The 221,892-nt window shown below is 46.7% G+C and overlaps 4 protein-coding genes, 9 long non-coding RNA genes and 2 other non-coding genes across 29 annotated transcripts; 10 read left to right on the forward strand and 5 right to left on the reverse strand.

Moving 5' to 3' along the window:
• The first annotated feature begins 4,857 nt into the window (after positions 1-4,857).
• On the forward strand, positions 4,858-133,142 carry LOC140418404 (uncharacterized). 3 transcript variants are annotated; one of them, XR_011945012.1, is made up of 4 exons: positions 4,858-5,158; positions 6,057-6,140; positions 123,593-123,905; positions 130,203-133,142. It is a non-coding gene; the product is annotated as an uncharacterized lncRNA (long non-coding RNA). The 3 variants fall into 3 exon arrangements; XR_011945013.1 differs by lacking the exons at positions 4,858-5,158; positions 6,057-6,140; positions 123,593-123,905 and adding exons at positions 119,079-119,229; positions 128,860-128,948; XR_011945011.1 differs by lacking the exons at positions 4,858-5,158; positions 6,057-6,140; positions 123,593-123,905 and adding an exon at positions 119,079-119,229.
• LOC140418396 (uncharacterized) lies at positions 25,151-31,145 on the forward strand (the record flags this gene model as incomplete). Its single annotated transcript, XM_072501876.1, has 1 exon — positions 25,151-31,145. A coding segment is annotated over one exon (999 nt), but the record flags the coding sequence as incomplete, so codon positions are not given.
• On the forward strand, positions 33,024-33,096 carry trnar-acg (transfer RNA arginine (anticodon ACG)). The gene has a single exon. It is a non-coding gene; the product is annotated as a tRNA-Arg (tRNA).
• On the reverse strand, positions 59,467-59,539 carry trnav-cac (transfer RNA valine (anticodon CAC)). The gene has a single exon. It is a non-coding gene; the product is annotated as a tRNA-Val (tRNA).
• On the forward strand, positions 65,807-72,086 carry LOC140418405 (uncharacterized). Of its 2 annotated transcripts, XR_011945015.1 has the most exons (3): positions 65,807-65,948; positions 66,060-66,174; positions 70,965-72,086. It is a non-coding gene; the product is annotated as an uncharacterized lncRNA (long non-coding RNA). The 2 variants fall into 2 exon arrangements; XR_011945014.1 differs by having other exon boundaries at positions 65,807-66,174.
• LOC140418397 (uncharacterized) lies at positions 78,651-104,316 on the forward strand. Of its 6 annotated transcripts, none has more exons than XR_011944997.1 (3): positions 78,651-78,735; positions 78,858-79,332; positions 103,385-104,316. It is a non-coding gene; the product is annotated as an uncharacterized lncRNA (long non-coding RNA). The 6 variants fall into 6 exon arrangements; XR_011944999.1 differs by having other exon boundaries at positions 79,275-79,332; XR_011944998.1 differs by lacking the exon at positions 78,651-78,735 and adding an exon at positions 78,744-78,760.
• Positions 79,340-90,428, forward strand: LOC140418406 (uncharacterized). Its single transcript, XR_011945016.1, has 2 exons — positions 79,340-79,956; positions 86,481-90,428. It is a non-coding gene; the product is annotated as an uncharacterized lncRNA (long non-coding RNA).
• On the reverse strand, positions 105,896-108,962 carry LOC140418399 (uncharacterized). Its single transcript, XR_011945003.1, has 2 exons — positions 108,839-108,962; positions 105,896-106,883 (listed from the first exon to the last, which is right to left on the reverse strand). It is a non-coding gene; the product is annotated as an uncharacterized lncRNA (long non-coding RNA).
• Positions 133,143-141,464: 8,322 nt separating the features above from the next.
• LOC140418387 (uncharacterized) lies at positions 141,465-147,741 on the forward strand. 2 transcript variants are annotated; one of them, XM_072501859.1, is made up of 2 exons: positions 141,465-141,521; positions 144,183-147,741. In XM_072501859.1, exon 2 carries the CDS (start codon positions 144,283-144,285, stop codon positions 145,318-145,320), a length of 1,038 nt encoding a protein of 345 aa, XP_072357960.1. In that variant the 5' UTR covers positions 141,465-141,521; positions 144,183-144,282; the 3' UTR covers positions 145,321-147,741. The 2 variants fall into 2 exon arrangements, with proteins under 2 accessions (XP_072357960.1, XP_072357962.1); XM_072501861.1 differs by lacking the exon at positions 141,465-141,521 and adding an exon at positions 142,773-142,878.
• A 7,301-nt stretch (positions 147,742-155,042) lies between these two features.
• LOC140418386 (uncharacterized) lies at positions 155,043-172,877 on the forward strand. 5 transcript variants are annotated; one of them, XR_011944985.1, is made up of 4 exons: positions 155,151-155,173; positions 158,462-158,591; positions 171,826-172,002; positions 172,698-172,877. XR_011944985.1 is itself a non-coding variant. In XM_072501856.1 (2 exons), exon 2 carries the CDS (start codon positions 158,539-158,541, stop codon positions 159,574-159,576), a length of 1,038 nt encoding a protein of 345 aa, XP_072357957.1. In that variant the 5' UTR covers positions 155,063-155,173; positions 158,462-158,538; the 3' UTR covers positions 159,577-159,714. The 5 variants fall into 5 exon arrangements, 3 of the variants coding, with proteins under 3 accessions (XP_072357957.1, XP_072357959.1, XP_072357958.1); XR_011944986.1 differs by lacking the exon at positions 158,462-158,591 and having other exon boundaries at positions 155,043-155,173; XM_072501856.1 differs by lacking the exons at positions 171,826-172,002; positions 172,698-172,877 and having other exon boundaries at positions 155,063-155,173; positions 158,462-159,714.
• On the reverse strand, positions 164,483-169,545 carry LOC140418394 (ER membrane protein complex subunit 4-like). Of its 2 annotated transcripts, none has more exons than XM_072501875.1 (5): positions 169,528-169,545; positions 168,647-168,758; positions 168,275-168,428; positions 166,786-166,946; positions 164,483-166,314 (listed from the first exon to the last, which is right to left on the reverse strand). In XM_072501875.1, exons 2-5 carry the CDS (start codon positions 168,722-168,724, stop codon positions 166,279-166,281), a joined length of 429 nt encoding a protein of 142 aa, XP_072357976.1. In that variant the 5' UTR covers positions 168,725-168,758; positions 169,528-169,545; the 3' UTR covers positions 164,483-166,278. The 2 variants fall into 2 exon arrangements, with proteins under 2 accessions (XP_072357976.1, XP_072357975.1); XM_072501874.1 differs by lacking the exon at positions 169,528-169,545 and adding an exon at positions 169,368-169,518.
• LOC140418408 (uncharacterized) lies at positions 169,972-175,400 on the reverse strand. Its single transcript, XR_011945018.1, has 2 exons — positions 175,363-175,400; positions 169,972-171,972 (listed from the first exon to the last, which is right to left on the reverse strand). It is a non-coding gene; the product is annotated as an uncharacterized lncRNA (long non-coding RNA).
• On the forward strand, positions 174,721-191,589 carry LOC140418410 (uncharacterized). The gene is made up of 2 exons (XR_011945020.1): positions 174,721-175,296; positions 188,211-191,589. It is a non-coding gene; the product is annotated as an uncharacterized lncRNA (long non-coding RNA).
• Positions 187,186-193,305, reverse strand: LOC140418407 (uncharacterized). The gene is made up of 2 exons (XR_011945017.1): positions 193,262-193,305; positions 187,186-187,714 (listed from the first exon to the last, which is right to left on the reverse strand). It is a non-coding gene; the product is annotated as an uncharacterized lncRNA (long non-coding RNA).
• A 5,988-nt stretch (positions 193,306-199,293) lies between these two features.
• Positions 199,294-206,098, forward strand: LOC140418403 (uncharacterized). Its single transcript, XR_011945010.1, has 2 exons — positions 199,294-200,139; positions 204,465-206,098. It is a non-coding gene; the product is annotated as an uncharacterized lncRNA (long non-coding RNA).
• The last annotated feature ends 15,794 nt before the right edge of the window (positions 206,099-221,892 follow it).

The raw sequence follows: 221,892 nt of genomic DNA on the forward strand, positions 1-221,892 counted from the left end.
CAATGAAGTTACTGTGAAAATCCCCAAGTCGCCACACTCTGGCTCCTGTTCGGGTACACAGAGCGAGAATTCAGAATATCCAATTCACCTAACAAGAACGTCTTTCGGGACTTGTGGGAGGAAACCGCAGCCCCCGGAGGAAACCCACGCAGACACGGGGACAACGTGCAGACTCCGCACAGACAGTGACCCAAGCCAGGAATCGAACCCGGGTCCCTGGCGCTGTGAAGCAACAGTGCTAACCACTGTGCCAATTATAGAGCTAGAATGGACTCAATGGACCGAATGCCCTTCTCTGCCCATAATGACTTGACATTTTTTGTTTTAAAATTGTTTTTTAAATATAAGTTTAGAGTACCCAATTCATTTTTTCCAATTAAGGGGCAATTTAGCGTGGTCAATCCACCTAACCTGCATATCTTTGGGCTGTGGGGGCGAAACCCACGCAAACAACGTGCAAATTCCACATGGACAGTGACCCAGAGCCGGGGTTGAACCTGGGACCTTGGCGCCGTGAGGCAGCAGTGCTACTCACTGCACCACCGTGCTGCCAGCTGACTCTGACTCTGTAATCTTCCCTTGTAATTTAACCCCGGAGGGGTTTAGATATCACTCGGGTAAATCTGTGCTACACTCCCACCGAGGCCATTCTATCCTTCTTCAGGTTTGTTGCCCAGAGCTGAACACAGTTCTCCAGGTTTGGCCGAACAAGGGTTTTGTGAATCTCGGGGCTTTTCCAGTCACACTGAGACCTAAAATCTTCCCTCACAGACAGAACAGTCAAACCTTTTACCTTCCACACCCAGATGGTGCTGATATTCAGTTTCTAATGAATCAAGTGACTCTGTCAGATCACAATGTGACGTTTGCTTTGCGTTTCCCGTCTGTTAAACCTCCACTTCCAGTATCCTGTAAATTTACAGAAACCTCACTGTCAGTTTAGGATTGAAATCCACAACATTCTCTCCTCGCCAACTTTGATTAATTGTATTCCTGGAGGTTTGGTCACATGACCTGCCCCCATCCTCCAGCCATTAATCGGTCAACACATCCATCCTTATGACACAATGGGCGCGATTCTCCGCTCCCGTGCCGGTGGGGAGAATCGCCTGGATCGCCAAATTTTCCCGCGACGCCGGTTCGACGCCCTCCCGTGATTCACAGAAGCGGCCAGATCGGCACAATCGCGTTTTGCACGGCGCGGTCCAGTGAATCGCCCGAGACAGCCAAAATGGCGATTCACCGGTACCCCCGCGATTCTCAGTGCCGGATGGGCCGAGCGGCCTGCCCAAAATGGCGGGTTCCCCCCAGCGCCGTCCACACCTGGTCGCTGCCGGCGGGAACAGCGTGGGAACACTGCGGGGTGGCCTGCGGGGGAGCGAGTGGGTATCCTGCACTGGGGGGGCCTCAAATGCGGTCTGGCCCACGATCGGTGCCCACTGATCATCGGGCCAGCTTCTCTGAAGGCAGACCTCCTTTCCTCCGCAGCCCCGCAAGATCCGTCTGACATCTTCTTGCGAGGCGGACTCGGGGAGGGCGGCAACCAGGCATGCGCGGGTGACGCCAGTTGTGCGGCGCCGGCCGCGTCATGTATGCGGCGCCGCCTTTACGCGGCGCCAAGGCCTGGCGCGCGTAAATGATGCGGCGCCGCTCCTACCCCATTTTCGGGCCCTGAATCGGTCGGGATAGGAGCGATTTCCCGCCGTCCTGAACCTCAACGGCGTTCACGACAGCGCGAACACTCTGTCTCCATTTCAGAGAATCACGCCCAATGCCTTCTCGCCCAATTGGGAAGCAAAAGGACTCGTTACCTTACAGGACAGTGATTGACTAGGGCAGCACGGTGGCACAGTGGTTAGCACTGCTGTCTCATCGCAGCGAGGTCCCAGGTTCGATCCCGGCTCTGGGTCACTGTCTGTGTGGAGTTTGCACATTCTCCCCGTCTTTGCCTGGGTTTCACCCCCACAAACCAAAGATGTGCAGGTTAGTTGAATTGGCCACGCTAAATTGTCCATCAATTGGAAAAAATGAATTGGGCATTCTAAATTTATTTTTAAAAAGGACAGTGTTTGACTGGCAGCTAAACCTTTATTCCATTTTCAATATTTTTAAATCCACTGAAGAGAAATGTTCAAAAATCTTTTTGACTGTCCTAATGATTTTGCAGACACCCAAAATTAATATTTTTACTGTCCTAATCATGTTCCAGAGTCACAAAAATATTTTTTACTGTCCCAATGATTTTCCACATACCCAGACATGAATCTCACCAAGGCAGAAGGTAAAATTTGAATTCATTGAAAGTTTACTTTGTTTTAATAAATTTAGAGTACGCAATTCATTTTTTCCAATTAAGGGGCAATGTAGCATGGCCAATCCCCCTACCCTGCACGTCTTTTGGGTTGTGGGGGCGAAACCCACGCAAACGGGGGGAGAATGTGCACACTCCACACGGACAGTGACCCAGAGCCAGGATCGAACCTGGGACCTCGGCGCCGTGAGGCTGCAGGGCTACCACTGCGCCACCATGCTGCCCTCATTAAAAGTTTATTGATGACCATGAAACCATTGTCAATTGTTGCAAAGACCCATCTGGTTCACTCATGTCCTTCAGTGAAGGAAATCTTCTATCCTTACCTGGTCTGGCCTACATGTGATTCCAGTCAGCTGGTTGATCCTTAAAATGCCCTGAGATGCCCTCAGTTCAAGGGCAATTAGTGATGGGCAGTGAATGCTGGCCCAGCCAGCGACACCCACATCTTGTGAATGAAGAGAAAAGAAAATTTGCCATCCTTATCTGGTCTGGCCGACATGATTCCAAACCACAGCAATGTGGTTGATTCTTTAAATGCCCTCCGAGATGGCTGAGCAAGCCGCTCGGTTTAAGGGAAATTAGGGATGGGCAATAAATGTTGGCCCAGCCAGTGACTCCCACAAATGATTAAAATAAAATCCTGGAGACTCCAGTCAGTCAATCCGGGAGGGTTGGCATCCGGTCCAGACTCGCAGCGCATAATAATAATAATAATAATCACTTTCTGTCACAAGTAGGCTTTAATGAAGTTCCTGTGAAAAGCCCCTAGTCGCCACATTGCGGCACCTGTTTGGGGAGGCTCGAACGGGAATTGAACCCGCGCTGCTGGTCTTGTTCTGCATTACAAGCCAGCTGTCTTAGCCCATGTGCTAAACCAGCCCCTTGCCTGTGGCACCTTGTCCTCTGTAAAGATGGCGACCGGTAACCCGGGCCTGTCACCGCTCAGCTCTCACTCTGTTTGGTGCTGTTTAAGACGGGACCGTTAACATTTTCCTCGGGAGTTGAAGCCTCCACGGGGTATTTATGAATCCTCCCAGCTCACTCCGCAGCTTCTACTGCTCCCCGGTCACCACCGGCTCCAATCCTGAAAGTCGCTCGATTGTTTCTTTCCCGCTTCAATTGGAGGAGACTTCAATTGTGTTCTGGACCCTAAATGGACTGGCCTAAGCTGATTCAGCCACAACAAAAACATGAAAAAGGAATGAAACCAGACGGACCACCCGGCATCGACCCAGGCACCAGAAACGACAACGGCAAACCCAGCAAAAGATTTTCAAAAACTGTTCCCATCAGTAGATTGTAAAAGGATTACGGGACACAGATTTAAGATTGTGAACAAGATCTACAGGGGAGATGGGAGGTAGACATTTTATACAGTGAGTGATAATGATATGGAACTCAATGCTTACACACAAATATCCAGGTCCTGATAACCCTAATGGTGCTGTCAGAATTTGATGTGAGGATTGGTTGTGGGTTTCGTGTCTGCCAATCCCATTCTAAGCCCCTGTGAAAGAAGTTTACAAAGGCATCACTGTCAGTCCAGAAATAAAATTCGGGAAAGATAAACATTTCTCCTGGTGCTGTGAAGCAACTGTGCTACCGTGCCGCCCTAATGATGCTGTTTGATGCGCAACGTTGTCACGATAGTGACCGATTGGCAGCAACCTCTTCCCAGTCATTACGATCAATGCTTATTACATAAGTGGAGAATGAACAGGACCGGAGTAAATTCAGAGACAGGCAAGGCAGCACCCAGTTGCTAGCTTTGACCAGAACACCAGCTTTTTCAGCATTGTTTCTCCAAAGTTACAAAAGTTCTCGATTGTCTCACAGGAAGGAAACACAGGTTCAGGTGCTGATGGAGATCCCGGTGCATCCTCAGCCACCAATAGTAATTATATATAAAATCGAGGTTTTGAAATACGTGAAGGTAGGAGGTATGATCAATAAGTTTGCAGATGGAAAATTGTTGGTGTGGGAACTAGCAAATTAAGGTATGGTACAGATGGGCTGGTCATATGGGCAGAACAGTGGCAAATGGAATTTAGCCAGGAAATCTGGTAGCTCTTGCACAGAGTCAGTACAGACATGGTGTGCCGAGTGACTTCCATCTGTGCTGGATCATTCTAGAAAACACTGAACATTAAGTATCACGAGCAAGAGGGCAGAAGATGGAGGAATTACTGATTCTGGGATTGAACCCAGCAAGAGTTTGCATCTTCTGGGGAGGAGAGAGGAAGGATCCATTGGCGAAAAAAACCACCTTAAGTTCTTCATTGTTCCACGGGAGAGCAGCATTTCATCATTTTGAGAAATGGAGACTAGCAGAAGACCCATTGACAATAATTTGTTTAATTATTTTTATCGATTGGGATCCAAGCTATTTTGTATTTATTGTTTGCGGTTTCAATGGTGCGGCTATTACCCAGCATTCCATGCGGCTGTGAAAGTGCCCTATTCACTCCACAGGAGCCCAGTGCGCAGATGCAATGCTGGGCGTATCAGGAGGATGCGTAGTGTCACTTTGCTCGGAGGTCTGCGAGTGTGGGAGCGGCTGTTTCGGGCGGTGAGAGGAATGGAGACGCGTCGGGATGGGGAGGGAGTGAAGGCTTCATAAACACCTGCTGGTCACAAGGCCGCAAGAAGACCCTGCAAATTCCGCGTTTGCAGCTGCAGAGCTTTTATCCGGTATCAGGCCCAGTTCCACGGCCGCCATCTTTGTTTAGCGGCGCGGCTGAGGGGCCACCTTGATGACGTAACAGAGGCGGTGCTTCAGGATCCCGGTGACCAGGAGAGAAAATCATTGTCTCGATGATTGACAGGCCCCTCCAGAGAGGCAAGGTGCTACTTCCATGTGTGGCAATCCGAAGAACAGAAGAATAATAATATCAGAATTAACAGCAGGAGTAGGCCATTCGGCCTATTGACACTGCTCTGCCATTCAATAAACGCTGATCCGAATGTGCCATTAATTACATTTTCCTGCCTTCCCCAAAAACCTTTGACCCCTCCAGTAGATTTAAAAAAAGACTAACTCAGCTTTGAGTATATTCAGTGACCCAGCACCACTGCTCTCTGGGAAAGAGAATTCCACAAACTCAGCCTTGACAAAGAGTCCTCCAGACTCAAAACGTTAGCTCCCTTTTCTCTCCACAGATACTGTCAGACCGGCTGAGATTGTCCAGTATTTTCTGTTTTTGTTTCAGATTCCAGCATCTGCAGTAATTTGCCTTTATCCACAGACTAATGACCCTCTGAGGGAAGACATTTCTGCTTATCTCAGTGTCAAACTGGAGAACTCTTTAAACTGTCTCCCTTAGTTCTTGAATCCCATGTGGAAAAATATTCTTTCATCATCTATCTTATCAAAACCCCTCAGATGTTTAAATAAGATCACCTCTCATTCTTTGAAACTCCCATCAGGTACAGACCAAACAGGCTCAATCTTGCTCCATAAAACAAACTCTCCCATCCCAGGAATCAGACTAGTGAAACTTCACTGAACTTCTTCCAAAGCAAGTATAACCCTCATTAAATAATCCTGGAACAGGCAACAAGGGAAGAGAATGTTTGGAACTTCTATCCTGGACTCGGAAGAGTGATGGATTTTTGAAACTCCTTTTACCGGGGTTAGAAGGGGGGATTTACACCCAGCAAACTCAAACCAAGATAAATGTTTGTCTGATCTTAATTTCTAACCTCGACTAACATTTCTGACCATTGTAATTTCCTTTTACAGCTGCTTCCAAAGCTTCTGATATCTTTCCAGCCGAAGATTGCAGCAGGAGATTGTAAACTTGAAAACACCAAAATTGTGACAGAGGTGAGTAGTATTATTATTAATTATAAATTTAGAGTACCCAATTATTTGTTTCCAATTAAGGGGCAATTACCATGGCCAACCCGAAGCCAGAACTCCCAGTGCAGACTTTGGTGTTGTGAGGTTGTTGCTGTGATGAAGAGTGGCTGCTGCTGTTGCTGCTCTCTCTCTCTTTCTCTCTATTGCTGCTGCTGAGTTTGCTGCCTGAGTCCAGTGCTGGTTGCTGCCTGGAGGAAGGAGAGGAGAGAAGGACAACAACAAGGAGGTAACTTCAAAAACAAGATGGGACTGCTTGTTTGCTGGGCCCCTCCCGGGTTGAGGGCCCGGCCCTGCCCAGTTCTCCCAACTGATAACATCTGCCTTCAGCAAGGACAAAACCGTCCTTATTCTATCCGGTGTGCTTGTTCCGGGGCAGGGGGATCAAGTGGGCAGTGTGTTTGCTGAGCCCTCTCCCAGCCTGAAGACTCCACACATCAGCAGGGAGGAGTTGGAGGTCAGTGGTCGTTTCAGAGTGGGAGCACGGACTGTGTTTTTGCTGAGTCCTACTTGGGCCGATGACCTCACGAATCAGCGGCACTTACCTCCTTGTGAACCTGCTTCTGGGCCTGGCGAAGCCTGTCATTTATAGGTCCAGGCAGCGGGCGACCGAGGGGGTCATCTGACCAGACTGTTTGCCCCTTTTACACGGCTACTTCGCAGCTGGGTGTCCCTAGAAAGGGAGGATGCAGTGTCCATGGGCACCAGCGAGGCCTTCCATGCCCGGTGGGCACCGCAGAGGTTGGGGTGCTTTATTGACCCCTTTAAATGCACTCTCATTAGATGTTTTTAAGTTTCTGCTGATCTTTGTTACGTTCGGGCAGTGCCCCTAACTGGAGCGGCCCTTTTTGCTTTGTCCCTAAGTTTGTTTCCTTTGTTCTATTTTGGTGGTGGACCTCAAAAGAGTGGCCAATCCACCTAGCCTGCACATCTTTGGGATGTGGGGGTCAGACCCATGGAGACATGGGTAGAATGTGCAAACTCCACACAGCTGTGACCTGGGTCCGGGATTGAACCTGGGTCCTCAGCACCGTGAGGCAGCAGTGCTAACCACTGCCACCGTGCTATCCTTTGTCATGATGTTTCCATTCCCATTTTATCACACACCTCCCAGTGACACTCACTGTAACACAGAGACTTCAAAATATCATTGCTACCTTGCATTTTGCCCTCCTATTAGTGTCTAATGATAACAGTAAAAGAGTAACACACACCAGAATTGGAATAACAGGCAGGTTATTGTCTAATTGGGTTGGATTGGATTTGTTTATTGTCACGTGTACCGAGGTACAGTGAAAAGTATTTTTCTGCGAGCAGCTCGACAGATCATTAAGTACATGGGAAGAAAAGGGAATAAAATAAAATACAAAATAGGGCAACACAAGATATACAATGTAACTACAAAAGCACCGGCATCGGATGAAGCATGCAGGGTGTAATGTTAATAAGGTCAGTCCATAAGAGGGTCATTTAGGAGTCTGGTGACAGTGGGGAAGAAGCTGTTTTTGAGTCTGTTCGTGTGTGTTCTCAGACTTCTGTATCTCCTGCCCGATGGAAGAAGTTGGAAGAGTGAGTAAGCCGGGTGGGAGGGATCTTTGATTATGCTGCCCGCTTTCCCCAGGCAGTGGGAGGTGTAGATGGAGTCAATGGATGGGAGGCAGGTTCGTGTGATGGACTGGGCAGTGTTCATGACTCTCTGAAATGTCTTGCAGTCCTGGGCCGAGCAGTTGCCATACCAGGCTGTGATGCAGCTCGATAGGATGCTTTCTGTGGTGCATCTGTAAAAGTTGGTAAGGGTTAATGTGGACATGCCAAATTTCCTTAGTTTCCTGAGGAAGTATAGGTGCTGTTGTGCTTTCTTGGTGGTAGCATCGACGTGGGTGGACCAGGACCGATTTTTGGAGATGTGCACCCCTAGGAATTTGAAACTGCTAATCATCTCCACCTCGGCCCCGTTGATGCTGACAGGGGTGTATACAGTACATTGCTTCCTGACGTCAATGACCAGCTCTTTAGTTTTGCTGGCATTGAGGGAGAGATTGTTGTCGCTACACCACTCCACTAGGTTCTCTATCTCCCTCCTGTATTCTGACTCGTCGTTATTCGAGATCCGGCCCACTATGGACGTATCGTCAGCAAACTTGTCGATGGAGTTGGAACCAAATTTTGCCACTCAGTCATGTGTGTACAGGGAGTAGAGTAAGGGCTAAGTACGCAGCCTTGCGGGGCCCCGGTGTTGAGGATTATTGTGGAGGAGGTGTTGTTGTTCATTCTTACTGACTGCTGTCTGTTTGTTCAGAAAATCGAGGATCCAATTGCAGAGTGGGTAGCCAAGTCCTAGGTTTTGGAGTTTTGATATGAGCTTGGCTGGGATTATGGTGTTGAAGGCGGAGCTGTAGTCAATAAATAGGAGTCTGATGTAAGAGTCCTTGTTGTCCAGATGCTCTAGGGATGAGTGTAGGGCCAGGGAAATGGAGTCTGATGTGGACCGGTTGCAACGGTATCGAATTGCTGTGGATCAAGGCATTCTGGGAGTATGGAGGTGATGGGCTTCATGATCAACCTCTCGAAGCACTTCATTACGACTGAAGTCAGGGCCACCGGACGGTAGTCATTCAGGCAAGTTGCCTGGTGGTTCTTTGGTACCGGTATGATGGTGGTCTTCTTGAAGCAGGTGGGGACCTCGGAGTGGAGTAGGGACAGGTTAAAGATGTCCGCGAATACCTCTGCCAGCTGGTCCGCGCAGGCTCTGAGTGCAGGGCCTGGGATCCCGTCCGGGCCCGTCGCCTTCCGAGGGCTCACTTTCAGGAAGGCCGATCTGATTTCGGAAGCTGTGATGTTGGGTATGGGTGAATTATGGGCTGCTGGGGCACTCGCCAGCGGATTGTTGGTTATCTGCTTGAACAGAGCATAGAATGCATTGAGTTAATTGGGATGGGGTGCGCTGCTGCCAGAGATACTGTTCGGCATCGCTTTGTAGCCTGTTACGCTGTTTAGTCCTTGCTACAACCGTCGAGAGTCTGTGACTCTAGATTGGTTTGATATTCTCTCTTGGCATATCAGATGGCTTTGCGGAGGATGACATCATGACAGTTACGGGGGTGGCTCGGTAGTTAGCACTGTTGCCTCAAGCACCAGGTACCTGGGTTCGATTCCGACCTTGGGTCACTGTCTGTGTGGAGTTTGCCCATTCTTCCCGTGGCTGCGAAGATTTCCTCCCACAGTCCAAAGATGTGCAGGTTAGGTGGATTGTCAGTGCTAAATTATCCCTTGGTGGGGTTAAGGTGGGGGATTGGCCAAGGTAGGGTGATCTTTCAGAGGGTCGGTGTCGATTCACTGGGCCGAATGGCCTCCTTCAGCACTGTCGGGATTCTATGATTCTACATTGGATCCAATGATACGTTCACTCACACACTGCAGCCTGACATATTGGAGCAGACACTGTATTTGTTCCTCTCAAAGTGAGTGAACACTTTGCTGTTTCTCCTCTGGGCCCATCTCCACTATTATTGTCTGATTGTCCCACTGAGACTCTCACTGTTATTATTGGACAATCAGCGAGTCAGCCTGAGCCTGTGGCCGGTCTCACCATCTGGATGTCACAATGCCCGGGTGATTGACGGCAGCTCCGGACCAATAGGAAGAGGAGGGGCGGTACTGAAGGACCAACCGGGAGCAGCTAGTCCTCCAGCCAATCGGAGTGAATGAGGGGCGGGGTCCGCTGTGATTGAAGCATACGCGGTGTGGGTAATGGCGAAGGAGAAGTGCCTTATTCAGATCCGAAATTGGTGAGAGGCGTTTAACAATATGGAGGGAGCGAGAGATCGCGGGGATGGGCGGAAACGTTGTGTCAAGCTGTTGTGAGCTGCAGTCTTCAGAAAAGAGTTTCCGGGACCCCGTTTGTACCGAGCGGAGCTACAGCTCCTCATGTTCGGCTTGGGTTATCGGCCGCCATCTTTATTGGATGTGCATCACGGCGCATGCGCGGTTGTTATCTTTGTCGGGTGATGTTTCAATGAGTAGGAGGAGCTTGTTCCCCATTGTTCAGAATGGACACAACTTGTCCATCAAACTGGATTAGTCTTTGAGTCCCAATGTCTTATTGATGAGGCAAAGTGGTGGCAGAGATGGAAAGAAAAGGAAGCCAATCCTGGTCTCCAGATTTCACTGTCTTATTAGATATCCTGTCCATAGCTCTGCGGCTCTGTTCAGCCACATGAAGACCCAGGGTAGAAATTCACAACCTTGAGTCAACAACACCCTCAAATCAGGGGACTGCTGATGACAAGAGGGTCAGTGTGCAGCGGGGGGCATGAGCGGTCATCCTGGACCAGGAAGCAGGAGGAGAGAATATTGTGAATTTGAAAAAATGAAAATCGCTTCTTGTCACAAGTAGGCTTCAAATGAAGTTACTGTGAAAAGCCCCTAGTCGCCACATTCTGGCGCCTGTTCGGGGAGGCTGGTATGGGACTTGAACCGTGCTGCTGGCCTGACTTGGTCTGCTTTTAAAAGCCAGTGATTTAGCCCAGTGTGCTAAACCAGCCCCTTTCAATGCTTGACTGACAGTGATTAATTTTGGAAACTCATTTTACATGGGATTAGTAGGGGAGCATTTACACACATCAAATTCAAACCAGGAGAAAGGTTTGTCTTTCCCGAATTTTATTTCTTGACTGACAGTGATGCCTTTGTAAACTTCTTTCACAGGGGCTTAGAAAGGGATTCGCAGACAGGGAACTCACAAGCAATCCTCACATCAAATTCTGACAGCACCATTCGAGTTATCAGGACCTGGAGGTTGTCAACCTTTGTGTGTGTAAGCATTGAGTTCCATATCATTGTCACTGACTGTATAAAATATCTACCTCCCATCTCCCCTGTCGGTCTTGCTCACAATCTTAAATCTGTGTCCCGTAATCCTGTCACAATCTGCTGATGGGAACAGATTTCTTTATCTTCTGCCGGGTTTGCTGTTATCGTTTCCGATGCCTGGGGCGTGCCGGGTGGTCCGTCCAGATTTCACTCCATTTTTGTTTTTGTAGCGGTTGAATGGGCTTGGACCAGTCCATTTAGCATCCAGTACACAATTTGCCCCAAGAATCAATTTATGTGTAGTCAGGTCTGGGATGGATCCCAACAATTATTTTACAAATGACACATCGTCCCAGTTAGGGGCTTAGCCATTCACCAGCACCACCAATATGCCCGCCAATGACCCACTGACCACCACATATCTCCCATTAGTGTCCGCAATGATCCTAGTGACCGAAAGAGGGACCCATTTATTGATTAGAATTGCAGCACCTCGAGCCCTTCGTCAAAGCCCGAGTGAAACACTTGGCTCACCCCTCCGCAGTCTGGTCAGATCTCTAACCCGCAAGTGAGTCTCCTGCAAGAACACCACACCAGAATTTAGAATCTTTAGGTGAGCAAAAACCCTCCACCTCTTCACTGGTCCACCCACTCCCCTTATGTTCCAGGTGACCAGCTGAATCAGGGGTCCCCCATCACTGAATCAGCCATGAGGGACTATCCAGTAAATCTTCAAAATGTGCAGGCCAAGAGTCCACCCAAGATGGCTGCCATACACGCACCCATACACTCACAGAGTAAAACAAAAACAGTTCTTTAGTCATCAGTTAGCTCACCCGTCTCCACCTGCCCCCCCCCACTATATATATCTACATTGTGCTTCATAAAGAAAATCTCCCTTCACCCCGAACAGAAAAACAGATTTTATCACAAAATATCAAAACTATATAGAGGATATCACAACACCCATCCCACCCCACAGGCAATGTAGATCTTGTCCAATACAGATAACTGGACGCCAGTCCATGCTTTACAATGATCACCTCCTCTGGTCTATCAAAATGGATGTCTTTGGACTCGTGTGTGAGCCGCAGCTTTGCATGGTATACCGCCCCAAATCAAACTTCTTTCTTACACAGAGCAGCCTGAACCTTACTAAAGGCCACTCACTTCCTCACCAGCTCGACTCCCATATATTGGTAAATCCTCACTCGGATAACTGAGTGAGTCCCTTCCCACACTCAGTGAATGGTTTGTCGCCGGTGTGACTACGGTGATGAATCTCCAGCTCACATGAGGATCTGAATCCCTTCCCACAGTCCCCACATTTCCATGGTTTCAGCATGCTGCTGGTGTCCTTGTCCCTCTCCACGTTTGACGATCAGTTTATGTCTTGTCCCCACAGAGAGCATGTGTACGGTCTCTCCCCGCTCTGAATAGTGTGATGTTTTTTCAGACTGTGTAACTGGTAAAAGCTCTTTCCACAGGCAGTTCACTGGAACACTCTCACTCGAGTTGAGTGTGTATTGGGTTTTTTTCAGTGACACTGATCATGAAAATTTTTTCCTGCAGACAGACCAGACAAACATTTCTTCTTAAATAAAAGCAAATTACAGCGGATGCTGGAATCTGAAACAAAAGAGAAAATGCTGGAAAATCTCAGCAGGTCTGGCAGCATCTGTAGGGAGAGAAAAGAGCTAATGTTTCGAGTCCGATGACTCTTTGTCAAAACTCAAACATTTCTTCTTCCGCATTCACAGACTAATGATATTCAGGTCCTGATGAATGGAGTGACTGTTAAATCTTGATGTGAAGTTTGATTTGAGTTTCCATCAGTAAATCCTCCCCTTGTAATATCCAGTAAAAGGAGTTTACAAAAGTCATCACTAGGGGCAGGTGCAGTGGCTCAGTGGTTAGCCGAGGACCCGGGTGTGATCCCGGCCCCGGGTCACTGTCCGTATGGAGGTTGCACATTCTCCCCATGTCTGCGTGTGTCTGGCCCCCACAATCCAAAAAGATGTGCAGGGTAGGTGAATCGGCCACGCTAAAATTACTCTTTAATTGAGGAAAAAAAGAATTGGGTACTCTAAATTTATTTATTTTTTAATTTGAAAAAAAAATAAAAGTCATCACTGTCAGTACAGGATAGAAATTCTGAACAGACAATTCTAGTTTCTCTGGAACAGTTTTCCCTTTGCTCACACTCTCCCTCCTCCCTGGGCTGAAATCCAAACCCATCCCACCATCTGCACCATTTCTTTCCTTCACTCCCAGTTTTTTCCCTCCCTCTCCTCTGCCTGGGTGCAGTTCTCCAGCTCCTGTCTGCAGACTGACAATAAAATCAATGGGTCTTATTGGGGGTTTGGGGCCTCCAGCGGGTGTTTGTGAATCTTCCCCGCCCACCTGCCAGGGTTTCCTTCCTTGCCAGAGATCAGAGTCCTCATTGATGATTTGAGCCCAACCTGGAACCACGCTAAATTGCCCCTTAATTGGGAGAAAAAAATTACATGAAGATTCGCGGCTCCACAAAGTGGTTCCAACTCCTCACACCCATCTCCTGAACACAGGCATTGTCAAAGTCAGGGGGCGCGACCCATGTGTGGGTCACGGGCAGGTGTCGGGTGTGTCGCGGAGCCGTCGGTCGCGGCGCTCCCGATTGCGCAAATCCGCACGCAGCAGCCGGCTTCTAATAATGCCGGCTGCAAGCGGCCTTCAAAATGGCCACGAACATATTAAAAAAAATGCGGCCGCACTGCGCATGCGTGCCCGCTCATCGGTACGCATGCTCAGAGTTTTGCGCCTGCTCAGAGTTTTGCCGGCTGCAAAAAGTTCGGGGGGAATGATGTGATTGGTTGCTTTCTGAACTTTGAAGTCTCTTACTCCAAGAATGGTGAGTGATCCAACGATGGTTTCACCGCAGCTGTAACTTCAACAAAGAGATGTCAACGTTTTTAATCTTGAGTTTTATACATTCCAAAACAAAATGCCTGCAGGTCGTATTTGGAAGCTTTCTCAATTAATTGATTTTTAAGTGTCTTTTATTTTTTTACATTTTTAATTGTAATGTTTCGGTGAAATGTGGGGAACCTCCAATTTGTAGAGGATGTAAACATTTTTTTCTGTTAAACTTTATCAAATAAACCCCCCCCCCCCCCCGAACTTGTGGAAAAAAAAGCCGGCTGCTGCAGCTGTTCCCCGTGAATTTGCGCAATCGGAGACGCAGAAGATTTTTTCAAAAATTCTCTGTAATCTTCCTGCCTGAAGGGAGGCAGAGAGCAGGTCACGCTCCCCGAACATCGACATCACGGGCACGATTGCGATTCCTCCATTTTGTCAGCAGCAAACAAAGTAAGAGAAAATAGTGGGTCGCGAAGGTCAGCCGGCGTCGGCCGCGAAGGTCGGACTGCGTGGGTCGTGAAATTCGGCCGGGTTGGATCCTGAATGTTGGCCGGTTGGTAAAAATGGGTCCCCGGAAAAAAAGTTTGAAAAACATTGCCTTAACAAGTTGACGCATTTAGTTGGCTGACTAAAAGCATGGTGCTTAGCATAGCTGCCTCACGGCGCCAAGGACCCGGGTTTGATCCCGGCCCTGGGTCACTGTCCATGTGGAGTTTGCACATTCTTCCCGTTTCTGCATGGGTCTCAGCTCCACAACCCAAAGATATGCAGGGTAGGTGGATTCGCCACGCTAAACTGCACCTTAATTACTGTAAATTTATTTCAAAAAAGGATGGTCTCTTTCCTAATGTTCACAATTAAAGGGATGGGTTCCCCAAATGGCTGACATTTAAGGGCAATTAAATTAATAATGGACAGAGATATGTCTAGTGTTGTTGCATGGTCCAGATTTGATATATTATTTACCGTTCTGTAATAAAGTACATGTATTATTATTTCTCGTAATATAAGACTGTAGCTACGTTATAGATTTCCAGTCATCTCTCCAAAGAACAAAGAAATGTACAGCACAGGAACAGGCCCTTCAGCCCTCCAAGCCCGTGCCGACCATGCTGCCCGACTAAACTACAATCTTCTACACTTCCTGGGTCCGTATCCCTCTATTCCCATCCTATTCATGTATTTGTCAAGATGCCCCTTAAATGTCACTATCGAGCTTCCGGGTGCAGCGATGACCAGCTGAGTCGCACGTTTCGGCAGCTCCCTGTGAAACGGACTTTTGGGCTCTTGATAGGAGCCCCAACGGCAATTTTGACGGCTAAAAACAGTGTGCGGTAAACCAGAAGGGAATCCCCCCTGGATACGGATGGAAAAAGGAGGAGAGAGTGGCCAGATTGCAGTGGATCCTTTAGAACAGCGGCAAAGAAGGCAAGCAAAAACCAAGATGGCGTCGGAAGGTGGCAGTTTAACATGGGGCCCTGAACAACAAGAGTTCTTGAAATGCTGTGTGGAAGAGATCAAAAAGGAAATGAAGAAAGAGCTGTTGGCCCCGATACTACAGGCGATCGAAGGGCTAAAGGAGGAACAAAAGACGCAGGAGCGGGAGCTTCGGGTCGTGAAGGCAAAGGCAGCCGAGAATGAGGACGATATACAGGGCCTGGTGGTGAAGACGGAGACGCAGGAGGCACGTCAGAAACGATGTGTGGAAAGGTTGGAGGCACTGGAAAACGACGCAAGGAGGAACAACCTGAGGATTCTTGGTCTTCCTGAAGGTGTGGAGGGAGCGGATGTCGGGGCATATGTGAGCATGATGCTGCACTCGTTAATGGGAGCGGAGGCCCCGGCGGGTCCGTTGGAGGTGGAGGGAGCATACCGAGTGATGGCGCGAGGACCGAGAGCAGGAGAAATTTCCAGAGCCATAGTGGTGAGATTCCTCCGGTTTAAGGATAGAGAAATGGTCCTTAGATGGGCGAAGAAAACTCGGAGCAGTAAATGGGAGAACGCGGTGATCCGCGTTTATCAAGACTGGAGTGCGGAGGTGGCGAGAAGGAGGGCGAGCTTTAATCGGGCCAAGGCGGTGCTTCATAAAAAGAAGATAAAATTTGGAATGCTGCAACCGGCAAGACTGTGGGTCACATATCGAGGGATGCACCACTACTTTGAGACGGCGGATGAAGCGTGGACTTTTATTGTGGAAGAAAAACTGGAATGAGCGGGTTATTAAAAAGAACGTTCGAACAAAGTGGTGGGGCGAATGTGGGGGGCAAAGAGGGGTTTTATGTACTAATCCTGCGATGTGGTAACTTTTCTCTCTCCCACAGGTGGTGATGGGGGGAGGAGGGGAGGTGGAGGAGATGGGGCGTTGGCCATTGGGGGCGGGGCCAAGGGAGAAGCGCGGGCTTGGTTCCCGCGCTATGATAATCATGGGAATAGAGAAGCAGGAAGGAGGGGGCGTCGCACGGTGCGAGCCGAGGTCACGGGGGGAAGCCGAGGTCAGCCAGAGTTTGCTGACTTCTGGGAGCAACATGGGGGGAGTAATTACGCTAGCGGGGGATCTAGCGGGGGGGGTGGGAGGGGGGAATTACTGGGTTGCTGCTGCTGGGGAGAGGGGGGAGCTGGTATGGGAGAGGATGGGCGGGGGGGCACCGCCTGGGGGAGATACAGCTGCGTGGGAACCGGGTGAGGAGCTGGAAAAAGGTGATGGCTAATCGACAAGGGGGGGGGGGGTAGGAAGCCCCCCAACTCGGCTGATCACGTGGAACGTGAGAGGGCTGAACGGGCCGATAAAGAGGGCACGGGTACTCGCACACCTTAAGAAACTTAAGGCAGATGTGGTTATGTTACAGGAAACGCACCTGAAACTGATAGACCAGGTTAGGCTACGCAAAGGATGGGTGGGGCAGGTGTTCCATTCTGGGCTAGATGCGAAAAACAGGGGGGTGGCTATATTAGTGGGGAAGCGGGTAATGTTCGAGGCAAAGACTATAGTGGTGGATAACGGGGGCAGATACGTGATGGTGAGTGGCAAACTACAGGGGGAGACGGTGGTTTTGGTAAACGTATATGCCCCGAACTGGGATGATGCCAATTTTATGAGGCGGATGCTAGGACGCATTCCGGACCTAGAGATGGGAAAGCTGATAATGGGGGGAGATTTTAATACGGTGTTGGAACCAGGGCTGGATAGGTCGAAGTCCAGGACTGGAAGGAGGCCGGCAGCAGCCAAGGTACTTAAAGATTTTATGGAGCAGATGGGAGGTGTAGACCCGTGGAGATTTAGCAGACCTAGGAGTAAGGAGTTCTCGTTTTTCTCCTATGTCCATAAAGTCTACTCGCGAATAGACTTTTTTGTGCTGGGTAGGGCATTGATCCCGAAGATGAGGGGAACGGAGTATACGGCTATAGCCATTTCGGATCACGCTCCACACTGGGTGGACTTGGAGATAGGGGAGGAAACAGGAGGGCGCCCACCCTGGAGAATGGACATGGGACTAATGGCAGATGAGGGGGGGTGTCTAAGGGTGAGGGGGTGCATTGAAAAGTACTTGGAACTCAATGATAATGGGGAGGTCCAGGTGGGAGTGGTCTGGGAGGCGTTGAAGGCGGTGGTTAGAGGGGAGCTGATATCAATAAGGGCACATAAAGGGAAGCAGGAGAGTAAGGAACGGGAGCGGTTGCTGCAAGAACTTTTGAGGGTGGACAGACAATATGCGGAAGCACCGGAGGAGGGACTGTACAGGGAAAGGCAAAGGCTACATGTAGAATTTGACTTGCTGACTACAGGCACTGCAGAGGCACAATGGAGGAAGGCACAGGGTGTACAGTACGAATATGGGGAGAAGGCGAGCAGGTTGCTGGCACACCAATTGAGGAAAAGGGGAGCAGCGAGGGAAATAGGGGGAGTGAGGGATGAGGAAGGAGAGATGGAGCGGGGAGCGGAGAGAGGGAATGGAGTGTTCAAGACATTTTATAAAAAATTATATGAAGCTCAACCCCCGGATGGGAGGGAGAGAATGATGGGCTTCTTGGATCGGCTGGAATTTCCCAAGGTGGAAGAGCAGGAAAGGGTGGGACTGGGAGCACAGATCGAGGTAGAAGAAGTGGTGAAAGGAATTAGGAGCATGCAGGCGGGAAAGGCCCCGGGACCGGATGGATTCCCAGTCGAATTCTATAGAAAATATGTAGACTTGCTCGCCCCGGTACTGGCGAGGACCTTTAATGAGGCAAAGGAAAGGGGACAACTGCCCCCGACTATGTCTGAAGCAACGATATCGCTTCTCTTAAAGAAGGAAAAGGACCCACTACAATGCGGGTCCTATAGACCTATTTCCCTCCTAAATGTAGATGCCAAGGTCCTGGCCAAGGTAATGGCAATGAGAATAGAGGAATGTGTCCTGGGGGTGGTCCACGAGGACCAAACTGGGTTTGTGAAGGGGAGACAGCTGAACACGAATATACGGAGGTTGTTAGGGGTAATGATGATGGCCCCACCAGAGGGAGAAACGGAGATAGTAGTGGCGATGGATGCCGAGAAAGCATTTGGTGGAGTGGGATTATTTGTGGGAGGTGTTGAGGAGATTTGGTTTTGGAGAGGGCTATGTTAGATGGGTGCAGCTGTTGTATAGGGCCCCAGTGGCGAGCGTGGTCACGAATGGACGGGGATCTGCATATTTACGGCTCCATAGAGGGACAAGGCAGGGATGCCCTCTGTCCCCATTATTGTTTGCACTGGCGATTGAGCCCCTGGCGATAGCGTTGAGGGGTTCCAAGAAGTGGAGGGGAGTACTTAGGGGAGGAGAAGAGCACCGGGTATCTTTGTATGCGGACGATTTGCTACTATACATGGCGGACCCGGCGGAGGGGATGCCAGAAATAATGCGGATACTTGGGGAGTTTGGGGATTTTTCAGGGTATAAATTGAACATGGGGAAAAGTGAGTTGTTTGTGGTGCATCCAGGGGAGCAGAGTAGAGAAATAGAGGACCTACCGTTGAGGAAGGTAACAAGGGACTTTTGTTACCTGGGGATCCAGATAGCTAAGAATTGGGGCACATTGCATAGGTTAAATTTAACGCGGTTGGTGGAACAGATGGAGGAGGATTTCAAGAGATGGGATATGGTATCCCTGTCAATGGCAGGGAGGGTGCAGGCGGTTAAGATGGTGGTCCTCCCGAGATTCCTCTTTGTGTTTCAGTGCCTCCCGGTGGTGATCACGAAGGCTTTTTTTAAAAGGATTGAAAAGAGCATCATGGGTTTTGTGTGGGCCGGGAAGACCCCGAGAGTGAGGAAGGGATTCTTACAGCGTAGCAGGGATAGGGGGGGCTGGCACTACCGAGCCTAAGTGAGTATTATTGGGCCGCTAATATTTCAATGGTGAGTAAGTGGATGGGAGAGGAGGAGGGAGCGGCGTGGAAGAGATTAGAGAGGGCGTCCTGTAGGGGGACTAGCCTACAGGCTATGGTGACAGCCCCATTGCCGTTCTCACCGAGGAACTACACCACAAGCCCGGTGGTGGTGGCTACACTGAAGATTTGGGGACAGTGGAGACGGCATAGGGGAAAGACTGGAGCCTTGGGCGGGGTCCCCGATAAGAAACAACCATAGGTTTGCCCCGGGGGGAATGGATGGGGGATATGGAATGTGGCAAAGAGCAGGAATAACGCAACTGAAAGATCTGTTTGTGGATGGGAAGTTCGCGAGTCTGGGAGCGCTGACCGAGAAATATGGGTTGCCCCAAGGGAATGCATTCAGGTATATGCAACTGAGGGCTTTTGCGAGGCAACAGGTGAGGGAATTCCCGCAGCTCCCGACACAAGAGGTGCAGGACAGAGTGATCTCAAAGACATGGGTGGGGGATGGTAAGGTGTCAGATATATATAGGGAAATGAGGGACGAAGGGGAGACTATGGTAGATGAACTAAAAGGGAAATGGGAAGAAGAGCTGGGGGAGGAGATCGAGGAGGGGCTGTGGGCAGATGCCCTAAGCAGGGTAAACTCATCGTCCTTGTGTGCCAGGCTAAGCCTGATTCAGTTTAAGGTATTACACAGGGCACATATGACTGGAGCACGGCTCAGTAAATTTTTTGGGGTGGAGGATAGGTGTGCGAGGTGCTCGAGAAGCCCAGCGAATCATACCCATATGTTTTGGTCATGCCCGGCACTACAGGGGTTTTGGATGGGGGTGACAAAGGTGCTTTCAAAAGTAGTAGGAGTCCGGGTCGAACCAAGCTGGGGGTTGGCTATATTTGGGGTTGCACAAGAGCCGGGAGTGCAGGAGGCGAGAGAGGCCGATGTTTTGGCCTTTGCGTCCCTAGTAGCCCGGCGCAGGATATTGCTAATGTGGAAAGAAGCCAAGCCCCCGGGGGTGGAGACCTGGATAAATGACATGGCGGGGTTTATAAAGCTAGAGCGGATTAAGTTCGTCCTAAGGGGGTCGGCTCAAGGGTTCACCAGGCGGTGGCAACCGTTCGTCGAATACCTCGCAGAAAGATAGACGGAATGGGAAAAAGAAGGCAGCAGCAGCAGCCCAGGATCGGGGGGGGGGGGGGGGGAGGGGGGGGGGGGGGGAGGAGGAACCAGAAGGACTCTCAGGGTTGTTAATATATACTGTATAGTATGTATAGGTCGTTGCTACAGATAATTATATATTGGACTGTTAAATTATATTTTTGGAGAGTGTTACTTGTGACAAGGCAGTTGCCAATTAGGGCTAGTTTTCATTTTTGTTATTTATTATTTATTCATGTTTTGTTTATAAAATAGGTCATTGTTATTTGTGTTGTTATAATATTGTGTAAAGGATGCACAATGTACTGTGTTGGTTGGCCAAAAACTTTCAATAAAATATTTAATTAAAAAAAATAAATTAAAAAAAAAAATGTCACTATCGTCCCTGCTTCCACCGCCTCCTCCGGTAGCGAGTTCCAGGCACCCACTACCCTCTGCGTAAAAAACTTGCCTCGTACATCTACTCTAAACCTTGCCCCTCTCACCTTAAACCTATGCCCCCTAGTAATTGACCCCTCTACCCCGGGGAAAAGCCTCTGACTATCCACTCTGTCTATGCCCCTCATAATTTTGTAGACCTCTATCAGGTCGCCCCTCAACCTCCTTCGTTCCAGTGAGAACAAACCGAGTTTATTCAACCGCTCCTCATAGCTAATGCCCTCCCTACCAGGCAACATTCTGGTAAATCTCTTCTGCACCCTCTCTAAAGCCTCCACATCCTTCTGGTAGTGTGGCGACCAGTATTGAACACTATACTCCAAGTGTGGCCTAACTAAGGTTCTATACAGCTGCAACATGACTTGCCAATTCTTATACTCAATGCCCCGACCAATGAAGGCAAGCATGCCGTAGGCCTTCTTGACTACCTTCTCCACCTGTGTTGCCCCTTTCAGTGACCTGTGGACCTGTACTCCTAGATCTCTTTGACTTTCAATACTCTTGAGGGTTCTACCATTCACTGTATATTCCCTACCTGCATTAGACCTTCCAAAATGACCTCACATTTGTCCAGATTAAACTCCATCTGCCATCTCTCCGCCCAAGTTTCCAAACAATCTAAATCCTGCTGTATCCTCTGACAGTCCTCATCGCTATCCCAATTCCACCAACCTTTGTGTCGTCTGCAAACTTACTAATCAGACCAGTTACATTTTCCTCCAAATCATTTATATATACTACAAACAGCAAAGGTCCCAGCACTGATCCCTGTGGAACACCACTGGTCACAGCCCTCCAATTAGAAAAGCATCCTTCCATTGCTACTCTCTGCCTTCTATGACCTAGCCAGTACTGTATCCACCTTGCCAGCTCACCCCTGATCCAGTGTGACTTCACCTTTTGTACTAGTCTACCATGAGGGACCTTGTCAAAGGCCTTACTGAAGTCCATATAGACAACATCCACTGCCCTACCTGCATCAATCATCTTAGTGACCTCCTCGAAAAACTCTTTCAAGTTAGTGAGACACGACCTCCCCATCTCAAAACCATGCTGCCTCTCACTAATACGTCCATTTGCTTCCAAATGGGAGTAGATTCAGTCTCGAAGAATTCTCTCCAGTAATTTCCCGACCACTGAAGTAAGGCTCACCAGCCTGTAGTTCCCTGGATTATCCTTGCTACCCTTCTTAAACAGAGGAACAACATTGGCTATTCTCCAGTCCTCCGGGACATCCCCTGAAGACAGTGAGGATCCAAAGATTTCTGTCAAGGCCTCAGCAATTTCCTCTCCAGCCTCCTTCAGTATTCTGGGGTAGATCCCATCAGGCCCTGGGGACTTATCTACCTTAATATTTTTTAAGACACCCAACACCTTGTCTTTTTGGATCTCAATGTGACCCAGGCTATCTACACACCCTTCTCCAGACTCAACATCTACCAATTTCTTCTCTTTGGTGAATACTGATGCAAAGTATTCATTTAGTACCTCGCCCATTTCCTCTGGCTCCACACATAGATTCCCTTGCCTATCCTTAAGTGGGCCAACCCTTTCCCTGGCTACCCTCTTGCTTTTTATGTACGTGTAAAAAGCCTTGGGATTTTCCTTAACCCTATTTGCCAATGACTTTTCGTGTCCCCTTCTAGCCCTCCTGGCTCCTTGCTTAAGTTCCTTCCTACTTTCCTTATATTCCACGCAGGCTTCGTCTGTTCCCAGCCTTTTAGCCCTGACAAATGCCTCCTTTTTCTTTTTGACGAGGCCTACAATAGCTCTCGTTATCCAAGGTTCCCGAAAATTGCCGTATTTATCCTTCTTCCTCACAGGAACATGCCGGTCCTGAATTGCTTTCAACTGACACTTGAAAGCCTCCCACATGTCAGATGTTGATTTGCCCTCAAACATCTGCCCCCAATCTATGTTCTTCAGTTCCCGCCTAATATTGTTATAATTAGCCTTCCCCCAATTTAGCACATTCATCCTAGGACCACTCTTATCCTTGTCCACCAGTACTTTAAAACTTACTGAATTGTGGTCACTGTTCCCGAAATGCTCCCCTACTGAAACATCTACCACCTGGCCGGGCTCATTCCCCAATACCAGGTCCAGTACCACCCCTTCCCTAGTTGGACTGTCTACATATTGTTTTAAGAAGCCCTCCTGGATGCTCCTTACAAACTCCGCCCCGTCTAAGCCCCTGGCACTAAGTGAGTCCCAGTCAATATTGGGGAAGTTGAAGTCTCCCATGACCACAACCCTGTTGTTTTTACTCTTTTCCAAAATCTGTCTACCTATCTGCTCCTCTATCTCCCGCTGGCTGTTGGGAGGCCTGTAGTAAACCCCCAACATTGTGACTGCACCCTTCTTATTCCTGATCTCTACCCATATAGCCTCACTGCCCCCTGAGGTCTCCTCCCGCAGTACAGCTGTGATATTCTCCCTAACCAGTAGCGCAACTCCGCCTCCCCTTTTACATCCCCTCTATCCCGCCTGAAACATCTAAATCCTGGAACGTTTAGCTGCCAATCCTGCCCTTCCCTCAACCAGTTCTCTGTAATGGCAACAACATCATAGTTCCAAGTACTAATCCAAGCTCTAAGTTCATCTGCCTTACCCGTAATACTTCTTGCATTAAAACATATGCACTTCAGGCCACCAGACCCGCTGTGTTCAGTAACTTCTCCCTGTCTGCTCTGCCTCAGAGCCCCACTGTCCCTATTCCCTAGTTCTCCCTCAGTGCTCTCACCTTCTGACCTATTGCTCCCGTGCCCACCCCCCTGCCATACTAGTTTAAACCCTCCCGTGTGACACTAGCAAACCTCGCGGCCAGGATATTTATGCCTCTCCGGTTTAAATGCAACTCGTCCTTATATAGGTCACACCTGCCCCGGAAGAGCTCCCAGTGGTCCAGATAACGGAAACCCTCCCTCCTACACCAGCTGTTTAGCCACGTGTTTAGCTGCTCTATCTTCCTATTTCTAGCCTCACTGGCACGTGGCACAGGGAGTAATCCCGAGATTACAACCCTAGAGGTCCTGTCTTTTAACTTTCTGCCTAGCTCCCTGAACTCCTGCTGCAGGACCTCATGCCCTCAGAGCGTTGTTAGTCTTTGGATTTCTCTTCCACAGGGACCAGTTGTATCTGGGGGTCATTGAATATATTGAAGCACCAGGTTGACAGATATTCTATTGCCAAAGGAGTTGAGGGTTATGGGGAACAGGTAGGAAAATAGAGAGAAAAGTGAGATGAGGGGGGATTTCTTCACTCGAGGATCTGGTGAAGCTTTGAAATTCTCTACCCCAGAGGAATGTGCAGCCTCAGTCATCAGGTATGTTCAAGACAAATGTTGACAGGTTTCTAGATACTGAAGATTTCGAGGGATATGGGGAACTTGTGGAAAAATGGTGCAGAAGTAGAACGGCCAAGGATCGCATTGAAATGTTGAGCAGACTCGGTGGCCGAATGGCCTACTCTTGCTGCTATTATACTCTGCCGCCTGGTCAGGAAGCAGTGAGCTGAGCTTGGATCTGTCAATCAACATGAATCAGCACCTCCAGGAGAGTTGGGAGGGTGAATATTAGATACAGCAGAGTGAGAATGGAGGGAGATTGTGTGGGATGGAGATTTACAGCTTTTGGAGAATGAGAGAGGAACTAGAAATGTCTGTTCTGAATTTCTATCCTGTACTAACTGATGACTTCTGTAAATTGTTTTTAAAGGATATTGGAAGAGGAGGAATTGCAGACAGAAATCTCAAACATCACATCTCGATGTTGCAAACTCACTCGATTCCTTCTGATCTGAATATCATTGGGCTCTGAATATCATCAGCGAGAAGGAGAAATGTTTGTCCGATCTGTTGGCTTCAAAAGATTTTAAACGTGAGTGTGACTGGAAAAGCACCGAGACCCACACAACAGACACCCGAGTGAGAGTGTTCCAGTGAACTGACTGTTGAAAGAGCTTAAACCAGTTACACAGCCTGAAAACAACATCACACCATTCACAGTGAGGAGAGAAAGTGCACACGTTCTGTGTGTAGACAAGGCTTCCACTGATTGTCCAACCTGGAGAGACACAAGGAGACCCAAAACATGGAGAAACCGTTGATATGCGGGGACTCTGGGAAGGGATACAGAGTCCCATCAGAGCTGGAGACTCATCGACGCAGTCACACTGGGGAGAGGTTGTTCACCTGCTCTCAGTGTGGGAAAGGATTCATTGATTCATCCACCCTGCTGAGACACCAGCGAGTTCACACTGGGGAGAAGCCATTCACCTGCTCTCAGTGTGGGAAGGGATTCATTGATTCATCCACCTTGCTGAGACATCAGCGAGTTCACACTGGGGAAAGACCGTTCACCTGCTCTCAGTGTGGCAAGGGATTCACTCAGTTATCCAGCCTGCAGACACACCAGCGGGTTCACACTGGGGAGAGGCCATTCACCTGCTCTCGGTGCGGGAAGGGATTCATTGATTCATCCACCCTGCGGAGACATCAGCGAGTTCACACTGGGGAGAGACCGTTCACCTGCGCTCAGTGTGGGAAGGGATTCATTGATTCATTCAACCTGTGTAAACATCAGCAAATTCACATTGGGGAGAGACCGTTCACCTGCTCTTAAGTGTGGGAAGGGATTCGCGCAGTTATCCACCCTGCAGAGACACCAGCGAGTTCACACTGTGGTGAGGCCATTCACTTGCTCTCAGTGTGGGAAGGGATTCATTGATTTATCCACCCTGCTGAGACACCAGCGAGTTCACACAGGGGAGAGGCCATTCACCTGCTCTCAGTGTGGGAAGGGATTCATTGATTCATCCACCCTGCTGAGACATCAGCGAGTTCACACTGGGGAGAGACCGTTCACCTGCTCTCAGTGCGGCAAGGGATTCACTCAGTTATCCAGTCTGCAGACACACCAGCGAGTTCACACTGGGGAGAGGCCATTCACCTGCTCTCGGTGTGGGAAGGGATTCATTCATTCATCCAACCTGCTGAGACATCAGCGAATTCACACTGGGGGCGACCATTCACCTGCTCTCAGTGTGGGAAGGGATTCACTTGGTTATCCAGTCTGCAGAGACATCAGCGAGTTCACACTGGGGAGAGGCCATTCACTTGCTCTCAGTGTGGGAAGGGATTCATTCATTCATCCAACCTGCGGAGACACCACCGAGTTCACACTGGGGAGAAGCCATTCACCTGCTCTCCGTGTGGGAAGGGATTCACTCAGTTATCCAGTCTGCAGACACACCAGCGAGTTCACACTGGGGAGAGGCCGTTCACCTGCTCTTAGTGTGGGAAAGGATTACATAGAAACATAGAAAATAGGAACAGGAAGAGACCATTTTGCCCTTCGCGCCTGCTCTGCCATTCGTTATGATCATGGCTTATCATCCAACTCAATAGCCTAATCCCGCTTTCCCCTCCATATCCTTTGATCCCCTTCGCCCTAAGTGCTATATCTAACTGCTTCTTGAAAACATTCAATGTATTGGCCTCAACTATTTCTGTGGTAACAAATTCCACAGGCTCACCACTCTCTGGTTGAAGAAATCTCTCTTCATCTCTGTCCTAAATGGTATATCCCGTATCCTTAGACTGCGACCTCTCGTTCTGTACACTCCCACCATCAGGAAAATCTTTCCTGCATCTACCCTGTCAAGTCCTGTTGGAATATTATAGGTTTCTATGAGATCCCCCATTCTTCTGAACTCCAGCGAATACAATCCTAACTGATTCACTCTCTCATACGTCAGTCCCACCATCCCAGGAATCAGTCTGGTAAATCGTTGCTGCACTCCCTCTGGAGCAAGAACATCCTTCCTCAGATAAGGAGACCAAAACTGCACACAATATTCGAGGCACGGCCTCGCCAAGGCCCTGTATAATTATAGCAAGATATTCCTGCTCCTGTACTCGAATCCGCTCGCAGTGAAGGCTAGCATACCATTTGCCTTCTTTACCGCCTGCTGTAGCTGCATGCTTACCTTCAGTGGCTGGTGTACGAGGATACCCAGGTCTCGTTGCACATTCCCCCTCTCCCAATCTATGGTCGTTCAGATAATAATCTGCCTTCTCATTTTGTTACCTTATCTAAATAGTTAATATATAGGGTAGCACAGTGGTTAGCACTGCTGCCTCATGGCACTGAGGATCAGTGTTCAATCCTACCCCGGATCACTGTCTGTGTGGAGACAAGTTCTTCCTGTGTCTCCGTGGGTCTCACCCCCATAACCCAAAGATGTGCAGGGTCGATGAATTGGCCACACTAAATTGCCCCTTAATTAGTAAAAAAGAATTGGGTACTTTCATTTTTTTAAAAAATCATTAATATATCTTGTGAATATCTGGGGTCCGAGCACCGATCCCTGCGGTACCCCACTAATCACTGCCTGCCAATTTGAAAAAGATCATTAATTCCTACTCTTTGTTTCCTGCCTGCCAACCAGTTTTTTATCCATCTCAATACACTACCCCTAATCCGATGTGCTTTTATTTTACACACTAATCTCTTATGCGGGACTTTGGTCAAAAGCCATCTGAAAGTCCAAATATGCCACATGCACTGGCTCTCCCTCGTCAACTCTACCAGTTATACCCTCAAAGAATTCCAGTAGATTTGTCAAGCATGGTTTCTGTCCAATCCTGAGTCTGTCCAATCCTGCCACTGTTTTCTAAGTTTTCTAGGGCTGCACGGTAGCACTGTTGCTTTACAGCGGCAGAGACCCGGGTTCAATTCCTGGCTTGGGTCACTGTCTGTGCAGAGTCTACATGTTCCCCGTGTCTTTGTGGGTTCCTCTGGCCCCTCCGGTTTCCTCCCACAAGTCCCAAAAGACGTGCTGTTAGATAATCTGGACATTCTGAATTCTCCCGCTGTGTACTCGAACAGGCGCCGGAGTGTGACGATTCAGGGCTTTTCACAGGAACTTCATTGCAGTGTTAATGTAAGCCTACTTATGGCAGTAAAGATTATTATTATAAGTGCTTTGCTATAAAATCTTTGGGAATGGATTCTAGATTTTTCCTCTTGCCGATGTCAGGCTTACTGGTCTATAATTCCCTGTTTTCTCTCTGTCTCGCTTTTTAAATAGTGGAATTACATAAACCACACTCCAATCTGCAGGAACTGTTCCAGAGTCTATAGAATCCTGGAAAATGACCACCAATGCATCCACTATTTCTAGAGCCATTTCTTTAAGTATTTAGTGATGCAATTATCAGGCTCTGGGGATTTATCAGCCTTCAATCCCATCAATTTCCCCAACACCATTTCTCTACTAATATTGATCTCCTTCAGTTCCTCCCTCTCACTAAATCCTGTGTTCCCCAACACTTCTGGTGTCTGATTTGTGCCCTCATTTGTGAAGACAGAACCAAAGTATGTATTTATTTGCTCAGCCATTTCTTTGTCCCCTATTATACATTCCCCTGTTTCTGACTTTAAGGAACCTACATTTGTGTTCACCAATCTTTTTCTTTTCACATACTTATAGAAACATTTACAATCAGCCTAATTTCCTGTTTTATGCCATTCCCAACATCACCACTGCAGTTTGGGATCTATATACGATGCCCACTAATTATTTTGCCCCTTGGTGTTTCTCCGCTCTACCCATACAGATTCCACATTGTCGGAGCTAATATCCTTCCTCACTATTGCATTAATTTCCTCTTTAACCAGCACTGCCACTCCACTGCCTTTTCCTTTTTGTCTGTCCTTCCTAAATACGGAATATATTCAATTCCCATCCCTGGTCACCCTGCAGCCATGTCTCCATAATCCCGATTATATCACACCCGTTCACGTCTAGTTGCGCAACAGACTTAGTTATGCCATCTGCAGTCACACCAGGGAGTTCATACTGGGGAGAGGCCGTTCACCTGCCCTCAATGTGCGAAGAGATCTAGTAATTCATGGCACTTTCTGAGACAAATTCACAACTGATTATAGGGATTGGATTCTGCTGTTATTGTTTCTGTTCTCAATTACATCCAGGACTGCATTTTGTTAATTCTGTTGGTCAATGGGGATGGTCAGAGGATTTCTTTGTGCTGGACTGGTCGGTCTCACAACTTCGTCTCCAGTGGTCTGATTCTCTCTGAGCCTTCTTGCGAATCTCTGGTTTCACATTTCACAAGGATCAAAGAGTAAAAGGGTGTTCGGAGGTTAGAAAATGTTTCATTACCATTTCTGTTTGGAAACCTCAAAATCATGCCACATTGTCATGAAGATGGGCTATGGTGATTAGATGGTTCTTTGTTTAATTTATCATGGTGTTTCCTCACAGAAGACAACTATCAGGGTATGAGGGGCAAGTTGTCTGAGGTGCACTGGGAAACTACGTTAAATAGTGTCGTCGGAGACAGGCAATCACTGATATTTAAGGAATTATTACTGATTTACACAGGGATCGGTTAGTTCAGTTGGCTGGATGGCTGGTTCTGCTGAGTGACACCAACAGCACAGGTTAAATTCCCATACCGGCTGAGGTTAGCCATGGTCTATGTCAGTATTTATGCTCCACACGATCCTCCACCCACCCCTCTACATCTCCCCCATCAGCATCTCCTATTTTTCCTCCCTCATGTATGTATCTAGCATTACGTTCAATGGATTCATGCTGTTCACCTCACCCACTCGCTGTGGAGTGAGTTCCACATTCTCACCACTCGCTGGGTAATGAGGTTTCTACTGAAATTCCTGTTGGATTATTGAATCCCTTCATAATCTTAAAGATTTCCATCAGGTCACCCATCAGTCTTCTCTTTGCCAGGAAAAAGCAGCCCCAGCCTTTCCTGAGTGTTAAATGCTCTCAGTTCTGTATATTATGAATCTTTGTTGCACTTTATCCAGTGCCTCTATTTACTTTTTCGAAATGGAGATCACCAATGTTGACAGTGGTCCCAGTGTAGTCTAACCCTGGTTCTAAACAAGTTGGACATTTCCACCGTGCTTTTCAATTCTATCCCTCTAGAATGGAAGCCTATATATGGGCCCCACACTTTAGGAGAGATGTGAAGTTCTTAGAGAGGGTGGAGAGAAAATTTACAATAATAATGATCTTTATTATTGTCACAAGTAGGCTTATATTAACACTACAATGAAGTCCCTGTGAAAATCCCCTAGTCGCCACAATCTGGTGCCTTTTCGGGTACACCGAGGGAGAATTCAGAATGTCCAATTCACCTAACAAGCACATCTTTCGAGACTTGCGGAAGGAAACTGGAGCACCCGGAGGAAACCCACGCAGACACGGAGAAAACGTGCAGAATCCGCAGAGACAGTGACCCAAACTGGGAATCGAATGTGGGACCCTGGTGCTGTGAAGCAACAGTGCTATCCATTGTGCTAGAATGGCACCAGAGATGAGGGACTCCAGTTAGTTGGAGTGACTGGAGCAGCTGAATTTCTCCCCTGAGATCACAGCATCTGGAGGGTGGGGAATGGGGCCATTCAGCCCTTTGGGACCGTGTCGGCTCCCAGTGGAGTAAGCCAGTCTGCCCATTGCCCCGTTCTATCCCCAAATCTGTGCAGGTTTATTTCCTTGTCTGTCCAATTTCCTATTGAAATTCTTCTGTCATCTCTGCATCTCCTACGCTCAAAGGCAGCAAGTTGCAGGTTGTTACTCCTCGTTTTACATGTACACAAGGCTCCTAGAGTATAGAGGAGTCTATTTGGCCCATTTTCCCATGCCAGCTCTCTGTACAGCGACCCATTTAATCCCATAGTTCGACTATGTTGTTTTGAGAATGCATCAAATTCCCCTTTGGAAGTTACAGTCCAATGAGGTTCCAGCACCATTGAGACAGTGCATTCCAAATCACAACAACTCGCTGTGTTTTACAACAAATAATTGTGCATATGGTGTGTCTGGAGTTTCACAGAGTATTCAAAATGGTGTCAATGACGTGGTTCTGGCACAAAATTAAGACTCAATCTTTATTAATGATTCTGGAGAGGTTACCGAGTGTAATATATTCTAGTTTATGGACAATTAGAACAAATTAACATTTCTATAAAACCTCTCATTACCACTGGACCTCCTAAAATGTTTTAAAGCCAATGGAGTACTCTTGAAACATATTCACTGTTGTAATGTAGGAAGCTGTAAGTACGCATGTGTAATCACATTTAGTTTTAAAATTGTTATTTTCATAGTGTATTCACTGTCATTAGTAACAAGGTCAAGGAAGCCCTTTTATACCTCCAACATGTAGCTTCCTGCAGCCATTTCACCTTCCGTACCTTTTCTATATTAACTATGTATTGATTTCACAGCAAAAAAATAAATAAATTAATGATTATTCAGTAGTGAACATTGATTATCATTAGTGTATTAGGTGATTATATTGTAAAGACTAGATCTTTATTTTAAAAATAACACTTTCAACCAAAATGTTTCCAGAAACTGCAGAGCTATCAGAATTTGTTTAAACAAATTAATTACTTTACTTTATAATTTTGAGAAGTTACAAGACATCACCTTCTGCCAAGACTATATGGGCGATGCAGTGGCATAATGGTATTGTTACTGGGCCAGTAATCCAGAGACCCAGTTTAATGATCTGGGATTGAATCTGGCTACGACAGATATTGAAATTGAATAAAAGTCTCAAATTAAAAGTCTAATGATGACATTGTGGATTGTTCTAAAAACCTGTCTGGTTCACGAATGTCCTTCAGGAAATCTGCTCTCCTTCCATGGCCTGACCTACACGTGACTCCAGATCCACAGCAATGTTGTGGTTGATTTGTAAGTGCCCTCTGAAATAGCCTCACAAGACACGCAGTTCAAGGGCAATTGGAATGAGCAGTAAATGCTGGCCCAGCCAGTGACGCCCACCTCCCATGAATGAATAATTTTAAGGCGGCTCATTGTTCAATCTGAAGATGAGTAAGAAACTGTCTCTTCGATTGGAATTGATTTATTGTCACGTGTGCTGAGGTACAATGAAAAGTCTTGCTCTGTGTACGTCCAGACAGATCGTTCCATACATGAAAAAACGAAGTGCGGATCTTGGCAGTTTGCTCAGTTCACAAAAGAATTTAATGGCTCTGTAGACACAGATTAACTTGTTAATCACCATTCAAATATATCTAATGGTAATGTGTGCTCATATAGACAGACACAAACAAATCAATAACTGAATTAGAGGCAATCCAGAGAAGTAACTGAACCAGCTTGTTGAAAAAAAGTCTTCTTGATGGAGAAACAGGAACAGCCACTCAGGGAGATGAGGAAATCCAGGCTGAGTGAGGATTTGCTGTCACCCCTCCTTTCTTATACATGGACAGTATTTAGGCTGCAGAATGTTTCACACCAAACCACAGATGGGTCAAATATAAGCAACGCATAATTCTCAATTCACTTCCATGTGACGATATTTGACTTTGTTTAAAAGCTGACTGGTCAAACTCAACAAAGCACCATTGGCTTTGTATTACCCACTTAACAAGTTTCCTTTGTTGCTCAGTTATGTTTGCAATTCAATGGTGTATATTTCAGAGTTATTCAATTCAAAATGAAGACATATAATAAATAAAAATACTGATGTTAAACATTGAATAATGAAACAAATATTGAGTAAAGTTGGATGATTTTTTTCTGTAGGAAGATCAGAATGATGCATTATTAATTGAAGAGAAAGCATTGTTCTGTTAGATATTTGCTGAACAAATGCTGAAGTTCAATATAAGTTCTATTTCTTCTGGTCTTGTAAGTTGAGGCATCGGTTTTCAAGAAACAGACGTCTTCTTGTGAGAAATGACACGGCCTCTCAGCCGAACCATGAGAATAATAATCACTTATTGTCACAAGTAGGCTTCAGTGAAGTTACCGTGAAAAGCCCCTAGTCGCCACATTCCAGCACCTGTTCAGGGAGGCCGGTACAGGAATTGAACCTGCGCTGCTGGCATTGTTCTGTATTGCAAGCCAGCTATTTAGCCCACTGTGCTAAATCAGCCCCTGCTGCAACAAGACAGTTCAGATGAACGTCTCACTGGTCCATTGGCTGCCACATTGCCAGCTGTGTCTGTAGTGTAGTGGTTATCACATTCGCCTCACAGGTGAAAGGTCCCCAGTTTGAAACCGGCAGAAACATCACCTGCTTCAGGTTTAGTCTGTTGCTGAATATTACCTCAATCTCGTAACTGGTCTTCATCAAAGAAAAATATCAAAAGCAATTCACCACTATGGGCCAGTGGCGCAATGGATAACGCGTCTGACTACGAATCAGGAGATTCCAGGTTCGACTTCTGGCTGGCTCTGAGTTCAACATTTTGGCATCCGGTTTAGCTCAGTTGGCTTGACAGCTGGTTCTTGAAGGGGAGCAAGGTCAATAGGGCATGATCAATTCTCACATCAGCTGAGGTTATTCATGAAGGGCCTGTCTTCTCAATTTAACCCCTCGCCTGAGGTGTGGTGATCCTCAGGTCAACTCGCCACCAGGCAGCTCGCCGCTCAAAACGGAGAGCCGCCGATGGCCAATAGGAACTCTGGTGACTGTACTGAATATCACCTGAATCTCCTACATTACACGGCTCTTATATTTGATTTCCACTCGGCCTCAAATATTCATTCAACAAAGCCAGAAGTACTGAATTTTCAAGTCGCAATGAGAAGCAAAACGTGTTCCGATTTTGACACAGTGCGGATATTATGTTTAATAATAACAGTGACAGAGAAACACACACCAGGATTGGAATAACAGGCAGGTTATTGACTAATAGTAACATTGACAGAGTAATGGGGTGGCACAGTGGTTAGCACTGTTTTCTCACAGTGCCAGATACCTGGGTTCAATTCCGACCTTGGGTCACTGTCTGTGTGGAGTTTACACTCTTCCTGTGTCTGCATAGATTTCCTCCAGGTGTTCTGGTTTCCGCCCACAGTCCAAAGATGTTAGGTGGATTGGCTGCGCTAAATTGTCCCTGGGTGCGGTTACGGGGATAGGATGGGGGATTGGCATACGTAGGGTGATCTTTCAGAGGGTCGGTGCAGACTTGAGGGGCCGAATGGCCTCCTTCTGCACTCTCTGGGATCTATGATTCTACATTGGATCCAATGATGTGTTCACTCACACTGCAGCCTGACTCATTACTGGAACAGACACTGTATTTGTTCATTTCAAAGTGAGTGAATCCTGTGGTGTTGGGTGCTCTGGTGCACAGATGAGCCAACACAGTTGTATGTGGTACAACTCTATTTTATTTTAACTCTTATAATACAGTTCGTTCTGGATACTCTGCACGTGCTGTCTCCCTGAGTGTGTTTGGTAGCAGATGTGTCCTGGTCCTCCTCTGCAGCTAATACTGACCACCGGGGGTCGTGTCTGTGCTTTTATATCTTTCTGTCATTGGTTGTGGTGTTGTGTGTTCTGATTTGTCTGTTGGTGTGTCTATCATGATGTGTGTGTTTGAATATCATGACATCCCCCCTTTTTACAAAGATATGTGCCTACGTGGTTATAAATATAATTGTGTCGTGAGTGCATCTAAGAGTGTGTGTGTGTGTTGTGTACAGCGTGTGTATATGACGTAACTATTTACATGGGGCGATGTCGGGTGCGTCACACTAACAAGGTTGTACCATAACAAAACTTGGATGCGAGAGAAAAAAAAACTTGAACATTGGTCCGGTCAGACGATATCTGGAACAATAAACAACAACAGGTTATAATACAGAAGTGTTTGACTTTTTGAACGTATGAACAGCGTTATAAGTCCAGTCTAATGGGTGACCGCCTCAAGAATGGGCTGGTCCTCAAGCCGGTTCAGCTGTGGAGATTTGGGGTCACACTGGTTCACCTTGGACTGTTGGAGGTGATGCTGTTGCCGAAGTCTCTACTTAACCATTTGTTGTACTTCGTGCAGTGCTTGTTTTTTTCATTCGTGCAAATATAACATTCAACATCTTTGTTAGTGGTGCCTTGGCTGTGGTTTGGTTCTGGTGGTGATGGAAGGGGCATGATCCGTGGCATCTCCACGAAGTCATCCTTGGGAACCAGTGGCGGATCCGGCGTGTGCGTACGGTTCAGTTGCGAGCATGGAAGGCGGCGCAAAGCTCGCTGATTGCGCCTACGCACCAATCCATCCGCCCTGCATGCCAGGAACAAGGTGGAGTCTTTTTTCTTTTTATGTTTGTGGTGGACGGCATCTTGTAGCCGATGGGTCGTTGCCATCGAAGTAGCACCATCACTAATATCATGCAAGGCGATGACTGTGCCAGATGTGGAAGTTGGCCGAGACCGTGCACGCTGGTTCCGGCCACCTGCTGTGCCGGAAGGGCGACTCCGCAGAGAAACGTCGAAGCATGTCGCCTTGAAGAGAGAATTGTTGCTCGCATCAACGTCTGGCGATGGCGCGAATTGGTGTGTCCATCTTGGACCGCCGGTGCTGGTTGCCACTGCCGACCCAGTGGGACTGCCACGCGATCCATTCCCTGTCGCCGTGGCATCCGCCATCACCCTGAGCGTGCCATCACCGAGGCCGCGACACCGCCCGTCCGGAGCAAGGTCTGGCGTGCGCAAATCAGAGTCGGCGCTTGGCTGCTCCCCATCTGGAGTCCGGTCTGCCTTCCGTCGATGCCCCCCGTCCGGAGTCCCAACAGGTTCACTGGAGGCAGCCGAGATTCCCTGAAGCTGCACTTCTGGAGTCGGAACATGCAGGAATGCACCAACCAGTGGAGAGGCTCGAGCCATCGAGGGTGGAAGCGGTGCGCCGCCACCGCAGTCGTCAGTGGTCCCACCGTGATCGTCGAGTGCCTCGGTACGCACTAGGCGAGGTCTGTCACCTTGCACCTTTTGCATGGGAAGTGGGATGCTGTCGTCACTCGTCTCACATCCCGTGGATAGATCCTCATTAGCAGCTTGCTGTTCACTAGGGTTGGATAAATTGTCAGAGTTTTCATCTGGTGGTGCACACCATGTCGGTGGACTGTCATTGTCTTGCCGTTGTCCTTCATTTGGGCTTTTCTTCTTTGGAATTTTAAATCTTCCCCCAGACATTGCAGAACCTTGTTTATTACCCCCAAATTCTCCCATATGTATGGTCTTGAATATAGGATCCAATGTTTCTATCGACATTGTACTATTTTCCAAAGAACATTCCGTTTCACTTTTCTTCTCAGGTACCTCATATGTATCTTTGTCTAATGTACATGCCTTCATGGTCTCTGGGTCTGATTTTGCTGGGACTGGCATGGTCACAGTCTCTCTTTTACTGTTCTCAATTGCCCACATTATACTCCCCATACATAACTGCTTAATCACTGGGGTTAGTGTGGTACAATGGATAATCGGGTCGACCTTATCTGCATCTTCACCATTCGTGGAAAGCACACTTGGTTCACTTGAAACTGCTGTGGGTTTTAAATTCGTTATCTGGCTACTCGATGTCGGTGTCCTCAGGATTCTTGCTCCAATGTTCTGCTCATTTATCAGTGGAGTGTGTATAGGTTCAATGCAATTAATGTTCCCCTCAAGGTTTGAAGAGTCATTACTGACTAACTGCTGGTCTCCGAAGTTGGGATTTTGCGGCGTTGTGTTGAAGGGAGACATTTGTCCCTGCTGTAGATATGATTCAGGTTGTGTTATTTCCATTACCTGAGGATCAATGTCTTGTCCATTTTTTCGATCCGTACTAAAACACTGGCAATTCTCAGTCTGCTCCTTGCAAGTTAAACATTCAATAAATTTCTTTAGCAAATCCTCAGCATCCTTCTGTGGCCGTGCAGCATTATTAATCTCTGTTCAGCTATAATGATCCTGAAGGTCAGCGCATAAACCTTTTTTCTTCGGGCTTGGACGAGGCGATTCCTTTGGCTTGTCTTCAGTTGGGCTTGAACAGTCATCAGCGCTGTGCCCTTCATTGTAGCATGAGAGACCTTCATGGTCATGCTGCTGTGTAGTGGAGCATGGTAGGCTGTTATAGCCTTCTTGCTGGTCACGTGAGCATGGCAGACTTGCATCATCTGCCGCTGGTTGGTCAGGAGAGGTTGCTAGACCCTCATGGTCTTGTTCCTGCAAGGACTGCACATTGGAGTCTTGCGTTGCTTCTATCGTGGAGGCTGTCCACGAGCTCTCTGTGGAGGCTTGTGACACTGGAGTCACTTCTTGTTCGTGCAAGGACTGCGCTCTGGAGTCTTGCGTTGCTTCTATCGTGGAGGCTGTCCACGAGCTCTCTGTGGAGGCTTGTGACACTGGAGTCACTTCTTGTTCGTGCAAGGACTGCGCTCTGGAGTCTTGCGTTGCTTCTATCGTGGAGGCTGTCCACGAGCTCTCTGTGGAGGCTTGTGACACTGGAGTCACTTCTTGTCCATGCAAGGACTGCGCTCTGGAGTCTTGCATTTCTGCAATTGTGGAGTCTGTCCACGAGCTTGCTGTGGAGGCTTGTGACACTGGAGTCACTTCTGGTTCATGCGAGGACTGCGCTCTGGAGTCTTGCATGTCTTCTTTCATAGAGTCGGGAACGTTGAGCGGGACGTGGGCCACGCTCTGTGTGGCAGCAGGGCGCTCTCCGTGTGCTTGCACCGCTCCCTGTCTGTTAATGTCAGGCTGCAGCATCATCCGGTACTGATAAATTGGAACGTCATATCTGCTGGATTGAAGATCCTCAAATCCGAAAAATGAATCCGCATCTGCGTCGGATTCAATGTGGGGGCCGCCAATGTGCAACACGAAAGGTTCGTCCGAGTCATAGTCGTATAGGACCACGGAGCTATCATTGGGCTCGCGAGGTCCGGAAACACTGTAAAGATCGTCATCGAAGTATTCGAGGTCGGAATCATCGGCTTGTGCGTAGGTAACTGCTTGTCGGAGGGTTCTTCGGAGGTCAAATTCATCTCCTGGGTCAATTTGCGGCACTGTGCTGTCTTTCCAGGTGAGGGAACGTTGTTTTACAGCTTTAACAGATTTTTGTTTTTTTGGTTTGGGACGTTTCCCTTTTAAATTGGATTTGGGACGTTTCCCCTTTAAATTGGTGCAGTCTGGGGCCTCTGACATCCTGACGCTCGGTATGTAGCACGTAGGAAGCGACTGCGCATGCTCAAATCGCTGTTCCTTTACCGATGGCCGTTTTCATCATAGAATTCTTGACTGCGCACGTGCAGCATCTCGCGCATGCGCAAACGAAACTTCCGGTTCTGCGCACTGCTCGCGCAACTGTGCTAGCGTTATACCTTTAGCAAGATGGCCGCCGACCTCGACCCAGCCCTCTCTCAGGCCCGGGATTTCGGCCTCTGGGAATTCGGGCTCCGGGATCCCAGCCACGAGGTGAGTACTGCAGCTTTTCTTACCTTTACTTGCCGATTGGATTGCGTTTTCTTCACAGTATTTGGAGAATTTGTCCAGGACTGCCTGGTAATCGTACCTTTGCTGCCTCCTGAAGAACCTGAACCTTGTGAATATTTCTCTTGCCCTTGCACCGGCGATGGTGAGGAGAAATTCAATTTTTTCGCTATCATCCAGGCCTTGGAGTTCAGCTGCCACCAGGAACAATTCGAACCATTGCCGGAATCGCCGCCAGTTTTCGCGGAGATCGCCGTAGCACTGGAGCGGCTGCGGAACCGGGAGCTCTATCATTTTGCCTGGGCACTGCTGGTTGTCTGTGTACACGGAGGTATGCCGGCAGGTATCGATCCACTCCTGTACCATGTGGTGTTGGGTGCTCTGGTGCACAGATGAGCCAACACAGTTGTATGTGGTACAACTCTATTTTATTTTAACTCTTATAATACAGTTTGTTCTGGATACTCTGCACGTGCTGTCTCCCTGAGTGTGTTTGGTAGCAGATGTGTCCTGGTCCTCCTCTGCAGCTAATACTGACCACCGGGGGTCGTGTCTGTGCTTTTATATCTTTCTGTCATTGGTTGTGGTGTTGTGTGTTCTGATTTGTCTGTTGGTGTGTCTATCATGATGTGTGTGTTTGAATATCATGACAAATCCTTTGCTGTTTATCCTCTGGGGGTCAGCCTGAGCCTGTGGCCGTTCTCAGCATCTGCACCGTCACAATGCCCGGGTGATTGATGGCGGCTCCAGACCAATAGGAAGAGGAGGAGCGGAACTATAGGGCCGACTGGGAGCGGCTGGTCCTCCAACCAATCGGAGTGAATGAGAGGCGGGACCCGCTGTGATTGAAGCATGCGCAGTGTGGGTAATGTCGAAGGAGAAGAACTGTGTCTTCAGATCCGAAAGATCGCGGGGATGAGCGGAAACGTTGCCCAAGCACCTTGTGTGAGGCATTAGCCTCGGAAAAGAGTTTACGGGACCCAGTTTGTACCGAGCGGAGCTGCAGTTCATGTTCGGCTCTGGTTAAGGGCCACCATCTTTATTGGATGTGCTTCAGGGCGCATGCGCGTTTGTCATCTTTGTCGGGGCGATGATTCAATGAGTGGGAGGAGCTTGTTCCCCATTGTTCAGAATGGAGACAACTTGTCCATCAAACTGGATTAGTCTTTGAGTCCCAATGTCTTATTGATGATGCAAAGCGGTGGCCGAGATGGAAAGAAAAGGAAGCCAATCCTAGTGAATGAAAGAGGGATAAGTGTGTTGATTAGAATTGCAACGCCTTGAGCCCTTTGTCAAAGCCCGAGTGAAACACTTTGCTCACCCCTCCGCAGTCTGGTCTGATCTCTAACCCACAAGTGAGTCTTCTGCAAGAACACCACACCAGCATTTAGATTCTTTAGGTGAGCGAAAACCCTCAACCTCTTCACTGGAGCACCCAAACCCCTTACGTTCCAGGTGACCAGCCCCGAATCAGGGGTCTCCCACCCCCCCTCCCCATCATGGAATCAGCCGTAAGGGACTATCCAGTAAATCTTCAAAAAGTACAGGCCAAGGGTCCACCAAGGTGGCAGCCACATACACCCATACCCTCAGAGTAAAACAAAAACAGGTCGATAGTCATCAGCTAGCTAACCCATCCCACCACCGTCCCATTTCCCACCAAAACCCGACCTAGATACACAAATTGAATCCAAACCCACCCTTCCAGGTTCCGACCCAGAAGCTAAGCTTGTCGAACCAGCCAAAACTGGTTCAACGGCTGCAGCGTCACCCCCTTCTCACACCCATTCACCAAGCTCTCTGGTGAAAATATTTTCTTATGGGCGGCATGGTGGCGCAGTGGTTAGCACTGCTGCCTCACGGCACCGAGGACCCGGGATCGATCCCTGCCCAGGTCACTGTCCATGTGAGTTTGCACATTCTCCCCGTATCTGCGTGGGACTCACCTCCACAACCCAAAGATGTGCAGGGTAGGTGGATTGGCCACACCAAATTGCACCTTAATTGGAAAAAAATACTTGGTTACTCTAAATTTATTTTTAAAAAGAATTGTCTCTTTCCTAATGTTCTCAATTAAAGGGATGGGTTCCCCAGGTGATGGCTGACATTTCAGGGGACATTAAACTAATAATGGACAGAGATATGTCTCGTGTTCTTATATGGTACCATAATACCATAAGACATAGGAGCAGAAATAGGCCACTCGGCCCATCGAGTCTGCTCCGCCATTCAAGCATGGCTGATATTTTCTCATCCCGATTCTCCTGCCTTCTCCCCATAATCCATGATCCCCTTATTGATCAAGAACCTATCTATCTCTGTCTTAAAGATACTCAATGAATTGACCTCCACAGCCTTCTGCGGCAAAGAGTTCCACAGATTCACCACCCTCTGGCTGAAGACATTCCTCCTCATCTCTGTTTTAAAGGATCATCCCTTTAGTCTGCTATGGTGTCCTCTGGTTCTAGTTTTTCCCACAAGTGGAAACATCCTCTCCACGTGCACTCTATCCAGGCCTCGCAGTATTTTATAAGTTTCAATAAGATCCCCCCTCATCCTTCTAAACTCCAACGCACACAGACCCAGAGTCCTCAACCATTCCTCATATGACAAGCTCTTCATTCCAGGGATTATTCTTGTGAACCTCCTCTGGACCCTTTCCAAGTCCAGCCACATCTTTCCTTAGATACGGGGCCTAAAACTGCTCACAATACTCCAAATGGGGTCTGACCAGAGCCTTATACAGCCTCAGAATATATCCCTGGTCTTGTATTCTAGTCCTCTTGACATGAATGCTAACATTGCATCTGCCTTCTTAACTGCCAACTGAACATGCACATTAACCGCAAGAGAATCGTGAACAAGGACTCCCAAGTCACTTTGTGCTTCTGATTTCCTAAACATTTCCCCATTTAGAAAATAGTCTATGCCTAAATTCCTCCTTCCAAAGTGCATAACCTGTCACTGTTCCACATTGTATTTCATTTGCCACTTCACTGCCCACTCTCCTAGCTTGTCCAAATCCTTCTGCAGCCCCCTTGCTTCCACAATACTACCTGTCCCTTTACAGATCTTTGTACCATCTGCAAACTTAGCAATAGTGCCTTCAGTTCCTTCTTCCAGATCATTCCAGGTACAGATTAAATATATTATTTACCATTCTGTAATAAAGTAAATATTATTATTTCTCGCCTTGTAATATAAGACTGCAGCTACGTTTTAGATTTCCAGTCATCTCTTCCCTCAGAGGGTTGTTAGTCTTTGGATTTCCCTTCCACAGGGACCAGTTGTATCTGGGGGTCATTGAATATATTGAAGCACACGTTTGACAGATATTTTATTGACAATGGAGTTAAGGGTTATGGGGAACAAGTAGGAAAATAGAGTGAAAGCTGAGATGAGGAGGGATCTCTTCACTCGAGGATGTGGTGAAGCTTTGGAATTCTGTACCCCAGAGAAATGTGGAGTCTCAGTCATCAAGTATGTTCAAGACAAATATTGATAGGTTTCTAGATATTGAAGATATCGAGGGATATGGGGATCGTGTGGGGAAAATGGTGCTGAGGTAGGTCGTCGAAGGATCTCATTGAATGGTTGAGCACACTCAGTGGGCCGAATGGCCTACTCTTGCTCCTATTCTAATCTGTGTCCTGGTCAGGAAGCAGTGAGCTGAGCTGGGATCTGTCAATCAACATGAATCAGCACCTTCAGGAGAATTGGAAGGGTGAATATTAGATACAGCAGAGTGAGAATGGAGGGAGAGTGTGGGATGGAGATTTACAGCTTTTGGAGAACAAGAGAGGAAATAATGTTCCATGGGAACTAAAATTATCTGTTCTGAATTTCTATCCTGTACTAACTGATGACTTTTGAAATTGTTTTTAAAGGATATTGGAAGAGGAGGAATTGTAGACAGAAATCTCAAACATCACATCTCGATGTGACAAACTCACTCGATTCCTTCTGATCTGAATATCATTGGCGAGAAGGAGAAATGTTTGTCCAGTCTGTTGGCTTCAGAAGATGTTAAACGTGAGTGTGTCTGGAAAAGCACCGAGACCCACACAACACACACCCGAGTGAGAGTGTTCCAGTGAACTGACTGTGGAAACATCAGTGTGACTGGAAAAGCACCGAGACCCACACAACACACACCCGAGTGAGAGTGTTCCAGTGAACTGACAGTGGAAACATCAGTGTGACTGGAAAAGCACCGAGACCCACACAACACACACCCGAGTGAGAGTGGTCTAGTGAACTGTCTGTCGAAAGAACTTAAACCAGTTACGCAGCCTGAAAAAACATCACACCATTCACAGTGAGGAGAGACAGTGCACATGTTCTATGTGTAGACAAGGCTTCCACTGATTGTCCAATCTGGAGAGACACAAGGAGACCCAAAACATGGAGAAACCGTGGAAATTGGGGACTGTGGGAAGGGATACAGATGCCCATCTGAGCTGGAGATTCATCGACGCAGTCACACTGGGGAGAGGCCGTTCACCTGCTCCCTGTGTGGGAAGGGATTCAGTCATTTATATGCCCTGCAGGCACACCAGCGAGTTCATACAGGGGAGAGGCCATTCACCTGCTCTCAGTGTGGGAAGGGATTCACACAGTTATCCGGTCTGCAAACACACCAGCGGGTTCACACTGGGGAGAGGCCATTCACCTGCTTTCAGTGTGGGAAGGGATTCATTGATTCATCCAGCCTGCAGAAACACCAGCGGGTTCACACTGGGGAGAAGCCATTCACCTGCTCTCAATGTGGGAAGGGATTCATTAATTCATCCACCCTGCTGAGACAGCAGAGAATTCACACTGGGGAGAGGCCATTCACCTGCTCTCAGTGTGGGAAGGGATTCACACAGTTATCCAGTCTGGAGACACACCAGCGAGTGCACACTGGGGATAGGCCATTCACCTGCTCTCAGTGTGGGAAGGGATTCACTCAGTTATCCAGTCTGCAGGCACACCAGCGAGTTCACACTGGGTGGAGGCCATTCACCTGCTCTCAGTGTGAGAAGGGATTCACTCAGTTATCCAGTCTGCAGGCACACCAGCGAGTTCACACTGGGGAGAGGCCATTCACCTGCTCTCAGTGTGAGAAGGGATTTATTAATTCATCAATCCTGCAGAGACATCTGCGAGTTCACACTGGGGAGAGGCCATTCACCTGCTCCCTCTGTGGGAAGAGATTCACATGTTTATACAACCTGCAGACACACCAGCGAGTTCACACTGGGGGGGAGGCCATTCACCTGCTCTCAGTGTGGGAAGGGATTCACTCAGTTATCTCACCTGCAGACACACCAGCGAGTTCACACTGGGGAGAAGTAATTCATCTGCTCTCAGTGTGGGAAGGGATTACATAGAAACACAGAAAATAGGAGCAGGAAGAGGCAATTTGGCCCTTCAGGCCTGCTCCAGCATTCATTCAGATCATGGCTTATCATCAACTCAGTAGCTTAATCCCGCTTTCCCCTCCATATCCTTTGATCCCCTTCGCCCTCAGTTCTATATCTAACTGCTTCTTGAAAACATATAATGTATTGGCCTCAACTATTTCTGTGGTAACAAATTCCACAGGCTCACCACTTTCTGGGTGAAGAAATTACTCCTCATCTCTGTCCTAAACGGTCTACCCCGTATCCTCAGATTGCGACCTCTGGTTCTGTACATTCCCACCATCGGGAAAATCTTTCCTGCATCTCCCCTATCAACCACTGTTGGAATATTATAGGTTTCAATGACATTTCTCCCCCCCCCCCCCATTCTTCTGAACTCCAGCGAATACAATCCTAACTGATTCAGTCTCTCGTGCGTTAGTCCCACCATCCCAGGAATCAGTCTGGTAAACCTTCGCTGCACTCCCTCTAGAGCAAGAACATCCTTCATCAGATAAGGAGACCAAAACTGCACACAATATTCCAGGTATGGCGTCGCCAAGGCCCTGTATAATTATAGCAAGATATCCCTGCTCCTGTACTCGAATCCGCTCGCAGTGAAGGCGAGCAAACCATTTGCCTTCTTTACCGGCTGCTGTAGCTACATGCTTACATTCAGTGACTGGTGTACAAGGACACCCAGGTCTCGTTGCACAATCCCCTCTCCTAATTTATGGCCATTCAGCTAATAGTCTGCCTTGTTTTTGCTACCAAAGTGGATAACCTCGCATTTCTCCAAATTATACTGTATCTGCCATTCATTTGCCCACTCACTCAACTTGACCAAATCACACTGAAGGATCTCTGCAAACTCCTCACAGCTCACCCTCCCACGCAACTTGTGTCATCTGTAAATTTGGCGATATTGCATTTTGTTCCCTCACCTAAATCATTAATATATAGAGTGGCACAGTGGTTAGCACTGCTGCCTCACGGAGCTGAGGACCAGGATTCAATCCTGGCACCGGGCCACTGTCCGTGTAGAGACAGTTTTCCCCATGTCTGCGTGGGTCTCACCCCCATAACCCAAAGTGTGCAGGGTAGGTGAATTGGGCATGCTAAATTGCTCCTTAATTTGAAAAAAAGAATTGGATACTTTCAATTTTTAAAAAAAATTATTAATATACTTTGTGAATATCTGGGGTCCGAGCACCGATCCCTGAGGTACTCTGTCACTGCCTGCCAATTTGAAAAAGAACCATTAATTCCGACTCTATTTCCTGTCTGCCAACCAGTTTTCTATCCATCTCAAGACACTACCCCTAATCACATGTTCTTTAATTTTACGCACTAATCTCCTTTATGGGACTTTGTCAAATGCCTTCTGAAAGTCCAAGTATACCACATCCACTGGCTCCCCCGCGTCAACTCCACCAGTTACACCCTCAAAGAATTCCAGTAGATTTGTCAAGCATGATTTCCCCTTCATAAATCCATGCTGACTCTGTCTGATCCTGCCACTGGTTTTGAAGTGCTTTGCTATAAGATCTTTGATAATGGATTCTTGAATTTCCCCACTGCCGAGGTCAGGCTTACTGATCAAAAATTCCCCAATTTTTCTCCGCATCTCCCTTTTTAAATACTGGAGTTTCATAAGCCACCCTCCAATCTGCAGGAACAGTTCCAGAGTCTATAGAATCCTAGAAGATGACCACCAATGCATCCACTATTTATAGAGCCACTTCCTTAACTACTTTGGGATGCAGATTATCAGTCCCTGGGTATTTATCAGCCTTCAGTCCCATCAATTTCCCCAATATCATTTCTCTACTAATATTAATCTCCTTCAGTTCCTCCCTCTCACTAAATCCTGCGTTCCCCAACATTTCTGGTATCTGATTTGTGCCCTCATTTGTGAAGACAGAACCAAAGTATGTATTTATTTGCTCAGCCATTTCTTTGTTCCCTATTATACATTCCCCTGTTTCTGACTGTAAGGAACCTACATTTGTCTTCACCAATCTTTTTCTCTTCACATACATATAGAAACTTATACAATCAGCCTAATTTCCTGTTTTATGTCATTCCCAACATCATCACTGCAGTTTGGGGATCTCTTTGCTAATTTATTTTCCCCCTTAGTGTTTCTGAGCTCTACCCATACAGATTCCACATTGTCGGAGCTAATATCCTTCCTCACTATTGCATTAATTTCCTCTTTAACCAGCACTGCCACTCCACTGCCTTTTCCTTTTTGTCTGTCCTTCCTAAATACTGAATATATTCAGTTCCCATCCCTGGTCATCCTGCAGCCATGTCTCCATAATCCCGATTATTTCACACTCGTTTACGTCTATTTGCGCGATTCACTCGGTTATGCCGTCTGCAGTCACACCAGGGAGTTCATACTGGGGAGAGGCCGTTCACCTGCTCTCAATGTGCAAAGTGATTTTGTAATTCATCGCACTTTCTGAGACACCAACAAGTTCACAACTGTTTACGGGGATTTGATTCTGCTGTTACTGTTTCTGTTCTCAGTTACACCCAGGACTGCATTTTGTTCAATTTATGTTGGTCAATGGGGATGGTCACAGGGTTTATTTCTGCTGGACTGGCCGGTCTCACCTCTTCGCCCCCAGTGGGCTGGTTCTCTCTGAGCATTCTTGCGAATATCTGGTTGCACATGTCACAAGGATCAAAAAGTGAAAAGGGGTTTGGAGGTTAGAAGATGTTTTATTACCATTTCTGTTTGGAAACCCCCAAAATCATGCCACATTGCCATGAAGATGGGCTACGGTGGCTACATGGTTCTTTTGTTTAATTTATCGTGGAGCTTCTCACAGAAGAAAACTATCAGGGTACGCAGTGGAAAGTTATCTGAGGTGCACTGAGGTGAGGAAACTACATTAAATAGTATGGTGGGAGAAAAGCAATCACTAATATTTAAGGAATTATTTCAGATTTGCACGGGGATCGGTTAGCTCAGTTGGCTAGATGGCTGGTTCGTGCTGAGTGACACCAACAGCACAGGTTAAATTCCCATACCGGCTGAGGTTAGCCATGGTCCGTGTCAGTATTTATGCTCCACATGATCCTCCACCCACCCCTCTACATCTCCCCCATCAGCATCACCTTCTATTGTTTCTCTCTCATGTATGTATCTAGCTTCCTGTTCAATGGATTCATGCTGTTCACCTCAACCACTCGCTGTGGTCGTGAGTTCCACATTCTCACCACTCGCTGGATAAAGAGGTTTCTATTGAAATTCCTATTGGATTGTTGAACCCCTTTGTGATCTTAAAGACTTCCATCAGGTCACCCTTCAGTCTTCTCTTTTCCAAAAAAAAGCAGCCCCAGCCTTTCCTGAGTGTTAAATGCTCTCAGTTCTGTATATTATGAATCTTTGTCACACCTTCTCCAGTGCCTCTATTTCCTTTTTCTAAATGGAGATCACCAATGTTGTCAGTGCTCCCAGTGTAGTCCAACCCTGGTTCTAAACAAGTTGAACATTTCCTCCGTGCTTTTCAATTCTATCCCTCTAGAATGGAACCCTATGTATGGGTCCCACACTTTAGGAAAAATGTGAAGTTCTGAGAGACGGTGTAGAGGACATTTACAAGAATGGCACCAGAGATGAGGGACTCCAGTTAGTTGGAGTGACTGGAGCAGCTGAATTTCTCTCCTGAGATCACAGCATCTGGAGGGTGGGGAATGGGGCCATTCAGCCCTTTGGGACCGTGTCAGCTCGCTGTGGAGGAAACCAGTCTGTCCATTGCCCCGTTCTATCCCCAAATCCCTGTGGGTTTATATCTCTCAGTGCCTGTCCACAATTTCCTATTGAAATCTCTGCATCTCCTACCCTCATAAGCAGTAGGTTACAGGTCATTACTCCTCGCTTTACATGTACACAGGCTCCAAGAGCATAGAGGAGTCTATTTGGCCCATTTTCCCCAAGCTATCTCTTTGTACAGCGACCCATTTAATCCCACAGTTCAACTATTTTGTTTTCTTTTTCGGAATGCATCAAATTCCCTTTTGGAAGTTACAGCCCAATGAGATTCTGGCACCATTTATGGACAGTGCATTCCAAATCACAACAACTCGCTCTGTTTTACAACAAATAATTGTACATATGGTGTGTCTGGAATTTCACAGAGTATTCAAAATGGTGTCATTGACGTGGTTATTACACAAAATTAAGACTTTATCAATAAATTGGTGAGGACACCAAGTGTAATATTTCCTCGTTTGCGGACAATTAGAACAAATGTACATTTCTATAAAACCTCCCGCTACCACTGGACCTCCTAAGGTGTTTTAACGCCAATGGAGTACTTTTGAAACATATTCACTGTTGTAATGTAGGAAGCTGTAAGTGCGCATGTGTAATCACATTTAGTTTTATTTTCGTTATTAAAAAAAAATCTAGAGCACCCAATTCATTTTTTCCAATTAAGGAACAATTTAGCGTGGCCAATCCGCCTCCACTGCTCATCTTTGGGTTGCGGGGGTGAAACCAACAAAACCACGGGACGAATGTGCAAACTCCACACGGCAGTGACCCAGGGTCGGCACCATGAGGCAACAGTGCTAACCATTGCGCAGCTTTGGTGCCCGTAAATTGTTATTTTCATAGTGTATTCACTGGCCTTAGCAATAAGGTCAAGGAAGCCCTTTTACACCTCTAACATGTGCCTTTCTGCAGCTATTTCACCTTCTGTACCTTTTCCACATTAACTATGTATTGATTTCATCGCAAAAAACAATAATTAAGTTAATGATTATTCAGTGGTGAACATTGATTATGATAAGTGAATTGGTGTATTAGGTAATTATATTGTAAAGACTAGATCTTTATTTTTAAAAATCACATTATCAACCAAAATGTTTCCAGAAACTGCAGAGCTATCAGAATTTGTTTGAAAAAATAAATGACTCTATAATCTTGCAAAGTTACTAGATGTGGTGATAAGCCTGTGGATAATATTACATGTACTCAGCAGTGTGACCTCCCACCAGGTGTTGTCAGACATCAGTCAGGGAACATCCGGCTACCAGCAGAAGGTTGTAAAGCGTACACTAGGACAGTCGCACATCAGGGTAGTTCCAAGAGAGTCCCATGTGACTCTGTGATAACTTGGTCTGTATAGCATTACCACATGTACATTAATAAATCATCGTTCTGACTAAGTCACCAGCAGTTCTGTAGAATCATTGCAAGACAAGATCACAGAACACAACACGAGACATCGTATTCTGCCAAGTGTATGTGGAATAGGCAGTGGCAGAATGGTATTGTTACTGGGCTAGTAATCCAGAGACCCAGGTTAATGCTCTCGGGATCTGGGATCGAATTTGCCTATGACAGATATTGAAATTGAAATTCAATAAAAGCCTTGAATTAAAAGTCTAATGTTGACACTGTCAATAGGGGGGGGCACAGTAGCACAGTGGTTAGCACAGTTACTTCACTGCTCCAGGGTCCCAGGTTCGATTCCCGGCTTGGTTCACTGCCTGTGCGGAGTCTGCACGTTCTCCCCGTGTCTGCATGGATTTCCTCCGGGTGCCCTGGTTTCCTCCCACAGTCCAAACATGCAGGTTAGGTGGATTTGCCAGGCTAAATTTCCCTTTGTGTTCAAAAAGGTTGGGTGGGGTTAGGGGGATTAGGGTGGGAGTGTGGGCTTAGGTAGGGTGCTATTTCCAAGGGCCAGCACAGACTCGATGGGCTGAATGGGCTCCTTCTGCACTAAATTCTATGATTCTATAATTTTTGTAAAAACCCATCTGGTTCACTAATGTCCCCTAGGAAATCCGCTCTCTTTATGTGGCCTGGCCTACAGGTGACTCCAGATCCACAGCAATGTTGTGGTTTATTTGTAAGTGCCCTCTGATATAGACTCGCAAGACAAGCAGTTCAAGAGCAATTGGAATGAGCAGTAAATACTGGCCCAGCCAGTGACGCCCACCTCCCATGAATGAATAAGGTTTAAGAAGGCTCACTGTTCAATCTGAAGTACAAAACTGTCTCTTTGATTGGAACTGATTTATTGTCACGTGTACCAAGGTAAGTGAAAAGTATTGTTCTGTGTACATCCAGATAGATCGTTCCATACATGAAAAAACAAAGTGCGGACCTTGGCAGTTTGCTCAGTTCACGAAAGAATTCAGCGGCTTTGTAGACGAAGATTAATATTTTTATCACTGTACAAAACATATCTACCTGTAATGGGTGCTCATACAGACAGACACAAACGATACTGTCATTGAATTAGAGGAAATGGCAGAGATTTAATTGAACCGCCTTTTAAAAGATTCGGCCTTCATGATAAACAGGAAAAGCCACTCAGGGAGATGAGGAAATCCAAGCTCAGTGTGGATTTGCTGTCAGTCCTCCTTTCTTATACATGAACGGGATTTAGGCTGCAGAACGTTTCACACCAAAACACAGAGGGGCCAAATATAAGCAACACATAATTCTCAATTCACTTCCATTTAATTATATTTGACTTTATTCAAAAGCTGTCTGCGGTCAATCTCAACAAAGTAAAAGCCTTACAACACCAGGTTAAAGTCAAACAGGTTTGTTAAGAATCACTAGCTTTCGGAGCACAGCTTCCTCAGGTGAAGAGGAAGAAGAAAGAGCTACGCTCTGAAAACTAGTGATTCAAAACACACCTGTTGAACTTTAACCTGGTGTTGTAAGACTTCTTACTGTGCTCACCCCAGTCCAACGCCGGCACCTCCAAATCATGGCTACAATCACAACAAAGATTCATGGGATTTGTATTACCCAGTGACCCACGCTTTCTTGGTCACTCATGTTTGCAATTCAATGGTGCACATTTCGGAGATATTCAGAGTGAAGTCTTGGAAACTATTCGATTCAAAATGAAGTCATATATAACAAATAAATATTCTGATGTTCAACATTGAATAATGGAACAAATATTGAGTAAAATTGGTGGAAATTTTCTGTCGGAAGATAAGAATGATGCATTAATGATTGAACAGAGAGCATTGTTCCATTAGATATTTGCTGAACAAATGCTGAAGTTCAATATAAGTTCCATTTGTTATGGTTTTACAAGTTGAGACACAGGTTTTAAAGGAACAGCTGTCTTTATGTAATCAGTGACCTGGCTTCTCAGCCGAACCATTGAAATCTGCAGCAAGACTGTGCAGTTGAACGTTGCACAGGGCCATTGGGTACTGTGCTGCCAGCTGTTTCTGTAGCATGGAGGTTATCACATTCACCTAACGTGTGAAAGGTGTCTGGTTCGAAACTTGCTAGAAGCATTAAATGCTTCTCATTTAGTCTGAGGAAAACTTTGCACAACATACGTTTGTCCCTGAATATTACCTGAATCTTGTATGTTGGAGGAATAGGAGATTTAGTCTCACATCAGCCACAAAAATTGATTCAGTAAAGTCTGAAGTACTGAATTTTCCAGAAGCAATGAGCTGATAAAGATTTCCCTGCTTTAAGACAGTTTGGATATTCGCAGTTTGTTCATCCACAACAGTTTGTGGATGAACAAACTGCGAATATGAACATAATAATTGTGTCAATCATGTCTAATTGTAAGATAAAAGCAACTTACTGCAGATGCTTCAATCAGAAACAAAAACTGAAAATACTGGACAATCTCAGCAGGTCTGACAGCCTCTGTGGATGCAGATGAACATAATAATTGTGTCAATCATGTCTAATTGTAAGATAAAAGCAACTTACTGCAGATGCTTCAATCAGAAACAAAAACTGAAAATACTGGACAATCTCAGCAGGTCTGACAGCCTCTGTGGAGCGAGATGGCAGCTGTCGTTCCGGGTCTGGGTGACGCTTTGTCAAAGCTGGAGAACTGGAAAGGGGGTCAGATTCAGACTATTGTGGATGGGCGGGGGTGGTGGATGGGGTGGCGGGCGGGGGTCTCGTGGAGAATTGGGACTGGATAGAGGGCCAGCAATAGGTGGAGAATGACTAAAATGTCTTGGATAGAAAGAAAAAAGGAATGTAAATGGGGTGATTAAGGCGAAGAAACGCCCCTGGTGAAGGAGCTGCTCTTCGAAAGCTAGTGACTCCAAACAAAACTGTTGGACTTTAACCTGGTGTTGTGAGACTTCTTACAAGGCTAAGAAAGGTGCTGATAGTGGCACGTTAAGAGATTAGACTGTGTTAATGGCAGAACTAAAGTAAGCAGTGTGTCAGAGGAAGACTAGGAACAGGGAGCAAATTGCCCAAGTGGTGTGAATGTATGCTTGGGGGGAGCAATTGTGAGGGAAGAGAGGTCAATGGAAGTAATGAAAATGTTGCTAGAAATAAACATGTGGGGAAGGTAGAGGAGAGTAATAAGTGACATGGCCTCTCAGCCTAACCATCAGAAGCTGCAGCAAGACACTGCAGTTGAACATAGCACAGGTCCACTGGCTGCTTCGCTGCTGCCTGTTTCTGTAGCCATGATGTGGAGATGCCGGCGTTGGACTGGGGTGAGCACAGTAAGAAGTCTTACAACACCAGGTTAAAGTATAACAGGTTTGTTTCAAACCCTAGCTTTCAGAGCACTGCTCACCTGAGGAAGGAGCTAGTGTTTGAAACAAACATGTTGAACTTTAACCTGGTGTTGTAAGACTTCTTACTGTTTCTGTAGTGTAGTGGTTCTCATGTTCATCCAACGCCGCAAAATGTCCTCCGTTCAAAACTGGGCAGGAACATCGAATACTTGTCGCTTAGTTTGAGGGAAGTTGGAGAACATGCGATTGTTTCTGCATGTCACCTGAATCCCATGTATTAGATATATATTTGGTCTCATCTCGGCCTCAAACTTCATTCAGAGAAGGCGGAGGTAGTGAATATTGAAGAAACAAAGATCAGAAAAAGATGATCCAATTTAACAGAATTTAATGGATTTATGAATGTAGATGAACATTTTTAATCACCATCTGAAACATATTTAATGGTAATGTGTGCTCATACAGACAGAGACAAATGATACTCCAACTGAAGTAGAGGAAATAGCAGAGATTTAACTAAAACACCTTTTTGAAAATCGGGCTTTGTGGGAGAGAAACAGGAAAAGCCACTCAGGGAGATGAGGAAATCCAGGCTCAGTGCGGATTTGCTGTCACCCCTCCTTTCTTATACATGAACGGGACTTAGGCTGCAGAATGTTTCATACCCAGAACAAAGAGGGTCAAATATAATGAACATATCATTCTTAAATCTCTGACCCGTGAAGATATTTGATTGTGTTTAAAAACTGACTGGGGCCAATCTCAAATGAACACAAGGGAACTTGTATTACCCAGTGACTCGATTTATTTTCTTTGTCAGTCATGTTTGCAATTCAATGTTGTATATTTCAGAGAGTCTCAATTTCAGATGAGGACATAAATATCAAATAATATCAAGTTTTGAATAATGGAACAAATACTGAGTAAAATTGTTTGATGTTTTTCGAAGGAACATAAGAATGACGTTATTATCGAATGAGAGGAAATAATTTCACCCGGAGATATTTGCTGAGCGGACATTTCTACATTTAAAAATAAATTTGAAATCAAATAAAGTAAACTACTTCAGCAAAGTGATCTCTAGGGGCTGTGTTAAGCTTTACAAATCCTTTCCCTCGCTAATAGACAGACTCTGTAAACAGGATGGAGAGCAAATTAATTAGATTCTGTTATCAACTCAGAAATAATGACGATTCTTCAGCAGAAAAGACACTTTTGTAAATTCAAAATGAAACCAATTGCATGATTACATAATGTTTATATCGTAAACTACACCATCTTCGTGTCCAAATCTTCTGGTCATTGGACCAGGGGAACGTTCTCGTTTAAATCAAACTGCGCAAGGATTCTGCAGAAACACCTTTTTCAAAAGCAAATTGGAAGAATAATTGGAATAGAGAAACTTCAAGATCACAGAAAGAGAGAAGGACATTGAGACTAATCGGTTTGCTCTTTTCAATGTCTATATTTTTGTTGGAGTATTATCACGTTTACAGACAAGACAACACATTTTCCAAACACCAGTCCAATGGGCTCATTGGCAGTCAGCTGTTTTTCAGTGTACAGGTTAACACATTCCCCTCACACACCAAATGTCCCTTATTCGAAACTTTATTGACGTTACTCATCTAAATTTGCAGATGACTTGTATCCTTGCTATTTGTTGTTCAATAGTTAAGCGAATACATTATCTTACACCCGCAAAGTTCCGATTGATATCCTGCAAAATACTGTGATGGAGACTGGCAGGAATCGCAGTCAGAGAGTTCACACGTGTTAACTCTGAATGGTTTTCTAATGTCATTGCTGATTATAGCATTTTATGATTCTAATGTCGGATCGATTTCTCCGCCACTTGCCTAAGTTTTCAGTTGAATAGTACTCTGACAATAAAAGGTTCTTCATTGCAATAAGGACGCACAGTTTACTATTCCCGGTCAGTGCATTAAGCGCTGTTCCCTGTTTCTGTAGTGTAGTGATGATCATGTTTGCTTAAAGGTCCTCGGTTTAAACCCGCACAGAAACATTGTCAAAACCCATTCATTTCCGTGTGTGGAAATGTTACATGATTGACATTTTCTTTCTCCATTTACACCAATCTTGAATTGCCCTTGAATTGAGTGGCTGAGTTAATCTGCCGCGTGGAACCCCGGTCCCCAGAGCTCCAGCCTGGTTCTCTGCTTCACTGGTCTCGAGACAATTACACTATTCAGCTACCAGCCACTCCCCCAGTGAATCCACTGTCCAATATTACCTGAATATAATAACTTTCAAGCACGTGTCATTTGCTCTGACAGGTACCTCATTCAGGGTCAGCTGAACATTGCCGGCACACTGAGCAGGAACACAGATGCTCCTATTTTGACTCGGCACAAATATTAACAGTTCGTTCAATGGCGACAAATGCAGGTCAGCGGCTGGGATCCTGCAGCGAGTAACTCACCTCCTAACTCCACATAACCTGTCCACCATCTACAAGGCACAAGTCAGGAGTGTGATGGGATACTCTCCACTTGCCTGGATGGGTGCAGGAACTCACCAAAGACATCTTAGACAGCACCTTCCAAACCCAAGACTCCGAGACCCTGAAAGTTCCCTTCCCAGCCACTCCCCATCCTGACTGGGAACTGTATCGGCTGTTCCTTCACTGTCACTGGGACAGAATCCTGGGACTCCCTCCCTAACAGCACTGTGGGTGTACCTACACCAATGGACTGCAGCGGTTCAAGAAGCAGCTCACCGCCACCTTCTCAATAGCGAATAGTTGTGGGCGAAATGCTGGAGCAGCCAGCGAGGTTCACATTCCCGAATGGATAAAATAAAACAGACAGAGAGCTGCCTGAATCCACCATCATGGAGTCACCTGGATTAGTGAATGGAGATATTAGAGAGGGATTTGTTAAGCTTCACTCTGATTTGTTAAGCTTTTCGAGAAGCTTGACTATGTGAGAGGGATTTGTGAAGCTTAACAAATCCCTCTCACATAGTCAAGCTTTTCGAAAATGTCTCCATTTTCTCGGGAACGTATTGGTTCCCTGCAGCGTGAGCTCAGCTTCTCAACGCAAACCCAATGTGAATGAATCCCGCCGTCTGCGCCGCAAAGAAATGAAGAAAACATATCGCGTGACCAACAGAAAACCTCATCAAAGGGCTCGTGCGGGATTTGAACCCGGGATCTCTCACATTTCCGTGCAGTATAAACCCCGAAGCGAGAATCTTACCCCTAGACCAACGAGCCGGTAAAAAGCGGTTGATTGATCCAAAAGATACTTACATTGCCGTCCAAAGCCAATCAGATATCTGCGGAAAATGCTGGGAAATCTCAGGAAGTCAGGCAGCATTTGTGGTCAGGGAAACAAAAATCACATTCACCTCCATGACCTTCCACTAAAACCGGGAAAGGTTAGAAATGTAGAAAATTAGAAGCAAGTGAAATCCCGGAGGGAGCAAACAGAACAACAGGAAAGGGCTCTGATTGGGGGCATGTCAGGAGAGATTAAATGAGAAAAGGCCTTGGCATCCCTGGCCACAGGGTGAGGTTAGCATCGAATCAGAGAATAATTACACCACAGAATGAGGCCATTCGGGCTGCCGTGTCTGTGCCAGCTCTCTGTCAGAGCAATGGAAGAAACAAAGAAACAAAAGATGTCTCTGGAGGAGCTGTCAATGGCAGATTGATCAACAACTGTCGCCCGGACACAAAGAACAAGTGGAAACAAGATTCAAACCCAAATCTGCGATGTAAGGACACACAGAATGGGGGCAGCATTTACAGCGTGAAACTGTTGAACTCACTCTGAGTGTGAAAGCTGTATTGAGCCCAGTGGAAAGATGCGCTGCTGTTCCTCGAGTGTTTGTTGAGCTTCTTTCGAACTCTGCACATGTGCTGCATCATTCTAGAAAACAGAATATTCAGTATCACAGAAGAGTATCACAATAGCAGAACAGGCTGAAGGGACGAATGGCCGACTTCTGCTTCTATCTTATCCGTTAGTATGTGCTCCCGTGTGTGTATCATTCTATAAAACAGACCATTTACTATCACAGAATCAAATTTCGTATCTTTGCATGATGGGAATGTGGAATTCGAAACACAAACAGATCAGCCAGCTTATTGAATAGTAAGTCTGACAACACCAGGTTAAATTCCAACAGGTTTGTTTTGAATCACTAGCTTTCGGAGCACTGCTCCTTCCTCAGGTGAATGAAGAGGTGGCTTCCGTAACCACATATAGACACAGTCAACGATGCAAGATGATAATTTGAATGCGAGTCTTTGTATCATTGACTGTGTCTAGATATATGGTTGTGGAACCCACCTCTTCACTCACCCGATGAAGGAGCAGCGCTCCGAAAGTTAATGATTCGAAACAAACCTGTTGGACTTTAACCTGGTGTTGTCAGACTTCTTACTGTGCCCACCCCAGTCCAACGGCGGCAACTCCACATCTTATTGAATGGCTCAGCAGCCTGAAGGGGCCGAATCGCCAGCTTCTGCTTTTATTTAATCTGTTCGTATGTTTGAAAACAGAGAGGAACCATTGACTGAGTCAGAACCTGAAGGGGAATATTGTGGCGGGTATTTGATAAGGAGGAAACGTGTGACCATGTCGCCCTCTGGTGGACATGATCGGAACTTTACACCGTTCGGACATTTGATGAAAACAGAAAATGAGAGTGTCAGTTCCAGGGGAATAAATGCAGCGGGGGAAACATACACAGAAGCTGCAGTTTGTCCATAAACATTGCCGGCACCGACACCAGTTGAACGGACAGGAAATAAAAGTTAGTTTTATCGGTGTGGTTTGTTGTTCATTGTGCAGCTCAGAGCGGGAAATACCTGCAGACAGAAAGGAGCTGGGAATTTCCAAACTTAAATTCATTCACTTATTGTTTTATGGCCTGGTAAGTGTTATCCAAGCCGCATTCACCAACCGCATTTCCCCACAAACAGACGCTGGACACGATCCCAGAAATCCCAACTCATTCTTTCTGTTTTTCGGGAATGACCTCCCACACTGGGAACAGCATTGGTGTATTTTACACTGCCGCCAAATTCAACCCTGACAGAGGGGGGAGTGAGGGACAGAGAGAGGGGAGGGACAGAGGGAGAGGGGGAGTGAGGGACGAAGAGAGAGGGACAGAGAGACGGGAGGGAGGGACAGAGAGACAGGAGGGAGGGACAGAGAGAGGGAGGAGGAGGGAGGGACAGAAAGGGGGGTGAGGGAGTAACCAAATCTGAAAGAAGGGAATGAGAGAGTAAAGGGATAGAAAAAAAAATTCAACCCTGACTCTGATCCAATCCGCCGGGGCGACCCTGAGAGAATCCCGATAGTTGTAAAACACGTTGGGATAAACAGCCTGTGTGACCTGTTGGAGGAGATGTAGCGATACCTTTACCCTGTGAGCCAGTGGCGCAATGGATAACGCGCCTGACTCAGGATCAGGACGTTTCAGGTTCGGGTCCTGGCTGGCTCGTGGCAGACGTTTCGACATCAGTTTCTGTCCGTGAAAAAATGCATTTTCAATAACTTTGACCCAATTCAGTTGATCGTTTAGATTATTAGATTGACTTTTAGTCGCCTTTTTGACAAATTCCAGTGTATTCTAAAGAGACAGAAACTGACACAAATCAGATGCCAGAAATGTCGGGGATGCAGGGCTTAGTGAGAGGGAGGAACTGAAGGAGATCAATATTGGTAGAATCATACAATCCCTGCAGTGCAGAAGGACACCATTCGGCCCGTCGAGTCCCCACCGACCCTTGGAAAGAGCACCCTAACTAGGCCACCCCCCGTAACCCAGCCATTTCGCATGGCCAATCCACCGAGCCAGCTTTGCCCTTTGAGCCATTTAATTCCTGACTTGTGACTGTTGATGGTGAAGAGGCTGGAAAGGGGGGAGGGGAGGCGGGGGGGCGGGGGCGGGGGGGGGGGGGGGGGCAAGGGGGTGAATTACTCTCCGCAGGATTCCCAGCCGGTCTTTTAGTGTTAATCAATTTAATAGAATAACAGCGAGATTCCCAGCCTCTGACCTGCATTAATCGCCATTGAAGGAACTGTTAATATTTGTGCCGAGTCTAAATAGGAGCATCTCTGTTCCTGCTCAGTGTACCGGGAATTTTCAGCACTTCTGCTTCTCCGGAATACCTTGCCGGCATATATGAGAACAAATGACATTTGTTTTGTAAGATATTATATTCAGGTAATATTCAACAGCGGATTCACTGGGGGAGTGGTTGGTGTTGAGTTGTGTTATTGCGGATTCACTGGGGGAGTGGTTGGTGTTGAGTTGTGTTATTGCGGATTCCTGGGGGAGTGGTTGGTGTTGAGTTGTGTTACTGCGGATTCACTGGGGGAGTGGTTGGTGTTGAGTTGTGTTATTGCGGATTCACTGGGGGAGTGGTTGGTGTTGAGTTGTGTTATTGCGGATTCACTGGGGGAGTGGTTGGTGTTGAGTTGTGTTATTGCGGATTCCTGGGGGAGTGGTTGGTGTTGAATTGTGTTATTGCAGATTCACTGGGGGAGTGGTTGGTGTTGAGTTGTGTTATTGCGGATTCACTGGGGGAGTGGTTGGTGTTGAGTTGTGTTATTGCGGATTCACTGGGGGAGTGGTTGGTGTTGAGTTGTGTTATTGCGGATTCACTGGGGGAGTGGTTGGTGTTGAGTTGTGTTATTGCGGATTCACTGGGGGAGTGGTTGGTGTTGAGCTGTGTTATTGCGGATTCACTGGGGGAGTGGTTGGTGTTGAGTTGTGTTATTGCGGATTCACTGGGGGAGTGGTTGGTGTTGAGCTGTGTTATTGCGGATTCACTGGGGGAGCGGTTGGTGTTGAGTTGCGTTATTGCGGATTCACTGGGGGAGTGGTTGGTGTTGAGTTGTGTTATTGGCACTAAACTGGCAATGCAGAGAATCAGGCTGAAGCTCTGGGGACCGGGGTTCCGCACGGCAGATTTACTCAGTTCAAGGGTTATTCGGGATGAGTAACAATGAAAATGTCAATTATGCAACTTTTCCCAAACACTTAAACGAATGGGCCTCGACAATGTTTTTACGCGGTTTCCAATCCAGGATTTTTTGAGTGTAAAGTAAGCAAGACAACCACCACACCACAGAAACAGGCACTGAGTTTGACCCTCTGACCGAGAACAGGAAACCTACATTCTTGTTGCACTGAAGAACCTTCTTTTGAGGGAGTCCAATTCGGCTGAAAACTTAGACAAGCGGCAGATAAATTGATTGAAGATTATTATTAGAATCAGAAAATGTCACAGCACATTAGAAAACCATTCACACTTAACACGTGTGAACTCTCTGACCGATTCCTCCCAGTCCCCATAATGGTGGATTTTGCAGGGTATCATTTGAAACGAGTGTAAGGTCATGGATTCGCTTAAGAGTAAACAAAAAACAGCAAGAATACAACTCATCGTCAAAAGAGGAACGTCCAGTCCATAATGTTTCTGCCCGGTTTTGAACCGGGGACTTTTCGCGTGTGAGGCGAACGTGATAACCACTACACTACAGAAACCGCTGGCTAACAGCAACTCCACTGGGCCTGTGTAGAAAGGTCACACTCTTCTGTCACTCAGTTACACTTTAGAGCCTTTGTTTTTTTAGAATTCGGCTGTACTCATTAGGAATGCTGCAGAGAGACCAATAAATCAATGTAACCATCAAATGGCAAACCGCAATAAGTGGCACTTCGATCACCTCGACCAGCTTTTCAAATGAACAATCTTTTAATTAGTCTCAATGTTTTTCTCTGTTTCAACGGCCTTGAGTTTTCTCCATTTCAGCTGATCGTCCAATTCGCTTTTGAAAAATGAATTTCTGTCGAATCCATGCCCAGTTTGACTTAATGATCAACGTTTCACTGGACCAGGAGATGTGGACACGGAAATTATGTAGTTTACGATGTAAACAATATGTAATCACGCAATTGATTTCATATCAAATTTATGAAGGTGTTTTTCCCTGATCAAGCATCTCTTCATTATTTCTGAGTTGATATACAGAATTTAATTATATTTGATGTGTAGCCTGTTCACACAGTCTGTCTATTAGAGAGGGAAATGATTTTTAGAACTTCACAAAGCCCTGTTGAGATCACTTTGCTTAAGTCGTCCCCTTTATTTGGTTTCAAATGAATTTTCAAATGGAGAAGCGTTCTCAGGGTGGAATGATTTCTGCTCATTCAGTAATAACATCATTCTCATGTTGCTTCTAAAAATGTCAATCAATTTACTCAGCATCTGTTCCGCTACTCAAAACTTAATCTTATCTGACATTTATGTCCTCATTTGAAAGTGAGACTCTCTGAAATATACAACATTGATTTGCAAACATGACTGACAAAGAAAATAATTCGAGTCACCGGGAAATACAAACCCCATTGTGCTCATGTGAGATTGAGCACAGTCAGCATGGAAATGAAATGGGATAGTTTTACAGGTAGAGATTTGAGGACAATATTTTCATTATATTTGATTCCTTTTTGTTCTGTGTGTGAGACATTCTGACGCCTTCATCCCGTTCGTGTTGAAGAAAGAGGGACGCCACAGGATCTGTACCGAGCCTCGTTTTTCTCATCTCCCCGAGTGGTTTTTCTTATTTTGCTATCATGAAGACAGATTTTTAAAAATTTGATTCTATTAAAATCTCTGCCATTTCCTCTAATTGTCACAGAATCACTTGTGTCTGCCTTTATGGGCATGTTTCATTCAGTGATTAAACCTGCATCTGTAAACCCATTCAATTCTGTTGTGGACTGACGAACCGCTAATATGTGAACTTTGTCAAAATGCGAATATATTTTCCATCTCATTGCTTCAGGACAATTCAGCATTTTTGATTTTGCTGAATGCATTTTGAGGTCGGGGTAAAAGTAAATAGAATTGGCTGTAGCACCCGAGATCCCGATAACATCCAGCAACAAACTTAAATCATTCTAACTTGTCTCACGGTTAATGTGAAAGATTTGATAATGTTTCTGTCCGGTTTTCAATCGGCGAATGTGAGGACCAGGACACCACAGAAACAGCGGCACAAAGCCCAGTGTGCTCGGTTGCAGCTTCACAACAGTCAGCTTTCAAATCAAATGAGAGAATGTTACTTCACAACAGATTTGAAATGGAGGTGCCAATTGTATTTGATCCTTCCTTGTACAAGATGTGAACAATTCCGTTGGTCAAATCCCGTCAGTGAAAAAGAAAGGCGGTTGTCAGCAGATCCACACAGAACCTTCTTTCTGCGTCTCTCTTTCTGCTTTCCCTCCACAGGAAGACCGAGAACAAGTGATTTGTAACCATCTCTGTCATTTCCTCTGCTTCAATTACCATATTGCTGGCGTCTGTCTTTATGGCAACATTACTGTCAGCATGAAATCAGACATTGCTGGATAAAGTTAGCTGGTCTGCCAACATCTGTGGAGAGAAACAGAGTTGAGCAGTACACTCATTTAAATGAGCCTTCACAGCAGTATAGGAGGGTAGGGTAGGAATGGACAGAATTATATAGTTGGAAAGTGGCACAGGAGGTGGGGCAGAATAGAAGGCCTGGGGAAAAGGAGAATAGAATAGAATAGAATGGAATTCCTACAATGCATAATGAGGCTATTCAGCCCATTGAGTCTGCACCGATCCTCTGAAAGAGCACCCTAACCAGGCTCCCGCCCTATCCCTGAAACCCCGTAACTCAACTTCACCTGCACATCTTTGGACACTAAGGGGCAATTTAGCATGGCCAATCCACTGACAGATTATGGAATGCCCACAGTGCAGATGGAGGCCATTCGGCTCATCAAGTCTGCACTGATCATCTGAAAGAGCTCCCAGTCCCTACCTAGGCCCACTACCACACCCAATCCCCGTAACGCCACCTAACCTGCACACCTTTGGACACTAAGAGGCAATTTAGCACAGCCAATCCACCAAACCTGTACATCTTTGGACTGTGGGAGGAAGCCAGGGCACCCAGAGGAAAACCATGCAGACAAGGGGAGAATGTGCAAACTCCCAAGGCTGAATTGAGACTGGGCCCAGGTGCTGTGAGGCAACAGTGCTAACCACTGGGCTGACGAGCCGCATGGGCAAATTTGTCAAGGACATAAGACAAAGGGGCCATTAAGGAATGTAGAGTATTAACGGTGGAAAAATTGTGAGACAGACGGTTATGAAATGGAAGCAACAGCGAAGGGCAGATGGGGGAGGCTGTAAAGTGCCTAATAGGAAGATGAGGTGTTGTTCTTCCAGTTTACATTGGGCATCACTGGAGCATTGCAGCTGGCCTCGGATGGACATGTGTGTTTATTTCAGATTTCAGCAGCCGCAGTATTTTGCTTTTATTACTATTCGACATTTTTGACAGAGTTACTATGTTAATTGTCATCTGTAAACCCATTATATTAAGTTGTTGACTCAACAAACTTACTTTGTGTGCCGAGTCCAACTACAAACATTTTTTGCTGCTCTGTGTGTCCTGATTTCTGGAACCACCCAAAGGGAGGTACTCAACTTGGTATTGTGCAATGAAATGGGATTAATTAGTAACTTCATGGTGAAGGCAGCCCTAGGTGGCCGCGATCATACATGTTTGAATTTTACATTCAGTTTGAGGGAGAGAAGAGTGAGAAGGCTAGTATTTTGAACTTGGGGAATTATGAACTTGAAGGACAATTATGAGAGCTGAGCAAGCAGGACTGAACTGTAAATAAAAGTACACATAAATTACAAGTACAGCCTATCACTGCTCAGAAATTATGTTTAAAACATAATCTGACCTCGAGCCACTTCACTGAAAACCTGTTGTTCTCAGACACGCTATTCTTCATGTCATAATTGACAGATTAGGAGTGAAACATCCCACTGTTTCACTGTAGGGAAAGGACACACCATTGTAGATGCCCCATAATGTTAGAGATTGGCTTGCTGAACCTGCTCATTCCATCTTATATTCAGCTAATGGGGGGAAAAAACTTAAGCACTACAACTTGCAGGCGTTTGGGGAGAATGGCGAGTTTGCTGCTCTAATTAGCTCAGATCTCCTTATTATAAAGTGTATTTAGCAGCACTGGAAAGGATGCAAGAAAGTTTTATTGGAGCAATTCTATACTGACAGGTTATACCCACCATGATAGATTGAGCAGGCTAGCGACGTTTCCTTCGGAAAAGTGAATGATTGAGCAATATAACCGTATAGAAGTGTTTTACAGGGTAGACAACTGAAAGATGTTGTATAAGGATAAAAATAAATACAACTTAGTAATGTATCTAAGGAGCAATTCTCTTTAACTAATAATAATAATAATCGCTTATTGTCACAAGTAGACTTCAATGAAGTTACTGTGAAAAGCCCCTAGTCGCCACATTCCGGCGCCTGTTCGGGGAGGCTGGTACGGGAATTGAACCCGCGCTGCTGGCCTCGCTCTGCATCACAAGCCAGCTGTTTAGCACACTAGACATTAAAATAGAAAATACTAAAAATACCCAGCATATCTGGCAACATCTGGGGATTGAGAAACAGTTGACCTTTCAGATCTGTGCTGATGCAGTGTAGTTCTGATGAAAGATCTTAGACATGAAATGTTAACCATGCCCTTTCCACAGATACTACCAGATCTGCTGAGTATTCCGATTCTGGCTTGGGTCACTGTCTGTGCGGAATCTGCTCGTTCTCCCCGTGTCTGCGTGGGTTTCCTCCGAGTGCTCCAGTTTCAAAGAACAAACAAACAAAGAACAAAGAAATGTACAGCACAGGAACAGGCCCTTCGGCCCTCCAAGCCCGTGCCGACCATACTGCCCGACTAAACTACAATCTTCTACACTTCCTGGGTCCGTATCCTTCTATTCCCATCCTATTCATATATTTGTCAAGATGCCCCTTAAATGTCCCTATCGTCCCTGCTTCCACTACCTCCTCCGGTAGTGAGTTCCAGGCACCCACTACCCTCTGCGTAAAAAACTTGCCTCGTACATCGACTCTAAACTTTGCCCCTCTCACCTTAAACCTATGCCCCCTAGTAATTGACCCCTCTACCCTGGGGAAAAGCCTCTGACTATCCACTCTGTCTATGCCCCTCATAATTTTGTATACCTCTATCAGGTCGCCCCTCAACCTCCTTCGTTCCAGTGAGAACAAACCGAGTTTATTCAATCGCTCCTCATAGCTTATGCCCTCCATACCAGGCAACATTCTGGTAAATCTCTTCTGCACCCTCTCTAAAGCCTCCCACAAGTCCCGAAGGATGTGCTTATTAGGTGAATTGGACATTCTAAATTCTCCCCCAGTGTTTCCAAACAGGCGCCGGAATGTGGCGACTAGGGGCTATAACTTCATTGCACTGTTAATGTAAGCCTACTTGTGACACTAATAAAGATTATTAGATTACTATTTTTGTTGTTAATTCAGATTTCCATCATCTGTAGTTTTTTTTGGCTTTTCTTAAACTGAACAGTGCTAAGAATGTGGAACTCATTAGCAGAAGGGTTTAAAATCACTGACTGAGCTTCAATCACAGGTGTAAAATCCCACCACAAAATTCTTTGGATTTGGATTTGTTTATTGTCACGTGTACTGAGGTACAGTGAAAAGTATTTTTCTACGAGCAGCTCAAACAGATCATTTAGTACATTAAAGAAAATAAAATAAAAAGAAAATACATAAAAGGACAACACAAGGTCCACAATGTAAATACATAGACACCGTTATCGGGTGAAGCGTACAGGAGTAAAGGTTAGTGATAATGTTCGTGTTCAATTAGTTTTAAAAGATTTGTACGATTACAAGAGATGTAAAAAGAGGTAGAGCTCGCAGAGAGTTGCCATGCTCTGGCGCCATCTTGGGTCCAAGGTGAATGTGCCTCCAGGCGAATGTTGAAATGAATTCACTCGGTCATCCTATTTGCTGACATAACAGCTGAGTCACATGGATGAAGAATCATAGAATCTACAGTGCAGCAGGAGACCATTCGAGCCTGCACCAGCCCTTGGAAAGAGCACCCCAGTTAATTCCATGCCTTCGCCCTATCCCGGTGACCCACCTAATCTTTTGGACACCAATTTATCACGGCCAATCCACCTAACCTGTACATCTTTGGACTGTGGGAGGAAACCGGAGCACCCGGAGGAAACCCACACAGACACAGGGAGAAACTGCAATCTTCCCACAGTTATCCGAGGCCGGAATTGAACCCGGGTTTCTGGAGCTGTGAAGCAGCAGTGCTAGCCATTATGCCACCATGCCGCAACTCGCCAACATTGAGGGCATTTAAAAGTTTATTGGATAAGCATATGGATGATAATGGCATAGTGTAGGTTAGATGGCTTTTGTTTCAGTGCAACATCGTGGGCCGAAGGGCCTGTACTGCGCTGTATAGTTCTATATACTTCACATGCACTTTGGTTGCTGTACCAATTAATTTAATCATATGACATCTTGACATATGGCCCCAATCGAAATCGGACCACAAAGCCACAATTTCAATTGAGCAATATTATGTATTCATGGTTGGATATATACCCGGCATCCTCCACGTGAACGACTGTGTCCTATTCAGCCCACAGGAGCTTCTTGCGCAGGCGCACCACCAAGCTGCAAGTGGGGCATGCGCAGTGTGGTACGTGTCTGGACTTGGGCGGTGAGGGGACCAATGATCGGGTGAACTGAGTCACGGGGCCGCGAGGTGTGGGGGAACGAGACAGCGGAGTGCCTGGGAGGGAGGGGGGGGGGCTCATAAACACAGCATGAATGCCTCAAAGCCCGAATAAGAAACTCCTGATCCTGTGTTTGCAAAGGACGTTGTTGGGCTGCTCTGCATCACAAGCCCAGAATAACGGCAGCCATATTGCAGCAGGGCGCATGCGCAGTGCTCCCTGTCCTGTCAGCAGGAGGAGAGAATGTTGTGACTGACAGTGATGGATTCTGGAAACTCCTTTTACGGGGTTAGAAGGGGAGGATTTACACACAGCAAACTCAAACCAAGACAATTTTTATGTCTCCTCAATTAATATATCACACTAGCAGTTGAAGGTCTTTGTAATTTTCTTTTTCAGGAAGTTCGAAGTGGAGGACTGATTGATGGGAAATTTAAACCAAGCATCACATTGTGATCTGACAGAGTCAGCGATACATCAGAACCTGAATATCAGCAGCATCTGGGTGTGCAAGGTAAAATGTTTGTCTGTTCTGTCTGTGCGAAAAGATTCCAGGTCTCAGTGTGACTGGAAAAGCCCCAAGATTCACATACCCTGGTTCGACCACACCTTGAAAGCTCAGCTCCGGGCAACAAACCTTAGGAGAATAGAATGGCCTCAGAGGGAGTGTAGAGCACAGATTTCCCTGAGTGATCATAAGATCATCAAATCCCTCCAGTTCAGAGGGGGGGCCATCCAGCCCATTAAGTCTGCACCAACCCTTCAAATGAGCACTCTACCCATTTATGCTTCCTCCATCCACCCCACCTTATACCCATAACCTAGAACGTAACCTGCACATCCTTGGACATTAAGGAGCAATTTAGCATAGCCAATCCACTATCCTGCACATCTTTGGACGGTGGGAGGAAACCGGAGCACCCAGAGGAAACCCACGCAGACACGGGAGAATGTACAAACACCACACAGAGACCGGAATTGAACCCGGGTCCCTGACGCTGTGAGGCAGCAGTGCTAACCACTGTGCCACTGCTGAATCCCAAAGTTAAATTATACGGTGTGATTATAAAAAATAGTCAGAGAGTCATTGTGGCACAGCGGAGGCTATTCGGCCCAGTGAGTCTATGCTAGCTCTAGAGCAATCCAGTCAGTCCAATTCCCCTGTTCCATCCCTCTATCCTCGCAGGTTTCCATTAAATATTTATCCAATTTCCTTTTGAAAATATTTATCGTGTCCATTTCTGCCCTCCCCTCAGCCGTAACTTTAGAGACATTACCACTGACTGTAAAATCGGTCCCCTTCACATCTCCCATATCTTTTACCCAAAACCTGAATGTGTCCCCGAGTCCTCGTACGATCAGTGAATGGGAACAGATTTTCTTTGTCTATTTTACCTAAACCCATCAGAATTTTCTACACCTGAATTAAATCTCCTCAACCCCCTCTGCCGGAACCATACTGCAAAATCTCTTCTGCACCTTCTCAAGGACCTTCGCATTCTTCCTGAAGAGTGGTGACCAGAAATAGACACAATTCTCGAATTGTGGCCTAATCAGAGCTTTATAAAGCAGTAAAACTTCTATTTTGTGCTCATTAACACCATTTATCAGCTCAAGAGGCAATTTAATAAAAGCAAAATACTGTGGGTTCTTGAAATCTGAGGTAAAAACAGAAAATTCTGGATAAACTCAGCAGATCTGGCAGCATCTGTGAAGAGAGAATTAGAGTTAATTTTCGGATCTAAATGATCTTTCTACAGAACTGCTTTGCTAACTACTCTCTGAATATATCATGTCACTTCAGAGAGAAAAGCACTTCGAAACCCCAGTCCCCTGTGTCCCTGCACAATCTTTAGCATTATTCCATTAATTATATCTTTCCCCTCCCTAACCCCTTTGCCACCTGATTATGAGGGTTGTAATCTTTGGAATTTAGAAGATTAAAAGGGAATTGATCAAAGTTTTCAGGATGTTAATTGGAACTGACGAGGTAGATAGAAAGGAACTAATTCCACTGGTTGGGGAATCTCGGACGAGCAGACACATTCTAAACACAGAATCCGGTTCTGGCACCTTTTCAGGGAGAGAGTTCCAGATCCTGAAACCTTGGTTGCTGCAGAAACTGCTGAACTCACTGCTGAGTTCTGAAGGTTGTAAAGTGTTGAATGGAAAGATGAGCTGCTATTCCCGGAGCTCCCTTTGAGCTTCATTGGAACAGTTCAGGAGGCCAAGGGCAGAGAGGTCAGAGTGGGAGTGGGACAGATAATTAAAATATGAAGCAATCGTCCAGCGTGCAGCCAAATCCTTGATAAAAGTCGCACAGTATATCATCCTTCTTCTTGTGAAGTGATGAATCATTTCCACTTCCACCACCCTCCAGGGCTGTGAGATCCAGGTTATCACTCTGTGTAAAAAAAGGTCTTCATATTCCCCGCTGCATCTCAGGTTCTCTCATGTGAACAGCTTTTCTTTATCGACCTGATCTATGTCTGTATTAATTTTGTACACCTCCATCAATCTCCCCTCAATCTCATTTGCTCTGTGTAGAACAAGCCCAGTTTCTCCAACCTAACCTTGCCGCTAACTTCCCTCCTGGAACCATCCTGAATCTCCTCAGCACTTTGTAAGGATCCTCATATCCTTCATAAGGACTGGTGACCAGAGCTGGATATAATGTTGTGATCTAACCAGGACTTTATAATTTCTTGTTTTAGTGCTCAACACCTCTATTTATGCAGCTCAGACCCCTGATTTATTAACTAACTCCTGTTATAAGAAATAGATCCCACGAATGCTTTGGTCATGACCCGTACTCATAAAGCATCAATGATGACACAAGTTTTAAAATAGTTCCTGTAATATTTGTCCTGAATACCAGACACCTTCCCCCAAGTTCTGGAAAGGGAGGGTTAATAAAGCCAGGTACTCACAGTCTGCACAAACTTCGAATGTGACTCCAGACCCATTTGTAAAACTGAACAAATAAATCCCTGAATTTATTCCGACTCTTTTCTGTATCCCAGCTCCAGTAATCACTGATTGGGAAGGGACCAGAATCTCAGGAGGCTTCACACTGCTGTCTTCTCGTGTGGAAGTGATCTCCTATCAGATTAATGTGCTCATGCTGGGAGTATTTAATACAATGTCTGAACCTCTGATTCTGCTTCCTGTCCACTATCCCCTCTCATCCATGGATCTTCCGTTTTACCAACTGGGGAAAAGGTTTGCCTGATTGATCTCGATGGTGGTGAGATTACCCAGAATGCCCAATCGGTCAGAAAGTCCCGTATCGGTGACTAAAGGAACCCAGGGTGAGGACGCAGGGCTGTGCTGTGTTCTGAGCATGCTCAGTGTGGCTGGTGGAGACAGACTGAAGGGGATCAGGCAGTTCAGGGAGGAGATTGTGAGCACAGGGGAGGAACTGGAGCCGGGGGAGGACCACAATTAGATGAGCCCAGACGATTATCGGACTGGCGATTACCACGATGTAGGTGAGGGAGCACAGAGGTGATGGTGAACAAGACCTGGTGTGAGTGAGGACAGGAGCAGATGAGCTTTGGATGACCTCCAGTTCCTGTGAAGTTGAATCTGGGAGATCGACAAGACCCACATTAGAATAGTCCAGTTTAGAGGGAACAAAGGAATGGATGAGTTTCAGCAGCACATGAACTTAGACAGGGACATAACTGGACAATGTTACTGAGTGGAAATAGGCGGTGACAGTGATATGTGGACAGAAACACAGCTTGGGGTGAAATATTCCCGTACCAGCCTCCCCGAACAGGCGCCGGAGTGTGGCGACTAGGGGCTTTTCACAGGAACTTCATTGAAGCCTACTCGTGACAATAAGCGATTTTCATTTCATTTCATTTTTCATATGCCAGAGATTGTGAAGAGTGTGATTCAGTCTCAGACAGTTCCCAGGGAGAGAAATGGAGTCGGCGTTGAGGGAGTGGAGTTTGTAATGGGGAATGAAGACAATGGCTTTGTCCATCCAGTAGTGTATGTCAGATAAGTCAGGATGGTGTGCGAGTTGGAGGGGAACTTGGAAATGATGTTCACATATTCCTGCTACCCTGCTCCTTCGAGGTGGTAGAGGTCGATGGTTTGGGAGATTCTGTCAATGTTCTGCTTGTTCTGAAGATATTTAAATACTTCTTTCAATTATTCAGCCTTTACTACTCCCTTTCTCTCTCCTTCTCGCAGTGTGTCAGAGTCTCGTGTAGTCTGGTCGCCACACTACCAGAAGGATGTGGAGGCTTCAGAGAGGGTGCAGAAGAGACTTACCAGAATGTTGCCTGGTATGGAGGGCATTAGCTATGAGGAGCGGTTGAATAAACTCGGTTTGTTCTCACTGGAACGACGGAGGTTGATAGAGGTCTACAAAATTATGAGAGGCATACACAGAGTGGATAGTCAGAGGCTTTTCCCCAGGGGAGAGGGGTCAATTACTAGGGGGCATAGGTTTAAGGTGCGAGGGGCAAGGTTTAGAGGAGATGTACGAGGCAAGTTTTTTACACAGCGGGTAGTGGGTGCCTGGAACTCGCTACCTGAGGAGGTGGTGGAAGCAAGGACCATAGTAACATTTAAGGGGCATCTTGACAAATACATGAATAGGATGGGAATAGAGGGATACGGACCCAGGAAGTGTAGAAGATTGTAGTTTAGTCGGGCAGCATGGTCGGCACGGGCTTGGAGGGCCAAAGGGCCTGTTCCTGTGCTGTACTTTTCTTTGTTCTTTGTTCTAGATCCAGACCAGTTGGCAGGTTCCCTTCCCTGAAGGACATTAGGGCAGCACGGTAGCATTGTGGATAGCACAATTGCTTCACAGCTCCAGGGTCCCCGGTTCGATTCCGGCTTGGGTCACTGTCTGTGCGGAGTCTGCACATCCTCCCCGTGTGTGCGTGGGTTTCCTCCGGGTGCTCCGGTTTCCTCCCACAGTCCAACGATGTGCAGGTAAAGTGGATTGGCCATGATAAATTGCCCTTAGTGTCCAAAATTGCCCTTAGTGTAGGGTGGGGTTACTGGGTTCTGGGGATAGGGTGGAGGTGTTGACCTTGGGTAGGGTGCTCTTTCCAAGAGCCGGTGCAGACTCGATGGGCCAAATGGCCTCCTTCTGTACTGTAAATTCTATGATAAAATTCTATGAACCAGTTGTGTATTTACAACAATCCAGCAGGTTTCATGGTCACTTTTTCCCAGTGCCGGCCCCACAAATGACCAGATTCATTCAGCTCAATTTCACAACCTGCCTTTGTGTTTTTGTGGGTTCTCTCGCACTCCCTATTTTCTGTTTTAAATCAGTTTCACAGGGTGTTCGAAGGAGAGGATTTGCAGTCGGGAAACTTCATCAGATCAGGATCAGCTCCATTGCTCATTTACCGTAACCTGAATATCAGCGGATTTTGAACATGGAAGGAAACAGCACCATTCACAGTGGGGAGAAACCGTACACGTGTTGTGTGTGTGGACGAGGCTTCCGTCGATCATCAGGCCTGTCGAGACACAAGCAAAGTCACTCTGGGGAGAAGCCGCGGAAATGTGGGGACTGTGGGAGGGGTTTCATTTCCCCATCAGAGCTGGAAACACATCGACGCAGTCACACTGGAGAGAAACCGTTCTCCTGCTCCAAGTGTGGGAAGAGTTTTACTATTTCGGCTAACCTGCTGAGACACCAGCGAGTTCACACTGTGGAGAGACCATTTCAATGCTCAGACTGTGGGAAATGCTATAAAAGTTTCCAGGAACTGATGCTGCATCAACGTGTTCACACTGACGAGAGACCGTTCAGGTGCTCTCACTGCGGGACTGGGTTCAGGCGATCGTCCCTACTCACTGTACACCAGAGGATTCACAGTGGGGAGAGGCCATTTATCTGCTCCAAGTGTGGAAGGGGATTCACTCAGTCATCTGACCTGCTGACGCACAAGAGAATTCACACTGGGGAGAAGCCCTTCACCTGCTCCGTGTGTGGGAAGGGATTCACTACCTCATCCACCCTGCTGAGACACCACCGAGTTCACACAGACAAGAGACCTTTTAAATGTTCAGACTGTGGGAAGGGCTTTAAATGTTCCTGGGAACTGATGTACCATCAACGTGTTCACACTGACGAGAAGCCATTCAGATGCTCTCGCTGCGGGACTGGGTTCAGACGATCATCACAACTCACGACCACCACCGAATTCACACTGGCACAAGACCTTTCACCTGCTCCCAGTGTGGGAACGCTTTCACAACCTCATCCAGCCTGCTGAGACATCAGCGAGTTCATAAATAACTACAGTGATTGGAATTTTCCGTTAATCACAACCAGGACTGACCCAGGTTCATTGGGGTCTGATTCTGCTGATGTTAATAAACCCCAGCCCACTTACAGGGACTCATATTCTGGCTAAAAGCCAAATAAATCAGCTTTGTGTTAAATACAGTGTGTTGAATCTTTTAAATATCTCAGATGCAAATTGGTTCCTTTTGATGAGCTCTCCCTCTCCTGTCTCCTCCATCCTCACCTCCAACAAGCGAGGAGCTGATGGAGCTTCTTTGTCACTGAGATTGAGACAATCTGATCAGCTGCCTCTGCTGCTTCCCTCCCTCCCACTAGCCCACCAGCCAAACTGTCCCTAAAGCTTCCTACTGCCCAAGCCCTGAATTCACATCTTTCTCCAGTCATTCTGAAAGATCTTGTCAAGGTTGTGACGTTGAATTTTCTGTCTTCAAATCCCCTCTCTCTAACTCCCAGTAAGAGGAGTTTAGAGGTTTTCAGTGGAAATGCAGGATAGAAATTCAGAACAGACCATTCCAGTTTCTCTGGTACATTCCCCCAAATCTATGAATCTCGGTCCCACACACTCCCATCCCTCTCTGCTCATTGTTCCAGATTCAGTCTCCAGTTTCCTCCTGATTCTTTTCTCCTCTCCAGATTCTCTCTCCTCCTGTCCTTAAACTGGTGACTCAGACTGTGGCTCAATCGCACTCCTTCACTCTCATTCTAAGAAATATCCCAGCTCACAATTAATCATATTTAACAACTTTATAATAATAATAGCTTATTGTCACAAGTAGGCTTTAATGAAGTTACTGTGAAAAGCCCCTAGTTATTACTGGTAATTTTCATGTTTGGGAAGAATCACCTTTTCCCAATTGTGGAGAACAGAAATCCAGCAGGCAGCTCAGAAATTCCTCCTCCCCAGGACTGTTTTAACAAGCTGCGTGTATCTGAGTTACATTTATACAGACTCACTCACTCAGTGATCAGATCGCACTGAACTATGACACAAGCTGTGTGTATCTGAGTTACATTTATACAGACTCACTCACTCAGTAAGTGATCAGATCTCAATGAGCTACAACAAGAGCTCTATTTATAATGAGTTTTAAACATGATAAAATGTGCCAAGCAGTTTCACTGGAAAAGGGGGACACATTGGGTCAGATGACCAAAGTCTTGGTCAAAGAGTTTGGTTATAAGGAGAGTTTTGAAGGTGGAAAATGAAGGGGAGGGGTTTACGGATGAAATTCCAGAGATTGGGGTCCAGGCAGCTGATGGCACGGCCCCCAATTGGGATGTGATTAAAATCAGGGATGAAGGTCATCCAGGAATGGTGCTCCATGTCATAGATTATCATAGAATTTACAGTGCAGAAGGAAGCCATTTGGCCCATCGATTCTGCACTGGCTCTTGGAAAGAGCACCCTACTTAAGCCCACACCTCCACCCTATCCCCATAACCCAGTAACCCCACCCAACACTAAGGGCAATTTTGGACACTAGGGGCAATTTAGCATGGCCAATCCACCTAACCTGCACATCTTTGGACTGTGGGAGGAAACCGGAGCACCCGGAGGAAACCCACGCACACACGGGGAGAACGTGCAGATTCCGCACAGACAGTGACCCAGTCGGGAATCGAACCTGGGACCCTGGAGCTGTGAAGCAATTGTGCTAACCACTATGCTGCCATGCTGCCCTAAATGTATGTGGGCCTCAAAGCCCAGACTTTTGGGACAGTTTGACCATCCCTGGTCTCAGATAAAAATAATTCCCTGATAAACATCTTGTAAGATCTTGGTTCATCTGTAACATAAAAAGTTCGGACCAGTTGAGTCCTCCTGTGCACTCGATGGGGATTGACTTTAACAGATTTAAAATCCTCTGGATCTCAGGGTCACAACAAGAATATGTTTCAGTCGAGATTTAAATATATAAATATTGAAAAACTGAACAAGAATGGGGACAGACAGCAGCTCAATCATTTCAAAGTGAGAAATGAATGGTCTCTGTTTCAGGTGGGACTCCTTCAGAATGAACACTTCCCACCAGCAGCACCAACCCCCCTCCCCCTCCCTGTTCACTGAACATTCCTTCACCCACTCATCCTCCCATTGCACATCCACCCAATGGCTCCCAGCCTGGATTCACATTCAGCATGGAGTCAGTGAAAGGCTGAGCTGGCCCCGGGATGTAAGAACGGACAAGAGCTGGAAGTGGTTCCAGTCAATACAGTTTGTGCATCATTATTAAATAAAGAAATTTCATATCTTGTCAAACCCCCATTTCAGACACTTGGTGAATTACAATTTGGAGCCCAGACCCTGTTGCTTCTACTTGATGCATCCTGTGTGGTTTCAGCAGAGGTAGAGACAGGCTGCTCACATCCCTGCTTTCACTGCCCAGAGGCTTGTGGTCTCCACCCTCTGGGTTTCAGAGCCCCTGAGGGTCCTGGGACAGACTGACCCATCTGTACCTGTGCGGGGCAGATTCAGCTGGAGACGGGGCGGCATGTTGGATACTGCCTGTGGGTTTGGGGGGGAACGGGTCTAAGGTGGGAGCTCTTTGAGTGGAGTTCCCAGATCCATGTCGCCTTCCTCCACCATCCCTCGCCTGGACCAGCGTCACATCATTCCTCCCACTCTGCTGCTGACCAGCTTGGGGGAGATCAGTGACGTGTTGACAGTATCTGTCATCCTGTTCAAGGCAGCAGACATCTCCTGCACGGCCGAGGTCATGACCTACACCGACCCATTTCAGAGCCGTGCTTGAAGCTCCATGGAGGTAGCCACTCTCTCCATGACACAGTCTCTGGAACCTCCTCTAGCCCTACAACTCTCCAAGCCCCCTCACTCCTCCTATTAGGGGAGAAGGTGACATCGTGGTAATGTCACTGGATTAGTGATCCAGAGGCCCAGGCTAATGCTCTGGAGACACGGATTCAAATCCCAAATCCAATGAATAAACCTGGAATTCTAAAGTTAGTCTCAGCGGCCGTGACAACTATCATCGATTGTTGGAAAAACCCATCTGGTTCACTAATGTCCTTCAGTGAACTGAAGTAAATCTGCCCTCCTTACCTGGTCTGGCCTACATGTGACTCCAGACCCACAGCAATGTGGTTAACTCTAGTGCTGAGCTGGCCACTCAGTTGAAGGACAATTAGGAATGGGTAACTAAACCCGGCCTTTCCAGTGACGTCCACATCCCATAAAACAATCACAAAAAAAACCTCACCCCCTTCAGCTCTCCCGACTTGCTTCACTCCACCATTGGCAGAGGCACTTTCACCTACCGAGGTCCTGAGGGCTGGAAGCCCCTCACTAAACCGGTCTCCTTACCTTTTCCACCCAGCTTCTGTCCCTCTGTGAAGGGTCTCCGACATTTTAACCTGTTGATGGGTAAATGCCAGTTGTTGTTGTCGCTGCCTCACATTGGAAAACTCAGGAATGTCACAAAAACACTCGGAAACTTCAGACCGAAGATTCTCAGCTGGAAACTTCACCTTCAGTCAGGAATAGATCACAGCTTTGCATCATCTCTGATTGGACAGCACATTTTGTAAAACAAATCACCATCTAATAATGTTCTTAAATGTCAGAAATTAATTGACTGTGACTAGAATGAGCTCTCTCTGGCTCTCAGTAACAAAGCCTCCACAGCAGCTTGCTGGGTGACACACACAGCACAGGCCTGTTCTCTCTGTCACAAACCCTGGAACCAGATTTCTAAACTGGAGAAGGTTGGATCTGACGACCCGAATATAAACCAACTGTCTGAGTAAAGGTTAAAACGGTTCGACAGGAAAATCACTTTGGACAGGAAAGATTTTCAAAGTGATCGGTGCTGGATTCAGACTAACACCAAACATTCTGACTGGATCCAGAGGAAGGAGAACACAAGAGACTCCAGCCCCGGAGATCACCTTCATCTGTCCGAGTGTCTGATCCGGGATCAGTAAACAATTCCGAGGAGACCGACACCTCCAGCCCCGGAGATCAGCTCCATCTGTCCGAGTGTCTGATCCGGGATAAGTAAACCATTCAGAGGAGACCGACACCTCCAGCCCCGGAGATCAGCTCCATCTGTCCGAGTGTCTGATCCGGGATCAGTAAACAATTCCGAGGAGACCGACACCTCCAGCCCCGGAGATCAGCTCCATCTGTCCGAGTGTCTGATCCGGTATCAGTAAACAATTCCGAGGAGACCGACACCTCCAGCCCCGGAGATCAGCTCCATCTGTCCGAGTGTCTGATCCGGGATCAGTAAACCATTCCGAGGAGATTGTCACCCCCAGCCCCGGAGATCAGCTCCATCTGTCCGAGTGTCTGATCCAGGATCAGTAAACCATTCTGAGGAGACCGTCACCTCCAGCCCCGGAGATCAGCTCCATCTGTCCGAGTGTCTGATCCGGGATCAGTAAACCATTCCGAGGAGACCGTCACCTCCAGCCCCGGAGATCAGTATCACCGCCCCTGAGACCAGTAATCCATTCTCACAAGCTATCAGTCACATGTCCTTTCTGCCGATTTAGCTGTTGTACCAAATCTAAACTGTTGCTTCTTCATAAACTGCTTTAAAATCTCCAATAACATCGACCCCTCTTTGGGTAAATTGTGACTCCCGAAGTTTACAGCATTCATCATTAATCTTGTTGCCTCTAAACACAGTTGTAAAGGAGCCTTCTGTCTGAATCTAGGAGCTCTGAACCATGGAAGAGAACGACTGAGGCACATTTCTTACACACCTCAGGATTAACCCACACATTCAGTCCTGATTCTGATTGACAGCAGCAAAAACAGCAGAATCCAATTCCTGCAGACACTCATGAAGTCGCTGGTGTTTCAGCACAAGTTCTAAGTCAGTGAATCCATTCCCACACTCAGGGCAGGTGAATGGTCTCTCCCCAGTGTGAATTTGCTGATGCATCACTAGACCATTGCTGCTTCTAAAGCTCCGCTCACAGGCTGGACATTTAAAAGGTTTAATATCAGAGTGAATCTGTTGGTGTTTCAGTAGGTGATATGACTGAATGAATCCCTTCCCACATACAGAGCAGGTAAACGGTCTCTCCCCAGTGTGAATTCGCTGATGTACAGCAAGTTCAGATGATCGCCTGAAGCCAGTCCCGCAGTGAGAGCACCTGAATGGCCTCTCGTCAGTGTGAACACGTTGATGACAGGTCACTTCCCCGGAAGTTTTAAAGCACTTCCCACAGTCTGGACATTTAAAAGGTCTTTTATCAGTGTGAACCCGCTGATGTTTCTGCAGGTTAGATGTAGCAGTGAATCCCTTGCCACACAAGGAGCAGGTGAATGGCTTCTCCTCACTGTGAATGTGTTGATGTCTCAACAGATATTTTTTGCTTTTAAATTTCTTCTCACATTCAGAACATTTGAAAGGTGTCTGATCAGTGTGAACATACTGGTGTGTCAGCAGGCTGGATGTCTGAGTGAATCCCTTCCCACAGGTGGAGCAGGTGAATGGCCTCTCCCCAGTGTGACTGCGTCGATGCATTTCCAGTTCAGAAGGGTAACTGAATCCCTTCCAACAGTGCCCACATTTCCACGGTTTCTCCATGGTGCCGGTGTCCTTGTGTCTCTCCAGGTTGAATGACAAGTTGAACTCTCGTCCACACACAGAACACATGTACGGTTTCTCCCCACTGTGAATGGTGTGATGGTTTTTCTGTCTATGTAATCGGTTAAAGCTCTTTCCAGTCAGTTCACTGGAACACTCACTGTCTGTGTGGGTCTCTGTGCTTTTCCAATCACACTGATAATTGAAATCTTTTCCCACAAACTGAACAGACAAACATTACTCCTTCCACATTCAAAGACTGTGATATTCAGGTTCGAAAGAATTGAGTGACTCTGTCAGATCTTGATGTTTGGTTTGAGTTTTCTGTCGGCCAATCTTCCGCTTCCAATATCCTGTAAAAGGAGTTTACAAAAGCCATCACTGTCAGTCCAGGATTGAAATTCTGAACAGACAATTCTAATTCCTCTGGAACATTTTTCCCTCTCTTGTTCCCCCAAAGCTGTAAATCCCCGTCCCACACACTCTCCCTCCTCCCTGGGCTGAAATGCAAACCCATCTCACCGTCTGCACCATTTCTTTCCTCCACTCCCAGTTTTCTCCCTCCCTCTCCTCTGCCTGGGTTCAGTTCTCCAGCCCCAATTCTTGATCTGCTCTCAGAAAAATACTTTTCACTGTACCTCGGTACACGTGACAAGAAACAAATCCAATCCAAATCCAATCCTGTCTGCAGACTGGGGGTTTGGGGCCTCCACTCACCCGCCTGAGTCCAGCTTCATGTCCGCACTGCGCGTGCCTCAGCTCACAACAGCTGGGGAGTGATTGACGGTGGCTGGTGACCAATAGGAGGAGAGCAATCCGGGTGTGGATTTTCACTGAATTTACCGGCCGCCACCTTGGGTAAGAGAGTCAGGTATTTTGTTCTTGGAGCGGAGCGCTTAGACGGCCATCTTTGTATGGGAAGAGGGAGTGGGCGGGGCTTCCTCCTCACTCACAGGCCCTGGGGAAACCGGCGACCGCCGCCATCTTGGGAGTGGAAAGCGGGTCTTTTGTTCTTGGAGCAGAGCGCTGGGGCGGCCATCTTGGTTAGGGAAGAGGGAGTGGGCGGGACTTCCTGCCCGGTGACAACTCCCGGGTCACCCGGCGGCCGCCGCCATCTTGTTGCGGGGATTCTCTATCCGGGTCTTTAGTGAAGGACAATGAGCTGGAGCTGAGGTTGGAAAGTGTTCAGAGGAAGGTCTGAAATCAGATTTACAGCCAAATATCTGTAAGAACCACAAAGTTCACATTCAGTATGTTTGGCAAATGAACCCACAATGCTGCAAACACTCAGTTCTGAAGAAGAATCAGATTGCATTGGAAATGTTAACTCTCTTTCTCTCTTCACAGAAGCTGCCAAACCTGCTGAGGATTTCCACAACTTTCTGTTTTCACTTCACATTTCCAGCTTCCGCAGAGTTTTACTCAAATTATTATGTTTTTGAAATTCTTTTACATAACCAGTTAAGAGTAAAACAATTGTCACCATTTAAATGTCCAAATCAGTGATATTTATTTGTTTAACTGAGACTGGGCTGTTCAGGAGCAAAGTCAGAAATCACTTCACAGAAAATATAGTGAAATCTGGAATTCTGTTCAGATTCTGTCAATAGAAACTATAAAAACTGAGATTGACAGAAGTTTGTGAGACAAGAGTATTAATGGTTATAGAATCAAGGGAGATGGATGGATTTAACAAACAGATCAGACATCTGCAAACTGGAGCTTAATGTCTGAGGTTCAACTGATTCTGGTTTTGTTTTGAAGGTGGTGTTGGTTTCCTGTCCTGTCGATTATCTCCACACCCGCTGGTAATTTGCCGGAGGTGAGATCATAATTTTTATTTGTGTCATGAGTAGGCTCACATTAACACTGCAGTGATTAACTATGATTAACACATTGATTTCACTTGATTTTTATTCAGAATTTAATTTCTTTTAACAAGGTTGGAGTTTATGAACACCATAATAACAATCTTTATTATTGTCACAAGTAGGCTTATATTAACACTGCAATGAAGTTACTGTGAAAATCCCCTAGTTGCTACACTCCGGCGCCTGTTTGGGTAAATTGGGGGAAAATTCAGAATGTCCAGTTCAACTTACAAATCACCTCACATCTTTCGGGACTTATGGGAGACCCACGGGGAGAACATGCAGACTCTGCACAGTGACCTAAGTGGGAATCAAACCCAGGTCCCTGGTGCTGTGAAGCAACAGTGCTAACAACTGTGTTACCGTGAAGGGGAAGAGGGTTGGTGCAGTGACACAGCCTTGTCTGATCCCAGTCTTCACTGAGAAAGTGTCTGGGGTATTTCCATTGATGAGGATCATGGATTGTGTGTCATCATTGTGCAGGCGGAGGATGGTGGCCAATTTCTGAGGACAACCAAATTTGAAGAACATACTGAATAAAACATCACTTTGACGGCGTAAAGCATTTTTGTGAGGTCAGAAAAGACAAAGAACTGCGATTGCTGCTGTTCCGTATATTTTTCTTGTGTTTGTCAAATAGTGTCGATCATGTCTTTGGTGCCTCGTGAAGGGAGATAACCTAACTGTGACTCTGGAAGGAGCTCTTTGGCCACGAAGAGGAGATCATTGAGGAGGATCCTGGCAATGATCTCTGTGGCAGACAGCAGGGAGTCGCTTGTGCAGTTACCACAATCAGACTTGTCCCTCTTGAATATAGTCACAGTGTCACTGAGATCCCCGGCATGCATCCTTCTTCCCAGGTGAAGAATATGAGATTGTGTAGCTATGCCAGGAGTGTAACCCCGCCATGCTTCAGAATTTCAGCAGGAATTCATTCTGCCCCAGAGGCCGTGGTGTTTTTCAGCTGTTGAATGGCTTTTTCACTCCGCTCCAGATCGGGGTACCACGGGGACTGGGTCAGATAGGATACTGAGGAATGGACTTGAGGACGTTAAAGCCAAAGACAGAGTCTCGGTCGAGGGGTTCTTCAGAATGTTCCCTCCAGTGAGCACTGACTGACACTCTGTCCTTGATGAGTTCCCCTCCACACTTTGCTCTCAGTGGAGTGGGGCCATTGACTGCTTAGGTCATCAATTGTATTGGCAGTGCTGATGAAACCGTGCATGCCATTGCTTTCCATGAGCTGTTGGCTATCCCTCACTCTTTCTACCCTCAAACGGCTACCTCAAGAGCAGGCACCTCAAAAGCACTGGAGCAGTACTACCAGCAGTGCCTTCACAAGATGCTCCATATTCAAGGGCAAGGAGGGCGATCCAACAGAGGGGAGGGAAAGAGAAAACTGGGAGTGGGGGAAAGAAAGTCTGGGGCAGAGTTGAGTGTAGTGGCCATCACTAAGTAGAAGGTGCTGGGGAAGCTGAAAGGTCTGAAGATGGATAAATCACCCAGACCGGATGGACTACACTCCAGGGTACCGAAGGAGATAACTGCGGAGGTTGTGGAGCCATTGGTGGTGATCTTTCAGGATTCACTGGAGTCAAGGGGCTCCCAGGGGACAGGGAAGTGACTAATGTAACACCCCAGTTTAAGAAAGGAAAGAGGTAGAAGATGGGAAATTATCAGCCGGTTAGTCTGACTTTGGTTGTTGATAAGATTTTAGAGTCCATTATTACGGAGTTCTTGGAAGTGCATTGTGAAATAGGACTGAGTCAGCACGGCTTCATCAAGGGGAGGTCATGCCTGACAAATCTGTTAGAATTCTTTGAGGAGGTAAAAAGGAAGTTAGGCAAAGGAGAGCCAATGGATGTGATCCATTTGGGTTTCCAGAAGGCCTTTGACAAGGTGCCGTACAACAGGCTGCTAAATAAGAAAAGAGCCCATGGTGTTCGGGGCAAGGTACTGGAATGGTTAGAGGATTAGTTGACAGGCGGAGATAAAGGGGTCTATTTCAGGATGGTAGCCGGGGACTATTGGTGTTCCACAGGGGTCAGTTTTGGGACCACAACTATTCAATACATTAACGATCTGGAAGAAGGTACAGAGGGCACTGTTGCTAAGCTTGTAGATGCTAGAAAGATGTGTAGAGGGACAGGTAGTGTTGAAGAAACGAAAAGGCTGCAGAAGGACTTGGACAGGTTAGGAGAGTGAGCAAAGATGTAGCAGATGTATTAGAATATGGAAAAGTGTGAGGTTATGCACTTTGGAAGGAATAATCGCGGCAAACTATTTTCTAAATGGGGAACGGCTTCTTGTTAGGTGAATTGGACATTCTGAATTCTCCCTCTGTGTCCCCGAACAGGCGCCGGACTGTGGTGACGAGGAGATTTTCACAGGAACTTCATTGCAGGGTTAATGTAAGCCTACTTGTTACACTAATAAAGATTATCATTATTATTATTAGCTAGTGTACTGTGTGCAGTTCTGGTCGTCACATTACAGGAAGGATGTGATTGCACTGGAGGGGGTGAAGAGGCGATTCACGAGGATGTTGCCTGGGATGGAACATTTAAGTTATGAAGCGAGGTTGGATAGTGTCGAAGCCAGGTATTTCGAATACAACTAGTATAGGTAAAAGATAGCTGTTTAAGCATAAATGTTGAGCCCCAGTTTTAAATACCCATTTATACAGCATAATTCACTTTTACTGAGGTACGTTTTTCTGGCAAATACATATTTTCAAAGACAGTGTGACATTAAAACAGCACAGTTGCAAGATAATTTGACACTGCTTGTGCTAATTGTCAAGGACAGGGACTGAATACACAGCAACATTGTTCAGAATGCAGATAACAGCTGGGTCAGAAAAGCTGATGTTGCACATTGAAGATGGACGGCTTGCCATCAAATCAAATGTGTTTGAGTCTAACCCAAACCAATTAGGATTATATTGGGGTGTAATTAGACGACTTAAGACAGATATGAAAGTGTATAACTAAAAAGTTTCTCCCCGCCATTTTAGGTTGTTTTTAGTTTTTAGGTTTTATTGTCTTTGAAAGTGTGTTGTGTGTTGTCTTTGGGAGTATTGTCTTTGGGGGTGTGTTGTGCTGTGTTGTCTTTGATTCTGTCAGTTTGTCTTTCTGTTAGTTTAGTCAGTTTTGTCCTTTATAGTCTCCATTTTAGTTTTTATTGTTTTTGGGGGTTCTGTCAGTTTGTCTTTCTGTTAGTTTAGTCAGTTTTGTCCTTTATAGTCTCCATTTTAGAGATGTCTTTTGGGGGTTCTGTCAGTCTAACAGTCTGTGTCAGTGATGTTAGTCCACTTTTGACTTTGAGTTTGAGTTTAGCTGAAGATTAGCTTTTGATGAATGTGATATAAAATAGTTACTTTAGAGATATTAGTTAATGTAATGTAGAAATAAGCCACTTTGATTCTGGCAAGTAGAGACAAAGGATTTTAGACCGCATGGAAAAAGCAGGAAGAGGTGTGTCTATGAGAGTGATGCTGCATTGATAGGGGCCGGAGAAAGGGATTGGAAGTGAGCCAATCAGAATAGATCAAACAAGTCAGGAGGGACATAGGCTGACCTATGGGTGTCGAGTATGTGAAACTTGATGCCATTTGAATGTATCAGTACTGATCTCTTTGTCTGGGACGTTCACTTAGTTCCCGGGGCTGCAGAGAGCAACATGTTATCTGTATCACTGTGGACTAGGTAGCTTGCAAGCTGAATAAAATAACTAATGTTATACCTGCAAATCCATCTCGACTTTTATTGAGGCCAGACTGACGGATAAAGAAATTTGGGATTCAACACTTTCTCTCTCTCTTCATGTTTCATTGCCAGACTTTGACCTTTTAAAAGTTACTTTCGAGCTGTCTGCCTAAGCAAAGAAAGATAATGTCTGTAATTCTCTGAAAGCTTTGAATTGTCTACGAATTGCCTTTTAAATGACTTTCAAATTGTAATCAAGCGACTACAAATAAAACAATTCTTTTTGGCACCTGAGGAGTTTATACTGCAAATTTCTGCTGAGTTCCAGTATTCGCAAAGTGCTACTGGTCACCGAATAGCAGAGATGATATAAATTCCTTCAACTATGCACAGTCGAATAATACAAGGAATCGAACAACTTAACACAGTCTACAAATAGTACAAATCTTACAACTTGTCGTATTGCGCCAGGACTTGATTCATCAACTAAGCTTCCCCCAAACTTGGCGTGGTTCGACAGGTTAAGATTCCTATAAATTAAAGATTCCTTCAGATAGGCGTGGGTTATTTTCATTGGAGCAGAGAAGACTGAAAGGCGACCAGATCGAGGTGGACACGATTATGATGGCCATGGACAGGGTGGGTAGGGAGCAGCTGTTCGCCTCAGTTGAAGGGTCAGTCACAAGTGGACACAAGTTCATGGTGAGGGGCAGGGGGTTTTGAGGAAAAACCTTTTCACCCAGAGGGTGGTGACAATCTGGAATGCACTGCCTGGGAGGGTGGTAGAGGCGGGTTGCCTCACATCCTTTAAAAAGTACCTGGATGAAGACTGGCACGTCATAACATTCAAGGCTATGGATCAACTGCTGGCAAATGGGGTTAGGTAGGTGGGTCAGGCGTTTTTCGTGTGTCAGTGTTGGATTTGGATTTTGTTTATTGTCACGTGTACCGAGGTACAGTGAAAAGTATTTTTCTGCGAGCAGCTCAACAGATCATTAAGTACATGAAAATAAAAGGGAATAAAAGAAAATACATAATAGGGCAACACAAGGTATACAATGTAACTACATAAACACCGGCATCGGGTGAAGCATACAAAGGGTGTAGTTAATCAGGTCAGTCCATAAGAGGGTCATTTAGGAGTCTGGCAACAGCGGGGAAGAAGCTGCTTTTGAGTCTGTTCATGCGTGTTCTCAGACCTTTGTATCTCCTGCCCGATGGAAGAAGTTGGAAGATTGAGTAAGCCGGGTGGCAGATTATGCTGCCCACTTTCCCCAGGCAGCGGGAGGTGTAGATGGAGTCAATGGATGGGAGGCAGCTTTGTGTGATGGACTGGGCTGTGTTCACGACTCTCTGAAGTTTCTTATGGTCTTGGGCCGAAAAGTTGCCATACCAGGCTGTGATGCAGCCAGATAGTTTCCTTAGTTTCTTGAGGAAATATAGGCGCTGCTGTGCTTTCTTGGTGGTAGCGTCGATGTGGGTGGACCAGGTGATTTTAGGAGAAGTGTACCCCAAGGAATTTGAAACTGCTAACCATCTCCACCTCGGCCCCGTTGATGCTGACAGGGGTGTGTACAGTACTTTGCTTCCTGAAGTCAATTACCAACTCTTTAGTTTTGCTGGAATGGAGGGATTGATAGTTGTCGCTGCACCACTCCACTAGGTTCTCTATCTCCCTCCTGGATTCTGACTCGGGCAGACTTGATGGGCGAAAGGCCTCTTCACTGTTGCTATTGATACAATGTTAGGTGGCATTGTAGGCAGCCCAGACGATGGCATAAAATTGCACGGAGATATTGACAGACCAGGTGAATGGGCAAATTTGTGGCAGATGGAGTTCAATGTAATCAAGTGTGAGGTTATCCGTTTTGATCCAAAAAATAATAAAACAGAGGACTTTCTAAATGGAAAGAGATTGAGTACAGTGGCTGTCGAAGGTGCACATATCCTTAAAATGCCATGGATAAGTGCAGAAAATAATCAAAAAGGAACGCTAGCATTTATATCTAGAGGATTGGAGTATAAAGTCACAGAGGTTATGCTGCAGTTATACAAAACCCTGGTAAGACCCCACTTGGAGAACTGTGAGCCATTCTGAGCACCACACCTTCGGGAAGATGGCCTTGGAGGGAGTGCAATATAGGTTTACTAAAACGATATGCCACGATACCTGAACTACAGGGGTTAGGTTACAATGAGAGATTATTGATTGATTTATTTTATTTATTGTCACATGTACCGGGGTACAGTGAAAAATATTGTTCTGTGTACAGTCCATAAAGATCGTTCCATACGTGAAAAAAAACATAGGACCTACATAAATGCACAGGCAAGGGGTGAGCATACAGAGTGCATTACTACTCAGTAGAGAAGATGTGTGAAGAGATCAGTTCAGTCCATAAGAGGATCATTCAGGAGTCTGGTAACAACGGGGAAGAAACTGTTGTTGACCCTGTCACCGTGTGTTCTCAGACTTTTCTCTGATGGGAGAAGTTGGAAGAGAGAATAACCCGGATGGGAGGTGTCTTTGATTATACTGCCTGCTTTCCTTAGGCAGCGGGTGGTGTAGACAGAGTCAGTGGATGGGAGGCAGGTTCGTGTGATGGTCTGGGCTGTGTTCACGATTCTCTGTAGGTTCTTACAATCTTGGACCAAGCAGTTGCCATACCAGGCTGTGATGCAGCCAGATAGGATGCTTTCTATGGTGCATCTGTAAAAGTTGGTAAGAGTTAATGTGGACATGCTGAATTTCCTTAGTTTCCTGAGAAAGTATAGACACTGTTGTGCTTTCCTGGTCGTAGAGTCGACATGAGTGAACCAGGACAGATTTTTGGTGATGTGCACACCTAGGAATTTGAAGCTGTCAACCATCTCCACCTCGCACCATTGATGCAGACAGGGGTGTGTACGATACTTTGCTTCCTGAAGTCAATGATCAGCTCTTTAGTTTTGCTGACATTTAGGGAGAGATTGTTGTTGCTACGCCACTCCACTTGGTTCTCTATGTCCCTCCTGTAGATATTGAAGATGTCGAGGGATATGATGGATAGTGTGGGAAAACGGTGCTGTGGTAGATCAGCCAATGATCCCATTGAATAGTTCAGCAGGCTCGATGGGCCGAATGGCCAACTGCAGCTCATATTTGTTGCGATCTCCTGGTCAGGAAGCTGTGAGCTTGGATCTGTAAATCAGCCTGAATCAGCACCTTCAGGAGACTAGAGAGGGTGAATATTAGATAAGCAGAGTGAGAATGGAGGGAGATTGTGTGGGATGGAGATTTACAGCTTTCGGGGAATAAGAGAGAGGAAAAATGTGACGTAGAAACTAGAATTGTCTGTTCTAAGTTTCTATCCTATACTGACAGTGATGAGTTTTGTAAATTGTTTTTACAGGATATTAGATGAGAAGGAATTACAGACAGAAATCTCAATAGTCAAGTCTCGATCTGACAGTCACTCCCTTCCCTGGAACCTCAATATCTCCCGCCTTTGAATCTAGAAGGTGAAATGTTTTCCCGAACTGTCAGCTAAAGATTTCAAACATCAGCGTGACAGGAAAAGCACCGAGACCCACACAACACACACCCGAGTGAGAGTGTTCCAGTGAACTGACCGTGGAAACATCAGTGTGACTGAAAAAACACCGAGACCCACACAACACACACCCGAGTGAGAGTTTTCCAGTGAACTGACTGTGGAAAGAGCTTTAACTAGTTACACAGCCTGAAAAAACATCACACCATTTACAGCGAGGAGAGACCCTACCCGTATTCTGAACTGATTGTCGAACCTGGAGAGACAGGAGGAGACCCAAAACATGGAGAAACGGTGGAAATGTGGGGACTGTGGGAAGGGATTCAGAGTCCCATCGAAGCTGGAGATTCATCGACGCAGTCACACTGGGGAGAGGCCGTTCACCTGCACTCAGTGTGAGAACGGATTTACTCGGTTATCCACCCTGCAGAGACACCAGCTAATTCACACTGGGGAGAGGCCATTCACCTGCTCTCAGTGTGGGGTGGGATTCAGTAATTTATCCAACCTGAGGTCACACCAGCGTGTTCACACTGGGGAGAGGCCATTCACCTGCTCTCAGTGTGGGGTGGGATTCAGTAATTTATCCAACCTGAAGAGACACCAGCGAGTTCACACTGGGGAGAGGCCATTCACCTGCTCTCAGTGTGGGAAAGGATTCATTGATTCATCCACCCTGCAGTCACATCAGCGAATTCACACTAGCGAGAAGCCATTCACCTGCTCCCAGTGTGGGAAGGGATTCACTCAGTTATCCACCCTGCGGAGACACCAGCGAGTTCACACTGGGGAGAGGCCATTCATCTGTTCTCAGTGTGGGAAAGGATTTCCTCATTTATCCAACCTGCAGCGACACCAGCGCGTTCACACTGGGGAGAGGCCATTCACCTGCTCTCAGTGTGGGAAAGGATTTACTCAGTTACCCAACCTGCAGAGACACCAGCGAGTTCACACTGGGGAGACGCCGTCCACCTCTCACTGTGAGACGGGATTGCATGTTTCATTGCATCTGCTGTGACACCAACAATTTCACAATCGATTCCAGAGGTTGGATTCTGCTGTTATTGTTTCTGCTCTACATCCAGGACTGCATTTTGTTCATTCTGACAGGTGGTCAGTGGGGATGGTCGGAGGGTTTCTTTCTGCTGGACTGGTAGGTCTCACCATTTTGCCTCCAGTGGGCAGATGCTCTTTGAGCCTTGTTGCTAATACCTGACTTCAAATTGCACAAGGATCACAGAGTGAAAGGGTGTTTGGAAGTTTGAAGATATTTATTTCCCACTTCACCTTGGAACAGCCCCACCCCCCACCCAAAACGTGCCACGTTGCCATGGAAATGGGTCCTGGTGGTTACATTTGTTTTGTTTAATTGATCTGGATATACCCAGCGATCCAGGTCACTGTCCGTGTGGAGTTTGCACATTCTCCCCGTGTCTGAGTGGGTCTCGCCCCCGAAACCCGGGGTAGGTGAATTGGCCACGGTAAATTGCTTCTTAATTGGAAAAAAAGAATTGGGTATTCTAAATTTAAAAAACAAAATCTCTGGGTGTTACTCACTTTTCTGGGTGTTACTGACACAAGAAAACTATCCGGGTTTGAAGGGCAAGTTGTCTGAGATGGACTGGGAAACTGATGGGAGACAGGGAATAGCAAATATTTGAGGAATTATTACATGTTTACCAGGGGGTCGGTTAGCTCAGTTGGCTGGACGGCTGGTTCGTGACACAGAGCGAGGCTAACAGCGCGGTTCGACTCCCACACCGGTTGAGGTTAGCCATGAAGGCCCGGCCTTATCAGCATTACCCCCCGCCTGAGGTGTGGTGACCCTCAGGTTAAATCACCGCCAGTCAGCTCGCTCGCGCTCTCTCACTTTCTCTCTCAAAGGAGAAAAACAGCCTGTGGTCCTCTGGGTATTTTGTGATTTTTATTTCACAAAAATACACCAAATCTAGATTTTATTAAGGAACAAAATTCCAACAGGAAAAGTGATTCAAACATGGCAAACAAGAAAAGTTAAATGTTTGATTGATTTGATTTATTGTCGCATGTACGGAAGTACAGTGAAAAGTATTTTTCTGCGGCCGAGGGAACGTACACAGTACGTACATAGTAGGCACAAAGAATAATCGACAGAGAACATTGACAATTGGTACATCGATAAACAGTGATTGGTTGCAGTGCGGAACAAGGGGCCAAACAAAGCAAATACATGAGCAAGAGCAGCATAGGACGTCGTGAACAGCGTTTTTGAAGGAAACAGATCAGACCGAGGGGGAGTTGTTGAGGAGTCTAATAGCTGTGGGGAAGACGCTGTTCCTATGTCTGGATGTGCGGGTCTTCAGACTTCTGTACCTTCTGCCTGATGGAAGGGTCTGGAAGAAGGCAATGCCTGGGTGGGAGGGGTCTCTGATAATGCTGTCTGCCTTCCTGAGGCAGCGGGAGGTGCATACAGAATCAATGTGGTGGTGGTAAGCTTGTGTGATTCGTTGGGCTGAGTTCACCACACTCTGCAGTTTCTTGCGATCTTGGACCGAGCAGTTGCCATACCAAGCTGTGATGCAGCTGGATAGGATGCTCTCTATCGAACATCTGTAGAAGTTTGTGAGAGTCGATGCAGACATGCCAATTTTCTTTAGCTCCCGTAGGAAGTAGAGACGTTGTTGGGCTTTCTTGACTGTTGCATCAACGTGAGTGGATCAGGACAGACTGTTGATCACAGTGACCCCCAGGAACTTAAAGCTATCGACCATCTCCACTTCTGAGCCATTGATGCAACCGGGAGTGTGTGTCGTGCTACGCTTCCTGAAATCGATGATCAATCCCTTGGAAATGGAAATATTCCATTCGATCAAAGGGGCTGGTTTAGCACACGGGCTGGTTTAGCACAGTGGGCTCAGACGGCTGGCTTGTAATACAGAACAAGACCAGCAGCGCAGGTTCAATTCCCGTTCCAGCCTCCCCGAACAGGCGCCGGAATGTGGCGACTAGGGGCTTTTCACAGTAACTTCATTTGAAGACTATTTGTGACAAGTGATTATTATTATTAAGGATGGAACTCATAAAGTGGTCAAAATAGTAGCAATGAATGAATCAGTAGTTATAGTCAAGGATTGAGTTTTATTTGCTGTAAAATTGTAAAAGCTTAATTGCTGTGTGTGGGCAATGAGGATAAATGTACCGGCAAGAGAGACCTTCCAGCCCTGATTAGCCTCAACATTCGAAACTGTATGAATAAAGAATTGTGCAGAATCAGGTAAAGGGATAGTATGAAACAGTTTGATTGTATTCCTGTCAAAGTTAATGAGAGAAGGTGGTATCAGTAATTGGAGATCAAATTAAATTATACTGGTGCCCAATTGACCAGTGGTCATGTTACCACATGCCCAACTCTGACATGAGGTAATGAAATGAAAATGAAAATCACTTATTGTCACAAGTAGGCTTCAATGAAGTTACTGTGAAAAGCCCCTAGTCGCCACATTCCGGCACCTGTTCGGGGAGGCTGGTACGGGAATTGAACCGTGCTGCTGGCCTGCTTGGTCTGCTTTAAAAGCCAGCGATTTAGCCCAGTGTGCTAAACCAGCCCCTGTTTGGCCACTTTGGGGATAAAGGTCGACGTTCCAAAGGACTTCCTTGCTGGCCAAGTACTGAAGACTCGAGGCCGAGTTCCAAGGAAATTACTGTCAAAGAAGGAGCCAGGGAGGGTTACGCTTCCACAGACTGATCACCTGCATGAAGTTGTAAACGTCAATGTCTTCAAGTCGTTCAGTAAACCTTTTTCTTTTAATAAACATTTTAAATTTACTATACAGAGAATTCTGCCTTTTCTTTAATTGGTTAAAAACGTGACTGGAACAGTGAAACAAAGTGAATTTATTCAATGGTATGTTGGGGGTGGCTGAGATCAATTAAGTTATAGATAAGAAGATCAGATAACATCAATCTTCGATTTTAAAACTTGCATTTCTGTAGCGCCTTTCACAATCACAGGACATCCCAAAGTGCTTTACAGCCAATCGAGTACTTTTGAAGGGTAGTAACTGGTGTGTTGTAGGAAAAACAGCAGCAAATTTATACACAGCAAGATCCCACAAATAGCAATGTGATAATGAGCAGATGATCTGATTTTAGTGATGTTGATTGAGGGATAAATATTTGCCAGGACACCGGGGATCACCCCCCCGCAACTCCTCTTCACAATAGTGGACACGGGAACTTTTACAGGACCTGAGAGGGGCAGACGGGGTTTCAGTTGAACATCTTATTTGCAAGAAGGAACCTCCGACAGTGCAGCATTCCCTCAGTGCTGGCACGAGGAATATTGGATGTCATTTTTGTCCTCGGGGCTCCTGGACTGGGAATTAATCCCACAACCTTCTGATTCAGGGTGAGAGGGCTACCCACTGAGCCATGGTTGACACAATAGACAATACAAAGTTTGAAAGGGAAAGTTACCCTTTAAAACCCCCCAACTTTTGCCTAAATCTAATAATAAAGACCCCAGTCTCGATAACATGGATTTAACTTCAACAAATGTGAGAGCATTGGTTTAGAGCCACAGTTTTCGACTGAGACTCGCGCACCTTTTTGACTCTATTGCTCGTGTCAATGACAACCAGGCGACGGAGCTGAGGGCTGCATTTGGAGGAGAATAACAGGGCCTGCACCCAAGTTGGGAAACTGCCATGGGCATCGCACTAATAGAGAGACAGGAAGGTGCTGGAGGACTGAGTGGGAAATGGGCCTCCAACCGGTTACATCAGTCACTCAGAGCGAACGAGAAACACTTCTCTTACAATACATATACAGGGAAGAGGCTGCAATGAAATCTGTCCCTTTTAACCTGCATAAAGGCAGGAGGCTCAGATGCACACGCTGAAGGAGGAGTCTGTTTGGCCCAAAATTCCTCCTGCTTTCTCTTTGAAAAGACAAATTCATCTAACTGCTCTGCTCTTCCCCACAGCCCTGCAAATTATTCCCTTTCAAGTATTTATGTTTGGAAAGATACCATTGAATCTGCTTTCAGGCAGATCAGAACAACTCGCTTCAAAATATTAAAATAAAATCTCCCTCATGGATAAGGCTGGCAGGGCTGAAAGGCAGAGGTCGGTAGATTTAATGTTGGAGATGGATCGGCAGTAATCCACGGCCCCTAAGGCAGAGTTTTTGGCAGAGAGAAAGATGTACAAATGATGTTTGAGTTTGAATCGACGGGGAATGCGGTGAGCCAGCTTTACAGTTTGCGAGGAGCATTTTATGAGTATGGGGATAAAGCCAGTTGATTATTGGCTCACCAATTGAGACGGCAGGCAGCCACACAGGGAACAGCTCAGGTTAAAGATGAGGGGGGGAGAGCTGGTTACTGCCCCGGATAAGATTAATGGAGCTTTTGAGGTTATTCATTGAGGGCGAGACAAGTTTGAACCACTGGAGGATGGCTCGGAGACGGGACAATGTTTAGATGGATTGGACTTCCCAGTGGTAGATAGAGTGATGAGCAATGGGGTTGGAGGAAGTTATTGACTGTATTCGTTCCTAGCAATCGGGGAAAGCCCTGGGGCCAGATGGTTTTCCGGTGGAATTTTACAAACAGTTTGCGGCCTTGTTGGTGCCGTACTTACTGGGAATGTTCAATGACTCTCTGCTGAGGGGGTTGCTGCCGGCCACACAGAAGTTGGGCCTGATTTCTCTCATCCCTGATGAATCAATACTGATGTGAAAACACCAGCTAAGATTCTGGCAAAATGTTTGGAGGAGTGCACACCAGAAGTGATCTCTGAGGACCAGACAGGGTTTGTCAGGGGCCACAGTTATCGTCCAACATCAGCAGGCTTTTGAATGTGGTCATGTCGCCCCCTATGGAGCAGGTGCCGGAGGTAACCATCTCCATGGATGTGGAGAAGGCCGTTGACCGTGTGGAGGGCAGCTACTTCTTCGAGGTCTGGGTGATTTGGGTTTGGGCGTACTTTTATTTCCTAGGTGAAACTGCGATATAATTCCTATGGCTAGTGTCCGGACCAATGCTGTGAGCTCAGGATATTTCTGACTACACGGGTACAAGACAGGGATGCCTGCTGTCTCCACTATTGTTTGCGCGAGCGATTGAACGGTTGGCCATTGCGCTTGGATCGTCAGTGAAATGGAAAGGATTGAGAGGGGAGAGGGGGAGGAACATAGAGTGCCCCTTTATGCAGACGATTAGTTGTACGTTTCTGATCCTCTCTCAGGTATGGGAAATATAATGTAACTGTTGAAAAGAATTGGACATTAAACTGTGGGTAATAATAGATTCTGTGACCAATATTTAGTTAAACACGGATCTGAATAAGGAAACGTTGCAACCACATGTGAAGTTTAAATGTCTCGTTGTGTCAGGATGAACCAGCATTTGAGGAATATGAAATCTCTGGAGTGTTAGTCTCCAAGTGCCGTATTGAACACTGGAGAATGAGCTCGAATTGGGACAGAGATAAGCGTGAGTGAGCATCGTAAACTGTTATTGTATCGGGGTGTTCTGGGTCTGAGAGTTTTAACCCTGCAGTTAATTGTCAGGGATGCAGTACAATAAACTCTGAACAAATGTGTGTGTGAGAAGTATCTGAAGCACCAGGAACCAGTTGAAACAGCAGAGCTGAATGTCTCCCAGTGCAGCCACAGTACTGAACTTAATCCAGCTTCCAGGTCCACCTGAGAACCAACCTCCTGGCTATTCATCTACAAGAAGCTTCAGAGCCTCATGAGAATTATTTGTTTCTAAAAACCCTTCACTCCAACTAAATGATCAGCTGAACAAGAAGACAACAGGCCTGCAGCGATATAAAGATTAGTCTACATTCCATTTTCATCATTCCAGCTTCAACTTGATCTGTACCTAATTTCTGTGTATGTGCCAGTGAGTGTGAAAGAGACGAGAGACTGAGATGTTCAAACATCCAGGGAAATAGTGTGATAATAAATAACCTTTCCTTTAAAAATTACCAGTAAGCCTGCTGCTGAAATGTATTTTAAATAAAGAAAGATCACCCAGAGGGTAAGAAAATATCTCACAAACATCCTGATAATGGACTGGAAAGGACCACGAATTGTAATCAAACGCTGTCTCACCCTCTTCAGGTAGCTATACAGAGGCTGCAGCCTCACACTGAATGTCTACGTAATCCAGAGACGCCTCCAGTCCACAAACATCAGCTTCAGCCCAGGCGTGGGTGAAACTTTTTAAAAACCAGTTGCAATGCAGTTGTTTGACCGGCACTAGGACCCGGCTGGGATCAGAAACCTTCAGGCCCCGCCCACTAGCTGCAGTATCACCAAGACGCCAGCGCATGCGCTCTGCCTCCCCAAGTTGGCGGCTGTGAACCAGGGCCTGGTCCCGGGAGAGAGCTGACCGGCGGTGATGTGACCTGAGGATCACCACACCTCAGGCAAGGGGCCAGGTTGGGAAGGCGGTGCCTTCAGGAATAACTGGGAAGGTGATGTTTGGTCAGTTGCTGCAGTCTGTGTAGTGAAGGTGCTGTCACAGTGGTGTGAGGTGAGGAAGTACAGGATTATCACCCAGCAATGGTCAATTAAGGGGAATGTAAATCCAGCTCAGGCTGCTTTCAGATTGGAAAGGGAGCTAAGGTGTGTCCTTAGAGCTGGTGAATGTTGGGGCTTTGGCAGTTTCTCTGTAAAGTCATTCCCTCCCTCCCTCTCCCACCTCTATCTTTAGAGTCATAGAGTTTTACAGCACGGAAAGAGACCCTTCGGCCCATTCATAATCTTTATTATTGTCACAAGGAGGCTGACATTATCACTGCCAGTTATTGTGAAAATCCCGTAGTCGCCACACTCCGGCACCTGTTCGGGTACACAGGGAGAATTCAGAATATCCAATTCACGTAACAAGCTCGTCTTTCGGGACTTGTGGGAGGAAACCGTCGCACCCGGAGGAAACCCAGGCAGACACGGGGAGAACGTGCAGACTCCGCACAGACAGTGACCTAAGCTGGGAATCGAACCCAGGTCCTTGCTGCTGTGAAGCAGCAGTGCTAACCACTGTGCTACCATGCCGCCCATAAGATTATTAGATTACTAGATCTGGATGAATTGTTTCCCAGGATGCTGTGGGAGGTGAGGGAGAGAATGCAGCGGCTCTGACCCAAAGTTTTAATTCCTCTCTGGCCACGAGGGGAATTGCCAGGGGATTTGAGAACAGCTAATGTGGTCCCACTGTTTAAAAAGGTTGTAGAGATAAGCCAGGGAACTGCAGACCAGTGAGTTTCACATCAGTGGTAGGGAAACTATTGGAGAAAATTCTGATGGACTCTATCTCCACTTGGAGAGGTTTGATTAGGATAGTCAGCATGACTTTGTCAGAGGGAGGTCATGCCTAACAAATTTGATTGCATTTTTTGAGCATGTGAATTGGTGTGCAGATGGGGGTAGTACAGTTGATGTAGTTTACATGGATTTCAGCAAAGCCTTTGACAAGATCCCACATGAGAGACTTGAAATTGAGCAGGTGGATTCAAAATTGACTTAAATGTAGGAGACAGAGGGTGACGACTGCTTTAGTGACTGGAAGCCAGTGACCAGTGGCATCCCACAGGGATCTGTGCTGGGTCCCCTATTATTCAGCATTGATACAAACAACATGGACGGCTATGTGGGGGGTCGGATCAGTGCTTTGTGGTGACACAAAGATTGGCCGGGTGGTTAACAGTGAGGTCGAGTGTCTTGGGTTACAGGAAGATACTGACGGGTTGGTCAAATGGGCGGATAAGTGGCAAATGAAACTTAACCCTAAAAAGTGTGAGGTGACACATTTTGGAAGGGGTAATGTGACAACAAAGTATTCAATGAACAGCGTGACACTGGGATGTTTCTGAGGAACAAAGGGACCTTGATTTGTTTGTCCAAAGATCTGTGAACGTGGAAGGGCAGGTTAATAGGGTGGTGAAAATGACATATGAGACATTACTGTGAGCAGTTCTGGTCACCACATTAGAGGAAGGATATGATTGAACTGGTGGTGCAGAGGAGATTCACCAGGATGTTGCCTGGGATGGAACATTTGAGTTATGAAGAGATGTTGGATAGAACAAACAAAGAACAAATAAATGTACAGCACAGGAACAGGCCCTTCTAACTTCCCACGCCTGTGCTGGCCATGCTGCCCATCTAACTTAAAACCTTCTACTCTTCCGTGGTCCATATTACGTTATTCCCATCCTATTCATGTATTTATCAAGATGCCCATTAAACGTCACTATTGTACCTGCTTCCACCACCACCTCCAGCAGTGAGTTCCAGGCACCCAGTACCCTCTGTGTCAAAAGGTTCCCCTTGCACATCTCCTCTAAACTTTGCCCCTCGCAACTTAAACCTCTGCTTCCTAGCAATTGACTCTTCCACCCCTGGGAAAAAGCTTCTGACTATCCACTCTATGCCCCTCATAATTTTGTAGATATCTATCAGGTTGCCCCTCAACTTCTGTCGTTCCAGTGAGAACAAACCGAGTTTATCCAACCCCTCCTCATAGTTAATGCCCTCCATAATAGGCAACATCCTGGTAAACCTCTTCTGTACCCTCTCCAAAGCCTCCACATCCTTCTGGAAGTATGTGTGGCGACCAGAATTGAACACTATATTCCAAGTGTGGCCTAACTAAGGTTCTATGCAGCTGCTACATGACTTGCCAATTTTTAGACTCAATGCCCTGGCCGATGAAGGCAAGCATGCCGTATGGCTTCTTGACTACCTTCTCCACCTGCGTTGTCACTTTCAATGACCTGTGGACCTGTACACCCAGATCTCTCTGCCTGTCAATACTCAAAAGGGTTCTGCCATTTGTTGTATATTTCCACCTGTATTAGACCTTCCAAAATGCATTACCTCACATTGTCTGGTTTAAACTCAATCTGCCATCTCTCCACCCAAGTCTCCAACCGATCTATATCCTGCTGTATCCTCTGACAGTCCTCATCGCTATCTGCAATTCCATCAACAATTGTGTGATCTGCAAACTTACTAATCAGACCGGTTCCATTTTGCTCCAAATAATTTATATATGCTACAAACAGCAAAGGTCCCAGCACTGATCCCTGCAAAACACCACAAATTACAACCATCCATTCAGAAAAGCACCCTTCCACTGCTACCCTCTGTCTTCTATGACCGAGCCAGTCCTGTATTCATCTTGCCATCTCTGATCCTGTACAACTTCACCTTCTCTCCCAGTCTGCCATGATGGACCTTGTCAAAGGCCTCACTGAAGTCCATGTAGACAACATCCACTGCCCGATCTTCATCAATCTTCTTCGTCACTTCCTCGAAAAACCCGATCAAGTTAGTGACACACGACCTCCCCTTCACAAACCATTCTGCCTCTCGCTAATACATCCACTTGCTTCCAAATGGGAGCAAATCCTGTCTCGAAGAATTCTCTCCAATAATTTCCCTACCACTGACGTAAGGCTCACTGGCTTGTAATTTTCTGGATTATCCTTTAGGCTTGGGTTGTTTCCATTGGAGCTGAGAAGATTGGGGGTGGGGGGAGGGAAATCTGATGGAGGTGTGCAAGATTATTAGGGCTGTACAAAATTATTAGGGGCTTGGACAGGGTGGATAGGGAGCAGCTGTTCCCCTCTGTTGAAGGTCAGTCAGAAGGGGAGATGAGCTCATGGTGAAGGGCAGAAGGTTTCGGGGGGTTCGGAGTTAAAAGCCTTTTTACCCAGAGGGTGGTGATGATTTGGAATGCACTGCCTGAGAGGGTGGTAGAAGCGGGTTGCCTCACATTTTTAAAACAGTACCTGGATGAACACCTGGCACATCAAAACATTCAAGTTCGGTGGCATCGCAGACAGCCTAGATGATGGCATAGAATTGCAAGAAGATATTGACAGACTCGGTGAATGGGCAAATTTGTGGCAAATGGAATTCAATGTAAGCAAGTGTGAGGTTATACATTTTGGACCAAAAGCGAATGGAACAGAGTACTTTCTAGGTGGAAAGAGGTTTGGTACAGTGGATGTCGAAGAGACTGGGGGGTGAAGGTGCATAGATCTGTTGTGGGAAAAATAACCCACAGAAACTAGACTGTAGACTATTCAGTGAGAGAAATGCTTTATTAAATGACAGAGCTCTGGGAGAAGCCCTATACCCTCAGACAGGGGGTTGCCAACTTCTCCTCGATTGTGTTTGGGACTTAGCCTTTATACACATGAGTAAACAAAGTTGACAGTTGATCATGAGTCAGTTCGTTAGGCAGATGCATTAGTCATTTTGCAATAGGAAACAGCAAGAAATCGAGGCCAACTTCTGCTAATTTACTTAGCAGATACTATGACAGACACTGCGTTGCAACATCCGGTACGGGCAGTTGCCTTTTTACTGAACATCTGCCTTCATCGCGGTTTGTGGTTGGAACTCTTTGTATGATAGCAGTTGAACAACGGAGAAGTATGATAATAACTTATAACTCAAAGGTCAGTTTGTTGTGCAAATGTCTTTTGCGTAAGTCAGCACATTTAATGTCTTTAAACAGAGTCCATTTTATATCAGGCGGCATCCATTTTGTATCTTCTGAAGTCTGTTCGGAATTCTACCTCTTCAGATCCTTAAAATGCCACAAACAAGTGCAGAAATTAATAAAAAAGGCTAATGAAATGCTGGCATTTATATCTGGAGGATTGGAGATTGGACAAGTTATGCTGCAGTTGGACAAAACCCTGGGAAGACCCCACTTGGGGGCTGTAAACAGTTCTGGGCACAACACCGTTGGAAGGATATTTTGCACTTGGAGGGAATGCAACACAGGTTCAATCAAACAATACCCCACAATACCTGGATTACAGGGGTTAAATTACCAGGAGAGATGACACAAATTAGGCCTGTTTTCGCAAGAATTTAGAAGGTTAAATATCTCTTAAGATATTAACAGGGAAAGACAGGGTCGATGAAGATAAACTATTTCCACTGGTTGGAGATTCTAAAGCTGGGGATCATTGTCTAAAAATCAGGGCTGGACCGTTCAGGAGAGATGTTAGGAAGAACTTCACACACGGATGGGAGAGGTTTGGAACTCTCTCCCACAAACAGCAGGTGAAGCTGGATGAGTTGTTAACATAGATACATAGAAGATAGGAGGAGGCCTTTTGGCCCTTCGAGCCTGCTCCACCATTCATCACGATCATGGCTGATCATCCAACATAAGTTTAAATCTGAGGTAGAGTTTTGTTGAGCAAAGATATTCAGGGATATGGAGTTAGGTCACAGATCAGCCTGATCTCACTAAATGGCAGGACAGACTCGAGGGACTGAATGGCCTACTCCTGTCCCTATGGGTATTCCTGTGATTCTGAAATTCCGACAACACCATGACAGGGAAAGAGTCCGGATTAGAACCTGAGTTAGTCCGAACTGCAAACCGTCCCTCCAGATCCTTGCCCTTCATGGATTTAATGAAGGTCAAGGCATTAATTGGATTATTGAAAGACTTGACGGAGTTGTTGGATACCGTTTTTCGGGAGCAGGATAAAGCCTGACGGAATTCACTCCCCACAGCCTTGAGCTGCCTTTGAACTTCATCGACGTCGCGACGCTTCGTTTGTGTTGCTGCCGAAAAGTCCCGAATCCTCACTCCCTCCTGGAGCCGGACGCCACCTCACCGTAACCGTCTCCAGGACCTTCTGCCGATCTTTCAAGTTGTGGAAGTGAATGACAACAGGCCTGGGATGAAAACTATCCCTCAGTCTCAGAGACAGGATATGATGCACTCTTTCTAATTTGGAACACTCAGGCTTCACATCCAGCTGAGAAAACGTGGCAGCCGGTCCCCGAAGAACCTAACGGGAGCCTTACCCTCCACACCTTCTGACAGGCCAACGACTCGAATGTTCTTTCTCCGACCCTCGGTCCTCCAGGACCTCTGCCAGCCACTCGGCTGGTTTTCAAAGGATTGAATTCTTGCCCCCGTTGAGGAGGCATCTTGCTGAACGTTCAGGATTCTCTCCTCCGGATCATCGAGCCTCTTCATGGTGTTTTGCAACTGGGCCTCATGAGCTCACAGATATTGAGTCAGCATACTGAGCCTCTGGTCAGTAACACGGACAATGTCAGCAGTTATCATTTTCGCCGCCTGCCAGAGCCCCGGAGTCGAGAGACCTCCTGAGGATCAGGCCACCATGCTGAAAAGGTGGCTCCACCCCGCTGAATCCACCTGCGCTGTTTTATCACTGATTTATTCACTTTTTCCGGCATAATCCTACCAGACCAAACTCTGACGTCTTCCAGGGACATGATGACAAATATGAATTCAAGGAATAGGGAGACGAGTGGCGGGCTCTCCGGATAATCGACAGATTATAGGTGAGTGGCACCAGAACCTGTGGAAAACCAGCTACTCCCGCACCTGTATCACATTTCCCCCCCCCCCCAGATTGATAGGTTTCCAGACATTGAAGATGTTGGGGGATATGGGGATAGTGTGGGAAAATGATGCTGAGGTAGATCGGCCAATCATCCCATTGAATGGTTCAGGTTCGATGGGCCGAATGGCCGACTGCAGCTCATATTTGTTGTGATCTGGACAGGAAGCAGTGAGCTTGGATCTGTAAATCAACATGAATCAGCACCTTCAGGAGAATTAGGACGGTGAATATTAGATACAGAAGAGTGAGAATGGAGGGAGAGTGTGTGGGATGGAGATTTACAGCTTTCGGGGAATAAGAGAGGAAAACATGTTCCATCGGAACTAGAATTATCTGTTCTGAATTTCTAACCTGTACTGACAGTGATGAATTTTGTAAATTGTTTTTACAGTATATTAGACGAGGAGGAATTACAGACAGAAATCTCAAACGTCACGTCTCGATCTGACAGTCACTTCCTTCCTTGGAACCTGAATGTTATCGGGCTTTCAATCTAGAAGGAGAAATCTTTACCCAAACTGTCAGCTAAACATTTCAACCATCAGTCTGACTGGAAAAGCACCGAGACCCACACAACACACGCCCGAGTGAGAGTGTTCCAGTGAACTAACTGTGGAAAGAGCTTTAACCAGTTACTCAGCCTCAAAAACATAACGGCATTCAGAGCGGGGAGAGACCGTACCCTTGTTGTGGACAAGGCCCAGCCTGGAGAGACGTGGGAGACCCAAAACATGGAGAAACCGTGGAAATGTGGGGCCTGTGGGAAGGGATTCAGAGTCCCATCTCAGCTGGAGATTCATCGACGCAGTCACACCGGGGAGAGGCCATTCACCTGCTCAAAGTGTGGGAAGGGATTTACTCAGTTCTCCAGCCTGCAGGCACACCAGCGAGTTCACACTGGGGAGAAGCCACTCACCTGCTCTCGGTGTGGGAAAGGATTTACTCGGTTATCTACGCTGCAGACACACCAGCGAGTTCACACTGGGGAGAGATCATTCACCTGCTCCCAGTGTGGGAAGGGATTTACTCAGTTATCCAATCTGCAGAGACACCAGCGAGTTCACACTGAGGAGAGGCCATTCACCTGCTCTCAGTGTGGGAAAGGATTTACTCAATTATCTCACCTGCAGAGACACCAGCGAGTTCACACTGGGGAGAGGCCATTCACCTGCTCTCTGTGTGGGAAAGGATTTACTCGAGTATCCAACCTGCAGTCACACCAGCGAGTTCACACTGGAGAGAGGCCGTTCACCTGCTCACTGTGTGGGAAAGGATTTGCTGAAGTATCCACCCTGCGGAGACACCAGCGAGTTCACACTGGGGAGAGGCCATTCACCTGCTCTCAGTGTGGGAAGGGATTCACTCAGTTATCTCACCTGCGGACACACCAGCGAGGCCACACTGGGGAGACGCCGTCCACCTCTCAATGTGAGACGGGATTGCATGTTTCATCGGACCTGCTGTGACGCCAACAATTTCACAATCGATTACAGGGGTTGGATTCTGCTGTTATTGTTTCTGCTTTACACCCAGGACTGCATTTTGTTCATTCTAACAGGTGGTCAGTGGGGATGGTCATTTGTTTCTTTCTGCTGGACTGCCCGGTCTCACCACTTTGCCTCCAGTGGGCTGATGATCTTTGAGCCTTGTTGCTAATACCTGGCTTCAAATTGCACAAGGATCACAGAGTGAAAGGGTGTTTGGAAGTTTGAAGATATTTAGTTGCCATTTCTGTTTGGAACCCCGCAAAGCATGCCACGTTACCATGGAGATGGGCCCTGGTGGTTACATGGTTCTTTTGTTTAAGTTATCTGTACGTTCCTCACAGAAGAAAACTATCCGGGTACGAGGGGCAAGTTGTCTGAGGTGGACTGGGAAACTGATTGGTACAGGGAATACCTAATATTTAAGGAATTATTACATATTTATCAGAGGGTCGGTTAGCTCAGTTGGCTGGACGGCTGGTTTGTGATGCAGAGCAAGGCCAATAGTGAAGATTCAACTCCCGTTCTGGCTGAGTTTATTCATGAAGGCCCCGCCTTCTCAACCAGGCCCCTCGCCTGGTTGAGGACAGTGCGGAAGGATGTTTCGGAGCCATGAGGTCATGTTGCAGCTGAACAAAACTCTGGTGCAGCCACATTTGGAGTATAGCGTGCAATTCTGGTCGCCGCATTATAGGAAGGATGTGGAAGCATTGGAAAGGGTGCAGAGGAGATGTACCAGAATGTTGCCTGGTATGGAGGGAAGATCTTATGAGGAAAGGCTGGGCACCAAACCTCAGGAAAGATATATTGGATTGGATTGGATAGGGTGGACAGCGAGAGCCTTTTTCCTCGGATGGTGATGTCTCGCACGAGGGGACATAGCTTTAAATTGAGGGGAGATAGATATAAGTCAGATGTCAGAGGTAGATTCTTTACTCAGAGAGTAGTAAGGGTGTGGAATGCCCTGCCTGCAACAGTTGTGGACTCGCCAACACTAAGGGCATTCAAATGGTCATTGGATAGACATATGGGCGATAAGGGAATAGTGTAGATGGGCTTTAGAGTGGTTTCACAGGTCGGCGCAACATCGAGGGCCGAAGAGCCTGTACTGCGCTGAAATGTTCTATGTTCTATGAGGTGTGCTGACCCTCAGGTTAAATCACCTCCAGTCAGCTCTCTCTCTGTCAAAGGGGAGAGCAGCCTATGGTCCTCTGGGATTTTTGCGACTTTTATTTCACATATATACAACAAATATAGATTCCTTTAAGGAACAAAAATCCAACAGGAAAAGTGATGTAACCGTGGCTAACAAGAAAAGTTAAAGATTCCATGAGATCCATTAGAATTCAGCAAAGGAGGACCAAGAAACTGATGAGAGCAAACTGGCGAGAAACATAAAAACTGACTGGAAAAGCTTCTCCAGAAATGTGAAAAGGAAAAGATTAGCAAAGACCAATGTGGGTCCATTCCAGGCAGAGACAGGAGAGTTTATAATGGGGAGCAAGGAAATGGCAGATAAACTAAACAATGTGTGTCTGTCTTCACAGAGGAAGATGCAGAAATTGTCCCCAAAACACCAGAGAACCAAGGGACTGGCAGAGATTAGTATTGGTGAAAAAGTAGCACTGGAAAAATTAATGGGGTTGAAAGTGAATAAATCCCCAAAAGCTGATGATCCACATCCCAGAGAGTTGAACGAGGTGGCTGTAGAAATCTCTATTCCTCATTCTAAATTCTCCTGACTCTATCTGGAACGGACAAACCTTTTGTCTGAGCAAAATGTTTCCTTTTTACATAGCCACAGAAGCTTTAACAGTCCATTTTTATGTATTTTGCCAGTTCACATTCTATTCTCCCTTTTTTCCCTCAGTGTCTTGGTCGAAGAACGGAAGTAAATCCTCGGGAATGAATGATCACTTTGGACAGGTCCTGAGACAATTAAGTTTCAACTTCCAGGACAGAGTAACTATAATCTTGGAGTGTGATTGTAGGTTATGTAAAAGGGCAAAGTTCTAATTTAAAGTTTAATGTGTAGGTTTCTGAGTTTAAGTAGCTTCTAGTTTGTTTGTTTGTTGTATTAAAAGTCACGTCATGTGATCCTTTAATTTGTTGACTGGGAATTTGATTTTTTCCAAGAAGTTGCTGACCTTTACGAAGATCCTAATCCACAGGTTTTGTATTCCTATTTGAGCCTCGGGCACCTTTCAGTCTCTATTGCTCGTGTCAATGACAGCCAGGTGATGGAGCTGAGGGCAGAATTTAGCTGAGAATAACGGGGCTTGTTCCCCAGGTGGGAAACTGCCATGGGCGTCGCTAATAGGGGCTGATTTAGCACCGGGCTAAAGAGCTGGCTTTTAAAGCAAACCAGGGCAGGCCAGCAGCACGGTTCAATTCCCGTACCAGCCTCCCCGAACAGGCGTCGGAATGTGGTGACTAGGGGCTTTTCACAGTAACTTCATTTGAAGCTACTGCTATTATGTGACAATAAACGATTTTCATTTCATTTTTCATAATAGAGACAGGAAGGTGCTGGAAGACTGACTGAGAACTGCACCTCCAACCAATCAGGGTTCAGGGGAGGGTGACCGGGGCAGATGGTGATGCGACCCCCAGGGTCCAGTGCCCCGTGTCCAAAGCAGGGAGTCACGAGAACAGGGTACAGAGAAGCCGAAGGGGAACCATTTGGGACCCAGAACATTGTGAACATCCTGTTACTCTGGTTGTCTTTGATCCTCAAGTAATTTTCTGTTTTTTTTTTTAACCATGTTTCTGTTTCATCAATAAACTTATAACAGGAAAATATTTGAATTTGTTGGACTTTTCCTGAATAAATTTATTCACTTTTGGGAAAGTGGGTGAGAGAGGTTGACAAGCTCTTTAACAGAAAGTGAGTCCCTCTAAGGTAATTGGCAAAGGAGCCAGAGGGGTAGAGGAGATTTGAATTTTCTTTGACAGTGTTTGAAAATAGAGTTCAGGAAGTCAATTGTGACTGACTAATTTATCAAGGTTCTCTGAGGAAGTAACAAGGGATGTCAATAAAGGGGAACCTGTAGATGTACTTTATCTGGATTTCCAGAAGGTATTTCCCAAGGTGCCACATCAAAGGTTATTACACAAAATAAAAGCAGCAAATGAGCTGGTGTGGGGATGGACACAGGTGACGTTATGGAGATTCAAATATCTGGTATTAGTGATGGTGTGGATATGGGGTCAGAAACTCAACTTGGGGTCAAATCTTGGGGTCACGGTGGCACAGTGGGTTAGCACTGCGGCCTCACGGCGACGAGGTCCCAGGTTCGATCCCGGTTCTGGGTCACTGTCCGTGTGGAGTTTGCATATTCTCCCCGTGTTTGTGTGGGTTTAGGGTCTGGTTTAGCTCAGGACTAAATCGCTGGCTTTGAACGCAGACCAAGGCAGGCCAGCAGCACGGTTCAATTCCCGTACCAGCCTCCCCGAACAGACGAGGGGCTTTTCACAGTAACGTCATTCGAAGCTTACTTGTGACAATAAGCAATTTCATTTTTCATTTCAATCTGATATGGAGATTGTGCAGAGTGTGGTTCAGCCTCAGACAGTTCCCAGGGAGAGGGATGGACTCGGGAGTTAGGGAATGGAATTTCTAATGGTGACTGAAGACAACGGCTTTGGTCTTCCTGATTTTTAATTGGAGGAAAACCTTTCATCTAGTATTGGATGTGGGATAAGCAGTTTGATAATTTAGTCACAGTGGAGGAATGGAGAGGGATGGTGGTGAGGCAGAGCTGGGTGTTGTCAGTTTACATGTGAAAACTAACACGGTGCTTTTGGATGATGTCACCTAGTGGCAGCTTGTAGATGGGAAATAGGAGGGACTGAGGGTAGATCCTTGGGGAAACCGAGTACAAGGACTGGAGAGGAAAGGGAGTTTGGAGATGGAGAAGTAGTTTGTAAAGATGGGAGGAACAAGTGTTTTTTAGGATGGGTGATGACAGTGGATTCAATGCTGAGAGAGACAGTACCAGCAGAGAGTGAGAGCTGTTCACAATATCAGCTCACATGGAGAAGTTGGGATGTCAGCAGTTTATGGGAATTATCAATCGAGCAGAACGGGGGTCTCATGGACAAGGTGAATTCTGACGGGAGAGAAAATGGAGAAAGATGGAAGTTCAGAACTTGGACAAAAATGGGCTTTAGAGACAGTTTCGTCCGGTAGGTTAGTGGAGGAAAGCAGCAGAGGCAGCTGATCGGATTGTCTTAACCTTAGTGACAAAGAAGCTGTGAGAGCGCCTCACACTTGTTATTGGAGGTGAGGATGGAGGAGATGGGGAGAAGGAGACCTTCAAAAGGAACTAACTTGTGTTAGCGATATTAAAAAGATACAACACACTTTGTTTAACTCAAATTGATTTGACTTGATTTTTATTCAGAATTTAATTCCTTGTAACTGGATTAGAGTTTATGAACATCAGCAGGAACTGACCCCAATGAACATGTTCCAGTCCAGGATGTGATTAACAGCGAGCTCCAATCACTGAAGTTACTTGTGAACTTGCTGGTGCATCAGCAGGTTGGATAACTGAGTGAATCCCCTCCCACACTCAGAGCAGGTGAACGGTTTCTCTCCAGTGTGAACTCGCTAGTGTACAGTGAGGTCAGATGATCGCCTGAACGGCCTCTCATCAGTGTGAACACGGTGATGAGATATCAGTTCCCCAGAACTTTTATAACACTTCTCACAGTCTGGACATTTAAATGGTCTCTCCCCAGTGCGAACTCGCTGATGTACAGAGAGGTCAGATGATCGCCTGTACCCAGTCCCACAGTGAAAGCACCTGAACGGCCTCCTCGGTGTGAACACGTTGATGGGACATCATTTCCCAAGAACTCTTATAACACTTCTCACAGTCTGGACATTTAAATGGTCTCTCCCCGGTGTGAATTCGCTGGTGTCTCAGCAGATTGGAGGAATGAGCAAATCCTTTCCCACACTGCGAACAGGTGAATGGCCTCTCCCCAGCATGAATGTGTTGGTGTGTCTGCAAGTGGTATGTGTGTATGAATCCCTTCCCGCACTCGAAGCAGGTGAACGGTCTCTCCCCAGTGTGAATGCGCTGATGGATTTTCAACTTGGACGGATAATCAAATCCCTTCCCACAATCCCAGGTTTTTCCCCGGTGTGACTGCATTTATGTTTCGAAAGGCCAGATGATCGACTGAAGCCTTGTCCACACACAGAACACGAGTACGGTTTCTCCCCACTGTGAACGGTGCATCTTCCTTCCATCTTCAAACTCCCATGATGTTTATGTTACAAATGTTTTGGTGAGTGTAGATCTTGATGTGATGTTCAGTTTGAATTTCCTGACTGAAGTTCCTTCACTTCTAATACTCTGCGAAATTGATTCAAAACAGAAAATAGGGCGTGAGAGAGAACCCACCAAAACACAAAGACAGGTTGTGAAATTGAGCTGAATGAATCTGGACATTTGTGGGGCTGGCACTGGGAAAAGGTGACCACGAAAACTGCTGGGTTGTCATAAAAAACAACTGGATCACCTCTTTGGGAGGAGAGAGGGAGAGTGTGTGTGAGAGAGGGGGTGTGTGTGAGAGAGGGGGAGTTGGGCGAGAAGGGGAGTATGTGAGGGTGCGAGCGAGAGAGGGTGCGGGAGAGAGTGACAGTGTGTGTGGGACGGAGAGCATTTGGGAGAGAGGCAGAGACAGAGAGAGGGTGTGTGTGTGTGTGAGAGAGAGTGTGTAAACACAGTGGTAATGACCTGAAATGCAAACACTTGCGTTCAAAGGACGATAATGTGCACTTCCTGATGAATCAAGTGAAGCTGTCACATTGTGATGCAAGAGTTTGCTCAAGGTTCCTGTCTGTAAATTCTCTTCTAATACCCTGAAAATGAAATTTACAAAAGGTCAACCCTAAATGTCAATCCAAAAATGGAATTCAGAAAATAAATTTGTGGTTTGGGTTTGTCGTGCGTAAATTCTCCCTTTCTAACTTCCTGTAAAAGGAGTTTCTCAAATCCATCATTGTGTGGGACGGCACGGTGGCACAGCGATTAACACTGCTGCCTTACAGCACCAGGAACCTGGATTCAATTCCGGCCTTTTGGGTCACAGTCTGTGTGGGTCACTGTCTGCCCCTGTTTGTGTTGATTTCTTCGGGCTGCTCCAATTTCCTCCCACAGTCCAAAGGTAGATTGGCCGTGTTAAATTGCCCCTTATGTCCAAAGATATGTTTGTCAGGTGGGGTTACGGGAACAGGGCGGGGGCTTAGGTAGGGTGTTCTTTCAGAGGATCTGTGCAGACTTGATGAGCTGAATGGCCTCCTTATGCACTGTCGGGATTCTATGATTGTCAGTCTAGGATAGAAATTCCCAACATTCCCTTCTCCTGCTCCCTAGTCCAGTTCATGCTTCCCGCTAAACTTTTTAAAAAAAACTTAGTGTACCCAATTATTTATTTTGTATTTATTTATTTCCAATTAAGGGGCAATTACTCATACTGCGCGCAGCTTTAATCACAGCCCGGCCCCTCCCTTCATTCACTCCGATTGGTTGGAGGACCAGCTGTGCTTGGTCGGTCCTCCAGTCCCCCTACTCTTCTTATTGGTCCGGAGCCGCTGTCAATCACCTGGACATTGTGATAGTTCCAGATGGTGAGAGCCGCCACAGGCTCAGGCTGATTGTCCAATAATTTTTTTTAACTAACTAGAGTACCCAATTCACTTTTTCCAATTAAAGGACAATTTAGTGTGGTCAATCCACCAACCTTACACATGAGGGTGAAACCCACGCAGACACAGGGATAATTTGCAAACTCCATACGGACAGTGACCCAGGGCCAAGATTCAAACCCGGGTCCTCAACGCGGTAGTCCCAGTGCTAACCACTGTACTGCCCTCTCCACGCTTATACTTTGCCCCTCGTCGTCATCAGCAGTCCCTCATTTGAGGATGACGTCTACTCAGGGTCTTGAGTTTTTGCCATGGGTGGACAGAACCACAGATGTTGAGACCATCAGGTATTGGGATCAGGAGAGGAGGATGTATTTCCCTTTCTTTCCATCAATCCACCGCCCCATCATTCAGACATTGGGACTCAAAGGGTGATAACAGTTTGATGGATAAGTTGGCTGCATTCTGAACAATGGGCAACAAGCTCCTCCCACTCATCGAAAGGTTGCCCCCGACAAAGATGGCGACCACGCATGCGCCATGGTGCACACTCATTCCAATAAAGATGGCGGCCGTTAATCCAGGCCGAAAATGAGGGGCTGCAGCCCCGTTTAGTACAATCTGGATCCGGTAAACTCTTTTCAGAGTTTAATGACTCACAATGTGCTTACGCAGCGTTTCCGACCTTCCCCGCGATTTCACGCACCCTACATATTGTTAACCGCCTCTTACAAATCATGGATGCAAAGAAGAAGAAGCCGCTCCCCATCGCCATTACTGATACTGCGCATGCTTCAATATCAGCTGGTCCCGCCCCTCATTCACTCCGATTGGTTGGAGGACCAGCCCTCTCGGTCGGGCCTTCAGTCCTGCCCCTCCTCTTCCTATTGATCCGGAGCCGCTGTCAATCACCCGGGCATTGTGACAGTTCCAGATGGTGACAGCCACCACAGGCTCAGGCTGACTCGCTGATTGTCCAATAATGTTTTTAAAAATAACTTTAGACTACGTGGCCAATCCCCCTACCCTGCACATCTTTGGGTTGTGGGGCAAAACCCACGCAAACACAGGGAGAATGTGCAAACTCCGCATGGACAGTGATCCAGAGCCAGGATGGGACCTGGGACCTCAGCACCGTGAGGCAGCAGTGCTAACCACTGTGCCACCGTGCTCCTTGATTCTCCAATAATAACAGTGAGAGTCTCAGTAACAATAATAGTGGAGATGGGGCCCAGAGGAGAAGAGCAAAGGATTCACTCAATTTGAGAGCAACAAACACTGTCTGTTCCCATAATAAGTCAGGCTGCAGTTTGTGAGTGAAAACATCATTGGATCAAATGTAATGATGATACAGTAAGCATCTAGAGAACCAAAACTAAATTTGGTTTTCAAATAATAGTGAAGTAGTCATGGTTTGTTGACCACATAATGCAATCCGCTTCTGGTGTGTGTTACTCTGCCCCATTAGACAATAACCTTAAAAAAAAAAATTAGTATACCCAATTCATTTTTTTCCAAGGGAAATTTAGTGTGGCCAATCCACCTACTCTGCACATCTTCGGGTTGTGGGGGTGAGACACACACAGACTTGGGGAGAATTTACAAACTCCACACGGTCAGAGACCCAGGGCCAGGATCGAACCCGGGACCTTGGCACTGTGAGGCAGCAGTTCCATCGTAGCACAGTGGTTAGCACAGTTGCTTCACAGCTCCAGGGTCCCAGGTTCGATTCCCGTGTTGGGTCAATGTCTGTGCGGAGTCTGCACATTCTCCACATGGGTTTCCTCCGACAGCTCCAGTTTCCTCCCACATTCCTAAGCTGTGCCGGTTTGGTGGATTGGCCATGCAAAATTGCCCTTAGTGTCCAAAACGTTTAGATGGTGTTACTGGGATAGGGTGGAGGTGTGGGGTTAGATAGCGTGATCTTTCCATGGGCCTGTGCAGACTCGATGGGCCAAATGGCCTCCTCCTGCACTGTAAATTCTATGATTTATGATCGAGCGTTAAGCACTAGGTGGTCACCATGCCGCACCATTTATTAGGCAATAACCTGCCTGTTATTCCAATTCTGGTGTATGTTACCATTGCAGGTCCTGGGCTGATTGGAGTCTGGTACAATAAACAGAGTCTGGTTCCAGTGCCTCTGAGGTCATTTGACCTGCATGTAAGCTGACATTAATGGAGACAAAAGGCCCAGTAAATATCCAATTGTAATAGGAGGACAAGGTGTAAGGAAGCAATGATATTTTGAGGTTTCTGTGTTGTGGTGAGTGTCACTGGGAGGTGTGTGATAAAATAGGAATGGAAACATGACAGAGACACGTGTGACTGACTCCACCTGACTGAGAGCTGTTATACCCAAGGGGACAGCAATGAGGACATGGGGAACTCCAGAGATTTCTGATATTCGAGGTACATCTGTTAGAGGAGCTGAAAATATTCAGTTCCTTCTCATAGTTCTCGAGTTACACAGTCACACAGGAAATGTATCCGACAGCTCATCAAAACCAAAGTTTTAATCTTCTCTTTGAGACACACTGTGATTGAAAAGGTCAAATGTTAAAACATCAGTTTGAGCAAAATTCAGAATGTCACAAAGGTGAGTGAACTGTCCAATTAACCCCATTCACCATAACTCTGCCAATTTACCGTCCACAAGAATTTATCCAATTCCCTTTGAAATTTACTGTTAAATCTGCTTCCTGCAGCCTGTCAGTGTGAATTCTAGATCACATCACATCACTGTGTAAAAACAATTCTCCTCAACACTTCCTTGGGTTCTGTTCTAAAATATCTTAAATCTCTGTGTCCTCTGGTTACAAACCCTCCTGCTCTTGGGAAACAGTTTCTCCCCATCGACACTATCACAAATCTTTCCTCATTTTAAACACCTCTATTAAATCTCCCCTTCACTTTCCCTGATCTCAGAGGGACAATCCCGGTTTCTCCTGCTCTGAGCCACAGTGACTCGAAACGTTAACTCTGCTTCTCTCAGTACCGATGCTGCCAGAATGGCCCAGTTTTTCCAACATTTTCTGTTTTTCCAACATTTTCTGTTTTTCTCCCTCTTTTTCCTTCTTCAATCTATCACAAACACTTCATGATTTTGAACACCTCAATTAAATAGGAATAGGAGTGAAATATAGATGGAAGGAGAAAGAAAGACTGATAGAAGAACTGAGAGATTTAAAAAAACAGAAAGGCGAGGTGGCAAGAGATAAAAGCTGAGAAATAGAGGAAACAAGTAACACAGAAAGAATGGTATAAAATATAAGGGAGCAGGTTATCCGTTCCCAGCTACAGAGAGCAGAGGGAACTCAGTGACTGATCCACAAACACAGCCGGTTCTGTCCGGGAATGGAGACTCTGAACGGAAATAACCGGCTCATTTGTAAATGTCACCACAATGTGATCTGTGTGACTCTGCCCTGACTCTGTGGGCAGATATAGGCCGCACTGACAGATGTTCTCACCAGTTTGTGGCCCTTGAATTTATTTTCTGCTCAGAAGTCAGATGTGCTGTTTGGAACCGGCAGCAGAGAAACAGGAAATTGTGTTTCCTGAGAATGAAACAGAAGGCGTCAGTTTCACGTTATCACCGTGAACAGTCTTCCTGCCTGTGAGGGTGAACTCACTCTGACAGCATCAAGAACAACCACACAGATTGCTGCCGGTCTCAGCATTACATTCACCTCACTTCCCATTTTAAACATTAAAATATGAGGTTATTTAATTTTTTAACATGTTCTCTGAATTGGAAGATGGACTGAGGATTATCACTGGGAGAATTAAGGGGACATTATACAAAATTAAATTTCCCTCAAAGAGGGTTTTTAGAAAATAGGAGATTAAAAGTGAGTCAGGGCCAATCAGAGAGAGAGAAAGTGAGAGGTAGAGAGAAAAAGGATTGAGTCTCCAGAAATGAGATGTTCACTCAGAAAGCGGAGAGGTTCAGTGTGTTCGGTGCTTCTTCAGAGAGAGATAATGAGAGAGAGAAACGTTTAGTGAGTTTAGGCGCTCTGTGAAATAGAAAGGTTAAAGGAGTGAGTGTGTGAGAGAAAGATAGAGAATGGTTGGAGGTATGTGAAACGAGTGAGTGAGAGCGGAGAGACGTTAAGTGAGAATCTGAGAGAGAACAGAGATGTTCAGTGAATGAGAGACAGAAGAGCAGGTTCACACACCCGAGGATCACTGAGAGCGATCAGAATAAGGAGTCCACCCAGAAAACGGCCAATAGGAATCTTCAGCTGAACACATCACTCATTCTTAAAGGGACAGTCGGGGCTCTGACACTGTTCAGCTCCCAGTTAAAGGGGCAGACACATCAATAAAACTAGAAATTCTTGGACACAAGCTGCAGCTCCTTCTTTATCTGGGAATGAAACTATTGTCTAATTCTCCCTGCTGTTACCAGGTTCCTGTGATGCCCTCCTGCTGCTATTTTAATGCAAACTTCCAGCAATCTATTTTAAGTAGGTTTCAATTCAATGAATTCATTGTGACTGTCACGCAAACACAATAAAATGTTTTAGACGGATTCCGATGCATTTTCAGCCTGGAAACTGAAACCAGCTTTACATTCAATCAGGAACATCACAGCTTTACACCAATCACTGATTTGACAGCACAGTAGCCTAAACAGCAGGCCTGATGGGATGCATCCCAGAGTGTTAAAAGAGATGGCTAGGGAAATTGTAAACGCACTAGTGATAATTTATCAAAATTCACTAGACTCTGGGGTCGGTCCCAGAGGATTGGAAAGTAGCAAACGTGACACCACTGTTTAAAAAAGGTGGTCGGCAGAAAGCGGGTAATTATAGGCCAGTAAGCTTAACTTCGGTTGTAGGGAATATGCTGGAATCTATCGTTAAGGAGGAAATAGCGGGGCACTTGGAGGGAAATTGTCCCATTGGGCAGACGCAGCATGGGTTCACAAAGGGTAGGTCGTGTCTGACTAATTTGGTAGAATTTTTTGAAGATGTTACCAGTGCAGTAGATAACGGGGAGCCAATGGATGTGGTATATCTGGATTTCCAGAAAGCTTTTGGCAAGGTGCCACACAAAAGGTTGCTGCATAAACTAAAGATGCATGGCATTGAGGGTAAAGTGGTAGCATGGGTAGAGGATTGGTTAACGAACAGAAAACAGAGAGTGGGGATAAATGGGTGTTTCTCTGGTTGGCAACCTGTAACTAGTGGGATCCCTCAAGGATCAGTGTTGGGCCCGCAGTTGTTCACAATTTACATAGACGATTTGGAGTTGGGGACCAAGTGCAATGTGTCAAAGTTTGCAGACGACACTAAGATGAGTAGGAATGCAAAAAGTGCAGAGGATACCGGAAGTCTGCAGAAGGATTTGGATAGGTTAGGTGAATGGGCTAGGGTCTGGCAGATGGAATTCAATGTTGCCAAGTGTGAGGCTATCCATTTTGGGAGGAATAACAGCAGAATGGATTATTATTTAAACGGTAAGATGTTAAAACATGCTGCTGTGCAGAGGGACCTGGGTGTGCTGGTGCACGAGTCGCAAAAGGTTGGTGTGCAGGTGCAACAGGTGATTAAGAAGGCTAATCGAGTTTTGTCTTTCGTTGCTAGAGGGATTGAGTTCAAGACTAGGGAGGTTATGCTGCAATTGTATAGGGTGTTGGTGAGGCCACATCTGGAGTATTGTGTTCAGTTTTGGTCTCCTTACCTGAGAAAGGACATATTGGCACTGGAGGGAGTGCAGAGGAGATTCACTAGGTTGATCCCAGAATTGAGGGGATTAGATTATGACGAGAGGTTGAGTAGACTGGGATTGTACTCATTGGAGTTTAGAAGGATGCGGGGGGATCTTATTGAAACATATAAAATTATGAAGGGAATAGATAGGATAGATGCGGGCAGGTTGTTTCCACTTGTCGGGGAAAGCAGAACTAGGGGGCATAGCCTCAAAATAAGGGGAAGTAGATTTAGGACGGAGTGTAGGAGGAACTTCTTCACCCAAAGGGTTGTGAATCTCTGGAATTCCTTTCCCACTGAAGCAGTTGAGGCTCCTTCTTTCAACATTTTTATGAAAAAGATAGATGCCTTGCTAAAGAATAAAGGGATTCGGGGATATGGTGTACGGGCCCGAGAGTGGAGCTGAGTCCACAAAGATCAACCATGATCTCATTAAATGGTAGAGCAGGCTCGAGGGGCCAGATGGCCTACTCCTGTTCCTAGTTCTTATGTTCTTGTAATACGGATCAAGGCTAGCAGCGCGGGTTTAATTCCCGTACCGGCCTCCCTGAACAGGCACCGGAATGTGGTGACTAGGGGCTTTTCACAGTAACTTCATTGAAGCCTACATGTATAAGCAATTATTATTATTACATTTCCAGCATTCACCATTGTTCTTCCCGACTCTGAACACAGTTGTAAAGGAGACTTCTGTTCCGTGTCTAGGGGTTCTGAGATGTGGAAGAGAGTGGCTGGAACATATTTCTTACACACCTCAAGGTTAACCCACACGGAGACTTTGCTGACAGTGAAGAGAGATGAGAAAGACCAAAGTGCCATTTATCCCTCTCAGTGTGACCATGAAGGACTGTGTCCAGGCTGAAGTTCTGTTCCTGCCGTGTGATCCTCCCCCAGATTGTCCTTTCTGAGCTCAAGACAGGTGATGTTCAACACTCAGATGGGAAAGACAAAAATCTGCACAATGTTTCAAACAAAGCAGATTTATTTCACATTTATTCAGAATAATAAACCTCATCAGTAGATTAAGGCAGTCAGAGTGAACATTATTCAGTCCTGGACATGATTAACAGCATCAATCAGGGTATAATCTAAACCTTGTAGTCGCTTGTGAACTCGCTGGTGTGTTAGCAGGTGGGATGAGTGAGTAAACCTCTTTCCTCAGACATTGCAGTTGAATGGCTGCTCCCAGTGTGAACTCGATGATGTTCCAGAAGATAAGATGAGAAAATTCCTTCCCACATATGGAGCAAGTGAACGGCCTCTCGCCACTGTGAACTCTCTGGTGTGTCAGCAGGTTGGATGACTGGCTGAATCCCTTCCCACACACAGAACAGGTGAATGGCCTCTCCCCAGTGTGAACTCGCTGGTGATTAAATAGGTTGGATGAACGAGTGAATCCCTTCCCACATACTGAGCAAGTGAATGGCCTCTTCTCACTGTGAACCTGCTGATGTGTCAGAACGTGTGAATCCCTTCCCACATTCAGAGCAGGTGAATGGCCTCTCCCCAGTGTGAATTCTCTGGTGGTTCAGTAGGGCAGATGGACGGCTGAATCCTTTCCCACACACAGAGCAGGTGAATGGTCTCTCCCCAGTGTGAGCATATTGGTGTGTTAGTAAATCCTTTTTGTTTTTAAAGCTCTTCTCATAGTCAGGACAGTTAAAAGAGTTGTTAGCAGAGTGAACAAGTTGATGTGTCTGCAGGTGGGATGACTGAATGAATCCTTTCCCACACAGGGAGCAGGAGAATGGTCTCTCCCCAGTGTGAATACGTTGATGGGCCAACAGATCCTTTGTACATTTAAAACTCTTCTCACAGTCAGGACATGTAAATGGTCTCTTATCATTGTGAACAAGTTGATGAGTCATAATGTGGGATGACCGAGTGAATCCCTTCCCACAAACAGGGCAGGTGAATGGCCTCTCCTCAGTGTGAACTCGCTGGTGTGTCAGAAGGTTGAATGAATGGGTGAATTCCTTCCCACAAATGGAGCAGACAAACGGTTTCATCCCAGTGTGACTGCGACGATGAACTTCCAGTTGTGATGGGTACATAAGAACATAAGAACTAGGAGCAGGAGTAGGCCATCTGGCCCCTCGAGCCTGCTCCACCATTCAATGAGATCATGGCAGATCTTTAGTGGACTCAGCTCCACATTCTGGCCCGAACACCATAACCCTTAATCCCTTTATTCTTCAAAAAACTATCTATCTTTATCTTAAAAACATTTACTGAAGGAGCCTCTACTGCTTCACTGGGAAAGGAATTCCATAGATTCACAACCCTTTGGGTGAAGAAGTTCCTCCTAAACTCAGTCCTAAATCTACTTCCCTTTATTTTGAGGCTATGCACCCTAGTTCTGCTTTCACCCGCCAGTGGAAACAACCTGCCCGCATCTATCCTATCTATTCCCTTCATAATTTTATATGTTTCTATAAGATCCCCCCTCATCCTTCTAAATTCCAATGAGTACAGTCCCAGTCTACTCAAACTCTCCTCGTAAACCAACCCCTTCAGCTCTGGGATTAACCTAGTGAATCTCCTCTGCACACCCTCCAGTGCCAGTACATCCTTTCTCAAGTAAGGAGACCAAAACTGAACACAATACTCCAGGTGTGGCCTCACTAACACCTTATATAATTGCAGCATAACCTCCCTAGTCTTAAACTCCATCCCTCTAGCAATGAAGGACAAAATTCCATTTGCCTTCTTAATCACCTGTTGCACTTGTAAACCAACCTTTTGCGACTCATGCACTAGCACACCCAGGTCTCTGCACAGCAGCATGTTTTAATATTTTATCATTTAAATAATAATCCCTTTTGCTGTTATTCCTACCAAAATGGATAACCTCACATTTGTCAACATTGTATTCCATCTGCCAGACCCTATCCCATTCACTTAGCCTATCCAAATCCCTCTGCAGACTTCCCAGTATCCTCTGCACTTTTTGCTTTACCACTCATCTTCGTGTCGTCTGCAAACTTGGACACATTGCCCTTGGTCCCCAACTCCAAATCATCTATGTAAATTGTGAACAATTGTGGGCCCAACACTGATCCCTGAGCGGCACCACTCGCTACTGATTGCCAACCAGAGAAACACCCATTAATCCCCACTCTTTGCTTTCTATTAATTAACCAATCCTCTATCCATGCTACTACTTTTCCCTGAATGCCATGCATCTTTATCTTATGCAGCAACCTTTTGTGTGGCACCTTGTCAAAGACTTTCTGGAAATCCAGATATACCACATCCATTGGCTCCCCGTTATCTACCGCACTGCTAATGTCCTCAAAAAATTCCACTAAATTAGTTAGGCACGACCTGCCATTTATGAACCCATGCTGCATCTGTCCAATGGGACAATTTCCATCCAGATGCCTCGCTATTTCTTCCTTGATGATAGATTCCAGCATCTTCCCTACTACCGAAGTTAAGTTCACTAGCCTATAATTACACGCTTTCTGCCTACCTCCTTTTTTAAACAGTGGTGTCACGTTTGCTAATTTCCAATCCGCCGGGACCACCCCAGAGTCTAGTGAATTTTGGTAAATTATCACTAGTGCATTTGGAATTTCCCTAGCCATCTCTTTTAGCACTCTGGGATGCATTCCATCAGGGCCAGGAGACTTGTCTACCTTTAGTCCCATTAGCTTGCCCATCTCTACCTCTGTGAAGACCGCCCAAAAAACCTGTTCAGTTATTCAGCCATTTCCTCATCCCCCATTATTAAATCTCCCTTCTCATCCTCTAAAGGACCAATATTTACCTTAGCCACTCTTTTTTGTTTTATATATTTGTAGAAACTTTTACTATCTGTTTTTATATTCTGAGCAAGTTTACTCTCATAATCTATCTTACTCTTCTTTATAGCTTTTTTAGTAGCTTTCTGTTGCCCCCTAAAGATTTCCGAGACCTCTAGTCTCCCACTAATCGTTGCTACTTTGTATGCTTTTTCCTTCAATTTGATACTCTCCCTTATTTCCTTAGATATCCACGGTCAATTTTCCCTCCTTCTACCGTCCTTCCTATTTGTTGGTATAAACCTTTGCTGAGCACTGTGAAAAATCGTAACTGAATCCCTTCCCACAGTCTGCACATTTCCACAATTTTTCCATGGTGAGGGGTCTTTATGTCTCTCCCGGTTGAAGCTTTGTCCACACACAAACAAGCGTTTAATTTCTCCCTGCAGTGAATATGATACTTTTTTTGAGGCTGTGTGACTGGTTAACACTCTCTCCACAGTCAGTGGACTGGAAAACTCTCATTGGGGGTGGGTCTCGGTGCTTTTGCAGTCACACTGCTGAAACAGAACAAACACTTCTCCTTCCAAATTCAAAGAATGAAGATATTGAGCTCTTAATCAATTGAGTGACTGTCAGATTTCGATGTGATATTTGGTTTGAGTTTTCTGTCGGCCAATCCTCCACTTCCAATATCCTGTAAAAGGAGTTTACAAAAGCCATCGCTGTCAATCCAGGGTAGAAATTCTGAACTGACAATTCTAGTTTCTCTCTTTTGGTCCCCTAAAGCTGTAAATCCCCGTCCCACACACTCTCCCTGGGCTGAAATCCAAACCCATCTCACCATCTCTTTGCTTTTCTCCCTCCCTCTCCTCTGCCTGGGTTCAGTTCTCCAGCTCCTGTCTGCAGACTGACAATCAAACCAATGGGTCTTATTGGGGGGTTTGGGTTCTCACCATTGTCCCCGCTCGCTGCGGATCTCATTCAGCCTGTGGGAGCCGCACTCACTCTCACTGCGGCTGCGCTCAGCCCGGAGCAGCACCGCGCATGCTCCACAGAGAGGCGACTTCCGGGGGCGGGACATTCGGACGCCTGCGCGTTCTGGCTCCTGTGATGGAGATAGGGCGTATTCATTCTCGCCCGGCATTCCTGGTAGGCTTATCCGCCATTATTCCGTTACGTTCCTAGGGGTGATAAATTGGTTCAGGCACGTTTGATACAGTTCGGTGTTTGTACCGAATGGGGCGGCCGCATCGGTGTTTTTCTCTCTGAACGGTCCCTGTTGACGACTGTCATCTATTTCGGGGTCGATATGCCGCAGGGCGCCTGCGCGGCCGCCACCTGTCTCAGGTGCAGCAGGGCGCCTGCGCGGCGGCCTCTTTCTCAGGTACTGCAGGGCGCATGTGCGGCCGTCCTGGACCCGGAAGCCGGAAGAGAGAATCTTGTGAATTTCTCTCCTGGACTGAAAGTCCTTTGGAAACTCCTTCAGGAAGTGGAGGATTTACCAACGGGAACTTCAAACCAAACATCACATCATCATCTGACAGACTTACTCGATTCATTAGGACCTGAATATCATTGGGAGGTAAAATGGTTTGTCTGTTCTGTCCGTGGATAAAGATTTCAGATATCAGAGTGACTGGGAAACTTATAATGACCATTGCAGGTTAAATTTGAGACTAATTACACCGATCACATTGGAGAAGTTAAATAATTTGCTGTTGTACTCTTATGTATGCAGGTAAATTTTAAAATGACCGCATTAGCATACTTGGCAGCTAAACTGGGCAAATGCTGACCTTGTTAGTAGTGAGTTACTATCCCGGATTTTATTAAAGTTTGTTGTTCCTATTGCATTTCATTCAGCTCATCGTGGCTACAAAATAGGTAGTCAGCCTAATCTCAATTTCCAGATTGTGGTATGTAGCTTTTTAAGTTACATCAATTCAAATGTCTATCTGAATACTTTATAAATGTTATGAGGGGTTCTGCCATCATTTCCGGCAGCATGTCACAGATACTCACCACCCTCTAAACCTCCTAGTCCTTCCCTAAATCTCGGCCCCCTTTTATATGTATCCCTCAACCAAAGGGAATTGGACCTTCCTATCCAATCTATTTAGATCCCTCAGAAATTTAAAAATATATAAATTTATATATTTTTCCAATTAAGGGGCAATTTAATTTGGCCAAGCCACCTACCCTGTACATAGTCATAGAATTTACAGTGCAGAAGGAGGCCATTCGGCCCATCGAGTCTGCACCGGCTCTTGGAAAGAGCACCCTACCCAAGGTCAACACCTCCACCCTATCCCCATAACCCAGTAACCCCACCCAACACTAAGGGCAATTTGACATGGCCAATCCACCTAACCTGCACATCTTTGGACTGTGGGAGGAAACCGGAGCACCCGGAGGAAACCCACGCACACACCGGGAGGATGTGCAGACTCCGCACAGACAGTGACCCAATCCGGAATCGAACCTGGGACCCTGGAGCTGTGAAGCAATTGTGCTATCCACAATGCTACCGTGCTGCCCCAAATTTGGGTTGTGGGGGTGAAACCCACACAGACAATAGGAGAATGTGCAAACACCTTACAGACTGTGACCCGGGGCCAGGATCAAACCCGGGTCCCCAGCACACAGGCACAGAGTCACTGTGCCACCATGATCCCCCAGAATTTTATACATTTAGAATAATCTTTATTATTGTCACAAGTAGGCTTACATTATCACGGCAATTAAGTTACTGTGAAAATCCCCTAGTAGTAACACTCTGGCACCTATTCGGGTACGCAGAGGGAGAATTCAGAATGTCCAATTCACCTAACAAGCACGTCTTTTGGGACTTGTGGCAGGAAACCCATACAGACACTGGTGAACGTGCAGGCTCCGCACATAGTGTCCCAAGTGGGAATTGAATCCCGGGATCCTGGTGCTGTGAAGCATCAGTGCTAACCACTGTGCTACTGTGCCACCCATAAAACAGTTCCGCTCCATGTTCTCCGATTAAAGAAGCTGAAGCGCGCAGAATGGGTCTTGAACCCACGGCCCTGGGATTAAGACTCCCATGCTCTGCCGACTGAGCTAGCCAGGCTGCTTTTCATAATTTCATTGTGGTCTCTCTTCAGTCTTTTCTGTTCCAAAGAAAACAGCCCCAGTTTATCCAAACTTTCCTCAGAGCAAACATTGTCAATTTCTGGCTGATGTTCGTAAATCCCCTCTGTACTGCCTTCATTGGCCGGGGCATTGAGTATAGGAATTGGCAAATCATGTTGCAGCTGTATAGAACCTTATTTAGGCTACACTTGGAGTATAGTGTTCAATTCTGGTCGCCACACTACCAGAAGGAAGTGGAAGCTTTAGAGAGGGTGCAGAAGAGATTTACCAGGATGCTGCCTGGTGTGGAGAACATTAGCTATGAGGAGCGGTTGAATAAACTCGGTTTGTTCTCACTGGAATGATGGAGGTTGAGGGGAGACCTGATAGAGGTCTACAAAATTATGAGGGGCATAGACAGAGTGGATAGTCAGAGGCTTTTTCCCAGGGTAGAGGAGTCAATTACTAGGGGGCACAGGTTTAAGGTGCGAGGGGCAAGGTTTAGAGGAGATGTACGAGGCAAGTTTTTTTTACACAGAGGGTATTGGGTGCCTGGAACTCGCTGCCGGAGGAGGTGGTGGAAGCAGGGATATTTAAGGGGCATCTTGACAAATACATGAATAGGATGGGAAGAGAGGGATACGGATCCAGGAAGTGTAGAAGATTTTAGTTTAGACGGACAGGCACAGGCTTGGCGGGCCGAAGGGCCTGTTCCTGTTCTGTACTTTTCTTTGTTCTACTCTCTCGAGTGCAATCTTCCTGTGTACAGGAATCTAGCTCTGGCCTAACTAGTCCTGTCCTGCCATTTATCATGTAATCCTTTGCCTTGTTTTCCCTCCAGCTTTCTTCCTCACTATCAAGTGTTTAACCATTTTTGTGTCACAGGTAAACATCTTATTCATGTTCCCACATTTACTCTCAAATCAATGATGTAAACCAGGAGTGAAGGGCCAGTACTGATTCCTTTGAAACCGGCACTGGAAACAGCCCTTTGATTTTCTCTATTCTTTATGGGATGTGAGTGTCATGGGCAAACCAGCTGGGTTGCCCATTCCTAATTGACCTTAAACTGAGTGGCTTGCTAGGCAATTCAGAATTAACCACATTTCAGTGAGTTGGCCAGATCAGGTAATGCCGGTGCAGACTCGATGGGCCGAATGGTCTCCTTCTGCACTGTAGATTCTATGATTCATTCTGATCTTGGGTCACTCTCTATGTGGAGTTTGTACATTCTTTGTGTCTGCATAGATTTCCTCCGGATGCTCTGGTTTTCTCCCACAGTCCACAGATGTGCAGGTTACATGGATTGGCTGTGTTAAATTGTCATTGGGAGGAGTTGTGGGGATAGGGTGGGGAATTCGCTAAGGTTAGTTGCGCTTTCAGGGGGTTGCTACAGACTCACTGGGCCGAATGGCCTCCTTCTGCACTGAGGGGATTCCATGATTCTACATTGGATCCAATGATGTGTTCACTCACACACTGCAGCCTGACTCTTATTATGGGAACAGGCACTGTGTTTGTTACACTCAAAGTGAGTGAATCCTTTGCTGTTTCTCCTCTGGGCCCATCTCCACTATTATTGTCTGATTGTCCCACTGAGACTCTCACTGTTATTATTGGACAATCAGCGAATCAGCCTGAGCCTGTGGCCGCTCTCACGATCTGTAACCGTCACAATGTCCGGGTGATTGACGGCAGCTCCCGACCAATAGGAAGAGGGCGGCGGGTCTGGAGGACCGACCGGGAGCGGCTGGTCCTCCAAACAATCGGAAAGATTGAGGGGCGGGGTCCGCTGTGATTGAAGCATGCGCAGTGTGGGTAATGACAAAGCAGAAGGGCGTCTTCTTGAGATCCGAAATTGGTAAGTGGCGTTTAACAACATGTAGGGAGCGAGAGATCGCGGCGGTGGGCGAAAACGTTGTATAAAGCTGTTGTAAGCCGCAACCCGCGGAAATATTGACGGGACCCAGTTTGTACCGAGCGGGGCTGCAGCTCCTCAAATTCGGCTCGGGGTAACGACCGCCATCTTTATTGGATGTGCATCAGGGCGCATGCGCGATTGTCATCTTTGTCGGGGCGATGTTTCAATGAGTGGGAGGAGCTTGTTCCCCATTGTTCAGAATGGAGACAACCTGTCCATCAAACTGGATTAGTCTTTGAGTCCCAATGTCTTATTGATGATGCAAAGCGGTGGTAGAGGTGGAAAGAAAAGGAAGCCAATCCTGCTCTCTGGATTTCACTCTCATTTCACTGTCTCCGTGTGTTTCCTCCGGGTGCTCCGGTTTCCTCCCACAGTCCAAAGATGTGCAGGTTAGGTGGAGTGGCCATGCTAAATTGCCCTTAATGTCAAAATGGTTTGGGTGGGGTTACTGGGTTGAGGGGATAGGTTGGGAAGTGTGTATTTAAATGGAGTGCTCTTTCCAAGGGCCGGTGCAGACTCGATGGGCCGAATGGCCTCCTTCTGCACTGTAAATTCTAAGATTCATTGGACCTTCTGTCCCATGTGTCCAAAGCTCTGCAGCTCTGTTCAGTCACATGAAGACCCAAGGCAGAAACTCCCAACCCTGAGTAGACAACACCCTCCAATCAAGGGACTGCTGAGGACAAGAGGGACAGTGTGCAGCGGGGGCGGGGGGGGTGAGCGGTCATCCTGGACCAGGAAGCAGGAGGGGAGAATGTTGTGAATTTCTATCCTGGTCTGACAGTGATTAATGTTGGAAACTCCTTTTACAGGGGATTAGTAGGGGAGGATTTACACACCGCAAACTCAAACCAGGAGAAATATTTATCTTTCCTGAATTTCATTTCTGGACTGACAGTGATGCCTTTGTAAACTTCTTTCAGAGGGGCTTAGAAAGGGGTTTGCAGACAGGAAACTCACAACCAATCCTTACATCAAATTCTGACAGCACCATTCGGACCTGGAGATTATCGACCTTTGTGTGTAAACATTGAGTTCAGATCATTACCACTCACTGTGTAAAACCTCCCCTGTAGATCTTGCTCACAATCATAAATCTGTGTCCCATAATCCTTTTATAATCTGCTATTGAACAGCTTTTCTTTATCTTTTGTACAGGCCAAGAGTCCACCCAAGATGGCTGCCACACACGTACCCATACACTCAGAGTAAAACAAAAACAGTTCTTTAGTCATCAGGTAGCTAACCCGTCTCCCTCCCACCCCCTATATGTCTACATTGTGCTTCATAAAGAAAATCTCCCTTCACCCCAAACAGAAAAACAGATTTTATCAGAAAATATCAAAACTATATAGAGGAAATCACAACACCCATCCCATCGCATAGGAAACGTAGATCTTGTCCAATACAGATAACTGGACTCCAGTCCATGTTTTACGATGTTCTCCTCCTCCAGTGTCTCAAAATGGAAGTCCAATGCGAGCTGCAGCTTTGCGGGTATACCATCCCGAATCAAACTCCTATCTTACACAGAGCAGCCTGAAGCTTCCTCACCAGCCGGCTCCCACATCTTGGTGAATCCTCACTCGGATAACTGAGTGAATCCCTTCCCACACTTAGAACAGGTGAATGGTCTGTCGCCGGTGTGACTACGGTGATGAGTCCCCAGCTCACATGGGGATCTGAATCCCTTCCTACAGTCCCCACATTTCCATGGTTTCAGCAAGCTGCTGGTGTCCTTGTCCCTCTCCACGTTGACGATCAGTTTATGTCTTGTCCCCACAGAGAGCATGTGTACGGTCTCTCCCCGCTGTGAATGGTGTAATGTTTTTTCAGACTGTGTGACTGGTTAAAGCTCTTTCCACAGTCAGTTCACTGGAACACTCACTCGAGTCGCGTGTGTATCGGGTATTTTTGCAGTCACACTGATCTTGAAAATCTTTTCCTACAGACAGAACAGACAAACATTTCTTCTTCCACATTCACAGGCCAATGATATTCAGGTCCTGATGAATGGAGTGACTCTGTTAAATCTTGAGGTGAAGTTTGATTTGAGTTTCCATCTGTAAATCCTCCACTTGTAATATCCTGTAAAAGGAGTTTACAAAAGTCATCACTAGGGGCAGTGGTTAACCGAGGACCCGGGTTAGATCCCGGCCCTGGCTCACTATCCGTATGGAGTTTGCACAGTCTCCCCATGTCTGCGCGGGTCTCACCCCCACAATCCAAAAAGATGTGCAAGGTAGGTGAATTGGCCACGCTAAAATTACTCTTTAATTGGGGTAATAAGAATTTTGTAATAATTTAAAATAAAAAATTACAGCCATCACTGTCAGTCCAGGATAGAAATTCTGAACAGACAATTCTAGTTTCTCTGGAACATTTTGCCACGTCCCACACACTCTCCCTCCTCCCTGGGCTGAAATCCAAACCCATCTCCCCATCTCTTTCCTCACTCGCAGTTTTCTCCCTCCCTCTCCTCTGCCTGGGTTCAGTTCTCCTGTCTGCAGACTGACAATAAAATCAATGGGTCTTATTGAGGATTTGGGGCCTCCAGCGGGTGTTAGTGAATTTTCCCCGCCCACCTGCCAGGGTTTCCTTCCTTGCCAGGATCAGAGTCCTCATTGATGATTTGAGCCCAACCTGGAACCACGGTAAATCGCTCCTTAATTGGGAGAAAAAAAATTATGTGAAGGTTCACGGTTCCACAAAGTGTTTCCAACTCCCCCACCCGTCTCCTTAACACAGGCATTTTCAAAGTCGGGGGCGCGACCTGCGGGTGGGTTGTGGGCAGGTGTCGTGAGGGCCGCGGAGCCATCCGTCACGGCGCTCCCAAACACGCAAATCCGTGTGCAACAGCCGCAGCAGCCGACTTTTAATAATTTATTTACACGCACAGTAAGATCTACTCATGCACAACAGTACTACCAACTAAACTATCTCTAATGCTAACGCCTATACTTAACTTCGGGTGCCCACTTAGTCAGAGGAACAATGGCTGTTGTTCGGATCTGAGGCTGTTGGGTTCGAAGGTATACAGGAGAACAGCTAAGGTCGTCCGTCTGATAGCGAGCGTTGACCTTGAACTGAGTTGCTTCTGGTGATGCTGGTGGAAGGGTCTCTCCGCTTCGAGAGCCAATTCAAAGAGAGCGATTCTCTCGTGGGGGTTCGGCGGGAGCGGTGCGCAAGTGATTTATGGGAGGTAAGTTTTTCCTTTAAAACACTTACCCTCACAGGAGCAGGCCTTTGGATTTCGGCGGGAGCGATGTGCAAGTGATTTCTGGGAGGTAAGTTTTTCCTTTAAAAACACTTACCTTCACAGGAGCAGGCCTTGGGATTTCGGCGGGAGCGGTGCGCAAGTGATTTCTGGGAGGTAAGTTTTCCTTTAAAAACACTTACCTTCACAGGAGCAGGCCTTGGGACTTCGGCGGGAGCGGTGCGCAAGTGATTTCTGGGAGGTAAGTTTTTCCTTTAAAAACACTTACCTATGTTATCTATCTTGACTTCCAAAAGGCCTTTGATAAGGTGCCTCACGGGAGACTGCTGAGTAAAATAAGGGCCCATGGTATTCGAGGCAAGGTACTAACATGGATTGACGATTGGCTGTCAGGCAGAGAGTTGGGATAAAAGGTTCTTTTTCGGAATGGCAACCGGTGACGAGTGGTGTCCTGCAGGGTTCAGTGTTGGGGCCACAGCTGTTCTCTTTATATATTAACGATCTAGATGACGGGACTGGGGGCATTCTGGCTAAGTTTGCCAATGATACAAAGATAGGTGGAGGGGCAGGTAGTATGGAGGAGGTGGGGAGGCTGCAGAAAGATTTAGACAGTTTAGGAGAGTGGGCTACATCCTAGAGTTCTAAAGCAGATAGCTGAAGAAATAGTGGAGGCGTTAGTTATGATCTTTCAAAAGTCACTGGAGTCAGGGAAAGTCTCAGAGGATTGGAAAATCGCTGTTGTAACCCCCCTATTCAAGAAGGGAACAAGGAAAAAGATGGAAAATGATAGGCCAATTAGCCTAACCTCGGTTGTTGGCAAGATTCTAGAATCCATTGTTAAGGATGACATTTCTAAATTCTTGGAAGTGCAGGGTCAGATTAGGACAAGTCAGCATGGATTTAGTAAGGGGAGGTCGTGCCTGATAAACCTGTTAGAGTTCTTTGAAGAGATAACAAATAGGTTAGACCAAGGAGAGCCAATGGATGTTATCTATCTTGACTTCCAAAAGGTCTTTGATAAGGTGCCTCACGGGAGACTGCTGAGTAAAATAAGGGCCCTTGGTATTCGAGGCAAGGTACTAACATGGATTGACGATTGGCTGTCAGGCAGAAGGCAGAGAGTTGGGATAAAAGGTTCTTTTTCGGAATGGCAACCGGTGACGAGTGGTGTCCCGCAGGGTTCAGTGTTGGGGCCACAGCTGTTCTCTTTATATATTAACGATCTAGGTGACGGGACTGGGGACATTCTGGCTAAGTTTGCCGATGATACAACGATAGGTGGAGGGGCAGGTAGTATGGAGGAGGTGGGGAGGCTGCAGAAAGATTTAGACAGTTTAGGAGAGTGGTCCAAGAAATGGCTGATGAAATTCAACGTGGGCAAGTGCGAGGTCTTGCACTTTGGAAAAAAGAATAGAGTCATGGGCTATTTTCTAAACGGTGACAAAATTCATAATGCTGAAGTACAAAGGGATTTGGGAGTCCTGGTCCAGGATTCTCTAAAGGTAAACTTGCAGGTTGAGACTGTAATTAAGAAAGCAAATGCAATGTTGTCTTTCATCTCAAGAGGCTTGGAATACAAAAGCAGGGATGTACTTCTGAAGCTTTATAAAGCATTGTTTAGGCCCCATTTAGAATACTGTGAGCAATTTTGGGCCCCACACCTCAGGAAGGACATACTGGCACTGGAGCGGGTCCAGCGGAGATTCACACGGATGATCCCAGGAATGGTAAGCCTAACATACGATGAACGTCTGAGGATCCTGGGATTATATTAATTGGAGTTTAGGAGGTTGAGGGGAGATCTAATAGATACTTACAAGATAATGAATGGCTTCGATAGGGTGGATGTAGGGAAGTTGTTTCCATTAGCAGGGGAGACTAGGACCCGGGGGCACAGCCTTAGAATAAAAGGGAGTCACTTTAGAACAGAGATGAGGAGAAATTTCTTCAGCCAGAGAGTGGTGGGTCTGTGGAATTCATTGCCACAGAGGGCGGTGGAGGCCGGGACGTTGAGTGTTTTTAAGACAGAAGTTAATAAATTCTTGATTTCTCAAGGAATTAAGGGCTATGGAGAGAGAGCGGGTAAATGGAGTTGAAATCAGCCATGATTGAATGGTGGAGTGGACTTGATGGGCCGAATGGCTTTACTGCCACTCCTATATCTTCTGGTCTTGTACTTGGAGGGGCTTTGCGCGCTTTTAGGCGGGCCTTAAACTTAGTCCCAATTAATTGCGCCGCTTATCGATCACTGTTATCGATCTTGACAAATGAATTGGTGGGTGCCCTGATGGCTGGGCGTGTCTTAGGTGGCTGTTGGCCTTGCTTTGTTTGTGCTTTTTGGTTGGGGAACTGGCACCAGGATGTCTGTAATAGTATCGGTTACCTGAGTGTCATTCCTTTGTTTCCCGGAGATGGGCCAACAATATGCTAATCGACCCATAGTTTCAATCCCGTCTGGGAGCTGTTTCCCAAATATGCATTCAGGCTCTGTGTCTACTTGTTTTCTAGTATTGTCCACAGTTCCCTATGTTCTTTGCGAGTGTCCATTTTGTATTCTGGAAGTGGCTACATGATGAAGTGGAAGTCTCTTTCTCCAAGAATGGCGAATGATCCAACGATGGTTTCACCGCAGCTGTAACTTCAACCAAGAATGTCAGCGTTTTTAATCTTGATTTTAAACATTCCAAGTGCCTGCAGGTTGTATTTGGAAGCTTTATCAATTAATTGATTGATTTTTAAGTGTCTTTTATTTTTTAATATTTAATTGTAATGTTTGGGCGAAATGTGATAACTCCAATTTCTAGAGGATGAAAACATTTTCAGTTTCTGCATTTTTTTCCTGTGAAACCTTATCAAATAACCCCCCCCCCGCCCCGAACTTGTAAAAAAAAAAGCCGTCTGTTGCCAGCGAATTTGCGCAATCAAAGATGCAGAAGATTTTTTTTTTAAATTCTATGTATTCTTCATGTCTGAAGGGAGGCAGAGAGTAGGTCACACCCCCTGAACATTGACATCACGGGCTTGACGCGATTGCGATTCCTCCCTTTTGTCAGCTGCAAACAAGGTAAGGGAAAATGGTGGGTCGCGAAGGTCGGCCGGCATGGGTCGTCAAGGTCGGCCGGGTTGGGTCCCGAAGGTTGGCCGGTTGATTAAAAATGGGTACCCGGAAAAAAAGTTTGAAAAACACTGCCTGAACAGGTTGACGCATTTATTTGACTGACAAAAAGCATGGTGAAGCACTGCTGCCTCACAGGGCCAAGGACCCGGGTTCGATCCCGGCCCTGGGTCACTGTCCATGTGGAGTTTGCCCATTCTCCCTGTGTCTGCGTGGATCTCAGCTCCACAACCCAAAGATGTGCAGGGTAGGTGGATTGGCCATGCTAAATTGCACCTTAATTGCAAAAAAAAATTATTGGTTACTCTAAATTTATTTCAAAAAAGGATTGTCTCTTTCCTAATGTTGACAATTACATGCACGTTTAAAATGTTCCCCAGGAGATGGCTGACATTTCAGGGCAATTAAATTAATAATGGACAGAGATATGTCTAGTTTTGTTGCATGGTCCAGATTAGATATGTTATTTACAGTTTGTAATAAAGTAAATTTATTATTATTTCTCATCTTGTAATAAAGGACTGTGACTAGGTTATAGATTTCCAGTCATCTCTTCCCTCAGAGGGTTGTTAGTCTTTGGATTTCTCTTCCACAGGGACCAGTTGTATCTGGGGGTCATTGAATATATTCAAGCACAAGGTTGACAGATATTTTATTGACAATGGAGTTAAGGGTAATGGGGATCAGGTAGGAAAATAGAGAGAATGCTGATATGAGGAGGGATTTATTCACTCGAGGATGTGGTGAAGCTTTGGAATTCTCGACTCCAGAGGAATGTGGAGCCTCAGTCATCAGGTATGTTCAAGGCAAATATTGATTGGTTTCTAGATATTGAAGATGTCGAGGGATATGGGGATTGTGTGGGGAAAATGGTGTTGCGATCGATCGGCCAAGGATCTCATTGAATGGTTGAGCAGACTCGGTGGGCTGAATGGCTACTCTTGCTCCTATTCTAATCTCTGTGTCCTGGTCAGGGAGCAGTGAGCTGAGCTTGGATCTGTCAATCCACATGAATCAGCACCTTCTGGAGAATTGGGAGGGTGAATATTAGATACAGCAGAGTGAGAATGGAGGGAGAGTGTGTGAGATGGAGATTTAGAGCTTTTTGAGAACAAGAGAGTAAATAATGTTCGATTGAAATAGAATTGTCTTCTGAATTTCTATCCTGTACTAACTGATGACTTCTGTAAATTGTATTTAAAGGATATTGGAAGAGGAGGAATTATAGACAGAAATCTCAAACATCACGTCTCGATGTGACAAACTCACTCGATTCCTTCTGATCTGAATATCATCGGGCTCTGAATATCATCGGCGAGAAGGAGAAATGTTTGTCCGATCTGTCGGCTTCAAAAGATTTTAAACGTGCATGTAATTGGAAAAGCACCGAGACCCAAACAACACACCCGAGTGAGAGTGTTCCAGTGAAATGAAAATGAAAATCGCTTATTGTCACAAGTAGGCTTCAAATGAAGTTACTGTGAAAAGCCCTTAGTCGCCACATTCCGGCGCCTTTTCGGGGAGGCTGGTACGGGAATTGAACCGTGCTGCTGGCCTGCCTTCAAAACCAGCTATTTAGCCCTGTGCTAAACCAGACCCTAACTGACTGTGCAAAGAGCTTAAACCAGTTACGCAGCCTGAAAAAACATCACACCGTTCACAGTGAGGAGAGACAGTGCACATGTTCTGTGTGTAGACGAGGCTTCCACTGATTGTCCAATCTGGAGAGACACCAGGAGACCCAAAACATGGAGAAACCGTGGAAATGTGGGGACTGTGGGAAGGGATTCGGAGCCCCATCTGTGCTGGAGATTCATCGCCGCAGTCACACTGGGGAGAGGCCATTCAGCTGCTCTCAGTGTGGGAAGGCATTCATTGATTCATCCACCCTGCGGAAACATCTGCGAGTTCACACTGGGGAGAGGCCATTCACCTGCTCTCAGTGTGGGAAGGGATTCATTCAGTTATCCACCCTGCGGACACACCAGCGAGTTCACACTGGCGATAGACCATTCACCTGCTCTCAGTGTGGGAAGGGATTTACTCAGTTATCCACCCTGCGGACACACCAGCGAGTTCACACTGCGGAGAGACCGTTCACCTGTTCTCAGTGTGGGAAGGGATTTAGTGATTCATCCACCTTGCTGAGACATCAGCGAATTCACACTGGGGATAGGCCATTCACCTGCTCTCAGTGTGGGAAGGGATTCACTCAGTCATCCAGTCTGCAGACACACCAACGAATTCACACTGGGGAGAGGCCATTCACCTGCTCTCAGTGTGGGAAAGGATTCACTCAGTTAACCAACCTACAGACACACCAGCGAGTTCACACTGGGGAGAGGCCGTTCACCTGCTCTCAGTGTGGGAATGGATTCACACAGTCATCCAGTCTGCAGACACACCAGCGAGTTCACACTGGGGAGAGGCCATTCACCTGCTCTTAGTGTGGGAAGGGATTACATAGAAACATCGAAAATAGGAGCACAAAGAGATCGTTTGGCCCTTGGCACCTGCTCTGACATTCACTATGATCATGGCTTATCATCCAACTCCATAGCCTAATCCCGCTTTCCCCTCCATATCCTTTGATCCCCTTCGCCCTAAGTGCTGTATCTAACTGCTTCTTGAAAACATAGTGTATTGGCCTCAACTATTTCCTCCAGTAACAAATTCCACAAGCTCACCACTCTCTGGTTGAAGAAATTTCTCCTGATCTCTGTCTAAATGGTCTGTCCTCAGACTGCGACCTCTCGTTCTGTACACTCCCACCATCGGGAAAATTTATCCTGCATCTACCCTGCCAAGTCCTGTTGGAATATTATAGGTTTCTATGAGATCCCCCATTCTTCTGAACTCCAGCGAATACAATCCTAACTGATTCAATCTCTTATACATCAGTCCCACCATCCCAGGAATCAGTCTGGTAAACCTTCGCTGCACTCCCTCTGGAGCAAGAACATAATTCCTCAGATAAGGAGACCAAAACTGCACACAATATTCCAGGTATGGTCTCGCCAAGATCCTGTATATTTGCAGCAAGATATTCCTGCTCCTGTTCTCTAATCCGCTCGCGGTGAAGGCTAGCATAGCATTTACCTTCTTTACCGCCTGCTGTAGCTGCATGTGTACCTTCAGTGACTGGTGTACGAGGATATCCAGGTCTCGTTGCATAGTCCCCTCTCCTAATCTATGGCCGTTCAGATAATAGTCTGCCTTCTCATTTTGTTCCCTCATCTAAATAGTTAATATATCGGGTGGCACAGTGGTTAGCACTGCTGCCTCACGGCACTGAGGATCAGTGTTCAATTCTACCCCGGATCACTGTCTGTGTGGAGACAAGTTCTCCCTGTGTCTCCGTGGATCTCAACCCCATAACCCAAAGATGTGCAGGGTCGATGAATTGGCCACACTAAATTGCCCCTTAATTCGAAAAAAGGAATTGGGTACTTTAAATTTTTTTTAAAATCATTAATATATCTTGTGAATATCTGGGGTCCGAGCACCGATCCCTGCGGTACCCCACTAGTCACTGCCTGCCAATTTGAAAAAGACCATTAATTCCTACTCTTTGTTTCCTGTCTGCCAACCAGTTTTTTAAAATCCATATCAACACACTGCGCCTAATTCCATGTGCTTTTATTTTACACACTAATTTCTCATGCGGGACAAAAGCCATCTGAAAGTCCAAATATACCACATTCACTGGCTCCTCCTCGTTATCTCTACCAGTTACACCCTCAAAGAATTCCAGTAGATTTGTCAAGCATGATTTCCCCTTCATAAATCCATGCTGAGTCTGTCCGATCCTGTCACTGCTTTCTATGTTTTGTGGGGCTGCACTGTTGCTTTACAGCGCCAGGGTCCAAGGTTCGATTCCTGGCTTGGGTCACTGTCTGTGCGGAGTCTGCATGTTCTCTCCGTGTGTGTGTGTGTGGGTTCCTCCGGCCCCTCTGGTTTCCTCCCAGAAATCTCAAAAGACGTGCTGTTATATGATTTGGACATTCTGAATTCTCCCTCTGTGAACCTGAACAGACGTCGGAGTGTGACGACTCGGGGCTTTTCACAGGAACTTCATTGCAGTGTTAATGTAAGCCTACTTGTGGCAATAAAGATTATTATTATAAGTGCTTTGCTACAAAATCTTTGACAATGGATTTGAGACTTTTCCCCACTACCGATGTCAGGCTTACTGGTCTATAATTCCCTGTTTTCTCTCTATCTCTTTTTTTAAATAGGGGAACTACATAAGGCACCCTCCAATCTGCAGCATTTGTTCCAGAGTGTATAAAGTCCTGGAAGGTGACCACCAATGCATCCACTATTTCGAGAGTGATGCACGATCAATGACCACTAAAGCGAGGTTGTAGTCCAACTGAAGGCTTTAATAAGCTAGGTGTTTCCCCCAGCAGCACAGGTACAGAAAGAATGCTGCTGGGGCGGCACGGGCTCTTATACCCAGCCTTTCGGGGCGAAGCTACCATACTGCTTGACCAATAGGAAACATACAATATCTACCAATGGTGTTCCAGCATTACCAAGAACCGTAATACCTCTACACAGACTACCACATTCACCCCCTGTTAAAAAAGAGTCCGGCGGGGGTGGTGGCCTGATATTACAACATGGTAACGTGGTAGAAGTTATAGTTATTATGGAGGTACCGTAATACCTCCATACAGCGTTTTTGTCTTATTGTCGTAACTATTTACAGATTCACAATTAACTATATAAACTTTAAAATGAAGCAATCAGTCGATCGGGGGCCCTGGTTGTCCTCTGTGATCGTTGAAGCTCTGGTGCTGATGCCGGTGGAGGCTCGGGCGTCTGTGACTCTGGGAGCATAGCCTCGATCTCTGTGGCAGCTTCAACACCCCTAGACGGCGCTGGTGGGGAAACCGGTTGACCTGAGAAGGGAGCGTCTGCGGGGTGCGTCTGTGGGCGGGGGGGCTTGACAGGGCCGGCGGAAGGACCGATCCTCCTGGGACGGGGGCACCTGTGAGAGGGAGGGTGGGACTGGTGGCTGGGGTGTGCGTGGGGCTGCGGCGGGTGCCAGGCACAAAATGGCGGTGCCCATCCATCGCACGTGGCGTCCGCAGGACAAGATGGCGGCACCCGGGGGCCGCATGTGGCCCTGGAGGAGGAAGATGGTGGCGCTCGCTGGCCGCATGGGGACTGTGGAGAGGGTTGTGGTGGCGGTCCGCAATCGCCACCGGAGACTGCAGCGACCGTCCGGGCCTGGCATACCACCAGGAAGTGGCCCTTTTTACCGCATCCCTTGCAGGTGGATGCGCGGGCCGGACAGCGCTGCCGGGGGTGCATGGCCTGCCCGCAAAAGTAGCAGCGGGGCCCCCCGGGGTTGCCAGGCCGCCTTGCAGCACAAGCTTGTGGGGGGGTTGGGAAATGTCTCGGGGTCGGCCACGGTGGGTGGGGGGTTCCACGCTGCCCAGGGGGCTGCCACATGGTCGGGGACGTAAGCGCGGTCGATTCGGGAAGCCACATCCAGGGAGCCTGCAATGGCCTGTGCCTCATTGAGGTCTCGGGTGTCTCTCCAGCAATCGCTGGCGGATTTGGGAGGACAGCATACCTGCAACGAAAGCGTCCCGGATCAAAAGTTCTGTGTGGTCGCTCGCCGAAACTTGCGGGCAGCTGCAGGTTCTCCCCAACACCAGGAGCGCACAGTAGAATTCTTCCAGTGATTTCCCCAGGGATTTGTCGCCTCGTTGCTCGCAGATGTCGGGCGTAGACCTGGTTTACCCGGCGAATATAATGTCCTTTTAGCAGCTCCAATGCAGCATCAAAGTCGTCCGTGGCCTCGATGAGGGTGTAAATTTCTGGGCTCACCCTTGAGTGCAGGACTTGCAATTTCTGTTCTCCCGTGGGTGTGTTTTCGGCTGTTCCGAGATATCCGTTAAAACACGCCAGCCAGTGCTTGACGGTTGCTGCGGAGTTTGCCACGTGGGGGCTAAGTTGCAGACACTCCGGCTTGATTCGGAGCTCCATCCTTTTAAATCTACCTTATTAAAGTGATGCACGATCAATCACCACGAAAGCGAGGTTGTAGTCCAACTGAAGGCTTTAATAAGCTAGATGTTTCCCCCAGCAGCTCAGGTACAGAAAGAATGCTGCTGGGGCGGCACGGGCTCTTATACCCCGCCTTGCAGGGCAGAACTACCATACAGCTTGACCAATAAGAAACATACAATATCTACCAATGGTGTTCCAGCATTACCAGGTACCGTAATACCTCTACACAGACTACCACAGAGAGTCACTTCTTTAAGTACTTTGAGTTGCAGATTATCAGGCCCTGGGGATTTATCAGCCTTCAATCCCATCAATTTCCCCAACACCACTTCGCTACTAATATTGATCTCCTTCAGTTCCTCCCTCTCACTAAATCCTGCGTCCCCAACATTTCTGTGTCTGATTTGTGTCCACATTTCTGAAGACAGAACCAAAATATGTATTTATTTGCTCACCCATTTCTTTGTCCCCTATTATACATTCCCCTGTTTCTGACTAAGGAAGCTACGTTTGTCTTCACCAATCCTTTCCTCGTCATATACCTATAGAAACTTTAACAATCAGCCTAATTTCCTGTTTTGTGCCATTCCCAACATCACCACTGCAGTTTGGGGTCTGTATACGATGCCCACTAATTATTTTGCCCCTTGGTGTTTCTCAGCTCTACCCATACAGATTGCACATTGTCAGAGCTAATATCCTTCCTCACTATTGCATTAATTTCCTCTTTAACCAGCACTGCCACTCCACTGCCTTTTCCTTTTTGTCTCTCCTTCCTAAATACTGAATATATTCAGTTCCCATCCCTGGTCATCCTGCAGCCATGTCTCCATAATCCCGATTATCTCACACCCGTTCACATCTATTTGCACAATTCACTTGGTTATGCCATCTGCAGTCACACCATAGGGGAGAGGCCATTCACCTGCCCTCAATGTGCGAAGGGATTTAGTAATTCAGCACTCTTTCTGAGACACCGACAGGTTTGCAACTGATTACAGGGATTGGATTCTGCTGTTATTGTTTCTGTTCTCAATTACATCCAGGACTGCATTTTGTTCATTCTGTTGGTCAATGGGGATGGTCAGAGGATTTCTTTCTGCTGGACTGGCCAGTCTCACGACTTCGTCTCCAGTGGCCTGATTCTCTCTGAGCCTTCTTGCGAACATCTGGTTTCACATTTCACAAGGGTGAAAGAGTGAGGTTAGAAGATGTTTCATTACCATTTCTGTTTGGAAACCGCAAAAATCATGCCACATTGCCATGAAGATGGGCTATGGTGCTTACATTGTTCTTTTGTTTAATTTATCTCGGTGCTTTTCACAGAAGAAAACGGGCAAGTTGTCTGAGGTGCCCTGGGAAACAACATTAAATAGTATGGTGGGAGACGGGCAATCTCAGGCAATATTTAAGGAATTATTACAGATTGACACGGGGATCAGTTAGCTCAGTTGGCTGGTTTGTGCTGAGTGACACCAACAGCACAGGTTAAATTCCCATACTGGCTGAGGGTAGCCATGGATTGTGTCCGTATTTATGCTCCACATGATCCTCCACCCACCCCTCTATATCTCCCCCATCAGCATCTCCTATTCTTTCTCTCTCATGTATGCATCTAGCTTTACGTTCAGTGTATTCATGCTGTTCACTTCAACCACTCGCTGTGGTAGTGAGTTCCACATTCTCACCACTCGCTGGGTAAAGAGGTTTCTACTGAAATTCCTATTGGATTATTGAATTCCTTCATAATCTTAAAGATTTCCATCCGGGCACCCATCAGTCTTCTCTTTTCCAGAAAAAAGCAGCCCCAGCCTAACCTGAGTGTTAAATGCTCTCAGTTCTGTACATTATGAATCTTTGTTGCACCTTATCCAGTGCCTCTATTTCCTTTTTCTAAATGGAGATCACCAATGTTGAAAGTTCTCCCAGTGCAGTCTAACCCTGGACTTATCAATTCTACCCTTTAGAGTGGAAACCTATATATGGGCCCCACACTTTAGGAAATATGTCAAGTACTTAGAGAGGGTGTAGAGGACATTTACAAGAATCATAGATTATCATAGAATTTACAATGCATAAGAAGGCCATTCGGCCCATCGAGTCTGCACCGGTCCCCGGAAAGAGCACCCCACCCAAGGTCAACACCTCCACCCTATGCCCATAACCCAGTAACCCCACCCAACACTAAGGGCAATTTATCATGGCCAATCCACCTAACCTGCACATCTTTGGACTGGAATGGCACCAGAGATGAGGGACTCCAGTTAGTTGGAGACTGGAGCAGCTGAATTTCTCTCCTGAGATCACAGCATCTGGGGGATGGGGCCATTCAGCCCTTTGGGACCATGTCAGCTCCCTGTGGAGGAAACCAGTCTGTCCATTGTCCCGTTCTATCCCCGAATCCCTGTAGGTTTATTTCTCTCAGTGCCTTTCCAATTGAAATCCTTCCGTCATCTCTGCATCTCCTACCCTCATAGGCAGTAGGTTCCAGGTTGTTACCACTCCTTTTACATGTACACAAGGCTGCTAGAGCACAGAGGAGTCTATTTGGCCCATTTTCCCCGTGCCAGCTCTTTGTACAGCGACCCATTAATCCCAGAGTTTGACTGTTTTGTTTTCTTTTTCAGAATGTACCAAATTCCCTTTTGGAAGTTACAGTCCAATGAGATTCCAGCACCATTTATAGACCGTGCATTCCAAATCACAACAACTCGCTGTGTTTTACAACAAATAATTGTGCATATGGTGTGTCTGGAGTTTCACAGAGTATTCAAAATGGTGTCAACACTGTGGTTATTACACAAAATTAAGACTCTACCTTTATCAATTATTTTGGTGAGGACACAGAGTGTAATATGTCCGGGTGTAGGGACAGTGAGAACAAATGTACATTTCTATAAAACCTCACTCCCACTGGACCTCCTAAAGTGTTTTAAAGCCAATGGAGTACTTTTGAAATATATTCACTGTTGTAATGTAGGAAGCTATAAGTACGCATGTGTAGTCACGTTTAGTTTTTAAAATTGTGGGTGGCACGGTGGTGCAGTGGTTAGCACTGCTGCCTACAGCACTGAGGACCCATGTTTGAAGCCTGGCCCTGGGTCACTGTCCGTGTTTGCATATTCTTCCTGTGTCTGCATGGGTTTCACCCCCACAACCCAAAGATGTGCAGGTTAGGTCGATTGACCACACTAAATTGCCCCTTCGTTTGAAAAAATAATAATTGGGTACTCTAAATTTTTTTGAAAATAGTTTTGAAATTGTTATTTTCAGAGTGTATTCACTATCATTGGTAACAAGGTCAAGGAAGCTCTTTTATACCTCGAACATGGGGCTTTATGCAGCCACTTCACCTCCTGTACCTTTCTATATTAACTATGTCGACTTCATAGAAAATATACAGACACACATACACACCAATATATTCTACAAACACACATACCAGGCACTCGTGGATACACCAACACCCAAGCAAACACATATGGGACATGTCCTGTCCTATCGGGCAAACTTAAGGGAAGCAGAGAGAGACTGGTGAAAATTGACATATAGGAAACAGTGAGGACAGGGAGAAACTGGGGAAAATAGAAATATAAGAATAATAGGGAGGATAGTAACAAATTCCAGGAGAACAGAATGAGACTGGGGGAATGGAAATATAGGAAACAGTGAGGCTGATCATAACAAATTTCAGGATGACACCGAGATAGACTGGGGAAAATTGAAATACAGGAATAGTGGGGAGGATAGTAACAAATTCCAGGAGAACAGAGAGAGACTGGGGAAATGGAAATATAGGAAACAGTGAGACTCTTCACAACAAACTTCAGGAGGACAAAGAGAGAGACTGAGGGAAATGGCAGACACCTAGCAGATCAAATGTACAAACCATAATGCTGAAATCTTAACCAACTTGGGTACAATGTCTGAATAATCTGGATGGAGAGACACAACACAGATGGGAAACTGATTTAAACAGTACGGAGAATAAAATAAGAGAGAAATTACCAGCAAGAAATGCACGGAGAAAAAATTGAGATTGGCTGAATACAGGAGCAGTAAAACAAAACTGGAGACATGAAACATTTGTTATTAATATTGGTGGAATAAATCAGTCTGGGATCAATCAGTTGAAAGACATTTTACTAAAATATGTGTGTGATGTAATAAACATGAAATACACACACAATTCACGTTTATGTTGCATTCTGGCAGGTCAATTAACCATGAATCAGAGGACCAGTGGTTTCACAACTGTCAGTGTGTTATGGAATGCTATTTTGCAGTGCCATTGATTCATGTCGAGAAAAGCAGATCATTCCTGTTTTGACTGTGGGAATTACAGCTGTGTTTTGGGATTAAATTGGAGAGACGAGCATAAAAATGTCAGCAATCAACTATTTAAATATTGGGACAGTTAATGTTCCTGTGAAGGGTTATGGAATGTTGTCATTACTGTTAAGGTGCTATAAAGTGCAAGTCACTGACTGGGAATGAACGGACTTCCTCTCTGATCTGGGAACCCATGATACAGTCATGTTGCTATATGGATCTTACGGTTGATTCCCTTAATTCGTATTCCTTTAATTTTCTCTTTATTATTTTGGACCATTGAGACATACATTTAACTCGAGCAGAGGAAGTAAGCAACTCAAAGTGTCAAAACTGTACACTGTGTTATCAAGTTTTCTATTTTGGACAGACAAATCCAGACTTTATGGCACCCTAGAGATATAAGGGGTTTGTTCCAATTGGTTGACTGGTGATCAATGGATTGGCTAGGGACAGTATTCCACCCGGCAACAGCTAGCGATTTGTTCTTATCAGGTGTAGTTTTTCAGAGAAAACCCAGGCGAAGCCACTGGACCCTCACGGTGGAAGCAGCTTTCTCACTCTGCTCTACTGCGTACTGTCTGAAGGCATGAGACTTCTAGACCCTGGAAGAAGAAACTTTCTCTCTCTCAAATGCTGGTTGCCTGCTCGTTCTGTGAGTCTACTGTGAAAACCATTGCAAACTGAATGTAAAGGCAACATCCATCTTAAAGCCTAGAGTGAAGGAACTAACTGCAATACTTCCATCTGAAACAGACTCTTAACCTTTTATTGTCGGCATTAAGTTCACACTCTCTTTCCCCTCTGTGTTTGTTTGTCTGTCTATGTGTAGAGGGTGGGGTGAGTTCAGGGGAGATGGTTGAGAGTTAGATATTAGATAGAATTTTTCTAAAAATAAATTTAGAGCACCCAATTATTTTTTTCCAATTAAGGGGCAATTTAGCATAGCCAATACACCTAACCTGCACATCTTTGGGTTGTGGGGGTGAAACCTACACAGACACGGGGAGAATGTACAAACTCCACATGGACAATGACCCAGGGCTGGGATTCGTACCCGGGTTCTCAGCGCCGTAGTCCCAGTCATTGGATAGTAGAATTAACCAGTTGCATGTGTTGCCTATTTAATTATAATTACTGTTAATAATATAAGGTTAATAGTGTTTAAATTTACAAGGCCAGGTGACTGTAGTTATTGGCCATCTGAAGACATGGGATATTTTAAGATAAAAGTTAAATTTCATTGTGTTGTGACTCCTTGTCAAGTGGGGCTGGAATTGACCACGCACTGGCCCAGGGTGTCATGACACTGCAGATTGACCACTCAGCAGCTCAATGTGGGAAGCGCTGCTCTCGGTCATATCATTTACTGACAGATAGCACAGTCACACTGGAGAGAGACCATTCAAATACTTTGTAAGCCAGGACATCTTGCTATTATTCCAGTGGAACATGCCCTAGTTTAAAGATTCAAAGGTTTCATGCATGATCAGCACATTCTTACTGGAGAGTGGCTGTTTAAATGTTCTCTGTGTTGGAATAGATTCACTTGTTGATCGAACCTGCTGAGATACCACGAAGTATGGTAGCACAGTGGTTAGCACCGTTGCTTAACAGCACCAGGGTCCCAGGTTTGATTTCCACTTGAGTCACTGTCTGGCAGAGTCTGCACGTTCTCCCCGTGTCTGTGTGGGTTTCCTAACACAAGTCCCGAAAGACATGGTGTTAGGTAATTTGGACGTTCTGAATTCTGCTTCAGTGTATTCGAACAGGCCCTTGGGATTTTCACAGTAACTGTATTGCAGTGTTAATCTAAGCCTACTTGTGGCAATAATAAAGATTATTATTATCCATTTGTGCCTAGCGGGATGGTTTTGTCTATTTATTTCCACTGTGTCTCACAATTTCAGACCAACTCCAAAAGAGAATTGGGTCGTGCTTTTGCGTTTCTGTATGGTCCTTCAGTCCCAGTCGACATCCAACAACAACAAATAAATCTTTTCAACCATGATCTTCAATGGCGCACATTTTGCCCAGCATGCCACGCGGCAGAGACTCCCGGATATGGACAAGAGACCATCGCGCAGGTGCGGAACAGCCCAGTGAAAGGAACATGCGCAGTGGGGGTGATGGGGAGCAGCTTGTTTCTGGTCTCCACAGCGGGTAAGGTAACAGTGTGCCCGAGAGAGCAATGCGCGCTGTGGGCGGGCGGAAAGACTTGATAAACACTCAGTGAAGACCTCAAACCGCGAATAAGAAACTCTCAACCCTGCGGCGCGCTTCCCCGGGCCGCTGTATTTCCGGCAGGGGCCAGGCCAGTGTTAATGTTAAAGGAGCAGCAGGACGCATGCGCGCCGAACTCTGTCCTGTCAGCAGGAGGAGAGAATGTTGTTAATTTCTCTCCTTCACTGACAGGGATGAACAAAAGAACAAAGGAAAGTAGAGCACAGGAACAGGCCCTTCGGCCCTCCAAGCCCGTGCCGACCATGCTGCCCGACTAAACTACAATCTAAACTACAATGGATTCATCAGGATCTGGATATTATTGAGCTTTGAATTTTGGCATTAAAGTTCCAGGTCATTACCACTCACTGGGTGTAATTTATTCATCACATCCCCACCACCACCAAATCGTAAATCTGCCCTGAAATCATTGTATGATCGGATAATGGGGATGTTTCTTTATCTACCTTATCTAGACATATCATAAACTATCCAACCCTATCAGAAACTGGTACACCTCTATCAAATCTCCCCTCTGCCATTTGCTCCAAGGAGAACAACCCACTTATGGACTGACTTGATTGACACTACACCCCTGTATGCTTCACCCGATGGCAGTGTTTATGTAGTTACATTGTGTACATTGTGTTGCCCTGTTATGTATTTCTTTTCTTTTCATGGACTTAATGATCTGTTGAGCTGCTCGCAGAAAAATACTTTTCACTGTATCTCGGTACATGTGACAATAAACAAAATCCAAATCCAACCTAACATTGCAACTATAATCCCTCATCCCTGGAACCATTCTGGTAAATCTCCTTTGCACCCTTTCAAAGACCCTCACATCCTCCATACTGTGTGGTGATCACTGGTTTGCACCGACCCAGATGTTCTGTCTTCCTGTCTGTGATGTCATCACACACCCACAATTGCACAGTGACATCACTCCCACTCCCCGGGTGACTCCTCAATGGTGTCACTAACAAGACCAACAGCAAATATTGCCAAACCCCAGTTCGTGAGATTATAACGTTTGAGCTTCTTGAACCGCTGCAGTCTGTGTGGTGAAGGTGCTCCACCAATGATGTTAGATAAGGAGTTACAGGTTATTCACCCAGTGATGATGAAGGAACAGTGGTGATATATGTCCAAATCATTATTCGCTGATCTATTTATATTGAGCCTTTAAGGTAATGAAACATCCCTCGATATTTCACAGAAATGTTATCAAACAACATTGACACTGAGCCACGTAAGGAAGATATTAAGGCTGATGGCCAAAAGTTTGATCAAAGAGGTAGGTTTGAAGGAATATCCTAAAGGAGGAAAGTTGGATTGAGAGGCGGAAAGGTTTAGGGAGGAAATTCCACAATTTATGGCCTTGGGAAAATGAAGGTGCAGCCACAAATGGTGGCACAGTTAATATCAGAATGTTCAGGAATTAGAGGAAGTGCAGCTCTCCCAGAAGGTTGTGAGGCTGGAGGAGATTACAGCGGTCGGTCTGTGAGCATAGGGGTGATGGGTGAACAGGACTTGGTGTGAGTAAGCACACAGGCAGCAGAGTTTTGTGTGACCCCAGGATTACAGGGAGGATGAATCTGGGAGGCTGGCCGGGAGTGTGTAGGATAATAAGTTGAGAGGTAACAGGAATGGATCAGAGTTTCAGCAATAGATGAACTCGGATTAGGGTGCAGTTGGGTGAAGTTCCTGATGTGGAAATGGTGGTCTTGGTGATGATGGGGATTTGTGCTTGTACACTCATCTTGGGGTCAAATATTATTCTGAAGTTGTGAAGAGTTTGCGTCAACCTCACTCAGTTGCCAGGGAGAGGGTTGGAGTTGGTGTTCAGGGAGTGGAGTTTGTAGCGGGGACTGAAGACAATGACTTCATTTTCCCAGGATTTAAATGGAGGAAATTCCAGCTCCTCTTGTACTGGGTCAGACTAGTCAGGCTGCTGTGTGATTTTGAGGGGAACTTAAAGGTGATGGTGTTAACATACATCACAAAGGGGGACACATTGGCGTAGTGGTATTGTCACTGCACTTGTAATCCAGAGACCCAGGGTAATGCTCTGGGGAAATGGGCTTGAATCCCACCAGGGCAGATGGTGGAATTTGAATTCAATAAAAATATGGAATTTTAAAAGTCTAATGACGACCATGAAACTATTGTTGATTGTTGTAAAAACCCATCTGGTAAATGTCCTTGAAGGAAATCTGTCATCCTTATCCAGTCTGGCCTCCGTGTGGAAGCACCCACAGCAATGAGGTTGAGTCTTAAATGCCTCTGAATGGCTGAGCACTCAGCTCTTTCTTGGTGGTGGTAGAGCTTCAGAGTTTGGAGATTCTAAGTTCTGTTTGAGTTGAAGACATAAAGGACCGAGTCTTCTGTAGATCCAGACCAGGTGATAGGTTCTCTTCCCTGAAGGACATCAGTGAACCAGCTGGGTTTTTCTGACAATCCAGCAGTTTTCATGGTCACTTTTTCCCAGTGCCGGCCCCACAAATGACCAGATTCATTCAGCTCAATTTCACAACCTGCCTTTGTGTTTTTGTGGGTTCTCTCTCACTCCCTATTTTCTGTTTTAAATCAATTTCACAGGGTATGAGAAGGGGATTTGTTGGGAAACTCAAATCGAACATCGCATCAGGATCTGACAGTCACCCAATTTATTGTGACTTTATATCATCGAATTTCGAACATGGAAGGAAAAAGCATCGTTCACAGTGGGGAGAAACCGTACACGTGTTGTGTGTGTGGACGAGGATTCAGTCGATCATCTGGGCTGTCAAAACATAAATGCAGTCAGACCAGACATAAACCGTTGAAATGTGGGGACTGTGGGAATGGATTCAGATACCCGTCTGAGTTGGAAACCCATCAACGCAGTCACACTGGAGAGAGGCCGTTCACCTGCACTGTGCGTGGGAAGGGATTCATGAAGTCAAAGAGCCTGGTAAAACACCAGCAAATTCACACTGAAGTGAAACTGTTTAAGTGTCGAGACTGCGGGAAGTGCTTTAAAGGTTCCAGCGAACTTATGTCCCACCAACGTATTCACACTGACGAGAGACCGTTTAGGTGCTCTCACTGTGGGACTGGGTTCAAATGGTCATCTCAACGCACTGTACACCAACGCGTTCACACTGGGGAGAGACCTTTTAAATGCTCAGACTGTGAGAAGTGCTTCAAAAGTTCCTGGGAACTTATGCGACATCGGCGTGTTCACACTAACAAGACACCGTTCAGGTGCTCTCACTGTGGGACTGGGTTCAGATGGTCCTCTCAACTCACTGTACATCAGCGCGCCCACACTGGGGAGAGGCCATTCACCTGCTCTGAGTGTGGGAAGGGATTCACTCGGTCATCCCACCTGGTTATACACCAGAGAGTTCACACTGGGGAGAAACCATTCACCTGCTCCATGTGTGGGAAGGGATTCACTACCTTATCCAACCAGCTGATACACCAGCGCACTCACACTGGGGAGAAGCCATTCATCTGTACCAGTTGTGGGAAGGGATTCATTCAGTCATCTGCCCTGCTGATACACCAGCGCACTCACACAGCGTTGGTCCCATTCACCTGCTCCAGGGGTGGGAAGAGAGTCACTACCTTATCCAGTCTGCTGACACACCAGCGAGTTCACACGGGGGAGAGGCCATTCACCTGCTTTGTGTGTAAGAAGAGATTCACTCACTCATCCGCCCTGCTGAGACACCAGCGACTTCACGAGTAACGGCAGTGATTGAACTTTGCTGTTAATCACATCCAGGACTGAACCATGTTCATTGGGGCCTGTTTCTGATGTTGTTAATAAACCCCAGCCCAGTTATAGTAGTTAATATTGTGAATCAAAGTAAAATAAGTCAACTTTCTATTTCACCCACATCATGTTGAATCTTTTTAATATCTCGAAGACAAGTTAGTTCCTTTTGAAATGTTCTCCCTCTCCTGTCTCCTCCATCCTCCCCTCCAATAAGTGTGAGACAATCCAATCAGCTGCCTCTGCTAGTTTCCTCACTTCCACCAATCCACCCGGACAAATATCTCTCCGTGTCCAACTCCTCCAGCCAGCCCCCCCACACACAGTGAGTTCATGCTGCAGAGAGAGGGTTTAAATGCTCCTGTCACAGTCTTAGCTGTAAAAACCCACATTCACTGATGGTTCACCAGTGCAGTCACTCCGGTTCCACTCCATTCACCTGCTCTCAGTGCAGGAAGAGGTTCAGGCGATTGTCCATCCTGCAGCAACATCAGTGAGTTCACACCGGGGAGAGGTCATTCACCTGTTCCATGTGTGGGGAGGGGGAGGGATTCACTCAGTCATTCTACCTGTTAACACACCAGTGAGTTTGCACTGACTGAAGATATTCTAAATGTCTGGACTGTGGAAAGTGTTATAAAATACACTGACAAGAGACTGTTCAGAATCTCTCACAGTGGGACTGATTCAAGTGAACATGTGGACTCAGTGTCCGTCAGCGCACTCACACTGGGCAAAGACTGTACATCTATTTCATATGTGGGAAGAGATTAGCTCAGTCATCCCACCTCAACACACATCCACTTGTCCACACTTTTCAAAGTTCAGAGTGTGAGGAGAGATTTAAAATCAATCGAATCTGCTGTCACACAAACACATTCACACGAGTAAGAGGCTGTTCACCAGCTGTGTGTGCGGAAAGATATTCACTTGGTCTTCTCACCCACTGACACACCAGTGAATTCACGGTGATTAAGGGCAGCACAGTAGCACAGTGGTTAGAACAATTGCTTCATAGCTCCAGGATCATCCACATAGATGATTTGGAGTTGGGGACGAAGTGCAATGTGGCAAAGTTTGCACTTGGTCTAGGTGAATGGGCTAGGGTCTGGCAGATGGAATTCAATGTTGCCAAGTGTGAGGCTATCCATTTTTGGAGGAATAACAGCAGAATGGATTATTATTTAAATGGTAAAATGTTAAAACATGCTGCTGTGCAGAGGGACCTGGGTGTGCTGGTGCACGAGTCGCAAAAAGTTGGTGTGCAGGTGCAACAGGTGATTAAGAAGGCTAATCGAGTTTTGTCTTTCATTGCTAGAGGGATGGAGTTCAAGACTAGGGAGGTTATGCTGCAATTGTATAAGGTGTTGGTGAGGCCACATCTAGAGTATTGTGTTCAGTTTTGGTCTCCTTACCTGAGAAAGGACATTTTGGCACTGGAGGGAGTGCAGAGGAGATTCACTAGGTTGATCCCAGAGTTGAGGGGATTAGATTATGACGAGAGGTTGAGTAGACTGGGACTGTACTCATTGGAGTTTAGAAGGATACGGGGGATCTTATTGAAACATATAAAATTATGAAGGGAATAGATAGGATAGATGTGGGCAGGTTGTTTCCACTGGTCGGGGAAAGCAGAACTAGGGGGCATAGGCTCAAAATAAGGGGAAGTAGATTTAGGACCGAGTTTCGGAGGAACTTCTTCACCCAAAGGGTTGTGAATCTCTGGAATTCCTTGCCCAGTGAAGCAGTTGAGGCTCCTTCTTTAAACGTTTTTAAGAAAAAGATAAATACCTTTCTAAAGAATAAAGGGATTCAGGGATATGGTGTACGGGCCGGAGAGTGGAGCTGAGTCCACAAAGATCAGCCATGATCTCATTGAATGGCGGAGCAGGCTCGTGGGGCCAGATGGCCTACTCCTGTTCCTAGTTCCTATGTTCTTACATGTCCCAGGTTCGATTCCGGCTTGGGTCACTGTCTGTGCAGAGTCTGCACATCCTCCCCGTGTGTGCGTGGGTTTCCTCCGGGTGCTCCGGTTTCCTCCCACAGTCCAAAGATGTGCAGGTTAGGTGGATTGGCCATGATAAATTGCCCTTAGTGTCCAAAATTGCCCTTAGTGTTAGGTGGGGTTACTGATTATGGGGATAGGGTGGAGGTGTGGACCTTGGGTAGGGTGCTCTTTCCAAGAGCCGGTGCAGACTCGATGGGCCGAATGGCCTCCTTCTGCACTGTAAATTCTATGATTACAGGGGTTGGGTTCTGCTGTTATTGCTGCTGTTAATCACATCCAGGACTGAACCACGTTCATTCTGACAGTTGGAGTTTGTTTCTGCTGAGAGTAACTGGAATGAAGTTTAATATTGTGGATTAATGTCAAATAAATCAGCTTTGTTTAAACCTGTTGTGTATTTTGTCTTTCCCACCTGAGTGTTTAACTTCACCTGTCTGGAGTTCAGAAAGGACAATCTGGGAGGATCACACGGCAGGAACAGAACTTCAGCCTGCACACAGTCCTTCAGGGTCACACAGAGAGGGACAAATGACACTTTGATCTTTGTCATCTCTCTTCACTGACAGCAAAGTCCCCGTGTGGGTTAATCCTGAGGTGTGTAAGAAATGTGTCCCAGCTGCTCTCTTCCATGGTTCAGAGCTCCTAGACGCGGCACAGAAGCTCCTTTATAATTTGTTCAGAGTCAGGAAGAACAATGGTGAATGCTGGAAATGTGCTGTCAAATCAGAGATTGGTGTAAAACTGGGATCTGCTCCTGACTGAAAGTGAAACAGCAGCTTTCAGCTTCCAGTCTGTAAATAGCACAAAGATATAAAATGTCTGAATCTGCCAATTTAAGGTAATAAAATCAAGTTTCATCTGGAACCTTTAACCATCTCTCATACTCAGTCGCTGTGATCTAATTAGTGTTTATTATTGGTCCAGAATAACCACTCTTTCACCTTCCATTGACTTCAAATGTACTGGAAACTGACAGTTGGAATCCGTCAATATTTGAAAGATATTTACAAATGATTTGAGAGTTTCTTACAGTTGGGATCTTTCTCTGTTCTGTCCATTCGAGGTGTTTGATAACAGACTTTCTCCTGTGAATATCCAGCTGGAGTTTTGGGCCCTGATGTGTTTCCTTGTTCATCTTGTTGACTCTAAACATTGAATCTTGTGGTTTCAGACACCAGAGAATCAAAACTCCCAACAACAGACTGTCCTTCACTGACAATCAGACCCACGCAGAATCTCTGGCTGTACTTCTTCAGAAGCTGCTTCTCAGTTTGTTTCAGCTCACCTTCCAAGCACAGTGGTTAGCACTGTTGCTTCACAGCTCCAGGATCCCAGGTTAGATTCCCGCTTGAGTCACTGTCTGTGCGGAGTCTATACGTTCTCTGTGTCTGCATAGGTTTCCTCCAGGTGTTCCGGTTTCCTCCCACAAGTCCTGAAAGACATGCTGTTAGGTGAATTGGACATTCTGAATTCTCCCTCTGTGTACCTGAACAGGCGCCGGAATGTGGCGACTCGGTGATTTTCACAGTAACTTCATTGCAGTGTTAATGTAAGCTGACTTGTGACAGTAAAGATTATTCTAAAAACTAAAAGTCAACTAACTTCTTTTCTGCAAAATGGCTGCTACCTGAGATCCTCCCATTAATCACATCACCTTACCAAGCTGAAATCTAATTAACTCCACAGGGAACCTCCTTAATCCAAACAAAACTCCATTACCCAAGTTTTTTACAATGCCATAATTATATCTCTGACTCCCAAAAGCTTTCAAGCCTTAAAAACACTACCTTAAAATCAGTTCATAAAGGTCATCAGGGTGTAAATGTTGAGAGAGCAAAATATAGTATGATATATTCAATAAATACATGTGTAAGTAATAGGTGTTAAAATAACCAAAGAACTATGAAAACTAACTGGGGAACTTAAATTCTTTCAGTTCACAAACCAAAGGTGGTTCTATACAGTGACAGAAAGTGACTGCTTCTTTCCAGAATCTACAAGTTAAAGGTTAAACTTATTTCAAACACAAGGTTGAAGGTTTGAAACCTCACAGTTTTCTTCACACAACAGGGCCTCGAACCGAGGTATAACAGTTAATTATCAACAGGCGCCGGAATGTGGCGACTAGGGGCTTTTCACAGTAACTTCATTTGAAGCCTATTTGTGACAATATCATTTCATTTCATTTTCATTTCATTTCATTTCATTTCCAGCAATGTGGAGGCCGGCTCTTCCAGGATCTCTGTACCTCCTTTCTGGCAAAGTCTCAAACCTGCATGTATCAAAATATTTCATCCTGCTCCAGCCCATATCTTACTCCCAGCTCCTTCAATCCTGCAAACCGACCCACAAATCTTTCAGTGTCCTAATTCCTTTCTCCCCTCATCTCTGAAAATTTCCATCCCACCTCCCTGGCTCAAATCTATGGTTTCCCCCAAATCAGCATTTCCTTTGCTCCTACCCCCAACCCGAAATGTTGGTGAAACTGCCTACAAATTTGCAACAAACCTATTACTACCCGACTCCCAGGGCTGTCAGGAGCGGCGCTGTTGCTAGCGCCTTCAATCCCGACCCCCTACCCAAACTCTCCTCCATTCTGACCCACTGGGAGTCAACCAATGGCTGGGGAGTTAACAGTTCCAGACCTTAGCTCATCCAACCTTTATGGGATTTGCAGTAGTTGCTCTGTAATTAAACCGTTAAAGTGTAACTTTGTCCTAGCCTCGGGCCAGGGGATGTATTTCACTTCTCCACTTTGGCAGGAAGAATAGAAAAAACAATATTCTTGTTATTTTATGAGACAGAGTCCCATCTTCACCCTGAGATTACCCTCCATTGTCCTGTGTGTCGCTATCACTGTGCAAAGTGGGGTAGATTCAGAACACATCTCGCTAAAAACAGGGTATCCATGAGGTGCTGTGGGCCAGCAGCAGCCTGATATTCAATCACAGTCTGTAACCTCATAGGCTGAGGCTGGCATATCCCTCACTCTGCCATTACCATCAAGCCAAGGGACCAACCCTGGTTCAACATGGAGTGGAGGAGAACATGTCAGGAGCAGCAGCAGGTATTCCTAAAACAGAATCCATGATAAACAGCGGAAACAGCAGATCAGATCAAAGCTGCAGTCATAGAATCCCTACAGTATAGGAGGCCATTCAGCCATCGGGTCTGCACTGAACCTCTGAAACAGCACCCCATCTCAGTCCAAACCCCATCCTGTCCCCTAGCCCCACCTAGGAGCAATTTACCTAACCAGCACATCTTTGGACTGTGGGAGGAAACTGGAGCACCCGGAGGAAACCCACGCAGACACGGGGAGAATGTGCAAACTCCACACAGACAGCCGCCCAAGGTCAGAATCGAATCCTAGTGCCTGGCGCTGTGAGGCAGCAGTGCTAAATATGATGCCATTGTGCTGCCCGGCTACATTCAGTCGTGGATGGTGGTGAACAATTAAACAAATCAGAGGAGCAGGAGGTCCACAAACAACAACATCGTCAGTGATTGGGGAGACCAGCACATCAGTGCAAATGACTCTGTTTTGTGTTTAGTGATCCCTCGTATGTTACCGATAACTTCCCTGGATCCCAAGGCTAAGAGAGAGACTCTGGGAGCAATGGAGAGCTGGGACTAGTCCATGGAGTAACTCAAGGTTTCACAACTGAAATAATCTAGAGTTATAAAGGAGAAAAGTTCCCAAAATGCAGCAGTCTGTGACAGGACATTAATCAATCTCCTCTTATCCTGGAGAAATGAAGGCCTCGACTGTGTGTCTGAAACAATATTAGTTCATTTGACATTTATCCAGAGGATTAAACCCCAGCCCAGTTATAGGGATTATTATCAGAAATAAACTCCAACTGTCAGAATGAAGAAGGTTCAGTCCGGGATGAGATTAACAGCAGCAATAACTGCAGAATCCAACCCCTGCAGACACTTGTCAACTTGCTGCTGTGTCAGAAGATGGGCTGTCTGAGTGATTCCCTTCCCACACTGAGAGAAAGTGAACGGTCTCTCCTCGGTGTGGCTGCGTTGGTGTGTCAGTAAATCAGATGTACAAGTGAATCCATTCCCACATTCGGAGCAGGTGAATGTTTTACCCCCAGTCTGAACTTGCTAGTGTTTCAGCAAGTGGGATGACTGAGTGAATCCCTTCCCACACTTTGAGCAGGTAAATGGTTTCTCCCCGGTGTGAACTCACTGGTAAACCAGCAGGTGAAATGAGCGAGTGAAGCCCTTCCCACAGTCAAAGCAGGAGAATGGTCTCTCCCCAGTGTGAACCCGCTGGTGACTCAGTAAGTAGGCTGTACAAACGAATCCCTTCCCACATTCGGAGCAGATGAATGGTTTATCCACAGTGTGAGTGCGCTGGTGTGTCAGCAAGTTGGATGAGAGACTGAATCCCATCCCACACTTTGAGCAGGTGAACGGTTTCTCTCCAGTGTGAATTCGCTGGTGCATCACCAGGTGGGATGAGCGAGTGAATCCCTTCCCACAGTCACAGCAGGTGAACAGCCTCTCCCCAGTGTGAACCCGCTGGTGTCTCAGCAGAACATTTGTGGATTTAAAGCTCTTCCCACATTCAAAGCATTGGAAAGGTTTCTTATCCGAGTGAACAAGTTGGTGTGATCGGAGGCTAGTTAAATAAATGAATCCTTTTCCACATAAGGAGCAGGTGAATGGCCTCTCCCCAGTGTGGACTCGCTGATGTTTCTGGAGGCTGGAAGACTGAGTGAATCCCTTCCAACACACAGAGCAGGTTAATGGTCTCTCCCCAGTGTGAGTACGTTCATGTTCAATGAGTGTCTGCGATCGTTTAAACAGGTTCCCACAGTGAGAGCAGCTGAACTGCCCCTCAGTGCGAACAACCTGCTGCTTGGCCAGATCCTCGGAGCTTTTAGAGTTCTTATCACAGTCTGACTGGTTAAACAGCCTCTCACCAATGTGAACTTGCTGGTGGGTCAGCAAGTGGGATGACTGAATGAATCGCTTCCCACAAACGGAGCAGGTGAATGGCCTCTCTCCAGTGTGACTGCGTCGATGTTTTTCCAGCAGGGATGGGTATTTGAAACCCTTCCCACAGGCCCCACATTTCCACAGTTTTTCCATGATGTTCATGTCCTTGTGTCTCTCCAGGTTGGATGATCAGTTGAAGCTTTGTCCACACCCAGAACACGTGTACGGTTTCTCTCCGCTGTGAATGGTGTGATGTTTTTTCAGGCTGGGTGACTGGTTAAAGCTCTTTTCGCAGTCAGTTCACTGGAACACTCTCACTCAGGTGTGTGGATCTCTGCTTTTCCAGTCACCCTGATGTTTGAAATTGTTTCCCACAGACAGAACCAACAAACATTTCTCCTTCCACATTCAAAGACCGATGATATTCAGATCTTGATGAATTGAGTGACTCTGTCAGATCTTGATGTGATGTCTGGTTGGAGTTTCCCATCTGCAAATCAGTGTCCTCTTTTACCTTATAAAAGAGATTGACAGTGTCAGTATCACCATGACCGGGCGGGTGTAGGAAGGGTCGCGGAGCTGTCTGTCACGGCGCTCCTGATCGCGCAAATCTGCGCGCAACAGCCGCAGCAGCCGGCTGTTATTAACACCGGCTGCAAGCGGGCTTCAAAATACATGTTAAAAAAATGCGGCCGCATTGCGCATGCGTGCCAGATCATAAACTGTGCGCAAGTGCTCCGACGATCGGGCACGCATGCGCAGTGCGGCCTCTTTGTTTTTAAATGGTCGCAGCTTTTTGATTTACAAGTTTGGGGGGGGGGGGGGGTTATTCATTTTATTCATTTATTTTATTTATTTAATTTTTTTTTTCATTTATTTTATTTAAAAAAATTTTTTTTTTTTACAAGTTCGGGAGGGTTTTATTTGATAAAACTTTGCAGGAAAAAAATGAAGAATTTTGAACAGATGGAGACTCCATACTTTCCGACACCGGAAGGCTTCACCTTCATCCAACAGGTTCCATTAGAGGAGCGTGTCCGAGGGCCAAAGGGACCCAAAACCATTTCCTCCATTTTTGTCAGCAGCAAACAAGGGAAGAGAAAATGGTGGGTGGCTCAGGCCAGCCGGCGTGGGTCTCGAAGGTTGGCCGGTTGGTAAAAATGGATCCCCGGGAAAAATAAATTTGAAGAACACTGATCTACACTTTATAATCAAGAAATTAGGAAAACAAGATCACAGCTTAGAAATAGCTGGGTTAGTCAGAAGTCAGTTGTGAGCGGCCAATAAAGCTATGATTAGGAAGTGGGCGATGGGGGGGAGGGGGGGGGGTGGTTGGTGTGGGAGCAGCTGGAGGCGGCAGGATGTAAAGGTACTAGTCTGGGAGCTTTGATAACAGCTCCTTCGCCGTTCTCAAAGACCCGTTACTCCACAAGTCCGGTGGTGGTGGCGACACTGCGGATTTGGGGACAATGGAGGAGGAAGGTGGAAGGAGTGTCGGTTTGGATCTCGATATTCAACAACCACAGGTTTGTCCCGGGTAGGATGGATGGTGGGTTCCAGAGCTGGCAGAGGGCAGGCATCAGAAGGATGGGAGATCTATTCATAGACGGAAGCTTTCCCAGTTTGAAGGCGCTAGAGGACAAATTTAATCTGCCGCCAGGAAACGCCTTTAAATATCTGCAACTATGAGCCTTCCTGAAAAAATAGGTAGTGGCCTTTCCGATGCTGCCGCCACTGAGGATACAGGACAGGGTGGTCTCCGGCACCTGGGTGGGGAAGGGGAAGGTGTCGGATATCTACCAGGAACTACAGGAGGCGGAGGAAACCCCGGTGGAGGAGCTCAAGGGCAAGTGGGAGGAGCTGGGTGAGGAGTTGGAAGCGGGTCTGTGGGCAGAGGTCCTGGGCAGGGTTAATTCCTCCTCATCATGTGCCAGGCTCAGTCTAATTCAATTTAAGGTGGTCCACTGGGCACACATGACGGCAGTGAGAATGAGCAAGGTTTTTGGGGTAGAAGACAGTTGTATGTGGTGCAAGGCAACCCTGCAAACCATGTCCACATGTTTTGGGCATGCCCGGAGCTTAGAGAGTTCTGGCAAGGGTTCGCGAGGGCAATGTCCAAGGTGTTTAACACACGGGTGGTGCCGAGTCCAGAGATAGCGATCTTTGGAGTGGCAGATGACCCGGGAGTTCAGGAGGCGAAAGTGGCCAACATCTTGGCCTTTGCCTCCCTAGTAGCCCAGAGATGGATTTTATTAATGTGGAGGGACTCGAAGTCCCCGAGTGTAGAGACTTGGGTTAATGACGTCTGGGTTTCTCAGCCTCGAGAAAATAAAGTTTGCCTTAAGAGGGTCTTCGCTCGGGTTCTCTCGGAGGTGGCAGCCATTCGTTGACTTCCTCGGGAAAAATTAAAATGTCAGCAGTAGCAGCAATCCGTAGGGGGGGCGGGGGGTTGGGGGAGGGGTGAGTGCTTCATTGGGATGGTGTGGGAAGACTGGGTCGCGTGGGGTAATGTCTATTTAATTGTTACTCTATATTCTCCTTTTACACTATGTTAATATTCACTCTAGTTTGTTTAGTTATTATTGTTTCTATTGTTGTATTATGAAAAATTCTTCAAAACATTAATAAAAATACTTTTTAAAAAAAAAGAGCGAGAGGTTTAAAAACCAGTTGCGAACGATGAGTTTGACCCGGCACTAGGACCCGGCTGGGAACAGAAACCTTGATGTTCCGCCCACGCTGTAGCGTCACCAAGACGCCAGCGCATGCGCTCTGCTCCACGCTGAACCAAGATGGCGGATGTTACCCAGGGCTTGGTCCCGGGAGAAAGACTCGGAGCAGCAAACGCGGGATCTGCAGGTTCGTATTCGAGGTTTGAAGCCTTCACCAGACATTTATAAATTTTACCCGTCTATCCGCCGACTGCATGGCTCCCTGTACGTTTCCACATCCTTACCAGCTGCTGATGATGTGGAGATACCGGCGTTGGATTGGGGTGAGCTCAGTAAGAAGTCTGACACCAGGTTAAAGTCCAACAGGTTTGTTTCAAATCACTTACTTTCGGAACGCTGCTCCTTCCTCAGGTGAATGAAGAGGTATATATATATGGCAGCACGGTAGCATTGCGGATAGCACAATTGCTTCACTGCTCCAGGGTCCCAGGTTCGATTCCGGCTTGGGTCACTGTCTGCGGAGTCTGCACATCCCGTTTCTGCGTGGGTTTCCTCCGGGTGCTCTGGTTTCCTCCCACAGTCCCAAGTTGTGCAGGTTAGGTGGTTTGGCCCTGATAAATTGCCCTTAGTGTCCAAAATTCCCCTTAGTGTTGGGTGGGGTTACTGGCTTACGGAGATAGAGTGGAGGTGTGTGTTTGGGTAGGGTGCTCTTTCCAAGAGCCGGTGCAGACTCGAAGGGCCGAATGGCCTCCTCCTGCACTGTAAATTCTATGATATAATTCTGGAACCTACCTCTTCATTCACCTGAGAAAGGAACCGTGCTCCGAAAGCTAGTGATTTGAATCAGACCTGTTGGACTTTGACCTTGTGCAAGACTTCTTACTGAGCTCACCCCAATCCAAGCATCTCCACATCATCTTTGTTCAGGACGCCGGAGGTGGGGGTGTTGTGAATTTCTCTACTGGACTGCTGTGATAGATTTTAGAAACCCCTTTACTGGGGGTCAGAAGGGGAGGATTTAGATACAGCAAACTCAATCCAAGAGAAATGTTTGTCTCTTTTGCATTTAGTTTCTGGACTGACAGTGATGGTTTTTGTAAACCTCCATTTAGAGCGTATTAGAAGAGGATTTGCAGACACGAAACTTGAACCAAGTTTCACATCAAAATCTGGCCACATTATTTGATTACTCAGCACCTGAATGTAATCGCCCTTTTAGCATAATGATTGAGTTCCAAATCATTGACATTCACTGTGTAAATCTGCCATCCTTAGTTGGGTGATGTTATTGAAGTGGAAATAGTCAATAATGGTGATGATGTTGATATCTGGATGAAAGCTCAAGTTTAAGGTGAAATATTTAGTCTGGTTCGGACTCTGGCAGTTCAGAGGAGAAGGGGTGAAGATAGTGGCTGGCGGGAACTGTAGACAATATGAAAATGGAGGAAATTTCTGTTCATCCAGTATTGGATGTTGAACAAGTCAGGATGGTGTGTACGTTGGAGGAGAACTTGGTGGTGATGGTGTTCACAACCACCTGCTACCCTGGTCCTTCTAGGTGGAGGAAGATGGGAGTTTTTGGAAGTTCTATCAAACGTCTTGTTGAGTTGTAGATATATAAAATATCTCTACTTCATTCCTTGCCTTTCCTTTCCTGCTCCTCCCCTCTCCTCTTTTGCTCTCTTCTCCCAGCGAGACCAGATAATTGTGTAGGTCCAGACCAAGTGGCAGGTTCCCTTCCTTGAGGGACGACTTACCAGGGGTAAGCCATGGGGTACGGGCCTCTGGCTGAAAATAGATAAGTCCCCGGGACCTGATGGGATTTATCCTAGGATTCTCTGGGAGGCCAGGGAAGAGATTGCTGGACCATTGGCTTTGATTTTTATGTCATCATTGGCTACAGGAATAGTGCCAGAGGACTGGAGGATAGCAAATGTGGTCCCTTTGTTCAAAAAGGGGAGCAGAGACAACCCCGGCAACTATAGACCGGTGAGCCTCACGTCTGTAGTGGGTAAAGTCTTGGAGGGGATTATAAGAGACAAGATTTATAATCATCTAGATAGGAATAATATGATCAGGGATAGTCAGCATGGCTTTGTGAAGGGTAGGTCATGTCTCACAAACCTTATTGAGTTCTTTGAGAAGGTGACTGAACAGGTAGACGAGGGTAGAGCAGTTGATGTGTATATGGATTTCAGCAAAGCGTTTGATAAGGTTCCCCACGGTAGGCTATTGCAGAAAATATGGAGGCTGGGGATTGAGGGTGATTTAGAGATGTGGATCAGAAATTGGCTAGCTGAAAGAAGACAGGGTGGTGGTTGATGGGAAATGTTCAGAATGGAGTTCAGTCACAAGTGGAGTACCACAAGGATCTGTTCTGGGGCCGTTGCTGTTTGTCATTTTTATCAATGACCTAGAGGAAGGCGCAGAAGGGTGGGTGAGTAAATTTGCAGACGATACTAAAGTCGGTGGTGTTGTCGATAGTGTGGAAGGAAGTAGCAGGTTACAGAGGGATATAGATAAGCTGCAGAGCTGGGCTGAGAGGTGGCAAATGGAGTTTAATGTAGAGAAGTGTGAGGTGATTCACTTTGGAAGGAATAACAGGAATGTGGAATATTTGGCTAATGGAAAAGTTCTTGAAAGTGTGGATGAGCAGAGGGATCTAGGTGTCCATGTACATAGATCCCTGAAAGTTGCCACCCAGGTTGATAGGGTGGTGAAGAAGGCCTATGGAGTGTTGGCCTTTATTGGTAGAGGGATTGAGTTCCGGAGTCAGGAGGTCATGTTGCAGCTGTACAGAACTCTGGTACGGCCGCATTTGGAGTATTGCGTACAGTTCTGGTCACCGCATTATAGGAAGGACGTGGAGGCTTTGGAGCGGGTGCAGAGGAGATTTACCAGGATGTTGCCTGGTATGGAGGGAATATCTTATGAGGAAAGGCTGATGGACTTGAGGTTGTTTTCGTTGGAGAGAAGAAGGTTAAGAGGAGACTTAATAGAGGCATACAAAATGATTAGGGGGTTGGATAGGGTGGACAGTGAGAGCCTTCTCCCGCGGATGGAAATGGCTGGCACGAGGGGACATAACTTTAAACTGAGGGGTAATAGATATAGGACAGAGGTCAGAGGTAGGTTCTTTACGCAAAGAGTAGTGAGGCCGTGGAATGCCCTACCTGCTACAGTAGTGAACTCGCCAACATTGAGGGCATTTAAAAGTTTATTGGATAAACATATGGATGATAATGGTATAGTGTAGGTTAGATGGCTTTTGTTTCGGTGCAACATCGTGGGCCGAAGGGCCTGTACTGCGCTGTATTGTTCTATGTTCTATATGAACCAGTTCATTCATGGTCACTTTTTCCAAGTGCCAGCCCCACAAATGTCCAGATTCATTCAGCTCAATTTCACAACCTACCGTTGTGTTTTTATTGCTTCTCTCTCACTCCATCTTTTCTGTTTTAAATCAATTTCACAGGATATTAGAAGGGGAGGATTTGCAGTCGGGAAACTGAAACCAGTTTATTGTAACCTGTATACTACCATATTTGAAACATGGAAGGAAAATGCGCCGTTCACAGTGAAAAGAAACCGGACACATGTTCTGTGTATGGACAAGACTTTAGTCCCTCATCTGGTCTGACAAAACATAACTACCGTCACCACAGTGAGAAGCCTTGGAAATGCGGAGACTGTGGGAAGGGCTTTAATTACCCATCTGAGTTGGGGAATCATCAGCGCAGTCACAGTGGGGAGAGACCGTTCACCTGCTCTGAGTGTGGGAAGGGATTCACTTGTTCATCCTCTCTGCTGCAACACCGACAAGTTCACACAGACGAGAGACCTTTTAAATGTCCAGTCTGTGGGAAGTGTCATAAAAGTTCCCGGGAACTGACTGGTCATCAACGTGTTCACAGTGACGAGAGACCGTTCAAATGCTCTCACTGCGAGACTGGTTTCAAGACATTATCTGTCCTCACTGTCCACCAGCGAATTCACACTGGGGAGAGGCCATTCATCTGCTTCACGTGTGGGAAAGGATTTGCTCACTCATCCCACCTGCGGACACACCAGCGAATTCACACCGGGGAGAGACCTTTTAAATGTCAGGACTGTGAGAAAGGCTATACAAGTTCCTGGGAACTGATGTTTCATCAACGTGTTCACACTGGGGAGAGGCCGTTCAGATGCTCTCACTGTGGGACTGGGTTCAGGCGATCATCTGATCTGATTGTACATCAGCGAGTTCACACTGGGGAGAGACCCTTCAACTGCTCTGTGTGTGGGAAGGGATTTACTCGGTTATCCACCCTACTGGAACATCAGCGCATCCACAGTGGAGAGAGGCCGTTCACCTGCTCTAAGTGTGGGAAGGGATTCACTCGGTCATCCCACCTACTGACACATCAGCGAGTTCACACTGGGGAGAGGCCATTCACCTGCTCAGAGTGTGGCAAAGGATTCACTCAATCATCGCATCTGGTAACACATCGGCGCATTCACACTGGGGAAAGACCGTTCACCTGCCCTGGGTGTGGGAAGGGATTCACACAGTCAGCCAACCTGCTGCTACACCAGCAACTTCACAAGTGACTGTGATTGAATTGTTCTGTTAATTGTATCCGGGAGTGAACCATATTCATTGGATCTGTTTCTGCTGGTGTTAATAAACTCCAGTTATAATGGTTAACATTTCACATAAAAGTCAAATAAACCTCCTTTTATGTTAAACACAGGGTGGTAATTTTTAAAATATCTCTAACAGATTAATTCCCTTTGAAGGGTTCCCCAGTCTCCTCCATCCTCACCTCCCCTCCAGTAACAAGTGTGAGGAGCTGATGGAGCTTCTTTGTCACTGAGATTGAGACAATCAGATCAGCTGCCTCTGCTGCTTCCCTCCCTCCCACTAACCCACCAGACCAAACCATTTCTCTAAGTCTGAGCCCTGAACCTGCATCTTTCTCCACTTTCACTCCTACCTTCAATCTTCCTCAGAGCTCATCTTGTCAGAGATCTGCCTTCTGCTCCTTAGACTCCATTCGCACTAAACATCCTGACCATGTTAGCTTCTCCGTGTTAGCTGATATTGTTAACATTTCTCTCTCTCTGTCACTCTCACCTTTAAATCCACCATCATCACCTATCCTCTTAAAAAAGAAAAACTTTTCCTACTGTCGTTGCAAAGTACCGTCCATCTCGTATCACTTTCCTCTCCAAGTCCTTGTGCTCTGTGTCCCCCAAGCATCGGTCCTCGGCCCCTCCTATTTCTCATCTACACGCTGCCACAAGGTGACATTATCTCAAAGCACCGTGTTAGTACACTGACAACACCCAGCTCTACCTCACCCCCATCCCTCTCCATTGCTCCACTGTTACTAAATTATCAAACTGCTTCTCCCACATCCAGTACTGGATGAGCAGAAATTTCCTCCAATTAATAATTGGGAAGACCAAAGGCCATTGTGTTCGGTCACCAGTAGAAATTCCGTTCTCAGGGCAGCACGGTGGCAAAGTGGTTGGCATTGCTGCCTCACAACGCTGAGGTCCCAGGTTCGATCCCGGCACTGGGTCACTGTCCGTGTGGAGTTTGCACATTCTCCCCATGTCTGCGTGGGTTTCACACCCACAACCCAAAGATGTGCATAGTAGATGTATTGGCCACGCTAAATTGCCCCTTAATTGGAAAAAATGAATTGGGTCCTCTAAATTTATTTTTTTTTAAAAAGAAATTCCGTACTCTAACTCCCAAGTCCATCCCTCTCCCTGGGAACTGTCTTGAGGCTGAACCACACTCTGCACAATCATTGAATCTCTGCAGTGCAGAAGGAGGCCATTTGGCCCTTCAAGTCTACACTGACCCTTGAAAAGGGCACCCTACCTATGCCCACTGCCCCGCCCTATCCGCGAAACCATCTAACCTGCACATCTTTTGACCTAAGGGGTAATTTAGCATGGCCAATCCACCTAACCTGCATGTTTGTGGACTGTGGGAGGAAACCAGAGCACCAGGAGGAAGCCCATGCAGACACGGAAAGGATGTGTAAACTCCACACAGACAGTCACCCAAGGCTGGAATTGAACCCAGGTTCTGGTGCTATGAGGCAGCAGTGCTAACCACTGTGCCACCACGCTAGATGAGATTCTGACCACATATTCACACCATCACTCATACCGGATATTTCAAAATCCATAATGTCGCCTGTACCCACCCCAGCTCGGCTGCTGCTGAAACCCACATCCATTCCCCTATTAAAATTCCCGGTCAACCTCACATTCAGTCCACACTTCCCCCGACCAGAACGTGTCAGCGTCTACATCTCTACTGCCCGTGTGCTCTCTCACGTCAGGTCCTGCTCACTTACTCGCCCTGTGCTGGCTGGAAGACTCCACAACCAGCATCTGACGAGTGATCTGATTAATCAGGTTGTTTTGGTGGTGTTCAAGCAAAATGTTGCTCCCGCTGCACCAGGAGAACTCCGGTGTAAATAGTGTCTGCAGTTGCTGAACTCTACTGAGGTGAGAATGGAGCTGCCAGGGCTGCAGTGAACCTTTAAGAACTGCTGTCTGGGTTCATTCCTCTGAATTCACTGACTCCCTGCTGAACCTTAGGAATAGAGTAGACCTGAACAACTTACCAAATACTCAACAAATTGCAAATGATTTCCCAGTAAGAACCAATTTGTACAGGGCGAAAAAGGTAAAAAAAAAAGGGAGCAAACACCTCCTTCACCGAATTCCCCCACTCACCTGACTCTCGGGGTTACACTCAGTTTGCCAAGGCTGCACTAAAGAACCTTGTATTTATAACCAACTCATTCTGCAGTAAAATAGTTAAACTTTGACTGTCTCTCATTTAAACGTTCCAGAGCAAAATCTCCAACTTAAGTCAGCTGTAAATGTGATAGAAAATACTGGTGTTCATTTTGCATCTTTTACAAGCTCACAACATCCCAAAGTGATTCAAATCAAGGATGTATTTGGAATGAGTCAGCATGGTGGTGCAGTGGTTAGTTCTGCTGCCTCACGGCACCGAGGTCCCAGGTTCAGTCCCGGCTCAGGGTCACTGTCAGTGTGGAGTTTGCACATTCTCCCAGTGTTTGTGTGGGTTTCGCCCCCACAACCCAAAGATATGCAGGGTAGGTGGATTGGCCACGCTAAATTTCCCTTAATTGGAAAAAATGAATTGGGTACTCTAAATTTTTTTTTTTTTTAAATATTTCAAAACATTTTTCAAAAAAGGATGTATTTGGAAGGAAGAATGAAGAGAGGCAAAGTAAACTAAACAGTACAATTTTAAACAGAATGCAGGTAGAGTGACCCGGGAGTGAATATAAACAAATATTTCAATGCAACAGGACAGGTCCATAAGACCATGAGCAGAATTAGGCCACTCGGCCCATCGAGTCTGCTCTGCCATTCAATCATGGCTAATATTTTGATATCCCCATTCTCCTGCAATCTCGCCATAACCCCTGATCCCCTAATTGATTAAAAACCTATCTATCTCTGTCTCAAAGACACTCAGTGATTTGGCCTCCACAACCTTCTGCAGCAAAGAGTTCCAGAGATTCACCACCCTCTGGCTGAAGAAATTCCTCATCTCCTGTGTTAAAGGATAGTCCCTTTCGTCTGAGATTGTGTTCTCTGGTTCTAGTTTTCCTACAAGTGGAAACATCCACTCTATCCAGGCCTCACAGTATCCCGTAAGTTTCAATAAGATACCCCCTCATCCTTCTAAACTCCAATGAGTACAGACCCAGAGTCCTCAATCGCTCCTCATACGACAAGCTGTTAATTCCAGGAATCACTCGTGAACCTCCTCTGGACCCTTTCCAAGCCCAGTTCATCCTTCCTTCGATACAGGGCCCAAAACTGCTCACAATACTCCAAATGGGGTCTGATCAGAGCCTTATATAGTCTCAGAAGTATATCCCTGCTCTTGTATTCTCACCCTCTCGACATGAATGCTAACATTGCATTTGCCTTCCTAACTGCCGACTGAACCTGCACATTCACCTTAAGAAAATCTTGAACAAAGACTCCCAAGACCCTTTATGCTTCTGATTTCCTAAGCACTTCCCCAGTTAGTAAATAGTCTATGATTCCATTCCTCCTTCCAATGTGCATAACCTCACATTTTTCCACGTTGTATTCCATCTGCCACTTCTTTGCCCACTCTCCTAGCCTGTCCAAGTCCTTCTGCAGCCCACCTGCTTCCTCAATACTACCTGTCCCTCTGCAGATCTTTGTATCATCTGCAAACTTAGCAAAAGTGCCTTCAGATCATTCATGTATATTCTGAAAAGTTGTGGTCCCAGCACCGACCCCTGAGGGACACCACGAGTCACTGGCTGCCATACTGACCCTTTATCCCCACTCTCTGCCAGTCAGCCAATCCTCTGTCCACGCCAGGATCTTACCCTTAACTTATTTAAAAGTAGGACGGCATGTGGCGCAGTAGATGGCACTGGGACTGTGGCGTGGAGGACCTGGATTTGAATCCCGGCCCTGGGTCACAGTCCGTGTGGAGTTTGCACATTTTCCCCATGTCTGCGTAAGTTTCACCCCCACAACCCAAATATGTGCAGGTTAGGTGGATTGGCCACACTAAATTGCCCCTCAATTGGAAAATAAAAATAATTGGGTACTCTAAATTGATTTTTAACAACTTATTTAATCGTCTCATATGCGGCACCTTGTTAAAGGCCTTCTGGTCGATCAACTTGGTCAAAACATCCTAATTGGGTCTTCGGTTTATTGGAGGAAGAGAGTGGAAAAACACGTTATACTGAATCTTTCTAAATCATTGGCTAATCCACATCTGAAATATTGTGTTACCACAGCTTAGGAAATATAGCAAGGAATTGGAGAGGGTACAGGGAAGCCTTGCTAGAATAGTATCAGTGATGAGAGGTTTCTGTTCTGTGAAGAGACCTGCAAAGCCGGGATTGTTCTCCCAGTATCAGAGAAGGTGAAGGAAAGAGAGACTGAAATATTTGAGGCGTTTTCATCAACATAGAGAGAAGTTGTTTCCATTGGCAGGGTGGTTGGTAACAACAGAAGACAGCTTTAAAATATTTGTCATAACAGCCAGGGTGGACATGAGTAGAGATGATTTTACTCAGTGAATTCTGGTGATCTGGAACACGAGAATATCTGGTGAAAGCAGCTCCAATGATAAATGATTTTTACTGTATTGAAGGTGCAATAAATATCAAGTTCTTGTTGACTGTAGATAGGAATTCAGTGATCAGCCTGAAATTCATGGGTACCAGCACAACAGGGAAAGAGAGAGAGAGACAGAGAGCGTTCACCAGCTGAGTGTGGATCACTCAGTCATTCCATTTACTGAGACAGCAGCATGAAGTCTGGGACAGAGGAGGCGAGGCTGTTGCAGAGTTAAAAATGAAACCTATTAAGGAGCAGGAGAGCTTTGAGCTGGTGGAGTCTATGAAATCTGAGACTCGTTTTCCTTTGCTGTCATTTCACAGAGGCCCAGTTTTGCCAAGATTCTTTATTTCCACAGTTACAGGATCATTGAAAAGACATTGCAGCTTCTTTACAGCACAGCCAAACTCGCACTGACTGAATATTTCTCCACTCACCTCAAGGTTATCGATTCGCATCCAGCCTCCTCAGTCCACTCCTGTATCGGGCACAGTCTCAGAGTTGGGAGGGGTCAGGGGTGCGCCCTGACCATTAGGACCCCAGCAACAGTAGAGTAACAATTCAAACACAAACATTAAATGAAGTGAAAGCAGATTGTCGAGACCTGTCATAAACTCCTGGAGATGCTGCAGTCACTTCACACACCAGAGGAGGTTAACAGGGAAGCTCAGTGACAGTGCAGAGTATCAGAGTGGAACACATTCAGGTATAATGTCCAGATTGACAGAAACCCCTGGAGATGCTGCAGTCACTTCACGCACCAGAGGAGGTTAACAGGGAAGCTCAGTGACAGTGCAGAGTATCAGAGTGGAACACATTCAGGTACAATGCCCAGACTGACTTTGGAGCAAATCTTTTCTGGAACCTGGGAAGGGCAGTTGAAAGACCAGAAACACATCCATTGGCACACATGTACTCATACGTAGGCATCCTCGCACACGCGCTTAGCCGCCCTCACACACACACGCAACATGCATAGGTGCACTCGCACGCACCGCGCGCACACACACCCCACACACCCACCCACAGGCACATAGACACGCACGTATGTGTGCCCGCTCACAGATACACAAGCACTAAATATTCAATAACGTGCCTCTTGTCAGTACTGTGGAACATAAAACCAGGGTCCCTGTCACATTGTGCCCCCTCAGGATGTACAAGATCCTGAGGCCAATTTGATGAAGAGAAGGAAGGCAGCACGTACCCAGACCACTCCTTTCCCAGCCTGGTGTCCGAGCGACAGTATTATCCTTCACACAGCCTGACGTGGTATCTGGTGGTAATCGGAGCGTTTGTGGGATCTTGCTGTGCAGTCCCTGCCGAGTTTCCCACGTGAAAACAGTGAACGTGTTTCAAATACAAAAAGCTGCCGTGTTGATTGAAAGGTCTGGGCCAGTCTGAAAAGGCACAGGAGGAAGACGATCTCTTCCTTTTGACGGGTCACTCCTGCAGTGCAGCCCCTGCCGTTCTGTGGGAGGAGACGGCGACTGCCACATGCACAGTAAGATCCCACAAAGTGTTATGCAACACAGGGTCAGGAACCTAATTTCAGTGGGGGTTTGAGGGACACTGGAGAGAACTTCCCTCCCCATCCTGCTGTTGCTGTTTATATTTTACATTCGCTTGAGGGGGTGGACAGGGACAGATGGAGAGCAAGACCCACCGGGATCATCCGGGAATGACTGATTCAGGCGCCTCCCGTCCCATCGTCAGCCCCAACACATCCTTCATTCGTGGCTCAGCAAAGGGAGTTGAAGAATCAATGAATGAATACCCAGTGACAAAATGCACAGTCGTTGCTGCCAACATCTCCGGCCATTCCTGTGGTCATGTGTACACGGGCCAGCTGTCTGTCTCTTTGTGTGTGTGTTGGGTGGGGGGGGGGGGGGGGGGGGGATGCGATGGGAGAGCAGGTTACCTGGAGCCTGCCTGGTCCGACGTTAACCAGGCGGAAGCAGATTCAGTCCAGTGTTATCACCCTCGGGCGTTGTCTCTCCGAGCGATGGGAGGGCAAGTTACCTGGAGCCGGCCTGGTCAGACGTTAACCAGGCGGAAACAGATTCAGTCCAGTGTCGATCATCCTCGGGCGTTGTCTCTCCGAGCGATGGGAGGAGAGTGGGACCATCACAGGACCAGCCCCCCGCCCGTGTACTCCACTCTCTGTGAAAAGAGGGGAACGTCAGGAATAGGAGTGGGAATAGTTCCTGGCGAGCCTGCTCCACTATTCAGCAAGATCACGGCTGATCATCGACCTCAACTCCACTCTTCCCCACCCCTCAATTCCCAAGGATATCTCCACCTCAGCCTTGAACGCACTCAATGACAGAACATCCAGCATTCCCTGGGATAGAGAATGCCAAAGATTCACAAACCCTCTGGGTGAAGAAATTCTCCCTCATCTCAGTCCAAAATGGCCGCCCCTTATCGAGACTGGCCCTGTGTCCCTGACTCTCTGGGAATTAGCCTCTCCGCATCAACCTTATGGAGTCTCCTCAGAATTTCACACCTTTCAATCGGAGCATCTAAACTGCAGGGAATGTTGGGCCCATTGCTCAGGCTCCAGAGCACTGACCGGTCTCCTCCTCTTCCTATTTTCTTGGCTCCCCCTCACGTTCCGAGTTCAGATCTTACCTGGGGCGGCTGGAGGAATGCCAGCCAGTCGGAGGAGTGTGTGGGCAGCAGCCCCATCGCCTGGCACTTGTAGACGGCTAGGGCCAACCCCAGCAGGTTGCCGATGAAGTAGAGCAGACGCTGCAGCCAGTGCTGAGTCGAATTCCCCAGGACCTTAAAGACTGGGAGTGAGAATAAAAAAACAGAAAGATCAGGAACAGGGGAGAGACTGTGAAATGTTCATAGAGAATTGGGGGATCCTTGTACTCAAATCACAAACAGACAGCATGGAGATACAGCAAGAAATTAGGAAGGCAGATGTTCCGTTAGCCTTCACCGAGGGATGGCGCCAGGGACCGGGGTTTGATTACAGCTTTGGGTGACTGTCCGTGCTGAGCCTGCACATTCACCCTGTGTCAGCCTGAGTTTCCTCCGGGTTCTCTGGTTTCCTCCCACAGTCCAAAGATGTACAGGTTAGGTGGATTGGCCATGATAAATTGCCCCTTAAGTGTCCAAAGGTAAGGTGGGGGTACAGGGACAGGGAGGGAATTGGGTCTCTGTATAGTGGCCTTTCAAATGGTTGGTGCAGACTCGATGGGCCAAATTGCCTCTTTCTGCACTGTAGGGTTTCTATGATTCACTGGAGTTTGAGTGAGGAAATCTTTCTGCAATTGTACAGAGTTTTGGTCAAACACAGGAGGAATAACTTATGCAGTTTGGGTCTCCTTATCTACAGAATTGCCAAGGAGAGAGGGTAACAAAGACTCACCAGATTGGTTCCTGGGATGACAGGATTGTCCAACGAGGAGAGATTGGGAAGAATGGGCCTTTACTCTCTTGGGTTTACGAGACTGAGAGTTGATCTGATTGAAACAGATATAATTGTAAAGAGGGTTTGACAGGGAGATGCGGAGACACGGTTTCCTCTGGCTGCAGAATCCGGAACACAGAGACATAGCCTCAGGGGGGCAGCTAGTTCGGACTGAGCTGAAGAGGAATTTCCTCACCCCATGAGTTGTCTCTAACCCAGAGAGTTGTGGATGTTCAATCACTGATTATATTCCAGGCTGAGATCAATGGATTGTTGGACACCAAGAGAAATCTCAGGGAGATATCTGTACACTGACTGGTGTCTTCAATTAACCCATCTCCCCCAGGGGGATATCTGTACAATGAAGGTAGAAACCTACTTTGCCACCCCTAATATGTTTTACTTTTGTTTTTATATATTTTATCAACCTTAGAACCAGTTGCTATAGTATATTGAGCCATAGAAATAGAATAACCCCATGTCACTTGGCAGTTACTCATCAACAAACTAACTTCTTCTCCTGTAGCAGAGTAAGACCACTTCTTCAAGGCTGAGAAAGCTGGAGAGTAAAAGAGCTCCTCTTCCCTGTCCTTCCTGAACTCCCTTATTCACCCAGCTCTCAGCACTCTGTTCTAAGTCCCATTCAAATGATGCCAGTTAAAAGCTGTTTCTCAGCTGCAGAATCAATACAATACTCACTTGGCGACATGGACATCAGTGCGTGTATAGGTCTCCAGGCCATCATGCAAACCATCATGATAGGGAAGATGGAGATGTTGTTGCCGGCTGTGTACATAATGAACAGATTCATGGGCAGCTGCTTCAATGGGCCAAAGGCGATGTCCCAGCAGAGCTGAAAACAGAAAGTGAGCAGGGCATCAGTAAAGGGAGCCAGGTTGGGGAAGGTCACGTACTGATCTTACACCCAGGGCTGGAAATAAGGATGACGGTTAACACCACAAAAGGTTCCTTTAGTACATGGGGTGCAGCGGTTCACCAACCCAGTTTACCACTGTTGACAAACCAAGCCTGGCCAGCTGGACAACGAGGACACATTCAAATCCAACTTACTTTCTCAACCAGGATCCGGTCTGTTTCTTGGATGCGGATGTCTGGAAGCTGTTTGTCTGAATATGCGACTGGGCTCATGAAGTCGCCCTGGCCATACTGTTGATCACGGCTCCTGTGAAAAACAGAGAACACAAATTGGGTCACCTCAGCAAGCCCTTCAGGACCCTCTTCAAAGAGGGAGTCTCTCCATCAGGGATCCCACTGTGGTGGCAATACTGCCAGCATGAACTAAACCATGAGCAAGCCTAGGGCACACTGCATGCACCAAACTGCCATGGGATTGGACAGCCACAAAGTGCATTGGAGTCAACTGACAATCAGGGTGCCAATCCCCTTGTCCAGTCCTCCGTTAAAAGGCGATTGCACCGAGTCACCGGAGGCAATGAATTTTAGTTTGAAAGTGAACGATGTTGAATGTCGAGAGAGACCCACTGCAGCACCCGGCCCCAGAAACGAGCAATCGTCCCTCCAGCCAACACTCAGGTGGGGGGCTGAAACCAAGATGGCGTCGCAGGGTCGTGACCCCGGGAAAAGAAGCCAAGTGGAGTCGGAGTGGTTTCTGGGAGATTTGAGAAGCTGCTTTCTGCCAAGTGAGGGGCGGAAAGTTTTAGGTTGATGCCCACATCCCCGGGTCAGTGTGCGGTGCCCTCCATGCGAGAGAGCAGGCTGGCCCGGCCTGCGCCTCCTACTCGAACCCCAGGCTCCAGCGCGGCCTCTGCACCTGCGGCTGCCGCTCGGGTTGAGCTCGAGGGTCCACTTCTGCCAGCGCGCGCGGTTGGCGAGCGCCGCCCCGCAGCCATGGCAACGCCGGCGACCGTTAACCGTCCCCCCTCAAATCTGATCCGGGGAATAATCCGCGCGCTTCCGTCAACAAACCACACCCGCTGCAATGCGCATGCGCTGCTGTCCGGACGTCCTCGGCGAAATGCAGACATCGCTGACGTTTCCCCCATCTTTGTTAGGGGCACGTCGAGCAACCAAATGTCAACGGTTTCTTCACAAGTGATGCGAGACTTGCTGAGTTTATCCAGCATTTTGTTTTTATTTCAGATTTCTAGCATCCGCAATATTTTACTTCTATTCCCGGCCCATTTCTACCTCACATGTAACTGGGTATCATGAGTGAAGCTACCACCAGGCTCAGGGCTAACCCTTACAGCCAAGTTGCAATGAAATATTGTGACTTCCTGCAGGTGCTGGAACTGATGGGAGGACAATTTGCACACATTGGTCAACAGCAATGTTGCTGTAAAGGTTGATTAGAATCACAATATCACTGATGTAACCAATTAATTGGAATGAAATAATGACAGCGATCTCATTGATCCGAGAGACAGTTTGATCTTTAATTGATTTGAAATAAATCATCTCAAAAACAGGTGTTGAATGTAGATGATGTCCTGTTTAATAATAATCTTTATTAATGTTACAAGTAGGCTTATATTAACACTGCGATGAATTTACTGTGAAAAGTCCCTAGTCACCACACCCTGGTGCCTGTTCAGGTACACTGAGGCAGAATTCCGAATGTCTAAATCACCTAGTAAGCATGTCTTTCGGAACTTGTGGGAGGAAACCGGAGCACCCGGAGGAAACCCACTGGGAGAACGTGCAGATTCCGCACAGACAGTGACCAAGCCTGGAATCGAACCCGGGGCCCTGGTGCTGTGAAGCAACAGTGCTAACCACTGTGCTACCGTGCTGCCCATATTTCATTCACTGTCATGAATTAGATTCAGCTTGGTGACAGGGTGGGTTCTGATTAACCTTCCACTGGGGACATAAAAAGGGTAAGATTTATTCTTGTTATCCTCTATCAGTGGTATATCAAATAGAGCAGAAAAATATACGGGCAGTGCATGAAATCTGACTTCTCTCTTCAGAGCTCATGTCCCACTGCAACAGTGTTTTTGTATGAGGTTCCCTCTGGTTCCTGTCACTGAGTCTCTCAGCCTGCAGTAATACACCGCGCTGTCAGACAGCTGCAGCTCACTGATCGTTCCTCACTTACCCCCACACATTTCAAACTGTCGATTGATGCAGAAAATTGAGTCCCCCACCCTCTGCAAATTTCTACTGAGCCTTGGGGAAGTGTCCAGGTGACTTTCCCTCTCCTTGATGCCCCACAATGTCAGCAGCTCAGACTCCAGCTCAATACCCCTGAGCCCAGGTTCTGCAAGTTGCAGACACTCCTCAGATATGATTGCCCAGGATTGTAACGTTCTCCAAAAACGCCCACATACTGCAATCCTAGCACATCACCTGTCCTGTGGAGAACATCAAACTCCAGCCTAGTTATAGGGGTTATTAACTTGAGCAGAAATAAACAAAGGACGTGATTAACAATAACATCCAATCCCTGGAGTCACACATGAACCCGCTGGTGTCTCAGCAGGTTGGATGATCGATTGAATCCCTTCCCACACTCGGGGCAGGTGAATGGTTTCTCCCCACTGTGAGTGCGTTGGTGTGTCTGGAGATTGGATGATTGAGTGAATTGTTTCCCACACACGGAGCAGGTGAATATCCTTTCCCCAGTATGAATTCGCTGGTGTTGAATAAGGTGAGATGATTGTCTAAATTTCTTCTCACAATGAGAGCAACTGAATGGTCTCTTGTCAGTGTGAACAAGCTGGTGTTTAATTAGATCTGGAGAGGTTTTAAAGCAATCCCCACAGTAAAAGCATTTAAAAGGTCTCTCGTCACTGTGAACTCTCTGGTGTGACCCCAGGCTGGATGACTTTGCGAATTCCTTCCCACACATGGAGCACCTGAACGGTCTCTCCCCAGTGTGACTGCGCCGATGGCTCTCCAGCTGGGATGGGTAACTGAATCCCTTCCCACAGTCCCCACATTTCCAAGGTTTCTCCATGGTGCCAGTGTCCTTGTGTCTCCAGGTTGGATGATCAGTTGCCCATCTTGATCGGACACAGAACATGTGAACGGTTTCTCCTCACTGTAAATGGTGTGATGTTTCTTCAGGCTGTGTATTTGGTTAAAGCTCTTTCCACAGTCAGTTCACTGGTACTCTCTCACTCGGATGTGTGTTGTGTGGGTCTCGGGGCTTTTCCAGTCACACTGATGTTTCCACAGTCAGTTCACTGGAACACTCTCACTCGGCTGTGTGTGTGTCTCGGTGTTTTTCCAGTCACACTGATGTTTGAAATCTTTTCCCACAGGCAGAACAGACAAACATTTCTCCTTCGACATGCAAAGGCCAATGATATTCAAGTCCTGATGAATCGAATGACTCTGCCAGATCTTGACATGATGTTTGCTTTCCTCATCTGCAAATCCTCGTCTGCAAATCCTCACCTTCTCGTGCTCTGTAAAAGGAGATTACCAAAGTCATCACTGTAAGTAGAGGACAGAAATGCAGAACAGATCATTCTCGTTTCTAGGGACCATTTTTTCCCTCTTATTCCACTACAGCTGCAGATCCCCGTCCCACACACTCTCCCTCCCCACTGGGCTGAAATACAGATAAAGTGTTGGATATATTTTCCTGCATCCCTTTAACAAATTTGTACAAATAGAGATAGAATCATGTTTGATAATTCACTTCATTCATGAATCCTGTTGAAACGTTTCACAATCAATCATCTGAATATGTGTTCCCAGCAAGTTAGAAAACTTTCTATTAGACTTCACTGGAAAACACTTAAATCTATGATCTCTTGTCACAACCACATAAATATAAATGTGGATTGAAATTCAGGAGAAAGGACTCTATTCCACAAATAAGATATAGAACAAATAGACTACAAGGCAGTGCAATGACCTACTTTATAAAGCTCATAGACAGTATGTAAATGATTGAGAATTTAATGAACTCATGCTGACAACATATGATCTGTGGATTTAATACAAATTGCAGATTGCAGAGAATCATTTCTATTCTGCTGGTTAAGGACTCCTGCTTTTTGTAACCTATTGTAATTATTTGTCTGATGAAATGATCATAATGTGCAATACTTTTATTATTTTATACTTTTATTTAATGGCTGTCTACAACTATGTGATGAATCCTAATTACTTATTATATTTGTAGCATCATCACAATTCTGAACCTGCCACACTTATGATTTTGAAGCAAACCAATGATCTATTGAACCAAACTAATTCTCTATGAATCTGGATCACCTTGATGGACCAGACGGAATAACCAACGTTAACCTTATTCCAGAAGTGACTGTGTGGAGATTAAATGAGCAATTGTTAAGGTGGTTTCTCCAAGCCTCCCGGGCTTTTTTTTTCTCTCTATCTCTCTCTCTGTGTTTTCAAATCCTCCCCATCCAGCCGCCAGCTCCATCACTCCTTCGACCAGCTGTAGATGTGACAAATAAACACCTATCCATGGTCAAGACTGACACAGCGCATGCTCCAAATACTGGGCGACACAGCACCTGTACACTGGTCTCCTATGGTGTAGATAGGGGACATTCACCACTGTGGGGAATGCTGGGTAAAAAAACCACCATTGTGATTCACAATTCACTTTCTTGTGATTATTTAGCAGTAATGCAGTAGAGAGTGACCATAAAATAAATCATTAAAGTGAGGAATTTGACATGTTGTAACCTACAAGGTTACAGATCAAGAGCTAGAAAGTGGGGGTGGTCTGATACAGATATGATGGGCCAACAGGCCTCCTTTAGTCCTATAAATTTAAATGTTCTGTTTCCATTGTCGAACATATTTAAGACTGAAATAGACTGAATTTTGGTCTCTCAGAGAATCAAGGGTTCTGGCGAACAGGCAGGAGGGAGGAATTGAGGCAAAGGGATCCCTTCCCACAGTCCCCACATTTCCACGGTTTCTTTGTATTGCGAATGAATTTATGTCTCTCCAGGTTGGATGATCAGTTGAAGCCTCGTCCCACACACAGAATATATGTACGGTTTCTCCCTGCTGTGAATGGTGTGATGTTTGTTCAGGCTGTGTAACTGCTTAACGGTCTACCGGAACACTCTCACTTGGGTGTGTGTATGTCTCGGTGCTTTTCCAGTCACACTGATGTTTGAAATCATTTCCCGCAGACAAAACAGATAAATATTTCTCTTTTGACATTCAAAGCTTGATGATATTCAGCTCCGAGTGAAATCAAGTGATGATCAGATCTTAATGTGATGCTTGGTTTGAGTTCCCCATCCACAAATCATCTCCTAATATCCTATAATCAGAGTTTACAAAAGTCATTGCTGTCCGTGCAGGAGAGAAATTTACAACAAACAATTCTAGTTTCTATGCAACATTCATTCTTTTCTTGTTTTCCCAAACGTGTTGCTCAATCATAATAAAATAAACCAAAATCAGAAACAAAGTCCCAACAAGAGCAAAAGAATCTTCCTGGCTAAACCAGAATGTTATTACCAATGTCTATGAGACACTCTGTACTCTGAGGAATCCACCGATTGTGGAAGGTGTCAACTGTTCTGGTGGACACCGCATGCTCCCTCCCCAGAGCTACCCAGACACAGGCAGGCAATTGGAAGAGAGGACAAAAGTCTCTTATGGGGCGGCAGTAAAGTGACATTATCCAAAGGTGGAGCAGGCTCAATGGACTGATTTTTTTTTTTTATTCGTTCATATTTATTGCCCATCCCTAATTGCCCTGGACGAGACAGTTAAGAGTCTACTATATTGCTGTGGGTCTGGAGTCACATGTCGGCCAGACTGAGTAAGGACGGCAGATTTCCTTCTCTCAAGGACATTAGTGAATTAGTTCAGTTTTTTAAAATGTATTTGTTCAAGGTTTTTCAATAATTTTACAGAACACTGCAAAAAGGAAAATAATACAAAGAAAACAGGGCAACATGCCAACAAAACAAAATGTTTTAACCCTCTAAACGGTAAACCCCCAACTCAAACCAAAATGGGGCATGCGCCCCTTACATAAAGGAAAATAAATCAGTCCCCCCCCCATCAGTTGAGTTTTTAATGACAGTTGACAATGGTTTCATGGTCATCATTAGACTGTTAATTCCAGATGCTTATTGAATTCAAATTTCAACATCTGCAGTAGCAGGATTCGAACCTGGGTTTTACCCGAAGCATTACCCTGGATTTCTGGTTTAGTAGTCCAGTGACAATTCCACTATGTGGTACTGGTATAGTGGTAGTGCCGTAGTGGCTGCCTCCTGCTCCTATTTCTTATATTTAACCAGTGTAATCCCCACCACCAAATGGGACCTGATCATCCAAATTCTATAAATTGCTGTTTTAACCAGGCCCAAGAGCAAGTCCAGGAGAAGATCCTCTGACTTACCCAGTCTCTCCACACGGGGCAGCCAAAGATTAGGAGCACGGGGCTGAAGTGTAACAAAAACTTGAGAAGTAGCTTTTGCAGGTAACTAACTATCGGGACTGCAACCTCCCACACTGAATGTATACATGGCCCATGGAATTCTCTGGGCTGCAAGCAACACCTGTCGTCTAATGCACTGCCCGGACACTAGGACCTGGTTGGAAACAGAGGCGCTGAAGCCCCGCCCACCATGTTTCGAATTCGACAAAACAGGTGCGCATGCGCACTCTCTCCCCTGAAACAAGATGGCGGCCGTAAGCCTGGGTCTGTCTCCGGGGAAAAGAGCCGGAGCTGCAAATGTGGGACCCGCAGCTTCGGATTCGGGGCTTGATGCCTTCACCAGGTGTTTAGAAACCCTCCCCGTCCACCCGCCGGCTCCATCGCCCCCTCCGCGTTTCCGCATCCTCACCGGTTTGGAGACCCGATAAACAATAGGATTCCCATCGCTATCACTGCGCATGCTCCAATACAGGGCGGCCCTGCGCCTGCGCACTGCTCTCCTGTGGTCTGGACAGAGGACATTCACCACCGCGGGGGGTGTCGGGTAATGTCCCCGCCATGGTAGCTACCAACCAAGCAGGGAATTGTTAATTATTTCGCTATGATTTGGCGATTGCAGCGGAAATCAGCAATATTGCGAACCCAGGTAGTATGGTGGACAGTGGTGAGCATGGTAGCACTGCTGCCGCGCAGTGCCTGCGACCTGGGTTTGATTCCAGGACTTTGGTGACTTGTGGAGTTTGCACTTTCTCCCCGGGTCTGCATGGGTTTCCTCTGGGTGCTTTCGTTTCCTCTCACAATCCAAGGATGTACAGGTTAAGCGGGGATGGGGAGGTTGGCCTAGGTAGGGTGCTCTTTCAGAGGACTGGTGCCGACTCAATGGACACCTTCTGCAGTGTAGGAATTCGAAATTAGGCATCAAAATTTTACGTTATTTACCCAGAGCTGTAAAGTGAAACATCGTCCACAATAGGTACAAAACGAGAGGATATGAATCTCTGTTTCTTCAACAAACACGGAAAGAAGGAAACAAATGTCCTTTAAGGACCCTTTAAGGGATATATGCCCTTCCCCTCCATTCTGTGAATCCTTTAAGGATTTTCTCTAAAGGTAAACTTGCAGGTTGAGTCCGTAATTAAGAAAGCAAATGCAATGTTGTCATTTATCTCAAGAGGCTTGGAATATAAAAGCAGGGATGTACTTCTGAAGCTTTATAAAGCATTAGTTAGGGCCCATTTAGAATACTGTGAGCAATTTTGGGCCTCACACCTCAGGAAGGACATACTGGCACTGGAGCGGGACCAGCGGAGATTCACACGGATGAAACCAGGAATGGTAGGCCTAACATATGATGAACGTCTGAGGATCCTGGGATTATATTCATTGGAGTTTAGGAGGTTCAGGGGAGATGTAATAGAAACTTACAAGATAATGAATGGCTTAGATAGGGTGGACATAGGGAAGTTGTTTCCATTAGCAGGGGAGACTAGGACCCGGGGGCACAGCCTTAGAATAAAAGGGAGTCACTTTAGAACAGAGATGAGGAGAAATTTCTTCAGCCAGAGTGGTGGGTCTGTGGAATTCATTGCCACAGAGGGCGGTGGAGGCCGGGACGTTGAGTGTCTTTAAGACAGAAGTTGATAAATTCTTGATTTCTCGAGGAATTAAGGGCTATGGAGAGAGAGCGGGTAAATGGAGTTGAAATCAGCCATGATTGAATGGTGGAGTGGACTCGATGGGCCGAATGGCCTTACTTCCGCTCCTATGTCTTATGGACCCGGTCCACTTACCGATCATTGTCAGAGTTCATGGTCTCAGAAGAAAAAATAATACGAGGGTGTGTAAGTTATTTTGGAAATATAGTTAAACAAACACAATTCAATTTATAAACGAAGGTATTAAATTTAAAATAAAGAGTTGTTTTTCAATTTATGCATTCATTTTCCGAACACCTCTGGGGAGTGGGTATATTATTCTATTTTGTAGGATTATGATATATGCCCTTCCCCTCCATTCTGTGATATATGAATGGTGAATCATTCTATCCACATTGCTCCAAGCAGAAGGACACTGGCAGCATGATGGAACAGTGGTTAACACTTCGGCCTCACAGGAACCCAGGTTTGATTCTGGCTTTGGTGACTGGCTGTGTGCAGTTTTTACATCCTCGCCATGTCTGGGTGGGTTTTCTCCGGGTGCTCCAGTTTCCCCCAACAGTCCAAAGATGTGCAAGTTAGATGAATTGGTCCTACCTAAAATTGCCCCTTGGTGTCCAAAGTAGATTGGGAGAATGGACCAAGGTAGGGTGCTATTTCAGAGGGACGGTGCAGACTGAATTGACCGAATGGCCTCCTTTTGCACTGTAAGAATTCTGTGTCTATCATTTCTATGTCTATGACAGTAAGGTGCAGATGTGCAGTAGGAAGGAATCTGCTGGACATTGGCCTCTCTCCACCTTCCAAACATGTGGGGTTTTTCATACTGCAAAACACCCAGCCAATTGTGAGGTTGCAGAATAATTATGTCTTTACTTTATAATTCTATAATCTATCTGTTCTATCACATTAGGGACACTCCCTTAACTTGGCCCTTTATTAATAATGTCACTGGGGCATGTGAAATGTGTAGAATTATTGGATCAATTGCTACCAGGAACTCTTGCGTGTTTAACTAACCAGTGAACCTCTAATGTCTGTTGTCACACACACGTAGATTGAGAGGAATGGACGCGTGTGAGAGTTATCCATCCTGGCATTCTCAGTGTGAACAGGACGGGTTGTATTTGGAGACAGGGTGTCCCAGTTCTCAAACCCGGGATTCTCAGTGTGGGATGTGTTTGGAGACAGGACGTCCCACTTCCCCACCCCGGGGTTCCCAGTGTGAACAGGGCGGGATGTGTTTGGAGACTGGATGTGTTTGGAGAAAGGATGTTCCCAGTTCCCTACACTGGGATTCAGTGTGAACAGGGTGGGATGTGTTTGGAGACAGGATGTTCCAGTTCCCCACCCTGGGATTCTCAGTGTGAACAGGATGGGATGTGTTTGGAGACAGGATGTCCCAGTTCCCCACCCTGGGATTCTCAGTGTGAACAGAGTGGGATGTGTTTGGAGACAGGATGTCCCAGTTCCCCACCCTGGGATTCTCAGTGTGAACAGGATGGGATGTGTTTGGAGACGGGATGTTCCAGTTCTCCACCTTTAAAAGGACAAGGAGAGAACCAGCTCCATTGAATGGTGATGCTTTATGACATCATTCCATTCCCTGGTAAATGCCCTCACAGAATCCAGCTTATTAGTGCTGGGAGTGTTTGATGGGGCAGGGCAGAGGGAATTTTACCCTTATCAAAGCTGTGCATTACCTACTCTCTGGCACTGTTTGATGTGTCATGTAGTGGGAGTTTTCCTTTGTACCTAGCCTGGGCTGTACTTGTCCTGTGAGTTTGTGATGGGATGATTTAGAGAGAACTTTGTTCTGTACCTTAGAAAACGTAGAGGGAAACTTGCATTGTTCCTGACAAGTGACTTCCACTTCAGAAGAGGTGCATTAAATTTACTCAGAAGGCAGAGATGAAATGAATGAAAATGAAATGAAAATCGTTTATTGTCACAAGTAGGCTTCAAATGAAGTTACTGTGAAAAGCTCCTGGTGGGCCACCTTCTTGAACCTCTTCAGTCCATGTGGTGTAGGTCTACCCACAGCGCTGTTAGGAAGGATATTGATGCAGCAACAGCGAAGGAATGGCGATATGTTTCCAAGTCAGCTTGGCGTGGCTTGGAGGGGAACTTCCAGGAGGTGATGTTCCCATGTATCTGCTGCCCTTGCCCTTCTAGGTGAAGTGGTTGTGGGTGGGAAGAGATTCGCTCAGTAACTTATCTGCTTCATGGGTGAGAACTTTGCTGATAATGGATCCACTGCTTTTCCGAAATCCTGGACTTCATTTCAAATTGTAACAGATTGTTTCCCCCCTAACAGGTTCAATAAACATTGTGGTTTGAAGGAATTCTCTGTATCCAGACTCCATTAAACATGCTCAGAAAGTTGGAAACAATGGGCTGTTGATTTAATGTTTATTCGTTAACGTTTTGTTCTCACTGGAACGTTGGAGGTTGAGGGGGGGACCTGATAGAGGTCTCCAAAATTATGAGGGGCATAGACAAAGTGGATAGTCAGAGACTTTTTCCCAGGGCAGAGGGGTCAATTACTAGGGGGCATAGGTTTAAGGTACGAGGGGCAAGGTTTAGAGTAGATGTACAAGGCAACTTTTTTTACACAGAGGGTAGTGGATGCCTGGAACTCGCGGCGGGAGGAGGTGGTGGAAGCAGGGACAATGGTGACGTTTAAGGGGCATCTTGACAAATACATGAATATGATGGGAATAGAGGGATATGGACCCCGAAAGTGTAGAAGATTTTAGTTTAGAAGGGCAGCACGGTCGGCGCAGGCTTGGAGCGCCGAAGGGCCTGTTCCTGTGCTGTACTTTTCTTTGTTCTTTGTATTACATAAGTCACTGCATACTGAGACCATGAGGTCATTGGATACTCAAAGGAGGACACATTAGAAAGACCTGTGAGTGTAATCAGCACATTGTTCTAAGCTGGTTCCTCTGCTCAAAGCTAGACCAGGTCAGAAGCCTCAGGCTTTTATGTACTGAACCATTTTGGTTTTAGTAATGTCTTGCTAACCTGATAATAAATTCCAACACATACTCAGATCCTCTTGCAATGACGTCCAACATACCATTTGCCTTCCTGATCACTTGCTACACCTGCTTTTGGTGACTCATGAACAAGGACAACCAGATCCCTCTGGATATCGGCACTTCCCAATCTCTCACCATTTAAGAAATACTCTACATCACCGTTCCTCCAACCAAAGAGGATAACTTCAAATGCTTTCTATACTATCACCCATTTGCCATGTTCTTGCCCATTCATTAGCCTGTCTAAATTATCTTGAATCCTCCTTGCACTCTCCTCACAACGCACATTTTCACTTCGTTTTGAGTCATCAGCAAATATGGAAATATTGCATTTGGTCCCCACATCCAAATCATTGATATAGATTGTGCATAGCTGGAGCCTGTGCCATTATACTCCCCTCACTCTTATGTTTACTAACCTCCTCTGTGGGAGTTTATCAAAAGTCTTCTGAAGATCCAAATGCACCATATCCATTTTGGTTCCCCTTATCTATTCTGTAGCAATATTCTTAAAGAAAATCTCCGAGCACTGTTAGAAGGACAGGGGAGTTCTCACTGCTGTCTGACTAATAGTTTACTCTCAACCGGGTAGCACGGTAGCATTGTGGATAGCACAATTGCTTCACAGCTCCAGGGTCCCAGGTTCGATACCGGCTTGGGTCACTGTCTGTGCGGAGTCTGCACATCCTCCCCGTGTGTACGTGGGTTTCCTCCGGGTGCTCCGGTTTCCTCCCATAGTCCAAAGATGTGCAGGTTAGGTGGATTGGCCATGATAAATTGCCCCTAGTGTCCAAAATTGCCCTTAGTGTTGGGTGGGGTTACTGTGTTATGGGGATAAGGTGGAGGTGTTGACCTTGGTAGGGTGCTCTTTCCAAGAGCCGGTGCAGACTCGATGGGCCGAATAGCCTCCTTCTGCACTGTAAATTCTATGAACCAATCTCACTAAAAAATCTCTGCTCATTGTCACATTGCTGTTTTTGGAGGCTTACTGTACACAGAGACATCCAAAGTTGTGAAAGGCACTATATACTACAAAGGGACTATAAAACCACGTGCGGCACGGTAGCACAGTGGTTAGCACTGTTGCTTCACAGCACCAGAGTCCCAGGTTCGATTCCCAGCTCAGGGCACTGTCAGTGCAGAGTTATCTCTGTGTCAGCGTTGTTTTCCTCTGGGATTTCCGGTTTTCTCCCACAAATCCAGAAAGACATGGGGCGCGATTCTCCACCACCACGACGAAGTGGCCGCGCCTTCGTGAATGCCGTCGAGGTTCACGACGGCGCGGAATGGCCCCGGTCCCGACCGATTCAGGCCCTGACAATGGGCCAGTATCGGGGCCGCGTCATCTACCCGCGCCAGGCCTTGTCGCCCGCGTAAAAGCGGCGCCGAATAGATGACGCGGCCGGCGCCGCATAACGGACGTCATCTGCGCATGCGCAGGTTGGCCGGCGCCAACCCGCGCATGCGTGGTTGCTGTCCTGTCCAAATCCGTCCCGGAAGAAGATAGGGGACGGATCTTGCGGGGCCGCGGAAGGAAGGAGGTCCTCCTTCAGAGAGGACGGCCCGACGATCGGTGGGCACCGATCGCGGGCCACCCCACATTCAAGGTACCCCCCGGTGCAGGATCCCCCCTTGCCCCCCCACAGGCCGCCCCCCCAGCGTTCATGCACCGCCCACGACTGTAGCGACCAGGTGTGGATGGCGCCGGGGTGAACCCGCCGTTTTGGCCTGGCCGCTCGGCCCATCCGGGCCTCAGAATCGCGGGGGTGCCGGAGAATCGCCATTTTGGGTATCTCCGGCGATTCTCCGGCCTGTGGCCCGCGAAACTCGACCGGCCTGTTCCCGCCGCTTGGGAGAATCGTGGGAGGGCGTCGGACCGGCGTCCCCGGAAATTTCGGCGTCCCAGGCGATTCTCCCAACCGGCGTGGGAGTGGAGAATCGCGCCCATGCTGTTAGGTAATTTGGACATTCTGAATTCTCCCTCCGTGTACCCAAACAGGAATGTGGCAACTAGGGGATTTTCATAGCCACTTCATTGCAGTGTTAATGTAAGCCTACGTGTGACAATAAAGATTATTATTATTATAAATGCAAAGTCTTCCAACTGCAACCCGGTTACTGTGGCTATCAGCAACAGCATAAACACTCCCCTGTTTCATTGTGAACAAGCTTCACTCCTGAATCTGATTAACAGCAGCAATAACTGTAGCATTGAACATTGCAGTTACTTGTGAACTCGCTGGTGTCTCACAAGGTTGGATGATTGAATGAACCCCTTCCCACACACAGAGCAGGTGAATGGCCTCTCCCCAGAACAGCCGTTTCTGTAGTGTAGTGGTTATCACATTCGCCTAACACCCGGAAGGTCGCTGGTTCGAAACCGGGCTGAAACATGTAGTGCGTCTAGTTTTATAGGCAGCACGGTGGCGCAGTGGGTTAGCCCTGCAGCCTCACGGCACTGATGTCCCAGATTCGATCCCGGTTCTGGGTCACTGTCCGTGTGGAGTTTGCACATTCTCCCCGTGTTTGCGTGGGTTTCTCCCCCACAACCCAAAAATGTGAAGGCTAGGTGGATTGGGCATACTAAATTGCCCCTTAATTGGAAAAAATAAATTGGGTACTATAAATTTATTAGATTTACTAGGATGTTGCCGGGACTTGATGGTTTGAGTTATAAGGAGAGGCTGGATAGACTGGGACTTTTTTCCCTGGAGCGTAGGAGGCTTAGGGGTGATCTTATAGAGGTCTATAAAATAATGAGGGGCATAGATAAGGTAGATAGTCAACATCTTTTCCCAAAGGTAGGGGAATCTAAAACTAGAGGGCATAGGTTTAAGGTGAGAGGGGAGAGATTCAGAAGGGCCCAGAGGGGCAATTTCTTCACTCAGAGGGTAGTGAGTGTCTGGAATGGGCTGCCAGAGGTAGTAGTAGAGGCGGGTACAATTGTGTCTTTCAAAAAGCATTTAGATAGTTACATGGGTAAGATGGGTATAGAGGGTTATGGGCCAAGTGCGGGCAACTGGGACTAGCTTAATGGTAAAAACTGGGCGGCATGGACTGGTTGGGCCGAAGGGCCTGTTTCCATGCTGTAAACTTCTATGATTCTATGATTCTATGGAGAGGAAAGGGAGGTTGGAGATGGGGTGGCTGTTTGCAAGGAGGTTGGGCGTCAAGGGTTGTTTTCTCAGGAAGGGCGAGAATGGTGTATTTAAAAGTGAGAGGGGCAAATCCAGAAGAGAGAGAGAACTGTTAACAATATCAGTTAATGTGAGGAAGTTGGATGGTCAGCGGTTTAGTGAGAATAGGGTCAAGGGAGCAGAAGTCAGGTCTCATAAACAAGATGCGATCAAAGAGGACATGACAGGAGATCGGAGAGAAACCAGAGATAGATCCACGTTCACACTCAGACGAGGGGGATTTTTAGTGATAGTTTGGCCCGGTGGAGCTAGTGGAAGGGAGGGAAGCAGCAGAGGCAGCTGATCAGATTGTCCACTCACTGTAATTACTTGTGAACTCGCTGACGTGTCAGCAGGCTGGATGACTGAGTGAATCTCTTCCCACACTTGGGGCAGGTGAACGGCCTCTCCTTAGTGTGAACTCACTGATGTGTCAGCAGGCTGGATGACTGAGTGAATGTCTTCCCACACTGGGAGCAGGTGAACTGCCTCTCCCCAGTGTGAGTTCGCTGGTGTACATGGAGGTCAGATGTCTTGAACCCAGTCCCACAGTAAGAGCACCTGAACGTTTTCTCATCAGTGTGAATACGTTGAAGACGCATCAGTTCCCCGGAACTTTTAAAGCACTTCTCACAGCCTCGGCATTGAAAAGATTTCGCATCAGTGTGAACACGCTGATGGTGGAGCAGTTCCCGGGAACTTTTGTAGCACTTCCTGCAGTCTTGGCATTTAAATGGTCTCTTCTCATTGTGAACACTCTGGTGATTCAGCAGAGTGGATAACTGAATAAATCCCTTCCCACACCCAGCAAGTGAAAGGTCTCTCCCTAGTGTGAACCCGTTGGTGTTTCCGCATGTTTGTTGTCCTACTGAACCCACTGCCAGACACGGAGCAGGTGAACGGCCTCTCCCTAGTGTGAGTGCACTGGTGTTCACTGAGTTGGGATGACTGCTTGAACCTAGTCCCACAGTGAGAGCACCTGAACGGTCGCTCATTGGTGTGAGCACATTGATGGAGTATCAGGGTCCAGGAACATTTAAAGCACTTCCCACAGTCTGTACATTTAAAAGGTCTCTCGTCCATGTGAACTTGCTGGTGCGTCTTCAAGTCGGATGACCGAGCGAAGCCTTTCCCACACTCTGAGCAGGTGAATGGTCTCTTCCCAGTGTAAACCCGCTGGTGTCTCAGCAGTTTGGATGACTGAGCGAATCCCTTCCCACACACGGAGCAGTTGAATGGTTTCTCCCCAATGTGCACTCGCTGGTGTTGCAGCAGGCTGGGTGATCGAGAGAATCTATTCCAACAATCAGAGCAAGTGAATGACTCTCCTCAGTGTATCTGGGATGATGAATTTCCAGTTGAAATGTGGATCTGAATCCCTCCTCACATTCCCAGGGTTTCTCCTCACTGTGTACGGAGCTTTTTCCTTCCATGGTCAAAATTCACCAATATTCAGGTTCCGATCAATTCTGATCCTGATGTGATGTTTGATCTGAGTTTCCTGACTGCAAATCCTCCCCTTCTAACTCTGAAATTGATTTAAAACAGAAAAAAGGATACTGAGAGAGATCCTACAGAAACACAAAGGCAGGTTGGGAAATTGAGCTGAATGAATCTGGTAAATTGTGGGGCCGGCACTGGGAAAAAGTGACCACGAAAACTGTTGAATCTTTTGTGAAAAGTGAACTAGTTTGTTAATGTCCTTCAGGGAAGGAAACCTGCCACCTGGTCTGAGCCCACACAAGACTCAGGCCTTTGCAAGAACACAAGAAATAGGAGCAGAAGTAGACCATTTGGCCCGTCAAACCTGTTCTGCCATTGAACACGATTGTGGCTGATCTCAGTCTTCAATTCCACTTTCCCGTTAGCTCTCTGCGTCCTTTGACTTCCTGAGAGACCAAAAATCTCACCATCTCAGCCTTCAAAATATTCATTCATGAATCATCCACAACCCTCTAGTCAGGAGAATTTTATGCGAGAAACAGAGAGAGAAAGCCAAAAATAATGAGGGAAAGGGAGAGAGAGCGAGAACAGAGGGGGGCAGGAACAGGTGGCAACGGAGAGGCATTTTCTCGACTGACAACTGCACCACAATTTGACAGAATCTCCTAAACCCTTAACCTCCACCACCTGGATGAAGCAGGACAGCAGATGTGTGTGAACATCACCACCTGCAAGTTCCCTTCCAAGACACACACTGTCCGATCTTGTCTGACATCCAGTGCTGGATGAACAGAACTTTCCTCCATTTAAATATTGAGAAGACTGTCCCCTCTACAAACTCCACTCCCTTGTCACCAATTCCATCCCTGTCAAATGGTGAGGCTGATGGAAACTGTTCACAATCCCTAGACGAGCTCTTGACCACAGATCTACATCATCACCAAGTTTGCTGATTTCCACCTCAGTAACACAGCTCGACTCCACCTTAGTCTCTGTTCATCTGCTGCAGAAACCATCATCCATTCTTCTGTTACCTCTCAAACAAATTATTACAATACACTCGCAGCCAAACTCCAACATTCAACAACCCCCTCCATCCCATCCCAAACTCTACTACCCATTTGCTTACTCACACCAAGTCTTCTTTACCCATCCCCTGATCTACAAATGTTTCCTATTAAAAGGCACAAAAAGTTTAAATTTCTCATTCTTTTCCTCCATGGTAATGATCATCCTGATCACTGTAATCTCCTCCACACACCCCTTTGAGATCTCTGCATTCATTTAATTCCAGCCTCTTCAACATTCCTGATTTTAATCTCTCCATCTGAGTTGCCAAGGCATTAATCTTTGCTATCTACTCCTTAAAACTCTGACTCTCTAACTCACTTTCCTCTGTTAAGATTCTCCTTATAATCTCATATATCCTCATGTGGCTCAGTGTCAATTGTTACTTTGTAACGTTTGTCTGAAAGTTTTAAAAGTGTTATTCTGTTCAAAGCACAATATTTGTACCAATTATTGTCACTGCCCGAGACATATATCATCGCTCTGGCTCATAAATAAGAATTAATAACTCAGAGTGAAACAGTTTGATGGACATTATATCATGAAGAAACACTTCAAATAAATTGCCCCCAACAATGATGGCGACGGAGCCTGCCCTCTGCTGCTCCTGCCCCAATAAAGATGGCACGTGGCAATGCGCACTGCCGCTAGTGATCCAAAAGGGATGACGATTTCGCATGCGCACTTCTGCGAGTCACCCAATAAAGATGGTGGGTGCGCAGACGCACCACTGCCAGTGCCAAATAAAGATGGCGGCCGCATGGTCCTGTGTGTGAGAAAGCTGCAGTCCCAGCTCAGGTCCTCAGCTACCAGTAGGTTAGTTTTTCCGGATTTTCGGTTTATATAACATGGTCACGAAGCATGTCTAAGGACCCGCCTGATCCATCTCTCCCTCCGTCCCGCTATTCCCACCTTTACGGTTGAATTTCCACCTATACGGATTTTGCATCAGGGAAAGAACCTTCTCTGCTTCACAATTAATCACACTGCGCATGCTTCACAGCCGAGCCCCGCCTCATCGTTATTGCTGGTTGCTTGGAGGACCAGTCACTCAGGACCGGTCCTCCGGACCCGCCCGCTGATCTCCTATTGGTCCGGTGCTGCCGTCAATCATTGCTCGGGCATTGTGAGGTGTCAGGCGAGAGGTCAGTATCGGGGGGAGGGGTTGACAAATTCTCCAGAGCCGAATTTGAAACAATTACCATTCTCCACTCTCACTATCCGCCGCTTCCGGCTTCTCTCCACAAACAACCTCACAGAGACCAAGAGGGGGAGACACTGACCCAGTGACAATGTCACTGCATCAATCATCCGGAGAGACAGGAAAATGTTCTGGGGACATGGACTCCAATCCATTAAATTAATAAAATCTGGAATTTAAAGTTAGTGTCAGTGATGGTGACTGAGGCTCCACTGAGAAAATCTCCAATGTCACTGGATTAGGTCAAAAGGGAAGAAAGTAGGAAACTAGTTAGTTTAAAGCCTGTTGTTGGGAAACTGTTGGAATCCATTATTGAGGAAGTAGTAACTGGACATTGTGGAAAGTCAAACCGCAATCCATCAGAGTCGGTGTGGTTTTGCGATGGGTAAATCGTGTTTGACTCAATTGTTGAAGTTCTTGGAAGATGTAACAAGCCAAATGGATAATGGGGGTCCTGTAGGTATATTTGGATTTCCAGAATACATTTGATGAAGGTAAGATCCCAGTGGGTTGAGAGGTAATATATTAGCTTGGATAGAGGATTGGCTAACCAACAGACAGCAGAGAGTGGGGATTATATTATATTAAATTTATTGACACATGTACTGAGGTACAATGAAAAGAATTGTTTGGCGTACAGTTCCATACATTGGATTGGGTTTGTTTATTGTCACGTGTACCGAGGTACAGTTAAAAGTATTTTTCTGAGAGCAGCTCAACAGATCATTAAGTACATGAAAATAAACTAAACTAAAAGAAAATACATAATAGGGCAACACAGGGTACACAATGTAACTACATGGACACCGGCATCGGGTGAAGCTTACAGGGGTATGGTGTTAATCAGGTCAGTCCATAAGAAGCTTGTTTAGGAGTCTAGAAACAACGGGGAAGAAGCTGTTTTTGAGTCTGTTCGTGCATGTTCTCTGACTTTTGTATCTTCTGCCTGATGGAAGAAGTTGGAAGAGTGAGTAAGCCAGGTGGGCGGGATCTTTGATTATGCTGCCCGCTTTCCCCAGGCAGCGGGAGGTGCAGATGGAGTTGATGGATGGGAGGCAGGTTTGTGTGATGGACTGAGCTGTGTTCACAACTCTGATGTTTCTTGTGGTCTTGGGCCGAGCAGTTGCCATACCAGGCTGTGATGCAGCCAGATAGGATGCTTTCTATGGTACATCTGTAAAAGTTGGTGAGAGTTAATGTGGACATGCTGAATTTCCTTCGATTCCTGAGGAAGTATAGGTGTTGTGCTTTCCTGGTGGTAGGGCCGACGTGGGTGGACCAGGACAGATTTTTGGTGATGTGTACCTCGAGGAATTTGAAGCTGCTAACCATCTCCACCTCAGCAGCATTGATGCTGACAGGGGTGTGTACGATACTTTGCTTCCTGAGGTCAATGACCAGCTCTTTAGTTTTGCTGACATTGAGGGAGAGATTGCTGTTGTACCATCACTCCACTAGGTTCTCTATGTCCCTCCTGTAGATCATAGAATCATAGAAGTTACAGTGCAGAAGGAGGCCATTCGGCCCATCAAGTCTGCACCGGCTCTTGGAAATAGCACCCTACCTAAGCCCATACCTCCACCCCATCCCTACCCATCCACCTAGGAATTGTCTGTTCTGTGTTTCTATCCTGTACTGACAGTGATGAATTTTGTAAATTGTTTTTACAGATGAGGAAGAATTTCAGATGAAATCTCAAAAGTTACGTCTCGATCTGACAGAGTCACGCGATTCCTTGGGACCTGAATATCATCGGCCTTTGAAACTAGGAGAAATGCTTGCCTGAACTGTCAGCTAAAGATTTCAACCATCAGTGTGACTGGAAAAGCACCGAGACCCACACAACACACACCCGAATGTGAGAGTTCCAGTGAACTGACTGTGGAAAGAGCTTTAACCAGTTACACAGCCTGAAAAAACATCACACCATTCACAGTGGAAGCGACGCTATTATTCTGAACTGATTGTGGAACCTGGACAGGCAGGAGGGGACCCAAAACATGGAAAAACCGTGGAAATGTGGGGACTGTGGGAAGGGATTCGGAGCCCCATCGCACCTGGAGATTCATCGACGCAGTCACACTGGGGAGAAGCCGTTCACCTGCTTTCTGTGTGGGAAAGGATTCACACAGTTATCCACCCTGCGGAGACATCAGCGAGTTCACACTGGGGAGAGGCCATTCACCTGCTCTCAGTGTGGGAAGGGATTCAGTGATTCATCCACCCTGCGGAGACATCAGCGAGTTCACACTGGGGAGAGGCCATTCACCTGCTCTCAGTGTGGGAAGGCATTCAGTGATTCATCCACCCTGCAGACGCACCAGCAAGTTCACATTGGGGAGAGGCCATTCACCTCCACCCTGCGGACACACCAGCGAGTTCACAGTGGGGAGAGGCCATTCACCTGCTCTCACTGTGGGAAGGGCTTCACTCGGTTATCCATCCTGCGGACACACCAGCGAGTTCACAGTGGGGAGAGGCCATTCACCTGCTCTCAGTGTGGGAAGGGTTTCACTCGGTTGTCCATCCTGCAGACACACCAGCGAGTTCACACTGGGGAGAGACCATTCACCTGCTCTCAGTGTGGGAAGGGATTTATTCAATTGTCCACCCTACAGCGACACCAGCGAGTTCACACTGGGGAGAGGCCATTCACCTGCTCTCAATGTGGGAAGGGATTCACTCGGTTATCCATCCTGCGGACACACCAGCGAGTTCACACTGGGGAGAGGCCGTCCACCTCTCAATGTGAGACGGGATTGCATGTTTCATCGGACTTGCAGTGACACCAACAATTTCACAGTCGATTACAGGAGTTGGATTCTGCTGTTATTGTTTCTGCTCTACATCCAGGACTGCATTTTGTTCATTCTGACAGGTAGTCAGTGGGGATGGTCAGAGGGTTTCTTTCTGCTGGACTGGCAGGTCTCATCATTTTGCCTCCAGTGGGCTAATGCTCTTTGAGCCTTGTTGCTAATACCTGGCTTCAAATTGCGCGGTGATCACAGAGTGAAAGGGTGTTTGGAAGTGTGAAGATATTTAGTTTCCATTTGGACCCCCCCCCCCCCAAAGCATGGCAATTATTACATATTTATCATGGGGTCGGTTAGCTCAGTTGGCAGGATGACTGGTTCGTGATGCAGAGCAAGGCCAACAGAGTGGATTCGACTCTTGTACTGGCTGCGTTTATTCATGAAGGCCCTGCCTTCTCTCAACCAGGCCCCTCACCTGAGGTGTGCTGACCCTCAGGTTAAATCACCTCCAGTCAGCTCTCTCTCTGTCAAAGGTGAGAGCAGCCTATGGTCCTCTGGGATTTTTGCAACTTTTATTTCACATATATACAACAAATATAGATTCCTTTAAGGAATAAAAATCCAACAGGAAAAGTGATGCAACCTTGGCTGACAAGAAAAGTTAAAGATCCCATTCGATCAATGGAAGAGGCTCAAAACCATGGTCAAAATAGTAGTAAACCTGAGGATTGGGAACTTGTTTTAGAATTCAGCAAAGGGGGACCAAGAAACAGATAAAGAGAAATCGAATATGAGAGCAAACTGGGGAGAAAAGCGACTTGAAAAGCTTCTCTAGGTATGTGGAAAGGAAAAGATTGTCAAAGACAAATATGTGTCCATTCCAGGAAGAGACAGGAGAGTTCATAATAGGGAGGAAGGAAATGGTAGAGAAACTAAGCAATGCGTGTCTGTCTTCACGGAGAAGAAGCAAAAATTTCCCCAAAACACAAGCGAACCAAGGGATTCGTGAGCACGAGGAACAGTGAGAGATGAGAATTCGTGAAAAGTGGTACTGGAGAAATTAATGGGGTTGAAAGTGAATAAATCCCCAAAAGCTGATGATCTACATCCCAGAGTGTTGAACGAGGTGGCTGTAGAGATCTCTATTCCTCATTCTAAACTCTCCTGACTATCTGGAATGACAAACGTTTCCTTTTTACGTACCTATAGACACTTCTGCAGTCCATTTGTGTGTATTTTGCTCCTTCACATTCGTATTCTATTCTCCCTCGATTTCTCCCACCCTATGTTCTGTCTCCTTTATAATAATAATAATAATCTTTATTGTCACAAGTAGGCTTTCATTAACATTGCAATGAAGATACTGTGAAAGGCCCCGAGTCACCACATTCCAGCGCCTGTTCTGGTACACAGACGGAGAATTCAGAATGTCCAAATCACCTAACAGCATAACTTGTGGGAGGAAACTCATGCAGACACGGAGAGAACGTGCAGACTCCACACACTGACCCAAACTGGAAATCAAACCCGTGACCCTGGAGCAGTGAAGCAACAGTGCTAACCACTGTGCTACCGTGCTGCCCACAATGTGCTTGTTAGGTGAATTGGACATCCTGAATTGACCCTCTGGGTACCCAAACAGTATGGCGACTAGGAGATTTTCACAGTAACTTCATTGCAGTGTTAATGTCAGCCGACTTGTGACAATAAAGATTATCATTAGTATTATAAATGGGAAAAGTTTTATGTGTAGGTTAAAGTAGCTTCTATTTTGCTTGTTGCATTAAAAGTCATAAAACTTGAAGTCCCGTTGTGTTATTCTTTAATTTGTTGACTGGGAACTCGATTTTTTTTTCTCAAGAAGTTTCTGACCTTTATGGAGGTTCCAATCCACAAATTCTGACTTCCCATTTGAGCCTTGGGCACCTTTCTGTTTCTATTGCTTCTGTCAATGACAGCCCGGTGATGGAGCTGGGGGCTGAATTTAGCTGAGAATAAAGGGGCCTGTTCACTAATAGAGACAGGAAGGTGCTGGAGACCTGACTGGGAAATGGATCTCCAACTAAGCAGGGGTGGAGGGTTACCGGGGCTGATGTTGCTGCGACCCCCAGGGTTCAGTGCCCCTGGGTCCAAAGCGGGGAGTCACAGGAACAGGGTACAGAGGAGCCGCAGGGAAAACATTTGGGACCAGAACATTGTGAACATCCTGTTACTCTGGTTGTCTGTGATCCTCAAGTCATTTTCTGTTAGTTTTTTAACCATGTTCTGTTTCGTCAATAAATGTTTAACCAGAAAGTATTTTAATTTGCAGGACTTTTCCTGATTAAATATGTTCACTTTCGGGAAAGTGGGTGAGACGGGTTGACAAGCTCTTTAACAGAAAGTGAGTCCATCTAAGGTAAATGGCAAAGGAGCCAGAGGGGTAGAGGAGATTTGATTTTTCTTTTGACAGTGTTTGAAAATGAAAATGAGGCTCAGGGAATCAAACATGATGAACTATTTTTCAAGGTTCTTTAGGAAGTAACAAGGGATGTCAAAGGAAAACCTGTAGATGTGCTTTATCTGGATTTCCTGAAGATATTTGCCATGGTTATTACACAAAATAAGAGCTCATGGTGTGGGGGCAAAATATCAGCATGGATAGAGAATTGGTTAGCTAACAGGAAGCAGCCAGTAGGAATAAATGGGTCATTTCTGGGTTGGTAAAATGTGACAAGCGGAATGTCACCTGACGGGATTGAATGTATGACTCATTCAGGTAGAGAAGTAATTTGTGAAGTGGATTTAAGGAATCTGCAAAGGACTACAAATAGAGGTGTAGGGTGGCATGTGGCACAGTGGTTAGCTCTAGGACTGCGGCTCTGACGACCTGGGTTTGAATCCCGGCCCTGGTCACTGTCCATGTGAAGTTTGCACAATCTTCCCATGTCTGCATGGGTTTCAGCCCCACCACCCAAAGATGTGCAGGCTTGGGAGATTGGCCATGCTAAATTGCCTCTTAATTGGAAAAAAAATTGGATACTCTAAATTTATATATTTTTAAAAAGCAAAGGTGCTCACTGCACAGTCGCACAAGGCCAGAATCGCACACGGGTCCCTGGCGCTATGATGCAGCAGTGCTAACTGCTGTGCAACCATGTCACTCTTTTGACTGTCCCTTTACTGTTGCTGGGTCAAACTCCTGGAATTCCCTCACGAACCGCGGTTCAAGAAGGCAGCTCACCACCTTCTCAGGGACAATTTGGGATGGGCAATTAGTGTTGGCTTCGCCACATCCCATGAAAGGATAAATAAATAAGAAAATTTCAGCTTGAAGATGGACAGCACGGTAGCATGGTGGTTAGCACAATTGCTTCACAGCTCCAGGGTCCCAAGTTTGATTCCCCGCTGGGTCACTGTCTGTGCGGAGTCTGCATGTCCTCCCCATGTGTGGGTGGGTTTCCTCCGGGTGCTCCAGTTTCCTCCCACAGTCCAAAGATGTGCAGGTTAGGTGGATTGGCCAAGCTAAATTGCCCTTAGTGTCCAAAATTGCCCTTAGTGCTGGGTGTGGTGACTGGGTTATGGGTATAGGGTGGAGGTGTGGACTTGGGTAGGGTGCTCTTTCGAAGAGCCGGTGCAGACTCGATGGGCCGAATGGCCTCCTTCTGCACTGTAAATTCTATGATTATAAATTCTAAAATGAATCTATGTTTCTGTCACTGGGCGGGGCTTGGAGCGCCCTCGGACTTCCTGACCCAATGATCGCGCACGCGCACTGCAGCATATCGCCCTCAGCAAGACGGCGGCCGCTAACTTGGGCCTGTTGTCAGAGAACCGCAACTGCAGCCCGTTGTTTGCAAGCGCGGATCATTAGCTTTCGGGGTTCTGGGCCTACACCGGGTGTTTATGAAGCCTCTCAACCAGCCGCCAGTACTATCGCTCCCCGCTCGCCTGCAGTTTCTAATTCTGAACGGCGAAGGATTTCTCACCAACATCACTCCAGTATCGGCACTGCGCATGCTCTCGATCACCATACCAGGGAGTGATTGACAGCTGCTATGGTAAGAGGGGACGGGACTGGATAACCGAGCGGGAGCGGCTGGTCCTCCAACCAATCGGAGTGAATAAGGGGCGGGGCTGAGCCCGGATCTCCCTCATTGGCTGAAACTCTGCATCATTTTGAAAGCTGGTTTGTCTCAAACCCCAGGAGAAAACTGGACCTTTCTGTTTGTGGCTTTAAGCAGCCGAAACCCTGTGGGTGTGGAGCAAACATTTCAACATTTGTTACTGTAATGTGGCAACAAGTTGAAATAATCCGCAAAAAATTGAAGGGCTGATTTACTAGGCAGACAGGGAATGTCACCATGAGAATAAGGAGTCTCTGGATTCAGTTGGTGGACAGGCAGAAGGGTTAGAACAACAGAGACTATGAAGGAACAACTGAGGAATCTTTCTGACCAATTTAATATTAATAATCTTTATTGTTACAAGCAGGCTTACATTAACACTTCAGTGGTGTTACTGTGAAAAGCCCCTAGTCACCACATTCCGGCGCCTGTTCGGGTACACAGAGAGAATTCAGAATGTCCAAACCACCTAACAGCACGTCATTCAATTTGCAATCAATTTGGAGATAATGCTGATATTTTTCATTCCAAAACACTTTGCCTTAAAAGAAGCCAAATCTTGAAAAGGCAATGTCTTTTGTTTAAATCATCACTGTGCTGTTCAGTGGAAATGATTAACTTCTCTGCTCTCAAGGGTGTTGGAACAAACATTGTCAAATGTTCACAACTGTGTTGACTTTACGTAACTTTATTTTCAGATATGAAATGAGTTAGCACAACGGCTTCACAGCGCCAGGGTCCCAGGTTCGATTCCCGGCTTGGGTCACTGGCTGTGCGGAGTTTGCATGTTTTCCCTGTGTCTGCGTGGTTTTTCTCCGGGTGCTCCAGTTTCCTCCCACAGTCCAAAGATCTGCATGGTTAGGTAGATTGGCTATGCTAAATTGCCCTTGGAGTACAAAAAAGATTAAGTGAGGATGGAGGTGTGGGGATAGGGCGGAAGTGTGGTTATGGGGCGGAGGTGTGGGTTTGGGTGCGGTGCTCTTACCAGGGGCCAGTGTGGACTCGATGGGCCAGGTGTACTCCTTCTGCACTGTAAATTCTATAAATTCTATGAAACACCATTTTAAACTTTGTATTCTCAATTCTTTTGGCAACTTTTCAGCTTTGCCCAAATTTGTTTTGCCCCCCTCTTTCTTCAGGCCCTTTTTTAACTGACTCAAATAAAACAAAAGAAAAATAAAAGTAAAACGATGAGCTTTCACAAGTAACCCAAAGCTTCAACCTTCCTAGACCAAAAAGGGTTAAAGAGGATGGAGCTTCCAAAAGCTTGTGAAATCCAATGCAGAACGTTAAGGCTCAAGTTTAACTTCAGAGAATCTGACTTTTCACTGCCTGTTACAATTGTACAAATAAATTGCAATTCATACTTAAAGATTTACTTTCACTCAGTAATTATGATGTCACTTTTCTCAGCACAGACTCTTTAGATTAAATAGCAATTGTTCACTTTGGGTGGCACGGTAGCACAGTGGTTAGCACTATTCCTTCACAGCGCCATTGTCCCAGATTTGATTCCCGGCTTGGGTCACTGGCTGTACGGAGTCTGCATGTTCTATCCGTGTCTGCGTGGGTTTGATCCGGATGCTCCGGTTTCCTCCCACAGTCCAAAGATGTGCAGGTGGATTGGCCATGAGGATAAGGATAAGAGTGGTCCGAGGATGAATGTGCTAAATTTGGGGAAGGCTAATTATAACAATATTAGGCGGGAACTGAAGAACATAGATTGGGGGCGGATGTTTGAGGGCAAATCAACATCTGACATGTGGGAGGCTTTCAAGTGTCAGTTGAAAGGAATACAGGACAGGCATGTTCCTGTGAGGAAGAAAGATAAATACGGCAATTTTCGGGAACCTTGGATGACGAGTGATATTGTAGGCCTCGTCAAAAAGAAAAAGGAGGCATTTGTCAGGGCTAAAAGGCTGGGAACAGACGAAGCCTGTGTGGCATATAAGGAAAGTAGGAAGGAACTTAAGCAAGGAGTCAGGAGGGCTAGGAGGGGTCATGAAAAGTCATTGGCAAATAGGGTTAAGGAAAATCCCAAGGCTTTTTACACGTACATAAAAAGCAAGAGGGTAGCCAGGGAAAGGGTTGGCCCACTGAAGGATAGGCAAGGGAATCTATGTGTGGAGCCAGAGGAAATGGGCGAGGTACTAAATGAATACTTTGCATCAGTATTCACCAAAGAGAAGGAATTGGTAGATGTTGAGTCTGGAGAAGGGGGTGTAGATAGCCTGGGTCACATTGTGATCCAAAAAGACGAGGTGTTGGGTGTCTTAAAAAATATTAAGGTAGATAAGTCCCCAGGGCCTGATGGGATCTACCCCAGAATACTGAAGGAGGCTGGAGAGGAAATTGCTGAGGCCTTGACAGAAATCTTTGGATCCTCGCTGTCTTAAGGGGATGTCCCGGAGGACTGGAGAATAGCCAATGTTGTTCCTCTGTTTAAGAAGGGTAGCAAGGATAATCCCGGGAACTACAGGCCGGTGAGCCTTACTTCAGTGGTAGGGAAATTACTGGAGAGAATTCTTCGAGACAGGATCTACTCCCATTTGGAAGCAAATGGACGTATTAGTGAGAGGCAGCACGGTTTTGTGAAGGGGAGGTCGTGTCTCACTAACTTGATAGAGTTTTTCGAGGAGGTCACTAAGATGATTGATGCAGGTAGGGCAGTAGATGTTGTCTATATGGACTTCAGTAAGGCCTTTGACAAGGTCCCTCATGGTAGACTAGTACAAAAGGTGAAGTCACACGGGATCAGGGGTGAACTGGCAAGGTGGATACAGAACTGGCTAGGCCATAGAAGGCAGAGGGTAGAAATGGAGGGATGCTTTTCTAATTGGAGGGCTGTGACCAGTGGTGTTCCACAGGGATCAGTGCTGGGACCTTTGCTCTTTGTAGTATATATAAATGATTTGGAGGAAAATGTAACTGGTCTGATTAGTAAGTTTGCAGACGACACAAAGGTTGGTGGAATTGCGGATAGCGATGAGGACTGTCTGAGGATACAGCAGGATTTAGATTGTCTGGAGACTTGGGCGGAGAGATGGCAGATGGAGTTTAACCCGGACAAATGTGAGGTAATGCATTTTGGAAGGGCTAATGCAGGTAGGGAATATACAGTGAATGGTAGAACCCTCAAGAGTATTGAAAGTCAAAGAGATCTAGGAGTACAGGTCCACAGGTCACTGAAAGGGGCTGCACAGGTGGAGAAGGTAGTCAAGAAGGCATACGGCATGCTTGCCTTCATTGGCCGGGGCATTGAGTATAAGAATTGGCAAGTCATGTTGCAGCTGTATAGAACCTTAGTTAGGCCACACTTGGAGTATAGTGTTCAATTCTGGTCGCCACACTACCAGAAGGATGTGGAGGCTTTAGAGAGGGTGCAGAAGAGATTGACCAGAATGTTGCCTGGTATGGAGGGCATAAGCTATGAGGAGCGATTGAGTAAACTCGGTTTGTTCTCACTGGAACGAAGGAGGTTGAGGGGCGACCTGATAGAGGTATACAAAATTATGAGGGGCATAGACAGAGTGGATAGTCAGAGGCTTTTCCCCAGGGTAGAGGGGTCAACTACTAGGGGGCATAGGTTTAAGGTGAGAGGGGCAAGGTTTAGAGTAGATGTACGAGGCAAGTTTTTTACGCAGAGGGTAGTGGGTGCCTGGAACTCACTACCGGAGGAGGTCGTGGAAGCAGGGACGATAGGGGCATTTAAGGGGCATCTTGACAAATATATGAATAGGATGGGAATAGAAGGATACGGACCCAGGAAGTGTAGAAGATTGTAGTTTAGTCGGGCAGTATGGTCGGCACGGGCTTGGAGGGCCGAAGGGCCTGTTCCTGTGCTGTACACTTCTTTGTTCTTTGTTCTTTGTTTGTTGACAAATTGCCCTCAAGTGTCCAAAAAAAGGTTCGGTGGGGTTACGAGGATAGGGTGGAGGTCTAGGGATGGGATGGGGGCATAGCCTCAGGTAGGGTGCTCTTTCCAAGGGCTGGTGCAGACTTGATGGGCCGTATGGCCTCCTTTTGCACTGCGAATTCCATGATTCAATGATTATTGGACAATCGCGAGTCAGCCTGAGCCTATGGCCACTCACCATCTGTAACCGTCACAATGGCATGTGATTGACGGCAGTCCTGACCAATAGAATGAGAGGGATGGGGCAGGAGGACCGACAGATAACGGCTGGTCCTCCAACCAATCGGAGTGAATAAAAGGCGGGACCCGCTCTGATTCAAGCATGCGCACTGTGGGTAATGGCGAAGGGGAAGGGCTATGTCTTCAGATGCGAAATCGGTAAGAGGCGTTTAACAATATGAAGGAAGCGGCAGATCGCGCGGGTGGGCGGAAACATTGTGTGAAGTTGTTGTAAGTAGTAAACCTCGGAAATGAGTTTCTGGGTCATAGTTTGTACCGAGCGGGACTGCAGCTCCTCCTGTTCAGCTCGGGTTAACGGCCGCCATCTTTATTGGATGTGCATCTCCTTTGTCCAGCGATGTTCAATGAGTGGGAGGAGCTTGTTCCCCATTGTTCAGAATGGAGACAACTTGTCCATCAAACTGGATTAGTCTTTCAGTCCCAATGTGTTATTGATGATGCAGAGATGGAAAGAAAAGGAAGCCAATGCTGGTCTCCAGATTTAACTGTCTTATTGGACATCCTGCCCCACGTGTCCAAAGCTCTGCGGCTCGGTTCAGTCACATGAAGACCCAGGGCAGAAACTGATGACAACAAAGTTCAGTGTGCAGCAGGGAGCATGAGCGGTCATCCTGGACCAGGGAGCAGCAGGACTGACTGCGATGGATTTTGGAAACTCCTTTCACAGGGGATTAGAGCATAAGACATAGGAGCAGAATTAGGCCACTTGGGATCTTTCTTGTGATTGTCCTCTGGACGCTTTCCAGGGCCAGCAAACCCTTCCTTAGATATGGGGCCCAAAACTGCTCACAATACTCCAAACGGGGTCTGACCAGAGCCTTCTACAGCTTCAGAAGTACATCCCTGGTCTTGTATTCTAGCCCTCTTGACAGGAATGCTAACATTGCATTTGTCTTCTGAACTGCCGACTGAACCTGTACGTTAACCTTAAGAGAATCGTGATCGAGAACTCTCCAGTCCCTTTGTGCTTCTGATTTCCTAAGCATTTCCCCATTTAGAAAATAGTCTATGCCTAAATTCCTCCTTCCAAAGTGCATTACCTCACACTTTTCCACATTGTATTCCATCTGCCACTTTATTTCCCACTCTCCTAGCCTGTCCAAATCCTTCTGCAGCCCCTCTGCTTATTCAATACTACCTGTTCCTCTACAGATCTTTCTATCATCTGAAACTTGCAACAGTGCCTTCAGTTCCTTCTTCCAAATCATTAATGTATGTTGTGAAAAGTTGTGGTCCCAGCACAGACCCCTGGGGCACACCATTAATCACCGGCTGCCATTCTGATAAAGACCCCTTTATCCTCTCTACCTTCTGCCAGTCAGCCAATCCTCTGTCCATGCCAGGATCTTACCCTTAACACCATGGGCTCTTAACTTATTTAACAGTCTCTTCTGCAGCATCTTGTCAAAAGCCTTCTGGAAATCTAAATAAATCACGTCCACTGGTTCTCCTTTGTCTAACTTCCTTGTTACCTTCTCAAAGAACTCTTAACAGACTTGTCAGACATAACCTCCCTTTGACAAAGCAGTGCTAACTCAGTCCTATTTTACCATGCACTTCCAGCTACTCCACGATCTCCTCTTTAATAATGGACTCTAGAGAGCAGCACAGTGGCTAGCACTGGGACTGCGGCACTGAGGACCCGGGTTCGAATCCTGGCCCTGGGTCACTGTCCGTGCGGAGTTTGCACATTCTCCCCTTGTCTGTGTGGGTTTCACCCCCACAACCCAAAAGATGTGCAGGTTGGGTGGATTGGCCATGCTAAATTGCTCCTTAATGGACTCTAAAATCTTATCAATGACCGAAGTCAGGCTAACCGGCCTAAAATTTCCCATCTTCTGCCTCCCTCCCTTCTTAAACAGCAGTGTTACATTAGCCACTTTCCAGTCCTCTGGGACCCTTCCTGCTTCCAGTGATTTCTGAAAGATCACCACCAATGCCTCCACAATCTCCTCCAGCTATCTGTTTTAGAACCCTGGGGTGTAGTCCATCCGGTCCAGGTGGTTTATCCACCTTCAGACCTTTCAGTTTCCACAGAACCTTCTCCTTAGTGATGCCACTGCACTCACCGTTTGGAGGAGACCTCAATTCTGTACTGTATTTTAAAATGAACTGGTCCAAGCCTATTCAACCGCTACAAAAAAGGTTGAAACTGACGGACCCCCTGATTTATTTTCTGCCCCACATCCTGACTCCTGCTAAGGGGCCTGTACATAACTCCCATCAGGGTCTTTTTACCTTTGCAATTCTTCAACTCTACCCACAGAGATTCTATGCCTTCTGATCCTATATCGCTCCTTGCTATTGATTTAACTATGACCTCTGGCTGTTCACCGTCCCCCTTCAGGATGTCCTGTGTTCGTTCAGATTATAAGCGCAGGATTTGCACACAGCAAATTCAAACCAGGAGGAATGTTTATCTTTCCTGAATTTCATTTCTGGACTGACAGTGATGCCTTTGTAAACTTCTTTCACAGGGACTTAGATAAGGATTTGCAGACAGGAAACTCACAACCGATCCTCACATCAAATTCTGACAGCACCATTCGGGTTATCAGGATCTGGATGTTATCGACCTTTGTGTGTAAGCATTGAGTTCAGATCATTATCACTCACTGTGTAAAATTTCTTCCTCATATCTCCCTGTAGATCTTGCTCACAATCTTAAATCTGTGTCCCATAATCCTTTTACAATCTGCTGATGGGAACAGATTTCTTTATCTTTTGCCGGGTTTGCTGTTGTCGTTTCTGGTGCCTGAGTCGTACCGGGTGGTCCGTCCGGTTTCATTCCCTTTTTGAGTATTTGTCGCGGTTGAATAGGCTTGGACCAGTCCATTTTTGGATCCAAAGCGCAATTGAAATCACCTCCAAGAATCAATTGATGTGTATCCAGGTCTGGGATGGATCCCAACAATTTTTTTACAAATGACACATTATCCCAGTTAGGGGCATAGCCATTCACCAGCACCACCAATGTACCCGCCAATGACCCACTGACCACCACGTATCTCCCATTCGTGTCCGCAGTGACCGGAAGAGGGACCCCTTTATTGATTAGAATTGCAGCACCTCGAGCCCTTCATCAAAGCCCGAGTGAAACACTTGGCTCACCCCACCGCAGTCTGCTCTGATCTCTAACCTGCAAGTGAGTCTCCTGCAAGAACACCACACCAGCATTTAGATTCATTAGGGAGCGAAAACTCTCGACCTTCACTGGTCCACCCAATTCCTTTAAGTTCCAGGTGACCAGCCAAATCAGGGGTCTCCCACCTCCCTTCCCCATCATGGGAATCAGCCATTTGGGGCAGCACGTAGCACAGTGGTTAGCTCTGTTGCTTCACAGCTCAAGACCCCCAGGTTTGATTCTCGTTTTGGGTCACTGTGCGGAGTCTGCACGTGTCTGCGTGGGTTTCCTCCGGGTGCTCCGGTTTCCTCCCACAGTTCAAAGATGTGCAGCTTAGGTGGATTGGTTACGCTAAATTGCCCCTTAGTGATGAAAGGTTAGGTGGGGTTGCTGGTTTAGGGGGATAGGGTGAGGTGCAGGATGGGGTGCTCTTTTGGAGGCTGGTGGCGACTCGTTGGGCCAAATGGCCTCCTTCTGCACTGTATGAAATTTCCACCGTGAGGGACTATCCATTAAATCTTCAAAAAGTACAGGCCGAGGCTCCACCCAAGATGGCCGCCACACACACCCTCAGATTAAAACAAAAATAGTTCTATAGTCGTCATCAGCGAGCTAAACCCCCCCCCCCCCCCCTCCCTCCCCATTTCCCGCCAATGCTCCACATAGACCCAGATTGGATGAAAACCCACCCACAGTCTCTGGTCAAAACTGGTACACTGGCTGCAGATCCCCCCCCCCCCCATCTTACTCCCATTCACCAGCGTATTGCTGGTGGGGCAGCTCCTCTCGGGACAAAAATAAAATGAAAACAATATTGCCCACCTGGAGGATAAACATATTTCAGAATGCAGTCCCTTTATTAGCCTTCATTTCCAAAGGTGTCTCCCTCTCTTCCCCCCCCCCCCTTATATCTACTTTGTGCTACCTAAAGAAAATCTCCCTTCATCCCCACACAGAAACACGTGTTTCTATCAGACAATATCAAAGACTAAATACAGGAAATCACAACACCCATCCCACCCCCAGGAAACGTAGATCTTGTCCAATACAGATAACTGGACCCCAGTCCATGTCCTGCAGGCCCGGCTCCTACATCTTGGTACATCCTCACTGGGATAACTGAGTAAATCCCTTCCCACACTCAGAACAGGTGAATGGTCTGTCGCTGGTGTGACTACGGTGATGAATCTCCAGCTCACATGGGGATCTGAATCCCTTCCCACAGTCCCCACATTTCCGCTGTTTCAGCATGCTGCTGGTGTCCTTGTCCCTCTCCATGTTTGACGCTCAGTTAATGTCGTGTCCCAACAGAGAGCATGTGTACGGTCTCTCCCTGCACTGAACAATGTGATTTTTTTTTTCAGACTGGAACACTCTCACTCGAGTCGCGTGTGTGTTTCGGGGGTTTTTCAGTCACGCTGATCTTTAAAATCTTTTTCTACAGACAGAACAGACAAACATTTTTGCTTCCACATTCACAGACCAATGATATTCAGGTCCTGATGAATGGAGTGACTGTTAAATCTTGATGTGAAGTTTGATTTGAGTTTCCTTCTGTAAATCCTCCCCTTGTTATTAAATCCTCCAGTAAAAGGAGTTTACAAAAGTCTGCACGGTGGCTCAGTGGTTAGCTGAGGACCCGGGTTAGATCCCGGCCCCGGATCAATGTCCGTATGGAGTTTGCACAGTCTCCCCGTGTCTGTGTGGGACTCACCCCCACAATCCAAAAAGATGTGCAGGGTAGGTGAATTGGCCTCGCTAAAATTACTGGGTTACGGGAGAACGGGTGGAGGTGTGTGGCTTGGGTAGGGTTCTCTTTCCAAGGGCCAGTGCCGACTTGGTGGGTTGAATGGACTCCTTCTGCACTGGAAATTCTGTAAACCCCTTAATTGGGGAAAAAATGAATTGGGTACTCCAAATATACATATTTTTTAATTAAAGAAAAAACAAAAGCCATCACCGACAGCCCAGGATAGAAATTTTGAACAGACCATTCTAGTTTCGCTGTAACATTTTTCCCCGTCCCACACACTCTCCCTCCTCCCTGGGCTGAAATCCAAATCCATCTCGCCATCTGCACCATTTCTTTCCTCCACTCCCAGTTTTTCCCCTCATTCTCCTCTGCCTGGGTTCAGTTCTCCCGCTCCTGTCTGCAGACTGACAATAAAACCAATGGGTCTTATTGGGGGCTTGGGGCCTCCAGCGGGTGTTCGTGAATCCTCCCCGCCCACCTGCCAGGGTTTCCTTCCTTGCCAGAGATCACTGTCCTCATTGATGACTTGAGCCCAAATTGGAACCAAGCTAAATTGCACAGCGGTTAGCACTATTTCATCACAGCGCCAGGGTCCCAGGTTTTATTCACGGCTTGGGTCATTGTCTGTGTGGGGTCTGCACATCCTCCTCATGCATGGGTTTTCCTCTAGGTGCTCCGATTTCCTCTCTCAAGCCCCAAAAGTCATGCTTGTTAGGTGAATTGGACATTCTGAAATCTCCCACTGTGTACCCGAATAGGCACCACCGGAATGTGGCGACGAGGGGCTTTTCACAGTAACTTCATTGCAGTGTTAATGTAAGCCTCCTTGTGACAATAAAGATGATTATAATTCGAGGGGGGGGACAATTTCATGCAGATTTGCGGCTCCACAAAGTGTTTCCAACTCCTCCCACCCTTCTCCTGAACAGGTTGACGCATTTATTTGTCTGACTAAAAGGATGGTCACTGGTGGCACGGTGGTGCAGCGGTTAGCACTGCTGCCTCACAGCACCGGGTTCGATCCCAACCCCGGGTCACTATCCATGAGGAGTTTCATATTCTCACCACGTCTACGTGGGTCTCACCTCCACAACCTTGAGATGTGCCGGGTAGCTGGATTGGCCATGGCAAATTGCCCTTTAATTGGAAAAAAATAATCAGTTATTCTAAATGGTCTCTTTCCTAATGTTCACAATTAAAGGGGTGGGTTCCCCAGGAGGTGGCTGACATTTCAGTGGACGGTAAATTAATAATGGACAGAGATATGTCCCGTGTTCTTGTATGGCACTTGCTAGATATATTATTTACAGTTTGTAGTAAAGTATTATTTCTCTCCTAATACAAGACTGTAGCTACGTTATAGATTTCCAGTCATCTCTTCCCTCAGAGGGTTGTTAGTCTTTGGATTTCTCTTCCACAGGGACCAGTTGTATCTGGGGGTCATTGAATATATTGAAGCACACGTTTGACAGATATTTTATTGTCGATGGAGTTCAGGGTTATGGGGAACAGGCAGGAAAATAGAGAGAAAACTGAGATGAGGAGGGATTTCTTCACTCGAGGATGTGGTGAAGCTTTGGAATTCTCTACCCCAGAGGAATGTGGATCCTCAGTCATCAGATGTGTTCAAGACAAATAATGATAGGTTTCTCGATATTGAAGATATCGAGGGATATGGGGATCTTGTGGGAAAATGGTCCTGAGGTAGATCAGCCAAGGATCGCATTGAATGGTTGAGCAGACTCAAGTGGGCCAATTGGCCTACTCTTGCTCCTATTCTAATCTCTGTGTCCTGGTCAGGAAGCAGTGAGCTGAGCTTGGATCTGTCAATCAACATGAATCCGCACCTTCGGGAGAATTGGGAGGGTAAATATTAGATACAGCGGAGTGAGAATGGAGGGAGATTGTGTGGGATGGAGATTCGCAGCTTTTGGAGAACTAGAGGAAATAATGTTCCTTAGGAAGTAGTATTGTCTGTTCTGAATTCCTAACTCATACCAACAATGATGAATTTTGTCAATTGTTTTTGAAGGATATTGGAAGAGGAGGAATTACAGACAGAAATCTCAAACATCACGTCTTGATGTGACAAACTCACTCGATTCCTTCTGATCTGAATATCATCGGGGCAAAGGAGAAATTTTTGTGCGACCTGTTGGCTTCCAAAAGGTTTTAAACGGGAGTGTGACATGAAAAGCACCGAGACCCACACAACACACACCCGAGTGAGTGTTCCAGTGAACTGACTGTGGAAAGACCTTTGACCAGTTCCGCAGCCTAAAGAAACGTCACACCATTCACAGTGAGGAGAGACAGTGCACATGTTCTGTGTGTTGACAAGGCTTCCGCTGATTGTCCAATCTGGAGAGACGTGAGGAGACCCAAAACATGGAGAAACCGTGGAAAGGTGTGGACTCTGAGCTGGAGGTTCATCGACGCAGTCACACTGGGGAGAGGCTGTTCACCTGCTCTCAGTGTAGGAAGGGATTCACTCGGTTATCCAGCCTGCAGACACATCAGCGAGTCCACACTGGGGAGAGGCCATTCATCTGCTCTCAGTGTGGGAAGGGATTCGGTCAGTCAGCCACCTTGCAGACACATCGGCGAGTTCATACTGGGGAGAGGCCATTCACCTGCACTCAGTGTGGGAAGGGATTCATTGATTCATCCACTCTGCAGAGACACCAGCGAGTTCACACTGGGGAGAAGCCATTTACCTGCTCTGTGTGGGAAGGGATTCACACAGTTATCTAGCCTGCAGGTACACCAACGAATTCACACTGGGGAGAAGCCATTCACCTGCTCTCAGTGTGGGCAGAGATTCCGTGCTTCATTCCCTCTGCGGAGACATCAGCGAATTCATACTGGGGAGAAGCCATTCACCTGCTCTCAGTGTGGGAAGGCATTCAGTCATTCATCCACCCTGCAGAGACATCAACGAGTTCACACTGGGGAGAGGCCATTCACCTGCTCTCAGTGTGGGAAGGGATTCGGTGATTTATCCACCCTGCGGAGACACCAGTGTGTTCACACTGAGGAGAGGCCATTCACCTGCTCTCAGTGAGGGAAGAGATTTATTGATACATCCACCCTGCGATTCAGTGATTTTTTTTTTCCTATCCTGGAGAGACATCAGTGGATTCACACCGGGGAGAGGCCATTCATCTGCTCCCTTTCAGAATGGATTCATACAGTTACCCAATCTGCGGAAGGGATTACATGGAAAAATAGAATATAGAAGCAGGAAGTGGCCATTTGGCCCTTCGAGCCTGCTCCACCATTCATCGTGATCATGGCTTATTATCCAACTCAATAGCCTAATCCTGCTTTCCCTTCCATAAAGTTTGATCTCCTTCGCCCTAAGTGCTATATCTAACTGCTTCTGCCATATGGCAGCACAGTGATTAGCACTGTGGCTTCACAGTGCCTGGGTCCCAGGTTCGATTTCTGGCTGGGTCACTGTGTGGAGTCTGCATGTTCTCCCCGTGTCTGCGTGGGTTTCCTCCGACTCGTCCCGAAAGATGTGCTGTTCGGTAATTTGGATATTTTGAATTCTGCCTCCGTGCACCCGAACAGGTGCTGGAACGTGGCGGCAAGGAGATTTTAACCGTAACTTCAATGCAATGTAAGCCTCCTTGTGACAATAAAGATTATTATTCTTGAAAATGACGATTTTGTGTTCTTTTTGCTCTCAGTCTGGTATCAGTAAAATTACCAAGTCAGATTTATAGGTTAAAAATCTATTTTATTCCAAGCAGCTTGCAAGCTAGACTCGCTCTGATAACACAGGACACCAACACAGTCCCTGAGATTCCCAGAGGAAGTGAGAGACAAAGGGGCAAAGCATCTCATTTTCATATACATTCATGTAGCATCAAGTTTCACATACACATGACCAAATTACACACAACCAAATAAGGCAACGGTGGCAAATGCAAAGCTCCCATAGGCTTTCCCCACATCCCTTAACCCTGAGGCCCCTTTCACCAGTATCTCCTACAACAAAGAAATGGTCCCAGTGGCTGCCCATCCCGCCCCCCTCTTCCTGCCTTGAATCCCACTTGCAGGCTGCACATTTTCCCCAGCATAAACTAGAGATCTTTACAAAGTCCGCTAACCTAACTCCTTATTCTACTTTAGTAAAATTTTACTCCTAACTACCCATTTCCTCATTCCCTCCTTTTATCATTCTATGATAACTACTATTCCGCCTCCTAACCAACATTCCCTTTCGCTACCTGCCGATAACGGGACGCCGGTGGCGTTGTGGCCGATGCATTGGGGTAATGTCTGGGTTACGCTACACCTCCGTTCAGTGCAGGTGGAGAACAGACATGTTATATTTTCTTTCACCTCTGCCACGGGGGTCTCTATTGGTAGAGAAATGTTTGGGTAGGTATTCCCCCTGATGGTCAAAAAGTGTGCTAACAATTCGCCAGACCAACAATAGTCCTGTTGCTGTCTCGGTCCAAATTTGGATTTTGGTTCGGCATACAACTTCCAGTGTCCGTTATAAACATCCCCGGGTTAATAACCTGTATCAATGTCTGTCTGAAAGACCGTCCCACAATTCATTACATTCCGTACATAAAACACCTCATCACATTTTTACAGCCACTGGCTCTCCGTCCGGGTTCCTTCTGGTTTGATGGTCGCCAGTAAGGGGATGTCATCTTGGTGATTGGTGATGGGCCGAGTCTATTGGCATCATCCGAGCCATAGTCATCTTACAACACATATTAAGGCATCCAATGATTATACAGTATACAATTATAATAAGTATTATCAATCCATGCATAAGGTAAAACCCCATGACCGAGCTATGAGAGCTGACTCTGAGCTGAATCCTGTTTTAGGGTTTATATCCCCCTTCTAGTTGTACTGACTAGCAGATATCCCTGATCCTTGTCATTTGTGTGTACATGTCGTGATTTGTAAACTGTGCACGGAAATCAATTGTAAATTCATCCATCTCGCAGACCAGTGTCGATAGATCCTCAAGTCCAATCACTGTGAACCACAGCTGTCGCTGCTCAGGGAGGCAACGCAATAGCTATATCCGTGTGTTCCACTACCTCCAAGGCATCTGCCTGCCTTGGGGTAGCAGCGCCGTAGAAGCTTCATGTACCCTAGAAACAGCACACATCTCAGTCCATCAGCGACCAAAAGGGTCGTTTGTCCATCACTGGCTGTTTAGAAAGTGCTTTCCATTTCTCATTGGAATGGTAAATTATGATCTCATGAACTATCCACTGATTATCTTGCTTTATTAATTTCCGAAGCTTCAATCGATCCTGTTTCTATTCCTGACTTCCTCACACTAACGTCTAACATTGGACTGAACCGTGTAGTCTGCCAGCCCTGGCTTACATGAGACAATAACTCAGTTTTCTTCAAATCCCTTTTGTCCGTTATCATTTCCCTTACAGCATGAAGCGTACACTTGCCATTATTTGTTTGTTTTTCTACTTTGCAATAACACCACTTGCACATTTAATACAGTCAACCTTTGGGGTTACAACCCAATTGAATCCATACATAACAGTCCCTAACAATTTACAGGACATTTTGTCCGTGATATCTATTACACTCTCCATTGCAATATTGTTTGCTGCATTGTTTACAAATTTCCCGCCGTGGCATCAAGCTGCCAAAATTCCTAAACTATTGTCATTTAAAATGCAGGAGTTCCTCGTCAGTTGCTGCTGTCTGCCGAGACCCTTAATAATTCCACCGCGTAGTACATACCCCGTGGAGACGACAGATCATCCATCAGCTGATGTCCAGTTAGAGATGTCTGACTGGAGGTTTCACTATTCAGTAATAATTTGATATTTTGATTTGTTTCTAACCCGTGAGGTTTTTCCTCCGAATTCTGTCATTTAATTCCCTCAAATATGTAGCCAGTTGTATCACTAGTTTCCACCCCCCCCCATACAGTCTAAAACATTCTTCTCTGGAGTGTAGTTCTTGTTCTTCGTTTATATCATTTTTGCTTCATCTAAAAACCAAATGAACAGGTCAAAGGTGGAGACTATCTAGACTGTACGCAGAACAATACTTTTCACTGTACCTCGATAATAAATCCAATCCAATCAAAGAGACCGTTTCTTACTCGTCTTCAGATTGAACAATGAGCCGCCTTAGAATTTATTCATTCATGGGAGGTGGGCGTCACTGGCTGGGCCAGCATTTACTGCTCATTCCAATTGCTCTTGAACTGCGTGCCTTATGAGGCTATTTCAGAGGGCACTTACAAATCAACCACAACATTGCCGTGGATCTGGAGGCATGTGGAGGCCAGGCCACGTAAGAAGAGCAGATTTCCTGAAAGACATTAGTGAATGGGTTTTTACAACAATCAACAGTGTCATCAGACTTTTAATTCGAGACTTTTATTCAATTTCACCATCTGTCAAAGGCAGATTCGATCCCAGATCCCCAGAGCATGAAATGAAAATGAAAATCGCTTATTGTTACAAGTAGGCTTCAAATGAGGTTACTGTGAAAAGCCCCTAGTCACCACATTACCGCGCCTGTTCGGGGAGGCTGGTACATTAACCTGGGTCTCTGGATTACCAGCCCAATAACAATACCATTACACCCAATGCCTAGCCTACATATTCTTGACAGAATATGATGTCTAATGTTGTGTTCTGTGCGACTTAGGCAGAACGATGATTTATTAATGTACACGTGGTAAGGTCATGATCAGAATGCTTTACAGACCAAATTATCACAGAGTTGCATTAGACTCCCTTGGAACTATCCTTATGTGTGACTGGCCTCATGTATACCTTACAACCTTCTGCTGGTAGCCAGATGACACCTGATTGATGCCTGACACCACCTACTGGTGGGAGGTAACACTGCTGAGTACATGCAATATTATCTACAGGCTTATCACCACATCTCGTAACTTCTCAAAATTATCGAGTAATTTATTTTTTCAAACAGATTCTGATAGCTCTGCAGTTTCTGGAAACATTTTGGTTGATCATGTTATTTTTTAAAATAAAGATCTAGTCTTTACAATATAATTACCCAATACACCAATTCACTAATGATGAATGTTCACAACTGAATAATCATTAATTTAATTATTGTTTTTTGATGTGAAATCAATACATAGTTAATATAGAAAAGGTACAGAAGGTGTAATGGCTGCAGGGAGCCACATGTTAAGAGGTGTAAAAGGGCTTCCTTGACCTTGTTACTAATGACAGTGAATATACTATGAAAATAACAATTTTAAAACTAAATGTGATTACACATGGTACTTACAGTTTCCTGCATTACAACAGTGAATATGGTTCAAAAGTACTCCATTGGCTTTAAAACACTTTAGGAGGTCTAGTGGTAGTGAGAGATTTTATAGAAATATTTATTCTAATTGTCCGCAAACTAAGATATATTATACTCTGTGTCCTCACCAAAATCATTGATGAAGACTGAGTCTTAATTTTGAGTAATAACCACGGTGTTGACACATTTTGAATACTCTGTGAACCTCCAGACACACCATAAGCTCAATTATTTGTTGTAAAACACAGCGAGTTGTTGTGATTTGTAATACACTGTCTGTAAACGGTGGTCGAGCCTCATTGGACTGTCATTTGATATATTCCAAAAAAGAAAACAAAATAGTCAAAGTCTGGGATTAAATGGGTCTGGCACAGGGAAAATGGGCCAAATAGACTAATCCGTGCTCTCGGAGCCTTATGTCTCTGTAAAGCGAGTGGTAATGACCTGGAACCTACTGCCTATGAGGGTAGGAGATGCAGAGATGACAGAAGGATTTCAATGGGAAAGTGGACAGGCACTGAGAGAAATAAACCTGCACAAATTTGGGGAAAGAAAAAGGCAATGGACAGACTGGCTTGCTCCACAGAGAGCCGACACAGTCTCAGAGGGCTGAATGGCCCTATTCTCCACCCTCCAGAAGCTGTAATCTCAGGAGAGAAATTCAACTACTCCAGTCACTCCAACTAACTGGAGTCCCTTATCCCTGGTGCGATTCTAGCACAATGGTTAGCACTGTTTCTTCACAGCACCAGGGTCCCAGATTCGATTCCCGGTTTGGGTCACTGTCTGTGCGGAGTCTGCATGTTCTCCCCGTGTCTGTGTGGGTTCCTCTGGGTGCTCCAGTTTCCTACCACAAGTCCCGAAAGATGTGCTTGTCAGGTGAATTGGAGATTCTGAATTCTCCCTCAGTGCACCCGAACAGGCGCAGAAGTGTGGCGACTAGGGGATTTTCATAGTAACGTCATTGCAGTGTTAATGTAAGCCCACTTGTGACAATAATAAAGATTGTTATTATTGTAAATGTCCTCTGCACCCTCTCTAAGAACTTCACATGTTTCTTAAAGTGTGAGGCCCATATCTAGGGTTCCATTCCAGAGGGATAGAATTAAAAAGCACGGAGGAAATGTTCAACTTGTTTAGAACCAGGGTTAGACTACACTGGGAGCTCTGACAGCATTGGTGATCTCCATTTAGAAAAAGGAAATAGAGGCACTGGATAAGGTGCAACAAAGATTCATAATAGACAGAACTGAGAGCATTTAACACTCATGATGTGGAGATGCTGACCATCAGGAGCAGAGAGACACAGAGAGATCTGGGCGCGCAGGTCCACAGATACTTACAAGTGGCAGCACAGGTGGAAATGGTGGTGAAGAAAGCACATAGCATGCTTGCTTTCATAGGACGGGGTATCGAGTATAACAGCTCAAACATTATGTTCCAATTACACAGAATGTTGGTTAGGCCACATTTGTCCCAATTCTGGTCACTGCACTACCAGAAGGACGTGGAGGCTTTGGAGAGAGTACAGAAAAGGTTCACCAGGATGTTGCCTGGTATGGAGGGTATTAGCTGTGAGGAGAGATTTAATAAACTGGGATTGTTCCCCATAGAGAGACTGAGGGACGACCTGATAGAAGTTTATAAAATTATTAGGGGTATAGACAGGGTGAACAGTTGGAGGCTTTTTCCCAGGGTGGAAATGACAATTACAAGGGGGGCACAAGTTCAAGGTGAGGGTGGAAAGGTTCAGGGGAGATGTGCGGGGGAAGTTTTTTTACACATTGGGTGGTAGTGGCCTGGAATGCTCTGCCACGTGAGGTGGTTGAGGCAGATACGTTAGCGACCTTTAAGACTTATCTGGCTAGGCACATGAACAGACGGGATATAGAAGGCTACAGGCGGTTGGTCTAGATAGGACACGTGATCGGTGCAGGTTTGGAGGGCGGAAGGGCCTGTTCTTTGTTCTATACTGGGCCCTGGTGAGGCCGTATCTGGAATATTGTGTGCAGTTTTGGTCTCCTTATCTGAGGAAGGATGTTCTTGCTCTCGAGGAAGTGCAGAGCAGGTTTACCAGACTGATTCCTGAGATGGTGGGACTGACGTATGAGAGATTGAATCAGTTAGGATTGTATTCGCTGGAGTTCAGAAGAATGGGGGATCTCATAGAAACCTATAATATTCTAACAGGACTTGACAGTGTAGGTGCAGGAAAGATTTTCCCGAGGGTGGGAGTGTACAGAACAAGAGGTCGCAGTCTGAGGATACGAGGTAGACCATTTAGGACGGAGATGAGGAGAAATTTCTTCAACCAGAGAGTGGTGAGCCTTTGGAGTTTGTTACCACAGGAAATAGTTGATGCCAATACATTAGAACATAGAACATACAGTGCAGAAGGAGGCCATTCGGCCCATCGAGTCTGCACCGACCCACTTAAGCCCTCACTTCCACCCTATCCCCGTAACCCAATGACCCCCTACTAACCTTTTTTTGGTCACTAAGGACAATTTAGCGTGGCCAATCCACCTAACCTGCACATCTTTGGACTGTGGGAGGAAACCGGAGCACCCGGAGGAAACCCACACAGACACGGGGAGAACGTGCAGACTCCGCGCAGACAGTGACCCAGCAGGGAATCGAACCTGGGACCCTGGTGCTGTGAAGCCACAGTGCTAGCCACTTGTGCTACCGTGCTGCCCACATTGTATGTTTTCAAAAACAGTTAGATACAGCACTTAGGGCGAAGGGGATCAAAGGATCTCGAGGGGAAAGTGGGATTAGGCTATTGAGTTGAATGATAAGCCATGATCATAATGAATGGCGGACCAGGGGCAAAGGGGCAAATTATGGGGACTTCCGATAATGGCGGGCGGGAGGCAGCCACACAATGGAGGGCTCCCATCTGGGAACGGCATTTTCGGGGCTTTAAGCCCGGTCCCAGGGTCCACTGAGGCGGCAAAAGCAGGGAGAAGGCACAGAGGAGGCACAGTGAAGGCACAGTAAAGGAAAATATCGAGGGTGAGCAAAGAAACGGCCGTAAAAAAAACAGCTGAAGGTCCGTCGGGAAATGGAAAGGTCACCACGGGGTCACCAAGGAAAATGGAGGCTGGAGCACCAGGGGAGGCCGCATTGCTTACGGCTGAAGAAATAACTAAGGTGATGGCTGCGGAATTCGAAAGGCAGTTTACAAAATACATGGAGACAATGAGGAATTGAGATGAGGGAGGTTTTGAGTGTGCTGGTGGAGGAGGCGATTTCCCCGGTGACGATGGTGGTGGCGAGTGCAGTGGCGGAGGTGCGGGAGCAAGGGGAGGCACTGAAGGAAGTGGAGGAGATATTATTGTAGCACGCTGATTAATTTACCTCGATGGGGAAGGAGATGCGGAAGGTGATGGAGATTAACAAGGATCTGCGAGGAAAAATGGAAGAACTGGAAAACAGATCCAGGCGACAGAATTTGAGGATTGGGGGGCTGCCAGAAGGAGTTGAAGGACCGAGGCCGACTGAGTATTTTGCTGAGAAATTGAGAAATGGCCAGCGATGCTGGCGAAACTATTGGAGGAGGGGGAGGATCCCTCCCGATATGAACTGGATCGGGCTCATCGGTCGTGGAGGCCTGTACCAAGGCGAATGAGCCGTCAAGGGTAGTGACTCTGTGCTTCCGTAGGTACAGTGTGAAGGAGAAGGTCCTGAGCTGGGCCAAGCAGAAGCGGGTGGTGCAGTGGGCTGGAGCTGGTATACGTGTATACCAGGACATTACGGTGGATCTGGCGAGGAGGCGGGCTGCCTTCAACCGGGTGAAGTGAGCACTGTACATTAGCAAGGTGCAGTGCGGCATTGTATATCCAGCGAAGCTGAGGGTTACTTACAAGCTCAGGGACTTTTATTTTGGAACGGCGGAAGCAGCGGAGGGGTTTGCGAAGGCAGGAGGACTGTGGCAGAACTGAGAAATTGAGAAATGGCCATGTGCCGATGTAACCTCATGACTGTATTTTCTTCTTTTTTGTTTCACTGCGTGCGGGTGTAGGGGCTAAAGGAACCAATGATGTATATATTTGGACAAGGGAAGTGATGGGACTTTCACTCGAAATGAGGGCTCTTTGGGGTGTAGGTGGATATGCGGGGTTTGTGTGCTGAAAGGGGATTTCTGGGCTTTCCTGGGGCCGGGCAAGTGGGAAAGGGACCCGGGCAGGGGCCTCCACGCTGGCCGGTTTAAGCCGGCCAGTGAACGGGAGTGAGGTGGGGGAGGGACTGCGGCCATCGGAGCCTGGCAGAACAGGGTCTGAGTGGTGTAGCCGTGGTGGAAAGTTGGGGGGAAGGAACCAAGGTTGGGGGGAGGAGCTTTACAAGAGGCAGTGGACGGGAGGAGTTGGAGAGGGGGGGGGGTTATTTACAACACTTGGGTATCATGTACGGTACTGTTTCAGAGGTTGGATGGGGAGGGGAGTGGACTCTATAGGTTAATGGTGACCATGGGCGGTCCCAGACTCCTTTTTCTTTTTCTCCTTTGTCTTTTGTTTCCACCGTGGGAGGATTTGTTTTATTGGATGCTTACATTGACAGGTGGGCCATTGTTTGGGGTGGTGGGAGAATGGGATCGTTGTTATTGTTAAGGGGATTGATTTTGTATTTGTTACCATTTACTGTCTGTGGGTGGGGTGTAAATTGTGAGGGAAAATGTGAAAATGGAGAATAAAAACATTTTTTTAAAGGGGGCAAATGGTTTCTTCCTGCTCCTATTTTCTATGTTTCTATGTAACCCCTTCCCACACAGAGAGCAGGAGAATGGCCTCTCCTCAGTGTGAATTTGTTGGTGTGTCTGCAGGCTGGATAAATCACTGAATCCGTTCCCACACTGAAAGCAGGTGAATGGCCTCTCCCCAGTGCGGACTCGCTGGTGTGTCCGCAGGGTGGATGAATCAATGAATCCCTCCCCACACTGAGAGCAGGTGAACGGCCTCTCTCCTGTGTGAATTCGCTGATGTCGCTGCAGGCTGGATAAATCACTGAATCTGTTCCCACGCTGAAAGCAGGTGAACAGCTTCTCCCCAGTGTGAACTCGCAGGTGTGTCTGCAGGCTGGATGACTGAGTGAATCCGTCCCCACACTGAGAGCAGGTGAACGGGCGCTCACCAGTGTGAACTCGCTGATAGATCCGTAGGTTGGATAAATCACGGAATCCCTTCCCACACTGAGAGCAGGTGAATGGCCTCTCCCCAGTGTGAGTGCGTCGATGAACCTCCAGCTGAGATGGGAATCTGTATCCCTTCCCACAGGCCCCACATTTCCATCGTTTCTCCATGTTTTGGGTCTCCTCGTGTTTCTCCAGATTGGACAATCAGGGGAGTCTTGTCTACACACAGAACATGTGCACTGTCTCTCCTGACTGTGAATGGCGTGATGTTTTTTCAATTTGTGTAACCTGTTGAAGCCCTTTTCACAGTCAGTTCACTGGAACACTCTCACTTGGGTGTGTGCTGTGTGGGTCTCGGTGCTTTTCCAGTCACACTGATGTTTCCACAGTCAGTTCACTGGAACTCTCTCACTCGGGTGTGGGTTGTGTGGGTCTCGGTGCTTTTCCAATCACACTGATGTTTCCACAGTCAGTTCACTGGAACACCCTCACTCGGGTGTGTGTTGTGTGGGTCTTGGTGCTTTTCCAGTCACACTCACGTTTAAAATCTTTTGAAGCCGACAGATCGGACAAACATTTCTCCTTCTCGCCGATGATATTCAGAGCCCGATGATATTCAGATCAGAAGGAATCGAGTGAGTTTGTCACATCGAGACGTGACGTTTGAGATTTCTGTCTATAATTCCTCCTCTTCTGATATCCTTTAAATACAATTTACAAAAGTCATCATTGTTGGTACAGGATAGAAATTCAGAACAGACAATTCTAATTCCTATGGAACATTATTTCCTCTCTCATTCTCCAAAAAGCTGTAAATCACCATCCCACACACTCCCTCCATTCTCACTCTGCTGTATCTAATATTCACCCTCCCAATTCTCCTGAAGGTGCTGATTCATGTTGATTGACAGATCCGAGCTGAGCTCACTGCTTCCTGACCAGGACACAGAGATTAGAATAGGAGCAAGAGTAGGCCATTCGGCCCACCAAGTCTGCTCAACCATTCAATGCGATCCTTGGCCGATCTACCTCAGCACCATTTTCTCACACCATCCTCATTAGCTCCCAATATCTTCAATATTTAATGTTATGGGCCAGGGTTTAGAGAACACCAAAGTATATCATGGAGTTCACCTGACCCACAAATTTTCATAGATTATGGGGAGCACAAGGGCCAATCTACCTCAGCACCATTTTCCCCACACGGTCCCCATATCCCTCGATATCTTCAATATCTAGAAACCTGTCAACATTTGTCTTGAACATACCTGATGACTGAGGCTCCACATTCCTCTGGGGTAGAGAATTCCAAAACTTCACCACATCCTCGAGTGAAGAAATCCCTCCTCATCTCAGCTTTCTCTCTATTTTTCTACCTGTTCCCCATAACCCTCAACTCCATTGTCAATAGAATATCTGACAAACTTGTGCTTCAATATATTCAATGACCCCCAGATACAACTGGTCCCTGTGGAAGAGAAATCCAAAGACTAACAACGCTCTGAGGGAAGAGATGACTGGAAATTTATAACGTAGCTACAGTCTTATATCACAACACGAGAAATAATAATATATTTACTTTATTACAGAACTGTAAATAATACAGATGCACCATAGAATGCATTCTTTCTGGTTGTATCACAGCTTGGTATGGAGCCTGCTCTGCCCAAGACCGCAGGAAACTACAAAAGGTCGTGAATGTAGCCCAGTCCTTTACGCAAACCAGCCTCCCATCCATTGACTCTCGCTGCCTCGGAAAGGCAATCAGCATAATTAAGGACCCCACGCACCCCGGACATACTCTCCTCCACCTTCTTCCGTCAGGAAAAAGATATAAAACTTTGAGGTCAAGTGCCAACCGACTCAAGAACAGCTTCTTCCCTACTGCCATCATATTTTTGAATGGACCTACGTTGTATTAAGTTGATCTTTTCCCTGCATCCCAGTTATGACTGAAACATTACATTCTTTAGTCTCTCCTTCCTTCCCTGTGTACTGTATGTGTTATCTGTATAGCATGTAATAAACAACATGTATACTAATACATGTGACATTAATAAATCAAATATATCTAATCTGTCCCATAAAGACTTCCGGTTGCAGCTACACTGAGCTAAGTCGCACGTTCGGCAGCTCCCGTCAGAAACGGACTTTTGGGCTCTTTTGAGGGGCCCCAATGGCAATTGTTCGACAGTTCCCAGTGTGGGAAGGTGACAGTACGGTTCCCCCGGCACTGTATGGATTGGACCAGGAGTGGAGCAGTCAAAAAAGTGATTTTGGTGCAGCGAAATGTGGGAGGGAGGAGAAGCAAGATGGAGGTGGGTGGAGACCAAGCAGCATCGGCATTTTTGTCGCAGGAGCAGCAGGAGTTCCTCAAACGCTGCTTTGTGGAGCTGAAGGCAGAACTGCTAGAGCCGATGAAGGCGTCGATCGACAAGCTGGTGGAGACCCAGAAGGCTCAAGGGGCGGCGATCCGGGAGGGGTGGCAAAAAGCCTCGGAGAACGAGGGTGAGATCTTGGGCCTGGCGGTGAAGGTGGAGGCGCACAATGCGCTGCACAAGAAATGGCAAGAGAAATTTGAGGACATGGAGAATAGGTCGAGGAGGAAGAATCTCCGGTTTCTGGGTCTCCCTAAAGGAGTGGCGGGGTCCGATGCCGGGGCATATGTGGTCACGATGCTTAATACGCTGATGGGCACGGGAGCTTTCCCAAGGCCCCTGGAGCTGGATTGGGCTCATCGAGTCCTGGCGAGGAGGCCCAAGGCCAATGAGCCGCCAAGGGCAGTGATGGTGCGGTTCCACCGCTTTGTGGACAGGGACTGTGTCCTGAGATGGGCCATAAAAGAGCGGAGCAGCAGGTGGGAGAACACAGAGATCCGAATATACCACAACTGGAGCGCGGATGTGGCCAAGAAGAGGGCCGGCTTCAATCGGGCTAAGGCGGTTCTGCATCGGAAGGGGGTGAAATTCGGGATGCTGCAGCCAGCGCGATTGTGGGTCACATTTCAGGATCGGCACCACTTCTTCGAGACGTCAGAGGAGGTGTGGACCTTCATCCAAACTGAAAAGTTGGACTCGAGCTGAGGGTTTGTTGGGAGGGGGTGCCTAGGGGGGTTACTGTGTTTTAGGGGATGTTCTGTTCTGTTTTCTTGGGGGCTGGGTGGGGTTGGGCGAAATGGTTCAATGTGAGGGCTGTGTGATGTGGGCGTTGGTGTTGGAAGGACACGGCCCCGCGGGGGGGTGGGGGGGGGGTGGGGGGGGGGGTTGGAGGCTCGGGGATGGGGAGTTGAGACAAGGCCGCAGAAAGGGAGCTGTGCCAGAGAGGGCGGGGCCAGTTTGGATAGAAAGCGCAGGCTTTTTCCCGCGCTAGGGAAGGAAGGGGGCGGGGCCGGGGGAAGGGCAGTGCTGGAGAGGAGCGCCCGCTGATTACCAGGGGGAGGTGGAGGGATTCTCACACTGGGAGGTCGATGGAATGGCGGGAGAGGCCGGGGTCAGCAGGAGTCAGCTGACTTACGGGTGTGCCATGGGGGGAGCAATACAGCTAGAGGATGATCTAGCTGGGGGAGGGGGGGGGAAGGGGGAAACTGGGTTGCTGCTGCATTGGCCAAAGCGGACCTGGAGTTAAGAGAGAGAGTCGGGGGGTGGGGGGGTGGGGGTGGGGGGCGCCTCCTGGGGGAATGGAGGGTGCGGGAAGGGCGGGCGCGTGGCTGGCCTAAAAAGGGAGATGGCTAGTTGGCGGGGGTGAGAAGCCCCCTGATCCGGCTGATAACTTGGATTGTGAGAGGCCTGAACGGGCTGGTCAAGAGGGCCCGGGTGTTCGCGCACCTAAAGGGACTCAAGGCAGATGTGGTTATGCTCCAGGAGACGCATTTGAAGGTGACAGATCAGGTTAGGCCGAGAAAGGGGTGGGTAGGGCAGGCCTTTCACTCGGGGTTAGACGCGAAGAATAGAGGGGTGGCGATTTTGGTGGGGAAGCGGGTGTCGTTTGATACGCTGAACATTGTGGCAGAAATGGAGGTCGGTACGTGATGGTGAATGGTAGGTTGCAGGGGGTACGGGTGGTACTAGTGAATGTATATGCCCCGAATTGGGATGATGCCGGATTTATGAAGCGCATGTTGGGTCGGATTCCGGATCTGGCGGCAGGGAGCCTAATAATGGGGGGGGGGGGACTTCAACACTGTGCTGGACCCAGCACTGGACTGTTCTAGGTCCAGGACGGGTAAGAGGCCGGCTGCGGCCAAGGTGCTCAGGGGGTTTATGGACCAGATGGGGGGAGTGGACCCATGGAGGTTTGCCAGGCCGGGGGCCAGGGAATTTTCCTTCTTTTCCCATGTCCATAAAGCCTACTCCCGGATATTTTTCATCATGAGTAGGGCGCTAATCCCGAGAGTGGAGGGCACGGAATGTTCGGCCATAGCTATTTCTGACCATGCCCCGCATTGTGTGAAGCTGGAGTTGGGGGAGGAGAGGGACCAGTGCCTGCTGTGGCGTCTGGATATGGGGCTGTTGGCGGATGAGGAGGTGTGCGGGCGGATCCGGGGGTGTATTGAAAGATATTTAGAGGCCAATGACAATGGTGCAGGTGGGGGTAGTCTGGGAGGCATTGAAGGCGGTGGTCAAGGGAGAGCTAATCTCCATTAGGTCCCATAGGGAGAAGAGAGAGAGGAGAGAGAGAGAGAGACTGATGGGGGAGATATTAAGGGTGGACAGGAGCTATGCAGAGGCCCCCGCGGAGGTGCTACTTAGGGAGCGATGGAGCCTCCAGACGGAATTCGACTTGATGACTACCGAGAAAGCAGAGGTGCAGTGGAGGAAAGCGCAAGGGGCGGTGTATGAGTATCGGGAGAAGGCGAGTTGGATGCTGGCACATCAGCTCCGTAAGCGGGAGGCAGCGAGGGAGATTGGTGGACTTAGGGATAAAGGGGGAACACGGTGCGGAGGGCGGTGGGAATAAACGGGACGTTCAGGGACTTCTATGAGGAGCTGTATAGGTCTGAGCCCCCGACGGGGAGGGAGGGATGCGCTGATTTTTAGATCGGCTGTGGTTCCCGAGGGTGGAGGAGGAGCAGGCGGTTGTGCTGGGGGATCCGATTGGGCTGGAGGAGCTGGTTAAAGGATCGGGGAGCATGCAGGCGGGAAAGGCCCCGGGGCCGGATGGGTTCCCGGTTGAATTCCATCGGAAGTGCATGGACCTGTTGGGCCCGCTGCTAGTGAGGACTTTCAATGAGACGAGGGAGGAGGGGACCCCGCCCCCGACAATGTCCAGGGCGCTGATCTCGTTGATCTTGAAGCGGGACAAGGACCCATTGCAGTGTGGGTCATATAGGCCGATCTCGCTCCTCAATGTCGACGCGAGGTTTTTGGCGAAGGTGCTGGCCACGAGAATTGAGGACTGTGTCCCGGGGGTGATTCACGAGGTCCAGACGGGATTTGTGAAGGGTAGGCAGCTGAACATCAATGTGCAGAGGCTGCTTAATGTAATTATGATGCCTTCGGTGGAGGGGGAAGCGGAGGTAGTGGCAGCTATGGACGCGGAGAAGGCCTTCGACAGGGTGGAGTGGGAGTATCTTTGGGAAGTGCTGCGGAGGTTTGGGTTCGGGGAGGGGTTCATCAGTTGGGTTTAGGCTACTTTATAAAGCCTCGGTGGCGAGTGTGGCTATGAACCGGCGGAGGTCGGAGTACTTTCGGCTGTACCGGTTGGCACCGGGCAGGAATTAAAAGAATGGGGGACATGTTTATAGATGGGAAGTTCGCGAGCCTTGGGGCGCTGGAGGAGAAATTTAGGCTGCCCCCCGGAAATGCCTTCAGGTATGTGCAGGTGAGGGCATTTGAGAGACGGCAGGTGAGGGAATTCCGGCTGCTTCCAGCATGAAGGATTCAAGACAGGGTGATTTCGGGTGTATGGGTTGGAGAAGGCAAGGTCTCGGCGATCTATCAGGAGATGCAGGAAGAGGAGGAGGCCTCGGTGGAGGAACTAAAAGGCAAGTGGGAGGAGGAGATCAGGGAGGATAGATGAGGGTCTGTGGGTTGATGCCCTGAGCAGGGTTAACTCTTCCTCCTTGTGCGCCAGGCTCAGCCTGATACAGTTCAAAGTTTCAAAGTTCTTCACAGAGCGCATATGACAGGGGCGAGGTTGAGTAGGTTTTTTGTGTGTTTATTATTGTTTCATGGGGGGGGGGTTGTATTTTGGGGAAATCCTTTGCACAATTTGGGCGTACGGTGTTTTTCTTGTTTGTTTTTCTTTTCTCTTTCTGTAAGGAGCGGGGGGTTTGTTGAAAATCTGTTAAAATTGATATTTTAAAAACAAAAAACCTAACTGGCCTCTTTGGGAGGAGAGAGAAGGAGGTGAAGAGGGATTTTGTATATCTACAAGACATATTAAGAGAGGAGTTGGCAAAGCAAATTCAATCTTGAGCTTCATGAACAGTAATATTGATACAGAAACTATGCTTCCAGTGGCACAGTGATTAGCACTACTGCCTCACAGCCCCAGGGACCAGGTTTAATTCCGGTCTTGGTGACTGTCTGTGTGGAGTTTGCACTTTCTTCCCGTGTCTGCGTGGGTTTCCACCCAGTGCTCAGTTTTCCTCCAACAGTCCAAAGAAGGGAAAGTTAGGTGGATTGGCCTTGATAAATTACCCTTAGTGTCCAGGGATGTGCAGGTTGGGTGGGGCTATGGGGTTACAGGGTCTGGGTAGGAGTGTGGGCCGAGGCTTTACCCAAAACTTTAAATCTGTGTCCCGACTGCTTGTACGATCAGTGAATGGAAACAGAGTTTCTTTGTCCACCTGATCGAAACTTGGCATAATCTTGTGGACCTGAATCAAATCTCCCCTCAACCTCCTTTGCTGGAACCATTCTGGGAAATCTCCTCTGCACCTTCTCCAAGAACCTTCACATCCTTCCTGAAGAGTGGTGACCAGAGCTTTAGAAAGATTCATAGAATAGAATTAGAACCATAGAGCGGGCGATTTCCCGAGCCCGTGCTGGGCCGGAGAATCGCCGCAACCGCGCCATGA

The sequence above is a fragment of the Scyliorhinus torazame genome, chromosome 5 (assembly GCF_047496885.1).
Source record: "Scyliorhinus torazame isolate Kashiwa2021f chromosome 5, sScyTor2.1, whole genome shotgun sequence".
NCBI lineage: Eukaryota > Metazoa > Chordata > Chondrichthyes > Carcharhiniformes > Scyliorhinidae > Scyliorhinus > Scyliorhinus torazame.

Excerpts from the sequence above, each read along its gene's own strand:
- LOC140418387 (XM_072501859.1), top strand. The coding sequence starts at position 144,283 with ATGGAAGGAAAAAGCATCGTTCACAGTGGGGAGAAACCGTACACGTGT.
- LOC140418386 (XM_072501856.1), top strand. The coding sequence starts at position 158,539 with ATGGAAGGAAAATGCGCCGTTCACAGTGAAAAGAAACCGGACACATGT.
- LOC140418394 (XM_072501875.1), bottom strand. The coding sequence starts at position 168,724 with ATGAGCCCAGTCGCATATTCAGACAAACAGCTTCCAGACATCCGCATC. Across the intron at positions 168,429-168,646 it reads ACCGGATCCTGGTTGAGAAA|CTCTGCTGGGACATCGCCTT; the intron begins GTAAGTTGGATT and ends TTCTGTTTTCAG. Across the intron at positions 166,315-166,785 it reads CATTCCTCCAGCCGCCCCAG|AGAGTGGAGTACACGGGCGG; the intron begins GTAAGATCTGAA and ends CTCTTTTCACAG.